Source organism: Mobula birostris, chromosome 3, assembly GCF_030028105.1.
Source record: "Mobula birostris isolate sMobBir1 chromosome 3, sMobBir1.hap1, whole genome shotgun sequence".
NCBI lineage: Eukaryota > Metazoa > Chordata > Chondrichthyes > Myliobatiformes > Myliobatidae > Mobula > Mobula birostris.
In genome coordinates, this window is record NC_092372.1 from 79,812,407 (window position 1) to 80,064,484 (window position 252,078).

The 252,078-nt window shown below is 40.8% G+C and overlaps 2 protein-coding genes across 3 annotated transcripts; one reads left to right on the forward strand and one right to left on the reverse strand.

Annotated features, from left to right (window-relative positions):
• Positions 1-202: 202 nt before the first annotated feature.
• On the reverse strand, positions 203-164,774 carry tbc1d19 (TBC1 domain family, member 19). 2 transcript variants are annotated; one of them, XR_011885371.1, is made up of 22 exons: positions 164,597-164,774; positions 150,848-150,920; positions 138,196-138,241; positions 135,652-135,727; positions 119,280-119,354; positions 119,120-119,183; positions 117,595-117,641; positions 115,745-115,855; positions 112,183-112,255; positions 109,984-110,022; positions 106,668-106,780; positions 77,986-78,060; positions 73,944-74,006; positions 55,955-56,039; positions 55,570-55,614; positions 55,209-55,241; positions 44,568-44,677; positions 37,149-37,240; positions 35,357-35,472; positions 33,358-33,428; positions 27,819-27,981; positions 203-834 (listed from the first exon to the last, which is right to left on the reverse strand). XR_011885371.1 is itself a non-coding variant. In XM_072252924.1 (21 exons), the coding sequence occupies exons 1-21, from the start codon at positions 164,723-164,725 to the stop codon at positions 27,907-27,909; spliced, it is 1,611 nt and encodes a 536-aa protein (XP_072109025.1). In that variant the 5' UTR covers positions 164,726-164,774; the 3' UTR covers positions 27,695-27,906. The 2 variants fall into 2 exon arrangements, 1 of the variants encoding a protein (XP_072109025.1); XM_072252924.1 differs by lacking the exon at positions 203-834 and having other exon boundaries at positions 27,695-27,981.
• Positions 164,775-227,824: 63,050 nt separating this feature from the next.
• cckar (cholecystokinin A receptor) lies at positions 227,825-234,673 on the forward strand. The gene is made up of 5 exons (XM_072252930.1): positions 227,825-228,167; positions 228,251-228,502; positions 231,597-231,858; positions 231,948-232,072; positions 233,503-234,673. The coding sequence occupies exons 1-5, from the start codon at positions 227,987-227,989 to the stop codon at positions 234,006-234,008; spliced, it is 1,326 nt and encodes a 441-aa protein (XP_072109031.1). The 5' UTR covers positions 227,825-227,986; the 3' UTR covers positions 234,009-234,673.
• The last annotated feature ends 17,405 nt before the right edge of the window (positions 234,674-252,078 follow it).

Below are 252,078 nucleotides of genomic sequence, written 5' to 3' on the forward strand. Positions count from 1 at the left end.
AAAGAGAAGATGTACCAGGAGAAATTGACATCTCTCAAAAGACAGCTACAGCAGTTAAAGGAAGGCACTTTGCAGGAGTATCAGAAAAGGATGAAGAAACTAGATCAACAATACAAGGAAAGAATATGAAATGCGGAGCTTTTTCTGCAACTAGAGACAGAACAAGTGGAAAGGAATTATACTAAAGAGAAGAAAGCAGCAGTGAAGGAATTTGAAAATAAAAAGATTGAGTTAGAAGAAAAAGATGATTGAGAATGAGAGGCTAACAATGGAACTCACAGGAGATTCTTTGGAGGTAAAACCAATAATGACTAGGAAACTAAGGAGAAGACGTCATGACCTTGCTCCAATTACAGACAAAAGACAAAAACCTGCACCTGTGCAGTTAAATTACTTGTTAACAGATGAACAGCCAATGGAAGATCTGCAAACTCTCAATAAGCTTAAATCACCGAAAAGACCAGCATCTCCATCTTCTCCTGAGCATCTTCCCAGCACTCCTGCTGAATCATCAGCACAAAGATATGAAGCACGAATAGAAGATGGGAAGTTATACTACGATAAGAGATGGTATCATAAAGGTCAGGCTATCTATTTGAATCTAAGGAGAATACGAAGATTGGCTGTGTAATTAGCTCAGTTGGAACAAATGAGATGTGAGTAAGGAAGACAAGTGATAGCACAAAGAAGAATATATATCTAGGACTGCTGCACAGAGGAGTCTTCATTATATGGAGGCGATCTGCTGCCTGGAACTCTTAGCAAGTTGGAGGCCCACATCTTCTTAACTCCCTATGCTCAGTGGTCAACTTTTCATGGCTCTTATATGGAAATCTGTATTAAAACAAACAAGTTTATTGACAGACTGAAGAACACACTATTTGAAGACACTTTCCAATGCCATCTCAGTTTGGATGATTGTACATATTTTTAAGAATAACATTCACCTTTTCACAGATTTCATCTTGCTTTCGTCATCTTTGCAAGATGGAGGTGACTACTCTTTTTGGCTGGAACCTGCCAATTTGTGGATTGTTTAATTTATTCTAGACAACAGAGTGAAGACCTATTTGCTTCAGTGCCAGACAATCTGGAGAAGACCCCCCCCCAGAGACTTGAGTTATAAATGGGTCTTAGACCAAAAGTAAAACAAAAAGGCTTATTATAATTCGATATTATGTTACTTTGTTATAATTTGATATTATTAAGTTGCTAAGTAAACAAATGGTAGGCGTTTGTATGTTAAGGGTAAACATATTTGCTTAGCATAACGCCCAGTAAAAAAAAAGTTGATACACTATTAAAATAAAAGGAGAGGAGTGTACCGTAAAGCCCAGTGGTCGCCAACCTCCGGGCCGTGGACCGATACCGGGCTGCGAAGCATGCAGGGCTGCAGCAGTAGCTGGGACGCACCCAGCACATCTTTAAGAAAAAAGCTGAAATAAACAAGCTAATTAAGTAGGTGCCGCCCAGCATGTAAATGTCAGCCCAGATCAGGGGCAATTGCCGATTTCACTTGCTCTACGCAGTCGGCATCCTTGCTTTTACATTCTAGTCCCCTCAAAATGAATGCTAACATTCCAGTTGCTTTCCTTACCACCTATTCAACCCGCAAGCTCACCTTTAGGAAATCCTGCACAAGGACTCCCAAGTCCCTATGCACCTGATTTCTGAATTACTTTCTTCCCATTTAGAAAATATTTTAAGCCTTCATCGCGTCTACCAAGATGCATGATCATACACTTCCCTACACTATGTTCCATCTGCACTTCTTTGCCCATTCTCTTTATCTATCCAAGTCTTCTACAGATGCCTTGCTTCCTCAATACTACCTGCTCCTCCACTTATCTTTGTATCATCCACAAACTTGGCCACAAAGCCATCAATTCCATCATCAAATCATTAATATGTAACATGATTTACACTTTTTCAGAGATGCACTGAGAATATCCTCGAATCTTTTCTTCGGTCTGCCTGGTAATCCGTTACTGTGACAGACCTTGGAAGAGACTACCTGTGTTTGGAATTTGGTGTTTAGCATGTGAATGATGTGGCCTGTCCATCAGTTGACTGAGCGCTGATTCCACCCTCAATGCTGACGATGTTGTCCTGGGAGAGGAAACTCTTTTACTTTGCTTATTCTGCAAGTGGATCGGGAGGATTCTCCGGATACAGCATTGGTAATATATAAGGCCCATCTCTTGTATGCTTCTACGCATGTACACTTGCACACATACAATACATAGCTCTACTATGTATGCCCGTACACATACAGTACATAGCTCTACTATGTATGCCTGTACACATACTGTACACAGTTTCACTATGTACGCTTGCACACATACAATACACAGCTCCACTATGTATGCTTGCACACATACAGTACGCAGCTGCACTCTGGATGTGTGCAAGTATTTCTTCAAGCAGCAAAGTTTGAGATTCAACAGAAAACCATTGGCAAACCCTTTGCTGAGGAACCACTGCTCAGAGACAGTGTAGAATCCTCTAATGGTTAACTGGCCTGCTTTTGAAGGAAGGACCTTTTATGCCTCTTTTACCAACTGCTCCATGGCCTAAACTCTAAAAGTCTCCAGAAAGTCAATTTCTTAAATTTCCACAGATGCTGCTTGACCCACTGAGTTGTTCTAGCATTTTAGTTTGTCCTTCCAGATTCCAGCATCTGCAGTCTCTTGTAACTCCTTTCTAACAATTCTTTTTCTGCCAAAATTTCCCTCGACTTCCCACATAAACTTTATGCATAAATTACCAACCTTGCTTTCTGCAGAGTTCATCCATGAATAGTCGTCTTTATGTAGATTTTGAAACAATCCCACTTTAGCCCCAAAGTTAATCCCATTCCACTTGAATTTGCACTGTGGAACTTGAGTTGAAATATTAAATATTAATATTAAGTCTGAGAAGCAGATCTAATCTAATTGTGGTAGCTCCACCATGCAACCTTTTCTGATTAAAAATAAACCTTCTGGGTCACTATGTTTGTTTTTACTTCAGAGTAGAACTTCATAAAGTAAAGCAGATATTGAGACTTACAAATTGCGCAAATCTGTAAATCTGTAAAGAAGAATAGATTTTAGACCTGATGAGGGATTCATGACACCCATGGCTCATGCTAAAACCTCAACCTGGCAATGATCATAGCTACCAATTGGCTTCTGAGACTGGTTGTCCAAATCCCACACTGTCTATGTTGGATCAAAATTTATGCATGACCATTTTGGGGTGAGAAACAAAACTACAGAATGAACATGTCATAACAATTGAAATCTAGCCTTACCTGCAGAAAATTCTAGATATGCCAATGCAAGCAGGTCAGGCAATTTCTCCAGTTATGGTAAAGTATACAAAAGCAAGTGGTACTGTCAAAATACAACAATTGCAAAACTCCATTGAATAGTGCAATCAGTACCTATTTTGCAAAAGATTCCGAACCCTGTTCATTATTCATCATCTTTTTATAGCTTATAAACATGAAAGCCGTGGCCTCAGTTCATTAAATGGAGCTGGTGAACACATTGGTAGTCTGAGTACCTCCTAATCCCACAAATGCTAATTCCTAGAAGGAAAGGAGCATCAGGAACACATGAACACCACGTTCACCTCCAGTCAGAAACCACCTTCATAAATACAAGCGATTCAGCAATTGCTGGAAATCTTAAGCAATACACACTAAATGCTGGAGAAGCTTAAGTAAGTCAGGCAGTATCTACGGAGGGAAATAAGCAGTCAACATTGTTGGCCAAGACCCTTCATCAAGACTGGAAAGGAAGAGGCCGAAGCCAGAATAAGAAGGTGGGGGAAGTGGGGGAGTACAAGCCGGCAGGTGATAGGCAAGACCAGGTGAGGGGGAAGGTGGGAGGTAATAGGTGGAAGAAGTAAAGTGCCGAAGCAGAAGGAATCTGATAGGAGAGGACAGTGAACCATGGGAAAAAGGGAAGGGGGAGGGGAACCAGAGGGAGGTGATTGAAGGGTGGGGAAAAGAGAAGGGGTGGGGGGGGAACATGATGGGGAATGGAAAAAGAGGATGGGAGAGAAACAATTGGCAAATATTATGAAAGCAAGTAAAAATGATGCAGAAGTGTTGATTTTGTCAGAAATAGTAAAAGTTGAAGAATGGATTGTAAGTTCTCATCACTTATTGGTCTAAATCTACCAAGTAAGGGACAGCCTTACTCTAAAATTTCCAGAGCTAGAAAGTTTAAAGCTTCAAGCATCAAGCATGTCTTCAATTAAGATTGACTGTGATTATTTGAGAACAAGATAGGGGTGTTTCTGAATTAAATGGCAGAAAGCTCTTTGGATATATCACTCTCTAGTCAGTGATCCATCTTCATGGATGATTGCAATTTCTAGTAACCTGTGCCAATTAAAAGAATATCATTTATTGACGATGATGCTAGTTCTGAAACTGTTCCTCATAATCTTTATCGCAAATGGTCTTATGAGCAGAGCTCACATGATATAGACTATCTTTGAACAATAAACTCAGGAAAACAGCCATGGAAAACAATTGTCCACAGCATTCATGATTATGCATTGGCAATACAGCATTAGAATATTCTAAAAATAGAAATTCATCATTTGTATTTGAAACTCCTGAACTAAATTCTTTATATTTCTTATGAAATAAATAATTAGCTCTTAGTTTCAGAGAAGCACATGTTTAAGTAGTGGTATTTTGTGTAGTAAAAGGATTGGATCAAAGAGATTATCTTCTTACTTTATTATTCACTAACTGACTAAATAAAATTTGAATAAACAGTGTTCGTATTCCTAGAAAATTGCTTCATTACTCAAATTAGGTTAGTGGAAAGTTTTTCAAAAAACGAAATAAAGATCACACCAAATCAGTTTATTGCCCACAAATTCAACTCTGTACTATCTTCTTCAGTGTAATATCGGTGAAAATTATTTCTCCTACGGCACAACCTGATTGCGACCAGTCCTGTGTCATTTCATATCCCATTAGAAGTTAAGCACATGTGGGTTATCCTTGCACACGTAATACAATTTCCATCTCTGGGTTTTAATAGGATGATATTATTCTCCATGTAATGCTCCTGGAACATTGCAGGGAAACTTGGAGCAGGAGGTCCAAGTTCCCCTGCACTACCTGGACAACATAGTTTGCCCAGCTTAGCACCAGATATACAAGATTGCAACAAAGTGAATAACTTAATCTTCATCCCTCAAGTTCCACCACTGCACAGATCTGACGATACTTCTATTGAATTCCCAACCTCCACTTACCATTCTCTCACCCAACCCCACAAGCTCACTAATCGTTGATCGCAATCTGCTTCCTCCTGACCTCTGACACTCCTGGTTACAATGTACCCACAAATCAGCAATCCCCCTTTTCCAGGATAGTTATTTTACTGTTCTTTGTAAATAAAAATACTGTATATGGAATACTGATCTTGTTAATTCAATCTTTCCTGAAACAACAATTTTCCCAATAATTTTTCAAAACTCTTTAGATTCTGGATTAGTTCCTAAGGATTGCAGGGTGGCTAATGTAACCCCACTTTTTAAGAGAGAGAAACCAGGGAATTATAGACCAGTAAGCCTGACATCGGTGGTGGGGAAAATGCTAGAGTCAGTTATCAAAGGTGTGATAACAGCACATTTGGAAAGCGGTGAAATCATCGGACAAAGTCAGCATGGATTTGTGAAAGGAAAAATCATGCCTGACGAATCTCAGAATTTTTTGAGGATGTCACTAGTAAAGTGGATAGGGGAGAACCAGTGGATGTGGTATACTTCGATTTTCTAAAGGCTTTTGACAAGGTCCCACACAGGAGATTAGTGTGCAAACTTAAAGCACACAGTATTGGGGGTATGGTATTGATGTGGATAGAGAATTGGTTGGCAGACAGGAAGCAAAGAGTGGGAATAAACGGGACCTTTTCAGAATGGCAGGCAGTGACTAGTGGGGTACCGCAAGGCTCAGTGCTGGGACCCCAGTTGTTTACAATATATATTAATGACTTGGATGAGGGAATTAAATGCAGCATCTCCAAGTTTGCGGATGACACTAAGCTGGGAGGCAGTGTTAGCTGTGAGGAGGATGCTAAGAGGATGCAGGGTGACTTGGATAGGTTAGGTGAGTGAGCAAATTCATGGCAGACGCAATTTAATGTGGACAAATGTGAGGTTATCCACTTTGGTGGCAAGAACAGGAAAACAGATTATTATCTGAATGGTGGCCAATTAGGAAAAGGGAAAGAACAACGAGACCTGGGTGTCATTGTACAGCAGTCATTGAAAGTGGGCATGCAGGTACAGCAGGCGGTGAAAAAGGTGAATGGTATGCTGGCATTCATAGCAAGAGGATTCGAGTACAGGAGCAGGGAGGTACTACTGCAGTTGTACAAGACCTTGGTGAGACCACACCTGGAGTATTGTGTGCAGTTTTGGTCCCCTAATCTGAGGAAAGACATTCTTGCCATAGAGGGAGTACAAAGAAGGTTCACCAGACTGATTCCTGGGATGGCAGGACTTTCATATGATGAAAGACTGGATCGACTACGCTTGTACTCTCCGGGATCTAGAAGATTGAGGGGGGATCTGATTGAAATGTATAAAATTCTAAAGAGATTGGACAGGCTAGATATAGGAAGGTTGTTCCCAATTTTGGAGAAGTCCAAAATGAGGGGTCACCGTTTGAGGATAAAGGGGAAGCCTTTTAGGACCAAGATGAGGAAAAACTTCTTCACACAGAGAGTGGTGAATCTGTGGAATTCTGTGCCACAGGAAACAGTTGAGGCCAGTTCACTGGCTATATTTAAGAGGGAGTTAGATATGGCCCTTGTGGCTAAAGGGATCGGGGGTATGGAGAGAAGGCAGGTACAGGGTTCTGAGTTGGATGATCAGCCATGATCATACTGAAGGGCCGAATGGCCTACTCATGCACCTATTTTCTATGTTTCTATGAGGGACCTCTATTGGGTTCATTCTGAAGTGAGTATATTACTGTTTACTTAATGTATGTAGGTGCACAGGAAAGTAAGTACAGGAGTTAGGCCACTTGGCTGGTTACACTTGCCCTCCATTCAATATGATCATGACTGATCTAAGCAAGGTCTCAGATCCTTCTTGAAGCCAAAGAGATTAAATAACATACAGCCTTGGCTCTGTATAATTGCAATAAATTTCAATTGCTACATCCCAAACTGCCATAGCACCAAACATACCATTTAAATATACTAACTATTTTGCCGAACCTACATGTTAACTCTTTGAGATTCCCTCTGTATATCAATGCTTCCTGTTCTGGGATTGGTTTATTTTTGTCACATGTACCAAGATACAGCAAAAAACTTGTTTTCCATCCTATCCATAAAGATTAAATCATTACACAATTAATGAGGTAGAACAAGCTAAAACATTAACAATGAAGAATAAAGTGTAAAAACTGCAGTGCAGGTAAACTATAATGTGCAAGATCATAACAAGGTAGATTGTGAGGTCAAGAGCCTATTTTATCGTACAAAAGGTTCATTCGAGAGTTTGATAACAGCAGGATAGAAGCTGTCATTGAGCCTTGTGCTATGTGCTTTCTGGCTTTTGTACCTTCTGCTCAAATCTTTTACAAAGTTCTCCTGCTTTTACATTTTACCTGTTCACCTCCACTCTTCTGAATGCACCTCCTAAGTTAAGATCTCCACCACCAAGAAGTAAGAGGGCTGCAGGAGCATGGACCCACTATAGACTCTCCACCAAGAAGCCCACTGCCCTTATTTGGAAATAAGTTGCCAGTCCTCCATTGTTGATTGATCTGAATATTGGAACTCAGTTCTCAACAGCAAGGAATACCTTCACTGGAAGGACTGCAGCAGTTCATGAATGGAGCTTGCCATCATCTTTTCAAGGGCAATAAGGCTTAGCTAATGTGCTGGCCATAAAATGAGAATCAGATACCAAAAGTCAATAAATGCAGCTTCACAAATTTGCACCATTATATTCCATCTTCCAGCATCTTTCCCACTTACTTACTTTGTGGTTAGCACAGTGCTATACAGTGCCAGCAAGCAGGGTTCAGAACATGGTAACACTTGCGGGCTGCCCCCAGCACACCCTCAGACTGTATTTGGTCATTGACGTAAACTGAAACATTTTACCGTAAGTTTCATTGTTTCGATGTACATGTGACAGATAGAGCAAATTTTTATCTCTTTAATCTTTACCACTAAACCTTCTCCACCAACTTCACACTACCAACAAGTTTGTACACATTTTATTTGCATCTTCCCCCTCACTTTATCCCACCTGCAGGGGTACAGTAAGGATTGAAGCCTACCTATCTGAAAATTATTTATTTCTTTCTATACCTTCCATCTATTGACCACATTTCAATCTGTGCCTCCAATCCCATGAGTCCTAATTTTGATTAATGACTGCAACTCAGGTTCATAGCTTCAAGGTATGGGGCATGCCATTTAGAAGCACAATAAAAATGTCTTCACAGAGATGATGATGAAGCTACGGAATTTTCAACCATAGAAGGTAATGGAGGTTACATATATAAAAGGTTAAATATACTCAAGAGCAGCAGATTTAGCTCTTAATGCTGGTGGGATCAAGAGATACGGGGAGGAGGTAGAAATATGATACTTAAATGAATGATCAACCAAGATTTTGTTGAATACTAGAATAGTAACCTTTCCATGCTACTATTTTCTATATTTCCATGAGTGAAGTAACCCAAGTTGACTCAACCAACCTGCTTTCATTAGAAGTAATCAAGTTCCTTCTCCTGATAACAGAGCCAAGATTAAGGAGACATCACATGAAGAAGTGCAATTTCTTCAGGATAGTTAATGCTTGAGACTGGGGCAGACCGGTGTGAGCAATGTGGTAGGAAGTCACAAGGTATCCATATCTTGTTAATCTGGCATCTTGAGGGGAAAATGAAGAGACGGAGTGGAAAATAGACCATGATCCAGTGAAAAGGTTTGGCTTGGTGAGTCTGACTGCCAATCTCTTCTTAAAGACTCCAGAATTCTAAAAAGTCAGAGGGTGAAATGTGAAGATGAGATTAATTAGTAGATGTGAGGACTGGTTACTTGATGACTACGAATGATCAGAAGTGCTTTTAGCAAACTGTGTACTTATGCCTTCTAACAGAATTTTGAGATTAATTCTGTGGAGGAAGTTAGAATCTTCATAAGTAATTTGAATTATCAACTAATGTAAAATTTCTCCTTGTATGACCTGTAAATTTCCCACACACTAGGGCCAACCTTGTGCAAAAGTGTAAAACAGGTGGTGTCAATTTATAAACCTGTCTTCTGTTTCTCTTTATTTTGATTTAAATTTGATTACATTATCACAGTTAAGGTCCACTCCACATGCAGTCATTGGACAAATTACAACACTTTTCTCACAACAAAAGTTCTGTTCTGTTCCCTTACTTTGAACTACATGGTTGAAAGCACCATGACTTATTATACTCTTTGCATCACAGCAGTTAGTGGTCTGAGTTTTAATGTTGTAAATTCATAAATGTCAAAAGATGAAGAATTTGCCTCTTATTATCCACACAAATAGTGCAATTTGCTTCCAGCAGTAAGTCGATCAGGCCTGCTGCCGATTTTCAGCGATAAGCATGGACTTACAGATCCATTTGCGCCAACCCTGCTGAAACGACCTTGCTCCTTAAATACAAGGACTTTCAGGCCTTGTGTGATGTAATGTAATCTCATGTTTGGGCCAGACCAAGCACTGCTGACTAACAAGGTCTTCGTATTCTCGTGTATATCCTACCAGAACACAATCAACATGTGGTACATCTCAAATGTGCTCCAGTGTATTGAACCATTAATTTCTTCCTTGGTTTAATAAGACTGGCAATCCTGGCCTACTCTACCTGAAATATTCATTTGTCCCACCCACCCCCTTTGCAGCTTAACACTAACTTGTTTTCTCATTATCCTAATTCTGATGAAAAGTACTGAGGAATGTTTGATGGTTCTGGGTTTGTACTCGCTGGAATTCAGAAGGATGGGGAGGGGGGGAGATCTCTTTGAAATCTTTCGAATGTTGAAAGGCCTTGACAGAGTAGATGTGGAAAAGATGCTTCCCATGGTGGGAGAGTCTAGGACAAGAAGGCACAGTCTCAGGACAGAGGGGCGCTCTTTCAAAACAGAGATGCGGAGAAAATTCTTTAGCCAAAGGGTGATGAATTTGCAGTATACTTATTATTGAGGGAAATAACCACAGGGGAGCTCTACAATGGCTGCCTATTCCCTTTCCCTCTCCTGACAATCACCCAGGTACCTGCCCCCAGCAAATTAGGGCAACCACCTCCCATCAGCTGCCTATCACCTCCTCATTCCCCCTTATGAGCCGAAAGTCATCAAGCTGCAGCTCCAGTTCACTAAGGAGCTGTACTTGGTGTACTTCATGCAGATGTAGCTAGCAGGGACACTGGAGATCTCCCAAAATTCCCACATCTCACGCAAAGAACATCTCATTAACCCAGGACCCATTCTCAGCACACTAGCTATGTACTAGCAGAAAACAAAACTTATTAGAATCTTACTTAGAACCTCCGCCTGTGCTTGCTCAAGCCTTTTCTCACATAGGCCTGATGAGGCAAGGCCAGACCACTCTAACGCTGCCCCATCCAAACAAAGGCTTAAGTAAGTCTCACTCCTGACGAGACTTGCAGTTTTTGATGGTTTCTGACCTACAAGATGTCACTCTCTCTCACTACTCGATACAATGACTCACTCACCATAAGACTTGCAGTTTTCAAATGGCTTCCGCCCGCAAGATATCGTGGTTTCACTCACTACTTCAAAAAATGACTCACTGCCAATGGGATTTGCAGCTTTCAAATGGTTCCGGTCCTGCAAGATTCCACACTCTCACTCACTACTTCAAACAATGACTCACTCCTGATGAGACTCACAGTTTTCAAGTGGCTCCTGTCCTGCAAGGTGTCACTCTTATTCAAGTTAGCTACATTTGATGTTAACTTGATCCTCAAGTTAGCTACATTTTTAGCCAATTTTACATGCATACCTTTTGAAGCATATCTAATTTCTTTCATATTATTATGCACAATTACCTGCATAAGACAGTAGTGTCCTCTCACCTGAATTATTTTTGTGCCAGGCAGGGAAACATAGCTATCAGAATCTAAATCATCTTTAATACCACTGCCATACTGTATGATGTGAATATTTTTGTTTTGCGGCAGCAGTACGTTGCAATACATAGTAATAAAACAATAAATTACAATACATATGTACACCTTTTTAAAACATCACCTACAGTATCGCCTTCAGCATCAACCCCTTTTGTATAGTTCCCTTTGTATGAGATACAGATCAGAAACCTTCAGAAGCCGAGGCTCTGGTTCTATCACTCGATTCTCCATCTTAATAAAGAATTGTATCATGTTATAGTTGCTCTACCCGCTAAAGGAGAGCACACAAATTTAAATATTTTTTCACTGCACATTGCCCAATGTAGGATAGCTGTTCTCTCATTACTTCCACAATGTATTGGTCTAAAAAAAAATCAGTATATTGCCAATGTGATTTGATCAATCTATGTGTAGATTATAGTCACCCATGGTCACACTTGTATCCTTCTTGCTTGGGTCCCTAATTTAATTACACCTTCTACATCACCACAAATGTCTGGAGCCAGTAAATTATCCTGCTGATATTTTTTACCCTTGAGGCTTATTGCTTCATTGTCACCATTACATTAATTTCTTTCTTTATTGACAAACTTTCCCCTCTTGCCTGACCTTCCCAACTTTGAATATCCCTGGATGTTCAGTTTCTTTAATCATCCTGCAGTCTTGCTTTAGTAATAGCAAAAATAACCATATGTATCCGTTTGCACTGTTAATGTATCTATCTTACTGTGAATACTCTGCCTCACTTGCAGACCCCGTCATTTTGGATTGGCAACAATAGTTTCCACAGTCTCCATCAGCATAGGTGTACCACAAGGCTGTATGCTTAGCCCCCTCTTCTTTTCACTTTCTACTTACGACTGTGAGGCTAAGCACAGCTCCAAGTGCCATATCCAACTTTGCCAATAACATCACTGTTGTCGGCCGAACCAAAGATGGTGACAAATCAGTATATAGGAAGGAGACAGAAAATCCAGCTGAGTGGTGCCTCAGACAACGACGTGTCACTCAGTGTTAGTGAGACCAAGGAGCTGACTATTGACTTCAGGAGGAGGAGATCAGAAGTCCATCAGCCATTCCTCATCAAAGGATCAGAGGTGAACAGGGCCAGCAATTTTAAATTCCTCGATGTTAGCATTTCAGGGGACCTATCCTGGGCCCAACACGTAAGTGCAATGACAAAGAAAGCACAGCAGCACCCCTACTTCCTTAGGAGTTTGCAAAAATTCAGCATGACAGTTAAAACTTTGACAAACTACTATGGATGTGTGGTATAAAGTACATTGGCTGGCTGCATCATAGCCTGGTATGGAAACACTAATTCCCTTGAACTGAAAATCCTACAAAAAGTAAGGATATGGTGTAGTCTAGTGGTCACCAACCGGTCGATCTTTGAGACTTTCCCTGTAGATCCCGAAAAAAAATGAAAAATAAATACACAAATACTGTTGTAATGTGAGCATTATAAAAATAAGTAATACTAATTAGGACAATGGTAATATAGCAATACTCCAGCTACTGAAAGCTGTTTGTAAAGAGAGATTGTTTCCAGGTTGCTGGGTTCTTTCTGCCCAGTGCGCATGTGTGTAGCTCCCCCGCCACACACCGTGGTGGAAAAGACCGGAAGTAAAACCCCACAACCCGGAAGCAACCTCGCTTTACAAACAGCTTTCCGTAGTGGGAGTCTTGCAATATTACCATTATCCTAATTTGTATTAACTTATCTTTATAATGTTCACATTACAACACTTCTCCCCCTTTAAATTCCAACATTCCTGAAATGTAAATAACTGGGAAACAAAAAAACAGTGGTGTCATTATCTTGTGTACCTCTGAAACCTATACTAGTGTCTCAGTAGCAGTTTACCGATACAAAACACCTGAAAAACATGGCAGATTCAATGTTCAGTCTAACAAAGGAAACTGTCCATTCAAATATTCAGTCTGTCAGGAGGTTTGCAAGGACGCTGTGCTGAAAATTATGAAATCTAAGTACAGGAGCTGTCTTACTGACAGACACCTCACAGACTGTCTCAGACTGGCTGTCTGTAGTTATGAGTCAAATTTCAGGGAGTTAGCAGATTCAGCCCCAGTCGTCAATATGGAAAGCTGTTTGTAAACAGAGGTGGTTTCTGGGTTGCGGGGTGTTACTTCCGGTCTTTTCTGCCCAGTGCACGTGGGACTAAACGATTTAGTAGATCGATCTTGCCTTTCACTAAGGCCGAGGTAGGGGATCTTGGGCTTAAAAAGGTTGGCGACCACTAGTGTAGTCCATCAAGGATAAAGTCCTCCCCACCACTGAGCACATCTACACAGAATGTTATCGCAGGAAAGCAGCATCCATCATCAAAGTTCAAAGTAAATTTATTATCAGATGACATACGTATATGTCACCATATACAACTTTCAGATTCATTTTCCTGCGGGCATACTCAGCAAATCTACAGAATAGCAGAATAACTATAACAGGATCAATGAACGATCAACTGGAGTGCAGAATACAACAAACAGTGCAAATGCAAATATAATTAAATAGCAATAAATAACAAAAATGTGAAATAACAAGACAAAGAATCATTAAAGTAAAATCATTGGTTGTGGGAACATTTCAATGGAAGGACAAGTGAGTGAGTGTTCAAGAGCCTGATAGTTGTGGGGTAGTAACTATTGCTGAACCTGGTGGTGTGAGTCCTGAAGCTCTGGTACCTTCTAGCTGATGGCAGCAGTGAGAAAAGAGCATGGCCTGGGTGGTGAGAATTTCTGCTGATGGATGGTGCTATCCTATTGCAATGTTTCATGTAGTTGCGCTCAATGGTTGGGTGGGCTTTACCCATGATGTACTGAACCAAATCCACTACCTTTTGTAGGATTTTCCGTTCAAAGGCATTGGTGTTTCCATACCAGGCAGTGATGCAGCCAATCAATACACTGTCCACTACACATCTAGAGAGGTTCGTCAAAGTTTTAGATGTCATGCCGAGTATCCACCGACCCCTAAGAAAGTAGAGACTGTGTCGTGCTTTCTTCACAGTTCCTTACATGCTGGGTCCAAGGCAAGTCCTCTGAAATAGTAACACCCAGGAAATTAAAGTTACCAACCCTCTCCACCTCTGATCCTTTGATGATTACTGGCTCATGGACGTCTGGTTTCTCTATCCTGAAATCTACAATCAGTTCCCTGATCTTGCTGACATTAAATAAGAGACTGTTGTTATGACAACACTCAGCTAAATTGTCAGTCTCCCTCCTGTATGCTGATTTATCACCATTTTTGATTCAGCACATCATTGGTGTTTTTATAAAATTCAAATATGGTATTGGAGCTGTGCTTAGCCACACCATCATAGGCGCAAAGCGAATAGAGCGGGGGTCTAAGCACAAAGCCCCGTGAAGGAGAGAGATTGTGGAGATGCCGCAAATCTGAACTGACTGGAGTCTACAAAAATGAGGAAATCCAGGATCCAATTGCACAAGAAGGTTTTGAGACCAGGGTCTTAGAGCTTTGAAGGGATGCTGGTATTAAATGCTGAGCTGTAATAGACAAAGACTATCCTGATGCATGCATCTTTGCTGTCCAGATGTTTCAGGGTTGGGTAAAGAGCCAGTGAGAAGGCATCGGCTGTGGACCCCTTATGCTCCGGTAGGCAAATTGGAGCAGATCCAAGTTACTCCTTAGGCAGGAGTTGATATATTTCATCACCAACCTCTCAAAACATTTCAGCACTGTGGATGCAAGTGCAACTGGGGTATAGTCATTGAGGCAGGTCACCCCTCTCTTCTTGGGCACTGGTATATCTGAAGCCTGCTTTAAGCAGCTGGGTTTCACACACACCGAAGCGAGAGATTAAAGATCTCAGTGAACACACCAGCTAGTTGGTCAGCACAGATCTTTAGTACATGGCCAGGCACCCCGTCCGGTCCCGGTGATTTCCTTGGATTCACCCTCCTGAAGGTAGCCCACACATCAGCTTCCGATACTGAAATCAGAGGATCATCAGGAGATGTGGGGGTTTCTGACGGTCAAAGACAGCCTAGAAGGCATTGAATTCATTTGGAAATGAAGCCCTGCTGTCTCCTATGTTGCTTGATTTAACTTTGTAGGAGGTGATACCATCCAAGCCCTGCCACAGTTGTCGATTCCTCGTTGATTCCAGTTTGGTCTGGAATCTCCGCTGCCCATGAGATAGCTTTCAGAGATCATACCTGCACCTCTTGTAGCTTTCTTGGCCTCCAATCTGGCCCTCAGCAAATTCCAAATCTCATGGTTCATTTAGGGCCTCTGATTGGGGAAGAATCTGCATGATTTAGTGGGGAAAAGCTCATCTACAGCTGTTTTAATAAAGTCTGTTACAGCCTTGGTGTATTGACTCAGATCTCCAGATGAATGCTTGAACATGGCCTAGTCCATTGACTCGAAGCAATCCTGTAATTGTTCCTCTGCCTCCCACAACCACCTCTTAGTTGTCCTAATCTCTGGAGCCTTGCTTTTTAAGCTCTGCCTGTATACAGGAAGGAGGAGTGCAAACAAGTGATCTGATTTACCAAAATGCAGTCTGGGCAAGGAATGGTAGGCATTCCTTATCTTTGTGTAGCGGAGGTCCATTGTATTGGGACCTCTGGTGCTACAGGTTATAGGCCGATTTTTCTTCAATCAAGCCTGGTTGAAGTCTCTGACTATAACTTTAAATGCTTTGGGATGTACTGTTTGTTGTTTGCAAACGACATCATGCAATATGGTGAGTGCTTGCTTATAGGCAGCTGCTGATGGCATATAAGCTGCAGTCAGAACCACAAATGAGAACTCCCGAGGCAAATAGAATGGTCTGCATTATACATTAGGTGTTCCAAGTTGGGGGACATGGGTTTAACATAACCACCATGTCAGAGCATCAATAAGTACTGCCCATAAAACACATGCCTCTTCCCTTTGCTTTACCCGAGACCATCCTATAGATCATAAATCCTTCTTGCGTAACTGCTGTATCCAGCATATTTGCAGCTAACCAAGTCTCGATACAACGAACAATTGACATGTTTCTCAACTGCCTCTGATGCAGCAATCTTGCCCTCAGATCATCAATTTTATTCTCTAACAAATGCACATTCGCCATTGAGATGCTGGGTAGAGGAGGCCTCATCCCTCTGTGTTTCAGCTTGGCTTGGATTCTCCCTCTCCTGTCACGTTTATAGCTATGGTGTCGAGCCTGGTCCAGGTTCTTCAGTCGATCGTGAGATCTGAAGATCATTGAGGTGATTTAAAAGTCCATTGTTAAAAGAAAGAAATTTACATGCTGCAAATTGCAGCAAAAGTAAATCAAAAGTATATTTAAGAGGAATTTTGTAACAATTTTTTGCAGCCCATAGAAAGTTGCCAATGATCGGAGGCACCATGTTGTAGCAATTAGGGACCCTTACCACTCATGTCTTGCTCTCTTCTTGCTGCTGCCATCAGGAAGAAGGCACAGGAGCCTCAGGACTCATACCACCAGATTCTGGAGCAGTTATTACCCCTCAACCATCATGCTCTTGAGTTATAGGAGATAACTTCACTCAAATTCACCTTCCCCATCACTGAAATGTTCCTAGAACCTATGTATTCACTTCCCATGACTCTTCATCTCAGGTTCTAGATATTTATTGCTTACTTATTTATTATTATTCTTCCTTTTTGTATTTGCAGTTTGTTATTTTTTGCACACTGGTGCAGACTTTCATTGATTCTATTGTGCTTTTATTCTGTTATGGATTTATTGAGTATGCTTGCAAGTAAATTAATCTCAGAATTGTTTATGATGAGATATATGTACTTTAATAATTTACTTTGAACTTTATACTCTGAATATAAAGGCACAAAGTATTTTGATGTACCCATATTATTGTGTCCTTGTTTTCTCTGCCTTTAACTTTACCTTCTTCCTTTTTTTGTCTTTCATTTCTCTCAGTGTTTCCCCCCTTCTGTGTCTGTGCTAAAGTTTTCTTCCACACCATTTTTTTAAAAATCTATCTGGACAGAAAACACCTGGCTTCACAACACCAACACCCAAGGCTATTTTCTCACATCGCACCTTCCCCAGAACCATTTGCTGTGTTGCAGAAATCTGAGCCCTTGCCTTCCTTCACCCCCACCACACACCAACCCGCAGCCACATATTCATCTAATATTTTGTTGGTGGGGAACTGGCTTCTGCATCTTCAATTTAAGTCTGCCATCCCATTCCATTCAAGGACATTTTACAGCTGCAAGGAAGGCAAGCATAAAAGTTACATCTTTTTTGCGCAGCTACAATATTTTAAAATTACTTATTTTTTCAGGTGATTTTCTTTCTCTGTTCTTTTATATTGCCTTTCTTTATTCTTCTTTGTAACGTTAGAATTTGCATCCTTCTGTGCTGAATTTCAGACGCACTGATGTGATCCAATTACATTGGGCCTTGCTGATTCAGCCATACATTCAACAAGCAAGTTCTGCTTACATCAGTTAAGCACAAAGCAAGTGAGAGTCTAGTTGCCTGGATTTTACTAGTACGGCTTAATGTTTTCAGAGATTTTATTTATATGGAAATCATTGCATTAATTGGTTTACAGGCTTCTCCATTATCCTTTTATTACTTTCTCCTCTTAGTACAGTTGCGTGGAAATGGAATTGTCCAACATAACAGCTAAGCCTGAATTTGCAGCTAATCTGTCCATATTTCATACCCAAGCTACAATGGTTGAGATACAGCTGCAATCTCTATGCAATATGCAGATGAATTTGGAGTCCATAACACTGCCTTAAATGGCTGCCTGCAAGGTTCCAACAATTAGCACTGTAAGTCAGCACACCTGCCAGCACATTCCTAAACTAAGTGACATCAGGGCTCCAGTCTTCTTTAACCACTGCTCTCTGGCAACATCCAAAGACAGCGCATTTCAAAAACTTCCTGCCTCAGTGGAACAACAGGCCACTCTAGTTAGACACTGCATGATGTCAGCTGGAAGCAGGCTGTTATTCAAGAAGAGTAAACTGACAACAGGGATCAGGGTGCAGACAGTAGCTTGTGTTGGTAGAGCTCTGCAGACTTGACATTGTGGTAATCTATACTTAGTGGCCACCTTATTAGGTACCGCTTGTATCTAATAAAGTAACCATTGAGTGCATGTCCATCGTCTTCTGCTGCTGTAGCCAATCCACTTTAAGGTTTGACGTGTTGTGCGTTCATAGATGCTCTTCTGCACACCATTGTTGAGTTACTTCTTGTCTTCTTGGAACAGTCTAAACATTCTCCTCTCATTAACAAGGCGTTTTCACCCACAACTCTGCTGCTCACTGGATTTTTCTTTTGTTTGGTTTTTCGCACCATTCTTTGTAAACTCTAGATACTGTTGTCCGTGAAAATTCCAAGTGATCAGCAATTTCTGAGATACACAAACCAGCTCATCTGGCACCAACTATCATTCCACAGTCAAAGAATGATAACTGATCATTGGAAATTGAGCTTTGACGAGCAACCAGTCCAGACACCTCAAGTTTGCGAGGAGGGGATTTCACTCGGATTCACTGCCTGAGTAGAAAAAGGCGGCAGTGGATGATGGCAGTGTAACTGAGCTCTGACCATGCTGAGTTTGGGATTGATTAGCGAGAGCAAAGCCATTGTCTGACTGGACAGAGTCAGAGTGGTGAACTTGAGGCTTCAGTCAGAGGAAGCAAATAAAAGAAAATATTTTGATTAAGTTTTTTTTCCTTCCCTTCTTTATATCCGCTTAGTTCGGACAGTAGAGATGCCAGTTAGTCGAATGCTCTTCTTGCAGATTGTGGGAAGGCAGGGAGACCTCCAGTGCCCTGATGACTACAATTGTGAGAAGTGCATCCAGGTGTAGCTTCGCTGGAACTGGATGGACTCTAGATCATTCGGGAGGCTGAAGAGATGATAGACAGGACATATAGAGAGGCAGTTACACCCAAAGTGTAGGACACAGGAAACTGAGGTACTGCCAGGAAGGGGAAAGGGGATAAGGAGCCAGTGCAGAGTACCCCTGTGGCCAACCCCCTCAACAACAGGTATATCACCTGGGATACTGTTGGTGCAGTTGACCTAGTCACAGTGCTCGGGTCTCTGCCAATGAGTCTGGCTCTGTGACTCAGAGGGGAAGGGAGGGGAAGGGAGGAGAAGAGGCACGCTGTGGTGATAGGGGTTTCATTAGTTAGGGGAACAGACAGATGGTTCTGTGAGCGAGAACAAGATTCCCAGACACCAATGACATGGGCGGACAAATGACAAGGTTCTGCATAGGGAGTTAGGTCCTAAGTTAAAGGGCAGGACCTCCAGGGTTGTGATCTCAGGATTGCTACCCATGCTAGTGGGGCTAGAACTAGGAAGATTACACAGTTTTACACATGGCTAAGGACTTCATGTAGGAGGGAGCACATAAGGTTTTTGGATTTTAGGGCTCTCTTCCAGGGAAAGTGGGACCTGTACAGAAGGGACGGTCTGCACCTGAACTGGAGGGGGACTAATAACCAAGTGGGAAGGTTTGTTAATGCTATATGGTGGGGTTTAAATTGAGGTGCAGGGGGATGGGAACCAGAGTGCCAAAACAGTTAGTGGAGAGATTGTGGAGGAAGATATTGGTAAAACCTCTGACTAAGTCATGAAACAAAAGGTTCAGCATGATGCGACCAGTGTAAGCTGCGTATATTTCAATGCAAGAAGTATCATAGGAAAAACGGATGATCTCAGGGCATGGATCAACACCTGGAATTATGATGTTGTAGCCATTAGTGAGACTTGGTTGCAAGAGGGGCAGGACTGGCAGCTCAATATTCTATGGTTCTGATGTTTTAGACGTGACAGAGCAGTATGGATTAAAGGAGGAGGGATGGCATTACTAGTCAGGGAAAATGTCACGGCAGTGCTCCATCAGAACAGACTGGAGAACTCATCTAGTGAGGCATTATGGGTGGAACTGAGGATTAAGAAATGTAACCACATTAATAGGGCTATATTACAGACCACCTAACAATCCTAGGGATTTAAAGGAACAAATTTGTAAAGAAATCGCAGACTGTTGCAAGAAACATAAGGTTGATATAGAAGGTGATTTTAACTTTCCATGTATTGACTGGGAATCCCATACTGTAAAAGAACTAGATGGGATAGAGTTTGTCAAATGTGTTCAGGAAAGCTTCCTCCATCAGTACGAAAGAGCATGCGATACTAGATCTGCTATTAGGTAATGAGGCAGGGCAGGTGACAGATGTTTATGTAGGGGAATACTTTGCATCCAGTGACCACAATGCCATTAATTTCAAAGTAAATATGCAAAAAGGTAGGGCTGGTCTGCAGGTTACGACTCTAAATTGGAAAAAGGCCAATTCTGATGGTATCAGAAATAATCTGGCAAGTCCGGATTGGGACAGGCTGTTTTCTGGCAAAGGTGTACTTGGAAAGAGGGAGACCTTCAAAAATGAAATTTTGAGAGTACAAAGCTTGTATGTGTCTGTCAGAATAAAAGGTAAAGATAAGTTAAGGGAACCTTGGTTTTCAAGAGATATTCAGGCCCTATTAAGAGAAAAGAGGAGGTGTATGGCAGGCATAGGCAAGTAGGAACAAATGAGGTGCTTATGGAGTACAAGAAATGCAAGAGAACTCTTCAGGAAGAAATTAGGAGGGCTAAAAGAAGGCATGAAGTTGCTCTGGCAGACAAGGTGAAGGAGATTCCTAAGGGATTCTACAGATATGTTAAGAGCAAAATGATTGCAAAGGACAAAACTGGTCTCCTGGAAGACCAGAATGGTAATCCATGTGTGCAGCTAAAACAGATGGGGGAGATCTTAAATGCTTTCTTTGCATCTGTATTTACTTGGGAGACAGATACAGAATCCATAGAAATGAGGTAAGATAGCATCAACTTCATGGACCCTGTACAGATTACATAGGAGGAGGTGTTTGCTACCCTGAGGCAAATCCATGTGGATAAATTCCCAGGGCCTGACAAGGTGCTCCCTCTGACCCTACAGGAGACAAATGCAGAAATTGCTAGGGCCCTAGCAGAGATATTTAAAACATCCTTTGTGACAGGAGATGTACCAAGTGATTGGAGGATCGCCGATGTTGTTCCGCTGTTTAAAAGAGGCTCTAAACAGAAACCAGGAAAGTACAAGTCAGGAGTCTGTAGTCAGCTGTGAGAAAGTTATTGGAGGGCATTCTGAGGGACTGGCTGTATAATCATTTGGATATACATGGACTGATTAAGGATGGTCAGATTGGCTTTGTGTGTGGTAGGTCATGTCTAACCAACCTTATACAGTTCTGCGAGGAAGTTACCAGGAAAGTGAATGAAGGCCAGGCAATAGATGTTGTCTGTATGGACTTCAGCAAGGCATGTGACAAGGTCCAGCATGGGAGGCTGGTCAAGAAGGTTCAGTTGCTCAGCATTCAGGGTGAGATAGTAAACTGGATTAGATATTGGCTTTGTGGGAGAAGCCAGACAGTGGTAGTAGGGCTGCCTCTCTGACTGGAGGCCTGTGATTAGTGGTGTGCTGCAGGGATCAGTGCTGGGTCCTTTGTTGTTTGTCATCTATAATCAATGATCTGGATGATAACATGATTAACTGGATCAGCTAGTTTGCAGATGACACCGAGATTGCGGGTGTAGTGGACAGTGAGGAAGGCTATCACGGCTTGCAGAGGGATCTGCATCAGCTAGAAAAATGGCAGATGAAATTTAATGCAAACAAGTATGAGGTTCTGCACTTCAGTAGGACCAACCAGGATAGGCTTTACACAGTGAATGGAAAGGCACAGAGGAGTGTGGTAGAACAAAGGGATTTGGAAATACAGGTACATAATTCATTGAAAGTGGCATCACAGGTAGAGAGGTCATAAAAAATCTTTTGCAACATTGGCCTTAATAAATCAATGTATTGAGTACAGAAGATGGGATGTTATGTTTAAGTTGTACAAGACGTTGGTGAAGCCTAATTTGGAGTATTGTGTGCAGTTTTGGTCACCTATCTACAGGAAATTAAACAAGGTTGAATGAGTGCAGAGAAAATTTACAAGTATGTTGCTGAGTCAGCAGGGCCTGAGTTATAAAGAAAAATTAAATAGGTTAGGACTATATTCTTTGGAACATAGAAGATTGAGAGAAGTTTTGATAGAACATAATACAAAATTATGATGGGTACGGATAAGGTCAACGCAAGCAGGCTTTTTCCTCAGAGATTCGGTGGGACTGCAATAAGAGGTCATGGGTTAAGGGTGAAAGGTGAGAAGGGGAACATGCAGGGAAACGACTTCACTCAGAGGGTTGTGAGAGTGTGGAATAAGCTACCAGCACAATTAGTGCATGTGAGCTCAATTTCAACATTTATGACAAGTTTGGATAGGTACAATAGGGCCTCTGTCAGCTGGAGTTGACCTTGGATATTGCGTCCTAGCTGTCGAGGTACGCAAGTCTGGGCAGTATGATATGGAGAGCAAGCTGTTGCCCATTTCACAAGCTCCCCCTCTCCATGCATCTGATGAACCCAAAGGAACAGCAGAGACTGATACAGGTACATGGATAGTAGGGATATGGACAGCTATGGTCCTGGTCGGCAGGTAGATGGAAATAGGCAGTTTAAATGGCTTCAGCATGAACTGGATGGACCAAAGGGCCAGTTTCTGTGTTGTACTTCCCCACGACTCTGTCACTTAGATCACGTTTCTTCCCTGGACTACAGGGTCTCATAGAATAAAGGTAAAACACATAAGTGAGCCCTTACAACCCACCTTCATGCTTACAGTGATGTCTCTATGCAAATCCCTCAACATAAGGCACGTACCTGTGTGCTATCGGAATTAGTTTGGTTTTGTCACATGTACCAAGGTACAATGAAAAGCTCATCCTGCATACTGTTCATACAGATCAATTCATGACACAGTGCAGTGAGGGAGCACAGGGTAAAATAACAAAATGCTGAATAAAGTATAACTGCAATAGAGAAAGTACAATGTAAGGAGACAATAAGGTCCAATGTTTTAACAATGTCGATGTACAACGTAAGGAGGCAATAGAGAGACAATAAGGTCCAACGTTACAACAATGTCGATGTACAACATAAGGAGGCAATAGAGAGAGACAATAAGGTCCAACGTTATAACAATGTCGATGTACAACGTAAGGAGGCAATAGAGAGACAATAAGGTCCAACGTTATAACAATGTCGATGTACAACGTAAGGAGGCAATAGAGAGACAATAAGGTCCAACGTTATAACAATGTCGATGTACAACGTAAGGAGGCAATAGAGAGACAATAAGGTCCAACGTTATAACAATGTAAAGAGACAATAAGGTCCAACGTTATAACAATGTCGATGTACAACGTAAGGAGGCAATAGAGAGACAATAAAGTCCAACGTTACAACAATGTCGATGTACAACCTAAGGAGACAATAAAGAGACAATAAGGTCCAACGTTACAACAATGTCGATGTACAACGTAAGGAGGCAATAGAGAGACAATAAGGTCCAATGTTATAACAATGTCGATGTACAATGTAAGGAGACAATAAAGAGACAATAAGGTCCAATGTTATAACAATGTCGATGTACAACGTAAGGAGACAATAAAGAGACAATAAGGTCCAATGTTATAACAATGTCGATGTGGTCACGATTCCATCTTACCGTTCTCAGGGACCAATCAATATATAGAGGGGTAGAAGCTGTCCTTGAGCCTGGTGGTACATGCTTTTAGGCTTTTGTATCTTCTGTCCAATGGGAGAGGGGAGAAGAGACAATGTCTGAGGTGGGTGGGGTCTCCGATTATTCCTGAAGCAGCAAGAGGACTAGACGGAGTCATGGCAGCTCGTTCCAAATATTTGTCACATTTTGAAAAACTTAACCCTCAGATCTCATTTAAATTTCATCCCCCTCACTTTAAACCTGTATACTCTAATTCTGAAAACCTATCATATCCATGTCCTCATAATTTTGTAAACCTCTGTTTGGTCACTGCTCTCAGCTCTTATTTTGCAAGGGGAAAAAAACAGCCTATTCAATATCTCCTTATAACTACAGCTACCAATTACAGGCAATCTCTTGGTGAATTTCCTCTGTACTCTCTCTGTTGCTCCCACATCCTTAATGCAGTGTGTTAACCAAAACCGTGCACAATACTCTGGTGTGGTCTAACCAGTGTTTTGTACAGCTGCAACATGGCATCCTATCCCTCATACTGCCTTGGCCTATGAAGACAGCATACTAAATATCATTTTTACTCAACATATCCACTTGAGTCAGCACTTCCAGCAAGCTATGGATCTGCACCTCAAAGTCTCTCTGTATGTCAATACTTCCAAGGTCCCTGCCGTTTACTCCATATGAACTAACAGAACTTGATGTCCCAAAGTACATTACCGCACACTTACCTGGGTTGAATTCCATCTGTGATATCTCTGTGCAATTTTCCAGATGATCTATATCCCACTGTATCCTTATATAACCTTCTCAGTCATCTGCATTTCCAGCAATTTTAAGTTGTCTGCAAACTTACTAATCATACCTTCTACATTCTCATCTAGGTCATTTATATACATCATAAACTGCAAAGGTTCCAGCGGTATACCATTTGATATAGATTATCAGTCAGAAAAAAAAAACACTCACCTGCAACTACCCTCTGCCTCCTAATACCAAGACAATTTTGAATCTAGTTCCCTTGTACCTTCACCATTTGCACCAGCCCACCACACAAGACTATACTCAAAACCTTTGTGAAGTCCATATGCACAACATCTGCACTAGATCACAATGCATCAGAATAAGTGGATCCCGGATTGGCCCCTACAGCCACATGGGGACCCACCGGTAGAAAACCCTTAGAAGAACATCATACTCGAGTGATAGTACTACAAGTCTACAATCCCTTATTCAAAATCCTTGGGGTCAGTTGCATTTCGGAATTCAGAATTTTTCAGATTTCAGACACCCCCACCCCATACCAAAGCATACATATGCTCAAGTCCCTTATTTAACCTGGCTCAGTACAGTGAACTTTAGGACCCGGCAGCACGCCAAACCTACGCACATCCTCCCGTATACTTTAAATCATCTCCAGATTACTTATAATACCTAATACAACGTAAATGCTATGTAAATAGCTGTTATACTGTATTGTTTAGGGAATAATGACAAGAAAAAAAAATTCCAACAAAAACATTCAATAAAACATAAAAATATACAGCTTCAAACAAACCAAATCAAACACATGGTAAATGACTTACTGGAATAAATGTAGAATGTCACTGTCACTATAAAACTTCAATAACTTGTCTTTGTTTATTTAAATCATGTACAGTGGTAGTTCCAGCACTATTTTCTTCAGTAAGATGCCACACAGACACACCACGATCAAGCTTCTGCAATAACTCCACTTTCTGCACTACTGATAATGATAGATGCCTCCTTCTCTTTTTCTCATTGTTACCCATAGGGGTAACTGCAGCTCTTTTTGACATTTTCACCACGAAATTAAACACAAAGTCAACAGTGAACACAAAGTATCAGCGAACAGCAAATGCACGTGTAACCAGTATGAGCGCTGAGCCATAACTGACGTCTGGCGGCCTCTGTTAGTGCTGCCACGTCACACCTGAGTGACGCCAGCTGTTGGTGAAAAAAACTTCGGTTTTCAGAGCTTTTTGGATTTCAGAATTTAGGATAAAGGAATGCGCACCTGTACTACATATCTCCCTGATAAATCTCCTTTAAAAACTCAATCTGATTTGTGATATTTGATCTCCCTTATACAAAATCATGGTGCCTTTTCCTGCCTTTCCAATCGAACATAAATACTGTTCCTCAAAATCTTCTTAAACAATATCCAACCACTGACATAAGGCTCACAGGCCAGTAGTTTCCAGTCTGACCCCTATTGCCCTTTTTCTCTTTCACTATTATTATTAATGTTATATAAATTACATAAATACAAATACAAAATTCATAAGGATGCAAGTAATATGAATTACATTACATTTAAATCACAGTAATATGATCACAGTATCCTAAATTCCAAATCAATCATGTAGAAAAAGAAGATTGAATTATGGAATGAAATAAAATAGAATAATTGTATTTTATTAAAAAAAATCTACCCCACTACCAAAATGAGATGGTTGGTAAAAAAAAGAAATACCTTACCATATAATATTATAATGCCCTTTTTGAACAAGGGGCATTATTTATCTTTCAGTCTTCTAGCATCTCAGCATGGCTAAGATGCAAAAGTCTCCACCAGTTCATCAACAATTTCCTCCCTTGTTTCCCTTAGTATGCAGTTGCTGATTCAGTTAACTATATTCCCTTAGATAGATTCTATCCAGCCCTGTGGACTTATCTACTTAAATGTGAGCCAATATTCCTCCTTCTTAATACAGATGTGCACATCAGCATACACCTTCTTTAACCCTGTAGTTTCCACATCCTTCTTCCTGATGAATACTGATGATAAGTAATCATTTAGAATCTCGATCACATCACCTGGCTCCATACATAGATTACCCCTGAGCGAGGGGACCTATTCCCTCCTTAGTTACTATCTTGCTTCTAAGGTATTTACAAAAGGTTTTAAGATTCTCCTTAATCCTATTTGCCAAGATTATTTACGGGCCCCCTTTTTTCACTCCTAATTTCTTTATTTTTTCCTATAGCACTATAAATGTCAAGTGACCATTAGATAACTATTCCCTGTACCTCCTGCTGAAAAGCTGCAGTCACCTCTGACCATTCTAGAACCACAGCTACTCATGGTTGTTTTGATCGGCTGTTTCTTCAGCCTACTAATTGAAAGTGACCAGAAACCAGAGGAGAGGAGACACTGCACGTGCTGCAATCTGGAGCAAAAAAAAAGTACTGCTGGAGGAACTCGGTGGGTAAGGCAACATCTGTAGAGGAAAATAGATATTTGACATTTCAGGTTGAGATTCTTCACCTGAACTACAATTACATCTATCAGATGTTACCTAGCTCATTTGAGTTCCTCTAGCAGGGGATTTGAGTGGAAATTGTTTTGCCCAGAGTGGCTTATATAGACAGGCAAATGGATGGAACAAAAATGTTGGTTTATACGGGAAGGCAGGGTTAGATTGATCTTAGAGTAGGTTAAAAGGTCAGCAGAACATAATTATTAATTGTGAAACTCAATTTTTAGGACATTAGTTACATTCTTTTCTTTAAAATAGCATTATTCAAGCCACATTTTCAGTATAATCCACTCCTAAAAACTAAGTGAATATTTCATTCAAATTATGAAATAAATTAGAAGTTGGAATGAAATTTAAAGACATTTTTTGTTCAGTAACTTGTAAAGGACAAGTTATAGAATGAACCAAATAGCAAGAACACACGATTAAAGCAGTGTAGGATTTCATCTTCTATATACTAACTAGTGTGAACCATTACTGCTTCAAACTATTTGGTAATATCAAAGATTGTTTTTGTTTTTAATTTTTTTTATTTTACAATCATGTTATTCTTAATTGTACACCCAGTGCTTTTGTCAATCATGCAAAATTCATCATAAATAGTATAATCAATTTTCACATTAACAAATAAAAAGTACTTCATTCACATGTGCAATTTTATTTGACATTTTCATGTATCCATTGGCTTACCATCAATCATACTGTTAAGGTGTGTTAAAGAATTGGCAACGTGACATACATATCCATATTCATCTCTGAACTTCTGAAATAATATTGTTTAATTAGAAGTAGCAAACAGGAAAAGCTGTAGAAGAGGCATAACCTGCAGTGTGGAAAGATCAGCAAGTACAGCCTGCAATAAGAACAAAAATACACTGATTAATTATACATAAACTTATTATTGCAAACAGTATGCTTAGAAATTAGATGAACACTAAACAAATGCTCATCTATGCGAAGTTCATGGCCTTATACAGAGTTTTGATTAAAAAAAGATGTTACTATTCTAACTTCTTCACTAAATAATGCATTACTAAATGACAATAAAAGAGGACTGCATGTCTTCATAATCTTAAAAAAAATAAAAATCTAAACATTTCAATATTCCAATATTCCTAAACAAATTCAGTGTTATAAAATTATAACTTGAAAGCCCAGCACATTACTTTGAGTTCTCAGCCTTATATCACTCTGGAAGTGATGCTTCAATGCAACAAACATTAGAACTACTAATGGTTACGAAGAATAACAGAAACAGATTAAGGACAGCTAACAGGGCAAATATATAGAGAACTCAATAGTAGATACAGGGATCAAATCAATGCAATGCATTATGACCTGCCCATGGCCCAATCCAAATGAAGATGCAAGGTTTGTTTAAATTCTAATACTGAGCACCCATGACATATTTGGAAATCAACCAGTCCTGTGGAGTGTGGAATTCCCACATTCACAGTGCCTCCACCCCCAACAAATTGGATCACATTTCTCACATGCAAGATAAACAGTGTACCTTGGTCCCATCACAAATGACATCCTCTTCTCTTTGGATAACATTCTATTAGAAATCCCAAGAAACTCAACTTCAAATCTTTTACTTCAGTGATGTCATGGTCAACTTTAAATTATTATTTTCCACACAGGTTATAGAATCAAATCAACTATCCAACATAGATAAAGAAAAAAAAATCACAGAAGCAGTGTGCTCCTTGGTTGAATTAAATGGTAAGGATTTACGGTGTTGTTCCATCTACCAGGCTTTTGCCATATAAATTCTTGCAAATGTCTCCTGACCTGCTCATTTATTGTATCTATATTCTTGACTGTTGATTGTTTTTGTAAATACAGTATATACACATAGAATACTAAAGCACAGAAACAGACCAGAAACTAGATTTTCTCTCTAATCCCACCCCTCCAAACCCTACATACGTATGACCCTCACACACGTGCCTATCCAAACTTCTCTTAAACGTTAAAATTGAAGTTGTATCTATCACTTCCACTGGTAGCTCACTCCACACTTGCATCGTACTCTGAGTGAAGTTTCTCCTCAGATTCTCCTTAAATATTTCAACTTTTACCTTAAACCCATGACTTCTAATTGTAGTCTAATGCAACCTGAGGGGATAAGGTCTCCAAACAATCACCCTATCTATACCCCAAACACGAGGAAGTCTGCAGATGCTGGAATTTCAAGCAACACACATAAAAGTTGCTGGTGAAGGCAGCAGGTCAGGCAGCATCTCTAGGAAGAGGTATAGTTCACACTTTGGGCTGAGACCCTTCGTCAGGACTAACTGAAAGAAGAGCTAGTAAGAGATTTGAAGTGGGAGGGGGAGGGGGAGATCTGAAATGATAGGAGAAGACAGGAGGGGGAGGGATGGAGCTAAGAGCTGGACAGATGATTCGCAAAAGGGATATGAGAGGATCATGGGACGGGAGGACAAGGGAGAAAGAAAGGGGGAGGGGGGAAGCCCAGAGGATGGGCAAGGAGTATAGTGAGAGGGTCAGAGGGAGAAAAAGGAGAGAGAGGAAAAAAAAAATTAATAATAATAAATAAATAAATAACAGATGGGGTATGAAGGGGAGGTAGGGCATTAATGGAAGTTAGAGAAGTCAATGTTCATGCCATCAGGTTGGAGGCTACCCAGACGGAATATAAGGTGTTGTTCCTCCAACCTGAGTGTGGCTTCATCTTGACAGTAGAGGAGGCTGTGGATAAACATGTCAGAATGGGAATAGGATGTGGAATTAAAATGTGTGGCCACTGGGAGATCCTGCTTTCTCTGGCAGACAGGGCATAGGTGTTCAGCGAAATGGTCTCCCAGCCTGTGTCGGGTCTCGCCAATATATAGAAGGCCGCATCGGGAGCACCGGATGCAGTATATCACCTCAGCCAACTCACAGGTGAAGTGTCGCCTCACCTGGAAGGACTGCCTGGGGCCATGAATGATGGTGAGGGAGGAAGTGTAAGGGCATGTGTAGCACTTGTTCTGCTTACAAGGATAAGTACCGGGAGGGAGATCAGTGGGAAGGGACGGGGGGGGGACGAATGGACAAGGGAGTCACATAGGGAGCGATCCCTGCGGAAAGGTGGGGGTGGGGGGAGATATGCTTATTGGTGGGATCTCGTTGGAGGTGGTGGAAGTTACGGAGAATTATATATCGGACCCGGAGGCTGGTGGAGCAGTAGGTGAGGACAAGGGGAGCCGTATTCCTAGTGGGGTGGTGGGAGGATGGGGTGAGAGCAGATGTGCGTGAAATCGGTGAGATGCGTTTAAGAGCAGAGTTGATGGTGGAGGAAGGGAAGCCCTTTCTTTAAAAAAGGTGGACATCTCCTTCGTCCTGGAATGAAAAGCTTCATCCTGAAAGCAGATGCAGCGGAGACGGAGGAATTGCGAGAGGGGATGGCATTTTTGCAAGAGACAGGGTGAGAAGAGGAATAGTCCATGTAGCTGTGAGAGTCCGTAGGCTTATAGTAGACATCAGTAGATAAGCTGTCTCCAGAGATAGAGACAGAAAGATCAAGAAAGGGGAGGGAGGTGTCGGAAATGGACTAGGTAAACTTGAGGGCAGGGTGAAAGTTGGAGGCAAAGTTAATGAAGTCAACGAGCTCAGCATGCGTGCAGGAAGCAGCGCCAATGCAGTCGTCGATGTAGCGAAGGAAAAGTGGGGGACAGATACCAGTATAGGCTTGGAACATAGATTGTTCCACAAAGCCAACAAAAAGGCAGGCATGGCTGTGACCCATACGGGTGCCCATACTACACCTTTAGTTTGGAGGAAGTGGGAGGAGCCAAAGGAGAAATTATTAAGAGTAAGGACTAATTCCGCTAGACGGAGCAGAGTGGTGGTAGAGGGGAACTGGTTAGGTCTGGAATCCAAAATGAAGCGGAGAGCTTTGAGACCTTCCTGGTGGGAGATGGAAGTATATAGGGACTGGACATCCATGGTGAAAATAAAGTGGTGGGGGCCAGGGAACTTAAAATCATCGAAAAAATTCAGAGCATGAGAAGTGTCACGAACATAGGTAGGAAGGGATTGAAAAAGGGGGGGATAAAACAGTGTCGAGGTATGCAGAAATGAGTTCAGTGGGTCAGGAGCAAGCTGAGACAATGGGTCTACCTGGACAGGCAGGTTTGTGGATTTGGGTAGGAAGTAGAAACGGGAAATGCGGGGTTGTGGGAACTATAAGGTTGGTAGCAGTGGACGGGAGATCCCCTGAGTGGATAAAATTGGTGATGGTGTGGGAGACAATGACCTGGTGCTTCTTAGTGGGGTCATAATCGAGGGGTAAATAAGAGGAGGTATCCACGAGTTGACACTGTGCCTCAGCAAAGCAGAGGTCAGTACGCCAGACTACAACAGCACCCCAGTTATCAGCGGGTTTTATAGTAAGGTTAGGATTAGTGTGGAGGGAGTGGAGGGCAGAGCGTTCGGAAGGAGTGAGGTTGAAGTGGGAACGAGGTGCAGTGAAGTCGAGACGATTGATGTCCCATTGGCAGTTAGCAATAAAGAGATCCAGAGCAGGCAGAAGACCACAGCGGGGTGTCCATGAAGAGGAGGAGGGTTGAAGACGGCAGAAGGGGTCATCGGTGGGAGTGGGAGAGTCCTTCTGAAGAAGTAGGTTCGAAGATGGAGCCACTCATAATTTTGTAATCTTCTCTTTATAAGATCTCCCCTCATTCTCCTACACTTCAGGGAATAAAGTCCTAACCTTTATCTGTAAATAAGATCCCCAAGTCCCAGCAAAATCCATCTAAATTTTCTCTGTATCTTTCAAGCTTATTGATATCTTTCCTACAGATAGATGACCAAAAATGCACACAATATTCTATCTCCCTGTCATGCCACTTCCAAGGAACTATGGATCTGTATTCCTGGGTCTGTTTTTTCTACCGCACACCTAAATGCCCTACTATTCACTGTAGGAGTCCTACTCTGGTTTGTCCTCTCAAAGTGCAACACTTTGCACTTGTCTGCATTAAATTCCATCTGCTACTTTTCAGCCCATTTTCCCAGCTAGTTCACACCACCTTTCAAGCTCTGATAGCTTTCCTCACTGTCTACTACATCACCAATCTCCCAATCTTGGTATCATCCACAAATTTGCTGATCCAGTTAACTATATTATCATCTAAATCATGATTATAGGATGATAAACAATAAAACCAACACTAATCCCTGTGGCATACCACTAATGACTCTGATTTCTCCCACTAAGCCAACATTGAATCCTATTAACTACTTCATGAATGATAAACAACCTAACCTTCTGGATCAGCTTCCCATGTGGGACTTTGTCAAAGGCTTTGATAAGGTCTATGTAGACAATGTCCACCACCATCGATAACGCCCACCACTGTCCCTTCATCAAGCTTCTTTGTAACTTCCTTGAAAAACTATTTTCCTTTCTGGTGTCACTGGTCTCCTCAGGCAGTACAACACTTGCCAGCTGGCATCAAAAAGAGAGCATTCAACAAAAGCCAAAAAATTGTCACTCTCTTCCCTTTTCTAAAAGGGCACCATACTTCCCATTAATACATCTTCCCAAGAGAATGGATGAGATTGGGAAAGACCACTGCAAGACAAAGTCATAGAGAACCAGCATGGAAATGGGATAATTGGCCCACCAAGTCCGTGTCAACTATCAACTAATCATTTACATTAATCTTTTTTTTCACCCCACATACTCATTAACAGCTTCAATGTTACCATTCATAGTAATAATAATTTATAGTGGCCAGCTATCCTACCAACCTGCATGTCTTTGGGATACGGGAGGAGAGTGCAACCCAAATGTCTACAGGAAAAACGTTCAAAACCCACACTGATAGCACCTAGTGCCAATAATTGAACTCAAGCCTCCGGTGTAGTGAGACAACAGCTCTATGAACTATACCAATGGCAAAACTATTCTCTTCCTTTGACCCCCGCCCCAAATAAGGCCCACAAGTCTCATCTGGATCCATGTTCGTAAATGTGTAAAACTGGAATACAGTACTGGTGAAACAGCAAGAGGAGCAGCCCAATAGGAACTGTATCTAACACATGATTGAAACTATTACTATTTGATGTCATGTGAACAAAATAAATACTGGTTTCTCAAAAGAAGCCCTCAGAAGTTGCTTGATTGCAAATCTGAACCACCCCTCAAAAGGGCTCTGTGGCACTGACTTTCATCCAGAAGTATGATCGCCCCCAAAATGACAGTAGAACACCTTACTTCAGCTGCACCATGTGATCCTGCCTCCATTAGGTTTTCTGCTCTGTAAGCAAATACAGCAGCTGCCAGCACTGAAATAAAATAAACTGTCTTAACAGAGGTAATATTTCTCCAGAGCAGTATCAAAAAATGTCTAAGCTTAAGTTTATGGCAGTAGAATTATGATTGATATATTTTATCCCTGAAATTAACCAATCACATAATTGTTAATAAATATCCAACTATTTCCATGCATGCAAATCAATCAAGGGGAAATTAAATCAGTGGAGTAGAAATGGCTCAGAACAGTACACTAATTCATGCTACAGATTTACATTTCTGCAGGAAGGAAGTTCATACAAGTGCAAATTGGGATTTACTGTTGCACATTTCAGATTGTTTTTCCAGTTAATTTTCAATATGAAACATGTTATTGGCCTGGCCATAGTATCTGCCAGGTACTTTGCTCCATAAAAGGTCCTAGATGGTATTGATTGCAAGGAATAGCGCATAAGTTGATAGTAGCGCAATTGTCCCCATTTCCAGGAATTACCTGATATCCAGTGAGGTTTGTCCTTGTCTTGTTAAAGTAGACAAGCTGCTTGTGATGATATGACAGGATATAACTAGCTCAGAGTAACAGTTCATAGCAGGTGAACACCACTGCTGGCAACATGCTCAAAAATAAAACTACAGCTGATTTTTCTGACACAGAAACTTTAATCTGAAATGTTAATTTAGTTTCTTCCCTGCTGATAGTTTCCAGCAGGTTCTGTTTCAGAGATTATTCCTAAGTCATGAAATTATATGGATTTAGCAAGCATTCATTCAAAGGAGAATCAGTCCTCAGTTTTGATGTCCTGTACATCGTAAGCGGAAATCAGCTTGAAATTAAAAGGATAGCAATGTTTCTTGCAAAGCTGTCTACATTAGACTGGCCCACAGCAAGTAGAATGGTTTGTAAACTGACATGACTAGAAAACATTCTTGTATGCATCAGCCAAACATAAAGCAGAGGTTCCCAGACTTTTTAATGCCAAGGACTGCATATCGTTAACAGAGGGGCCCATGGACCCCAGTTGTGGCCCTCTGTAATAGGGCTATTTTAGTCAGCCTGCATCAAACTAGATCTCAGACACTGCAGGTGCTTGTATTTTGTTATTTAGCACGTCAAGCAGGATCATCAGAATATCTGCTCAATAATTTTGCTTGTGGTTACTATTTGCATGATTGTGCAAATAAATGTACTTTGAACTTTAATTGGGATATTTGTGTAATCAGACTCTTACAGCATTTATTTCGGGTGTCTTGGTTCTCTGTCCTCAGAAACTTTGAGACCATCCATGTGAATTACAATACCCTAGCAAAAGCATTTGAACATTCAGAAATGTCTTGTCAGTTTAGTGTGGTCCCATCATAAGTATATAATTCAAGGTAATTAGTTGTCAGAATCAAAGTACTGAGTTCAAAAATGTCACTGTAGCTGCTGAAATTGTATTGAATCACCTGCTGTTACCCTTGTTCTTAAGAATATAAACTCTTGATATTTTCCCTGGACTTTGGAGTGATGCTCTAGTAGAGTCTCTAAGAGAATGCCTACTTGTCATGATGTCTAAAAACCTTTTACCTGCTTTACTCAGTCGCATATACAACACTAACATCTGCATTTTGTTAGTTTTCATGGTTTATTAATCAATTTCTACTTCACTATTTAAATGAACAAGTTTACTAAATTACTTAACAGGGAGAAATAAAAATGCATAGCAAGGCAAGGAACAGAACTATTTGCAATTGCTAATTTAGTTTGAAACTTAGCAGTCAGTTTTGTGAACAACTTTCAAAACACTCAGAGCTATCAAGAATTTTCAAAAGATGTGCCCAAAAACCACTGAAAGAACCATGAAGGCTAGAACTCCCTCTGCTGACAGAAACCTACAAATACATCTGACAGAAGGCATCTTCAACAGGAAGAGGGTGTCATCAAAAGGAATGTATCACAATACTTCTAAAATACACATACCAGCAAGAATTTCCAGAGAGTTGTATCCCAGAATCCTATCCCAAAGAAACAAGAGTTGATCAGTTGCTAGATATCCTGAGAATGCACGTACCATCCATTTAAATGATATCCGGAGTCTGCAAAACAAGAGAGAAATATTGAATGTACTTGAAATGTAGGAACACCAGGGTGAAATGAAAAATTAAAAGTGAATAAAACTATATGTCCTATTTTACAAACTTTCCATTCAGTTTAGTATAACAGTACACAGACACACATCCAAAACTTGATGAAAAAAGTTCTCTAGAGGCTCAGCAATTTTACTTGCAATCCATGCAGATCAGAAAAGTCTTGATTTAAATGTGGTGTCTGCAAGACACAATGCCAAGCCTCAGGTTCCGTAGGTGGGGGGCAGGGATGTAAAAAATAAAGCAAATCATCTGGGGAAATGTGCTCATGGCCATCTTGTGCATGCACGGTCATGAGCTGAGGACAACACTAGGAATCAAGCAGCCAATCAATATTAATTAGCATGGCTCAGAAAAGTAGGCAATGTCCATAGAAGGCATGCAATAAGATGTACAGTAGTGACAATAGGAAAAGGAAATTGGACTGAAACTTTACATATCAAAACAATCTTATTGCACTTGGATTGCCCAGGCTAATTGCTACAATGCACTAATAATAAGGTATCAACATGAGTATTACTCAATGGTAGGCAAGAAAATTTTGAAGTACTTGTTCGCTTGGATTTTGTGGACTCCAAACCATGATTATTGTCCATATAATTGTACAAACTATTGTCCATATAATTGTCATTTCAGTGGCTGATGGACCTGTTGCATACTCCCAACTATTTTCTCCCAGTTGTTCAAAAACAACTATTTACTTTGCATCCAAATGCTGGTAGCATACATGAATAGTCAGTAGCAGCAGTTTACATACGATTGTGATTTCAGTGCCTAGCAACCTATCATATTCACACCTCTAACTCATAGACCAATTTTCCTTATAACTTTGATGAAGGATTGGTGACAACCTTGAAAATAGGTGCAAGTTGCTAAAAATGGCATGAAAGACCAGGTTTCAGCTGCTGATTACATTAAGATTTAGACTAGTCCCCCCCCATCTGTTCTTAAAGATGAGAACTATCTACATTAATGAATTGCTGTCATTTGTGAAACTGTCCTCAAGTCTGAATCAATCAAGAGCTGAAAGGATTGGAAAGAGGAATAGATGGATAGAGTAAAAGAAACAACAGCGTTGTAGGAATTTTCACTACATTTCTATTTGCAAAAAAAATACTGTAAGTCATTGCCCCATCCACCACATTTATGCAGAGATCTTAAATCTCTCCTTTGACTTGAAAGTTGCCATTTAGCCACAGAATACAATTTTTCTTCCCACTTTTTTGTGTAGTCATTTTCGCTTTGAGGTATCCTAACAAGGGTAAAGAAATGACCTAAAGATGTGGTCCAATTTGGAGAAGCATTATAAATCAGTGAGAAGTTGAAGCTCTCTTCTATCAAGCAAAGACTGTTCGATTTCAACACTTAAGAGAAATTTAGATGCATACATGGATGGGAGGGGTATGGAAGGCTATGGTCTGGGTGCAGGTCAATGGGACTCAGCAGATTAACAGTTCAGCATGGACTACATGGGCCCAAGGGCCTGCTTCTGTGCTGTAATGTTTTATGACTCTATCACTGTTACAAATATTAAGAGATTAAATATAATAAACATATCTAGAGTTATTTACTCCAAGAATATTTTCCGTGTAATGGAAATTTCACTGCAAGTTTTAAGAACTTACGGTTGTGCTCCAATCTCAAGTAGATGAAAGAAGAGTTGAGGAAGGTATGTCTGAATGAGCGTCTCAAACACCAGACAAAGTGATACAATTCCCTGAGGACACATAATTACAGCGATCATATAAAACCCAGAGCTATTACAATGTGAAGTAATTTAGCTTTTAGATCAAACAATAAACTGCATTTGTCTATTATCTATTTATTTTATTTAGATATATTGCGTAGAACAAGCTCTTCCGCTCCAACGAGCCGCATCACCACAACCTGCATATTTAACCCTTTGGACCGTGGGAGGAAACCAGAGTACCTGGAGGAAACACACATGGTCACAGGGAGAACATATAAACAGACAGCGGCGGAATTGAACTCCAAACTGTGGAACGCCCCAAGCTATATTAGTGTCATGCTACTGTGGCGCCCCCTTATGGATAATTTTTAAATGTTCAAGTTCTCAAAAGAACAGTTATGTTACGTCATTTATGTCAGGACGCTATGCTGCAGCTTTATAAGACCCTAGTTAGGCCACATCTCAAGTACTGCATAGTGTCTTTCCCATGGGTTGTAATGGCTAATACCAGAGGGGATGAAAGTGAAAGGGGGTGATTTTAAAGGAGATATGAGAGGCAGAGTTTGGTACATAGAATGAACCGCCTGGGGCAGATATAGTAAGGATCTTTAAGGGCCGTTTAGGGAGGCACATGAATGTGAGAAAAACTGAAGGATATGGACATTGTGAAGATAAGGAACTAGTTTAGTTGGCCTTTTGATCTAATTTATTTGGCTTGACACAACATTGTGGGCCAAAGGGCCAGTTTCTGTGCTGTACTGTTCTATGTTCTATCTTCAGAAAGTTTCCATTAAAGGATGTTGTCCTCACAGCTTAAGACTTCCTTATCTACTGAGGAAAGGTGAAAGATTAGGGTACTGCAAGGCTACAGAAGATTGCAGAGAGAGAACCCAGAAATTCAGATATGGTACTGCTTTTGTTTTCCCCCCTCACTGCTACATGTCCAAGAAATAGGAAGAAATGGAGCAGAAGTACAATCTTTTCCAAATTGAAATGTACCCTTCAATGGGCAGGAGATGATAAAAATCCCTGTGCAAAATTCCTTCAAAGTATTACCATAAGTTAGTACACAATTTACACGGTGAGTTCCTGAAACATAGCTGGAGCAGCAATGCTTTTAAAAACAGTGCACTACTTGATGGAGGTCCCCTGAAAAAAGACCCAGTCCAGGGAATCAGACTTAGGCAAATCCTTTTACCTTCTGCAATATACCTGATCTCTTTGGGTATAATCAATCTCCAAGCACTAATTATGCAACCCAAACTCCTAGCAACTCATCTCTGTATCCTTTCTCTTTACCTATCTAACCACTCCCTTATCAAGACTGCTTGCTCACCATGGCTCTCCAGGCAACGCCTCATCTCCAATCATTTAGCACCTTAATCATCAATTCCCCATTTCAGATACTGCCCTAGGCCGTGACTGAGCTGCTGAAGAATGCTTCCTTCTCTATTGCCGTTCCCTAGCACTGGACCCCAGTTCTGGATATTCTCTATTTTTGTTTGCAAAAGTCAATCAATATATTACTGTCAGGCCCATGAACAAAATGATCCTTAGTACGACACACAAATATACTTTACAGCATTTTTAATGTGTCATATCGATTTCAAGGCCAAAGTTGTTACAGAAGAAAGGAATTTAAAGAGGCAAAATTATTAATATTGATAAATTGGGGGCAGCAACAAGTGTACATTTTGAAGGACAGAAATTATATGCATGCAAATTGGAGTATTTGGAGGTCGAAGGCCAGAAAATAAGTAATAGAATAATTATGTCCACTAAGATCACATGTATGGATTCAATTTAAGATGAAACAGAATTAAGATCTTCAAGATGGCGCCAGCAAACAAAGGCAACTTCTTGCAGATAGTTCAACGAAACTACTTCTTCTTCTTCCTTCAAATATGATTCTACTACTAAGCTGCGTGCAATTGGAATATGTAATGTACATTTTGTTGGTGTGTTTTGGACTGATTGAGCAATTTTGCACTTTGCTGTTTCTGAGGGAGTTCGATGAGATTTGGTGCGGAGTGTGTGGCCTGCAGGCCTAGAAGCCTGGAGCTAGGGCTCGAGCCTATGAATAACTCCATTGCTCTTCTCTGACTGAGGTGTCAAACAAGGTTGATGTCAACAAAGGTGAGAGCAGAGGGTGGGTGCTTGCTGCCATCTGCCTGAGTTTGACTGGCCTTCCTTTCCCTATCGCTAGCTGTTGGAAGAAAATGCAGGAGTCTTGGGATCTCTGTTGCAAGGATTGACTGGACAGGCTGAGGATTCATCTTGGGGGACTTTGGAATTCATGTTGCATGTGTTCCTGGATTCTGGTTACTCCTTTTTTGATGTTTTTGAGCAGTTTGATTGGAGCAGTCAAATGCGGTCTGGGCTACTCCATCGACGAATGTTTTGTCTGCGGCCTGCAGTAGGCTAGTGGCGCCATACTGAACTGAACTAAACTGAATACTACTGGATCCTGGTTTGATGTTTGATTTTTTTTGTGTTGTTCGCTTGCTTTTTTGCCTATTGCTCAATTTGTTTTTTTCTCCCGCACATTGGATGTTTGGTGTTTCCTTGAACGGGTTCCATGGTGTTTCTTTGTTCTGTAGCTGCCTGCAGGTGGACCAATCTCAGTTGTAGGCTGAACGCATACTTTCATAATAAATTTACTTTGAATCTGCAAGTGATGATGCACAGCTGGACGCTAATAGCCTTGATATTGTGGGTTTCAAACTTAAGTGGTTGATGGTAATTTTGAACAGTAAAGTTTAATCAGTGTCAGGATTTGGAGAAGCAGATTAAATAAATGCAAAAGGAACAATGTTAGATTTGCCACAAGTTGTAACATGTCTGACAATTTTAATGTAGTCACTGAGAATGGCAAGGGAGGCGAGTTGGATGTTATTCCTGTATGTTCCCATATACAAGCTGCCTCAATGTATGAAAATACTGTCGGCAAATTTTAAATCAGGGACCCCCCCACCCCCCGCCCCCCAACACGACTATTATTGGAGTTAGAAAACAAGCCGCAGTTGGTCATGTTATCTATGTCACTGTGAATCAGAATGGAGTATAGCAAAATATTGTCAAGAAAATCTTCCATTGGACCAAATCCAGAACCAGGTTTAATATCACTGGCATATGTCATGAAACTTAAATAACTAAAAATTAAAATAAGAAACATATAAATATTAAATAATCATACAAATAGAGAGCAAAACAAAGGGTGAAATAAGTGAGGTAGTAAACATGGATTCATTGTCCATTCAGAAATCTGATTGTGGAGTGGAAGAAGCTATTCCTAAAATGTTGAGTGAGTGTCTTCCAGCTGCTGCATCTCTTCCTTGATGGTAGCAGTGAGAAAATGGAATGTTCTGGGTGATGGGGGTCCTTAATCATGGACGTTGCCTTTTTGATGCATCTTGTTTTGAAGTTGTCCTCGATGTTAGGAAGGACATTGCCCATGATGGAACTGGCTGAGTTTGAAACTTTCTGCAGCTTTTTCTGATCTTGTGCAGTGGCCCCTCCATACCATGTGGTGAATCTCTTCATGGTACATCTATATAAATTTGGTGACATGCCAAGACTCCTCAAACACCTATTGAAATATAGCCAGTGTTTTTGCCTTCTTTGTAATTACATCAATATATTGAGCCCAGGATAGATCTTCAGAGATGCTGACACCAGGAACTTGAAACTGCTCACCCTTTCCACAACTGATCCCTCCATGAGGACTGGTATGTATCCTCAACTTCTCCTTCCTGAAGTCCACATTCAATTCCTTGGTCTTACTGACATTGCTTGCAAGGTTGTTGTTGTGACACCACTCAACCAGCTGATCTATCGCACTCCTGTACGCCTCCTCATCACCATTTGAAGTTCTGTCAACAATAGTTAATCGGCAATTTATAGGTATATTCCAAAAAAGAAGAAATTTTCCAATGGAAAAAGGATGCAACCGTGGCTAACATGAGAAGTCAAAGCCAAAGTTAAAGCAAAGGAGAGGGCATACAAGGAAGCAAAAATTAGTGGGAAGACAGAGGATTGGGAAGTTTTTAAAAGCTTACAAAAGGAAACTAAGAAGGTCATTGAGGGGGAAAAGATTAACTATGAAAGGAAGCAAGCAAATAATATCAAAGAGGATACCAAAAGCTTTTTCAAGTATATAAAGAGTAAAAGACAGGTGAGAGTAGATATAAAACCGATAGAAAATGATGCTGGAGAAATTGTAATGGGAGATAAGGAGATGGCAGAGGAACTGAACGAGTATTTTGCATCAGTCTTCACTGAGGAAGACATTAGCAGTATACTGGACACTCAAGGGTGGCAGGGAAGAGAAGTGTGCGCAGTCACAATTACGACAGAGAAAATACTCAGGAAGCTATATAGTCTAAAGGTAGATAAATCTCCCAGACCAGATGGAATGCACCCTCGTGTTCTGAAGGAAGAAGCTATGGAGATTGCCGAGGCATTAGCAATGATCTTTCAAAAGTCGATAGATTCTGGCATGGTTCCGGAGGACTGGAAGATTGCAAATGTCACTCCGCTATTTAAGAAGGGGGCAAGGAAGCAAAAAGGAAATTATAGACCTGTTAGCTTGACATCAGTGGTTGGGAAGTTGTTGGAGTCGATTGTCACAAGGATGAGGTTACAGAGTACCTGGAGGCATATGACAAGATAGGCAGAACTCAGCATGGATTCCTTAAAGGAAAATCCTGCCTGACAAACCTATTGCAATTTTTTGAGGAAATTACAAGTAGGCTAGACAAGGGAGATGCAGTGGATGTTGTATATTTGGATTTTCAGAAGGCCTTTGACAAGGTGCCACACAAGGCTACTTAACAAGAGCTCATGAAATTACAGGAAAGTTACATATGTGGATAGAGCGTTGGCTGATTGGCAGGAAACAGAGAGTGGGAAAAAGGGTTCCAATTCTGGTTGGCTGCCAGTTACCAGCGATGTTCCGCAGGGATCAGTGTTGGGGCCGCTTCTTTTTACATTGTTCATCAATGATTTGGATTATGGAATAGGTGGCTTTGTGGCTAAGTTTGCTGATGATACGAAGATAGGTGGAGGGGCCGGTAGTGCTGAGGAAACAGAGAGTCTGCAGAGAGACTTGGATAGATTGGAAGAATGGGCAAAGAAGTGGCAAATGAAATACAATATTGGAAAGTGTATGGTTATGCACTTCGGCAGAAGAAATAAACGGGCAGACTATTATTTAAAAGGGGAGAGAATTCAAAGTTCTGAGATGCAACGGGACTTGGGAGTCCTTGTACAGGATACCCTTAAGGTTAACCGCCAGGTTGAGTCGGTGCTGAAGAAGGCGAATGCAATGTTGGCATTCATTTCTAGAGGAATAGAGTATAGGAGCAGGGATGTGATGTTGAGGCTTTATAAGGCACTGGTGAGACCTCACTTGGAGAACTGTGGGCAGTTTTGGTCTCTTCATTTAAGAAAGGATGTGCTGACGTTGGAGAGGGTACAGAGAAGATTCACTAGAATGATTCCGGGAATGAGAGGGTTAACATACGAGGAACGTTTGTCCACTCTTGGACTGTATTCCTTGGAGTTTAGAAGAATGAGGGGAGACCTCATTAGAAACATTTCGAATGTTGAAAGGCATGGACAGAGTGAGGATGTGGCAAAGTTGTTTCCCATGATGGGGGAGTATAGTACGAGAGGGCATGACTTAAGGATTGAAGGGCGCCCATTCAGAACAGAGATGCCAAGAAATTTTTTTAGCCAGAGCGTGGTGAATCTATGGAATTTGTTGCCACGGGCAGCAGTGCAGGCCAAGTCATTGGGTGTATTTAAGGCAGAGATTGATAGGTATCTGAGTAGTCAGGGCATCAAAGGTTATGGTGAGAAGACGGGGGTGTGGGACTAAATGGGAGAATGGATCAGCTCATGATAAAATGGCGGAGCAGACTTGATGGGCTGAATGGCTGACTTCTGCTCCTTTGTTTTATGGTCTTATAGTTGGTGCTTGAGCTGTGCCTTGCCTCACAGTCATGGGTGTAACAAGAATAAAGCAGTGGGCTCATCACACATCTTTGAGGGGCACCAGTATTAATTGTCAGCAAAGAGATGTTATTTCCAATCTGCACCGACTGTGGTGTCCCAATGAGGAAGTCAAGGAGCCAGTTGCAGAGGGAGGTACAGAAGCCCAGATTTTGGAGCTTGTTGATTAGTATTGAGGATATGATGGTGTTGAATGCTGAGCTTAAACAGTAGCCTGACGTAGGTGTAGCTATTGTCCAGCTGATCCAAGGCCGTGTGGAGAGCCAGTGAGATTGCAACCACTGTAGACCTACTGTGGCCATAGGCAAATTGCAGCAGGTCCAGGTCCTTGCTTAGACAGGAGTTGATTCTGGCCTTCAACAACTCTCAAAGCACTTCATCATAGTAGATGTGACTGTAACAGGTGATAGTCGTTGCGGGAGCTCACTCTGCTCTTCTTGGGCATTGGTACGGTTGTAGCATTTTTGAGACAGGTGGGGACCTTCAAATGCAGCAGTGAGAAACTGAAGATGTCCTTGAACACTCCCACCAGTTGGTTGGCATAGATTTTCAGTACCCTACCAGCTACACCATTAGGGCCTGGTGCCTTGTGCGGGTTCACCTTCTTGAAAGATGTTCTGACATTAGCAACTGAGACAGAGATCACAGAATCACCTGATGCTGCGGGGATGCTATGTCGTTTTATTCCTCCTTTCAAAGCTGGCATAAAAGAGGTCACGCTCGTGAAAAGGTGTTAAACTCAAACAACATAAAATGTGTTGTAACAAAAGATAATCTGAAGGAATTAGAACTGACCAGCAGGAATCATGATTGCAGATGGAGCAGGTCATGTCTAACTAATTTCATCTTAGAGTTCACTTTTCTTGTAGAAAGTGATGTGTGTTACTGTCAGAGATTTCAGAGATATTTATCGTCTCCTTATATACTGCGCATATGGGATAATGAGAAGTAATACAACTGAAAGATAGATTGGCTCCTGGTTGTTTTCAGGCAGCTACTGTCCATTCACTTCACTTGAAACTGATTAATGAGTTTGAAAATGATGCCCAATGATGCTCTGACAAAGAAAAAACTGGATACTTTATGTTTCAACATAGATTAATTCACCAGGTCAATTTCCCACAGTTTTTGCACCTTTTTCTATCCTGTTTCCTCTTTATTCAATCTCCCAAAAAATACTTGGACTAAAGTCATAATGAATATGCACTGATATCATTGAAGAAAATATATAAAGAAAGCAAATATGTTTTCATATAATTTATCTTGACTGACTGAACCCAAGTTCCCCAGAAAGGATAAATGAGCACGTCCTTGTATAACATGCCTCTACTGAACTTACCGAGGAATGGGATGAGATGTTATGAAGCCTGAAGAAAAATCTTACATACATCTCACGGAAAACTTGGTAGAGTTTGGATGGCTCATGGTAGAGAAAGCACAGTGGTGCAACTGCATATCAATACAAAAAAAATCCGAAGTAATAAAAGCACAAACACAAAGTAAAGCACCATGTTGTAGAGCAGAAATAATTTGTACTTTATGCCCACGGCACTCAATGATCTTCAACTGTGACCCTAACCTGGTATGGCCGACATAATGGTTATAACAAATACACCAAGGGGATTAGATCCACCACCTTGCACGCAATCAGCATTCCAAGTGTAAATAGTGAACATTTTTAAATAATGGCATAGTTCAAGCTTCCTCTTATTCAGTTGCACAACCAAGTTCAAGATTTGTCTAAATTTAAAGCAGCATTTTAAAAGGCATTTTTAAATACACATATATAAAATGCTACAGATACTCAGCAGGCCAAACAACATCCATGGAAAAGAGTAAACCGTTGATGTTTCAGGCCTAGACCTGTCATCAGGAGTCCTGAGGAAGGGTGGCCAGCCGAAACATCAACTGTTTACTCTTTTCCATAGATGCTGCCTGACCTGCTGAGATCCTCTCGCATTTTGTGTGTGTTGCTTTGGATATCCAGCATTGGCAGAGTTTCTCGTGTTTGTTTTAAGTATAAGTTTTGAAACAATTCTACTCATGACATAGGGTACAACATGTGCTACTTGGATAAACCTGGTCTAGGAAAGGATTTCTATAGCAAACACTCACTGCACCTGTTCTGCTTACTTCTGTTCCATCCGGTCTTTCACCAAATAAATAATCTGCAGGAATTCCAGAGCAGCCCCAACTTCACAAAAGGAACAACATCAAAATGTCATGACAGGAAGGGACCAGGAGGAATTAGCAAAGGTTGGACTCCTTTCCCCTTGCTACCTCCCTATGCTAGGTTAGGTGGCCCTTTCGCTTGCAGGTCTGTAGGGCTCTAGGTCCAGCCGATGCCAGGGCACAGCTGTGTGTTGAGTCAGCACCCTGAAACCCCTGTTCAGACCCAGGTCCATATCCAGCTCTACACCTAGAGGTACCTCATTGGTGGGAACAAGAATGCCACTCTATAGGTTTGTAGGACTTTTGGTGCATAACACTGGAAATCATTTCTGGTGGAGATTTTTTTTTCATTCTGTAGGACCAGTAACTCGTGGGCCCAGAACTGGTGTGGGGGGGGGGGAGGGAGGAAGAGTGGTTAATTGGCAACTGGATCAGTGGGAGAGCAGAGATTGGAGCATTGAGCTAAGCAGCAAGGAAGTGGTAAGCAGAGTAGCAACAACCTGATTGTATTGCTTTATGGTAGTTCTTCCCAGAGTCAATTAAACTGAAACCAGTTGAACTAAAATCCTTTTCAATTGTTTCTATTTCTTTCCCCTTAGAATTCAATACAGGTTTGCCCCGCCATCCAAAGGTAGAGCGTTCCTATGAAATGGTTCGAAAGCCAAAATGTTGTAAAGCAAAGAAGCAATTACCATTTATTTCTATGGGAAAATTTTGTGAGCGTTCGCAGACCCAAAAATAACCTACCAAATCATGCCAAATAACACATAAAACCTAAAATAACAGTAACATGTAGTAAAAGCAGGAATGATATGATAAATACACAGCCTATATAAAGTAGAAATACTTCTCTACAACGATTGCCTTCACAGTTCTCCGTAGCGAAAATTTCACGCAAGTGCTCTTGACAGAAAATCTCACACAAGCGCTGTTGGCATAAACGCGTTCTCCAGTAACCTTCAAACTATGAAGCTGCCAAATCTACCAAATAACACTTAAAAATACACAGCCTATATAAAGAAGAAATAATGTATGTACAGTGTCGTATCACTTACTGGAAATGGGAAAACAGCGCTGAGCACACTGATGATGGTGTGTTAGACTGAGTCGTTGCAGGTTGGGTGGTGTAATGGCCGCCACCCTCCAGGCCGCCAACTGATACATTGCCGCGAAGCACGCAGGGGTAGCCGGGAGGCACACAGCACATCTTTAAGAAAAAAGCCAAAATAAACATACTAATTAATTAGGTGCTGCCCGGCATGTAAATGTCGGCGCAGATCAGAGGCGATTGCCGATTGCATCGGCACTGATCTGGGTCGACAATTACGTGCTAGGTGGCACCTAATTAATTAGCATGTTTATTTTGGCTTTTTTCTTAAAGATGTGCTGTGTGCCTCCCGGCTACTGCTGCATTCTCCACGAATCGGTACAGTATCTGTCCGGGGCCCAGGGGTTGAGGTGGTGGGACACAGGGGTGTCGTCTCATCGTTGATCAGGCAGGCAGCTCATCCTCTCCTATGACTGCCTGCCTCGATGTCAAAGGTCGAGGTTCGTCATCTGCTGTGGCTGGTGCGGAGGTTTACTTGACTGCTGAGCCTTGAGCATTTTTCTATCACACAGTTCTTTGTAAGGACTCAAAACATCCTGCAAATATCCCCTAAGCCTATGTACCCTTTTAAAATTAAAGTCGTACTTCATCATTGCAGTGAAAATCTCACGCAGTTGCTTCACGTTCAGTTCCTGGATGACTTCACTTTCGCTACTGCATTCGGTTTCGATTGTTATCCTTTCCTCTTCCAATTGCATCAGCTCTTCATCTATCAGTTCTTGGTCATGGGATGCCAAAACCTCTTCAACATCATCTTCGTCTACTTCCACAAGCCAAACTCACTTTGTCCTTGCTTCGTTCACCACGCTTGAAACGCTTAATTATGTCTAGTTTTACGCTAAATGTAACACCCTTACGAGCTCTTTCAGGCTTTTCCGACACCTTAGAACTCATCTTGCTAACGGCTGCTCAATGCAACATGTTTAAGCAATGCCGTTCCGAATCCGGGAGAGAGCGGCTGCTTGGGCTGCGCGCTGCCTTTTATCGCGTGCTAATTTTTTCCCGCGCTGATTTTTTTTATCACGCGCTGCCTTTCTTCGTAACAGTGAAAACACCTTCTGAAAGCGAAAACAGGGTACTAATGTAGGTCTTTCGTAACAGTGAGGTTTTGTAAAGCAAACGTTCGAAAAGCGGGGGACACCTGTATCAGACAACATTGTGTAAATGCAGATATTCCATCTGGACAGCCTTCAACCTGAATATCGATTTCTCCTTCCGGTAAAAAAAAATTCTCCTTCCTCCTCCTTTATTCTTCTATTCCCCACTCTGACCTCTTACCGCTTCTCACCTGCCTATTGCCTCCCCCGCCCCCCCACCTTTCCCTTCCTCCTATAGTCCACTCTCCTCTCCTATCAGATCCCTTCCTCTCCAGCCCTTTACCTTTCCTACCCACCTGGCTTCACCTATCACCTTCAAGCTATCCTCCTTCCACTTCCCCACCTTTTTATTCTGGTGACTTCCCCCTTCCTGTCCAGTCTTGATAAAGGGTCTTGGCTCGAAACATCAACTGCTAATTCATTTCCATAAATGCTGCCTGACCTGGTAAGTTCCTCCAGCATTTTGTATGTGTTGCTCCAGCTTTTCATTCTCAATCCATATCTAAATCTTGCCCATAACTAAACAGTTTGCCCTAGAAGGTAACTATAGTAATTTGTAGAATATGCTATTTTGTCCAAAAGAACATTCAAAACATTGTTAGTGGCTTTTACAATCCAAGAATAAATTAAAATTGAGTCTTATAATTATGCACATAAGTTCAGGAACTGGATTTGTAACCTTTGTGTTCAGTTTGCTTTTCATGCAACATCAGTGGAGTACAAGTAGCCTTGTGAATACTTCGGGTCAGGTGGATTACTAGGACAACTTTTGTGCTAATGGCGCTTCACACCTCTCAGGAAGGTGCATTACCGCCACCTACCATAGAGGACTACCAAGGGAGTCATGACAGGGATCAGATGCTATCTCTCAAACCTATTTTAATTTAAAAATTCACCAGGGTCCTACACGACTTAACTGCCCCTGCCTCAGCTGCCAAGAATATCCTGCAAACTAGGCACCCCACATCTACCCAATAATTGTCAAAACAGCTTCCCATGTTCTAACAAATATTTGTGGCACACCATGATCACATGTTCCATCATCTCTGGGACCTCACCACCCATTCCCATGCTTACCAACAAGTGCCAAAGTGGAGTGCAAACCCGTATGTGCAAATCTCAGACTCACCAACAAAACATCTTTCCTCCTATTTCTTCCCAAAAGGTGCCTACCCTGGACTGATGGAAACAAATTGTAATACTGCCTCCCTGTCCTGCTCCTATCTCACAATTTCTCCCATTTCCCAATTCCTCTCAACCTATTACAAGACTTAGTTTCATACTTTCACATAATAACTATATTATCTACTTCAGACTTAGTAAGTGCCCGTTTTGTTGTAACATCTGCCCTTTCATTACCCAATACACCCACATGTGCAGATACCTAATAAAATGGTACTACTATTCCTGCACTCTCCAGAACATGTAGATTAACAATGACCTTCCCCATGACCTTCGATTCCAAACTCTGCAGGACAGAAGCAGACCATGACTCTATTTGGCTTAACTTGTTCACCTATTGCAGGCTGATAATAGTGGCCATAAATTCTGTTGTATAGACAGACAAACCACCTGTCAGCTTTTTCCCCCACCTCAACATTAGACCAGGGGATAAATATCCTTGCGCTCACCCGGTTACTAACTGGGTCTTTAGAACCATCTATAAAGATACGCGAAAAGGGAAAATACTGCTGCTGTAAATGAGCAGATATGCTCTCACGCCCTCAAGACACTGTCTATCCTCTAGTAACGTCAAATCTATTTTCACATCTGGAAACTTCCACAGTGGAATTCCTGGCCAGGCCACATGTGGGCTAATCCACAAATCCCCAAGACCATATCCTGCACATATTCCCTAATTATCTGCCCAAAACATTTACCAATTTTGCTATTATATCCCCAATAATCAATTAGAACAGTATACATTAAATAGGATTTCCCCCCCAACCCACCCTACCAAGGAAATCTAGCATACAAGGCTCAGTTTTTCTCTCTACAGGTCAAGTGGCATCTCACCTAGTTCAACTCCCAAAGCATCCCTAGGTGTGGTCCAGAATGCTTCACTACAGGTTCTAAGTGCACTGGCCTGTAGAACATCCAATCTATGCAAAACAGAAGGAGCTGCTTCCCCACAAATCATATAACCATAATCTAGACAAGAGCATATTAAAGCACAATAAATTGCCAATGAAACGCCCCTTAGAAGTATGTCAGTCATACCCAGCCACACAGCACATAAAATTAATGACCTGCTTACATTTATTCTCCAAAAACTTTGTGTTCTCCAAGTGAGTCTTGCATCCAACCATTGCCCCAAATATTTAAACACAGGAACTCTAGACAATGAACACACTTACAGAATAAGCTGAATATAATCCACACTATTTCTGGGTAAAACCCATATATTTTGACTTAGAAGCAGAAAATTAAAAAACCTCGGTTCAAAGACATTTCTTCCATTGCTGATAGCGCTGTTTGCACAGACCTTACCACACTGGCATATTACAACCCCTTTTCCACAGAGCCCCATCATCAGCATACAAAGCCAAACTGAACCCAGACCCAACACCATCAAAAATGCAATTAATCATCAAATTAAAGAAAATATTGGACTAATAACACTATGGGGGTGGGGGAGATCCCCATTATCTACCACATACTCTGATGACACTTCTTTACACACCCTCACTCTAAACGATCAGCCAAATAAAAAATCCAATACCCAATTGTAAAACCTATCACCAGTGCTAAGCATACGGAGTTTATGCTCAAAGGTCCCTCCCTCCACAGCATACCATAAGCTTTTTCAATGTCCATAAATACTGCAACTGCTGATTCTTTCACTGTAAAAGCTTTCTGAATTGCATTTCCCAGTAGTACGAGGGTATCATACGTAGATCTCGTTTACAAAACCCACTGGTAGAAATTAAGTAATGCTCTCTTCTCCAAAACAAACATCAACTTAATTTCTATCATTTTCTCCATTATTTTACACAGTGAAGAATATTTTACACACTGTGGAATAGGCCCACAGCTACTTCCCAGGTTTAACAATAGGCTGCACCACAGCCCTTTTCTAGCATCCTGGAAGATTCTTTGCTTCCAGACCTTATAAAACTCAAGCAACTTCTTTAGGACTGCCTCAGGCAGATGTTCGAGCATATGATAGCTAACCATATCCTGTCATGGGGCTGTAGTATTTGCACTATCGACAGCAAATTTCGATTCAGCTGATGTGAAGTCATTATCCATGGCATTCTCAAACGTCTCTTGTTTCTCATAAATCTTCCCATTGTCCATCAAAACACACTGTCATCTCTTAAAATACTCATTCCCTCAAAGCCACCCTTTTCTAAAACCTCCCCTTGCTAATCGCTCTTTTTTTTCCTGAGAGTTCAGCAAAGCTTCTTAAATAAACGTATATCTCAAAACACAAAATGCCCGTCTCTGGTCGCTGATGGCCTCTGTACATTCCTGTGTCCACCAAGGAACACATTTCTTACCAGTTCAACTAGACACCAGAGGAATGGCTTGCAGGCTGCCCCACACAAATCAGAAATTATACTCTGATAGGCTTCTTCTATGATACTGCCTGGAGACAAGAAATTATCACTGAACAGAAGTTTGCCTTCAAGTGGCCTGTTTTCTAAACCAATTAAATTTAAGGGGAAAGACAATTGAAAACAACAGAGAAGGAATGAGGCTAAATTAGTCAAACTGGATATGGAAAGAAAGATGGGAAAGATGAAAGTTAGAGAGTGAGAAAGAATAAGTAAGACAGCAATATGTACAATTGTAAAAGCTCTCTTAGACCCAAAAGAATGAGATATGACAGTTTCACTGTCCGTTTTCAAGTTTCCAAAGTCGAGTTAATTCAAGGCGATAAAAAACATCTTTACCAGGGTTCAAACAATTTGACCCAATAAGAATTTCTGCTGCTGTTAGAAAACCAATTTCATAACACATGAACAGATGACATATCGAAATAACTATTTTTGTAAGACTGAAGACAGAGCAGTGCAAATCATCCAGCAGTTTGCTACGGATAGTTGTTACTTTATGCATAAATGTGAAAAAGACTTGTGAATTTGTTCTTGTTTTGCTAGTAGTGTCTTGATTATTATGACACTAGAGCTGATACTTCAATTTCTATAATACTGTGAAGATTTATACAGAATATGCAAATAATCAACTTCTCTGCTTTCCAATTATTCAGTCCTGGCATTCTATTAGAAATGCTGCCACAGTTAGTTTTCTTAACCACCACCATCTCTGTATTTTAATAATCTTCACATCAAAATTGATTGTACTCTCTTAAATATTATTTCTTATTGAACGAATTCCACTTCTAAGTCCTCAAATCACAGATTCAAGCTCAAAGTTTATACTCAACAAACTTAACCAGAGTTAGATATGGTTTGCATATACAGAGCCATGCTCCCTGTGGCAAAAATAATACATTATTTATGTTCCCCCTCCTTTTCAAATCTATCCATCCTTAAAATATATATCCTTGATCGTTTTCATTATAATCCCATTTCTCACCCTTTCCACATTCAACTTCACAGTTCAGTTTGTCCATCAAAATTCTCTCCAGTAACTTACCTACATCTGAAGTCAAACTCTCTGGCCTATCCTAACTACCCTTCTTGAACAATGGAACAACACTTGCCACAGTCCAGTCTTTTGGAACTTCTCTACAAGAACCTCATCTATTTCTTCCTGGCCTCCCATAAGGTCCGAGGGTACACTTGGTCAACCCCTGGGAATTTGTTCACCTTAACACACTTCAAGGCTGCAAATACCTCCTCCCTTATTGCAAGCATATGGTCCAAGAGCTCACTACCGTAATTTCATTGTCATTTATGATATTCTCGAGTAAACACAGAAGAAATCTTAACCATCTCCTGCAGCTCCATGTATAGGTAGCCCTCATAGTGTTTAAGACGATTTTATCTCCCCCTATTCACAAACACGAGAAAGTCTGCAGATGCTGGTAATCCAAAATGCTGGAGGAACTCAGCAGGTCAGGCAGCATCAATAGAAATGAATTAACAGTCAACGATTCAGGCCAAGACCCTTCTTCAAGACTGGAAAGGAAGGGGGAAGAGGCCATAATAAAAAGGTGAGGGGGAGGGGAAGGCAAATCGCTAGAAGGTGATAGGTGTAGCCAGGCAGGTAGAAGAGATAAAGGGTTGGAGAGGAAGGAATCCGATAGGAGGGGAGAGTGGACCATGGGAGAAAGGGAAGGAGGGAGGGTAGATCCAGGGGGAGGTGAGAATATGTAAGAGGCCAGAGTGGGGAGGGAGAGGAAAAGATGTTTTACCGGAAGAGATTAATATACATGCCTTCTCCTAATTACCCTTTTACTGCTAATACATCTGAACTCCTGTGATTAACTTACACCCTACCTGCCAAATCCATCTCATACCCTCTTTTTCCCTCTTGATTTCCCCCTTAAGGTAATCTCTGAATGTGCCTTCTCTCTGTCACTCTAATGGAATAATGATACCCCTGGACACTTGATATAACCCTTTTAATAAAATTGCTTTATAACTATGACTGTGTGGGCAAGTACAGCTCCAACACCATTTATAAATTTGCTGATGATACCACTGTTGAGGGCTGTATAAAAGGGGGTGATGAATCAGCATTCAGGAGGGAGATTGAAAACTTGGGTGAGTAGTGTAATAACAACAACCTCCCACTCAATGTCAATTAAGTCCAATGAACTGATTGTAGACTTCAGGAGAGGGAAACCAGAGGTCCATGAGCCAGTAATTATCTGAGCATCAGACATGAAGAGGATTCCTGGGTGCACTATCTCAGAAGACCTGTCCTGGACCCATTATATAAATATAATTGCAAAGAAAGCAAAACAGCGCCTCTATTTTCTCAGGGGTCTGCAAAGATTTGGCATGTCATCAAAAACCTTGGCAAACTTTTATAGATGTGTGGTGGAAAGTGTGCTGACTGGCTGCATGACAGCCTGGTACGTGAACACAATGCCCTTGAGTGGAAAATCCTACAAAAGGTAGTGGATTCGGCCCAGTACATCACGGGTAAAACCCTCCCAACCACTGAGCATGTCTACATGAAATGTTGCAGTAGAAAAGCAGCAACCATCGTCAAAGATCCTCACCACCCAGGCAATGCTCTTTTCTCGCTACTGCCATCAGGTAGATGGTACAAGTGCCTCAGGACTTGCACTACCAGGTTCAAGAACAGTTATTACACATCAGCCATAAGACTCGAACAAAAGGGGCTAACTACACTCATTTAAGGACCCTTATCTTGTTATTTCATGCTTGTTATTTATTGCTATTTATTTATATCTGCACTTGCAGTTAGTTGTCCGTTGATCCTGTTTATAGTTCCTGTTCTGTAGATTTGCTAAGTATACCTGCAGAAAAAGAATCTCAGGATTGTATGTGGTGACATGTATGCACTCTAATAAATTTTACTTTGAACTCTGGCTTTGAGAAGCTTCCCACTTTCCAACCGTTCCTTTAACTTTAAATAGCTGCCCACTGATCCAGCTTATACTCTATGTAACATCCTCAAAGTTGGTTCTACTCCAAATTCAGACTTTAACCTGTCTAATCTACCTTTCTCCATAATATTTTAAAAGAAATAGTTTTGTGGTCACTGGATCAAAAGTGGTTCCCTAACTGCCACTTCAGTTACTTGGCACGCCTCATTCCCAAGTCGGTTCTTCCACATACTGTGTGTGGAAACTGTCCTGGATGCACTGCACAAATTCTGTCCTATTCAGGCCTTTTGCACTCTGGGTGGCCCAGTCAATATTGAGAAAACTGAAATCTCCCACTGGCACAAGCCTACTCTTTTCACAACTACTTGCAATTTCTTGAAACATCAGCCCATCAAGCTCCTGTTGACTATTAGGGAGTCTATAATATAGCCCTACCATGGTGACAATCCCCTTCTTATTTTTAGAGTTCTACCCAAAACTAAAGCATCAGTATCCTTGAACTGCCAGTCCAGCTCTTTTCTGTTACGGCCACTATATCCTAGTCACTAGAGGCATCCATGACCTCAGTTCATCTACCTTACTGATTAAGCTATGCACACTGAAATAGATGCAATGTAAAGCAGTGTTCCTATCTGCCCTTTTACCATAAAAATGGCTATCATGGCTCCATTAAGGATATTTTCCATGACATAACCCACCAGCCACCACATTCTTTGATATCATTCAAGAATTTCCATTACCTGCAACAAGATTCAAACATTCCAATTTACCTCCCAACCCCTCTCAGCATTCCAAACAGATATTTCTTTTGCAAATCTGACTCTCTCTTCTAGCACTTCCCAATGTAACCATAGGAAATGTAGCAGGTGCCCATTCGCAACATAGAAAGCATGAAGCAATGATATTGAGTCACTTTTCGCAAAGCACCAATTGTGAAAGAGGTGACACCTTATTATAAACTACGGAAAAAAAGGTCAAAGATGCACAATACCAACATATAGTGAAAAGGCCAAATAATGATTATTATAGACTGAAATTAATCAGTGTGCCAAAGGCCCATCATACACTAATAATTATATTTTTCTAATATTTAGGAGGAATATTGCTTACCATACATTGCAAATCCATGGAATGGAACTACTCCTGTACAGGATAAGAATATTAAATTTATTATTACAAATTATGATTTTTTATCTTGTTTTAGGCAATCAAATTACTTATTAAGCAGCCAAAGGACATTAATTATAAATTTTAATTTAGAAGACCAAGAAATTATACAATGAACAATATAAAGTATCATCAAAATATACGCTAAACCTTAGAGCAAGGTGCTAAAACTCGTAAATTTAAATGCTTAACCTCTCAAGACCAATTTTTCTTCCCCCCGCCCCCCCAAATAAAAACATTCAAGCAAGACGAAAAGCAAAGATTCCTTATCTTCTAATCAGGTTAGTTCTTCCATAGCACTTACCATTTGGAGGATACACAACTGCATAATCTTCTAATGCAAGTTTCCCTATCAAAAAAATCATTAATGCCTTATGTAAATAGAAAATATACTTTTCAATTGCAATATAGAGTTTTTAAGAAGACACTGCCATATGATCTAATCTTAAAAAAGCAAGTCAATGTTAAACCTATTTTTGCTACAAACATTTGTTCAAGCCTTATTATAATTGAGTTTTAAATGATTTGGGTTTATTATTGCAGTACATTAGTGCAAAAGAGCAAGATACTTCCTTATGAAACTGCTTCCTACATTTACATTATTTGCTCATTACACAAGCTGGAAGATAGGACTAATACTAGTCTAGCTAAGCTTTTCAGTGGAGAACACAATGACCAGATTTTCTTACCTTTGATATACGATTTGGGAGGTGAGGCACTGCTGTAGTTGAAATGATCAAGAACCAGCGCATCTCGAGAAAAGCATAGGAGCACCTAAGAATCAATACAGAATCAATCAAGAGGCTTTAACATCAGAATATGATATATGAATCCGAAGCAAAATACTGCTGGAGGAATTCAGTGGATCATGAGTATCTATGTTGGCATCTCAGATCAAGATCCTACATCAGGACAGAGGCTGTAGAGGGAAGGTAACCAGTGTTAAAGAAGTGAGAAGGAAGGATAAGATAGGCTGGGAGTGATAAGTGGAACAGGATAAGGGAGGGGTGAAAGACAAAGGAAACTAGTTGAGGGTGAAGGGATGGTTGAGAAACGAGGGAGTGGAGACGTAAGAAAAATAGAGGCAGAGGGGAAGGGAAAGGACAAAGTTCCACATTACTTTCCAGCCCATCTCTATTTTCCTCCTCCACTATCTGTCTCTATCTGCCCATCATTCCCCACCACCTTGTACAAACTATAGCCTACCAGTTCTGCATCATTAGATCTATATTCCCAGATCTCTGTTCTCCCGCACAGCTCAGAGACCTACCAATCACTATGCAAGTCCTACCCTGGTTTTCCAGCCAAAGTGCAATACCTCATACTTGTCTACATTAAATTCCATCTGCTATTTTTTAGCCCATTTCCTAGCTGGTCCAAATCACCATACAAGTTCTGATCGCCTTCCTCTCTGTCTACTAAGATCCCAGTCTTAGTACTATCTACAAATTTGCTAGTCCAGTTGACCATATTATCACCTAAATCATTAATGTAGATGACAAATAACGGACCCATCACTGAATCCTGTGACACACCATGAGTCACAGGCCTCCATCAGAGAGACAACCATCTACTACCACTCTGTCTTTTCATCTAAGCCGACACAAAATTGGATTTACTAACTCATCCTGAATGCTAAGCATCTTAACCTTCTGGATCACCCTACCATGTGGGACTTGTGAATAATGTCCACCCTCTGTCCTTCATCAACCTTCCTTACAGTGTCCTCAAAAAATTCTAAGATTGGTTAGACATGACCTACCATGCATAAAGCCAAATTGACTGTTCCTAATCCACCATAACTAACATCACACTCACTAGCCTATCATTCTGCAACTTATTCTTAGAGAAATTCTTGGACAATGGAACAACATTTGCTATCCTCCACACCTTACCAGTGGCTAAGGCCATTTTAAATATCTCTGCCTGGGCCCCTGCATTTTCTGCACTAGCTTCTCACAAATTCAAAGGGCAGCTTGTTAGGCACTGGGGATTAATCCACCCCAATTTCCCTCAAGACTGCAAGCACATCCTCTTCTGTAATCTAGAAACAGTCATAACCTCACTAGTCTTCTGCTTCAGTTCTATAGACCCTGTGCCTGTCTCCCAAAATGCAAAATATTCATTTACGATCACCCCCCATCTCTTTTGGCTCCAAGTAAAGATGACCACGCTGTATTTCAAGAGGACCAACTCTGTCTCTTGCTACCCTTTTGTCCTTACTATAGAAGCCCGTGGGATCCCAGAAGACCATAAGATATAGGAGTAGAATTAGGCCATTTGGCTCATAGAGTCTGTTCTTTCATTTCCTCATGGCTGACCCATTTTTCCTCTCAACTGCAATCTCCTGCCTTCCCTCTCCCATATCCCTTCATTCCCTGACCAATCAAGAATCTATTAACCTCTACCTTAAATATGCATAAAGACTTGGCTTCCACAGCTGCCTGTGGCAATGAATTCCACAAATATACCACTCTCTCATTCAAGAAGTTTCTCCTCATTTCAGTTCTAAAAGAATACCCCTCTATTCTGAGGCTGTGCCCTCTAGTCTTAGACAATCCCAGCACAGGAAACATCCTCTCCACATCCACTCTTTCACCTTGTCTGCCAGATGAACCTCATGTCCTTGTTTTTCCCCTCATGAACAGCCTCAAGTGCATTTCTTACACTTCTCAAACACCTCATTAGTTCCTTGCTGCCTAAACATGCACACCCTTCTTCTTAACCAGTGCCTCAATATCCCTTGAAAAGCAAGGTTCCCTAAACCTGTCAGTCTTGCCTTTTATTCTAAAGGAACATACAAATTCTGTATTCTTAATATTTTAATTTTGAAAGTCTCCCACTGCCAAACCTTGCTTTGCTGGAAAACAACCTATACCAATCCACACCTGCCAGATCTCTTCTGATATCATCAAAATTGGCTTTTCTCCAATTTAAAATCTCAACCAGAAGGCCAGTCCTATCTTTCTCCATAAATAACATGAAACTAATGGAATTATGAACAATAGTAATAACTTATTTTAAAGCACTTTTCATACAAACTACGTAGTTCAAAGTGCTTTACAATGGGATAAAGTACAAAACAAGAAAATAAAAAAACTAAAAGAAAGTAGTTAAAAGCAAAGTTAAATAAATAGGTTTTGAGCTGGCATTTAAAAGTGTCAACTGAGGCTGCATCCCTTATAGTTTTAGGTATTGAGTTCCAAAGTTTAGAAACGTAGTTCAAAAAAAGCTGACCTGCCCATTATCTTTTGAGGGAGATTGTTTAAATTTAAGCCACCAGCAGAAGACCTGAGAGCTCAAGTAGGATTAGAAAACAAAAGCACTTCTGTGATGTACTCTGGTCCCAGACCATTGAGAGCTCTAAAAACAAGTAAGAGAACTTTAAAATCAGTTCTAAAGGATAGAGGAAGCCAATGCAGAGTAGTTAGGATGGGAGAGGTGTGCTCTCTCTTCCTGGTTTTAGTTAATTGTCTGGCAGAGGTGTTCTGAATGAGCTGAAGTTTGTCAATAGATTGTTTTGGAAGTTTAGTAAAAAGTACATAGCAGTTACATAGGCTATTCAATATAAAGGCACGAATTACGTTTTCAGTATCATTACGTGATAGAAACAGATGTACCTTCGAAATATTTCTTAAGTGTAGAAATGCTGCTCTGGTCATTTTCTTTATGTGGAATTTAAAATTCAAATCTGTATCAAGAATAACTCCTATGATTGCTACTTCTGATTTTACAAGAGGAGCTAAGTTCCCATATTTATCAAGAAGTTTAACTCTTTTGACTTTGGCACCAACTAAAAAGTATTTGAGTTTTATCCTCTTTTAATTTTAAAAATTATTGCTCATCTATTTGCTTATTGCAGCCATATCAGAAGTCCAAACATAGGGTGTTATCATTGTCAGGCTCATCTGAGATGTACAATTGTGTGTCATCTGTATATCCTTGGAAATCAAGTTTATGGTCTCTAATGCAGACACAACGAAATCTGCAGATGCTGGAAATTCAAGCAACACACACAAAAATGCTGGTGAACTCAGCAGGCCAGGCAGCATCTATAGGAAGAAGTACAGTCGACGTTTCGGGCTGGGACCCTTCATCAGGACTAACTGAAAGAAGAGATAGTAAGAGATTTGAAAATGGGAGGGGGAGGGGGAGGGGGAGATCCGAAATGATAGGAGAAGACAGGAGGGGGAGGGATGGAGCCAAGAGCTGGAGAAGGGAGAGGATCACGGGACGGGAAGCCTTGGGAGAAAGAGAAGGAGGGAGGGGAGCCCAGAGGGTGGAGAGCAGGCAAGGAGTTATAGTGAGAGAGACAGAGGGAGAAAAAAGAGAGAGAGAGAGAAAGGGGGGGAATTAAAAAAATATATATATATATAATAAATAAAGGATGGGGTGTGAAGGGGAGGAGGGGCATTAACAGAAGTTAGAGAAGTCAATATTCATGCCATCAGGTTGGAGGCTACCCAGACAGAATATAAAGGTGTTGTTCCTCCAATCTGAGTGTGGCTTCATCTTGACAATAGAGGAGGCCGTGGATAGACATATCAGAATGGGAATGGGACGTGGAATTGAAATGTGCGGCCACTGGGAGATCTTGCTTTCTCTGGCGGACAGAGTGTAGGTGTTCAGCGAAACAGTCTCCCAGCCTGCGTCAGGTCTCGCCAATATATAGAATGCCGCACCGGGAGCACCAGACGCAGTATATCACCCCAGCCGACTCACAGGTGAAGTGTCGCCTCACCTGGAAGGACTGTCCGGTGGTGAGGGAGGAAGTGTAAGGGCATGTGTAGCACTTGTTCCGCTTACAAGGATAAGAGTCAGGAGGGAGATCAGTGGGAAGGGATGGGGGGCACAAATGGACAAGGGAGCCACGTAGGGAGCGATCCCTGCGGAAAGCAGAAGGGGGGTGGAGGAAAAGTTGTGCTTGGTAGTGGGATCCCGTTGGAGGTGGCCTAAGGTACGGAGAATTATATGTGGGCCCGGAGGCTGGTGGGGTGGTAGGTGAGGACAAGGGAAACCCTATTCCTAGTGGGGTGGCGGGAGGATGGGGTGAGAGCAGATGTGCGTGAAATGGGAGAGATGCATTTGAGAGCAGAGTTGATGGTGGAGAAAGGAAAGCCTCTTTCTTTAAAAAAGGAAGACATCTCCTTCATCCTGGAATGAAAAGCCTCATCCTGACAGCAGATGTGGTGGAGACAGAGGAATTGCGAGAAGGGGATGGCATTTTTGCAAGAGACAGGGTGGGAAGAAGAATAGTCCAAGTAGCTGTGAGAGTCCGTAGGCTTATAGTAGACATCAGCAGGTAAGCTGTCTCCAGAGACAGAGACAGAAAGATCAAGAAAGGGGAGGGGGGTGTCAGAAATCAACCAGGTAAACTTGAGGTCAGGGTGAAAGTTGGAGGCAAAGTCAATGAAGTCAACGAGCTCAGCATGCTTATGGTCTCTAATGATGTCTCCTAAGAGGAACACATCTGAATAGAGAGTAGTAGACAAGGACAGCTTCCCTGAGCAACACCATTCGTTCTCATGCATCAATGAGAACTACTCTAATTGTCCACAGGGACTGGACCGGTCTGTGGGTATGCCGATGACAGGAGAGGCCAAACCATGCTCAAAAAGTTATTTGGAAATGTAGACAAAACATGGTAGCCACATTGGTTTAGGGGTTTCTGGCTCAGGCTTTCCTGGACAGCCTACATCTCTCTGCTGCAATTGTCCATTCAGCCTCATGTGTCGCTGCACCTTTATGGAGGGAGGAGCACCACTCAACCCGATCCTGAGTGATATGTTCCCATGTGTCTGGGTTGTTGCCAAATGGCTTTTAGTGAAGCTTTCAGGATGTCTTTTACAGTGTTTCCTTTACCCTCCAGGGGAATGCTTTCCTTTCTGTAGTTCGCCATTAAGCATTCTCTTAGGCAGCCAATGGTCAGGCATACGAACTATGAGCCTGTATGAACAACACCAAAGGCTAAATCGTTTTCTTTGAAAAACAGTTTCCAAAATAGACAAAAAATTCTGTCTCCAAGATATATAAATGAAACCAATTAAGGACACTACAAGAGCCCAACCCAGTTCTCAAGGTGATCTAGGGGAGTGTTGTGGTCAATTGTGTTGAAGGTAGCACTTACAGTACTGTGCAATAGTCTTAGGCACATATATACATACACAGACATCTATATAGCTAAGGTGCATAATTATACATAGAACATAGAATAGTACAGCACAGTACAGGCCCTTCGGCCCACAATGTTGTGCCGACCCTCAAACCCTGCATCCCATATAAGCCCCCACCTTAGATTCCTCCATATACCTGTCTAGTAGTCTCTTAAACTTCACTAGTGTATCTGCCTCCACCACTGACTCAGGCAGTGCATTCCACGCACCAACCACTCTCTGAGTAAAAAACCTTCCTCTAATATCCCCCTTGAACTTCCTACCCCTTACCTTAAACCCATGTCCTCTTGTATTGAGCAGTGGTGCCCTGGGGAAGAGGCGCTGGCTATCCACTCTATATATTCCTCTTATTATCTTGTATACCTCTATCATGTCTCCTCTCATCCTCCTCCTCTCCAAAGAGTAAAGACCTAGCTCCCTTAATCCCTGATCATAATGCATACTTTCTAAACCAGGCAGCATCCTGGTAAATCTCCTCTGTACCCTTTCCAATGCTTCCACATCCTTCCTATAGTGAGGTGACCAGAACTGGACACAGTACTCCAAGTGTGGCCTAACCAGGGTTTTATAGAGCTGCATCATTACATCGCGGCTCTTAAACTCTATCCCTCGACTTATGAAAGCTAACACCCCATAAGCTTTCTTAACTACCCTATCCACCTGTGAGGCAACTGTGGATCTGTGGACATGTACCCCGAGATCCCTCTGTTCCTCCACACTACCAAGTATCCTGCCATTTACTTTGTACTCTGCCTTGGAGTTTGTCCTTCCAAAGTGTACCACCTCACACTTCTCCGGGTTGAACTCCATCTGCCACTTCTCAGCCCACTTTTGCATCCTATCAATGTCTCTCTGCAATCTTTGACAATCCTCGACACTATCTACAACACCACCAACCTTTGTGTTGTCTGCAAACTTGCCAATCCACCCTTCTACCCCCACATCCAGGTCATTAATAAAAATCACAAAAAGTAGAGGTCCCAGAACAGATCCTTGTGGGACACCACTAGCCACAATCCTCCAATCTGAATGTACTCTTTCCACCACCACCCTCTGCCTTCTGCAGGCAAGCCAATTCTGAATCCACCTGGCCAAACTTCCCTGGATCCCATGCCTTCTAACTTTCTGAATAAGTTTACCGTGTGGAACCTTGTCAAATGCCTTACTAAAATCCATATAGATCACATCCACTGCACTACCCTCATCTATATGCCTGGTCACCTCCTCAAAGAACTCTATCAGGTTTGTTACACACAATCTGCCCTTCACAAAACCATGCTGTCTGTCCCTGATCAGACCATGATTCTCCAAATGCCTATAGCTCCTATCTCTAAGAACCTTTTCCAACAGCTTTCCCACCACAGACGTAAGGCTCACTGGTCTATAATTACCCGGACTATCCCTACTACCTTTTTTGAACAAGGGGACAACATTCGCCTCCCTCCAATCCTCCAGTACCATTCCCGTGGACAACGAGGACATAAAGATCCTAGCCAGAGGCTCAGCAATCTCTTCTCTCGCCTCGTGAAGCAGCCTGGGGAATATTCGTCAGGCCCCAGGGACTTATCTGTCCTAATGTATTTTAACAACTTCAACACCTCCTCTCCCTTAATATCAGCATGCTCCAGAACATCAACCTCACTCATATTGTCCTCACCATCATCAAGTTCCCTCTCATTGGTGAATACCAAAAAGAAGTATTCATCGAGGATCTCGCTCACTTCCACAGCCTCCAGGCACATCTTCCCACCTTTATCTCTAATCGGTCCTACCTTCACTCATGTTATCCTTTTTTTTTCCACATAATTGAAGAATGCCTTGGGGTTTTCCTTTACCCTACTCACCAAGGCCTTCTCATGCCCCCTTCTTGCTCTTCTCAGCCCCTTCTTAAGCTCCTTTCTTGCTTCCCTATATTCCTCAATAGACCCATCTGATCCTTGCTTCCTAATCCTCATGTATGCTGCCTTCTTCCTCCTGATTAGATTTTCCACCTCACTTGTCACCCATGGTTCCTTCACCCTACCATTCTTTATCTTCCTCACCGGGACAAATTTATCCCTTACATCCTGCAAGAGATCTCTAAACATCGACCACATGTCCATAGTACATTTCCCTGCAAAAACATCATCCCAATTCACACCCGCAAGTTCTAGACTTATAGCCTCATAATTTGCCTTTCCCCAATTAAAAATTTTCCTGTCCTCTTTGATTCTATCCTTTTCCATGTTAATTATAAAGGCCAGGGAGCAGTGGTCACTGTCCCCCAGATGCTCACCCACTGAGAGATCTGTGACCTGACCCGGTTCATTACCTAGTACTAGATCTAGTATGGCATTCCCCCTGGTCGGCCTGTCCTCATACTGTGACAGGAATCCATCCTGGACACACTTAACAAATTCTGCCCCATCTAAACCCTTGGAACTAATCAGGTGCCAATCAATATTAGGGAAGTTAAAGTCACCCATGATAACAGCCCTGCTATTTTTGCACCTTTCCAAAATCTGCCTCCCAATCTGCTCCTCTGTATCTCTGCTGCTACCAGGGGGCCTATAGAATACCCCCAGTAGAGTAACTGCTCCCTTCCTGTTCCTGACTTCCACCCATATTGACTCAAAAGAGGATTCTGCTACATTACCCACCCTTTCTGTAGCTGTAATAGTATCCCTGACCAGTAATGCCACCTCTCCTCCCCTTTTTCCACCCTCTCTATCCCTTTTAAAGCACTGAAATCCAGGAATATTGAGAATCCATTCCTGCCCTGGTGCCAGCCAAGTCTCTGTAATGGCCACTACATCATAATTCCATGTATGTATCCAAGCTCTCAGTTCATCACCTTTGTTCCTGATGCTTCTTGCATTGAGGTACACACATTTCAGTCCTTCTACCTTACTGTCTTTACACCATTTATTCTGCTTCTCTTTCCTCAAAGCCTCTCTGTATGTTAGATCTGGCTTTACTCCACGCACTTCTTTCACTGCTCTATCGCTCTGGGACACAGCCCCCTCGCAAATTAGTTTAAACCCTCCCAAACCATGCTAGCAAACCTACCTGCAAGGATATTGCTCCCCCTCGAGTTCAGGTGCAACCCATCCAATCTGTACAGGTCATACCTTCCCCAGAAGAGATCCCAATGATCTAAAAATCTAAAACCCTGCTCCCTGCACCAACTCCTCAGCCACGCATTCAACTGCCATCTCCTCCAATTCTTACCATCTCTGTCACGTAGCACTGGCAGCAATCCTGAGAACGTCACCCTTGAGGTCCTGTTCTTCAGCCTTCTGCCTAATTCCCGAAACTCACACTTCAGGACCTCATTCCTCTTCCTGCCTATGTCGTTGGTCCCAACATGTATCACGACTTCTGGTTGCTTTCCCTCTCGTACCAGGATGTCGTGCACGCGGTCAGAGACATCCCGGACCCTGGCACCCCGGAGGCAACAAACCATGCGGCAGTCCTTCTCACGTGCACAAAATCTCCTGTCTGCTCCCCTGACTATAGAGTCTCCAATGACGACAGCTCTCCTCTTCTCCGTCCCACCCTTCTGCACCACAGGGTCAGACTCAGTGTCGGAGGCCCTGCCACCGTGGCTCACACCTGGTCAGTCGTCCCCGCCAACAGTATCCAGGACGGTAAACTTATTATTCAGGGGAATGGCTACAGGGGTGCTCTGCACTACCTGTCTGCTCACCTTCGCTTTCCCCCCTCTGACTGTCACCCAACGACCTGCTTCCGACAGCCTAGGTGTGACTACCTCCCTGTAGCTCTCATCTATGACTGCCTCATTCTCCCTTATGAGTCGAAGGTCATCCAGCTGCTGCTCCAGATTCCTTACACGGTCTTCCAGATCGCCCAGCCGTATGCACTTCTGGCAGATGTGACTCTGCAGGAGAGGGGATTTTCCCCAAGACTGCCACATCTCACATGAGAGGCACATCACCGTCTCAGGGGACATTGTAAAGACTAACTGCGAGCTAGCTTGTCCTCCGCCTCTTCTCGTCGAAGCCTCTCGAGTCAAAGCCTCAAATCTCCACTCCTTCACTGGCCCACTCATGCTCTGGCCGCTTTCCACTGGCTGCTTCGCTTGAGCTATTCCTCTATTTATCTGTTTGAGCTTTTCAAAATGTTTGGTCCCCTGACCTCGGCTGCCCAATCAGCTGCTTTCTGCTGAATCTGAGCTATTCAAATCTTGATTGTCTAATTAATGGCTTACTGCTGATCTATTCAAATCTTGATTGTGTCTTTCTGGTTACCAAATAATACTTAATACTACCGAGCTAATACAAAGCTAAGTACTCTTATTTCTTTCCCCAACCATCTTCATATTTTAACCAATATACAATACTTAGAACTAAGACCTCGTGGCATCAGCACTGAGCCTAAGGTCACAGACAACTTTGGTAAGAGCCATCTCCATGCTGTGGTTTGCTTTAAATCCTGACTAAATATTGTTCTCATTCAGAAAATTGTCGAGTTGCTTGAAAATTACTTTCTCAAGAATCTTTTCCAGGAAGGGAAGATTTGACATAAGCCTATAATTAGCTAGTACCTCACTATTAAGGTCTGGTAGCAGTTTAACAGCCGCAATTTAGAAGGCATTTGGAAAGACTCCAGTTTCAAGGGATGCTTAACCCCTTTGTCGTTACTAAGTCAAGTGTAATTCCATGTCAATACGTGGTCTTAGTGATACACTGGGTAATATCTTGGCTGTCTAGTAAGTTCATGAATTCAGTTGCCATAATCCTGCCATAGTTCAATATAACAGAGGATAAGAGTTCTAAGAATCCCAAGAGAAAGCAAGCATTGGATTTAGGAGGGTGATAAATGATGACACAGAGGGCAGGAGCTGTACCACAAATTTTAAACATATGTACCTCAAAACTTGAAAGAGTGTGTACAGACAGTAAGGTACACCTAAAATGCTGTTTGAACATAGTGGCAAGTTCACCACCTTGGCCACTGGATCTTAGGATACCGAAACTGTCACAGTCAGGAGAACAGTTCAAAGAACTGACTGTATTCATTTGGCTTTAACCAGGTCTCGGCTAAGAACATAAAATCAAGGTCTGGAGAGGCAATAAAATAATTTAAGGTAAAAATCTTATTTGAAAAGGACCTCACATTTCAAAAACTAGCTTAAACAGAGTAGTCTGGAGTAGTGAAACAGGGGAGGTAGATTTTAAGAGAAGGTTATTTCTGTTCGCACCTTTAATAAGATAGTTCGATTGGAGGGGCCTTCCACTGACAATGGTCTGAAAATGGGTAACATTTACAGAACTGGTGCATGGTGAGGAGGAAGTAGTTAGGGAAGGATCACACATGCTATTAATTGTAAATAGTCAAGTGTGGGTTTTCCAGAGTGCAGTGGAATATGTTGCAGACAGCATCCATGAGACCAGGCTATTTGGATGAGGACTATCAGGTTTGAAAAATGTGATGTGTTCCCAAAATAGATTAAAATTGTCAATGAATTGATTAATGAAATAAATTTAACATGTTCCTCTGCACACACTTCTGTCACCTGCCCTGTCTCATACCTCTACTCTATCATGTCTAAAACAATGGAAACCCAGAACACTGTTCTGTCCCTCCCGCAACCAAGTCTCAATAATGATTACAAAATCATAATTGAACCCACTTATCCATGCTCTACTTTCACCTGCCTTACATATAATTCTCCTTGCATTAAAATATGCGCAACTCAGAACATTAGCTTCACCACGCTTAACCTTTATTTCTTTCTTTGCATGTCAGCTTAACATTTACTTTCCCCAGAGCCACTGCACTTGTTGATCTACCACTCTGGTTCCTTAAGGGAAAATCTTGCCTGAGAAATCTGTTGGAATTCTTTGAGAAAATAACAAGCAGGAGAGACAGGTGGATGTTGTGTACTTGGATTTTCAGGAGGCCTTTGAAAAAGTGCCACACACGAGGCTGCTTAGCATGGTAAGGACCCATGGTATTACACGAAATATAACAGCATGGGTAGAGCGTTGGCTGATTGGCAGGAGGTAAAGATTGGGGAAGATAAAAGGGAGCCTTTTCTGATTGGATGCCAGTGATCAGTGGTGTCCTGCAGGGGAGAGTGTTGGGACCACTTCTTTTTACATTATATGTTATAAGATTATATAAGTGTATAAGATAATGAGAGGCATTGATTGTGTGGATAGTCAGAGGCTTCTTCCCAGGGCTGAAATGGCTAGCACGAGAGGGCACAGTTTTAAGGTACTTGGAAGAAGGTACAGAGGAGATGTCAGGCGTAAGTATTTTAAGCAGAGAGTGGTGAGTGCGTGGAATGCACTGCCGGCGACGATGGTGGAGGCAGATATGATAGGGTCTTTTAAGAGACTCTTGGACAGGTACACGGAGCTCGGAAAAGTAGGTTATGGGTAACCCTAGATAATTTCTAAGGTAAGGACATGTTCGGCACAGCTTTGTGGGCCAAAGGCCTGTATTGTGCTATAGGTTTTCTACGTTCTATGTTAATGATTTGGATGAAGGAATTGATGACTTTGTAGCCAAGTTTGTGGACTGTTCACAATACTCAAGGTGAGGCCTCACCAGTGCCTTATAAAGCCTCAGTATCACATCCTTGCTCTTATATTCTAGACTTCTTGAAATGAATGCTAACATGGCATTTGCCTTCCTCACCACCAACTCAACCTGCAAGTTAACCTTTAAGGTGTTCTGCACAAGGACTCCCAAATCCCTTTTGCACCTCAGATTTTTGGATTTCCTCCACGTTTAGATAACAGTCCGCACATTTATTTCTACTACCAAAGTGCATGATCATGCATTTTCCAACATTGTATTTTATTTGCCACTTTCTTGCCCATTCTCCTAATCTGTCTAAATCCTTCCATGTCTTATCTGTTTCCTCAACACTACCTGCTCCTCCAACTGAAATCAGACCTCTTTTTTTTAAATACATTGCCTACATCAGATAAAATGGGCAAAGTTTAATCCTACAAAATAATCTTTGTGTCTAATTTATCAGTGTATTCAATTCAGTTTTATTTTTCCCTATGCTGTGGGTTGTGGTATTGGTCCATTGGCCTTTACATGAACTGAAAAATTTTGCACCATTGAAGTTGGAATTTTTTTTATTTGTGCATGCCCAGCGACTGCCACAAGTGAACATGGCATAATTAGGGAGGATCCTATTAAATTTTCCATAGTGTACAGTGCCTTAAATTTAAATTTAGCTGGGTCATTAATTCAATTGTGTTATAAAACAACCATTTATGTAAATGATAGAATTCCTAGGCCATCACCTGAAATGAATTCTCAGAGAAAGGTTTACAAGAAGGGAAACTTTCTGTGCAAATACAGGTATAAGATGTATAGCTGAAAGTGTTTGAAGGAATGAAATGTGAAAGGCCTTCAACTCACCACATCTGCAGATTGATTCTGCATAAAAGAAAATGGCTCTCTATTACTTGGCAATTCAAATAAGAAGAAAAGACCCTTCATTCTGTGTGGTATGTGATTTTCTTTTTTTGCCAGAATTTTTATTTAAAATTACATTTGACTAAATCTGACTTTGGCCTATTTTGTCATGTGCCTCCAAGTACCCTGAAGTATCATCCATAACCATTGACTCCAACATCTTCCCAACCAATGAGGTCAGACTAAATGATCTATAATTTTCTTTCTTCTGCCTCCCTCCCTTCTTGAAGAATGGAGTGATATTTGCAACCTTCCAGTCCTCTGGAACCATGTCAGAATCTATTAATCCTTGAAAGATCATTCATAATAGCTCCACTTCAGTCCCCTAACGCTCTTGAACTTCTGGCACGCTGCTAGTGTTTTCCACAGTGAAGACTGATGCAAAATACATATTCAGTTCGTCGGCCATTTCCTTGTTCCCAATTACTACCTCTCCAGCATAATTTTCCAGCAGCCCGAAATATATTCTCGTCTTTCAGTTACTCTTTATATATCTGTAAAAACTTCTGGTACCCTCTTTGATATTATTGGCGAGCTTACCTTCATATTCCATCTTTTCCCTCTTTAGGACATTTTTCCATTCCCTTCTGTTGGTTTTTAAAAGCTTTCTAATACTCTAACTTCTCACTAGTTTTTGCTCTACTACACACCCCCTCTTTTGCTTTTATGTTGGCTTTGTTACCATGGTTGCATCATCATGCCCTTAGAATACTACTACTGCTTTGGAATATATCTATACCGTGTCTTCCAACTTGCTCCCAGAAACACCAGACACTGCTACTCTGCTGTCATCCCAGCTAATGTCCCCTTCCAAACATCTTTGGCCAGCTCCTCTCTCATGCCTCTTTAAGTCCCATGGTAGTAGGAGTAGACAGCCATCGATCTCTGGGGAACACAGGTTTGTGCCTCTGAGGGACTGTGTCCTCTCCAGGGCACAAGCCTGGGTATGAAGATTTGAAGAACCGGCTGTTTCCCATGCAGCGGGTTCCCCCACTCCATATCACTGATGTAGTCGAAGGGAAAGGCAAGCGTCGATACAGCTTGGCACCAGTGTCGTCGCAGAGGTTGCCAGAGTGAAGGTGTAAACAACGTCAAAATGCCTTAGGGACCCCGGCTCCGGATTTCTTCCTCAGGGTTTACTCCTGAAGCCTTTCCCATGGGTAGGTATTGCTACTAGGAAATAGAGGCTTAAAATCAGAGTTTTCCTTCTCTTAGGCGGGCTTCCGTCCAAGGCTGCCGAGCTCCACCCGCCTGAAAAGTCCCTTTACTCCACTGTAAAACTGGTATATTTGACTTCAGCTTCCCCCTCTCAAATTGAAGGATGAACTCTGTGATATTATGATCACTGCCTAAGGGTTTGTGCCACGGGTCCCCAACCTTTTTTGCACTGCGGACCGGTTTAATATTGACAATATTCTTGCAGACTGGCCGACTGGCTGGGGGACGGGGGTGGTAGGGTTGCCAACGGACAAGAGTAGCAGTCAAATACGTTGTGCTTACCCAAAGAAAGACTACAATGACCATGAAGCCTTGAACGGGCACCAGTGCGCATGCGTGTACCTGTCAATTTATTTTCCTGCAAATCGATTTTGGCAATTCTGTTCAGGAGGGGGGGTGATGTTAATCACGACCGGAATATAGGTGATAAGTGGCTAATACACTCAATTTCGTTTCTAAAAGGGTTTATCTAACAAATTTAATATTAAATACACAGCGCATATTTTCCTCGCATGAATATAGTCATAAGTCAATTATCAGGGGAGGACAGGGGAGCTTGAAGTAAGTGTTGAACGAACTTCCAGTAGAAGTGGTAGAGGCAGGTTCGATATTATCATTTAAAGAAAAATTGGATAGCTGTATGGACAGGAAAGGAATGGAGGGTTATGGGCTGAGTGCAGGTCGGAGGGACTAGGTGAGAGTAGCATTTGCCACGGACTAGAAGGGCCGAGATAGCCTGTTTCCACGCTGTGATTGTTATATGGTTATATAAGTAAGTCAATAGCATCGTAACATTTTAAGTAACGTTTGGATATTAAACACACAGCGTATATTTTCCCCGTATGAACATATAAAATCATTGCAACCCACCAATATCGCTGAATCAGTGGGAGCCCTGGGCTTGTTTCCCTGCAACACGACGGTCCTATCGAGGGGTGATGGGAGACAGCAATACTCGAAGGGGGTTCCTTATGTCAAGTCTATTCTGCAATTTAGTTTTCGTTGCATTCATTGCAGAAAATTCCGCTTCACAGAAAAATGTTGGAAATGGAAGCAACGTTTTCAGTGCTTTTGTGGCTATCTCAGGATATTCAGCCGACTTTGATCCAGAATGCCGGCAGAGATGTTATGTCAAACATACTTTTCAGCCTGCCGTCATTTGCAAGCTCGAGGAGTTGACCTTCTTCCCGTGCTGACATGGATGACGCGCGGGTAATGACCTCACGTGCGTTCAAGCTCAACGGTGGCGGAATGAGGAAAGGTGCAGCTGACTCATATTGTTTCCTCGCGGCCCGGTAGCACATGCTTTGCGGCCCTGTGGTTGGGGACCGCTGATTTATGCTACTTAATCAAATCTGGTTTATTACACAACACCCAATAAAATAGCTGATCTCCTAGTGGTCTGAACTAGGCACTCTCATATCCATCTCATAGGCTCATAATCTCATAATCTCAATTTCCTCCCTTGAGATCCTGCACCAGCCTGGTTCTCCCAACCTACTGTGGCATGCAAAAGTTTGGGCACCCCGGTCAAAATTTCTGTTACTGTGAATAGCTAAGCGAGTAAAAGATGACCTGATTTCCAAAAGGCAGAAAGTTAAAGATGACACATTTCTTTAATATTTTAAGCAAGATTACTTTTTTATTTCCATCTTTTACAGTCTCAAAATAACAAAAAAGGAAAAGGGCCCATCTAAACAAGCCTGTTGCTTTTTGGAAACAAGTCCTGTGGACTGATGAAGTTAAAATAGAACTTTTTGGCTGCAATGGGAAAAGGTATGTTTGGAGAAAAAAGGGTGCAGAATTTCATGAAAAGAACCCCTCTCCGACTGTTAAGCACGGGGGTGGATCGATCATGCTTTGGGCTTGTGTTGCAGCCAGTGGCAAGGGGAACATTTCACTGGTAGAGGGAAGAATGAATTCAATTAAATAACAGCAAATTCTGGAAGCAAACATCACACCGACTGTAAAAAAGCTGAAGATGAAAAGAGGGTGGCTTCTACAACAGGATAATGATCCTAAACACACCTCAAAATCCACAATGGACTACCTCAAGAGGTGCAAGCTGAAGGTTTTGCCATGGCCCTCACAGTCCCCCGACCTAAACATCATCGAAAATCTGTGGATAGACCTCAAAAGAGCAGTGCATGCAAGACGGCCCAAGAATCTCAGAACTAGAAGCCTTTTGCAAAGAAGAATGGGCCAAAATCCCACAAATAAGAATTGAAAGACTCTTAGCTGGCTACAAAAAGCTTTTACAAGCTGTGATACTTGCCAAAGGGGGTGTTACTAAGTACTGACCATGCAGGGTGCCCAAACTTTTGCTTCGGGCCCTTTTCCTTTTTTGTTATTTTGAGACTGTAAAAGATGGAAATAAAAGAAATAATCTTGCTGAAAATATCAAAGAAATGTGTAACCTTTAACTTTATGCTTTTTGGAAATCAGGTCATCTTTTACTCGCATCAAAGTTGCTGGTGAATGCAGCAGGCCAGGCAGCATCTCTAGCAAGAGGTACAGTCGACGTTTCAGGCCGAGACCCTTCGTCAGGTGTGTTGATGTGTGTTGCTTGAATTTCCAGCATCTGCAGAATTCCTGATGTTTTCATCTTTTACTCGCTTAGCTATTCACAGTAACAGAAATTTTGACCAGGGTGCCCAAACTTTTGCATGCCACTGTATCTGGATATTGAAATCCGCCATAACTAGCAAAACATTGCCCTTTTGACATGCATTTTCTATTTCCCACTGTAATTTGTAACCCACATCCTGGCTACAGTTCAGAGACCTGCATATAACTCTCATCAGGGTATTTTTACTGCTGCAGTTCCTTAACACTACCCACAATGATTCTACATCTTCCAATTCTATCTTGCTAAGGATCCGATTTCATGGTTTTACCAACAGAGCCACGGTACACCCTCTACTTACTTTCAATACAATTTGCATCCTTGAATGTTAAGCTCTCAACTATAATCTTCTTTCAGCCATGACTCAGTGATCACCACAGCTGCCAATCTCTAACTGCACTGCAAGATCATCTATAAAATCGCAATATAACTACAAGTTTCATTTTCCCTATTTGAAAACTTTCAATGAATTAGACAATTCTTTTGAGTCAGTATCCAATTCTCACTGGTCAAAGCTACATTTTTCCCATTCTTAATTGTGGATTCCACATTTTCCTAACCACTACATAAGTGTGTACGTGTAGACAAGTAAATATTTTTAAAAAAATACATTAATTAAGTTGTAATGTCATTCCTGCAAGATTTTCTATAATATCCTCCTTAGCTGCAGAATTGTTCTTAAGATACTTTCCAAAACATTGTTATGAAACTTGAGGATCAACTTAGGTAGCGTACAATGCACCGATGTGACTATATATGGTTAAGCGCCAGTGACTAAACATAAGTTTCCAGGCAATCTACCTAAAGTAAAGTTAAATATTTAGATAAAGCTGATGCTCTGGCCCACACTCTGTAAACAATTACATTCTTCTCTGGTGTAGGGCTTTCTCCCAATCTAAAGATCTGCTAAATCAAAACAAAATGAACAGTTGGCTGACCAGTCTGAACAGCATTTCTCTGCTCAAACTGTTTATATCAGTCTTAATGCTTAATACAGCAAGTATTTATCTGTTAAAAACGTATTATTGACAAAAGAATTAACTGTTGATAAAAAGATTCCAAACAAAAGCATTGACTAACACAAATAAAAGTGGTTAAAATCTCTCAAAATTTCTCATTAGATTTGGCTCTAAAAATGGAAATAATGAAATTAATTACTCAATGTTTTTACAAGTATCAGCCACCCTACATGATTTATCAGAAACTTTGACTAACCTGGTACAAATAATCTTCAAACACAAAGTAGTAATCATCATTGCTGGCTGTCAGCTTCACATCCTAGCACAAAAGAAGGGAACTTCATCAGAAAGTAATAAAATGTTATACCGTAATCTATTTTCCATTAATAAAAAAATAATTTTCATTGACAGGGTTGTTGGGGTAAAGTGTGGGTGAACTTGTATCATAATTAAAAGGGATGTCTCTGCTGAGCAAGACAATACTATTCTCTGTCCAGCATCAAACACCCTTTAATTGGGCACAAAACAATTTCCCTATCACTACATCATACTTTAATTCCAACAAAAGCAGTATATACAGTAGTTGGTACCCATTTTGCTGCTGAATATCTCATTTATCACCAATGATGCCTTTCCTGACTGATTAATGCAAAATTAGTTTTAAACTTTTAGCTTTTGTCATTCAAGATCACTACAGCTCAGTGACATCTCTCTGGCTCGATTAGAATCGACATCTTTATGTGAAAAGAAAATTGTGTAAAGTTTCCTCATATCGCACTCATTCTGCCAGAAGCATACCCAATGAAATCAAAATATTTCTATTCAGGATGGGGGTGGCGTGATTGAGAGAAAATGTATCCAAGATTCATCAGAAACATCAATTCATTATCTTAAGCTCAAGAGATGGTGTAGCAGAGGGTCTGTAGAAGGATTTCATTTTATTAGAAACAATAGCCAAATATATATATATATAAAAAAGTACTTGATCAAAAATAAATTAGTCACATGCTTTGATAAAAAATTGATGCTCAGTTTATCAAATCAATCACCATTTTAGCCAACTCAGGCAGAATAGTTTCATTATCCTAGATGAATATAGATATTTGATTAGCATATTGATGAAATGAATCCAACTGATACAATATTTAGTATCAGCTTTAATATTTTAGTGGGATTATAGATGAGAAAGAATAAATATTGTAGAAAATATGACTATCACCAAAACACACCAAGTACAATAACTTGTTTGTAGAAATACACTACAAATCAGAGGCAATGTTTGACAAGAATAACTTCCACAATCCCAGATTTTTAAATGTGGAAATACAATTCCATTTATAGCTATGTACCTAAGAAAACACTACACAATTTCGGAATTCCCAATTTTAAAAAGTAAACACTTCAATGCTCATGCCATAACTAAACTTAGGCCTCTTTTTAATTTTTTATCATCAAAGTTTTGAAGATCTTGTGCCAGCAAAGAAAAAGCCAGTGAAGAAGCACTATTACGAAAATTTACACACACCTACTCAAACACTGTCACTACATAGATGTTTGAGGTTAAATTAGATCTAACAAAACGACAAGACTTTCTTTCTTACTCACTGTCACACAGCTAATGTTCAAAGTAAATTTATTATCAAAGTACATATATGTCACTATATACAACCGCAAGATTTATTTACTTGAAGCATTCACAGTAAATTTAAGAAACACAATAGAATCAATGATAGACTGCACCCAACAAGATGGACAAACAACCAATGTGTACAAGGCAAAAAACTGTGCAAATACAAAAAGAAAAATAAATAAATAAATAATAAATAAGCAATAAATATTGAGAGCAAGAATCCTTAAAAGTGAGACATAGGTTGTGGGAACAGTTCAGTGGTGGTGCAAGTGAGGTTGAGTGAAGTTACCCCTTTGATTCAAGAACCTGATAGTTGAGGAGCAATAACTGTTTGTGAACCTGGTGGTGTGGATCCTGAGGCTCCTGTATCTTCTTCCTGATGGCAGCAATGAGAAGAGAGCATGGTCTGGATGGTGAGAGCCCTCGATGATGCGCGCTACTTTCCTTCAACATTGTTCTGTGCAGATGTACTCAATGGCTTTACTCATGATGGACTGGACCGTATCCACAACTTCTTATAGGATTTTCCATTCAAGGCCATTGGTGTTTCAATACCTGGCTGTGATGCAATCAGTCAATAAACTCTCCACCACACATCCACAGAAGTTTGTCAAAGTTTTAGATAATATGCCAAACCTTTGCAAACTTCTAAAAAAGTAGAAGCACTGCTGTGCTTTCTTTGTAATGGTACTTAGGACAGATCCTCTAAAATGATAACACCGATGAATTCAAGGTTGTTGACCCTCTCCACCTTTGATCCCCCCAATGAGGACTGGCTCATGGACCTTCACTTTCCTCCTCCTGAAGTCAATAATTAACTCCTTGGTCTTTCCGACTTTGAGCGAGAGGTTGTTGTGTCACCAGTCAGCCGATGAACAAAGATGCACCTCAGGAATGCTAGCTCACAGCACCACTCTCTCTACACTCATGACTATGGGGCTAGGCATAGCTCAAATGCCATCTATAAATTTGTTGATGAAACAACCATTGTTGGCAGAATCTCAGATGGAGATGAGAGGGTGTACAGGAGTGAAATATACCAACTAGTTGAGTGGTGTTGAAGCAACATCTATGCACTCAATGTCAGTAAGGCCAAAGAGATGATTGTGGATGTCAGAAAGGGTAAGATGAAGGAATATGAACCAATCCTCATGGAGGGATCAGAAGTGTGAGTGTGCAATTTCAATTTCCTAGGTGTCAATATCTCTGAGGATCTAACCTGGTCCCAAAAAAATCAATGCAGCCATAAAAGGGCAAGACAGCAGTTATATATCATGAGGAGTTTGGGGAGATCTGGACTGTCACCTAAGACACTTGAAAACTTCTACAGATGTACCGCGGAGAGTATTCTGACTAGCCGCATCACTTTTTGGTAGGGGGTGGGCGCTACTGCACAGAGTCAAAAGAAGCTACAGAAAGTTCTAAACTTAGTCAGCTCCATCTTGAGTACTAGCCTCTGTAGTATCCAAGACACCTTCAAGGAGCGGTGCCTCAGAAATGTGGCGTCCATCATTAAGGACCCCCATCACCCAGGACATGCCCTTTTCTCTTTGTTACCATTAGGAAGGAGATACCTTAAGGCACACACTCAGCGATTCAGGAACGACTTCTTCCCCCCTGCCATTCAATTCCGAAATGGACATTGAACCCATGAACACAACCTCACTTTTATTATTTCTGTTTTTGCGCTATTTTTAATTTAACAATTTTATATACATATTTAAGTGTATATATATGTATAATATGTAAATACATATATATATATAAATACTTACTGTAATTGATTTACTTTTTTTCTGTATTATCATGTATTGCATTGTACTGCTGCTGCTAAGTTAACAAACTTCGCAACGTATGCCAGTTATATTCAACCCGACTCTGATTTTCAATCTCCCTTCTATATGTTGGTTCATCACCACCTTTGTTTCGGCCAGTGATACTGAACTTAAGTATGGCATTGGAGCTATGCTTAGCCTTGCAGTCGTAAGTATAAAGTGAGCAAAGCAGGAGGCTAAGCATACAGCCTTGTGGTGCAATTGCGCTGATGGAAATTGTGGAGGAGATGTTGTTGCTAATCCAAACTGACTGTAAGTGAGAAAATCAAGAATCCAACTGCACAAGGAAGTAGTGAAGACAAGGTCTTGAAGCTTATTGATTAGTTTTGAGGGGATGATAGTATTGAATGCCAAGCTCTAGCCAATGAAGAGCATCCTGATGTATGTATCTTTGCTGTCCAGCTGTTCCAGGGTTGAGTACAGAGCCAATGAGAACGCAGCAGTTGCTCATCTCCTCCTTAATCTTGCTCTCCAGTGACTGAACATCTGCTAACAAAATGCTGGGCAGAGAAAGCTTCATACTCCAATATTCTAGCCTGGCTTGGAGCCCTCCCCTCCTTTCTCTCTTTCAACTGTGGCAATGTACCTTCGTCCACAGAAAGGTACAGAAAGGTACAATACCTGCATGCTTGAGAGTTAAGTCCACCAAGTCCATCAGAAGATTGTGAAACATTTCAAAAGTACATTATTTAAAGGGAAATTATAGGCTGAAGATTGCAGTGAGAGTAGTTTAGAAGTATATCTGTAAGTTCTGTAAGCTGCCTGCAAAATGCTGTTGTGGTTCATCAGCGTCATACTGTCATTAATATAAAAGAAAGAAAGAGGTTTTATACCTTATAGATGAGGTTGTCAATTAAAAGATCATGTTGAATCACATTTGATTTCAGCTGTTCATAATATAAAGAATCCTGAGAAAACAGGAAAGATTTGTTAATATTTTAATCAATAGTGGTCTCACACTTGTGGTTTTATTACTAAGAGGTTCAAAGGAACTTGTACATTATAAAAACTGAACAGACAATGACCGAGAAATTCTTTGTAGAACGCCAAAGAATGTGGTATTGTGCAGTCTTAATGCTGAAATCTGTAATTTTGCACATTTCTGGGTGCCTCAGCAACAGATGTAAATTTAACTCCTGATTGATTAGCAGGATTTTTGTTTATTTTTATATCAATTTTCTGTCATACAACTCATCCAAACAATATTAACAGTACTGCAATATATAAAATTACCTAAAGTGAAATTTTCAACCTCATTGGACTGAAAAATGAGTTTGTACTAAAGTTTTTACTAAACCCTACCTCCACCACCCTCTTTTTCCTAAAGCCATGCAAATTAAAGGGTCAGCACATAAATCGTACCATGACGTAACAACCCCTTTGAGATGTCCTACACCCCATTTTTGTGACACATATGGGGTAAAGGTAATTATCACACTCAGCTTCCTTCCCTAAGGGTCACTCCAGAATGCTTCTGTTCACCTTTGTCACTGCTGCACTAGAGAGATTACCCAAATCCATACCCAAAGACAGACATCATCTACGTTTCCTTCAGCCAGAACAAGCATGAGCATTACCCAAATTACAGGATTCCCCAAATGGACATAACTATACTGTGGAATCACAATCTTACAGATACTTCCTTGGCAATTATCTGCAAGGAACACTTAACTATAGCCCCATTGCCTCCTACAACATATTTCGTCAATGGGCAGGTTCTTCTGATACCCAAGAACATTCTCTACTCCTTTCACATGAATACTCAACCATGTTCTTCTTCATCTTAATGCAATTCTCAAGTTAGTATGATATTTCAGCACAACTGATAAAATATAATTTTTAATCCAGGTTTATTTTTTTATTTTTGAATAATTATTTCTGGATCAATGATCATAGGTATTGCTTTGTTAAAATTCTGAAGCAAAGATTTTATATTGAACAAACAACCAAAGCATGGAAACCACACAAAATACATCAGTTTAATCTTCCATAACTCATGGATTGCTTATGCTACATTTTAATACTATAATTTAATACATTGCAACCTAATATTTATAAGGGACTTTACAGTTTCAATCTCACTAAATTTAGGGAAACAGTAAATCACAAATTGGGGATTCATGTGTCATAAAAATAAACACAGTCCAAGTTTAAATTAAATTTAAATTCAATTTGCTTGCATAGCTTTCAATAAAATAAAACAGACTAAAAGAGCAAAAATTATTAGATATACCAGAAAATATAATTTGTAAACATGGGTAAGTTTTTTTGTATTTTACAATGAACAAGAGACAATAGGTGCAGGAGTAGGCCATTCAGCCCTTCAAGCCAGCACCACCATTCACTGTGATCATGGCTGATCATCCACAATCAGTACCCTTTTGCTGCCTTCTCCCCATATCCCTTCACTCCGCTATCTTTAAGAGCTCTACCGAACTCTTTTTTGAAAGAATCCAGAAAATTGGCCTCCACTGCCTTCTGAGGCAGAGCATTCCACAGAACCACAACCCTCCGTGTGAAAAAGTTTTTCCTTAACTCTGTTCTAAATTGTCTACCCCTTATTCTTAAACTGTGGCCTCTGGTTCTAGACTCGCCCAGCATCGGGAACATGTTCCCTGCCTCTAGCTTGTCCAATCCCCTAATAATCTTATATGTTTCAATCCGATCCCCTCTCATCCTTCTAAATTCCAGAGTATACAACCCCAGTTGCTCCAATCTTTCAAGAAGAGTTAATAAAGTACAGAAATACATTCCTTCTCATTGTTGATTACTCTTAAGTGTCCAAACAGTTAATCTTTTGTTGATGGTGACTACCTTTCAATCAATTGCAGGACTGGGTTCACTGGCAATGCCAATTTTTCTTGCACATTACTAATAGTCCTTGAAATAAGTGGTTTGCTTGGCCATTTGAGAAGGCAGTTAAGGCTCAACCACATCCCTGCAAGTCAGGAATCACATTTGCTTTTTATTTAATCAAAGCTAAATTAAGCAGTTGCTCTGGGATTTGAACTCTCATCTACAAATCATTAGGGCAAGTTTCTGAACATTTGTCCAGTAACATAATCATCAACCTACATACATCTTGCACATTCCCAGAACCACAACTACATTGGCAATTGCCAATGTCAATTTCGCAATTTTTAAAAAATAAATAAATGACAAAAGCAATGTTTTGCTACGAGTTAAAAAGATAAACTGTTAATTCATCTATTTTCTATTTCATATCATAGAAAACATGATTTAAAAAGAGTATCAGACAAAATGCACTTTTATACTTTTGTAATTCTAGGCAACATCAGAACCAAGACATACTGTATATTCCTTAAGACAATAGCTGGACTTGAAAGGAAATGAGATGATGAAAAAGATACCGCTCACATATTTGAATCAGTCATGAAGAATGAAATTAAAATTGATCATAGCAGTCATAACCTTTTCAGTATTCATGCAGCTACCATATAATTCATTCAATTATATGAAAACTATCTGGCTACCATGCAGCTGAAAAGTCCATTACCTTTTCCAGTAACAAATCAATTCTTTAGAGATGCAAATCTACCCAGGCCTGTTCAGTTACATAATTAAAAGCATATAGAGGCCAATATAAGACCATAAGATATAGGAGCAGAAGTAGGCCATTTGGCCCATCGAGTCTGCTCCGCCATTCAATTGTAGGCTGATCCAATTATTCCAGTCATCCCCACTCCCCGCACCCTTTGATGCCCTAGCTAATCAAGAACCTATCTCTGCCTTAAATGCACCCACTGAGTTGGCCTCCACAGCCGCTCGTGGCAACAAATTCCACAGATTTACCACCCTCTGACTAAAATAATTTCTCCGCATCTCTGTTCTAAATGCATGTCCTTCAACCCTGATGTCATGCCCTCTTGTCCTAGAATTCCATACCATGGGAAATAACTTTGCCATATCTAATCTGTTCAGGCCTTTTAACATTTCAGTTACTAAAAACACAATGAGTAAATTTAAAATAACATCTGAGTTATTTAGACTGACATCTAAGGTACAACTGAATTAAAAGCAAACAACTCTGAAATGGGACATTATTCAGTTGCATGACAGCCCTCGGGGGGAGAAAGCTACTTTTCAGTACGGATGTCCATGCAGAGATGTCTCTGTATCTTATGCCGGGTGGTAGGAGATTGAGCAAGTGATCACCGGGGTGGGATGAGTCCATAACGGTTTTGCTAGCCTGCTATAGACATTGTGAGTTGCAGATGGATTCCATATCTGGTAATTGTGTCCCAGTGATGTTCTGTGCCATCCTGTTCATTTGCTGAAGTACTTTCTTTGTTCATCTTTGTTGCAGCTAGTGTACCATATTGTCATGCAGTCGGTCAGTATGCTCTCAATTACAGATCAAGAAACATTTACCAGCAGGTTTTTGGGCAGAGTTTCTCCCTTTAAACTCCTAAGATAGTATAGGCACTACAGAGCCTTCCCTACTATTAAGGAGGTGTTGATGATCCAAGAGGGCTCCTCTATGATGTTCACTCCAAGAACATAAAGACCATAAGATTATAAGATATAGGAGCAGATTTACCACCCTGTAACGAAAGTAGTTTCTCTGCATCTCAGTTCTAAAAGGACATCCTTCAATCCTGAAGTCGTGCTCTCTTGTCCTAGACTCCCCTACTATGGGAAATAATTTTGCCATATCTAATCTGATCAGGCCTTTTAACATTTGGAATGTTTCCGTGAGATCCCCGCTCATTCTCCTGAACTCCAAGGAATACAGCCCAAGAGTTGCCAGACGTTCCTCATACGGTAACCCTTTCATTCCTGGAAACATTCTTGTGAATCTTCTCTGAACCCTCTCCAACGTCAGTATATTCTTTCTAAAATACGGAGCCCAAAACTGCACACAATACTCCAAGTGTGGTCTCATGAGTGCCTTATAGAGCCTCAACATCACATCCCTGCTCTTATATTCCCTACCTCTAGAAATGAATGCCAACATTGCATTTGCCTTCTTCACCACCAACTCAGCCTGGAGGTTAACCTTTAGGATATCCTGCACAAGGACTCTAACTATACTACCATAATTGACCTTAATGCAAGTCCTGCAATGACCAACATTTCACTACTTTGAGAAAGAATCTTCAAGAAAACAATGTGGATTTGTGGTTAATGCCTAATGACTTTTGAAAAGCCAAGTCTGATTAGGTAGCCCTCTTGTTTGTCAACTTGATGCCATGTACATACAGTAGATACAATTTCAAATATTGATTTTGTCTTCACTCAGGTGTTTTGTTTAAGTATCAGCTCATGTGAAAATAATAAATAACCAGCTAGTAAAACAGCTTTCAAGCCGTTTAGAGTGCAGCATCACTTCAGGTGAAACATTCAGGGAGATGTTAGCACTCCAGTTAAAAGAAAGCTGTCACAAAAGATTTTTATTTAAAGCTCCATATTGCAGATTTCAATGTTTCTGAAATCACCTCCTATCTCATTCAGATTGGGTGAGGTAGGGCAAAGCACAGAAATATTAAAAATTATATTTAACAGCTTACTGACCTCTCTTCAAATTTAAACCTTTACAAATGCATAACCACAGTGTCAACAATTCCGTTAAAGTGAACAGTTTGGTCACCTTGAATTACAGCTATTTACTGATACAGTTATACTCAAAACCTTTTCATCATTTCAGGAATTTTAAATTTTAAAGTTTAATTTATCAGTTCATGAAAATTAAACATAGTGTTTACTTTAGCCATCTCCGATTTAAATGCTTTATTGTCCATATAAAATACATTCCATCCATTTTATTTTAAGGTATTAATCCATAAAAAATTAGATAGAAGGCTACTGCAACATTAAAAAATATAATTTCTAGCATTGTTAGTTCATAAACTTCTGGCAGTTTTTTAATATTGTCCAATAGGTACTTTGTATTGAGGGAAAAGAACATTGCAAAATTCAGGAAATTTAAAATCAGATTAGTAAAGTAATGACTGTATGCTAGCTTGTGGCACCCTTTGCAAGTTTGCTCAATTTGGAAAGGAATGCAAGTTGATTATAACCATACTCATAGGCATGTGAAAAGAACAAAGTTGATCATAAAATATAAATATAGAGGATAACATATAAAATTGTTTGTGATTTATTTTCCTCAAAGTTATTTAATAAACAGAAGACCATAAGACATTGGAGCAGAATTAGGCAATTTAGCCCATCGAGTCTGCTCTGCCATTCAATCATGGCTGATGTACAGTACCTTGAAAAAAATTAATTCAGTCCTCAAGCCTTTGCTCACCTGAATGAGTATTACAAGAAGAGATTTTGATCAATTTAACTGAGAATTTTTACTCTTAGAGCACAGCTCCTTTTTCTCCCTTTACAGTGGAGCCCAAAAACAGGGAAAATTGTAAAGCATGAAAAACTAAAAATTCAAAAACTGGAATGTCAGCAGTTCAAAAAATATTCATTCCCCTTTGCTTAGTCCATAGTTGAATAACCTCTTGCAGCTATTACAGCCAGTAGTCTTTTTAGCTTTGTAACAAGTCTCTATTAGCTTTGTAACAACTTGATGGAGCAAGATTTGCTCATTCCTACTTGCAAAATTGCTCAAGTTGTGCCAAGTCAGTTAGAGAGTGGCCGTGGACAGCGACCTTGAGGTCTTGTAGGAGGATTTTGATCAGAATAAGCTCAGAATTTTGACTGGGCCACTCAAGGAGAATAATTTTCTTCATTTTAAGCCACTCCATGGTTGCTCTGGCAGAGTGCTTTGAGTCATCATCCTGCTGAAAGGTGCAACCTAGTTGGTGCTGTCTTTTCATTGATTCTGTTATGGTTATTATTCCATAAATTTATTGAGTATAAAATATGAACCTCGGGGTTGTATATAGTGACATACAGTATATGTACTTTGATAATAAATTTGCTTTGAACTTGGAAAGACAAATTTTCTCTCCAGTTATGCTTTCTGGCAGAGGCTAGCAGGTTTTTATCCAGGATCTCTCTGTACTTAGCAGCATTCATCCTCCCATCAATACTGACCAGATTTCCAGTCCCTGATGCTGAAAAGCATCCCCATAGCATGATATTACCTTCACCATACTTTACAGTAGGGATGATGTTATCTGGCTGATGTGCAGTAATAGATTTATGCCACATGTACCGCTTAGTATTGAGGCCAAAAAGTTTCACCTTAATCTCATCCGACCACAAGACCTTCTCCACATCCTTATAGTATCTTCTAAGTGATGCTTTGCAAAGTGTTTATGGGCAAGGATATGCTTTCTTTTAAGCCAGTTTTATTGCTTACAACTACTCCATAAATAGCCTTCTTGCACAAGACCTTGGAGATTGTACAGCCATGAACTTCATCTCCAGTTGCAGCCACTGACTTCTGCAGCTCATTCAAACTGACTGTTGGCATCACAGTAGCCTCTCTTACAAGAGCAATTCTTCTCCAGCAATGAAGGTCAGAGGTGTGGCCTGACCTAGGCAGTGTGGCTGTGGTTTCATATTTTTCCACTTTTTCACAATGGACTGCATCAAGCTCCAAGACATGTTCAGTGCCTCTGAGATGGTCTTGTATCCTTTCTTTTTCAGTATTTTTATTAATTTCTTACATAAAAGAATAGAGTACAATAGGATATATAATATATATAGATTACAATATATTGAAATCACAGATAAAGTGTAATTACCCCATATCCATATAAAATTAAATTTAAACATAATATTGAAAAGAGATAATTTTATTATACAAAAAATCTAAACCCATTACCAGAAAAAAAACAGCTGTTAGGTTAGAAAAAAAGAAAAGGAAGAAATCCTTAACATATAGTAAAACATATTATTAGCCAACATCTGTGCTTAATAGCAAATCAAAAATTTTGAAAATAATTCAAAAAAGGTCCCCACAATGTTAAAAAATCTTGTCTAGGTTCAGAAATTGAACAGCGAATCTTCTCTAAATTTAAGCAAGACATAACATCACGTAACCAATGAGTATGAGTAGGCGGAGTGGCAACCTTCCACTTAAGCAACAATGCCCTCCTGGCTATAAGAGAAATAAAGGCCAAAATAAGCAAATCATGTGTCTCCAAAATAATATCATTTCCTCCAACAATACCAAATAAGGCAGTCAAAGAATTAGGTTTAAAATTTACTTTAAAAAGCACAGAAAAAGTTTGAAATACTTCCTTCCAATGTTTTTCAAGACTCGGACAAGTCCAAAACATATGGATTAATGAAGCTTCTCCATTATTACATCTATCACAAAAGGGAGATATAGCCGATAAAAACAAGACAGCTTACCTTTAGACATATGGGCTCTATGAACCACTTTAAATTGTAGAAGGGAATGACGGGCACATAATGAAGAAGTATTAACCAATTTCAAAATTTCATTCCAAGTGTCCTCAGAAATTGAAATCTGTAAATCTTGTTCCCAAAGATTTTTAATTTTATCTAAAGCAATATTTCGCGTTCCCAACAACTTACCATAAATATTAGATATAGATGCATTATGGAAGGGTTTCAAATAAAAAATTTATATCAAGTAAATTTTTATCTGGACTTTTAGGAAATGTATGTACTTGAGAATGCAAGAAGTCTCTAATTTGTAAATATCGAATAAAGTGAGTTCTCGGTAGGCTATACTTAACTGACAATTGTTCAAATGAAGAGAAACTATCTCCAACAAACAAATCATGAAAACATTTAATACCCAATCTATTCCACTCTTTAAAAACTACATCAGACATAGAAGGTTTAAAAAAAATTAGAAGAAAATGGGACTAGAAAGTGAAAAACTCAATAAACCAAAATATTTTCTAAATTGTACCCAAATCCTCAAAGTGTGTTTATCTACAAAATTATCAGTTAAATTACTTAAAGATAAAGGAATTGAGGATCCAGGAAGAGAAATGATAGAGAAATTATTAACAGAGTTAGCTTCTAAAGAAACCCAGACCGGACAGTCCTCTCGATTAATATAATATAACCAAAACGTAAAATTCCGTATATTGACTGCCCAGTAATAAAACCTAAAACCGGGTAAGGGTAAACCTCCATTCTTTTTAATTTTTCGAAGATGAACTTTATTTAATTGAGAAATTTTATTTTTCCATATATAAGACATAGCAGAATCCAAAGAATCAAAAAAGGATTTAGGATTAAAAACAGGTATGGCCTAAATAAATATAAAAATTTAGGCAAAATATTCATTTTAATGGAATTGATTCGGCCAATCAACGATAAAGAGAGGGGTGACCAATTTGAAAGTGCCTTCTTAACATAATTCAGAAGGGTAAAAAACTTTTCTTTAAAAAGGAATTTATAATTCCTAGTATTTGTTACATCCAAATAAGTAAATTAATTTCTTACAATTTTAAAAGGAAGGTTAGTATTAACTAATACCAAATTATTCAAAGGAAAACGTGCACTCTTATGAAAGTTAAATTTATATCCAGAAAACTGACTAAAGCAGGAAAGTAAAGAAAGTAGAGAAGGTAAAGGAGTCTCCACATTAGAAATGTAGAGCAAAAGGTCATCAGCATAAAGTGAAACTTTGTGGGTAATACCCCTCCTTAAAATACCAGTGATATCATTAGACTCCCGGAAAGCAATAGCCAAAGGTTATAAGCTCAAATCAAAAAGCAAAGGACTCAAGGGACAACCTTGTCTAGTTCCGCGATAAAGTTTAAATGGTTTAAAGTACTGAGAGTCAGCAAGAACCTGACCAGAGGGAGATAAGTAAAGTAATTTAATCTATTGAATAAAATTGGGCCCAAAGTTAAATTTTTCTAAAGTTTTAAATAAACAATTCCATTCAACCTGATCAAAGGCTTTCTCAGCATCTAAGGATATCACACATTCCGAAATCTCTTTAGAAGGAGAATAAATAACATTCAATATACAACGAATATTAAAGTGGGAGTATCGATTTTTGATAAATCCAGTCTGATCATCAGAGATAATAGATGGCAAAACATTTTCAATCCTACGGGCCACAAGTTTAGATAAAATTTTAGTATCAACATTAAGTAAGGAAATAGGTCTATAAGAAGAGCATTCAATTGGGTCCTTATTCTTTTTAAGAATAAGCGAAATAGAGGCTTCATAAAAAGATTGTGGCAACTTACCCAATTTGAGTCGGAAAGGACTGAATATAAACGAAGTATAAGCAAAGAGGAAAAGCCTTATAAAACTCTCCAGAAAATCCATCAGGACCCGCAGCCTCCCCCGGGTACAAAGACTGAACAACCTCAGCAATTTCCTCATAGGAAATAGATTGATCCAACAATTTTCAAATATCATCAGAAAGTGTAGGAATGTTTAATCGATCTAAAAAATTATTCATTAGAGTATTATCTTTAGGAAGATCAGAACTATAAAGTTTAGAGTAGAATTCTCTGAAAGCATCGTTTATTTCTAAATGATCAGATGTTTTATCACCATTAGCTTTACAAATTCTTTAATTTGATGTTCAACTATAAAGGTCTTTAATTGATTAGCTAATAGTTTACCCGTTTTATTTCCACGAACATAAAACTGACTTTTATCTTTTAAAAGTTGCATTTCAATTGGATAAGTTAAGAGCAGATCGTTTTTAGTTTTAATTTCAGCACATCTTTTATATAAAATGGGATCTGGAGCCAAAGCATAGTTTTGGTCTAATTGTTTCAACTAATTCAATTCTCTCCTTATTAGTTTTTTCTTAACACTTGCGGTAAAAGAAATAATTTGACCTCTAATATAAGCCTTAAAAGCATCCCATAAAATAAGACTAGAAGTCTCTTCTAGCATATTCTCTCCAAAAAAAGAATAATTTGTCTCTCCAAAAATTTTTTTAAAATTTTATCTGATAACAAAGTTGGATTAAAACGCCAGAACTGTTTATTTGGGAGCTACCCGGAAGATTTAAAGATAAAAATACAGGAGCATGATCTGAAACAGCAATTTCTTTATACTCACAGGATCGAACTAATGGAACCAATTGGGTATCAACAAAAAAAAAAATCAATCCTGGAATACGTATGATGAACATGAGAAAAAAATGAGTACTCTTTATCTGTTGAATACAAAAATTGGCAAACATCAACAATATATTTCATTAGAAAAGATTGGATAAAGGAGGCAGATCTACTACGTCAATTGTTTAGAAGAAGAACGATCTAAAACAGGATCTAAACCACAGTTGAAGTCTCCTCCTAAAACCAAAGAATATAAACTTAAATCTGGTAAAAGCGAAAAAAAATGTTCAAAAGACCCTGGATCATCTATATTCAGGGCATGCAAATTAGCAAAAACCATTAATTTATTATCTAATTTCCCTGAGACTATAACAAAACGCCCATTGGTATCAGACACTATATTATGTTGAAGGAAAGAAACTGAACTGTCTATAAGAATTGCAACTCCTCTTGCCTTAGCCTGAAAGGAGGAATGGGAAGGTAAACCCAACGGCTGAAAAGACGTAAATTATCACATTTACGAACATGTGTTTCTTGAAAAAAAAATTGAGACATTCAATTTCTTAATATAATTAAATACCTTATTACATTTCACAGGATGGTTTAATCCTTTCACATTAAAACGAAGTAAATTAAAAATATGGTCCATTTTAAATATTGCTTGAAGGAGATATTTGAGTAAAAACCGCTGGAAGATATATTAAATCCAAACAATGAGCTTTAGGAAAAAGTAACCAAGCAACAAATGAAGCTAAGAGAGCCAACAGCTGATAGAAAAAAAGAAAACCACCCCCACCCCCCCCGCCCAAAGAGAAAAAATCAACCAAAGAGCAGTCAACAGCTAAACCTACCACCCTCCCAAAACAATCTACTGGCTGAGCTCCAAAAAAAAATTTTCAAGGCAAACCTGCTTTCCAACAAGACACAACAAAAAGACAGAGCAAAATTAAATGTATTTTAAAAAACCTCAAAAATTATAGTATAAAAATATTAGAAAGAAATATGAAAGTTCAAAACATATTAACCTAGAAAGTATTAACTTAAAGAAAACTTACTAATATTAAATCCTTAATTTTCTAAACAAGTACAAAAAAAATTTGATATGAAGGTATACCAAAAGTTAAAAAAATTGTTCATAAAAGAAAGTAATGAACAGTTAGACTGCTGATTCTAAAAAAAAAGGATCCATCAGGCAGATGCAACATAAATTTGTGTTAAGAGTTATTGAACAGTTAAACTTCTGAAATTGATTCAGCACTCAAGAAATCCTGCACCTCTTCGGTCAAACGAAACCATCTCCGAGAACCATTTTTCAAAATGATTCTAAGGCGAGCGGGGTAATGAAGAGAGGATTTAAGAACTTTATTATACGCTCAGACATGACTTTTTTAAACTTGAAACATTTATTCAATACCTCGGGTGAAAAATCTTCCACAATTCTGAACTTCTGGTCTTCATAATCAATCATACCTTTCCGACGAGATTCACGAATTAAAAGTTCCTTTGTTTGAAAGTCGTGAAGACAAATTATCACTGAGCAGGGTCATCCTCCCAGAGGAGGTCTTGGTACAGGTGATCTGTGAGCTCGGTCTATTTTAGGTGGGGATTTTAAAATATTCAGAAATAAATTAGCCAAAAGGTTTGCAAAAAATTCTAACGGCTGATTGCCTTCCAATGACTCTTTAAAACCCAGAATATGTAAATTATTTCTTCTGTTTCTCTTTTCTAAGTCGATAGTCTTCTGTGTTAATGTTTCATTAATCTTTAACTGTTTATCACAGATCTGTTCCAGGTGTTCAATCTTCACGTCGAACGTCGTCAAAATGTCTTCGTTCTCTTTTATCCGTTTATCATGTTCACTTAAAGTTTTTTTGAATAGAATCCAATTTGCCATCCATCCGTTTAAATTCAGCGTTGAGTTGCTGTAACTCCTCCGAAAGTTCATTTTTGTGTTTCGGAAGTGTCACCTTAATAGATTCTAAAGTTACTGGAGGGTCCTCTTCTTTTTTTAGTAGCTTTAACACGGCTCATCATAAAGCAATATTGCGTTTAAAAGTAAGTTTTCGAAACAAGTTGGAAGCAGTAATTTAAAAAAGAGTAGGAGCACCTATAAAGGTGCTGCTACTCCATCAACAGCCAGTAGGATCTCGTTGTATCCTTCACCAGATTTGTGCTTCTCTATTATCATTTCCCTAACCTTGTCTTGAATGCTCATCTTCAATTAGCTTTTGTCTATTGAAAATCTACCATACTGCTGGACCTTACAGAGAGAGGGGATGTTCATTCTTATGAATTCATTGATCCTACAATTTTCTATATCAACAAATTGGGTGAGTAGGTAAGGTAATAGTATATTGCATCCTGAGGGGTTAGCATAGTAATTATGAAGGAGTTGAATATTTTTCCAGCCTCACAATTTTGATTTTTAATTTTTGCTAAATTGTTGATAGGTTTCGGAATTTTTCTTTTGATGTGACATGATGCACAATGTTTTGTAGATTAGCTCAAAAATCCTACTTCAATATATTTTAAGTTTAGAAAATGAGACAGTAAAATGTGAAAATAGTCGTGGAAGCTGAATACCTATTCAAGGCACTGTATTTTCTCTCAATACCATTCTTTAGCTTTTTTCCCCCCCTGTAGCCTTTGATACCCTTACTAATCAAGAACATATTAGCCTCTACTTTAAATATACCTAAGGACTTGTCTTTTACAGCCATCTGTGACAATGAATTCCACAGATTCATGGCTCTCTGGTTAAAAAAAGTTCCTCCTCATCTCTGTTCTGAAGTAACATCCTTCTATTCTGAGGCTGTGCCCTCCGGTCCTACAGTGTCCCAGTATGGGAAACATCCTCTCCATGACCACTCTCACTAGACTTTTCAATATCCATCAAGTTTGATGACAGTCATCTTTTGAACTCCACAAGTACAGGCCCAGAGCTATTAGACACTCCTCATAAGTTACTCCTTCCATTCCCAGGATTAATCTCCTCTGAAACCTCTCCAATGTCAGCACAACCATCTTGAAAGAAGGAGGCCAAACTGCTCACAATACACCAATGCCTTATTAAGCCTCAGCATTACATCGTCGCTTTCAAAAGGAATGCTAATATTGCATTTGCCTTCCTTATACTAACTCAACCTGCAAGTTAACCTTTAGGTAATCCTACATGAGTGCTCCAAGGTCCCTTTGCACCTCTGATTTCAAAATTCACTCCCCTTTTAGAAAATAGTCTATTCCTCTGTTCCTACCAAAATGTATTGCCATACACTTCCCTAAATTGCATTCCATCTGCCACTTCTTTGCTCATTTTTCTAATCTGTTCAAGTCCTTCTCCAGAATCCCTGCTTCGTCATTTTTGTATCATCCAAAAACTTGGCCCCAAAGCCATCAGTAACATCATTCAGATCATTAATGCATAACGTAAAAAGAAATGGGCCCAACACTAACCCCCGAAGAACACCACTAGTCACTGGCAGCCCATCAGAAAAGACCCCTTTATTTGCACTCTTTGCCTTCTGCCAGTCAGCCAATCTTCTGGCGATCCTAGTATTTTTCCTGTAATACCATGGGCTTCCATCTTGTTTAGCAGCCTCGTGTATAGCACCTTATCAAAGATCTTCTGAAAATCCAAGTAAACAACATCTATTAACTCTCTTTCATCAATACTATCTGTTACTTTCTCAAAGAATTCCATAAGATTTGTCAGGCAAGAATTCCCCTTGAGGAAATCACACTGACTTCAGCCTATTTTATCATGTGTTTTCAAGTTTCCTGAAACTTAATCGTTAATAATGGACTCCAACATCATCCCAACCCCTGGTCACGCTAATTGACCTATAATTTCATGTGTTTTTCCTTTCTCCCTTTTTACAAAGTGGAGTGACATTTGCCATCTTCCAGCCCTCCAGAATCATTCCAGAATCTAATGATTCTTGAAAGATCGCTTACTAATGCCTCCACAATCTCTTCAGCCATCTCTTTCAGAACCCTGTGGTATAGGCCGTCTGGTCCAGATGACTTAAATACCTTCAGACTTCTTAGCTTCCCAGGCAACTTCTCTCTATTAATAATGACTACACTCAATTCTGCCTCCTAACTGTCTTGAATTTCTGGCATTTTTCACAGTGAAGACTGATGTAAAACACTTACTGTGTTTACCTGCCTATCTTTGTTCCCCATTACTAGCTCTCTAGCATTTTTCATGATATTAACACAATGAATAAAATTAAATTTGTATTTATATTTAAGGATTGGTGTTGGAATTTTTGTTATTTGTGATATACTGTATATATCAATGACTTGGATGCTAAAGTAGAAGGCATGATTAATAAGCCTGTGGATGACAAAAAAATTGGTAATGTGATTAGTGAGGAACGTTGACTATGGCTACAACAGGGTTTAGATCAGGTGGAAAGTTGGGCAGAGCTTTGGCAGATGGGATTTAATACTGATGCATTATGGTAAGGAAGGAAAATGCAATGTCAACATTCATTTCAAGGGCACTGGAATACTAGAGCAAGGCTGTGATGCTGAGGCTTTAGTAAGGCGTTCATCAGACCACACTTGGAGTATTATAAGCAGTTCTGTGCACATCTTTTCTTAGATAATGTGTTGGCATTGGAGAGGGCCCACAGGAGGTTAATAAGAATGATTCTGGGAATGAAAGGATTAACATACTGTATGAGGAATTTGATGGCGCTGGGCCTGTACTTGCAGTTTAGAAGAATGAGGGCAGATCTCATTGAAACCTATCAAATATTGAAATATAGAGAGGATGTTTCCTACAGTCAGTGAGCCTAGGACCAGAGGGCACAGCCTCAGAAAAGGAACATCCATTTAGAACAGAGATAAGAAGGTATTTCTTTAGCCAGAGGGTGGTGAATCTGGGGACTTCATTGTTGTGGACAGCTGTGGAGGCCGTGTCATTGAGTATACTTAAAGTTAATGTCAATAGGTTCTTGCTTAGTCAGGCTGTCAAAGGTTATAGGAAGGTGGCTGGAGAATAGGGTTGCAAGGGATAATAGATCAACAATGCTGGAATTGGCAGAGCAAACTTGATGGGTCAAATGCCCTAGTTCTGCTCCAATGTCTTATGGAAAGTCAATTAGGGGCAGCGCATATCCAGTAACTGGTAGGATGCCAGGAAATATTTTTAAAAAGAGACTCCTCAAGGTATAAGTGCATAATTCTTTACAAGTGGCAACACATGTAAAAAGGGTAAATACTTCACAAAGCACTAATCAGATCACACTTGGGAATATTGTGTGCGGTTGTGATCACCACACTGTTAGAAAGGATATGATTGTGCAGGAGAGAGGGCGAAGGTAATTCACCAGGATGTGGCCTGGTTTGGAAGTCATTGGCTACGGGGAGTGATTAGATTGAATGAGTTTGTTTTCCCTATCATTAAGAAGGTTGGGGATAACCCAATAGAGGAACAATAGTAGTTGGAAATGGATTTCAAGAGAGTGACTTTGTTGAATGCCTACGAGATGGCTTTTTAGAGCCGTTTGTCATTGAGCCTACTAGGGAATTAACTATACTCGATTGGATGTTATGTAATGAACCAGAGGTGATTAGGGAGCTTAAGGTAAAGGAACCCTTAGGAGACAGTGATCATAATATGATTGAGTTCAACTTGAAATCTGATAGGGAGAAAGTAAATTCTAATGTAGGTATGAGAGAGGAGTTGGCCAAAGTAAATTGGAAGGAGATACTGACAGGGATGACAGCAGAGCAGCAATGGTGTGAGTTTCTGGGGAAAATGAGGAAGGTGCAGGATAGATGTATTCTAAAAACAAAGAAATACTCAAATGGCAAAATAATAAAACCGTGACTGACAAGGGAAGTCAAAGCTAATATAAAAGCAAAAGGCATACAACAAAGCAAAAATTAGTGGGAGGACAGAGGATTGGGAAGCTTTTAAAAACCTATAGAGAGCAACAAAAAGAATCATTAGGAGCGAAAACATGAAAGCAAGCTAGCAATCAATATCAAAGTGGATAGTAAAAGCTTTTTCAACTATGTAAAAAATAGAGATGAGAGTGGATATAGGACCACTAGAAAATGAGGCTGAAGAAATAATAACAGGGGACAAGGGGTTGGCAGATGAACTATTTGAGTATTTTGCATCAGTCTTCACTGTGGAAGACACTAACAGTGTGCCAGATGTTGAACGTTATGAGAGAAGGGAAGTGAGTGCAGTTACTATTACAAGGGAGGAAATGCTCAAAAAGCTGAAAGACCTAAAGGGACATAAGTAACCCGGACCAGAGGAACTGCACCCTAAGGTTCTGAAAGAGGTAGCATTAGAGATTGTGGAGGCATTAGCAATGGTCTTTCAAAAATCTTTGAATTCTGGCATGGTGCCAGAGGACTGGAAAAATGCAAATATCACTCACTCTTTAAGAAAGGAGGAAGGCAGCAAAGGAACTTATAGACCAGTTAGCCCGATGTTAGTGGTTGAGAAGATGTTGGAGTCAGCTGCTAAGGATGAGGTTATGGAGTAATTGGTGACACGGAACAAGATAGGACAAAGTCAGCATGGTTTCCTTAAGGGACAACCTTGCCCAATGAACCTGTTGGAATTCTTTGAGGGGATTACACGTAGGATAGATAAAGGAATACAGTGAATGTTGAATATTTGAACTTTCAGAAGGCCTTTGACAAGGTGCCACACATGAGGCTGCTTACCAAGTTAAGAGGCCATCATATTACAGGAAAATTACTGGCATGGCTAGAGTATTGGCTGGTTGGTAGGAGACAGCGAGTGGGAATAAAAGGATCCTTTTCTGGTTGGCTGCCAGTGACTAGTGGAGTTCCGCAGGGGTTGGTGTTGGGACAGATTCTTTTTATGCTTTATTAATGATTTAGTACAGTAGAAAGACATCACAGTTAATATGGACAGTGTGGTCTAAAAGAGGTATTCCAATGTTGTATGATTTTATTACTGAAATAAAAACTCATGCCAATTATATTTAAAAATGTGAAGCAAAATACAAAATTCCTTCTGATCTTTTTTAACTTTCTACTTCACTTTTAGTAACAGATTTGACAGACTAACTTGCTCTTCCTAGTTAAAAAGTGCACTGTTAACAATTCTTTCATCAGTCCTGATGAAAGGTCTCGGCCCAAAACATCAACTGCAGAGTTCTTCCAACATTTTGTACATGTTGCTCAAGATTCTAAAGATGCAGGAAATCATATGTCAGCAGTTCTTTGAAATAATTTAGAGCATTGCTTAAAAGTTCCCAGAGATCCTGTAGAGGGCGTTTACAGACAGTTTGTTGACCCAGACAAGTACACTTACAGTAGATTCTAGCCTAATGCAATCGTATCTTTATGGTGAGAAGTTTGTTAAATCATCTTTAATCTGTATTTTGCAATTTAATTGGTCTTTTCTCTTTTATCCAAGCAAACCTAACGAGGAGCATGGAATTATGTCCCTATGCATGGGATAAATTTACAAACGCAAACACGAGGAAATCTGCAGAAGCTAGAAATTCAAGCAACACACACACAAAATGCTGGTGGAACGCAGCAGGCCAGGCAGCATCTATAGGAAGAGGCAGCGTCGACATTTCAGGCCAAGACCCTTCGTCAGGACTAACTGAAAGAAGAGATGCACCCTATTAAAAATAATTTTTACCAAATATTTTGGTATGCCATTTCCATTATATTGATGTTCTTCAATTATATTGATGAACTTTAATATTCTTTCTTTAATCCTGAGTGTTCAGCATTATTTAAAAGAGCATGACATTTAATGCTCCTGTCATTTTTAGTTCTTTGGAGCAGCTGCAGAAAAAGTATCTGAAAATCCAAAGAAAATAAATAGCAAAAAAACGTATTTCAAAAAAATCTGCCTGATATGTCGTCGATAAAATTTAAATACAAGTAGCTAATGTAACCTTGAACTTGTTTAACTTTCTTTTCCCCCACAAAGTTAAATCAATTATTTATATTTCAGATGATCAAAAACACATGCAGGTGCTCCTGAGAATATGGCCAGATGGATCAAACTTTTTGATGATAAGACAGGTCACCTTTTTGATAAAAAAAAACTACACAAAATATTCAATGTACGAAATTGATCCAACACCTTGATGCTTACAAAAGTAAGAATATTTTCGACCTCAGAAAGGAGTTTGCAGCTCTTTAGGTATTAAACATATTCAACCACTGTTTGTAAATTTAACAAGCTTTGATATTTCCCAAAAGCTTGTATGCACACAAATTTAATTTATCCTTAATACTCTAGTATCCAAACTATAACCATTCATGTAAAATTATGTTATTAAGAAAACAAAGGTAACAAATCTTTCTGATGTTATAAAGGTTTTAAAGAGTTGATGGAAGGGCAGGGAGTAATGGGGCCAGGGATCATATACTAAGTTGAATATCATAGAAGCATTTAAAGGAAGCATGAGGTGAAAGGGGATGGACAAATATTTTTGTGGGTAGATGGAAAAAAAAAATGCAAGGTCACTCATGTATAGTATGGAGACCACTGCTGGACCTGCTGGAATGAAAGATCTGTTTCTGCACAATAAATACTGCGTAATTCGTTTAGCACAGGGCTTCTAGCACAGTTTATATACCCTCTGTGGCTATTTTATTAGGTACGCCTGTACAATTGCTCATTAATACAAATATCTAATCAGCCAATCATGCAGCAGCAACTCAGTGCATAAAAGAATGCAGACATGTCAATAGGTTCAGCTGTTGTTCAGACCAAACATGCGGAAGAAATCTCATCTAAGTGACTTTGACCATGGAGTTATTGTTGGTGATGGAGTGGTTTGAGAAACTCAGAAACTACTGATCTCCTGGGATTTTCAGGCAAAACAGTCTTAAGAGTTTACAGAAAATGGTGCAAACTAAAAGCATCCAGTGAGCACCAGTTTTGTGGGTAAAACACCTTGTGAGAAAGGTCAGAGGAGAATAGTCAGATTGGTTGACACTAACAGGAAGGCGACAATAACCATGAGTTATAACAGTAGTGGGCAGAAGAGCATCTCTGAACACACAACACATCGTACCTTGAAGTGGATGGGCTTTAGCAGAGGACCACAACAGGTTCCATTCCTTTGGCTACTTTATTAGGTACACTCCTGTATCCAATATGATAGCCACTGAGTGTATCTTCAAGGGAACACTCATAATGCGCTGGAGGAACTCAGGAGGTCAGGCAGCATCAGTTGAAAAGATTAGTCAACATTTCCGGCCGAAACCCTTCGTCAGGACTAAAGGAAGAACTTTGGGGAGGGTTTGAAGAATGCTGGTAGTTGAAAAAAACAGTAATTTGAAAGACAAAGGGGTGGGGGAGGGGAAGCAGGGAGGTGATTGGCAGGAGAACAATGCGCAGTAGTTGAAGGAGGCGGAACTATGAGGGCGGTGATGTGAAATAGGGATAGAGGAAGGGAGGGGGAGGGAATTACCGGAAGTTGGAGAATTCTATGTTCATACCAAGGGGCTGGAGACTACCTAGACAGTATATGAGGTGTTGCTCCTCCAACCTGAGTTTAGCCTCATCACGGCCGTACAGGAGGCCATGTATGGACATATCTGAATGGGAACGGGAAGCAGAGTTGAAGTGGGTGGCTACCGGGAGATCTTATCTGTTGCGGCGGACGGAGTGGAGGTGCTCAACGAAGCGGTCCCCCAATCTGCGTCGGGTTTCACCGATGTAGAGGAGGCCGCACCGGGAGCACCGGATGCAATAGGTGACCCAACAGATTCGCAAGTGAAGTGTTGCCTCACCTGGAAGGACTGTTTGGGACCCTGAATGGTGGCAAGAGAGGAGGTGTAGGGACAGGTGTAGCACTTACGCTTACAGGAATAAGTGCCGGGTGGGTGATCCGTGGGGATGGACGTACGGATAAGTGAGTCGCGCAGGGATCGACCCCTGCGGAAAGCAGAGAGGGGTGGAGAGGTAAAGATGTGCTTAGTGGTGGGGTCCTGTTGAAGGTGGCGGAAGTTGCGGAGGATAATGTGCTGGATCCGGAGGCTGGTGGGGTGGTAGATGAGGACAAGGGGAACACTGTCCCTGTTGTGGTGGCGGGAAGATGGTTGTGGTAGTCTCCAACCCCTTGGTATGAACATAGAATTCTCCAACTTACGGTAATTCCCTCCCCTCCCTTCCTCTATCCCTATTTCACATCACCTCCCTCATAGTTCCGCCTCCTTCAACTACTGCGCTTTGTTCTCCTGCCAATCACCTCCCTGCTTCCCCTCCCCGACCCCTTTGTCTTTCAAATTACTGTTTTTTTCAACTACCAGCATTCTTCAAACCCTCCCCAAAGTTCTTCCTTCAGTCCTGACGAAGGGTTTCGGCCCGAAACGTCATCTAATCTTTTCAACTGATGCTGACTGACCTGCTGAGTTCCTCCAGTGCATTGTGAGTGTTCCTTTGACAACAGCATCTGCAGATTATTTTGTGTTTATTATTTTGAGTGTATTTTCAATCTGTTTCTGATTTTTAGGCCTCTGAGAAAGGTCCTTCTTATGCTCTTTAGGGCCCCTAAACAAAATTATAATTCACCTCAATCTCCTCAGTTTCAAAATCCATATTTCGTACAAAGCTAAAAAAAAAATCCAGTCCTGGCAATCTTTCTGCATGCTCTTCAGTGCAATCACATATTCCCTTTAACACAATGACCAGTGTTATACATAAGCAGAGCCCTGATGCGTGCCGTATTTAATTTTTACATGGCTTCCCAGCTTTTATATCTTTTTGCCTTTTTGACCGTCTTCTCTACCCGTTCAGTGAAGTTAATGCTTCGCAGTTCCAGTGACTCAAGTGCAATCCTGACCACCAGTGCTATGCGTAGAGTCCTCTCTGTAGTTGTGTGTGTTTCCTCATAAATCCCAAAAAATGTCAGCTTAGTGGGTTAATTTTACAATGTAATTTGTAATAGTGAATGGTAGTGTCTAGGGACGGTAACATGGGATCAGCATCAAGAGGAATTTGACTGCCCTTCATGGGCAGAAGCACCTGCTTCTATGCTGTATGGCTGATTCCCTAGTTTTTTCTTCTTTTACTTTTCATGAGCATTAGTGTAACAATTGCAGTGTACTAATCTAAATGAATGGTTGCCAAACTGAGTAAAGAGTAATTTGAAAGGTTAATAATTGGCGAATCTACGTCTTTGCATCTACTATTATTAAACCCTAGTATCAAATTTTTCTGGGCCTTTATGGGTAGAATTATGAAAATGAAGAATCTGCTTACTTCTGATTGTAATCTTTCATTACTGATGTGATTTCATGATTAATAACCAAGGCTATACCTCTCATTCTATACTTTTTCTACCATTCCTGTTGATTTTGCAATCTAGTTAATTTAGTCCCTGATTCTGACCATCTTGTATCCACTATTAGTGACAGCTGACATGTTATAAATTCAAGATAAATTAGTGCCTAAACTTAATTCAGCCTCTTTCTTATATTGTTTTGTGTTTGGACCACATTGTTCTTTTTTGCCCCATTACTGAAGAGCGCCTAAAGACTTTTTGAATCTTATACAATTTTCTTCCCATTTCTATTACAATTATTAATATCGAGGCATGACTATGCAAGCACGTGGATATTAGCGAATTACACAGGTGGGAAGAATTTAAAATGAGTGCACTTTTTCTTTATTTTTTCTTAATATCAAGGCACGACTGAGCAGACGCGTGAACATCAGCGAGTTAGACCAGCAGGAAGAAGAGCAGCAGGCAATGGAAGTCAGAGTAGGAGGGCTTTGGCTGAACAGGGCTTCAGCAATAACAGGTTGAGGCAAGGCAAGTTAGTTATGAAGAATAGGAATAGGAAGTATGTCCGCGAGCCCAGTGTTAGATGTGGGATGTCTGGGAGACTCCCAGCCTTCCAGGTGGCCACATCTGCATCAAGTGCGTTGAGCTGCAGCGTTAGGGAACTGGACATGCAGCTCGATGACCTTCATCTGGTCAGGGAACTGAGGAGGTGATAGAGAGGACTTATAGGCAAGTAGTCACACCGGGGCCTCGGGATACAGATAAGTGGGTAACAGTCAGAAGAGGGAAGGGCAAGAGTCAGATACTAGAGAGTACCCCTATAGCTGTCCCCCTTAACAATAAGTACACCTGGGCCGGCTGGTGGCGCAATGACGTCAGTGCCAGACTCTGGAATGGAGGTTCCCGGGCTTGAACCCAGTCGGGTCCGCTGACGAGTACACTTTCCATCTGTGCAGAGTTGAGTGTCGAGATCGCAACTCGAACTCATAAAATAAAAAGGGAAAAATACTGCGAAAATGTCTGTGTGGGGAGTGGCACGCCACACAGTCTCTCTCTGTCGCTCCGTGCCTTGTAAAGGCATGATAAAGACATCATCCCACCAACATCGCACACACATGGATGCATGCATGCACACGCCAAAAAAAAAAACAATAAGTACTCCTGTTTAAGTACGTGGGGGTGGGGGGAAACAACCTACCTGGGGGAATTAACAGTTGCTGCGCCTCTGACACAGGGTCTGGCCCTGTGACTCAGAAGGGTAGGGAAAGGAAGAGGATGGCAGCAGTGATAGGCGACTCTATAGTTGGGGAGGGAGGTCAGACAGATAATTCTGTGGACGCAGATGGTAGTTTGCCTCCCAGGTGCCAGGGTCCAGGATATTTTTGATCGCGTCTGTGATATCCTGAATTGAGAAGGTGAACAGCCAGAGGTCGTGGTACATATTGGTACCAACGACATAGGTAGGAAAAGGGTGGAGGTCCTGAAAACAGAGTACAGGGTGTTAGGAAGGAAGTTGAGAAGCAGGACCTCAAAGGTAGTAATCTCAGAATTATTACCTGTGCCACACCACAGTGAGTATAAGAATAGAGTGAGGTGGAGGATGAATGCATGGCTGAGGGATTGGAGCAGGGGGCAGGGATTCAGACTTCTGGATCATTGGTACCTCTTTGGGGCAGGCATGACCTGTACAAAAAAGATGGGTTGCACTTGAATCTGAGGGGGACCAATATACTGACAGGGAGGCTTGCTAAGGCTATTGGGGAGAGTTTAAACTAGAATTGCTGGGGGGTGGCAACCAAACTGAAGAGACAGAGGAAGGGGTGGTTGGCTCACAAAGCAAGAAAGCTTGTAGGCAGGGTGAGAGGGAAGATAGACAGTTGATAAAGAAGGGATGCGCTCAGACTGATGGTTTGAGGTGTGTCTATTTTAATGCAAGGAGTATCATAAACAAAGCGGATGAGTTTACAGTGTGGATCAGTATTGGAGCTATAATGTTGTGGCCATTACAGAAACTGGAATAGCTCAGGAGCAGGAATGGCTACTTAAGAGTGCCAAGCTTTAGATGTTTCAGAAAGGACAGGGAGGGAGGCAAAAGAGGTGGGGCGTGGCACTGCTGATCAGAGACAGTGTCAAAGCTGCAGAAAAGGAAAAAGTCATGGGGGGATTGTCTACTGAGTCTCCGTGGGTGGAAGTTAGAAACAGGAATGGGTCAGTAACTCTACTGGGTGTTATTTTTTTTCCAGACAACCCAATAATAATAGCGACATCAAAGAGCAGATAGGGAGACAGATCCTGGAAAGGTGTAATAATAGAGTTGTCATGGTGGCAGATTTTAATTTCCCAAATATCGTTTGGCATCTTCCTAGAGCAAGGGGTTTAGATGGGGTGGAGTTTGTTAGGTGTGTTCAGGAAGGTTTCTTGACACAATATGTAGATAAGCCGACAAGAGGAGAGACTGTACTTGATCTGGTATTGGGAAATGAACCTGGTCAGGTGCCAGGTCTCTCAGTGGGAGAGCATTTTGGAGATAGTGATTACAAGTCTATCTCCTTTACCATAGCACTGGAGAAGGATACGAACAGACAAGTTAGGAAAGTGTTTAATTAGAGTAAGGGGAAATATGAAGCTATCAAGCAGGAACTTGGAAGCATAAATTGGGAACAGATGTTCTCAGGGAAATGTACGACAGCAATGTGGCAAATGTTCAGGGGATATTTTTGTGGTGTCCTGCATAGGTACATTCCAATGAGACAGGGAAAGGATGGCAGGATGGTAGGGTGTACAAACAGGAACCATGGTGTACAAAGGCTGCTGAAATTCTAATCAACAAGAAAAAAAAAGCTTACATAAGGTTCAAAAAACTAGGTAAAGACAGAGATCTAGAAAAAGTATAAGGCTAGCAAGAAGAAGCTTAAGAATGAAATTAGGAGAGCCAGAAGGGGCCATGAGAAGGCCTTGGTGAGCAGGACTAAGGAAAACCACAAGGCATTCTACAAGTATGTAAAGAGCAAGAGGATCAGCCATGGGAGAAAAGGACCAATCAAGTGTGACAGTGGGAAGTGTGTATGGAACCGGAGGAGATAGCAGAGATACTTAACGAATACCTTGCTTCAGTATTCGCTACAGAAAAGGACCTTGGAGATTGTAGGGATGACTTACAGCAGACTGAAAAGCTTGAGCATATAAACATTAAGAAAGAGGATGTGCTGGAGTGTTTGGAAAGCATCAAGTTGGATAAGTCACCGGGAACGGACAAGATATACCCCAGGCTACTGTGGGGAGGAGATTGCTGAGCCTCTAGCAATGATCTTTGTATCATCAGAGGGGATGGGAGAGGTTCTGGAGGATTAGAGGGTTGCAGATGTTGTTCCCTTATTCAAGAAAGGGAGTAGAGATAGCCCAGGAAATTATAGACCAGTGAGTATTAGTCCAGTGGTTGGTAAGTTGATAAAGATCCTGAGGCAGGATTTATGAACATTTGGTGATGCATAATATGATTAGGACTAGTCAGCATAGCTTTGTCAAAGGCAGGTCATGCCTGACAAGCCTGATTGAATTTTTTGAGGATGTAACTAAACACATTGATGAAGGTAGAGCAGTAGATGTAGTGTATATGGATTTCAACAAGGCTTATTGAGAAAGTAAGGAGGCATGGGATCCTAGGGGACCTTGCTTTGTGGATCTGGAACTGGCTTTCTCAAGGAGGCAAAGAGTGGTTGTAGATGGGTCATATTCTGCATGGAGGTTGGTAACCAGTGGTGTGCCTCAGTGGTCTGTTCTGGGACCCCTTCTCTTCATGATTTTTATAAGTGACCTGAATGAGGAAGTGGAGGGATGGGTTAGTAAATTTGCTGATGACACTAAGGTTGGGTGTGTTGTGGATAGTTTGGAGGGCTCTCAGAGGTTAACAGCGGGATAACAATAGGATGCAAAACAGGACTGAGAAGTGGCAGATGAAGTTCAACCCAGCTAAGTGTGAGGTGGTTCATTTTGGAAGGTCAAATATGATGGAAGAATATAGTATTAAGGGTAAGACTCTTGGCAGTGTGGAGAATCAGAGGGATCTTGGGGTCTGAGTCCATAGGACGCTCAAAGCTGCTGCGCAGTTTGACTCTGTTATTAAGAAGGCATCTGGTGCATCAACCTTCATAAACCATGGGATAGAGTTCAAGAGCCAAGAGGTAATGTTGCAGCTATATAAGACCCTGGTCAGACCCCACTTGGAGTACTGTGCTCAATTCTGGTCGCCTCACTACAGGAAGCATGTGGAAACCATAGAAAGGGTGCAGTGGAGATTTACAAGAATGTTGCCTGGATTGGGGAGCATGCCTTACGAGAATAGGTTGAGTGAACTTGGCCTTTTATCCTTGGAGTGACACAGCATGAGAGGTGACCTGATAGAGGTGTACAAGATGATGAGAGCCATTGATCGTGTGGATAGTCAGAGTCTTTTTCCCAGGGCTCAAAGGAGATGTCAGTGTAAGTTTCTTTTCCACAGGGAGTGGTAAGATATTCAGAATGGGCTGCCGGCATTGGAGGTGGAGGCAGATACAATAGGGTCGTTTAAGAGACCCCTGGATAGGTACATGGAGCTTAGAAAAATATAGAGGGCTATGAGTAACGCTAGGTAATTTCTAAAGTTCATACATGTTCAGCACAGCATTGTTGGCCGAAGGGCCTGTATTGTGCTGTAGGTTTTCTTATGTTTCTATTTTTCCCACAATCCATTGCAACACCCCACCGCTTCCCTTCAGCCCCACCATCCAGTAAACCCGATTCGATCCTCTATCTCTCTCCAAAATTCCATAATCTTGGATACTGACACCAAGTCGACGTCACATTAAATGGGATATCTAAAACAGTTTACAGAGAACTGCAATCCTGAATTATGGACTCCCAGAATTTCCACATTGCCTTTCCCCTCCTCTTCCCTCTTGTGTGGACTGCCTCATGTTTTTAGGTGATGTAATGAGCATTTGTTTCTTCATAATGAAATCCCATCAGTATTCTCACAGAGAGCAAGTACATTACAACTGGTTTGCCAGATTCAGCTTCAGAAATTAAATTCTGACTTTTAGTCTGTTTGGTCTCATCTTATTCTGTAGGCCATTGAGTACAGTAGCACATTCTAATCCTGCTTCTCTCCAGAAGTATCACAGACCACTGGACTGGATTGCCAAATATTCCTTACTCCCTTAGGTCTCAGGCAGTGTCCCATATTCCCAAATAATGAACATGATCCCAGTTCAGGAAGATAACATCGAATTTACAGGACAATCTCATTCTTGCCAACCTCCCTCTCCTGCTTTCTGGATACAGGACCTATTTTACTGTAACTCACTCTAAACTATTTATACAATATTTTAAATTATTTATATTTTTAATTAAACAGACTAAATCTGTAAGAACAGAAATATGGAACATTTAAAAAATAATTACTCCCTCAAACTTACTCCACAAGACCACAGCAAACTGACAGTATTTCATTACCCATCCCTCTCTGCACTGAATTTCCCCCTGACCAAATTCTCAACTTATTCCCATTTAACTACTCTGCTGATGACCTCAGTGCATTTTGCAGAAGGTTTACTTTGCAACTCTTCAGCCAAAAGTGATGGCTCTTCTTTCTTCTCATATTAACTTCTTTTATCAGACAAATACCAACAGCTGATTAACTATTAACTTACATCATCAGGCAAGTTCTGTCAATGTGCTTTTAATTTGAGATCTACTCACACACTTATGTTCTATAGCAACGGTCCCCAACCACTGGGCCACGGACCGGTACCGGGCCGCAAAGCATGCGAGGAAACTATATGATTCAGCTGCATCTTTCCTCATTCCCTGTCACACCCACTGTTGAGCTTGAACACACGCGAGGTCATTACCCACGTGTCATCCATGTCAGCGCGGTAAGATCAACTCCTCAAGCTTGCAAATGATGGCAGGCTGAAAAGTATGTTTGACGTAACATCTCTGCCGGCATTCTGGATCAAAGTCAAAGCTGAATATCCTGAGATAGCCACAAAAGCACTGAAAACGTTGCTACCATTTCCAACATATCTCTGCAATGAGTGCAACAAAAACTAAATTGCTGAATAGATTGGACATAAGGAACCCTTTTCAAGTATCGCTGTCTCCCATCACCCCTCAATAGGACCATTTTGTTGCAGGAAAACAAGCCCAGGGCTCCCACTGATTCAGCGATATTGGTGTTTTGCAATGATTTTATATGTTCATACGGGGAAAATATGTGCTGTGTGTTTAATATCCAAACATTACCTTAAATATTATGATGCTATTGACTGATAAGTGACTTATATAACCATGTGCTAATTACAGCACTGAAACAGGCGATCTCAGTCCTTCTAGTCTGTGCCGAACGCTACTCTCACCTAGTCCCAGCGACCTGCACTCAGCCCATAACCCTCCATTCCTTTCCTGTCCATATACCTATCCAATTTTTCTTTAAATGATAATATCGAACCTGCCTCTACCACTTCCACTGGAAGTTCGTTCAACACTTACTTCAAGCTCCCCTGATAATTGACTTAATCACTATATTCATGTGAGGAAAATACGCGCTGTGTTTAACATTAAATTCGTTAGATAAACCCTTTTAGAAACGAAATTGAGTGTATTAGCCACCTATCACCTATATTCCGGTCGTGATCAACACCCCCCCACCCCGAACAGAATCACCAAAAAAGATTTGTAGAAAAAAATTGCCACGTACACTCATGCGCACTGGTGCCTGCGCAAGGCTTCATGGTCATTGTCATCTTTCTCGAGGTAAACACAACGTATTTGACTGCTACTCTTGTCCGTTGGCAACCCTACCCCCCCCCCACCCTGGGTCGGCCGGTCCGCAGTGCAAAAAAGAATTAGAATATCAATTTTTAGCCACAAACTACTGTTGATGCAGTTTTGTGCATTGTTATTTGACATCAAATGAACATTAAAAGATTTCAGGAAGAAGGATTAAGGTTAAAATAAGTTATCCACATGGTAATGAGCAGCTGTGCACATCTTATGGAATGATGCCAATCTCTGTGCTGTAAAAAAATAAACTGCAATTTTACTCAATGTCCACAGAGCTGTTCGAAGCACGTTCCTATATGATAGATAAACCCTTAAAATGCTATAAAATGAACTCCCATCTAGCAATGCCATGGAAATACCAAATTAATGCTAAAAACAAATCAGTCATTCACCTATTCATACTGAATGATACTCATTTATCAGTGCAAATTAGCAACTATTTTAACATACTTCACAAAAGCAAGCAAAATTAAGCACTCTTACCTCTAGCTGATTGTTAACATTCAGAATGAGTGCCCACATGTCTGCACGCAGTGCTGTCGGACATCCCTGTCTAACATATTGCTGAGCTGCAGCACTGTCCTGCTCAGACAAAACTGAAGACAAAAATAAAATTACTGATAAATTTACCTGACTCTTAAATATGTTGAAACATTTTCTGCATCGAAAATGGGCAGAATTCCTTTTAAAGGAAACGAGACCAAGGTTGGCTGTGAACATATATGCTTGAAACAGCTTCCATGCCCCCACCATCATTAAAATGTTATACACATCAGCTGTTTCATGTGTATTACCCTTTTTCTGTAAAGTTAGTTTATGCTTCTTAATAGATTTGGGAACAGAGTGCAGTGCAAGAAAAGGGAACCATAAAAGAGCAGGTGCTTCATAAAATTCACTAATATAATTGTTGGATATATACAGTATGGAGGCTTAGATAAATAGCAACAGAGTTTCAACATGCATGTCTGTATTGTTCCCACAGGCAAATGAACTCTTCAATGTCCCTGATTTAATTCAAATTTAGTTGAGTGATGATTAAGAGCCTCCAGAGGTAGTACAATAAATTCCAATTATTTAGACCATCATTTAATTGGGTCAGCCGCTTCGCTTCATTTGGGACAACTCTTAAGAACAAAAAACCAATCGAGAAAATAGCCAGGACTCCCCTCATTTATTTGGGACACTATGCTGCTAAATTGGGACAGGAGACTTGCCAAACAGCTTCAGACTAGTGTTAGTCTCATGAACATTGCATGGCAGTTAGACAATATACCATGCTTACATCAGTTTTTAAATAGCGTCAGCTGAGTGCGTTTGTGTTCAAAAAGCAGCCAGTTTTGTCATTATTGCAAATAAGCAGTAAGACAATTAACAACTGTTTTGCTCACATAATTTCAAGCATTCAGGCTTGGCGATGCCTGAAATGGCCAGGAGTGAAAATGAAATTATTTTACTGCTCTCAACTAGTTAGGATCTACAAAGGATTTGAAGGTATCAACAATTATCTTGAATATTACAATGAAAATGAAGATTTAGAGGATGCAATTATAAAAAGCATTGTATGAAGTCAGACCATTATCTGCATTAGATGTCCGTGCTAATTTTGTTCTTTTATAATCAGTTAAAAGAACTGGATGAATTCCACCTTGATAACTATTGGGAACAAACACATTGTTTTATGGTACCATAGTAGTAATGGTAGTTTTCTAATGTACTGGTCCCGATAAAACATAGAACACAGAAATCTACAGCACATTACAGCCCCTCGGCCCAGAATGTTGTGCCAACCATGTAACCTACCCTAGAAACTGCCTAGAGTTTCCCTAGCGCATACCCTCTATTTTTCTAAGCTCCATGTACCCATCTAAGAGGCTCTTAAAAGACCCTATTGTAAACGAATACTGATGTGTCCCAATTAATTAGAATCCACTGTACTCAGAAATACTTTGTGCATACTTTTGAAACAAAAAAAAAGAGTGAAATTAGAGAATACAATTTCTGGAGTGAACACAAGGATAACAACTCTTTATTTCAAAGTTCAAAGTAAACTTATTATCAAAGCACATACATGTCATTATACACTACTATGAGATATATTTACTTGTAGGTATTCACAGTGAGACAAAAAAATACAATATCACCAATGAAAAACTATGCACAAAAGACTGATAATCAATGTGCAAAAGATAAACTACAAATACAATAATAAAAATAATAATAATAATAAGTAAATAAATAGTACTGAGAACGAGAGTGGGGGAGTTGTAAAGTGAGTCCAAAGGTTGCGCTCAGTGATCAGTTCAACGTTGAAGAGAATGAAGTTATCCACAATGGTTTGGGAGCCTGATGATTGAAGGGTAACAACTGTTCCTGAACCTGGTAGTGTGGGATCCTAGGCTACTGTACCTCCTTCCCAATGACATTAGCGAGAAGAGAGCATGGCCTACATGATGGGGGTCCTTTATCATGGATGCTGCTTCCTTGTAGCAATGCTCCTTGTAGATGTGCTCAATGATGGAGAGGGTTTTTCCCTGTAATGGACGTGGGGCTGCATCCACTACATTTTGTAGGCTTTTCCATTCTTGGGCATTGGCGTTTCCATACCAGGCCATGATGCAACCAGTCAGGATACTCTCCACTGTGCATCTATAGAAGTTTGTCAGAGTTACATCTACGACTAGGAAAGTAGAGGCACCGCCATGCCTTCCTTGTAATGGCAGGTAATGGCTGATCCCAGGACAGATCCTCTGAAATTGTGATGCCACGGAATTTAAAGTTACTGAACCTCTCCACCTCTTATCTCCAGAGACAACTGGCTCATGGACCATTGGTTTCCTCCTTCTGTTGTCAATAATCTGCTCCTTGGGTTTTTTTTTTTGACGTTGAGTGAGACGTTGTTCAACCAGATTTTTGCATCTCTCTCCTATATGCCGATTTGTCATCACCTTTGATCCAGCCATCAATGGTGGTGTCGCCAGCAAACTTAAATAGGGCATTGGAGCTGTACTTAGCCTCAAAGTCATATAGTATATAGAGCAGGGGCAAAGCACACAGCCCTGTGGTTCACCTGTGTTGATGATGATTGTGGAGCAGATGTTGCCCTTCCAAACAGACTGGGGTCAGCAAGTGCAGAAATCGAGGTTTCAGGTGCACAAGGAGGTATCAAGGCCTAAGTCTTGGAGCTTATTGATGGAAACCATAGAAAGGGTGCAGAGGAGATTTACAAGGATGTTGCCTGGATTGGGGAGCATGCCTTATAAGAATAGGTTGAGTGAACTCGGCCTTTTCTCCTTGGAGCGACAGAGGATGAGAGGTGACCTGATAGAGGTGTATAAGATGATGAGAGGCATTGATCATGTGAATAGTCAGAGGCTTCTTCCAGGGCAGAAATGGTTAGCACGAGAGGGCACAGCTTTAAGGTGCTTGGAAGTAGGTACACAGGAGATTTCAGGGGTAAGTTTTTTTATAAAAAAAAAAATGGTGAGTGCATGGAATGGGCTGCCAGCGACAGTGGTGAAAGCGGATATGATAGGGTCTTTTAAGAGACTCCTGGACAAGTACATGGAGCTCAGAAAAATAGAGGGCTATGGGTAACCCTCGGTAATTTCTAAGGTAAGAATATGTTCAGCACAGCTTTGTGGGCCAAAGGGCCTGTTTTGTGCTGTAGGTTTTCTATGTTTCTATGTTAATTGTTTACAGTTGCTTACACATCTTAAACTCCTTTTATATAAACAAATTGCAAATCAATACCTTATTTTGACAAATGCTTGCTTCTGCATAGTTTCTAACTGGTTCTTACCTTTCTGTCCTAGCAGTATGTGCTCAGTTTCAAAAGCTTCTGTAAGAGGATTTTCAATGACAGAAGGGTATTAGTTAGAAAACTAGTCATTCACATTCACATCTTCCATAACATCATCTATCCACTTAGCAAATATTTATACGCTAGGAGTTAACTTGAGATTTTTTTTAATTTGGACCAACAGATGTTTACTGTATTGAGGGAAAACATTCAAGATTATATGAATGACATGGTAGCACAGTGGTTAGCTAAACACTATTAGAGCGCCAGCGACCTGGGTTCAATTCTACCATTGTCTGTAAGAAGTGTGTACGTTCTCCCCATGAACACATGGGCTTCCTCTATTCAGTATATTATGCTCCAAAGTGTGACTACATAGATAAATCTCTCCCAGTGCCCCCCTCAACTCTACCAGTGCTGACTTTAGGTGTAATTGTCCTCATTAGCAACACCTGTTCTCTAAAAGAAGTGACCCTGCATTTTGTTTATAACTAGAGTTTTCAATGCCCAGTCTTACTTCACTGAATCAATATATTTGCACACAGTGACAAATCATTTTCTTAAATTGGGCACCCCAGAATTGCCTTTACTTCTTTTTATAAACATATTTATCATTTATCCAGCACCTTTGATTTTTGAAACCATAGCAGCTGCAAGAAAGAAAACAGCTTTTCATACTTGAAATGAAGGACACATTTTGAAATCCATGTTAGGCTCGGTCATGTTTAACCTAAATACGGAAACAAATATTACATGAAACAATTCCGACAGTCAAAAGCAAACAGGGGATCTCTTTGAAGAAAAAGAAATATTACTACATAATCTGAAACACCAGAATTTTGTGACATTTGATCTGACAAAGTAGATAATAAAAGGGATGGAATTTTGCCTGGTAGGTCAACAGCGGCGAGTACTGATCCTATAAACACTAATAAGATTTTACACTGCAGGCGAACTAGGAAACTGCTAGGATACTATAACTACTGTGATAACATAACAAATACGATAAAATTTTACACCATTTAAAATTTAGCTTGCTCTTTATGCAATGGAGCTACAGAATGGCATTTTATTAAATGTCGTTTCATCCATGGATTGCACAAGCATTAATATGCAGATAAAACTGCTCAATAACTTTAGTGAGAATGCCTACAAGAAGGGTCAGAGCCGTCTCTATTTCCTGAGGAGACTGAGGTCCTTAAACATCTGCCGGATGGTGCTGAAGATGTTCTACAAGTCTGTGGTGGCCAGTGCTGTCATGTTTGCTGTTGTGTGTTGGGGCAGCAGGCTGAGGGTAGCAGACACCAATAGAATCAACAAACTCATCCGTAAGGCCAGTGATGTTGTGGGGATGGAACTGAACTCTCTCACGGTGGTGTCTGAAAAGAGGATGCTGTCCAAGTTGCATGCCATCTTGGTCAATGTCTCCCATCCACTACATAATGTACTGGGTGGGCTCAGGAGTACATTCAGCCAGAGACTCATCCCACCGAGATGCAGCACTGAGCATCATAGGAAGTCATTCCTGCCTGTGGCCATCAAACTTTACAACTCCTCCCTTGGAGGGTCAGACACCCTGAGCCAATAGGCTGGTCCTGGACTTATTTCATAATTTACTGGCGTAATTTACATATTACTATTTAACTATTTATGGTTCTATTATTATTTATTATTTATGGTGCAACTGTAACGAAAACCAATTTCCCCCGGGATCAATAAAGTATGACTATGACTATTTATTGCAAAAGTACAGACAGCAGTATCAGGGGGCAATATTTTAGATACATTATTTGACTTACTTGTTTCTCATATATTTCCTTATGACATAGAAGGAGGCCACTTGGTTCAAGGCAATGCTGATTCTCTGTGCATTCTCATTCCTTTATTATTTCCTTGTAACCCTGTTATCTCCCACCCACACCCATCAACAACAACACATTCATCTACATGAGGAGTGATCAGCTAATCAACAAGGACATCTTCGGACATGGGATGAAACCAAAAGCACCTGGAGGAAGACCAAAATAGACAGACAGACATTACCAGAGGTCAGAATTGAACCCAAGTCACTGAAGCTTCAGGGACGCAGTACCATCAGCTGTATCACTTTGCTGTCCTGTTAGTCATTCTGATAAAAGTGTCTCAAAAGTTAGTAATCAGTTGAAACTCTAAAAGTATTTAATAATTACGATTACTTACCAGGAGAGATCTGCATTGAATCATCAATACCAAGTTGTCCATAATTCAATCCTAGTTCCGGATACAATTCCCTCTTGCAAGAATTAAGAAAAGTAAAAAACATATGTTTGTATATCTTTACAATACATTGCTCTATTAAAAAATATTACAACATCAAGAGCATTATCTAACATATTTAAAGCACCACAATTACTTTGAGCTCCAAAGTATTGTGTCACTGAGTGTCAGTACAGAGTCTTATTCCAGAACTTCTTAAACCACAAACCAATGAGTTTACATACACTAAAAGATAATCTAAGTGCAAGTGAGTTAATGCCAGACTGGCGTAGGAACAAAATAATGTTGCTAAGGCTACGTCCACACTATGCCGGATAATTTTGAAAACATCGGTTTCGAGTAAAAACGACAGGCGTACACACTAAGCGTTCTGCAAACTATCTCTGTCCACACTAGCACGGATACTTGGGCAAATCTCCTTAATTGGGCACCCGCAGAACACACAGAACACAAGCGAAGAGGAAACGGTATACTTAGTGCGCGTTTGTCCAGTTAGAGAGTAGAAAAACTTAAAAGGAATTGCTCTTGGCTCTCGCGCAGGAGGACTTAAAACAAAAAAAAAACAAATACTGGAGCGTATGGAGGCAACCGACAGGGGTTCACGGACAGTATGACCCGGCTGACGATGAACATTGAAAAACTGACTAACTCTGTTGCATTAATAAAGCACCTTGTTAAATGTATAAAACATGTCTGCATCAGTGTTATCTTGTATTTCCATACAATGTTACATTAGGCTGTTACACATCTATTGTCAGAGAAGTACTACATAAATAGGTAAAACAGGGCAAAGTGAGTATACATATTTATTCAGTAAGCTATGGGTCAAAGTACTTGGTGAGTACATTTCTAACTCTTCTGGCTTCAGTCTCGTTGCTGTCTGTTCTGAAATTGTTAGGTTCTGCGAAACGCAGAATCAAATATCGCTGTGATGATTGTACGCTCTAGTATCAATTGTTTGGCGATAATAAAGTAGTAATAATAATAATAATAAGAAGAAGAAGAAGAAGAAGAAGAAAACAATTAAATGCCGGGCTGCCGCCATCTGTTCCAGCATGTCATGACAGCGGTTTTATAAAGCTCCGGTTACCCCGTACACACTGCAACGGATATTAGGCGTTTTCAGATTTATTCACTCTGGAGACCGTTTCTGAAAACCTCTGTTTTCGGGGGATGAAAACGCCGTTTTAGTGTGGACTGAGAGTCAAAACGAAGAGAAAAAGCTTTGTTTTCAAAATTATCTGGCGTAGTGTGGACGTAGCCTAAGATTGGTTTTGCATTTAGAGTCAATTTAGGATGAATACAGATAGAGTCTGTGGAATAGTTCAACAGGCTATTCTCCTGTTAGGCTACAAGAAAGGATATTTATGAGATACAGCAGATTAAAATGTCTCTAAATTTAAACAAACTAATGTAAAGAAATTCAATGACCAAGATTTTGATTTCAACAATAAAAAATGGTAATTACCAATGAGCTTAATGAAACGAACCATGAAGAAGTAGTGATTCTTTCAACGGTATTTTCATTCAGTTTTAACAGACCTCATCTAATACAACTTATCAAACACTTATTAAGCACTGAATGACACTGAAGAATTCAGATGAACAGCAAGCCAAATAAAAACATTTGTTTATTCTGACAAAGAAGCCATGAACTCTTCACAGATGCTAATGACAGTAGAGGTCAGATGTTGTGTAAACTATGTTGCTCCTACTCCCCACGTCGCATATTAACAGCTGTTTTATCACTAAATGCCATCCAAAAGCAAAATACAAGCAATCTCCAGATTATATGAGAATTACATTCATGAGGGACATCTGTGAACCAATTCCTCCACAACACTCACAACACGCTGGAGGAACTCAGCAGGTCGGGCAGCATCCATGGAAAAGATGGGTCGACGTTTCAGGCCGGAACCCTTTGTCAGGACTGTAGAGGGAAGTGGCAGAGGCCCTATAAAGAAGGTGGGGGGAGGGTGGGAAGGAGAAGGCTGGTAGGTTCCAGGTGAAAAACCAGAAAGTGGAAAGATAAAGGGGTGGGGGAGGGGAGGCAGGGAGGTGATTGATAGGCAGGAAAAGTGAAGAAGGAATAGGGGAAAACACAATGGGTAGCAGAAGGAGGCGGAACCATAAGGGAGGTGATAGGCAGCTGGGGGAGGGGGCAGAGTGACATAGGGATAGAGGAAGGGAGGGGGAGGGAATTATTGGAAGTTGGAGAATTTATGTTCATACCAAGGGGCTGGAGACTACCTAGACGGTATATGAGGTGTTGCTCCTCCAACCTGAGTTTAGCCTCATTATGGCAGTAGAGGAGGCCATGTATGGACATATCTGAATGGGAATGGGAAGCAGAGTTGAAGTGGGTGGCTACTGGGAGATCCTGTCTGTTGTGGCGGACGGAGCGGAGCTGAGTTCCTCCAGCGTGTTGTGAGTGTTGCTTTGACCCCAGCATCTGCAGATTATTTTGTGTTTACAATTCCTCCACAAGTCAGAAACATCCATTTTCTGCAACTATCCACATCATGTCACTAAATACATACTTGCTATAGTTCTTCCATTTCATTCAATAATCACCATAACACTATCCAAAATTCAACAAATAGTATACTATATACTTTACCTAATCATTAATGAATACTACAAAATATTTTATTATTCTTATTACTAGCTTGAAAATGCTTTAAAAACATATGGGACAATTAGAATCAAATCAAATTGCCAGGAGGCGTGGGTTGCCTCAGTATTACAAATACAGGAAATCTGAACTGGAGCAGAAAATGCTAGAAATATTCAGAGCAGCAGGTAGGACCTGTAGAGAGAGAAGTAAGGTTAAGGTTTCAGAAGAATGCCCTCCAATGAAGGTCATTGACCTGATAGAGTAATTCTCTTTCTCTCTACATCAGAGGCTCCCAATTTGGGGTTCAAAGATCCCTTGGTTGATGGTATTGGTCCAGGGCACAAAAAAGTTGGGAAGCCCTGCTCTACACAAATGTTTCCTGACCTACTAAGTATTTCCAGTAAAATAGTTGGTGTTTTTTTTTCAAAATTACCTAAACCTTTTCATCATTTTTTTTTACAATTCCACCTGTTTTCCCTTCATATAAGCTGAAACCAACGGAAATTCAATCTCCAGCATTTTAAAGCGGATTTTAAGACAACTCCACCAGATACCAATCTTTTCCTCTCCATTTTAGTACCACATCCCCATAACCAACTGCAATTCAATTTCATTAAATATACAAAAGTAAACTTACGTCTCAACTACCCTGAATGCTCTTGTAGCTGCTCAAACATTGAATTATTCAAAGGCAATAGTGGTAACAGTGACCGCTAAATACACAATTATTTTCAAGCTTCAATTTAAGTATAAAAGTACAAATTATTTTTGCTCCATAAGCCTTTAACTTACATTTTATTCAAAGTTAATTGACTCACATTTTGCTTGTAAGGTGATTGCTAACTAATCCACCAAAAGTGTCTACTTTCTAAGTAGAATTCTGCTTACCAGTTCTGGAAGGTCTTTTACTGGTAAAGGAATCTTGATTAAACCCCAACTACTGTGCACAGCAGTTGGATCACCAGTGTCATAATTTGGATTGCGAAGATTAATTAGAACCTAAAAACCCAAAAGCGAAGAAAAAGAGAAATAAAAGCTTCTTTACTGTATGTGTTTCTACACTTGAGACAGACACACAGAGGAACTTTGAATAATCCCTGAACTCATTTTATTTCGCCAACTGACAAGAGAATAGATAAACATTTCCTCACTTGTAGACCCCAGTCAGTTCAGATTGCCAATGACATCTCCTCCATCATCACTATTAGCTCAGGTGCACCACAAGGCTGCGTGCACAGCCCCTGCTCTACTCGTTTTACACTTATGACCGTGAAGTTAAGTACAGCTCCAATGCCCCGTTGATGATGACACCACTGTTGCTGGCCAAATCAAAGATGGAGACAAATCGGCATATAGAAGGGAGATTTCAGAGGATCTGTCTTGGGTCCAGCATGTAACTGTCATTAAAAAGAAGGCACAGCAGTGTTTCTACTTTCTTAGCAGTTTGCGCAGATTCAGCATGCCATCTAAAACTTTGACAAACTCCTACAGATGCGTAGTGAAGATTATACTGACTAGTTGCATCATGGCCTGGTATGGGAACACCAGTGGCATTGAATAGAAAAGCCTAAAAAAAGTAGTAAGTACAGCTCGGTGCATCACAGGTAAAGCCCTCACCATCACTGAGCACATTTACGAGGAACACTGTCACAGGAAGGCAGCATTGATCGTCAAAAACCCCCACCATCCAGAACATGAACTTTTCACACTGCTGCCATCAGGAAGGAGGTACAGGAGTCTCAGTTTCCGCCTCACCATGTTTAGGAACAGTAATTACCCCTCAATCATCAGGCACTTGAAGCAGAGGGGATAACTTCACTCATCACAACACAGAACTGATTCTACAATCTATTTGCTCACTTTTAAAGACCCTACAACCCATGTTCTTAATAATAATATATAAACAAATAAATTTGCTTTTTCATCTGTCTTTACTATGTGCAGTTTTTTCAATGCTTCTATTGCAGTTCTTTGTATTTTCTGTGAATGCCCATAAGAAAATGTACCTCATGGTAGTATATGATATACCTGTACCTCAGTAATAAATTTACTTTAAACATTTGCTAGGATAAATACTATATTGTACTGTGTTAATAGGAATGACTTAATGATATTCTTGATTTGATTGGGCACATTTGATGCAGCCTTTTCAAAGTGCTAGCTAGACCACACCTGGACGAATATGTACAACTGTGCTTTCCATCATTAAGGATATGTTTGGAATCAGTACCAAGAAGTTCACCAGATTGATTTCCGGGATGAAAGGGATGACATATGAAGAAAGCTAGAGCAGATTTTGCCTATGCTTATTGGAGTATATAAGTAAATGAGGTGATCTTATTGATACAAAAAGGATTGAGGGTTATTGACAGATGGATGCTTTCCCATGACAGAACTATTTGCACTTCCAAGGCAGGCAATAAGCCTTCTGTCCTTGTTGCTGTTGCTCTACCATTGCAATCAGGACCTGGTAAGGTTTCATTTTCCCTCTGCTGAACTGAATGAGACGTGATGCATACTTTCAGCCATGCAGTGTTACATACAAGTCTTATTCAGTTATTAACTCTCACAGCTGGCTAAGTTTAAAAGATATCAAAAGGGAGACAAGATAATTCAAGCAATTTTTTATTCTAAAAAAATAGTCTATTCCTAATGTTTAAACCTAGATGACTCATTAAAAATTTATATCAATGATAGTAATTTCTTAGATAATGTTCAAATCAGGTGGGAAATCTTACCTCGAGAAAATCTTTAGGAGCATAAACTGGTCTGAAACGGCTCAAATCTAGTAAAATATATTAAATCAGCTGTTCAAAAATCTAGAGCTTATATAATTTAATACATCAAAAATAAAAGCAAAGCCTTCATAATATACATCCAAAAAATGAAAGTAGTAATGAGAAAAATATCAGCATGATCCTTCAGGGAAAATAAATAGTATCTAGGATTCTGCCAAAAAAGCAGTATTTGATTACTTAGAAACAAAGTAAGATGGCCTAGACTAAGCAATTTTGACTACTGCTTGCTCATCTCTTAAGAAGAGATTATATCTAACATAGCATCACAGACATGCACTTTAGGGAACTAGGAATGTGATGAGTTTGGTCAACTGATTTAATAAGGGAACTTTAGCTTGGCAATATATTTTTTAAAGACTATTTCCTTAATGTAGAACTCTAACATGCCACACAGGAGTAATATTTGCCAAAATTAATAATATATTGCAAAATTAAGACAGATGTTTTGCATCTGAAGTTGGCAAAAATGTTCGACAATATTTAAAGCTTACTATATAGCGTTAATGTGTGTGGCGCGTGGCTAAGTGGTTAGGGCGTTGGACTAGTGATCTGAAGGTCGTGGGTTCGCGCCTCGGCCGAGGCAGTGTGCGTGTCCTTAAGCAAGGCATTTAACTACACAATGCTCCAATCTACCCAGCTGAGAATGGGTACCAGCAAAAATGCTGGGGGTTAACCTCGCGATAGACTGGCGTCCTATCTGGGGTGGGGAGGGGGGGAATGTCTCCTACTCTCAGTCACTTCATGCCATGGAAACCGGCATAAGCACCGGCCTGATGGGCCACAAGGCTCATGACAGACTTTAATCTTTAAAAATATAGTGTCAATAATACCACAACATATAAAAGCAATACTCATATTGACTACTGAGTGAAATTAATTCAAAACAAAACAAATTTTGTTCTTATGTCAATGTTTACTAGGCAAAGTAATAGGGTTAAGGTAAACATTCATTCTGGGAACATAGTATCAGCATCAAGGACTCTCAAAGCAAGAAAGCTGAAGTGACGGGCTAAGGGAAACTTCTTCACTCTGCCCTAACAGATGGACCTTCGATACATTCTCTGATGAATATTTATAATTGTTCTGGTAAGAAGCTATCTATTTGCTATACCAGCTACTGGAACTATATTTGGCAGAACTTCAGGCTGCCAGCATATTGTACAGAATCTGAATACTTATGGTAAATGAGGAAAAAGTTCAATTTTGCAACCCAAATACCAAGCAGCGCCACTTCAGTTATTCCCCTACCTCCCCACCACCTCCTGTCCCCACAACTGCATCAAAGTAATCAACATTAAAAAGTGGAAAAGTTGCTCAGTTGCTGAAGCTAAATCTCGCAAAACACATCCAGTGATTGACAGTCTCTCTAACCCTTGATAAGTGTAGGAATAAGCACACAAGACAATGCATTTCTCACACGTCCTTATTCCCAATCAGGTTTGATCACATTAATTTATGTACGTACCTGGCTCGTCAGTCCCCATCTCATTCCATTTGTGCAAAAGTTCTTTCTGTTCATCTGCTGATCTCTGCTTAGAAAAAGGTCTGCTTAAGTCTTTAGATTTCAGCAGCTAAATAATTACAGCAATATATATCAAAGGGTAAAGCAATAAGTTGTGTTGTACCTTTTTTGCTAGAGGGATGCTCATCTCTGTGCACATGCTGTTTAAACTTTTCAGAATACGCTTTTCCCAGTTTACCTACAAAACAAAATCTGATTTCAGATATCCAGAAACAGCAGACCCAATAAATCTGACGTGGCTTTATAAATCCAGATAACTAGCTCTTGACTCAGCATTTAAAGTAAGGTTGCATTGTTTATACCATAATTTTGCTGATTTGCAAAATGCACAAAATTATGGAATGGTGCTTTATGTATGCTCAAATAAAAACAATAGGCATATCTATATTTCAGCAAGGATTAATAAGAAGGAACATAATTTAAGGCTTGCATTTGTAGAAGAGATAATCTAATCTACTTAAATTGCACAAATATTAATGAAACTATTTATTTAGGTATGTTTCAAAACAATCAATTGTGGAATCTGTATACATGAGATAATGTTAAAAATGCCTTGTTTTATACTTAAAGTTATTCATCAGAAGCAAGAGGCAATTATTCCCCAATCCCTATCCATCCTATTCTCAAGTACACTTTTTCAATTGTGACTGCTATTAGGTGAATAAATTTTTCCAACAATCAAAATTACATAAGATCTGAATGTTTCAAAAAAGTGGATAACTTTTCAATAGATGGCGTTATTCCAAATGTTCCATGCTCAACTATTTCTTTAGGATTTTTTTCATGCCATTCTCCTCTGTCCGGGTAAATGAGGGCAACTAGACCAATTCCGAATAGCAAATTAGACTAAATTGTAATAAGCAAGCAGGTGTTTCTTTCACTGAGGTTGGATGGGACCGCAACCAGAGGTTATGGGTTAAGGGTGAAAGGTGAGAGTTTAAGGGGAACATGAGGGGAAATTTCTTCACTCAAAGGGTCATGAGAATGTGGAATGCCAGCACAAGTGGTGCACGCAAACTCGATTTCAATGTTTGAGAGAAGTTTGGATATGCACATGGATAGTAGGGATATGGAGCAAGTAGATGGGAATAGACAGTTCAAGTGGTTTTGGCATGGCCCAGATGGACCGAAAGGCCTGTTTCTGTGCTGTACTTCTCTATGACTATGGGAGAGAGAAGTTGCTGAATGCAGTTTAAGCTTCTCCATATGCCACATGTGTTCTTCAACTACTTACCAAATTCATCTAGCCAATAAAAACAGAATGTTCTCTTAATTCTTTGACTAATTTTGCTTGCCTGATTCCTTATTCATTGACTTTATACTAAACATAGAAAACATACAGCACAATACAGGCCCTTCGGCCCAAAATGCTGTGCCGAACATGTACTTACTTAGAAATTACCTAAGGCTACCCATAGCCCTCAGTTTTTCTAAGCTTCATGTACCTATCCAGGAGTCTCTTATATATATATAGGCATCTGTTAAGTCTCATGAGACCATGGATTTGCGCCTTGGAAGGTTTCCAGGGCGCAGGCCTGGGCAAGATTGTATGGAAGACCGGCAGTTGCCCATGCTGCAAGTCTCCCCTCTCCACGCCACCGATGTTGTCCAAGGGAAGGGCATTAGGAGCAATACAGCTTGGCACTGGTGTCGTCGCAGAGCAATGTGTGGTTAAGTGCCTTGCTCAAGGAAACACACGCTGCCTCTACCAAAGCTCGAACTAGCGACCTTCAAATCACTAGACGAATGCCTACTTGGCCACGCACCAACACAGTCTTAAAAGACCCTATCATCATATCCGCCTCCACCACCATTGCCAGCAGCCCATTCCATGCACTCACCACTCCCTGTGTAAAAAAACTTACCCCTGACGTCTCCCCTGTACCTACTTCCAAGCACCGTAAAACTGTGCCCTCTCGTGCTAGCCATTTCAGCCATGGGAAAAAGCCTCTAACTATCCACATGATCAATACCTCTCATCATCTTATACACCTCTATCAGGTCACCTCTCATCCTCTGCCACTCCAAGGAGAAAAGTCGAGTTCACTCAACGTATTCTCATAAGGCATGCTCCCCAATCCAGGCAACATCCTTGTAAATCTCCTCTGCACCCTTTCTATAGTTTCCACATCCTTCCTGCAGTCAGGTGACCAGAATTGAGCACAGTACTCCAAGAGGGGCCTGACCAGGGTCCTATATAGCTGTAACATTACCTCTTGGCTCTTAAACTCAATTCCACAGTTGATGAAGGTCAATACACTGTATGCCTTCTTAACCACAGAGTCAACCTGCGCAGCAGCTTTAAGTGTCCTATGGACTCAGACCACAAGATCCCTCTGATTCTCCACACTGCCAAGAGTCTTACCATTAATAATATATTCTGCCATCATATTTGACATACCAAAATGAACCACCTCACACTTATCTGGGTTGAACTCCATCTGCCACTTCTCAGCCCAGTTTTGCATCTTATTAATGTCTCACTGTAAACTCTGACAGCCCTCCACACAATCCACAACACCCCCAACCTTTGTGTGATCAGCAAATTTACTAACCCATCCCTCCCCTTCCTCATCCAGGTCATTTATAAAAATCACAAAGAGAAGGGGTCCCAGAACAGATCCCTGAGGCACACCACTGGGCACTGACCTCCATGCAGAATATGACCCATCTACAACCACTCTTTGCCTTCTGGAGAAAGCCAGTTCTGGATCCACAAAGCAAGGATCCCATGCCCCCTTACTTTCTCAATAAGCCTTGCATGGGATACCTTATCAAATGCCTTGCTGAAATCCATATACACTACATCTACTGCTCTACCTTCATCAATGTATTTAGTCACATCCTCAAAAGATTCAATCAGGCTCGTTAGGCAAGACCTGCCTTTGACAAAGCCATGCTGACTATTCCTAATCATATTATGCCTCTCCAAATGTTCATAAATCCTGCCTCTCAGGATGTTTTCCATCAACTTACCAACCACTGAAGTATGACTCACTGGTCTATAATTTCCTGGGCTATCCCTACTCCCTTTCTTGAATAAGGGAACAACATCCGCAACCCTCCAATCCTCCGGAACCTCTCCTGTCCCCATTGATGGATGCAAAGATCATTGCCAGAAGCTCAGCAATCTCCTCCTTCACCACCCACAGTAGCCTGGGGTACATCTCATCCAGTCCCAGCGACTTATCTAACTTGATGCTTTCCAAAACCTCCAGCACATCCTCTTTCTTGATGTCTACATACTCAAGCTTTTTAATCTGCTGTAAATCATCCCTACAATCACCAAGATCCTTTTCCGTAGTGAATACTGAAGCAAAGTATTTATTAAGTATCTCTGCTCTCTCCTCCAGTTCCATACACACGTTTCCACTGTCACACTTGATTGGTCCTATTCTCTCACATCTTATCCTCTTGCTCTTCACATACTTGTAGAATGCCTTGGGGTTTTCCTTAATCCTGCTCGCCAAGGCCTTCTCATGGTTCCTTCTGGCCCTCTTAATTTCATTCTTAAGCTCATTCCTACAACCCTTATAATCTTCTCGATCTCTACAATTATCTAGTTTCTTTGAACCTTTCGAAAGCTTTTCTTTTTTTTTAGATTATGAAGACACGCAGTCCTCTTATTGTCATTTAGTAATGCATGCATTAAGAAATGATATAATATTTCCTCCAGTGTGATATCACAAAACACAGGACAGACCAAGACTGAAAAAACTAACAAAATGACATAATTATAACGTATAGTTACAACAGTGCAACAATACCATAACTTGATGAAGTCCATGAGCACAGTAAAAAGTCTCTCAAATGTCCTACATCTCACGCAGACGGGAGAAGGAAGAAAAACTCTCCCTGCCATGCCCGACCACAGTCCAACTCTGAGTCATCCAAAAACTTCGAGCCTCTGATCAGCTCTCCGACACCGAGTACTGAGCGCCATCTCTATCCGAACTATTCGACCTCAATCACGGTCACCAACAGCAGGCAAAGCTGGGGATTTTGAGGCCTTCCCTCCGAAAGATTCCCAATTGCACAGTAACAGCAGCAGCAAACTGGCATTTCAGAAATTTCTCCAGATGTTCCTCTGTGCTTTCACGTCTGTCTCCATCAAATCAGAATTGTCCACGGCCCCTATTTAATGGATACGATATCATTTTTCATCAGAGGGCTGTGCACGCACGGCGCACTGCTCTCTCTCCTCCCGCCATTACCTTTTTCTCTTGACTAGATTTTCAACAGCCTTTGTACACCACAGTTCCTGTATCCTAACATCCTTTCTGTCTCATTGGAACGTACCTATGCAGAATACCACACAAATATCCCCTGTACATTTGCCACATTTCTGCCATACATTTCCCTGAGAACATCTGTTCTCAATTCATGCTTCCAAGTTCCTGCCTAATAGCTTCAAATTTCCCCTTACTCCAATTAAACACTTTCCTAACTTGTCTGTTCCTATCCCTCTCCAACACTATGGTAAAGGAGATAGAATTGTGATCACTATCTCCAAAATGCTCTCCCACTGAGAGACCAGAGACCTGACACCTGACCAGGTTCATTTCCCAATACCAGATCAAGTACAGCCTCTCCTCTTGTAGGCTTATCTACATATTGTGTCAGGAAACCTTCCTGAACACACTTAATAAACTCCACCCCATCTAAACCCCTTGCTCTAGGGAGATGCCAATCAATATTGGGGAAAGTGAAATCTCCTACCACGACAACCCTGTTATTATTACTCCTTTCCAGAATCTGTCTCCCTATCTGCTCTTCGATGTCCCTGTTACTATTGAGTGGTCTATATAAAAAAAATACCTAGTAGTTATTGACCATTTCCTGTTTCTAACTTCGACCCACAGAGACTCAGTAGACAATCCCTCCTTTTCTGCAGCCGTGACACTATCTCTGATCAGCAGTGCCACGACCCTTTTTTGCCTCCCTCCCAGTCCTTTCTGAAACATCAATAGCCTGGCACTCTAAGTAACCATTTCTGCCCCTTAACCATCCAAGTCTCTGTTATAGCCACAACATCATAGCTCCAAGTACTGGTCCACGCTCTAAGCTCATCCACTTCGTTGATAATACTTCTTGCATTAAAATAGACACATCTCAAACCATTGGTCTGAGCGCATTCCTTCTCTATCACCTGCCTATCCTCTCCAACGCACTGTCTCCAAGCTTTCTCAATTTGTGAGCCAACCGCCCCTTCCTCCGACTCTTCGGTTCGGTTACCAACCTCACCACCGACCCCCCCAGCAATTCTAGTTTAAACTCTGCCCAATAGCCTTAGCAAACCTCCTTACCAGGATATCGGTCCCCATTGGATTCAAGAGTAACCCGTCCTTTTTGTGTCAGTCACGCCTGCCCCAAAAGAAGTCGCAATGATCCAGAAATCTGAATCCCTGCTCCCTGCTCCAATCCCTCAGCCACAAATCCATCCTCCACCTCACTCTATTCCTGTACTCACTGTCATGTGGCACAGGCAGTAATCCCAAGATTACTACCTTTGAGGTCCTGCTTCTCAACTTCCTTCCTAACTCCCTGAAGTCTGTTTTCAGGACCTCCTCCCTTTTCCTACCTATGTCATTGGTACCAATATGTACCACAACCTCTGGCTGCTCACCTTCCCACTTCACGATATTGTGGACGCGACCGGAAATATCCCAGATCCTGGCACCTGGGAGGCAAACTACCATCTGCGTTTCTTTCCTGCATCCACAGAATCGCCTGTCTGACCCCCTAACTGCTTTCTTCCTTTCCCTACCCTTCTGAGCCACAGGGCCAGACTCTGTGCCAGAGGCGCGGCCACTGTTAACTTCCCCAGGTAGGCTGCCCTCCCAACAGTACTCAAACAGGAGTACTTATTGTTAAGGGGACAGCCATAGGGGTGCTGTCTAGTATCTGCCCCTTGCCCTTCCCTCTGCTGACTGTTACCCACTTATCTGTCTCCCGAGGCCCCAATTTGACTACTTGCCTATAGCTCCTATCTATCACCTCCTCACTTTCCCTGACCAGACGAAGGTCATCAAGCTGCAGCTCCAGTTCCCTAACATGGTCCCTAAGGAGCTGCAACTCGACACACCTGGCGCGGATGTGGCCGTCCAGGAGGCTGGGAGTCTCCTGGACTTCCCACATCTGACAGCCAGTACAGAACACTGGCCTCACAGACATACATCCTGTTTCTATTTCTCACAAGTAATGTACCTCGCCTCGACCCGCTATTGCCAAAGCCCCATTGAGTCAAAGCCCTCCTACTCTGCCTCCTTCTACTCTGACACCTGCTCTGTAAAGTTGTCTCCTTTTAAACTCTTTGCGCCAGTCTAACTCACTGACATCCACGCGCTTGTGCAGTCGTCCCTCAATCAAAACATTACTGTCATCTTCAAAAATATTTTCTACCCAAATGGTAAAATTTAAATTCAATTTTTAAAATTGAAATTAAAACATAGTGTCATTAAAAGTTATAAATATAGTAAATCTGTCAGACTACGACAGAAACTCAAATAGTTTATGTAACAGTCTCCATGAAACTACAGTCTCCATGAGAGCACTTTCTTCAGGTCAGCAGATTATATGTTGTGGATTTCAACGAGGATCACAAATTTTAAGCAACGAATCTCAGTTGAACCTCTAGTCCATCAATGAGAATGTACTACATTGTCACATTCTCAAACATCCAAACACAACTTGGTAGCAATTATCATTCACACACTTATCACTCATACAACATCAATATAATAGTTGATTATTGTACTGACATTCCTAGGATCGTACTGTGCAGGCATTGGCTATATTACAATAGTGCCTACACTCTTTAGTTTTCTTAGATATTTTTGAGATTCTGAAAAGTGTTATAAAAATGCGAAAGCTGGAACCAGTCACATGTAGGTTTCGCTGCTATCACAGATCTCTCGAATACTCAGGAAAAGTAAATGCTCAAGCCAAGTCTCTGAGTAACTGAGGGACAGGCATGGAAGGGGTAGGAGTGTTGTCACTGATGTTTCTACAAAGCTTCATGGATAATATGTTTCAGGAGATAGTTATTCTGCACCATGTTCAAGTGCAAGGCACAGCAGCAAACTGGGAGGAACAGAAAGACATGCTCCAAAAATTGCCGTAATAGGATGGGGTTGTAAATCAAAACGCAAAGCTGTTGAAATAATATCAAAAATATTTTTCCAAAATTTTTCCTAGAGAGGACAGGACCAGAACACACGAGTCAAAGAAGCCACCTCAGAGTGACATCTGTCACAAATAGGATTTATATGGGAGTAAAAACGAGCTAGTTTATCTTCAGACATGTGGGCCCTATGCACTACCTTAAATTGTATCAGCGTATATTGAGCACCTGTAGAGGAAGAGCTAATTGAAAGATTTATTCCCATTTCTCTATAGGTAGGTGAAGTTGAAGTTCCCTTTCCCATTCATTTTTAATTTTATCAGATATACCTGGCTGTATTTTCATAATTGTATCATAAATAATTGCTATTGATCCCTTCTGATAAGAATTTAAACCTAAAATTTTGTCTATGATATCAGTAGAGTGTGAAATCGGAAAGGTAGGCAGCATGGTATTTAAAAATATTGGTTTGCCAATGACGGAACATAGATCTTTATCCCCTTCAGCTTGTCGGATGATTGCATTTGTTACACTAATGGCCAGAAGATCCATTTTACTGAATTGGAAAGAGACCAACCTCCTACTACATTTCAATGGTTTTCCCAAACTATATCATATTTAAATTTAGAAAAAAAATCAGAAGTGTCATTTTTGATCCTTCGGTTAAATTTGAAGAGACTTGGAAGCAATTTATTCAACATTTTCATATGATGTAGTTTGACCTTTTCCAAATCCTTTTTATTATCTTAGAATATATGAATAGAGGAGTGGAGTTGATGACATTAATGATTGCATTCGATCTAATATATTGGTTCAGCCTTGTTTTGTTCTGTTTGGTTTTTTTGGGGGGTTCAGTCATTAGTTCTATTTATTTTTCTTTTGTTGTTTTTTTTGGTGGGTTTTCTTTGCAATGTCCTTCTCTTTTAACTCTTTTTTTTCCATGATTAACCATATCAAGAGTTTGAAAGTCCATTACACTTGTACTATTTGTAGTCTTTTTTTGTATATGCTTATTAACAATAAGGTAATTCCAATCTGTTTGTATCACTACTGTTATGATGTTTATGAACTTGAAAATTAATAAAAAGATTAAAAGAGAAAGAAAGATATGCTCCACTCATTCAGGCAGCAGAGCTCTCACAATCTAGTGAACTCACTGGATGGTAATTTTTGGGTGAGTATCATCAAAAAGTAAATCCATAACAATATGGATCTGGATGCACAGCAGACAAAAAGGTAATATAGAAATTAAGCATTTAAAGGGAATTTAATGGCCAACAGAAATGGTCACACACTTCTGCAAGAACAGATGCAGTTCTAAAATATGTATTGCCTTTCTGATGTCAAAAGCAAATAACAGAATGCTGGAAGCATTCAATATATCAAGAGGCATCATTTGGAAAGAAAAATTCTGAGTTTTGGTCATGGGCCATTTATCAGAACTGAAGACATAAGAAAACAAAAGTTCTGTGTCTTTGGGTGTGGGGGTTCGTGGAGGGAGTGCCTGCAATCAGGTGCAGAACACAGTTGTCAGAGTAACGTTATTTTATAAACCAGCTGTTGGAAATGGAAGAGAAGGAAAAAGAGAACCAAATTGAAAGAGGGAAAGAGAATTATATCTGTGGAGTTTTCTGAAATTGTTAATGTAACACCCTGAGAAAGGTTTCACTGCTAATGTAATGGTCTTTCTGTAGAAGCAGTGTTTGGGTTCTGGTTAGAGTTAACGGGTGCTTTGGAATGTGAGCCGTACAATGATGGCAAGGTGTTTTCGTGCTGTGTGCCTGGCACCAGGGTGACCTGGGTCTTCTGTACGGCAGGAGATGAAGATGGCGCCGGAGCGGAACCATGATCCGACGAAGGCCAGAAGATCGAAAGAGGATCTGTGAAGAGAAAACCATGAGCTCCAACTTGTGCACATTAGACTGTTTCATTAAAATGGGCCCTTTTCTTTTTTTGCTTTTTCTTCACTTACCCTGTAGTCAAATTACGAATTACAAAAGTAAGTCGTTTAATTGTATGTGGCGTACTGTTTGTTATTTCGTGGTACAGATTTGCAACAGGGTAACAAATCACGCAGCATCCACACAAACGAGGGGAGGGCTTCGGGGTGGACTCACAGCTCAATCTCACCCATTTGGCAGGACCAGAGATTGCCTTCCCCAGACTTACGCAGCCAACAGAACCTGAAGGTTACATTAAGTTCAAAACCAAGGGATGCAATGTACCCTGTAAACATATTCAAGTTTACTGACAACAGGTCAAATTAAAGCTGGGGACGAATGAGCAAAAAGGATGGAGATTGACAATCTGACTGAGTGGTGCAACAACAACAGCCTCTTACTCAATGTCAGCAAGACCAAGGAGCTGATTATTGACTTCATGAGGAGGAAACCAGAGATCCTTGAGCCAATCCTCATCGAAAGATTAGAGGTGGAGAGGGTCAGCAACTCAGTGTTATTATTTTGAGGACCTGTCCTGGGTCCAGCACGTGAGTGCAATTATGAAGAAAGCAAGGCAGCGCCTCTACCGACATTTGACTTTGCAAAGATTCAGCATGACATCTAAAACTTTGACAAACTTCGATAGATGTGCAGCGGAGATTGTATTGACTGGCTGCATCACAGCTTGGCATGGAAGAACCAATGTCCTTGAATGGAAAATCCTACAAAAAGCAGAGAATCTGGCCCAATCAATCACGGGCAAAGCCCTCCCCACCATTGAGCCCATCTACATGGAGTGCTGTTACAGGAAAACAGCATCTGTCACCAGAGACCCCCGCCACCCAGAACATGCTCACTTCTCAATACTGCCATCAGGAAGCAGCACAGGAACCTCAGGACTCACTTCACAAGGTTCAGGGACAGTTATTATCCCTCAATCATCATGCTCTTGAACCAAAGAGGATAATTTCACTCAACTCTGAATTTCACCTGCCCCATGACTGAAATGTTCCCACAACCAATGGACTCACTTTCAAGGACTCTCATCTCATGTTCTTGATTGCTATTTTATTTTCTTTTTGTATTTGCAGAGTTTCTTGTCTTTTGCAACCAAATTGGTGTGTTCATTTATTGATTCTATTATGGTTATTATTCTATTCTGGATTTATTGAGTATGTCTGCAAGAAAATGAATCTCAGGGTTGCATATGGTGAGATATATGAAATTTGATAATAAACTTATTTTGAACTTTCAAGACGGTATTATTTTTGACTTAATGTTGGTCATGGCTGGAATAAGGTCTGAAGAAAGAGTTCAGAGTGGTAATGGAGCAAAGAACTAAAGTGAAAGGTGAATTATAATGGTGGGGTAAAGTTCAGAAGCCTCAATGGATCAACAAATCAGGTGACTGACTCACAGTACTTGAGGTTTAATGGGCTTAGTAGAACAACAGTTCTGAGCTTGTACCAACAGTCCAAAGCAATGTAACAAGGAGTGGGTGGGAGTGTGAAGCAGGAAGCTGTTTGGAGGAGGGAACAAAGAAGAGGCAAAGGAGGAAATTATCTTGGATGTAATTGTGATGGGGGCAACAAAGGCCTGGAAAAATTTCCAAAGTGACATAAGATAACCCAAGAGTTAGTATGATAGGGGCTATAATTAGATACCCAAGGTAATGTGATTGTGATGGGAGGCAAACACTTTTGATTGCATTGCTTACAGGAGGGAATAGCATGGAAAGAAAACAACAGGGGAAATCATGGAGATGTTTTGAGTCAGTCTATGGTTCATGAATACTTTTATACCTATACAAAGGAGTCATATATCAAAAGGTACAAAAACAAATCAAGGTCATTAGAGTTCAGATATATAAAAGTAATAATTACATTTTACATGTTTACTACAGATCCCCAAACAATGAGAGTGAAAAGGGCAAGGGTAAATAGAAAACATTCGCAAAAATTTTCAAGTAACAAAAGTTCAAAAATACCCATCTTGTAAAGGATAAAAAATTAAGTGGTTGAAGGGACTGTGCAGACATGTTGGGCTTGATAAAGTATTCCACCCTACAATTATTTTCACATTTTACTGTCTCATTTTCTAATTTTAAAATATATTGAAGTAAGATTTTTGGGCTGATCTGTAAAACATTGTACATCATGTAAAATCAAAAGGAACATTTCAAAACCTGTCAAGAATTTACGAAAAATTAAAAACCAAAATTGTGAGGGGGAAAAATTCACGCATTTGTAATTACTACACTAACTTTCCTCAGGTGCAATACTACTTTACCAACTCACCCAAGCTGTTTATGTAAAAAATTGCAGGATCACCTGTTTTCAAATGAATTCACAAGAATAAATATCCCATCTCTGTAAGGTCCGAGAGCATGGCAGATACTCAACATACCAAACCAAAATGAGTGCAAAAGAGTTTTCAATACAAGGCAGGGAAATGATAACAGAGAAGCACAGATCAGGGGAAGGGCACATCATCATCTCAAAGGCACTGAACATAACTCAGAGCTCAGTGCAGTCCATCATGAAAAAGTGGAAAAAAATAGGAAACCACAGCTACACTGCCTAGGTCAGGACGCCCCTCTAAACCTCATCACTAGCAAAGAATTGCTCTTGTAAGAGAGGCTAGTACGACGCCAACAGTCACTCTAAGTGAGCTGCAGAAGTCAGTGGCTGCATCTGGAGTTGAAATTCATGGCTCCATAACCTCCAAGGTCTTGCACAAAAAGGGTCTTTTATGGAATAGTAGCAAAGAATAAGCACTGACATTAAAAAAGCATATCCTTACCCATAAAGACATTGCAAATCATCACTTAGAAAATACCGTAAAGATGTGTCTTGGCTGAGACTAAAGTGGAACTTTTTGGCCTTAACACTAAAAAGAAAACTATTATTTTCTTAGATACTAGGATAATAGTGGTTCACTTAAAGGAGGTGGGAACTACAATTTGAAGCAGGGAGAGGTTAAAAATGTCTGCAAATACTCCTGACAGCTGATCTGCACAGGATCTAAAGATACAGCCAAGGATACCATCCAGCCCAGAAGCTTTCCACAGATTCACGGTCTGGAAGATTGATCTTGTGCCTGCAACAGTGATTAAGGGTTCAGATGTACTGGAGGCAATCGGGGTGGGTGGTGACATACCCATTCTCTTCAGTTCAAAACATGCACAGGATATGTTAAATTCATTGGGAAAGGATGTGCTGTTGTCAGTGATGCTGCCCGACTTCATTCTGTAGCCCATTATAGGATGTAAGCTCTGCCACAACTGACCGCTGGTCTGGGATTCTATTTTGGACTGGTACTATCACTTAACATCTCTGAAAGCTATACTAAGGTCGTATCTTGATTTTTTTTAAAGATCAGCATCACCTGAATTGAATGCTGCTGACCTCGACTTCAGTAGGAAGGGACATCCCTGTTCATCCAGTTTCTAGTTTTAGAACACTCAGAATGTTCTCTTAGGTAGACAGCACTCAACACACTTGTTGATAAAACTCTGTGATGGCAGTGAATATAGTCATCTAGGCTGACAGCCAAGACTTTAAGCATAGGCCAGCCTACCAACTCAAAACAGTCATATAGAAGCTCATCTGCTTCCTCAGACCACCAATGTATAACTTTCTGTACTGAATCCTGCAATAGCCTAGTGGTGGTGCAGGAGACCAGATAGCCCACATCTGACCCCCAGGTATCCTATAACTTCTGTACTGCAGTAGGCATATTGGTGGAGCCACTCAGTATTGCAGCTAGTACAGCAACCTAGAATCAACCTTGATTTCCAGTGTTGACCCGAGTGAAGTTTGCTTGCTCCTCCTGTGAATGCATGGGTTTTCTCCAGGTATTTCACCCTCCTCCAAAGACATGCGAGTTGGTAAATTATTTGGCTACAGTAAATTGCCCTTAGTGTGCAGGTGAGAGTTGAATCTGGGAGGTAACTGATGGGAAGATGGGGAGAATAAAATGGGTACTCTTGATTGATGTGGCCTTAGTACGCTAAAGCAGGGGTCCCCAACTTCTGCACCACAGACCGGTTTAATATTTACAATATTCTTGCTGACCGGGGTGGGGTGGGGGGGGGGGGATTCAAGTAGGGTTAAACTCACCTCAACGTGTCTTTTACAGTTAGGGTTGCCAGCCTTCTCACTCCCAAATAAGGGACAAAAGTAGCAGTCAAATCCTGATGAAGGGTCCCTGCCCAAAACATCGTCTGTACCTCTTCCTATAGGTGCTGCCTGGCCTGCTGTGTTCACCAGCACTTTTTGTGTGTGTTGACGAGACACTTGTGTTTACCCCAAAGACTACCATGACCATGAAGCCTTGCGCGGGCTCCTGTGTGCACATGCGTGACGTTCGCATATGTGACGTGTGCATGTGCATACGTGCCAATTTTTTTTCCCGCAAATCGGTTTTGGCTTAATCTTCCTGACTACACTGTACATACATTATTTCTACTTTATATAAGCTATGTATTTATCATATCATTAATGCTTTTACTATATGTTAGAATTATTTTAGGTTTTATGTGTTATTTGGTATGATTTGGTAGGTTATTTTTTGGGTCTGGGAACACTCAAAAATTTTCCCCATATAAATTAATGGTAATTGCTTCTTCGCTTTACGCCATTTCGGCATGAAAGGTTTCATAGGAACACTCTACCTTAGCGGGGGAAATACAGTTAGCAACCCTATGTTCAAGTTCAACAGTGCATGAGAGGGAATGAGGAAAGGTGCAGCTGACTCGTGTCGTTTCCTCGCAGCCCGGTAGCACATGCTTTGCCGCCGCAGTACCGGTCCGTGGCCCAGTGGCTGGGGACCGCTGGGCTAAAGGACCCATTTCCACAACTACACAAGAACTCAGAGGAACTGATCCACAACGAGGATCCATACCTCAGCCTTTGTTGTTTAGAAATCTACTGGCAAAAGCATGATTTGGGCCAGCGTTGTAGAAGATGAGGGCAGAGGGGTTGCAAGGAGGTGAAGGACATTCTGGAAAAGACAGGTGCCAGACTATTGATTTATAGTTAGAAAGTCACTAATTAGTTTTGCATCACTCAAATGCAGTAAGACCTCAAATGTTCCAGGTTGCTGAGGGAGGAGAGTGTGAAAACAAACACAGTTTCAATGCAACAACAAAGAAAGCTGGAAATAAGGCAATATCTCTGTCAATAGAAACAGGAGTGGGAGGACCTAGAAAGACTGAAAATGAAACTGTGTGCACACGCGCCCGTCGGCCTGTGTCTGTATGCGTTTGTGGTCTGTATGGGTGGAGGAGGTAGTGGGGGAAGAGAATTGGAGGGTAATAGTGATTGAATGACAAGAGTAACAATAATAAAGAGGACAGTACCAGGACAACAAATACATAAAAGATTAGCTGGAAAGAGCTTTAAATAACAATACCAGAATGAGAGAGAAGTATAGAGGGACTGTACATCATGGTATAAAAGAGAAAACCAGGACCAGGTAATGATTATAGACATTGTTTTAAAATTTGATGGAATATTCCGTAACAGGCCAATTTGGAAAACCTTCTTCATATGGAGTGCCTCAGGATTGACAGCAACATGCCTCCAGTCTGATTTTGTGGTTTGAAGGTGGTAGATGTGAGGTCTCATTGGGAAACACAGACTCTTCAATAGATGGGGAAGGAGGAGGTTTCTGGCAGAGAGGGTGTGGTAGTTGGTGGCTATATGCTTTTTCTGATGCTTACATGGGACTTCTGTGTTCTCCAAGGGTTCAAGGTTCTCTATATCATCTCAAGTAGTCCTTCTCCATTTTGAGCATCAAGTACTGGAAATCCCAAGCTTTAGTAGGAATGTAATATTTTTCTAAGGTTTCAAGCACATACTTGAATCTTCTCTAGTCCACCTGGTAATCGTTACCTGTGACAGAACTCTGATAGGATAGCTATTTGGAGAATCCAGTGTGAGACAGGTGACTAACATTGCCTGCCCAATGAGGACAACTGAATGTAACCAGGGCTTCAATGTTAACTCTGGAGAGAACATAGACATTAATTTGAGTAACAGAAACATGTTGTCAAAGGAATGATGATAACTTGGGTACAAAATGGTCTAAGGGACAGGAGACAGCCAATAGTGATGTAAATATATGTTTTAAAACTGAGGGCAATATTCAGCGAGGCCCCAAAGAGTTCAGTATAGGTTTGATCACTTCATTAGGCATATATGCAAAAGTTCTGGACATTGGAAAAAGGAACACAGTTTCAAAGGTTATGGATATTACAAAACTTACCACTGGACTACTGAATGGGGAAGAGCAGACTTCAGGGTGTATGGACTACATAAGTGGGCACACAATTAGTTTAATTGGATAAGTGTTTGATTTAGCTACCTGCAAATTGATGACAAGATAGTACGAGAAAAGCCTATTCCTCCACCTACGTCTAATTTAGCTATACTATTTTCAAACCAGTGCAAGCTGTTGACTAAGTCAATAACTACGTGATGATTGGTATTGTAAACAAAACAAGCAATGTGTGATAAACTTTTACAAGTAACTGGTTAGGCCCATTTCTGATCAGCACACATTAAAGGATGTCAATATCAGACAAAGGTTTACCATGATTACAGAAGAATATGAGAGAGTTTACTTACACAATTTTTTTTCTGGTTACTGTAGACAAGGTTAAATAGAGACTCAAAAGGAAACTGAAAGAAATTATCTTCACTGATGGAACTGTAACTAACCGAGAATACACTATTAAGGGTATTGTGGAATCAACTTCACAACAAGCTTCAAAAGAAAATTAGACAAGGATATGCAAGGACATTTGAAAAGGAGCAATTTGTTAAACTATGCAAATTATCTGTAACTAATGTAAGTAGCTCTTTCAACAGCCATCTGCACTCAAAGACTCTGCAATTCTTTGATGAGTACAAACATTCTCCCTTTTCATTTGTTCCTATTTCAGTCTATAATGTTCCCCGTTTTTAAAAATATCACAAATGAAGACTTCGGATGTGGTTGGTTCACATATTTCTTTCAATAGTACCACTTTTGATGAATTCTTATCTTGGAATGCTTTGCAAGAAGCAGACTATAGCAAGCAAAGAGGAAAAACAAATCTTGTGCTGAATTTTAATCTAGTGCAATACCAAATGGCCTTAGACAGACTAAGATACATGGAACTCTGGTGAAAAAGGTGTTAGTCAATTTCCATTTGATAGAATATAGGCCTAGAAATATGGACTTGATGAGTTGTTTTTCACAAAAGTGAATGCATGAAAATCAATTTCTACACCCCCTCGCCAAGAGTAAACTGCAACTACAATCACTCGTGGTCAATCCACACCATTGCAAAATTAAAAGAAAGAAACCACAATTAATTGGTAAATAATAAATCAACTAGTATACACAGTACCCCTTGAACCAACCTGGGCACGTCTTATGTACATCAATGCCTCCTTTGTGTGCTCAGGTGGAGCAGATGGATGACCAGGTTCAGGAAGCCTGTCAATTAGAAAACTAGTCAATTTCTCATTAAGCAATAAAACAAAAAAAAACACTTCTGGGAATTATAAGTAGAATTTAAATCCAAAAGTGCTAAATGAAAGTGTCTGAAGAATGCCAAATCAATTATTATATCAGTCTATGGCATACTATTAGAGTATCTGTAATGCAGAAATAATTTTAAAACACCTATTAAATGAAGGTAATCAGAGAGATTTGGGTATTCCTGTACACAAAACAAAGTTAATATGAAAAAGCAATAAGCAATTAGAAAGGCAAATGTTTAAAGAAAAAGATGCCTTGCTGCAATTGAACATATCTTTGAAAAATGTGGAACATCATGGGCAATTTTGGTAACCGTAATCAAGTAGGGATACACTTGCTTCGTCAGATTGATTTATAAGATGAAACAGTGGTCTTACGAGGACAGCTGAGTTGGATAGGCCTATGCTCACTGGAAAAATAAGGAAGAAATATGTTTGTTGGAACAATCAAAAATTATGCAATGACAAAACAGCTGAGAAGTTCTTCCTCCAGAATTGTGAATCAAGAACTAGAGCAAATTTTCAGCATAAAGGTAAGCTATTTAACTTGGAGATTAAAATGAAGTTCTTCACTTAGAATTCAAGTCTTAGATGTTTTTTTAAATCATACTAATTCTCTACTGTGAATAAATCAGTTGATGAATACATTCCGAGTCAAAATAAATTAATTTTGAGTTTCAAATGGAATAAAGAGAAACACTAAATCTCTGTAAGTGCTTAGGTCAGTGAAGAACTATGAAATTATTCAATAGAAAAGCAGTCTTGAGGAGCTATGTGACCTACTCCTGATCTTATGTTATGGTATTTAGCATGCTGGGTAAACTCCTACCTCAGACAGACAACTAAATGAGATGACTCCACAGAGCTGCTGGAGTGGGGAACAATGGAAAAAACAGATATACTGCTTACTCATGATTCTTATTAAAAGTTACTCAGTCAGCTGCATGACAATAACACTACATACCGAAGCACAAGAGATTTCACTTACAATCCATAAAACTGTCAAAGAACTTCATACAGAAATTTAATAAGGTTTCACTAAGGGGCCAAAAAAAATTCTCAGTTTAAGTTGATCACAATCCCGGGTTGTAATACTCTATAACTCTAAACTGGAGAGGGTTCAAAGAAAATTCATGAAAATTATTCCAGGGTTGAATGGCTTGTCATATGAAGAGCACTTGATGACTCTGGGTCTATATTCACTAGAATTCAGAAGAATGAGGGGTGACCTCATTAAAACCTATTGAATGGTGAAACGCCTTGATAAAGTGGATGTGGTGAGGATGTTTCCCATGGTGGGAGAGTCAAAGACCAGAGGGGACAGCCTCAGAATAGAGGGGTGTCCTTTTAGAATGAAGATGTGGAGGAATTTCTTTAGCCAGAGAGTGGTGAATCTGTGAATTTGTTGTCACAGGCAGCTGTGGAGGACAAGTCTTTATGTATAATTAAGGCAGAGGTTGATAGATTCTTGATTAGTCAGGGCATAAAGGGATAAGAGGAGAAGGTGGGAGACTGGGGCCACGATGAAATGGCGGAGGAGACTCATTTGGTCAAATGGCATAATTCTGCACCTATATCTCATGGTCTTCTACTTATAATTCCCTTACAAAGATCAACTATGTTTATTAAGCCTTCACCATCATCTTCAAGGTGGCATCACCACTGTTTGTGCCAGTGTCTTTACCCCATCTTACATTTCCTTTTATCTTTTGGCTCTCTGCACTTTAAAATATCTTTGACTGCAACTTTTCCCAATTACAAAGGAAGATCATTGACCCAAGACATTTACTCGTGTTTTTCATTCCCAGTGATAGTGGGTGATTTTTCCAATATATTCTGTTCTTAATCAAATACTACAAATTATTGGGAAACATTTGCATAGCAGCACTGGTGCAGCTTTTTGACCGCATAGACTTTAAAGGTTTATGTTGCATCTTCTAAATTGCCCTGTTGGAAAAATGGTCATGTGTATGTTAAGCACAAACAGTAGTTTATCAAGCTTAGGCTGTATTCCTATAACATGCAGAGAATGCTCAATCCAGCACTGATCCAGAACACCGTAATGCACAATTACATACAAAATCCAATAGACCTAATTTCGCATTCAATTGAATTCCAGATCCAAACATTTGTTGAGGTGCAACAGTAAGAAAGGAATGATGAAAAGTAAAAGATAAACTCAAATTAGTTTTGTGTATTTCATATTCACTTCAAAGATTTTTTTTAAAAAGTAGGGAAAATTCCAATCTACTCTTTGACCATGGGTGACAATTGACAATACTATAATGTAAACTGAAACATGCACGTAAACTAAAGACTTAAAAAAATGTGTAAATTTGTTTTTAAAAAATGGAAAAATTTTAAGGCATACAACTAAGGACAGAAGCCAACAGATTATAGAAATGCACATTTTTAAAAACTTACACATTGAGCTCACGATAGACAGCATTCTGCAGCTTCTTTTCCCAGCCTGTAAAAATAAGCAAAACAAATCATGTAACTGTATTTAGGAATACTGTCATTTTCTCCTTTTACCTCTACACACTTAAAGAAAACACACGGAATAAAATCTAGAACAATAATGGAAGGTGATTCTAGTATTTAAATTCATAAAATTAAACTCAGAGAACTAAAATTTGGAAACAGATATGTAGATTTAAAAGGTGATTGTTACTCCCAGATTCAAATATTGTGCAGCAATGAGTTTAACACATGGAGAAAAACAGTTGTATCCCTTTTCTCCCCCCTTTCTTAAGGATGCACCCATTACTAGCCTTTTATCCCCACATTGGTTTGAATGAGAATCTCCTTCTTAAACAACTGGAGTCATTCTGGTAAGCATGTCTAATAGGGAGCTGCAGGATTTAGACCTAGCAATAGTGAAGAAATGGTAATATAGCTCCAAGTCCAAATGGCACTGCAGCTGCTGGCATTCCTACATGGCTGCTCCCCTGGCATTCCTACATGCCTGCTCCCCTGGCATTCCTGATGATAGGAGAGTGCATAACTGCAGCATGCCGTAGTTCAATGTCACAGCAATACAGAGAATACATGTTTAAGGTATTGGCCACATCAATCATATGGGGTGCTTTGCCCAGAATGCATTATATTCAGATTGTCCTGTGGTTGGGATGATCTCCAACAACCAGAACAATCCTCTTTGGTGCGGCAAATCTCTCCATCAATTGGGGAATCTTCCCCTTTGATACCCACTGGTTTTAGTTTTACCATGGCTTACACTCCAATAGCAGTCACTCTCACTTCACTTCTGACACTGGTGACAAGATCGTTGGTGTAACTGCAACTTTGTAGCATTGTCAATAAAGACTTCTGTTTGCAAGTAAACTGACTGAGCAGTAATTAACCAATTGGATTTGTTCTGCTTTTTATGGGCAGAAAGGTAATTGGAGTTGGTGGGGGGGGGGGCAGTGGGAGTGGGGAAAGAACACTGATGAGTAGATTATCAGTAATAGCATTTAAATTGCTGTTTCCCATGTTAGCACTACACCACTAAGTCCATATTCTACAGGAGTACCACATTACAGTCCACCACAAGATAAAGTCAGCCAAATGCACAAGGGCTGACAGCACCTTGTCCATTTCTGGTTATGGCCATATAACAGTCCCATTATCAGAAGTGCTCAGCAGAATTTTGCAATTGACATGATTTTATCTAGAAATGTTCATAAGTGTGATTTTTCTCATTTAAATACAATTTTAATTGAATTATGCTGAAAATAAGTGCCATGCAATGGAATTTTTCTGTGTATGCATTTCCACAATATAGCAAGTACAGTGTATTCCAGTTAATTAGGCCATCAGTTAATCGGGGCAGCTGCTTACTTGGGACAACTCTTAAAAAATAATCGAGAAAATAGCCGGGATTTTTTTTTCATTTACTTGGGATACTATACCACTTAAATGGGACAGGAGACTGTTGCCGAACAGTTTCTACCTAGCATCAGTTGAGTGCATTTCTGTGACAATTAGATGCTACACATTAGAGCGAACAGTTTTTAAAATAGTGCCAGCTGTGTGTGTTTGTGCTCAAAGCAATGGTTTTTGTTATTGATAGTTAGTGAGAAATCAACAGTAAGACAATTCAAAACTGCTTGGGTCATTGCAGTTTCAAGCATTCAGGCTTGGAGATCCAAGATACGGCCAGGAGCAAAAATGAAACAATTTCACTACTTCAGTAAGTTAAGAACTATGAAGAATTTGAAGGTATCAACGATCATCCTGAATGTTACAATAAAAATGTAAATTTGGAAGATGCAAGTTTCTAACTAGTGTTAGTTGCTTGCACTTGTGTTATCTTTAGACACCACAATATGTTAGAGCGAACAGTTTTTAAATAGTATCAGTTGCATCTGTTTGTATTACGTTATTCATTTAGGCCGACTGATGCCAAATTAAAAAGCAGTGACTTTTGATACTACTCATGCAGGAAGCTAGTTTTCTGTGTTGGTTTTGTTCATTTATGGTCAATCAAAAGAACACAGGAGCATACGTGGATGAATTCCTCTGTCAAGATTTATTAGGAACTAAAACAGTTTTATTGTACTGCAGTAATATTGGTATACCTTCAGTACCGTAGTATTTCATTTAAATACATAATTTATTACTCAGTTAAATGGTAGTTTGTCCTTTTTAAAAAGATTTTAATGAAACTTCATTTAATTGGGGCAGCTGCTTAACTGGGCCAAAATGTACTGGTCCCAATATGTCCCAATTGACCAGAATCAACTGTATTTGCACAATAACTTCCTTGAAAAGTAGTTAATGGAATGCTGAAAAGATAAACTTTATTTTAAAAATTAGAAGAATTGATTAAGTGAAAATTATGGAAGACAAAAGTACCTTCATTAGTCAAAGTGGGTTGAAAGTGGACATGGAAACTGATCCACTTTAACAAGTTGTTTTCCCCAGCTCTTGAAAGCAAGGAGGATATCAATTTCTGAAACTTGTAAATGTCAACAAGTTCAGCAAGAGCTTTAAACGACAACCTGTCACCTTATCACAGCAAAACAAGAAAAACATGTCATGCAAAATATTTGGGTTTCTCTTGCATATGTCTTCCAATGAATTATGAACAGGACTCAGATTACAAAATGCCACCTTTCTTGTATCATGGGAATTGGTTTAGTCATACAGAGATTGACGCAAGTTGATGCATTCTAAAAATAAAGATGTAATTTGAACAAGGCCAGCTAGATAACCACGCATATGAAACCAAGTACAGATGAGCCTCAAAATAATTTCTCTGAAAAGAAGAGAATGGGAGAGCCATCATGATGTCAAACATGATGTTTGGTTATTTTATTCAAATAGATTCTTGGCCAAGCTTTTGATCTGTAGTCATTCAGTACTGCAGATAGTTCAGAGTGTGGCTCTTAATTCCAAACTTGAGAACAAGAGGTATTATCATCTTGTTTTCTCCTATAAGTTATTTTCTCCACTTAAGTACCTCCCCACTTTCATCTCAATCCATAACCACTTCTCTGCTATCGTATTCTCCTAATGTTATTCTAGCTTGAATTTTCACCCTTGAATGACTCCATAACTTTGTCTCATAGGCATTTTCAAAGGGCAAAACAGGATGCCCCAATATCATGTTATGTAAGGTCATGAATAGTGTAACCAAATTTAAGCAACTTTCGTGCATTCCTCAGGGTTTCTGCTAGGAAATCAACAATTTATCAGCATCCCTCTCCAGAACTTACAAATAATATCATTGGTAACCATGACATTATCGCAGACCACTACACTGTTGTTCTGATTTTCATAGCAACCACAGCCACGAGGCAATATTGTCTGTGGAATATTCATCACCCAGGGCTATTCCCCACCATCTGCTTCAAACTCCACCTCACAGCAACTCAGCCTCTCTAAATAACTGTGTCCTTGTCCTCCCTAAACACTGGTCCCTCAAACGTACAAGCTCTGGTGGATTTATTCCTCTAGTTTTGAACAATGACATTACTACAATAAACTTCTTTACCCTCGCACATTGCAAAAATGCATTTATCTTTTGAAGCAGAGGATCCCAACTTGGGATCCACAGACTCTTTGCTTAATGGTATTGGTCCATGGCACTTAAAAAAGTCTGGGAAACCCAGCTTTTGAGTCAAAATTTCCCTTTGCTGCTCTTTTACTCAGTGTTTAAGGAACATTTGTGTACAGCATTGATATCAAATGAAAATATTTTTGATACACACCCTCACTGCATCTGATATCAGTATACCATTCTTGATTTCTGGAGTTTTTTTTAAATCTTCTTTAACATTTCTGGAAGCTTTTTGATGGTTATGAAGTTGCTCTTACCTTAATATTTTGACCTGGGTTACTCAGGCACAATACAGCCTTTGCATTCAGGTTTAAGTACTGGTTTACCATTGTACCACGCATTTCACAAGTTCTTGGAGCGGTTACAACAGAACACAAGAAAATAGGAGCAAGAATAGGTTGTTATTCCTTAAGCCCCGCCTCCATTTAAAATGATCGTGGCTGATCTATCCCAGGCCTCATCTCTCCTGTGACAGTTCTCCATAGCCCTCAATCTCTGATCTTTCAAAACTGTATCTACTTCCTTTTTCAATAAGCCATTTTTCTTAGCCTACACAACCTCTAGAGTACAGAATTCCAGAGATGCACCATCCTCATTTCTACGCAGCTCAGTTTAAAATGATGTGCATCCCCATCACCACCAAATCTTGTAACTGAGTCCTTTCATTCAAGATTCTCACTTTGGTGGAAACGTCACGACCTCTACGTTATCAGGGCCCTGAAGGATGTAAATGTTTCAATAAAATCATACCTCATTCTTTGAAAATCCAAAGAATATAAATCTAATTTCTTTACCCACTTATGAAAGGATAACTGTCTCATCCCAGGAAAATGGCTAGTAAAACTTTTTTGGACTACCTCCAATGCCAGTATATCCTTTCTGAAACAAGTGGGGCAAAATTACGCAAAGTCCTCTGGGCATGGACTCGCTAGTACAGTGAACAACTATAACAACCAAAAAGGGATAACAAAGAGACACAAGAGATTCTGCAGATGCTGGAAATCTTGCGCAACACACACAAAAAAATGCTCGAAGAACTCAGCAAGTCTGTAGCAGAATGACTACCTGCCTGACAAGCTGAGTTTCTCCAGTAATTTGTGCATATTTAATAAATGACAACGTAGATTTGTCTTCCTTATCACTTGCTACATCTCTGGTCAAGATAGTGCCAAGCTACAATGTTCATCAAGATTGTGGCTCAAACTTTGTTTGTTTTAGGTTTGTACAGATTGTTTTGGGGACAGAACGAGTTAGTTGGTGTTTAGGTACAGGGATGTAGGGGGAGTTAAAATTCAGACTGGAGTCCAGGTCCAACGATCCCTGTGGATGAATGCCAAATTGACAAGTGATGAGGATGAACACCAACAAGGATGAGGCCCAGAGAACTCCCAGGTTAGCAAGTGCCCCTAGGTTGGTGGGTCCTAGGATTGGAGGTCCATGCGGGCAGGAGGCAAGAGGGCTGATGACTCCTTAGTTCAGCAAGTCCAGAGTTCAGGGTCCTGTCATCAGAAAGTCCTGGGATCCTACAAGATTGAAGCCCAAATGGCAAAGTCCAAAGTCAGTGAGTAAGAAAGTCGAGGCCCACTAGCAGAAGCCCTAGGTCTGCAAGTCCACTGCAAGTCAGAAGCCCAATGACCATCAGTCATTGGAGGCCGGAGGCCTAGAGACCTCTATGTATGTGTGTGAGAGTGAAAGGGAGGAAAGGGGCTTGATTTTTTTGTTGTTGTATTTTGTTGCTGTCGTTATTGTAGCTTGTGTCGATGTACTGAAAACTGGGGATGATACATTGTTGCTGGAATGCATGGTGACATTTGCTGCAGTGTTTTATTGTCTCCTTCACAATTCACAATACTGCTGCTCTCCAAATTTTGAAATTGTAACTTTCACCCTCAAATCCATATCATCAGCATACATTTTAAAAAATCAATCATTCACCAAATCCTTCTGTAATCTGTTACTTTACCAACTTTATTTACTGCTATTAATATCCCTTCTATGTCATATGCCTCAACTTTTCTGATAAACCTACTATATGTCACTTTACCAAAAGGCCTCTGGAAGTTAATGTACACATCAACTGCATTACCTTCATCAACTGTCCGTTACTTCATCAAAAAAGTTCAATGAAATTGGTCAAACACGATAGTCCTTAACAACTCCATGCTTTTTTTTCTAAAAGCATTCTCATGACTAAGTTTAAACTCTCCAGTTTGTGGTTGCTGGGCTTCTTGTTATTCATTTTTACCTTTTTCTGAACAAGACAGTAACAGATTTTGTTCTGCATACACTGCATCCTATATTTAAAAAAGCATTGGAAGATGGCGGTCAGTACCTCAACAACTTCCATCCATACTTCTTTCCAAATCTAGGATATATCTATCTGGTCCTAACAATTTAGCAACTTTAAGTTTAGCCAACTTTTCTAATACCTCTATGGTATTAATTTTAATGTGTCTGGTGTCTCAATTAACTCCTCCTTCAATACTAGTGTGAAATCACACTTTTCCCTGGTGAAGGCAAATGCAGAAGTCTTACTTAAAACCTTATCAGTCATGACCAAGATCTCATTCTGCCCCAATAACCTCGACACAGTCTTGTGTCACCTTTTTGTTATTTATGCACCTGCAGAACAATTCCACATTCCTTTTTACATTGCCACATCATTGCTTCGCAGATAGTTGTATTGCCTCAATTTTAGAAGTCACTTTCCCTCTGGTTCTTTAGTAATCAACCAGACTCTTCCTTGTACGGTGGATTCCAGTTAATTGGGTCATCAGTTAAAGAACAAAAACTAATCGAGAAAATAGCCTTGTTTATTTGAGGCATGATGTAATTTAATTGAGGCAGGAGACTTGCCATACAGTTTCTAACTAGAGTCAGTCGCATGCATTTGTGTGGCCCTTAAGAGTGCTTAGAATGAACACTTTTTAAATAATGGCAGTTGTGTGCATTTCTGTTCAAAAATCAGTGATTTTTGTCACTGGTAGTTGGTGAAAATTAAGCAAAAAGACAATTCACTACAATTTCAAGCATTCAGACTTAGAGAAACTAGAAATGACCAAGAGTGAAAATGAAATAAATTTCACTACTTCAACAAGTTAGGATCCATGAAGAACTTGAAGGTATCAGACAATTACCTTGAATGTTACAATCAAAATGAAGATTTGGAGGGTGCAATCATTAAAAGAATTGTATGAAGGCAGTTCATTATCTACACTAGGTGTCTGCACTGATTTTATTCATTTACAGTCAATCAAAAGAACACAACACCGTACACTGAATGAATTCCTCTGTTGAAAACTATAAGGAATACACAGCTTTATAGTACTGTGTAGTGATGCAATTTGTTCTGTATTTCAGATAAATACATAATTGTTACTCAGTTAATTCATAGATAGCCCTTTTTTAATATACCTTTTTAACTATTTTCATGAAACTTTGGTTAATTGGGGCAGCTGCTTAATTGGGCCAAAATGTACTGGTCCCAATGTGTTCCAATTAACCAAAATCCACTGTATTTACAAATCAAAATGCAGTCCTTTTCTTGAGAAAGATTCTTTTTCAAGAAACTGTTCACTGGTGAAGATAGATGACTGAAGAATGTCCTTCACATTCACCTTCTAACACCAGCTTTCACATTCAAAGTTATATCTCCTCCGCTTCTAAATTTAGCATTGTCTGTTCATTCCATGACTTCCAGGTATGTCCCTTATTCCCTGTCCATGATACCTTCTCATGGAACCACAGGAGATACAACCCCTAACCTTTCACTTTTTTCCTCCCTACAATCATTCCTTTTCCTTCAATGGCACGTTTTCTAATCTAGTCTATTGTATTCTGTGATCACAATATGGACCTTCTGTACTGGGGAAACCAAATTCAGACTGAGTGAATCCTGTGCACAGAACCTGTGCTCAGTCCACAGGAGTGACTCTCCTCTTTAATTCACCATTCCAGTTGCCTCCCTCTTTAATTTGCCATTCTATTCCTAATTTAACCTTTTATTTATAGCCTCCTCCCTGTTGCAAAGATGCCCAAATTGTAGGAACAATAGCACATGTTTTTGCTGGATATATTTCAGCTTACTGGACACAACAATGAATTCTCCAACTTCAGATAGCTCACTTTCTTTCAATTTGTATAACAATTTGTATCAATGACATTTGTGCTTGCCATTTCATTTGTGTATTCTGCCATGCTCGGTATGTCCCAGTTGAACAGAAAACACAAAAGGTGTCACTACATTAGTAATGCATTACACAGACAAATTCTCCATTCAATTGCTGTCAACATTACCCAATTACGCATTCTCTTTGACCCACCCATTGCCTTCCCCACGATCTCTGGGCAACTCAGACTAATTTGCGTTCTCTTTCTCAGTTCTGTGGAAGAGCCTTTGATCTGAAATATTAACTGGTTTCTTTTTCCACAAATACTGCTTTATTTGCTCATTTCTTCCAACATCTCAGTTTTTGTTTCAAACTCCAACATCTGCAAACTCATTTTTTTCCTAATATTGCTTTTTTTTTCCTTTTTTTGCTTTTCTCTGCATCTCTTTCATCATAAATGCTCTGGATGTGTTTGTTCTTGCCTGTTTGCTCCCGAATATTTTCCAATGTTTAGATTTACTCCTTTAACAGCTCACCCTAATTAACTGTTGTCAAACTTGTCTGATCACTAACTTTGTTTGCCTTAGTAACATTCTAAATATTGATTTATAACTCTCCCTTCTTCATTACTAGACACATGTTATGGTCACTATAGCCTTTCAATAGATTACTAGTTTCAGTTTATTGCTTATCAGTAAATTCAGTATCCTGTCTTCTGACAAATATTCCAAAACATATTGGCCTACAATGTACTGATCAGTTGCCAATTCTTCAGAGAACAGCCTGTCAACTGCAGTGCATGGATCAGCTTTTCCCTGATTTCCATGCCTGAACACTGCGCACAAGTCAGGAATGAACTACAGGTCAGATGCCAGCTCATCTAACCTCGAACTAAGTAGCTCGACTGAGCACTAGGTATAGAACAAACTACTGAGATGAAATGGTTAATGCACTTCACATTTATGTCCACCTTTCCATGACCATGATTGTTCTTGGCAAATTTTTCTGCAGACATAGTTTGCCATTGCCTTCTTCTGGGCAGTGGCTTTACAGGATGGGTGACCCCAGCCATTATGAATACTCTTCAGAGATTATCTGTCTGACGTCAGTTGTCGCATCACCAGGACCCACGATATGCACCAGCCACTCATACTTCTATCCACCACCTGCTCCTATGGCTTCACGTGACTCTGATCAGGGCGCTAGACAGCTGCTACACCTTTCCCATGGGTAACCTGCAGGCTAACGGAGGGAAGAAGCGCTTTACATCTCCTTTGGTAGAGATGCATCTCCACCTGCCACCGAACTATCCTCACCACGTTACACAATTCATTCATCAAATTAGGGGTGGGGTGCAGAGGTAACTTATCTTAAGCGAAAAGATAAATTCACATTAGTGATTTTATAATGTTAATCAGTTTTTCAATTAATTGCTAGCATTTTTGTTTTTAGTATGTTTAATTAATTAAATCTTTCTATGTGTCTCTGATCAAAAAGACATTTAAAATTGTTAATCGGTCTCTTAAAAAGGTTGAAAGGTCAATTGCATCATTCCCCTCAAGCCAAATTTACGAGGGGTGATTGATAAGTTCATGGCCTAAGGTAGAAGGAGTCAATTTTAGAAAACCTAGCACATTTATTTTTCAACATAGTCCCCTCCTACATTTACACACTTAGTCCAGCAGTCGTGGAGCATATGGATCTTGGACCTCCAGAAAGTGCCCACAGCAGGGGTGATTGATAAGTTTGTGGCCTAGGGTAGAAGGAAATGAGTTATACAGCTCTCGTTACATGCACATGCAGTTCAACTCTTTAAGTGATTATGCAGCAAGTTTCAGGTTAATAACTCATCAGGGGTGATTGATAAGCTTGTGGCCTAAGATAGAAGGAGATGAGTTATTAACTTCAAACTTACTGCGTAATCACTCAAAGAGTTGAACTGCATGTGCATGTAACAAGAGCTGTATAACTCATGTCCTTCTACCTTAGACCACGAACTTATCAATCACCCCTCATATGTTTCTAAGTCAAATTTACAATGATGTGCATTTCAGATTTCACCCCTTGAAGAACCAAAGTGCTTAACAAAAGTCATATTTGACACTATATTTGTCTATGGAAACAGTATATCATTCATCCTCAGAATTACAATGGAATGGCCAAACATATTAAGACAATATAAATAATAATTACAATTAGAATAAAAATCAGAAAGTGTAAATGTAAGCTATTATACCCAAAACTATACTTTTATACAATAGAACCTATATAAACAGTGTTCATTGTTCGCACCATTAACTGCATTTCCTTAATGCAAGTGGAAATCCAAAATTCCAAAATCCAAAAATCTCCGAAATCCAAAATTATTTTGAGCACTGACATGGCGTCACAAATGGTAGATTCTACAGGCACTGGGAAAATTCCCAGATGACGTGCAGGTCTCTGTGCACCACACACCATTCTGAGAAGCAACATACACAAAATGTTGGAGAAACTCAGCAGATCAGGCAGCATCCATGGAAACGAACAAACAGCTGACTTTATCAAGCCGAGACCTTTCTTTGGGATTGGAAAGGAAGGGGGAAGATGCCAGAATAAAAAGGTGGGGGAAAGGAAAGGAGGATAGCTAGAAGGTGATAAGTGAAGTCAGGCAGTTGAGAAAGGTAAAGGACTGGACAGGAAGGAATCTGATAGGAGAGTGGACCATAGGAGGAAGGGAAGGAGGAGGAGCAACAGAGGGAGGTCACAGGCAGGTGAGAAGAGGCAAGAGACCAGAGTTGGGAATAGAAGAAGAGGGAAGAGGGAGAGATTTTTTATAAACTAGAAGGAGAAATCAAGAGGGGGCCAAGGACCGACATGTTGGAACAGGAATGGGAATCGGAATTAAAACATTTGGCCAATAGGAAGTTTCGCTTTAGGTGAACGGAGTGGAGGTGACTGACAAATTTACCTCAGGTCTCACCTATGTACAGGAGGCCACATCAGGAGTACCAGAAATAATAAATAGATAACCCCAGCAGGTTTACAACTGAAGTGCTACCTCATCTGGAAGGACTGTTTAGGGCCCTGATGAAGCTGTGAGACAAAGTGAATGGGCAGGTGTACTTTGGCCGCTTGTAGGGGTAAGTGCTGGGAGGGTGATTAGTAAGGAGGAATGAATGAACAAGGTAATTGTGGAAGGAGCGATCGTTGTGGAAAGCAGAGAGTGGGGAGAAAGGTAAAAATGTGCAAAGGTAAAGATGTGTGGAGGCTCATGGGGTGGTTGGTAAGGACAAGAGGAACTCTATCATTGTTAAGATGGCAGGAAGACTGGGTGAGTGCAGATGTCCAGGAAATGGAGGAGATGCGAATGAGGGCAACATCAATGTTGGAGGAAGGAAATCCCCATTCTGTGAAGTAGGAGGACATCAATATCCTGGAAAGGAAATCATCATCCTGGGAACGGATGCAGTGGAAATGAAGAAACTGAGAAAAGGGAATAACATTTTTACAGGAGACAAGGGTAGGAAGAGGTATAGTTGAGATAGCCGTAGGAAACAGGAGGTTTATAAAAGATGCTGGTTGACAGCTTGCCTCCAGAGATGGAGACAAGAGAGATTGAGAAAAGGGAGGGAGGTGGCAGAAACAGACCAAGTGAATTGAAGGGCAAGGTGGAAATTCAAACGATGTTGATGAAACTGATGAACTCAATGTGGGTGCAAGAAGCAGCACCAACGTAGTTGTCAAAGTAGCGGAGGAAGAATTAGGGAGCATTACCGGGGAAGGTTTGGAACATGGATTGTTCTATGTAGCCGACGAAAAGGCAGGCATAGCTGGAGCTCAAGTGGGTGATCATGGCTAATCCTCAAGTCTGGAGAAAATGGGAGGAACCAAAAGAGAAATTGTTGAGGGTGAGAGCCAGTTCTGCCAGACAGAGGAGGGTGTTGGTGAAGGGGAACTGGTTGATTCTTTTATTGAGAAAGAAGCGGAGAGCTTTAAGGCCTTCTTGATAGGGGATAGAAGTATATAGGGACTGGACATCTACAACGACAATGAGGTGACCAGGGAATTGACAGTTATTGAGGAGATCGAGAGCATGAGAAGTGTTGCGGATATAGGTGGGAAAGGACTGAACGAAGGGGGATAGAATGGAGTCAAGGTAGGAGTAAGCATGTCCAGTGGAGCAGAGGCTGGCACAGACAACAGGCCTACCCAGACAGTCAGTTTGTGGATCTTGGGTAGGAGGTAGAAGCAAGCAATGCGGGGTAAGGGAACTATGAGATTGCTGGCAGTGGATGGGGGTTCTGCGAAGTGATCTCACATATGGAAAAATACTGCATAAAATGAAAAACGAAGATCCTTGATCCTGTACTGAAAGAGTGGTTTCGTCAGCGCTGGAGTGAACGTATGCCGCTTAACAGTATGCTGAACATGAAACAAGCAAACATCTATCACAATGAACTGAAAATTGAAGGTAATTGTTTCATACACCAAATTATTTAAAATATTATATAAAACTACCCCTCCTGCCATCATAGTTGCTGTGAAACAGACGGCTGTTTGAAACTGCAGTGCTGGAACCCGGTAATGGACACAGTCGAGGGAGGTCTTTCAACTGAGACAGTCTGTGGAAGACCCAGTTCTATTATGTCAGACTGTGCTCCAATTGTGGACTGGTCACTCTGTGAGCTTCACACTAGCTGGACATAAGCTGTATATGCAAAGTAAATGGATGTTGTGTTTAGACTTTGGTCCCATCCATTATACAGATGCAAATATTCCAAAACCCCAACTCTGAAACACCTATGGCCCAAGCATCTTGGATAAGGGGGTGCTCAACCTGTACTACATTTTCTACTGTTATTTCATTAAATCTCTGTTCAGATTTAAGAAATTCAAGTTGAAAGTTGGATTGTTTTACCTGATTTCCGCAAGAATTCCTTCAGATCCTCTTTCAAAGATTCAATCCGCACCTCAGATTTATGTAGGCTTGTCTGCAAGCAAGACAGAGATAGGGTGTGAGAACTTCTAGTGTGAGATATAGTAAACATTAACAAGTGAGAAACTGTTTAGTCAGAATTAAGATAATATAAATATAAAAATCATACAATTATATAGCTTGGGTGAAATCACACCTGAAGTATTGTGCAAAGTTTTGATCCCAAGAGCTAAAAGTATGTGCCATTGAAAGCGTGCTATTAAAATTCATGAGACCATCTACTAACCCATGTGGAAAGACTGAGTAAACAGAGCCAGTAGTTTAGAAAAATGAGCAGTAATTTCAGGGAAGCTTAAAATTCTTTTGGGGTTCAGAGTGTATGCAGGTATATTGTTTCCCTGGTTAAGCAGTTAAGAACCATGGATTAGATTCAAAAAAAATAAGGGCTGGTAAACTATTTGCAAATGAAATTAAGAGAAATTCACATAGTGGCGAATTTTTGGAATTCTCCATCTCAGAGGCCTGGGAAAGTTGAGTCAATAAAGACTCAAATTAAACATTTCCAATTATTAAGAGGATCAAAGATTATGGGAATAGAGTGGGAAAATGGCACTGAAGTCAGAAATCAGCCTTGATTTGATAATGAGATTGGAAGCATGTAGGTCAAGATCATTTATACTTAATTATTTGTTGCTGTTATACCCCAAACAAACAGTTATATATAATAATAATAATAAATAAGTAAATAAATAATACTGAGAACATGAGTTGTAGAGTCCTTGAAAATTAATCTATAGGTTGTGTTCAGTGATCAGTCCAATGTTGAGGTGAGTAAAGCTATCTACACTGGTTCAGGTGCCAGATGATTGAAGGGTAATAACCGTTCCTGAACCTGGTGATGTGGGACCTAAGGTTCCTGTTTCTCCTTCCCAATGGCTGCAGTAAGAAGAGAGCATGGCCTAGATGGTGGGCGTCCTTGATGATGGATGCTGCTTTCTTATAGCAGTGCTCCCTGTGCATGTGACCAATGGTGGGAAGGGCTTTTCCTGTGATGGATTGGGCTTTATCCACAAATTTCTGTAGGCTTTTCCATTCTTGGACATTAGTGTTTCCATTACAGGTCGTGATGCAACTAGTCAGGATACTCTCCACTGTGCATCCACAGATGTTCATGGAAGTTTTAGCTGACATGCCAAATCTGTGCAAACTTCTAAGAAAGTAGAGACGCTACTGTGCCTTCTTTCTAATGACACTTGCATGCTGAACCCAGGGTAGATCCTTTAATATGAATACGCCACAGAATTTAAAGATTTTGACCTTCTCCTCCTCCAATCCTCTTACAAGGACTGGCTTATACACTCTCAATTCCTTCCACCTGTAGTCAATTCTCTATCACCTCTTTGGTTTTTACTGACATTGCATGAGAGGTTGTTGCTGTGGCATCAATCAACCAGATTTTCAATATTCCTCTTATATGCCGAATTGTCACCATCTTTGATTTGGCCAACAACAATAGTGTTGTCAGCAAACTCAAATGTGGTGTTTTTTGCCATATTTAAAGGAACTTCTGGATGAGTCTCCCACTTGAGACCTTGTCAAAAGTTTTACTGAAGTTACATAGACTACATCAACCACACTACCCCAAAGATAATTTAATCAGCTCCTAAAATTTTTTTATTTAATTAAAATTAGTCAGAAAGGATCTCACTTTGATTAATCCCTGCTTCTCCAACTGCAGGCTACTTCTGTTCCTGTAAGGAAAAAAATTAAATGTGACACCTCCTTGGTCCATGCTGAGATAAAAAGTTCATTCAAAAGACATCTTGGACTGTTGTAATAGCCCTTTTCCTCCCTCTTATTGACCAATGGTTTGACTCTATTTTGAATACAAGTAATTAAGATCAAATACCAGTGAAGAATGTTTTCTCCCTTACGCACCTGCTGTCTCTAATTTTTAGTAGTCTGTGTCTAGGCCGAAGGTTATGAGAGATAAAACTGGTTATGAACAGTATAAAAAGGGGCAATGTCTTTGTTCAACGGGGGGAATCTCTCTTGGGCTGGGTCACAACCAGTCCTAGTGGAGGTAGGGGCAAGGACGTCAAGAGTGTTGGAAAGAAAAGGCTGTGTGAAAGGTTGTTGGATCTATGGTGCCCCTCCATAATTATGAAGACCAGCTTATTGAGTGGACGATAAGAACTATTTGTTTTCTGTACTGCTACTTCAGTAATCATTTAATTCTTTTTGTATTGCATACTTTGAATAACTCTAATAGTGATTTCTTGCAGCTTTTAGCACTTGTGCCCATCTCCTTTGTTTGGCAAAACATGAGTGAATGCTTCTTGCTGAATCAGAAAAGAACACAAAATAAATTTTAAAATATTTTTTACTGAAGTCCCTCAGACATGGCTTCCTCTCCTGTCACAAAGAGGCCACTCTCAGGTTGGAGGAGCAACACCTCATATTCCTGGGTAGCCTCCAACCTGATGGCATGAACATTGATTTCTCCTATTTCTGGCAATTCTTCCCCTGCCACTTCCCTCTTCTTCTATTTGCCACTCTGGTCTCTTCTCCTCAACTGCCCATCACCTCCCCCTGGTGCCCATTACTCTTTCTCTTTCTCCCATGGTCCACTCTCCTCTCCTATCAGATTCTTTCTTCTTCAGCCCTTGTCTTTTCCAATTATCACATCCTGGCTTCTTACTTCAACCACCCCTCCTCCACCCACCTGGCTTCACCTATCACCTTCTAGCTTGTACTCCTTCTCCTCTCCTACCACCTTCTTATTCCGGCATTTTCCCCCTTCCTCTCAAGTCCCGATGAAGAGTTTCGGCCCGAGATGTTGACTGTTGATTCAATACCATGGATGCTGTATGACCTACTAAGTTCCTCCAGCATTTTGTGTGGGTCGACCTAACACCGCCTCCTGTTATTTTAAAAAACGGGCTTTGCAAAGTTCCTGAGTCCAATAATGAACAACACAACTTATAATTACTTAAAACATTCTGGTGTATTTCACAGAAAGTACTTAGAGCCAAATTTAGTTTATTATTTAATCACACAGGGTGAAGAGACAAGTCTTAAAACAGAGAATGACATATACGACATTGCTATAAAGCTTGAAAGAGAATAACAGATCTCAAGACCCTTGACAACTAAAAATAGGGTAGTCAATAGCATAAGGATTAAAATTAATAAATGCAGTTAAAATGTAGGTATACATAATGTAGATTAAAAGAACATGCAAAGCTACAAATTCCACCATCTCTTCAGGGCAAACATGAAGTATTTCTGCCACAAAGGACTAAAGCTGTGCAAGTGAAAGGCAAGTGCTACATATTTTTTTTAAAACCAAATTGCAATGCACAGGACAACCAGCAAAAGATACATCCATCCTATGATGTGCTGCAAGATGCAAGTGTTAGGACAAAACAGAGGCAAAACAAAACTTCCACAGGAGAAACTGTTTAACCTATATGTTAGGACCAAGGAATACCTGAGATTAATGGGAAAAGTAAGTCTGGTTGCAATGGCCAGTGTCAGGACTAACACATTTCTCAAATCAAAAGTTTGAAGTTTAAAGTAAGGTTATCAATATACATATGTTACAATATACTACATCAACATTCATTTTCTTGCAGGCATATACAGGACAAAGAAATACTAGAACTACATAAAAGAAATACATAAACAGACTAAGATGGATAAACGACCAATGTGCAAAAGACTAACTGTACAAATAAAAAATAATAGAGAACCTGAGTTGTTCAAGTTTAATTGTCATTCAATCATACATGAATACGCATGAATATAGCCAAGTAAAACAGCGTTACTCCAGAGCCAAGGTGCAAAGCACGGTACCAACAGTCATACACAGCAAACGGCACATATAGCACATACAAGACAGCAGTAAAATGCAGACATACAAAATACAATCCAACTCCCCGGGTCCATATATGTTGCAGCAGTCTGCAGTCAAACACAATACATCTTGCCTTCTGTTGAGGGAACATTGGAGAGCAGCACCAACTCCAGGCCTGTACACTGCACCACACCACCCCTGGCACTCCAGTGGAAGATACAACCTCCAACTCCTCTCTCCTCAGTGGCTGCAAACAGGTGTCACAACAGCTTGAGGCCTAGTCCTCACTACGACGGAGGGCACAGTTCCCCGCTGTCCACCTCTGCTGTTCGTCAATAAACTAGTGAATCAGAGAAGGATGCCACATTAACAATGTCCAACAGGATCTTGCAATCACAAGAAAAGTGACTAAGACGATCGCACACTGTTAAGACTGCACACCTCCTTCTCACACACACTCCGACACCACTGTGATGCAAGCATCTATATCCGCATCTGAGCGCACCACCAACTTACTGGAAGACTACATCTAAAAGTAAAGAATCCTTGAAAGTCTGTAGGTCATGACATCAGTTCAGTGTTGAGGGAAAGGAAGTTATATCTGCTGGTTCAGGAGCCTGATGGTTCTAGGATGAATTGGCAGATGAATGCCTCGTTTGATGGCTCTGGGCCTGTATTGGAATTCAGAAAAATGAGGGAGGATCTCATTGAAACCTATCGAATGCTGAACGGCCTCGAAAGAATAGAATTGGACAGCATATTTCCCACGGTGAAGGAGTCAAAGACCAGAGTAAACAGCCTCAGAATAGGGGAATATCCATTTAAAATGGGGATGAGGAAGAATTTTTTTAGCCAGAGAGTGATTAATCTGTGGAATTGTCACCGCAGATGGCTATGGAGGCCAAGTCATTGGGTATATTTAAGGCAGAAGTCATGGTACATATTGGTACAAACAACATTGTGTACGCATGTCATACTGAAGAGAAAATATAGGGAGTTAGATGGAAAGCTGAAATGCAGGACTTCCAGAGTAGTAAACTCTAGATTTCTGCCCATGCCACAGGCCAGTGAGGGAAAGAATAGGATGAATTCACAGAAGAATGCATGGCTGAGGAATTGGTGCAGGGGGAAGGGTTTCAGATTGCTGGATCATTGGGATTTCTTTTGTACAAAAAGGATAGATTACGTCTCAACCTGAGGGGAATAAATATAAGACCATAAGATATAGGAGCGGAATAGAGTCTGCTCCACCATATCATCATGGCTAATCCATTATTCCTCTCAGTCCCAATCTCCTATCTTCTCCCTGTATCCCTTCATGCCCTGACCAATCAAGAATCTATTAACCTCTGCCTTAAATATTCATAAGACTTGGCCTCCACAGTTGCCAGTGGCAATGAATTCCACAGATTCACCACTCTCTGGCTCAAGAAATTCCTCCTCATTTCCATTCTAAAATGAAGCCCCTCTATTCTGAGGCTCTGTCCTCTGGTTATAGACTCTCCCACCATAGGAAATATCCTCTCTACATCCACTCTATCAAGACCTTTCACCATTCAATAAGTTTCAATCAGGTCACCCTTCATTCTTCAGAATTCTACTGAAATCAGGCCCAGAGCCATCAAACGTTCTTCACATGACAAGCTGTTAAATCCTGAAATCATGTTTCTGAACCTCCTTGGAACCCTTTCCAGTGTCAGCATATCACTTCTAAGATAAAGGGCCCAAAACTGCCCACAATACTCCAAGTGAGGCCTCACCAGTGCTTTATAAAGCTTCAACATTGCACCCTTACTTTTATATCCTATTCCTTTTGAAATGAATGCTAACACTGCATTTGCTTTCCTTATCAGAGACTCAGCCTGCACAATAACCTTTATGGAATCCTGCACAATGACTCCCAAGTCCCTTTGTGCCTCAGTTTTTGTTTTGTATTTTCTCTCCGATTAGAAAATAGTTAACCCTTACATTTCTTCTACCAAAGTGCATGACCATAGACTTCCCAACACTGTACTCCATCTGCCACTTATTTGTCCATCCTCCTATTCTAAGTCCTTCTGTAACTTCTCTACTTCCTCAAAACTACCTGCCTCTGCACCAATCTTCATATCATCTGCAAACTTTGAAACAAAGTCATCAATTCTATCATCCAAGTCATTTTCGTACAACTTAAAAAGAAGTTGTCCCAACACAGACCACTTGTCACTGACAGCCAACCAGAAAAGGCTCTCTTTATTCCCACTCTTTGCCTCCTGCCAATCAGCCACTGCTGGTATCTTTCCTGCAATGCCATGGGCTCTTAACTTGTTAGACAGCCTCATGGGCAGCACTTTGTCAAAGGTCTTCTGAAAATCCAAGTACACAACATCAACCAATTCTCCTTTGTCTATCTGGCTTGTTATTTCTTCAAAGAATTCCAACAGATTTATCAGGTAAGATTTTCCCTTGCTGACTATGGCCTAATTTATCATGTGCCTCCATATACCCCGAAACCACACCATTAACAATCGATTCCAACATCTTCCCAACCACAGAGTAACCAGCCTATAATTTCCTTTCTTCTGCCTTTCTCTCTTCTCGAAGAATGGAGTGACATTGCAATTTTCCAGTTTTCTGGGACCATTTCAGAATCTAGCGTCTCTTGAAAGATCATTACTAATGCCTCCACAATCCCATCAGCCACCTCTTTCAAAATCCAGGGTATGCACCATCTGGTCCTGGTATTTTATCTACCTTTCAGTTTCCCCAAGGACTTTCTCCCTAGTAATGGCAACTTCACACACTTCTGATCCCTGACACTCTGGAACTTCCACCATACTGCTAATGTCTTCCACAGTGAAGAATGATGCAAAATATTTATTCAGTTCGTCTGCCATTTCATTGTACCCATTACTACCTCTCCAGCATTGTTTTCCAGTGGTGCAATATCCACTCTCACCTCTCTTTTACATTTTATGCATCTGAAGAAACCTTTAGTATCCTCTTTAATATTATTGGCTGGCTTACTTTTGTATCCTAACTTTTCCTTCTTGATGACGTTTTAAGTTGCCTTCTGCCGGTTTTTAAAAGCTTCCCAATCTTCTAACTTCCCACTAATTTTTGCTCTATTAAACACCCTTTCTTTGGCTTTTATGTTGGCTTTCACTTCTCTTGTTAGTCATGGTTGTGTCATTTTACTTTTCAAATACTTCTTCCTTTTTAAAATATACAAAACCTGTCCCTTCCAAATTACTTCCAGAAATTTCAGCCATTGCTGCTCTGCCATCATCCCTGCCAGTGTTCTTTCCCAATGAATTTTGGCCAGCTCCTCTCTCATGCCTCTGTAATTCCCTTTACTCCACTCTAATACTGATACAGCTGACTTTAGCTTCTCGAATTTCAGGATGAATTTGATCGTATTACAATCATTTTCCCCTATGGCTTCATTTACCTTAAGCTCTCTAATCAATTCCGGTTCATTGCACAACACCCAGTCAAGACCAGCTGGTCCCCTATTGGGCTCAACCACAAGCTGCTCTAAAAAGCTATCTCATAGGCATTGTAGAAATTCCCCCTCTTGTGATTGAGCACAAAATTGATTTTCCCTAATCTACCTGCATATTGAAATCTCCCATGACTAATGTAACTTTGGTCTTTTGGTATGCATTTTCTACCACCTTGCAAGCAGATTTGCTAGAGTTGCTGGTGAAGGTTTAAATTAATTTGGCTGGGGTATGGGAATCAGAGTAATAGGGCTGAGAATGGGACAGTTGGTATACAAGTAGATGCAGTCTGTTGTGAGACTGCGAGGAAGGACAGGCAGATCATAGGGCAGAATTGCAGTCAGTCTAATGAGTTGAAGTGTAACAAGGGAGCAAAATCAAAGAGTGAAAAATACAAGCCTGAAGATGTTATATTTGCACAGTATATAGAATAAAGTAGATGATCTTGTAGCACTGTTAAAGATCACCAGGCACAATGTTGTGAGAATCACTGAGTAATGGCTGAAAGAAGATCATAGTTGTGAGCTTAACATCCAAGGATACATCTTGTATCAAAAGGACAGGCAGGTAGTCAGAGTGGGTGGTGTGGATCTGTTGATAAGAAATGAAGTGAAATCCTTAGAAAGAGGAGACATAGCATTGGAAGATGTAGAATTCTTGTGGGCAAAATGAAGAAACTGCAAGGGTAAAAAGACCCTGATAAGAGCTGTATCCAGGCCTTCCAATAGTAGCTAGGATGTGAGATACAAATTACAATGGAAGACAGAAAAGGCATGTAAAAAATGGCAATGTTACAGTAGTCATAGGGCATTTCAAAATGCAGATAGATTGGGAGAATCAGCTTGGCGCTGCATTCTAAGTGACAGAATTTGTAGAATGCCTACGAGATGGCTTTTTAGAGCAGCTTGTGGTTGAGCCCACTAAGGGAAAGGAAATTCTGGATTGGGTGCTGTATGATAAACCAGAATTGAATAGCGGGTTTAATGTTTTAAAAAAAAGCCCTTGGGAAGGAATTATCATAATATAATAGAGTTCACCCTGCAGTTTGAGAGGGGGAATCTAAATGTAGATGTATCAGTATTACAGTGGAGTAAAGGGAACTACAGAGGCATGAGAGCAGAGCTTGCCAAAGTTGATTGGCAGGGATGACAGTAGAATATCCATGGCTGGAGTTTCTGAAGGCACAGGATAGATGCATCCTAAAAGGAGGATGAGACAACTGTGGCTGACAAGGGAAGCCAAATACAGCATTAAAGCAAAACAGAGGGCATATAATTTAGCAAACTTCATGGGAAGTTAGAGGATTGGGAAGCTTTTAAAAACCAACAGAAGGCAACTTAGAAAATGCCATAAGGAGAGAAAAGATGAAATATGAAGGCACACTCATCAACAAAATAAAACAGGATACAAGAAGCTTTTTCCAGATTATAGAAAGAGTAAAAGCGAGGTGACAATGGATATCAGGCCACTGGAAAATGATGCAGGAGAGGTTGTAATAGGGGACAAAGAAATGGCGAACAAATTTAATAAGTATTTTGCTTCAGTCTTCACTGTGGAAGGCTCTAGCAATATGCCAGATATTCAAGAGTGTCAGGAAATAGAAGTGAAGGCACTTGGGAAGCTGAAAGGTCTTTAGGTAGACAAGTCACTTGGACCAGTTGGACTACACCCCAGGGTTCTGAAGGAGTAGCTGAAGAGATTGTGGAGACATTAGTAATGATCTTCAAGAGGCACTAGATTCTGAAATGCTTCAACAGGACTGGAAAATTGCAAATGTCACTCCACTCTTCAAGAAGGGAGGGAGGCAGAAGAAAGGAAATTATTAGCTCACTTGCCTGTCTTCAGTGGTTGCGAAGATTTTGGAGTCCATTATAAAGAATAATCTTTCATTGTACTTGAAGCCACATGATAAAATAGGCCAAAGTCAGCATGGTTTCCTCAAGGGGAAATCTTGACTGACAAATCTGTTGGAATTCAATGAGGAAATAACAGACAGGTTAGACAAAGGAGTCAGTGGATGTTCTTTACTTGGATTTTCAGAAAGTCTTTGACGAAGTGCCACACATATGGCTGCTTAACAAGATAAGAGTCCATGGTATTACAGGGGTCCCCCGCTTTTCGAACGTTCGCTTTACGAAACCTCACAGTTACGAAAGACCTACATTAGAACCCTGTTTTTGCTTTCAGAAGGTGTTTTCACTGTTATGAAAAAAAATTCAGCGCGCGATAAAAAGCAGCGCACACCCCGAGCAGCCGCTCTCCCCCAGATTGGGAACTGCTTTGCTTTAACACGTGCCTGTGAGCAGCCATTTGCAAGATGAGTTCTATGGTATCAGAAAAGCCTGAAAGAGCTCGTAAGGGTGTTACACATACGGTAAAACTAGACATAATTAAGCGTTTCAATCGTGGTGAACGAAGAAAGGACAAAGTGAGTTTGGCTTGTGGAAGCTGACGAAGATGATGTTGAAGAGGTTTTGGCACACCATGACCAAGAACTGATAGATGAAGAGCTGATGCAATTGGAAGAAAAAAGGATAATAATCAAAACCAGATGAGTAATGATAAAGTACGACTTTAATTTTGAAAGGGTATGTCAGTTTAGGAGATATTTGCAGGATGGTTTGAGTCCTTATTAAGAACTGTTGATAGAAAACTGCTCGAGGCTCAGCAGTCAAGCAAGCCTTCCACATCAGCCACAGCAGACGACGAACCTCGACCTTCGATATCAAGGTGGGCAGAAATAGAAGAAGATGAGCTGCCTGCTCTAATGGAAACAGACGACGAGATGACACCCCAGTATCCCACCACCCCAACCCCCAGGCCACGGACAGATACCGATTCGCAGAGAATACAACGGTAGCCGGGAGGTACACAGCACATCTTTAAGAAAAAAGCCGAAATAAACATGCTAATTAATTAGGTGCCGCTGACACACAATTGTCGGCCCAGATCAGAGACGACGCAATCGGAAATCGGCATTGATCTGGGCTGACAATTACGTGTCAGGTGGCACCTAATTAATTAGCTTGTTTATTTTGGCTTTTTTCTTAAAGATGTGCTGTGTACCTCCCGGCTACCGCTGGACCCCTGCATGCTTCGGGGCAATGTATCGCTCGGCGGCCTGGAGGGTGGGGGCCACTGCACCACCCAACCTGCGACGACTCGGTCTAACACATCATCATCAGTGTGCTCAGCAAGCTATCTTCCCGATTCCCGTAAGTGATATTACACTCTACATACATTATTTCTACTTTATATAGGCTGTGTATTTTTACGTGTTATTTGGTATGATTTGGCAGATTCATAGCTTAAAGGTTACTGGAGAGAGTGTTCTTGCCAACAGCGCTTGCGTGAGATGTTCTGCTGATGGGCACTTCCGTGAGATTTTCGCTACGGAGAACAGTTCAGTAATGATTGTGGAAAAGTATTTCTACTTTATATAGGCTGTGTATTTAACATATCAATCCTGCTTTTACTATATGTTACCGTTATTTTAGGTTTTATGTGTTATTTGGCATGATTTGGTAGGCTATTTTTGGGTCTGCAAACGCTCACAAAATTTTCCCATATAATTAAATGGTAATTGCTTCTTCGCTTTGCGGCATTTCGGTTTACAAACCGTTTCATAGGAACGCTCTACCTTTGGATGGCGGGGGAAACCTGTATAGGAAATTTATTAGCATGGATAGAAGATTGGCTGACTGGCAGGAGAGAGAGAGAGAGCAAGAATAAAAAGGGCCTTTTCTGGTTCACTGCCAGAGACTAGTGGTGTTCCACAGGGGTCAGTATTAGGACCGCTTCTTTTTGCATTTCACGACAATGATTTGGATGATGGAAGTGATGACTTTGTGGCCAAGTTATGATCCAAAAACAGGTGAAGGGGCAGGTTGTGTTGGAGAAGCAGGGAGTCTGCAGAAGGACTTAGATGGATTGGGAGAATGGGCAAAGAAGTGGCAGAAGGAATATCATGTTGGGAAATGTACGATCATGCACTTTGGTAGAAGGAATAAAGGCACTGACAATATTCTAAACAGGAAAAAATTTCAAAAAAAAAAATCAAAAAACAGAGGTGCAAATGAACTTGAGAGTCCTTGTGCAGGATACCCAGAAGGTTAACTTACAGGTTGAGTTTATGGTAAAGGCGGCAAATGCAATGTTAGCATTCATTTCAAGAGGACTAGAATATAAGAATGAGGATGTAATGCTGTGTCTCAATAAGGCATTGATCAGACTGCATGGAGTCCTGTGAGCAGTTCTGTGCTCCTCATCTAAGATAAGATGTGCTGGCATTGGAGAGGGACCAGAGGAGGTTCACAAGAATAATTTGAGAAACAAAAAGGCTACATGTGAGGAGCGTTTGATGACTTTGGACCTGTACTTGCTGGAGTTCAGAAGAATATTGGAAAGGAATCTCATTGAAACCTATTGAATACTGAAAGACCTAGATAACATGGATGAGGAGCTGATGTTTCCTACTGTGGAATGGGGGAGCAGACTTGAAGTACCAAATGGCCTAATTCGGCCCTTATGTCTTATGGGCACTTAATACAGAAAGCACATCTCAACTCATTATGAATGACTGAACAAACCCAAGCAACGCCAGCAAGAGGACACACCAATTATTTTGAATGCCTACAAATATATTCCAAACTATATTCAAAATTGTAAACACAAATAAATTAACAATAAAATTATTCAACGTGCACATAATCCTAACAGCAGAGAATCCAACACTTGAAATTAAACATTTCTCTGGACTAGCCTTCAAATCTGTGACTTCTGATAATCTCGTAGCCTAGGTAGTCAATTCAAAATCAAAGTCAGGCAAGCAAGATTATGGAAGATATCATTAACAGTGCTATCAGATGGCATTTACAGATCAATAAACTGCTCAGCAATACATCATTTGCATTTCACTTGGGACACCTGCTGAAAGACCAACTTCCTCCTCAGCTTAAGCTTTCTGGCAGAGGCCAGCAGGCTTTTATCCAAGATCTCTCGGTATTTAGCAGCATTCATCTTCCCATCAATCCTGACCAAATTTCCAGCCCTTGCTGCTGAAAAGCATCCCCATAGCATACTTTACAGTAGAGATAGTGTTACCCGGCTGGTGCAGAGTATTAGATTTACACCACATGTACTGCTAAAAAAAAAGCATATCCTTGCCAGTAAAGACTTTGCAAAGTGTCACATAGAAGGTACTGTAAAGATGTGGAAGAAGCTCTTGTGGTCAGATGAGGCTGAAGAGGAACTTTCTGGTCTCAACACTAAGCAGTGCGTGTGTCGTAAATCTAATACTTCGAATGTTAGCAGAATTTAGCACCCTGATTTTGGAATTATTCAACTAAAGTATTATGTTCTTAAGTCTTCAAGCTCAAACTGTATAGGTGGCAACCCTCCTCTGCCGTTTTTTTGTTAAAATGTAATAGACTCAATTCTGTGACAGTGATCTTAGATGCCAATTTATATTAGTACCCTAGGTACAGTGAAAAACTTGCCCTGTTAATCATTCGTTACAACAGTGCATTGAGATAGTACAAGATAATGACAGATTGCAAAACAGCGTTACAGTTACAGAAAAAGTGCAGTGCAGATAGACAACAGGTGTAAGGTCCTAATGAGGTAGACTATCAAAAGTCCATCTTATCCTACAGGAGGATGGACCTTGAGCTGTCCTTGAGCCTGCTGGTGTTTTCTACAACATAAACACAAGATCCTGCAGATGCTGGAAATCCAGTGCATCCAGTACAAAAAATGTTGGAGGAACTTAGCAAGTCAGGCAGCATCTATGGAGGGCAACAAACGTTTCATTCGGCCTGAGACCCTTCATGAGGACGGGAAAGGAAGGAGGTATCTTCTGCTCGATGGGAGAGGGAAAAAGAGAGAATGCCAATGAGAATATGCCCCAGAAACCAATAAACAACCATCTAAAGAAAATGTAAACAGCAAACAAATGCCACCACAATCACGTAAATTGGTTGCAAAGGGTCATATTGCAACATGGAGCATCGATTAATCCTCACTGGGAAAAGGGTACATGACAAGGACAAGGGAGGTCCCGACCATCCAACGCAATGGACAGACAGTTCTCAATAAGCAAGGAGAGTCTCAAAAATTCAGCTCTTTCTTCCTCAGTAAACACATCCCTTCCTCTAGACTTTAAGGAGACAACATCTAGCGCAGTGCGATGTGACAGGGAGCAGCATTCAACAACATTGTATTGTTAGGTGACAGGTGGTGTCGACCAAAGCATCGCTGAAAGAATAACAAATTGGAGCTTCCCTCGATTTTTCTGTTCCACACCGACAGTATTGTCACTGAAGACAGATCTGGGTTCAATCAGGCCTGCAGGGGCCCTGATAACAGTCATCCCCGTGTCCCAGCACTCACCCTCGCCTCCCGTTCCAGCTCCGAATGGAGCTGAGATCCCTGTAGGCGTTGCACAATACGAGCAATGGTGACCGACAATTGCCGCTGTTTCAGCTTCGATTCCTCTTCCAGCTCCGATTCTGGCTCCATCCTCAGCTCGAGGAGAGAACACAGCCCCGTCCCCGACCGGCCGGGTCTCGGATCAATCGATTGCCCGCCGTCGCCCGGCAACAACCAATCAACTCTCCGACTCGCCGTCATCTGGCCACTAACCAGCCAATTGCCCGGCACCATCCGGTAACTAAACAATCAGTATTACTTTACTATAAACTAGTGGCCCGCCCAGCAACCAACTCCCCGCCTCTGTCGCAGGATCTCCCTGCGTACAATTTCAGGAGGCAAGTATCCCCTGTTACCGCATGTTTATGCTGTATTTGTGTAATACTTTTATTTGGTTAGCGTAGTCCCAATGGTTGTTCACAAGAACCACTTTGCAAGCCTATCAACTCTCAATCTTACCTTGCAATAATTCCACAGATGAGAAACGTATGGTGCAAAGAAACAATTAGCCGATATTTTCCCCTGTTGTTATTCATTTGTTAAACAGTCGTCATTAGGATGAACCCACGAAAAGCATCTGGCCCAACGGAATAGTTGGTCAAGTACTAAAGGCCTGTGCTGATCAACTGGCTGGAGTGTTCACTGAGATATTTAACCTCTCGCTTAGGCAGTCTGAGGTACCCAGCTGCTCCAAGCAGACTTTGCTTAATACCAGAGCTGAAGGAGAACATGGTAACCTGCCTGGATGACTATCATCCAGTAGCACTAATGTTTTGAGAGGTTAGTGACGAAACATTTTGACTCTGAGAGGCGAATTGGAATATGCTCCAGTTTGCTTACCTGGACAACAGGTCCACAGCAGGTGCCATGTCATTGGCTCTTCATTCAACCCTGGAATATCTGGACAGCAAAGGTGCCTACATTGGGATGCTCTTTATTGACTACCGCTCAGCATTCCCTCAAAGCTAATCAATATGCCTCAGTACCTCATTGTGCAATTGTATCTTTTCTTTCCTCACTTGCAGATCCCACTCAGTTTGGATTGGCAACAACATCTCTGCGTTATCCATCAGCACAGGTGCACCTCAAGGCTGTGTCTTAGTCCCCTGCTCTACTCAGTTTACACTTATGACTGTGTAGCGAAGCACAGCTCCAAAGCCATATATAAGTTTGCTGAAAACACCACTGTCATTGGCTGAACCAAAGGTGGTGACAAATCAGCATATAGGAGGGAGATTTAAAATCTGGCTGAGTGGTGCCACAACAACAACTCAATGTCAGCAAGACCAAGGAGCTGATTATTAAGTTAAAGAATGGTGTTCAAGAGCTAGAATCAGAGGTGAAGATGGCCGGCAGCATTAAATTCCTCAGTGTTATCTTTTCAAAGGACCTGATGTAAACACTAATGTCTTGAACACAGAACCCTACAAAAAGTAGTGGATGTGGCCCAGTCCATCACAGCTTAAGCACATCCCACCAACCAAGTCATGCTCTCTTCTCGCTGCTGCCATCAGGAAAAAGGTACAAGAGCCTCAGGGCTTACGACACCAGGTTCAGGAACAGTTACTACCCCTCAACGATCAGGCTCTTGAACCAAAAGGGATAACTTGACTCAAGTTCACTTGACCCATCATTGAAATGTTCCCACAACCTATGGACTGGCTTTCAAGGACTTGTTCGTCTCATGTTGTGATTATTTATTATGTATGTATATAATTATTTATTTGTTATTTCTTTTTGTATTTTCACAGTTTGTTGTCTTTTGCACACTGGTTGAAATCCCAGGTTGGTGCAGTCTTTCATTGATTCTATTCTGGTGTGAATATGCCCACAGAAAATGAGTGTATATGTACTCTGATGATAAATTTACTTTGAACTTCGATTATACATAATTTATAATATAATGACAACAGAGTAAAAGCTGTCTTGGCTTGTATGTATTCAATAATAGGGGTCAAGGGTGATAAACTAAACATCTTTATGGACTAGTATCACTGTAAAATGCCCTAAAATGTGTGACATTTTGTTTCTTGAGATTGTAGGTGACAGGAGGTGTCAACAAAAGCATTGCTGCAAGGATGATGAATTGGACTTCCCTCAATTTTGGTTCCACAAAGCAAGAATTATCACTGAGTAGTCATCTTTCAATCAAAAAGAGAATATTAAACCGTAATGAGTGCAGAACATACTTACCGGCCCCAGATGTAATATACATGGATCAAAGTTCAAACTAATTTTATTATCAAAGTACATATGTCACCATATACAACCCTGAGATTAATTTTATTGTGGGCATACTCAATAAATCTATAGAATAATAACCACAACAGAATCAATGAAAGATCACCGAACTAGGCCATTCAACTAGAGTGCAGAAGACACCAAACTGTGCAAATATAAAAAGAAAAAACAACAATAATAAATAAATATCAAGAACATGAGATGAAGAGTCCTTGAAAGTGAGTCCATTGGTTGTGGGAACATTTCAATAATGGGGCGAGTGAAGTTATCCCCTTCTGGTTCAAGAACTTGATGGTTGAGGGGTAGTAACTGTTACTGAACTTGGACGTGTAAGTCCTGAGACTCTTGTACCTTCTTCCTAATAGCAGCAGCAAAAAGAGAGCATGTCCTGGGTTGTGGGGGTCCCTGATGATGAATGCTGATTTCCTGCAACAACAGTTCATGCAGATGTGCTATATGGTTGGGAGAGTTTTACCCGTGATGGACTGGGCTCTGTCCACTACTTTTTGTAGGGTATTTTGTTCAAGGGGATTGGGAGTTTCCATATTGAGTGTTTCAATCATGTTTTAGATGATCTGAGCAATGGGATCAACATGCATGAAACAGTGCATCCTCACGCCTTCACCATCATTTTGGGAGATCTTAACCAGGCCAGTCTGAAAAAATCACTAAGCAATTACCATCAACAGATCAGTTGCTATACTAGAGGAAACAACACACTGGACCATTGCTACACCACCATCAAGAATGCCTACCCGTGCTATTCTACACCCACACTTTGGGAATTCTGATCACCTAGCTGTACTTCTACTCCCTGGGTATAGGCAGAGACTGAAGACTGCAGCACCAGTAGTGAGGACCAAAAAGGTATGGACGAGGGAAGCACAGGAGCGCCTACAGGACTGCTTTGAATCGGTAGACTAGACGGTATTCAGGGATTCATCTTCGGAACCTGGATGAGTATGCTGCAGTTGTTACTGACTTCATTAAAACCTTTGTGGATGAGTGTGTGCCTACAAAGACTTACTGTACATTCCCAAACCAAAAGCCGTGGATGAACCAGGAGGTATGCCATCTACTGAAGGCTAGATCTGTGGCATTCAAGTTTGGTGACCCAGGCCTGTACCAGAAAACCAGGTATGATTTGTGGAGGGCTATTTCAAGGGCAAAGAGTCAATTTCAAATGAAGTTGGAGGCAACAATGGATGCACAGCAACTCTGGCAGGGTTTGCAAGACATTACTTCCCACAAAGCAAAACCCAATACCATGAATGGTGGTGATGCTTCATTACCAGATGAACTCAATGCCTTCTATGCCCACTTTGAAAGGGAGAACACAACTACAGCTGTAAAGATCCCTGCTGTACCTGATGACCCTGTGATCTCTGTCTCAGAGGCCGATGTTAGGCTGTCTTTAAAGAGCGGAAGTTCCAGATGGAGTACCTAGTAAGGCTCTGAAAACCTGTGCCAACCAACTGGCAGGAGATCCCACCTGCTTCTGTCACGTATGCCATGACGGGTTAAAGAACCAGCAGAGATGGAAAACACTTTGGATTCTGGTATTGCTATTAACTAATGGTATTTATTAGTAACTACACAATATAGTAATATAAATGCAGATATATCAAACAGGTTAGCAATGATTATATATATAAATAAGTGTGGAAATATATCAAAACCAAGCTTCTTCAAGACTAGGGGTAAATAGATAGTCTTTCGATGATGAGTTAAGTTCAGTTCAGTTCATAGTATTGAGTTGAGTAGTAATGGAGAGAGGGAGAGATTAGAGTCTTCAAGTGAGCTGACGCCATTGATCTTCCCGTTGTCCTCCGAATTCCTTTAGAAGTCACCGACTGTGACCAATACAAAGGGGACCGTTTTTCTGTGGTGGAATTATCAACCCAGGCAAGAGTTGGACACACAAATAACTCCCCACCGGTCACACCCTTTTCACACTGTGAGGGCCACTGATCGATCCTTCAAAAACCTACCTTTTCTGTGGGCACAACAAAGCTCATTCAGTGTCCAGAACCATGTGTCTGTAGGTCTATCATCTGACCATCTATTTATCTCACCGTGCTGAATACCAACTGTCTCTCAAACAGCTCCTCCCTTCTCTCTCTGTAAGAACGTGGAAGCTACTAATGTCCTTGCAAAAGTGTAAACATGCTGCCAAGAAACCATAACACCATCTCAAAGCAGTCTTCGCCTCTCTCTCTCTCTTTCTTTCTCTCTCTTTTTAACAAGGTGTCTGTGTTCCACAACTCTTTCTCTCTTTTCAAAAGCACAGTCCATAGGGGTAATTTAGGACCCCATCACACTTCAAAAGGCAACAATTATACCAATGCCTAAGAAGAATAATGTGAGCTGCCTTAATGACTATCACCTGGTAGCACTCACATCTACAGTGATGAAATGCTTTGAGAGGTTGGTCATGACTAGAATGAACTTCTGCCTCAGCAAGGACCTAGACCCATTGCAATTTGCCTATTGCCACAATAGGTCAACAGCAGATGCAATCTCAATGGCCCTTCACATGTCTTTAGACCACCTGGACAACACAAACACCTATGTCAGGATGCTGTTCATCGACTACAGCTCAGCATTTAATACCATCATTCCCACAATCCTGATTGAGAAGTTGCAGAACCTGGACCTCTGTATCTCCCTCTAGAATTGGATCCTCAACTTCCTGACTGGAAGACTACAATCTGTGTGAATTGGTGATAACATCTCCTCCTCGCTGATGATCAACACTGGCGCCCCTCAAGGGTGTGTGCTTAGACCACTGCTCTACTCTCTATATACCCATGACTGTGTGGCTAGCCATAGCTCAAATACCATCCATAAATTTGCTGATGATACAACCATTGGTGGTAGAATCTCAGGGGGTGATGAGAGGACGTACAAAAGTGAGATATGCCAACTAGTGGAGTGATGTCGCTACAACAACCTGGCACTCAACGTCAGCAAGATGAAAGAGCTGATTTGGACTTCCGGAAGGATAAGACGAAGGAACGCACACCAATCCTCATAGAGGGATCAGAAGTGGAGAGAGTGAACAGCTTCAAGTTCCTGGGTGTCAAGATCTCTGAGGATCTAATTTGGTCCCAACATATCAATGCAGTTATAAAGAAGGCAAGACAGTGGCTATACTTGATTAGGAGTTTGAAGAGATTTGGTATGTCAACAAATACACTCAAAGACTTCTATAGATGTACTGTGGAGAGCATTCTGATGGGCTGCATCACTGTGTGGTATCGGGGGTTGGGGGGGGGTTACTGAACAGGACTGAAAGAAGCTGCAGAGGGTTGTAAATCTAGTCGGCTCCATCTTGGGTACTAGCCTATAAGAACCCAGGACATCTCAAGAAGCCGTATCTCAGAAAGGCAGCGTCCATTATTAAGGACCTCCAGCACCCAGGGCATGCCCTTTTCTCACTGTTACCATCAGGAAGGAGGTACAGAAGCCTGAAGGCACACACTCAGTGATTCAGGAACAGCTTCTTCCCCTCTGCCATCCGATTTCTGAATGGACATTGGACCCTTGGACACTACCTCAGTTTTTTTTAAAATCTATATATTACTAAAACTCTCATGCTCTGTCTGTCTGTTTGTGACCTCTAATTAGCGCAAACGGTGCATTACAGCGGCACTTTTTTTTGGCTAAATTGAATTAAAATGCGCTAACTTACAGAATACAGGCAAAGTTCAGGGTTATAAATTCGTATAAAATGGCCCATTCGCCAAAAATCAACAGGCTGCCTTTCACCCGCGACCCAATCAGCCATCATGGGTTAGCCGTACAGTCATAAACATAAAACAAGTAGAGCAGAGGACTAAGCACACAGCTTTGTGGTGCCCTTGTGTTGATGGAGAACATGGAGGGGATATTGTTGCCAATCTGAACTGACTGGGGTCTGCAAGTAAGGGAATCCAAGATCCAATTTCACAAGGAGGTATTGGGACCAAGGTCTTGATGCTTATTGATTAGTTTCAAGGGGATGAAAAAAGTAAAGATAATTGGTATTGGTTTATTATAGTCACAAGTACAAAGACACAATGAAAGGTTTGCCTTGCAAACTGCTTATACAGATCAAATCATGACACAGTGGATTGAGCTAGAATAAGGTAACACAATGATAAATAGAGAATTAAGTGTAAAAGCCACTGAGTAAGTGCAGTACTTGTAAACCATTAAGTGAAAGATCATAACAAGTTAGATTGTGAGACCAAGATTTCATCTTATGTACAAGAAGCCTGTTCAAGAGTCAGAGTCAGGTTTAAAATCACTAACCTATGTTGTAAAATTTGTTGGTTTGTGGCAGCAGTACAGTGCAATACATGTAAAAAATCTTTAAATTATAGTAAGGAATTTATAGAGTACTGCACATACAAATTAAATTAAGTAGTGCAAAAAGAGAGTAAAAGTTAGTGAGGTAGTGTTCATTGGCCATTTAGAAATCTGATGGCAGAGGGAAAGAAGTTGTTCCTAGAATGTTGAGTGTGAGTCTGATAACAGTGTGATAGAAGCTGTCCTTGAGAGGACAATTGAAGTGTTTACTGGACACCCTGGATCGCTTTGAACCAGAAGCATGCATCAGAATACAGGAAGTTCTTTGGAATGAAAATACTAGGACTTTTCAGCAGATCTCTTTGATTCCAGCAGGAAATGCCTCCAGTTTCCTGCTGAATACAAAATCTAGGCAGTCAGTGTTTCGGGCCAAGACCCTTCATCAGCATTCCCCTCCTTTCCAGTCCTGATGAAGGATCTCAGCCTGAAACAATCGACTGTTTACTCTTTTCCATAGATGCTGCCTGGCGTGCTGAGTTCCTCAGGCATTTTGTGTGTGTTTTGGATTTCCAGCATCTGCTGGTTTTCTCGTGTTAATGAGAAAGTTTATTACCTATCAATACACCTGTCATCAAGGTCTGACTGCACAAAAATGTATTACAGGTCGACCTTCACTAATTTGCCACCATTAGGACCTGAGGAGTGCCGGATTAGTGAAAATGCCGAATTACAGAAGGATCACATTAAGCAATAGCTAATCGCCTCATCTTACCTTTAAAATATCATGTAAATCAGTACAAGTTAGAGAATAATGAAACAGTAATATAAAATGAGTAGCAAGTGAAATTCTAATGAAGTATTATACTGTACAGGCACAGATAAACTAAAGGGTACAGGAATTAATTTATACAGAAAAGTTGAGCACTTCCACTTCCAAAGTGAGACGTTTAACATACCTTCAGGCAAAGTTACACGTCTGCAAGTGTGGGGTTGTCAGGATCATGAACATCTTCATCTTGAACAAACTCTGCTGCTGCTTCCTTGTCTGCTAAATGTTTTTCACCACACACTGCACGAAATTGTAAGCCATGACGCTGCTTGCACCGCTAAAGCCAGCCTTCACTATAGTCACACTCATAATCTAGTCCTCGTTCTTCATGAAACACTTCTGCTTGTTCCTTCACCATATCTCCAGATAGTTCAATACCTTCAGTTACACGAAGATTAAACCACGTTATCAGCACTTTATCTAGTTCCGAACTTCTTCTATCTTTCATTGTTTTTCTTACGCACATCTGTTTTTTTGAGCTACTATCAGCAAAAAAATGTAGCAGTTTTTCTTTCTGTTTCTTTATATTGTACACTGTGGAAGAGCCAATGTTGTAACACTCGCACAAGCTTTTCACCGATACACCACTGTCCAGTTTTTTCAAGAGTTGAACTTTATCTTTAACGGATAATGTGTGGTGTTTTTGCTTCACAGCACGAGGTGCATTTCCTTTACTCACTGGGGCCATAATTGGGGCTAAAAAAAAGAGCCAATGAATGCAGGAAAACAAGCACGAATTGCCTGTCTGTGCTTACAAGAGCACGCCAATACATGAACAGATCTAGCGCAACCAAAACAATGCACAGCAGATTGTTACGGTGGCCTGGGAAATTTGAAATTACAGTTGCGTGGAAAATATGAAATCAGTGCCGGAATATCGAAGGAACTAGATTACAGGTGGTCGGATTAGTGAAGATTGACTGTAATTAGCTGCAATTTTCATTTTGTACTAGTTCCTTCAACCAGTGAGATGTGATCTTGCTGGTTATTTGATTAAATAAGCCTGAATTAAGTTAATTATTGTGATAATGCGGAGAGTAAGATCTCTCACTGGTGTGATTAATGATATTGCTCACTTGATTTCTAAATGAATGATTTTGCTGAAGCAAGTTATCCTAGCATGCAAAGTTATATGTTGATGTTCTTAATAGAGAACACAAAAACAAGTTCATATAATGTTCTGCGCTTCCAGTGGTAATCCAATAATTGTTTTGCGCAAAACATTTGTGACAGGTGGTATATGTTTTCCTTGACAGAGCACACCCAGAAAGGGAAGAATGCTTGTCAAAACACGAGTGAAACAAAGAAAAATGTCATTTATCATCCAAACATATTTCTTCCACTTGATTAGATCCAAACTCCTCAATGGGCCAACTACCACACAAAGTGAGTGTTGTACTGAGGTTTAAAAGTTAAATCAGAGGAAGCACAGTTTATCATCCCATAGAATTTCTTATTATTTCAAGCATGTAGGCCTTAGGCTCATAACAATGAATAGGAAATTGCAGTGTAGTTTTTGTTCATTTATCATGAGTATGATATTATTCACTCATTCTCTGATGTGTAAAAATAAAGCAGTTGCCGGGTGATTATGCAATTTGTTTCAAACTCAACTTGTGGTCTAATTTTGTTTTTATTTAATTGCACATTTATAATATTCTCAAGAATGATAAGCTCACATTCCATCTGCACATTTCAGCAATGTGATCAAGAAACCTGTCAAACAGCATTTCTAAGTTTATTTTAACATGTTCTATCTAATTGGCTTCACACCCATTCTACTCTTTCACTCCTCTACTATACCGATAAATGAATGTAAACAGTGATTTAATAACTTTGATGTTACGTTTTGTCAGAATAATTACTGGCATCTATTGGGCAAACTGACATAAAGGTAGCCTGTTGACACTCAGTTTTCTGATGAATGAATAATTAACATAATTATTTGCGCAGTAAACATTCCAGTATAACAAAGTACACTGACTTCATATTCATTTTCAGAGTATGGGGGACAATTAGAGAGGAGGGAAACAAAATAAAGAAAGCTTGTCAGCCATTTTAAATGTATTTGCCATTGCCCACACTAATAAGTCTTTCCACAGCTTCCCTGCTGCCACATTGATATCAGACACCGCTGTATGAAAAATACCCACATATTCCATCTTGGTAGTCTCCATCCTAACAGCATGAACATTGATTTCTTTAACTGCCGGTAACTGCTCCCCTCTGTATCCTCTCACTCCCATTTACCATTTCCACTTCTCCCCCCCTACCTGGATTCATCCATTACTCTGAGCTCGCACTCTTCTCCCACCCCTACACTTTTATTCTGGCTTCTGTCCCTTCCTTTCCAGTCCTGATGAAGGGACTCAGCCCAAAACATCAACTATCCATTTCCCGCCACAGATGCTGCCAGACCCATTGAGTTCCTCCAGCATTTTGTATGTGGTGATTCAGATTTCCAGCATCTGCAGTCTCTCTTGCATCTCAGTTTTTTTTAAGTGTTCAGCTGCAGATTTTGGAAATCTGGGATATAAACAATGTATTCTGGAAATACTCAGCAGTTTTGATGGCATCTGTGAATAAAAACAAAGAGCTAAAGTTTCAGGTCAATGATTCTGAATGGTGGGAGGAGGAGGGTTGTATCTCCTGCAACTGCATGGGTAGGTGCATTGAGAAACATTGTGAATTATAGTGAGGTGGGAGAGCAAGGGAGCAAGGAGTTGCTGAGGAAGAATTTTCCACGGTTTTCTGAAAGAGCAAGTAGTGGGAGATGTGTATGGCTGGGGGTTGCTGAAATTCCAGAGGATGATCTGTTGAAGGCTTTTGGGCTGGAGATATGAACAAAGGGAAACTCGTACTTGCTCTGGGTTGGAGAAGAGAGGGTAAGAGCAAAGTACAGAAATAGAACTATAGATTCCTCTCAACCATGATGGCTCTTTAAAGGATCAACCATATTGGAATGACCTGCTTCGAATAAGACGATAAGACATAGGAGCAGAAGTAGGCCATTTAATCATGGGCTGATCCAATTCTTCCAGTCATCCCCACTCCTCTGCCTTCTCCCTACACCCTTTGCTGCCCTGGCTAATCAAGAACCTATCTATCTCTGCCCTAAATGCACCCGATGACTTGGCCTCCACAGCCACTCATGGCAACAAATTCCACAGATTTACCACCCTCTAACTGAAGAAATTTCTCTGCATCTCTGTTCTAAATGAACATCCTTCAATCCTGAATTCGTGCCCTCTTGTCCGAGACTCCCCTACCATGGGAAACAACCCTGCCACATCCAAACCGCTCAGGCCCTTCAACACCCAGAATGCCCCCATGAGATCCCCCCCCACCCTCCCGAACCCCAGGAAACACGGGCAACAAACGTACCAGTGCCCAAGACGAGCAGGATGTGCTCCCTCATCGACTATCTACCAGTGGTACTCATATCTGCTGTGATGAAATGCTTTGAGAGGTTGGTCATGGCTAGGATCAACTCCTGCCTAAGCAAGGACATGGACCCGATGTAATTTGCCTACCCCCACAATAGGTCTACAGAGGAGGCAATCTCGCTGGCTCTCCACTCAGCCTGGACAATAGTAATACTTACGTCAGACTGCTGTTTACTGATTACAGCTCAGTAATATTTGAGTAGTATTGTAAATATATTGTTTGATTAAGCACTCTTTGTTTGTTCACATAATTCATTATGGGTCGTACGTAAGATGTACGCGAATGGCATACTTCATTATGCCGCCATGTCATATGTGAGCACTTAAAAAAAAGGAAAGAAAAACTAAGTAGACAAGTTCCCTGCTCCTGTGTTTTTCTTTCAGCAAGTTTCTGGAGTTACAAAACATAACAGTGGTGATCAGATAATTTAAAACTAATCTGACATGACTACCTACCAGTTGAAGTGCAGCATATTTTTCTTCAGAAGGGGAGAGAAACATTCAAGTTTAAAAACGGGCAGAAACGGACGAAATTAACAAGTGGCGAGTATGGCCATGGGTTCTTAAACAGTGAGTCCTGGGAGATAATAATAAATAAAAAAGCAGCGCATGCCCACAATATCGGAAAGATAGACGTGTCAATTGCACAACAGATAACTGGATGATGCATACTGAACAAATTAAGCAGTATTTTGAAGCAAATGAAATAGCTGATGAAATACAAGTGCCAGTGTTACTGAGTGCAATGGGTAGAAAAGCTTAACTGCTCCAATCAAACCAGTCAAATTCAGCTTTGCCAATATCGTGAATGTAATATAGGAAAACTTAGAACTGAAACCATTGTTGATTGCAAAATGCTTTATGTTTCATAAGTGGATTTGAAAGGAAGGGGAGTGCATTTCAGCTTATGTGGCCAAATTGAAGAAATTGTCCGAGCATTGTCAGATCAATGATGAAGTTAATGATGCACTGAGAAATCATTTAGTTTGTGAAATGTTACAAGAAAGCATGAAAAAAGGTTGCTAACTGAAGCACAACTCACATTTAAAAAGAGCAGTTGAAATTTCTGCAGCCAGAGACACAGTTGCATTGCAGTCAGGAAAGAAGGTGGGTGTGAACTAAATTGCAAGGTCTAAACAGAAACCTGCCTGGCTGAACAAATGGTGTTACCGTTCTGGCAGGGGCTCACATACACCAGACCAATGCGGGTTTAAAGGTGAAACTTACAGGAAATGCAACTAAGTAGGACATGATGGGCAGACAAAAATAAATGTATTACACAGGGAGCAGAAAAAGATAAAATCTCAAGTTGCAGTTCCAAAAAGAGCACTAATGTGCATGTTGTTGATGAAATTTTGATACTGATGAGAGTGGCGCAGGACTAGGAGCCTTGAGATTTATAATGTGAAAACTAACAAGAGGCAGGTAATATGGCTTACACCAGAAGTGAACAGCAAGGTAATTAAAATGGAAATGGACACTGGCTCAGCTGTTTCAGTCATTCCACAAAGTGAGTTTTAGCAGCATTTCAAAGATACTGAACTGAAGCTACAGATCTTTAACTAAGAACTTGTGCTGAAGAAAAGGTAAGTCCTGTAGGAATGATATTTGTGACAGTGAAATACAACAACCAACTAGCAAAATTGGGCTTGTGTGTGGTAAAAACAGAAGAGCCAGCATTGTGGGGCCATGAGTGGCTGAGACAGCAACAACTTGATTGGAGATCCGTCCACCATCTGCATGCCACATGTCCTGTAATAGAATTAAATGAAAGTGAATTAAGAAAGGTACTGGATGGTGCCACAGCAGAGTTCAGGGATGGCATTGGAAAACTCAAACATATCAAGGATAAAATAGAGCTAAATGAAAATGCCACACCCAAGTTTTGCAAAACCTGTCCGGTTCCTTATACTAGCCGTGATAAACTAGACAGTGAGCTAGATCACATGGGGTCTGAAGGAATTCTTTCCAAGGTTGAATGGAACTCATGTTCCCAGTAGCCAAGGTTGATGGGTCTGTCAGGATCTGTGGTGATTTTAAGGTCACCGTCAACCCATTACTGAAAGTAAGTCAATACCCTCTGTCCAATATACAGCATAGCTTTGCAAACCTTTCTGGAGGGAAACACTTCAGCAAAGCGGATATAGATGAGGCCTACCTACAGATGGAGATGGAAGAACAGTCCAAAGTGTTTCTCAACATAAACACTCACAAAGGGCTTTTTCACCATAATAGGCTTATTTTTGGAGTAGCATCTGCCCCTGCACTCTGGCAGAAAGCTGTGGACCAAGTACTGCAATGCGGCCCAGGCACACAGTGTTACCAGGATGAAATCATTGTTACTGGTGAGGACAACAAGGATTATTTCCAAATTTTCAAGACAATATCAAAAAGATTAGAAGATTATGGGCATCACTTACTGTGGATACACCATTGGTGCACAAGTTTTACACAAGTGGGCTGAGAAAATTCAAGTAATGGTGAATGCCCTAAGGCCAAAGTGTGTGTCACAGTTGCAGTCCTTTTTAGGATTTGTCAATTACTATAACATATTCCTGACTAACCTGGCTACTGTGTTCCACCCCTTGAACTCATTACTACAGATCAGGAAGAAATGGCAATGGACAAAGCAGTGTGAGGTGGTTTTCCAAAAGGCAAAGGAAATGGTCAGACAGTGTACTCACACATTATGATCTACACCGTTCACTGAAGCTTGCCTGTGACATCTCGCCTTATGGCATAGGTGCAATCATGTCACATGTTGTGTGCAATGGAAGTGAATGCCCAATAGCCTTTACATCACATTCCTTTACTGCTGCAGAGTAAAATTACGCACAGATAGGTCTTGAATTTGGTTTGGGGTGTAAAACATTTCAATCAGCACTTGCATGGGTGAGAGTTTGCCCTCATTACTGATCATCAACCTCTAGTGTCTATTTTCAAAGCATAGAAGGGTGTTTCACTAACAACAGAAGCATGAACGTAGAGATGGGCTCTGTTTCTTGGAGGACACAATTACAAGACCAAATTCAAGAGGATAACTAATCATGAAAATGCTGATGGATTGTCCCATATATCCATGGAAAAGGAAATAATTGAAATATTTACAAAACAGGACACTCCTCCTGATGTATTCTCATTAATGCCATTTGAAAGCCTCCCTATTACAAACAAGAGAAAATTTGAAAATGCTGGAAATCTAAGTCATGAAAGGGAAACCAGAAAAGGCTTCACACTGCCTCAGGTCTACATGGCAACCTAAAATTCCTCCATTTTTACCAGCACTGGTATGAAACTGCCCCTGACATGGGTTGCCTTATTTGGGATTGAAAGTTAAGAGCTAAAGTTTTGAAGAGCCTACAAGCTGATTCAACGTGTCAGTATTTCAGTGGAATAAAGGAAATTCAATGACATGAGAGGGGAACTGGCCAAGGGCGACTGGAAAGAGTCACTAGCAGGAATGACAGCAGAGCAGCAATGGCTGGAGTTTCTGTGAAAAATGAGGGAAGTACAAGACAGATACATTCCAAATAAAAAGAAATTTTCAAAGGGAAGAAGGATACTACTGTGGCTGACAAGTGAAGTCGGAGCCAAAGTAGAAGCCAAAGGGAGGGCATACAAGGAAGCCACAGCTAGTGGGAAGATAGAGGATTGGGAAGCTTTTAAAAACTTGCAGAAGGAAACTAAGAAGGTAATTAGGAAGGAAAAGATAAATTATGAAAGGAAGCTGGCGACTAATATCCAAGAAGATATGAAAAGCTTTCTTAAGTATATAAAGGGTAAAAGAGAGTTGAGTGTAGATATAAGACCAATACAAATGGCACTGGAAATATTGTAATGAGAGATGCAGAGATGGCAGAGGAACTGAATGCGTATTTTGCATGTCTTCACATTGGAAGATATCTGCTGTGTACCAGACATACAAGAGTGTCAGGGAAGTGAAGTTTGTGCAGTGAAAATTACGACTGAGAAGGTACTCAGGAAGCTTAATGGTCTGAGGGTGGAAAAATCTCCTGGACCTGTTGGAAAGCACCCTTGGGTTCTGAAGGAAGTAGCTGGAGAGATTGTGGAGGCATTAACAATGATCTTTCAAGAATTGCTAGATTCTGGCATTGTACCGGATGTCTGGAAAATTGCAAATGTTACTCCACTATTTAAGAAGGGTGGGAGGCAGCAGAAAGGAAACATTAGACTTGTTAGCCTGACATCAATGGTAGGGAAGTTGTTGGGATCGATTGCTAGGGATGAGATTACGGAGTACCTGGAGGCACATGACAAGATAGGCCAAAGCCAGCATGGTTTCCTGAAAGGAAAATCCTGCCTGACAGACCTACTGCAATTCTTTGAGGAAATTACAGGTAGGGTAGACAAAGGAGATGTAGTAGACATGGTGTACTTGGATTTTCAGAAGGCCTTTGACAAGGTGCCATATGTGAGGCTTCTTAGCAAGATAAGAGCCCATGGAATTACAGGGAAGTTACAAGCATGAGTGGAGTATTGGCTGGTCGGCAGAAAACAGAGAGTGGGAATAAAGGGATCCTATTCTGGCTGGCTGCCAGTTACCAATGGAGTCCACAGAGGTCGGTGTTGGGACCACTGCTTTTTACAACATATATCAATGATTTGGATTATGGTATTAATGGATTTGTGGCTAAATTTACCGATGATACAAAGATAAGTGCAGGAGCGGGTAGTGTTGAGAAAACAGAGAGCCTGCAGAGAGACTTAGATAGTTTAGGGGAATGGGCAAAGAAGTGGCAAATGAAATACAATGTTGGAAAGTGTATGGTCATGCACTTTGTTAGAAGAAATAAATGGGCATATTATTATTTAGATGGTGAGAGAATTCAAAATGCAGAAATGCAAAGGGATTTGGGAGTCCTTGTGCAATATAGCCTAAAGGTTAACGTTCAGGTTGAGTTGGTTGTGAAGGAGTGAATGCAATGTTGGCATTCATTTCTAGAGGTATAGAATATAAGAGCAGGGATGTGATGTTGAGGCTCTATAAGGCACTCCTGAGACCACACTTGGAGGATTATGTGCAGTTTTGGGCTCCTTATTTTAGAAGGGATATATTGACATTGGATAGGGTTCAGAGAAGATTCACGAGAATGATTCCAGGAATGTGAGGGCTACTGTATGAGGAACATCTGGCAGCTCTTGAGCTGTATTCCCTAGGGTTCAGAAGAATGAGGGGGGATCTCATAGAAACATTCCGAATGTAAAAAGGCCTGAACAGATTAGATATGGCAAAGTTATTTCCCATTGTAGGGGATTCTAGGACAAGTGGGCACGACTTCAGAATTGAGGGATGTCCATTTAGAACTGAGATGAGGAGAAATTACTTTAGTCAGAGGGTGGTAAATCTGTGGAATTTGTTGCCATGAGTGGCCGTAGAGGCCAAGTCATTGGGTGTATTTAAGGCAGAGGTAGATAGGTCCTTGATTAGCCAGGGCATCAAAGGGTATGGGGTGAAGGCAGGGAGTGGGGATGACTGGAAGAATTGGAACAGCCCATGATTGAATGGCGGAGCAGATTCGATGGGCCAAATGGCCTACTTCTGCTCCTTTATCTTATGGTCTTATTTTGGGTTAAGGTGCACTCTATAGTGAGTTAGAGTTTGTAAGTAAGCAGGGAGGACTACAGTGTATTCAATATTGCAGTAATATTTGAGTAATTTACATAATTCATTCCTGGTTATATGTAAAAAGTACGTGAAAGATATACATCATTATACCACCATGTTATATGTAAATGCCTCACTTTAAAAAAGGGAATAAAAGATAAGTTGACAAGTTCCTGGCTCCTATGTTTTTCTTTCAATTAGTTTCTGGAGTTAGAAAACATAACATTTTCAAGTTCCTGGGTATCAAAATCTTTGAAGATCTATCCTGGGCCCAACATATTGATGCAATTACAAAGAAGGCATGACAGTGGCTATATTTCATTAGGACTTTGAAGGGACTTGGTATATCACCAAAGACACCAACAAGTTTCTACAGATGTACAATGGAGAGTATTCTAACTCGTTGCATCACCATCTGGTATGGAGGGACCAGTGCCCACGATTGGAAGAAGCTGCAGAAAGTTATAAACTCATCACGGGCATGAGCTTCCCCAGCATCGATACCTTCAAAAGGTGATGCCTCAAAAAAGAGGCATCCATCATTTAGGACCCCTACCACCCAGGACACCCATCCCCTTCTCAAACAAGATACTGCCCACACTGATTCATTTCACATCATAGATAGGGACTTCAGTCAGGCTTCCTTGATGAAATCTCTGCCAAATTATCATCAGCACATAACCATCTGCACCAGAGGTCTACACACATTCAACCACTGCTATACAACAAAAAGGAATGCCTACTGTTCTATGCATAGACCTCATTTCAGGAAATCTGATCACATGGTTGTCCTTCTCTAACCTGCTTACAAGCCGAGGCTAAAGAGCAAGGCTCCAGAGATAAGGACAACAAAGAGGTGGTTGCAGGAGGCAGAGGAGCACTATGGGATTGTTCCACATCGGTTGACTGGGCCATGTTCATTCAGAGGATATGAATGAATACACCACGGTTGCCCTGAACTTTATAAGTCCACTGTGTTGAAGTACTTTGAGATGATGGTGATAAAACATATCAAGCTCCTGCCTGAGAAGTGACTTAGATCTGCTCCAATTTGCCTACTCTCACAACAGGTCCACAGCTGATGTCATTCCTCTGGCTCTTCACTCAACCCTGGAACACCTGAATAGCAAAGATACTTAAATCAGGATATTCTGTATCGATTATCGCTTGCCACTCAATACTATGGGGAGGGAACGTCGGCTCAGACTATGAGAGGCTCGCATTGGGCATTTTCATACCTTACAAGGTGCAGATTGGAAGTCTGTGTGGGGCGCCACTCCTCGCACAGTAATACTGTCAACCCCTCAAAACTAATCAATACCTCCTTATGTAAATAGATCATTGATTTCCTCACTTGCAGACCTCAGTCAGTTCCTCCATAATCTCCATCAGCACAGTTGCACCACAAGACTATGTGCCTAGCTCCCCACTCTACTCACTTTATACTTATGACTGTGAGAACAAGCACAGCTCCAATCCCATATCTAAGTTTGCTGATGACACCATTGTCACAGGCGAATCAAAAGTGGTGAGGAATCTGCATATAGGAGGGAGATTGAAAACCTGGTTGAGTGGTGACACAACAACAATCTCTCACTCAATGTCAGCAAGATCAGGGAGCTGATTATTGACTTCAGGAGGAGAAAACCGGGGGTTCATGAGCCAGTGCTCATCAGGGGATTAGAGGTGGAGCGGGTCAGCAAATTTAAGTTCTTCAGTGTAATCATTTCAGAGGGCCTGTCCTGGGCCTAGCACCTGACTGCAATTACAAAGAAAGCACGGCATCACCTCTACTTCCTGAGAAATTTGCAAAGATTCAGCATGACATCTAAAATTCTGACAAGCTTCTATAGATGTGTACTGGAGAGTATGTTGACTGGTTGCGTCATGGCCAATGCCCTTGAACAGAAAAATCCTACAAATAATACTATGCATTATTATCTTTATATAGTTGTTACTTCTTTTGAGTTTATTCAAATGTTTTAAATACTTTGTATTTTTATTTTTTGGGGTTTTTAATTGTTAAATAATTTTAACAGCTGTTATTTTTAAAAACTCATTTTTAAATGCACCATTATCAGAAACGATGACAAAAGACATAGCTTAGCTGGCTGTCAAAGATTTTTTTCAAGCATTTTGTAGGTAGGCTGCCTGTGATCCTCTGCAATGTGAATGAAGTCATTCACCTTTTGAAGCCCCATCCGTTGTTCTGCCATGTCATCTTTTCCCAGCAGTTTCTTGCAAGAGGTATTGATCGAGGCAAGTTCAACTTCACAGTCCAACACCAAAATAGGCATCACCAAGCTGGCTGCTGACCACAATTCAGGTCGGTAACTTTTCATCAGAATTGCAGTCACTGTTATGTTCTATGAAAGGTCATTCACCATATGTTATAACTCCGTTTCTTCTCCATATACTGTACTTAACATTCTGAGTGTTTCCAGTAATCATTTGATTTTGTTTTGGATGTATGACTCATCATTTTTTTCTAATTCATTGATAAATTTGGTGACATGTAGGACTACTATTTCTTTTAACTGCATTCATTTTATTGCTACATTCCGTCTTCTAACCTAATCCAAACTTCCTAGCCAATTAATAATCTGCCTTCCATTAGATGAGCTTCAATTTTAAATGAAACATATCCTATCAAGTATCTTCTCAAAGTCCATATTCATATAAATAGCACGGATATAGACAAGATATTTCCTCTGATGCAGAATACAAAGCCTGAAGCTTTATTAATAGCCACTTATTTAATCTAGTAACAATCTCAAGAGGTAATAATTAGAGAATAGAGACACAAGAGACTGCAGAATTTGGATCAAAAGAAAAAAAACAAGCTGCCGAATGAACTCTGCAGATCAGGCAGCATCTGTGAAGACAAAGAGTTCATCAATATTTTGGGTCGAGACCCTGCATCACTTAGGGAATGGCTGTAAAAATGGAATGGAATGAAATTCACTGCAAGGTGGACTGGCAAAGACAAAAATATAGACAATGCAGGAGCTGATGAACACTTGTGTAGATCTGCTGGACGAAACGGCACATTTATTTTTTCTAAACTTCAGTGTCAGTATAATTCCATGCAAATTTCAAAGCTTTACAGTATAAAACATAATGAACCTTTAATAGTAAAGTCATAGCTGTTTGTCCAACAGTGTATGTACTCTGATTACCTACATGCAGCTTTTGTTAGTATCATAGATTCATAGCCTGTACTGATGAAGGGATAGAGACAGACACTTCATATTAATATTCATCCAATGTCTAAAAAGTTGAATTCTGTAACCAATTGATTTTCCTATAATTAACTGATAATTATAGTAACTAATTACTATAATTAACTTATAAGTAATTAGAATTCAAAAATAATTAGTATAAGAGTGAGTGGCAGTCAAGAGTCAGTCAGAGCAAGTTTAGGGAAGACAGAATAGTTATAGTTAGAAATTAATATTGTTACTATAACTTTCTATTGTGCTTCCCATTCATAAAAAGTATAGTGATGTGGGATACCATTAATCACATCCTTTTGGTCAAATTAATTTAAGACTCTTTAAGGGTCTTTAATTGTATTGTGCAATTTGCTTGTTAAATCCTAAAGCTAGTTAATTGTCTCTTATGTCCTATTGACAAAGAAGGTCTCAATCTTAATTATTTTAAGGTGAGTTTCTAATTTCAATCATCCATAAATGAGGGAGATATACTGTACATATACATAGGGGGAAAGGTAGATAACATCCCTTCTCTTCCTTGGTCTAATCCATTTACTTAAGCAAATGAAAGTTTGTTAGGTAAATGTGTAGGTGGGGCAAAAAAATAAATTGGAAAAATGACAACAAAGATTATCTCTGTAATGAGCAACACAAACAAAATACTGGAGGAACTCAGCAAGTCAGGCAGCATCTGTGGAAATAAATAAATAGTTGATGTTTTCAGCCAAGACCCTTCTTCAGGACTGGAGAGGGAGGGGGAAGATGCCAGGAGGGGAAAGAGATATAGGTAGAAGGTGATAGGTAAAGCCGGGTAGGTGGGAAAGGTAAAGGGCTGGAGCAGGAATCCTGAAGAAGTGGAGAGTGAACCATAGGTGATAGGCAGGTGAGAAGAAAAAGTAGTGAGGGGAACAGACAGGAGGTTCTGTCAGCCTGATAGAGGTACCTGCATGGTGTGTTGCCTCCCAGGTGCCAGGGTACAGGATGTCTTGGATCGGGTGCAGAGTATTCTGATGGGAGAGGATGAACAGCCAGAAGTCTTGATACATGTTGGTACCAATGACATAGGTAGAAAAAGGGAGGAAGTCCTGAAGAAAGAATTTAGGGAATTGGATAGGAGGCTGAAAAGCAGGACCTCCAGGGTAGTAATCTCGGGAATGCTGCCTGTGCCACGTGCTAACAAGCACAAGAATAGCATGATCAGGCATGTTAATGTGTGGCTGAGAGACTGGTGTCGAGGGCAGGGCTTCAGGTTCCTGGATCATTGGGGCATCTTCTGGGGGAGGTACAACCTGTACAAAAAGGACGGGTTACACCTGAACCCAAAGGGGTCCAATATCTGAGCAGGCAGGTTTAACAGAGCTGTTAGCGAGGTTTAAACTAATTTGGCAGGGGGATGGGAACCGGAGTGATAGGGCTGAGGAAGGAGAAAACAGAAATAAATCAGATAGCTTGCAACAGAGATGATAGAAAGAGTAGGCAGGAGATGAGGTATAATCACAACCAGTGGGATGAGTTTCAGGGCAATAGAGGCATGGTGCAGTTAAAACAGAAAGCAACAAATGCTGGACCGAAAGTGTTGTATTTGAATGCAAGCAGCAAAAGAAATAAAATGGACAATCTTGAAATTCAGCTACAAATTGGCAAGTATGACATTGCGACCATCTCTGAAACTTGGCTCAAGGATGGCTGCCATTGGGAGTTGAATGCCCAAGGATATATGGTGTATCAGAAAGATAGGTTAGCAGGTGGGGGGGGGGGGTGGCCCAGTGTATAAGAAATAATGTTAATCACTAGAAAGGGATGACATAGGATCAGAAGGTGCAGAGTCTCTATGGGTTGAGTTAAGAAATGGCAAGGGTAAAAGGAGTTGTATACAGGCCTCCAAAAAGCAGCCGGAATGTGGATTACAAATTATAGCAGGAGATAGAAAAGGCATATCAGAAAGGCAATGTCATGATAATCATTGGGGATCCTAACATAAAAGTGGATCGGGAAAACCAGGCCAGTACTGGACCTCAAGAGAGAGAATTTGTAGAATGTCTAAGGGATGGCTTTTTAGAACAGCTTATTGTTGAGCCCATTAAGGCATCGTCTGTGCTTGATTGGGTGTTGTGCAATGATCTGAAGGTGATAAAAGAGCTTAAGGTTAAGGAACCCTGAGGGAACAGTGATCACAATATGATTAAGTTCACTTTGAAATTTGAGAAGGAGAAACTAAATTCCAATGTGTCAGTATTTCAGTGCATTACATACCTCATGGGTATCTTGTGATTGTCCTATGACCATGATGTAATTGAGTGTCTTATGAGCATGATGTAATGGTCTTGCAGAGGTCACATGATGTAATTTTCCAGCCAATGTGAGGTCACGTGATGACATGTTCTCAACAGGTATATAAAGGGAAACCCCTGTTGTTACGCAGTTTCGTTTTTTTTAGTTCGTCAGTTACTTCTTTATGCTGTGTATTTGTCTCATGACACAGCTTCATTTTAAAATGAAATTTTACTTTCTATTTTAAGGTGCAAAGATTGGTGCTGGCAGTTTTGCCAATTGCTGCCAGTTTTGTGTGTTGCATCTATAATTTTTCCTTTACAGTCCAGGATTGGAGAGTGAAGAAAGAAGTGAATAAAGTTGGAGTCATTAGGCAGTTTAATAAATGATCGACCTTATTGAGTCTTCGTTCAGAAATAGTGACATGCAACTGAGATAACTCCTGCAAGAGCAGGGAAGTTTGTGCAGTGTTCACTTGCCAGGAAAAGGTCAGTTCCTTTAAGCTGTTTTATTTCCTTCGTCATGAATCCTTTGGAGAATCAGCAGAAACATCACGTCTTCGAAGAAATCCGTTTCCAGAGAAGCCTCTCCTTATTGACTGTGTAAATCACTTGGACTTTCGAATTTACCACTTTAAGAACTGTTCCAGAGCTGCCGTATAACAGCTAACTTCTGGTTAAGTTAGTCATTTAAATATTTTTTGCTATTGTTGAGCAGAGTTTAATAAATGTTTGTTTGTTTATAAAAACCTGACTCAATTATATATTCACTGTTGCTGATTACGTAACAGAAAAATTGGGGGCTTGTCCTGAATTTTTCCAAGTTTGAACTTAAGTGCTTGTTTAATTATCAATCTCATTTGGAAAAGGGAAATTCCCGATTCTTTTGTTTGATTGGTTTGTGGGTGGTTTTCGGCAGCAATGAATATTGACGAGTTTATGGCATCGCCTGACCCAGAGGTTTTAGCGAAGGCAAAAAAGGGTGACATATCCAAGACTGCTAGAAGTTTGGACCTTCGAGGTATTTCGAAGGCTACGACAAAGCCAGTAATTCAGAGGAAAATTGTGGAACACTATATAAATTCGGGTGATTTTGATGAAGTGGAGTTAGATAGGTTCCCTGTAAGAAAAGCAGCGATCCAGTTACACCTTGAACAGGTAGCATTAGAAAAGCTTAGAGTGGAAGCTGAGTTAAAACAGAAACAATTGGAAGCTGACTTGGAACGATGTCGGTTAGAAGCTGCAAATAAACAGAGGAAATTTGAAGAAAGAGAAGCAAATAAAAAGAGGGAGTTTGAGCTAAAGATGGAGGAATTAAAGTCCGAGAGTCAGTCCTCTGGTTCTAGGAAACAGTTTGTTGCTAGTCGAGAAATTATATTAGCTCCTCCATTTAATAAGGCAGAAGTAGAGAAATATTTCCAGCATTTTGAAATTATTGCTCGGATTTCAGGGTGGGCGAAAGATAAATGGCCAGTGATGTTACAAAGTATAATTAGAGGTAAGGCACAACAAGTTTATACAGCTTTAACTGCTGAGAAAGCACTTGATTATGATATTGTGAAGCAGCATATATTGAAAGTGTATGAACTGGTTCCAGAAGCCTATAGAGAAAGATTCAGAAATTTGAAGAAATCCATGGAAAAAAACTTGCATGGAATTTGCCTACGATAAATCTGTGCGTTTTGAGAGATGGGTTTCCTCTAAAAATGTGAATGGCAAGTATAATAGATTGAAAGAGTTGATTTTATTGGAGGAATTTAAAAGGTGCATCCCTATTGAAGTAAGGACATATTTAAATGAGAGGGACACTGCTATATTGCAGGAGTCTGATAGATTAGCTGATGAGCATGCTTTAATCCATAAGAGTAGATTTCCTCAGGGTAGAACTTTTAAAAGGAAAGATAGCACAGAGAGTCAATGTAAACCAGAAATTAAGTCAGAAGTTACTGAGAAAGGCAAGGATGAAGGGAAACATGTGAAGGAAAGACATTTTGGTCCTATTTGTAATTATTGTAAGAAACCTGGTCATGTAATAGCTAACTGTTTCCAATTGAAGAAGAAGCAGAAGAAGGCAGTCCCAGATGCTTGTGTGCAACATATTGAAACACCTGTAAATGCACAGGATTCAATAAATACAAATGAAGTTTTGTTAGAGTCTGACCAAGTTAAGAGGGGATATGATCATTTTATAACTGAAGGATTTGTATCCTTGAAAGAGGGATCCACTCCAGTGCCGATAAAAATCCTTAGGGATACTGGAGCTTCTCAATCACTTATATTACACAGTGTTCTAAAGTTTCGTGATGAGTCTGACATTGGTGAGGTAAACTATATACGAGGTGTTGGGAGTGCCCTTATGCCTGTATATTTGCATAGAGTAAATTTAAGGTCAGGGTTAGCTACAGGACCTGTGAAAGTATTGTTTCTCTATTGTTAAGGAATGACTTAGCAGATGGACAAGTTTTTTCCTGAAGGACATTTGACAATTAAGCCCTTTTCTGATGAACCAAAGGTGGATCCTAACACAGATTCCTCCTGTGTTGTAACCCAAGCTATGGCTAAAAAGCTTGATGTGCAGGATGAGGTTGTTACCCATGACCATTCAACTCGGGATTCAAATTTTGAGGATGTGTCAGAAGCTTTCTTACCTCCATTGATTGATCAAGATTATTGTAGTAAGTCTGACCATGAAGATTTGTCTTTATCTCAGAAGGAGATGATAGCAGAGCAGAGCCGAGACCCTGAGATTATCAAATTAAAGGAACAAGCTCATCCAAATAGTGAAATTGAGAAGGTGCCAGTAGGATATTATTTTGAGAAGGGAGTATTAATGAGGAAGTGGAGATCACCTACAATATCTGCAAGTGAAGAATGGGAAGTTAATCATCAGGTAGTATTTCCTAAAGTTTATCGGAATGAGATTTTAACTATGGCTCATAGTATGCCCTTGGTTGGCCATCAAGGTGTAAATAAAACTATGAACAAGGTTTTTAAACATTTTTACTGCCCTAGTTTAAGAAAAGATGTGGCAACATTTTGCAGAACGTGTCATACTTGTCAAATTGTGGGTAAACCTAATCAAGTTACTCCAGTGGCCTCACTGCAACCTATTCCCGCATTTGGTGAACTGTTTTCCAAAATTATTATAGTTTGTGTATGTCCATTGCCAAAAACTAAAGCTGGCCATCAATATTTGCTGACCATCATGTGCACAGTGTCTAGGTTTCCAGAGGCCATACCACTCAGGAATATAATGGCTAAAACTGTAATAAAGGCTCTTATAAAATTCTTTACTTATTTAGGATTACCTAAGGAGATTCAATCTGATCAAGGTAGTGATTTTATGTCTGGATTGTTTGAGCAGATAGTTTATAAACTGGGAGCAAAACAGATTACCTCATTTGCATACCATCCAGAATGACAAGGAGCCTTGGAGAGGTTCCATTCTACTCTTAAAACCATGATTAGGACGTATTGTGTGGAAAATGAAAATGACTGGGATGACGGCGTACATTTACTTCTTTTTGCAGTACGTGAGTCAGTGCAGGAATCCCTAGGTTTTAGTCCATTTGAACTTGTGTTTGGGCATAGAGTTAGAAGACCTTTGGCCTTGTTAAAAGAACAGTGGATTAATAGAGAGGCACACACTAATTTGCTGGATTGTGCTTTAAAATTTAAAGAAAGATTACATAAAACTTGAAGCTTAGCCAAGGAAAATTTAAATCGGCTCAGGAGAAAATGAAAACTTGGTATGATAAGGAAGCTAGAATGAGGTCATTTAAGCCTGGTGATAAGGTGTTGATTCTTCTCCCGGTGCAAACAAACCCATTACAAGCTAAATTTAATCGTCCTTACGAGGTTATATTTAAAGTTAATGATGTGAATTATGTGATAAAAAACACCAGATCGAAGAAAGCCAACACAGCTTTGTCATATAAATATGATAAAACCCTATTATGAGAAACAGTCTGATGCTATGACTGTTGTGGTCAGTAATAATGGGTCTGATCCCACTACAGACTTAATGGATGATTCATCTGAAGCTCATTTTAAACCTAACATTATTTCTGTCAGGTTACCAAACTCAACAATTCTGGAAAATATTGATGAGAAATTAGTTCATTTACAGCCAGAGCAGAGGCAGCAGATAAAGCAACTAATTTTTAAATATTGGGATTAATTTCCAGACGTTCCTAAAAGAACCACAGTAGCTTCACATGATGTAGATGTTGGAGATGCCAAACCCATAAAGCAACATCCATATTGGATGAACAGGGAAAAATGTGAACTTGCTGAACAAGAAATTAAGTATTTGTTAGAGAATAATATTATTAGACCTTCCAATTCAAATTGGAGTTCACCGTATGTTATGGTGCCTAAGCCAAACAGTAGTATTCGGTTTTGTACTGATTACAGGAAGGTGAATGCTGTGACAAAAACTGATGCATATCCAATCCCTAGAGTGGATGATTGTGTGGATAAAGTCGGAAAAGCAAAGTTCCTTACAAAGATTGATTTGTTAAAAGGGTATTGGTGTCTTCCATTGACGGATAGAGGTAGAGAGATTTCTGTAATTGTAACCCCATCTAGGTTATATGAATATAATGTTCTTCCATTTGGGATGAAGAATGCACCAGGTACTTTCCAGCAGATGAGTAATTCTGTGATTCATGGGTTAAAAGATACAGATGCCTATATTGATGATTTAGTTACAGGAAATGACACTTGAGAAGCACATATTACTGCGGTGGAGAAACTACTTGAAAAGCTTTCAAAAGCTAACTTAACTATTAACTTAGCTAAAGGTGAATTTGGTCATGCCACTGTGACCTACCTTGGTTATGTTGTGGGTCAAGGTAAGTTAGCTCCTGTTCAGGCAATTTTAGAGATACCCACTCCAACTGGTAAAAAGACTCTCAGAAGATTTTTGGGAATAGTAGGATATTACCGTAAATTTTGTAAGAATTTTGCTGACATTGCCCTTCCATTAACCAATTTCTTGAAGAAAAGTGAAAAGTTTGTTGGACAGAGCCTTGTCAGGAGACATTTGATAAATTGAAAACTATGCTATGTCATCAATCTGTGCTCAAGTCACCTGACTTTGAAAAACCATTTTCATTAGCTGTAGATGCTAGTGATGAGGCAGAAGCAGTGTTACTTCAAAGGGAGGATGATAATGAGGTTGATCATCCAGTAGTTTACTTTTCTAAGAAATTTAATTTGCATCAAAGAAATTATTCAACCATAGAAAAGGAATTATTATCTCTTGTTTTGGCTTTACAACATTTTGATGTGTATGTTGGTACTACTCAGAAACCACTCATAGTTTACACCGATCATAATCCGTTAGTGTTTTTAAGTAAGATGAAAAACAAAAATAGAAGGTTACTGAATTGGAGTTTGATGTTCCAGGAGTATAATATTTTGATAACTCGTATTAAAGGTAAAGATAATATGATTGCTATATTGTAGGCTGACCTGTTAGGTACTAATATGAGAATGAACCCTTCTATCAAGAGTTCTATTGGAAGAATTTATAATTTATTATTACAATGGGATAAGCGTCCTTTATCTAAGATTAAACAGGATTGGGAAAAGGAACTCAATTTGACTTTTGTGACGGAGGATTGGATGCGGATTTTGAAGTTGGTTAACCCTTCTTCAATTTGTGCTAGTCATTCACTAATTCAATTTAAAATTGTACATTCTTATCATCTGACGAAGGAGAGACTTTCTAAAATATTTTCTAACGTTGATAGTTATTGTGATAGATGTAGGACTGAGATAGCTACACTGACACATATGTTTTGGTCTTATTCTATATTGGAACAGTTCTGGAAGTCAGTTTCTTCAACAATTTCTAAAGCACTTAAAATTAATCTACAACCTAATAAACTAACTGTGCTTTTTGGAATAATTCCTCAAAATATTCATGGTATTTCTGTGTCTGACCAATATGTTATTGCATTTGTTACATTGATAGCTAGGAGGGCCATTTTGTTGAAGTGGAAGGATACATCAGCTCCCACTTTGTCACAATGGTTCTCTCAAGTGATGCTATGTCTTAGTTTGGAGAAAATTAGAAGTCGATCCTTTGAACCTTTATTTGATTTTGAGAAAGATGGGGTCCATTTGCTCGTTATTATCACTTGAGCTAATTCATAGATTCTTTCCACGATCTAATTGTAAATTTTTTGGAATTTTTTTTCTTGCTGGCGGTTTAATGTTTATTTTTAGAAGCTTTTTGTATGACGCATGGCTCCGGGGTTGTACACCTAATGGGTTTTCTCCCCACTTTTTCTGATTAGTAGGTTTTTTTTGTCATCACAAATTTTTTTCCAATCTTTAAGATAATGTCTTATTTGAGACATTGTAAGTGTTGTTACTTCAATGTACTCGTGTTATTTCTTTTGTATAATATAACAATAAAAAGATTTGAAAAGAAAGATAATGTGATGGCTGACTGTCTATCTAGATGTTAAATGTACAATGTAAATTTTTTTGATGGGGTGGTATTTTAACCTTTGTAACACTACTACTATATATTAGTTTGCAAGGTGCTGTATGATAATATTGTGTATATTGTGTATGTTATAGATTTTATACATTTGTTTTTTTTTGTGTAAATAGTTGTTAAAATTTTGCTCATAAAAGACCAAAATTTTCTTTTTTGGAGGGAGGTGTTACATACCTCGTGGGTATCTTGTGACTGTCTTATGACCATGATGTAATTCAGTGCCTTATGAGCATGATGTAGTGGTCTTGTGGAGGTCACATGATGTAATTTTCCCGCCAGTGTGAGGTCATGTGATGACATGTTCTCAACAGGTATGTAACGAGAAACCTCTGTTGTTACGCAGTTTCAGTTTTTTTTAGTTCATCAGTTACTTCGTTATGCTGCGTATTTGTCTCATGGCGCAGTTTCATTTTAAAACGAAGTTTTGCCTTCTATTTTAAGGTGCAAAGATTGGTGCTGGCAGTTTCGCCAGTCACTGCCAGTTTTGTGTGTTGCATCTATAATTTTTCCTTTACAGTCCAGGATTGGAGAGTGAAGAAAGAAGTGAATAAAGTTGGAGTCATTCGGTGGTTTTATAAAGGATCAACCTTATTGAGTCTTCATTCAGAAATAGTGACATGTATCTGAGATAACTCCTGCAAGAGCAGGGAAGTTTGTGCAGTGTTCACTCACCAGGAAAAGGTCAGTTCCTTTAAGCCGTTTTATTTCCTTCATCGTGAATCCTTTGGAGAATCAGCAATAACGCCACGTCTTCGAAGAAATCTGTTTCCAGAGAAGTCTCTCCTTATTAACTCTGTAAATCACTTGGACTTTCGAATTTACCACTTTAAGAACTGTGTTCGAATTTACCACTTTAAGAACTGTTCCAGAGCTGCCATATAGCAATTAACTTTCGGTTAAGTTAGTCGGTTAAATACTTTTCACTACTGTTGAGCAGAGTTTAATAAATGTTTGTTTGTTTATAAAAACCGGACTCAATTATATATTCATTTTTGCTGATTACGTAACAAATGGAATAAAGAAAATTACAACGGCATGAGAAGGGAATTGTCCAAGGGTGACCGGAAAGGGACACTAGCAGGAAGGACAGCAGAACAGCAATGGCTTGAGTTTCTGTGAATACTGAGGGAAGTGCAAGACAGATATATTCCAAATAAAAGAAATTTTCAAAGGGAAGAAGGACACTACCATGGCTGACAAGTGAAGTCAGAGCCGAAGTAAAAGCAAAAGAGAGGGCACACAAGCAATCCAAAGCTAGTATGAAGAAAGGGGATTGAGAAGCTTTTAAAAACTTGCAGAAGGAAACTAAGAAGGTCATTAGGAAGGAAGAGATGAATTATGAAAGGAAGCTGGCGACTAATATCAAAGATATAAAGGGTAAAAAAGAGTTGAGGGCAAATATAGGACCAATAGAAAATGACACTGGAGATATTGTAATGAGAGATGCAGAGATGGCAGAGGAACTGAATGTGTATTTTACATCAGTCTTCAAATGGATGACATCTGTAGTATACCGAACATTCAACAGTGTCAGGCAAGTGAAGTCTGTGCAGTGAAAATTACGACTGAGAAAGTGCTCAGGAACCTTAATGGTCTGAGGGTAGATTAATCTCCTGGACCTTATGGAATGCACCCTTGGGTTCTGAAGAAAGTAGCTAGAGAGATAGTGGAGGCATTAACAATGATCTTTCAAAAATCAATAGATTCGGGCATTGTACCGAATGACTGGAAAATTACAGATGTTACTCTGCTATTTAAGAAGGGTGGGAGGCAGCATAAAGGAAACTATAGACCTGTTAGCCTGACATTAGTCATTGGGAAATTGTTGGAATCAATTGTTAGTGATGAGATTACAGAGTACCTGGAGGCACATGACAAGATAGGCTAAAGTCAGTATGGTTTCCTGAAAGGAAAATCCTGCCTAACTAACCTACTGCAATTTCTTGAGGAAATTACAAGCAGGGTAGACAAAGGAGATGCAGTAGATGTGGTGTACTTGGATTTTTAGAAGGCCTTTGATAAGGTACCGCACATGAGGCTGCTTAACAAGATAAGAGCCCATGGAATTACAAGGGAGTTACTAGCATAGGTAGAGCATTGGCTGATTGGCAGAAAGCAGAGAATGGGAATAAGTTATCCTATTCCCACTGGATGCCGGTTACCAGTAGAGTTCCACAGGGGTCAGTGTTGGGACTGCTGCTTTTTATGATGTATGTCAATGACTTGGACTACGGTTTTAATGGATTTGTGGCTCAATTTGCCGATGATACAAAGATAGGTGGAGGAAAGGGTAGTGTTGAGGAAACAGGGAGCCTGCAGAGGGACTTAAATAGTTTAGGGGAATGGGCAAAGAAGTGGCAAATGAAATACAATGTTGGAAAGTGTATGGTTATGCACTTTGGTGGAAGAAATAAACGGGCAGACTATTATTTAGATGGGGAGAGAATTCAAAATGCAGAGATGCAAAAGGACTTGGGAGTTCTTGTGCAGGATACCCTAAAGGTTAACCTCCAGGTTGAGTCGGTTGTGAAGAAGGGGAATGCCATGTTGGCATTCATTTCTAGAGGTATAGAATATAACAGCAGGGATGTAATGTTGAGGCTCTATTAGGCACTCATGGGATCACACTTGGGATATTGTGTGCAGGTTTGGGCTTCTTAGTTTAGAAAAGGTATACTGACATTGGAGGGAGTTCAGAGAAGATTCACAAGAATGATTCCAGGAATGAAAGGAACATCTCCTTTCCATGTGAAAAACATCTGGCAGCTCTTAGGCTGTATTCCCTGGAGTTAAGGAGAATGGGGGGGGGGGGGCGCGGGGGATCTCATAGAAACATTCCAAATGTAAAAAGGCCTGAACAGATTAGATATGGCAAAGTTATTTCCCAGGGTGGGGGATTCTAGGACAAGAGGGCACGACTTCAGGATTGGAGGACGTCCTTTTCGAACTGAGACGTGGAGAAATTACTTTAGTCAGAGGGTGGTAAATCTGTGGAATTTGTTGTCACAAACGTCTATCGAGGCCAAGTCATTGGGTGTATTTAAGGCAGAGATGGATAGGTTCTTGATTAGCCAGGGCATCAAAGGGTATGGGGTGAAAGCAGGGGAATGGAGATGACTGGAAGAATTGGATCAGCCAATGATTGTATGGTGGAGCTGACTCGATGGACTTCTGCTCCTATATCTCATGGTCTTATGATCTTATTAAGTAAGAGGCCAGAGTGGGGAATAAGAGTAGAGGAAACAGGGAGAGGAAAATTAAAAAAAAGAGGGAAAAGAATTACCAGAAGGTGAAATCAATTTTCATGTCTTCAAGTGAGAGGCTTCATTGATGGAATATTAGGTGCTGCCTGAATGGCCTTATTGTGGCAAAGAGGAGGCCATGGACCAACATGTTGAAATGGGACTGGGGATAGGAATTAAACTGATTGGACACCAGGAAGTTCGGCCTTTATTATTTTATTTTAGTGATGCAGCACAAAATAGGCCCTTCCACCCTTTTGAGCCATGCCACCATAGCAACCCCACAACCTCACAAGCTCAATTAATCCTAACCTAATCACGGGACAATTTACAATGACCAATTATCCTACCTAGTACACCTTTGGACTTTTATTGCTTATTTATTTATATTTATTGTTTATTTAGTTATTATTCTTTTTGTATTTGCACAGTTCGTCTTTTACAGACTGGTAATCCACCATATTGATGTAGGCCTTCAGTGATTCTATTATGGTTATTGGATTTATTATATATGCCTGCAAGAAAATGAATCTCATAGTTGTATATAGTGACATATATGTACTTTGATGATAAATTTACTTTGAACTTTGAACTTTTGATAGATGGAGTGAAGGTGCTCAACAAAACACTCCCCCAATTTATACTGGGTCTCACCAAAGGAGGGGAGGTTGCATCGGGAACACGGGATACAATAGACCATCCCAGTGGATTCGCATGTGCAGTGTTGCCTCACCTGGAAGGACTGTTTGGTGCCCTGAATGGATGTGAGTGGGCAGGCATAGCATTTCTGTCACTTGCAGGGATATGTGTAAGGTGGAAGATTAGTGGGGAGGGATGCATGGACAAGGGAATCACGGTGGAAGTGATTCCTGTGGAAAGTGGAGAATCGGGGAAGGTAAAGATGTGTTTGGTGGTAGCAGCCCTTGAAGATGGTAAGATTTGTGGAGAATGATGTGTTGGATGCAGAGGCTTATGGGGCAGTAGGTGAGGACAAGAGGAACTTTATCCCTATTAAGGCGGTGGGTTTGATGGAGCAAGTATAGATGCAGGTGAGAGCAGCATCCTAGGTAGAGAAAGACCCATTCTTTGAAGAAGGGCATCTCTGATGTTCTGGAGGGGAAAGCCTCAACCTAGGAACAGATGTGATTTCTGTACTACCCTCAAGTCAGTTTATCAAGATCCAGTTTATCGTCAATGGCTGACATACCCATGGTATAAGTGCCATGAAAATGAGCTTTCTGCAGTAGCAACAGCATTGTAAATTACAAACATGACAGACATAGAGTCAATAACACAAACCTAAAGTACTATAAATTATAAATAACTTACACAACACAATACACAAAATACATGACGTAACAACATGTTACTATACAAAACATAACCACAGCAAGTTGAGGGAAATATAATCTGAGGCGAGCATCTGATAGTAGTGGGGAAGTAATTGTTGTTGAATCTTGAGGTGTGAGACTTCAGGCTTCTGAGAGACGTCTATTCATGAAGAGTGAGTGGATATCTAAGAGCAGTGCATGGAAGGTTAAAGGTGAGATGGGAGCACTGTTGAGAAGGGAGAGGTTTATATGGAATGAAATGATAGACCAAATGGTTAAGAATGTAGAAAAGAGCTGATGGGAAAGAGAATGAATAGGGGAAAGATGCAGTTAAAATATTACAAGTAACAATGCATAGGAAAAATTGGACTTGGGAAGAGAATAAGAAGGAAGTCAGTTAGGGATATGTTCTCCTAATATAATTTCCATCACCCTGTGGTTGCATTCATTGCCATACCATTATCCTTCCCAAAAGGAATGATTAAAAAAGGACAAAAAGAAATAGGAGAGAACGAAGTTGTAAAAAATGCAAGCAATATAATGCATCAGAATAACAAAGTTGAAGAGAATTACTGAAACAATAACACAGAACCAGAAGCATATAAAAGAGCCATCATGCTGTTGGTTCTATTTGTCATCATAAAAGGTCAAAGAATTCCATGAAAAATACATTTATGGGATTATGAAAACCACGTACGAAACTTTATGACCTTGAAGTTATTGCACTAATCTAAAAGGCACTAGGAGATTACTATCTTGGTGTTCATTATCTTCTACATAACATATAATTTACAGGAAGGAAAACCACTGAAAGCATTAATATCTCAAATGATTCCCTTCGCAATTTGTTATTTTATTAGTATTGGAACTATATGCTTTTATTATTTATGGAGCTATCTCAGAAACTATTTTATTTGCATTCTGAGAGCATAATTTCTCTAGTCAACTGCAATGATTTTAACACAGACAGACTTAGTATGCTGAAACTACTTTAGGAAGTGACCTCAGGGTTTCATCTAGCTCATCCTTTGTGAAAGGTTAGCTTGTTTCTCATCTGTTGAGTTTTAAATGAATTGAAAACTGCTCAAATTTAGACTCAAAGGGAAGTTTCAACCTTCCTGTCCTACCCATCCTTTCCACTATCTAAACTACACCCACCCTTCTCTCACCCCTACTAACTTCCAATTCCATCACTATGACCCCACCTTAACTGTGGTTGGATAGTTAGAGCTGTATTTTCATTGCTGAGGATGACAAGATTGCAGTGCTCCTTGTAAAACAGTGCAGAACAGTATGCTGGCAATTCAGTTACCAAAAACACAATGAGTAAATTTAAAATAACATCTGAGTTATTTAGACTGACATCTAAGGTACAACTGAATTAAAAGCAAACAACTCTGAAATGGGACATTGTTCAGTTGCATGACAGCCCTCGGGGGGAGAAAGCTACTTTTCAGTACGGATGTCCATGCAGAGATGTCTCTGTATCTTATGCCGGGTGGTAGGAGATTGAGCAAGTGATCACCGGGGTGGGATGAGTCCATCATGGTTTTGCTAGCCTGCTATAGACATTGTGAGTTGCAGATGGATTCCATATCTGGTAATTGTGTCCCAGTGATGTTCTGTGCCATCCTGTTCATTTGCTGAAGTACTTTCTTTGTTGATCTTTGTTGCAGCTAGTGTACCATATTGTCATGCAGTCGGTCAGTATGGTCTCAATTACAGATCAAGAAACATTTACCAGCAGGTTTTGGGCAGAGTTTCTCCCTTTAAACTCCTAAGATAGTATAGGCACTACAGAGCCTTCCCTACTATTAAGGAGGTGTTGATGATCCAAGAGGGCTCCTCTATGATGTTCACTCCAAGAACGTAAAGACCATAAGATTATAAGATATAGGAGCAGATTTACCACCCTCTAACGAAAGTAGTTCCTCTGCATCTCAGTTCTAAAAGGACGTCCTTCAATCCTGAAGTCATGCCCTCTTGTCCTAGAATCCCCTACCATGGGAAATAACTTTGCCATATCTAATCGGTTCAGGCCTTCTAACATTCGGAATGTTTCTATGAGATCCCCGCTCATTCTCCTGAACTCCAGGGAATACAGCCGAAGAGCTGCCAGATGTTCCTCATACGGTAAACTTTTCATTCCTGGAATCATTCTCGTGAATCTTCTCTGAACCCTCTCCAATGTCAGTATATCCTTTCTAAAATAAGGAGCCCAAAACTGCACACAATACTCCAAGTGTGGTCACATGAGTGCCTTATTGAGCCTCAACATCACAAACCTGCTCTTATATTCTATACCTCTAGAAATGAATGCCAACATTGCATTCACCTTCTTCACTACGCACTCAACCTGGAGGTTAACCTTTAGAGTATCTCACACAAGGACTCCCAAGTCCCTTTGCAGCTCTGCATTTCGAGTTCTCTCTCCATCCAAATAATAGTCTGCCTGTTTATTTCTTCCACCAAAGTGCATGAACATACACTTTCCAACATTGTATTTCATTTGCCACTTCTTTGTCCATGCCCCTAAACTATCTAAGTCTCTCTGCAGGCTCTCTGTTTCCACAACACTACCCGTTCCTCCACCTATCTTTGTATCATCGGCAAATTTAGCCACAAATCCATTAATACTGTAGTCCAAATCACTGACATGATCATAAAAAGTAGCGGTCCCAACACCGACCCCTGTGGAACTCCACTGGTAACCAGCAGTCAGCCAGAATAGGATCCCTTTATTCCCACTCTCTGTTTTCTGCCAACCAGCCAATGCTCCACCCAAGCTAGTAACGCCTGTAATTCCATGGGCTCTTATCTTGCTAAGAACCTTGTGTGGCACCTTGTCAAAGGCCTTCTGAAAATCCAAGTGCACCACATTTATTGCATCTCCTTTGTCTACCCTGCTTGTAATTTCCTGAAGGAATTGCAGTATGTTTGTCAGGCAGGATTTTCCTCAAGTACCTCCAGGTACTCTGTAACCTCATCCCCAACAATCAATTTCAAGAACAATAAAGCTGGAGATCCTTTCCACAGCTTCGTTGTGTATGAGTTGTGTAGCTTGTTCATACCTTCTTAATTTCTGGAATGGACAATCATTTCTTTTTTTTAATGTTGAGTGAAAGGTTAAGGGTTTTGCACCATTCAGACAGTTTCTACACCTCCTGTCTGTATGCCGTTTCATTGTTATTTGTAACTAATCCAGTCACTGTGGTGTTGTCTGCTAATCTGATGATGGATTTGGTGGCATAGATAGGGGCACAGTCATGGGTGAAAAGGGTGTATAGGAGTGGGCTCAGTAAACATCGCTCGGTGCACTGGTGTTCAGGGTCAGGAGGTCAATGTGTATTTGATTGGTCTGACAGTCTGGGTGCAATAGGTAAGACAGTCCAGAATCCATTTGCAAATTGATGTATTGAGTCCTAGACTGTGTAGATTAACTGTCATCTGGAGAGTATGATGTTGAAGGCAGTATTTGTAGTCGATTAAAAAGTAATGAGTTCACGGGGTGGATCACAGTACTCAGGTTTGGTAGGAACCCAGTATAGTTAATGACAAATCCTAAAAAGGACAGTAATTGTGATACGTTCTTTGGCCATGTCTGCTTGAATTTTCTTAGTACACATGTAATGCCTGGGCATCAATGGTGTGACACAGTACGTGATGCTCATTTTGAAGAATTCACACTTGTTGAATTGTGCTCTGAGCCCATAATCTAATCTTTTTAACACTGAGATTTTGGAGATGTTCCTTGTCATCCTCACCAATAACAATGATGTCATCCAGGTAAGACTGAGTGCCTGGGCGGCCTTGCAGCACCTGGTTCATAGCTTTCTGCTAGAGTGCTGCTTCAAATGCTATTCCTAACATAAGCCTACAATGGCGATAAAGCCCTTTGTGAATGTTTATGGTCAGAAACACTTTGGACTCTTCTTCTATCTCCACGTGCAGGTAGGCCTCAGTCCATTTTGATGAAATGCTTTCCTCCTGAAAGATCAGCAAAGATACCCTCTATTCTGCATCGAGGGTATTGATCTACTTTCAGTACTGGGTTGATGGTGACTTAAAATCACCGCAGATCCTGATAGTCCCATTCTTGGCTACTGGGACTACTGGTGTTGCCCATGGGCTCCACTCAACCTTGGAAAGAATTCCTTTAGCCTCCATGCAACATAGCTCACTGGCTACTTCATCATGGATGGTACAAGAAACCAGACTGCATTTGCAAAATTTGGGTGTGGCATTTTCACTTAACACAATGGTACCCTTGATATTATTGAATTTTCCAATGCCATCCTTGAACTCTGCTGTGGCATTATCCAGTACCTTTCTTAATTTGCTTTCAGGTGACTCTGTGCAGAGAATGTGGCATGCAACTGGTGGATGGATCTCCAATCAAGGAATGAAATTGATTATATTTCAGTGTTGTTGTCTTTCACTGTTTCAAATGTCATTTCCACAGGAATTATCTTTTCTCCGGTATCAATTTGTAGGTGGATATGACTTTAGTTCAGTAACTTTGAAATGCCATTCAAACTCATTTTGTTGAACGACTGAAGCAGTGTCCAATTCCATTTCAATTTACCATTCACTTGTGAGCTTAGCCATATTGATGTATGCTTGTCTTTTATTAGTTTTCACATTGTAATTTTTAAGGCTACTCAGTCTTTTATTGCTCTCATCATTATCAGATTTTTCATTAACAGAATGCAAATTACTGCTTTTTTTGAAACTGCATCTTGACTTTTTAACTTTATCTCTTCCCTATGCATTCCATTTATTTTTGTCTGCCTGACATTGTCTTTATATGTGTCCTACTTGGTTGCATTTTCTGCAAGTTTTGCCTTTAAATCTCCATTGGTCTGGTGTATATGAGGCCCTGCCATGACAGTAACCTTAATTTCTTTGGCCAGTCAGGTTTCTGCTTAGGTATTGCAATTTTGTTCATGCTCATTTTCATTCCTGACTGCAACTCAGTTGCATCTCTGCCTGCTGTTTTTATTGACACTGCGATTTCAACTACACTCTTAAATGTGATTTGTGCTTCAATTGGAAGCCGTTTTTGGATGCCTTCTTGTAAGATTCCACAAACTGTGCTTTTTTTGAACTCTAACGTCTCTCTCTTCCCTTCTGAAGAGAATTGTGCTGCACTTCAACAGGTAGGTAGTTGGCTTGGGTTCATTTTAAAACTTCCTCATCACCAGTGTTATGTCTTGTTACTCTGAAGTCTAAAAGTAATTGAAAGAAAAACATGGGAGCCAAGGATAACATGTTTGCTTCATTTCATTTTACTTGAAGCGAGGCACACACATATGGTGTGATGGTGGAATGACGTATGACATTTACGTACTTCGCATATATAACTCTTAATAAATTATGTAAATAACAAAGAATGCTAAATCAAACAATATATTTACGGTATTATTCAAATATTACTGAAATATTAAATACACAACAGCTCTGATTTAACTCAGTTATTTTTATAAGCCAGAAACTTATAAATAAAATCCAGAGGAAGTAACGACTGAATAGAGTGACATACAACATAACCACTTTTCAAATGTTTTTCTGTAAGTTTCTAGTTTTTTTTATTTGATCTTGGAATGAAATCGAAGCTGTCAGGCCTGAATTTATTTTCTGCCACCTGTCAATTGGAAAGGACTTGGAGTAACTATTCCAGTTTTTAGTGTTCCATGCAGAGTGTTGGGACTCCAGTGAATGTGGAATGAAACAGCTTAAATGCAGAGGCTAAAAATTTCCCAAAGAATTTACCCCTATTTTGTAAGTTTTCTGACACACAATAAACTTGTTTGGAGAATGTGATTCATGGATATACAGGCAGGAATTGTAAATTCTGGTCATTCAATAATAGTTAAAGATGCATCTTGTCATTAAATAAATAAATGGCTTTGTTTCTGGAGAATTAGGATCGTTGTTTGAGATATTTCATTACATGTAAAACTGTACACTAAGATAGCAATGCACTGGAAATACTTGCAATTTTTTTGGTATAGTTTACGCCTGATATTTTCATCCACATGGTGTAAAGGTGAGACATCTATGCAGCATCATGTGTGCTGTTTTCAGCGCCACAAGAACACCGAATAATTTCTGGAGAAGGAAATAACCTATGCTGTCTGAAGTCATTGTTTTACCTCAGAGTCCGTGACCATCGGTAGTTTAAGAATTATTTCAACCCTTGTCACTGTAAATCTTCTCACTGCTGTGTGGAACAGATGCTGCCGGAAATCCATGCTGAAGAGGTCAACACTAATGAAAAGTACAATCAATTAATTTGCAGCCCCAGAAAAACCCTCAGATCAGAAGCAAAAAACATTCAGATGATGCTGCCAGGTAGATCAATGCCAAACACAGGCAATGCCTTGAGCAAAGTACCTCAAGAGATTAAAATTATCAGAATCAGAATCCCGTTTATTATCACCAGTATGTGACGTGAGATTTGTTTACTTAGCAGCAGCAATTCAATGCAATACATAATCTATCAGAGAAAAAAAAATAAATTAAATAAATAATAATAATAACAAATAAATAAACAAACAAACAAGTAAATCAATGACTATCCCATGAGTGGGCAAGGTCAGCGACATATCAGTCCACCTACCAAAGCAGACTCATGTTGTTTGCACCACACCTTCAACAACCATTTAAAGTTAACCGCTGTCAATCAACTATCAAACTCTGAAATGCCCTGTTACTCACAAAATTACCACTACCAAACTCTCACATTCACAAGTTACATACTTTCTTCCAACAAGTCACAAGTAGCAGGTACATCACACGAGCACAGCTCAACAAGTACATATACATATGCAAACGCCCACTACAACAAAATCACAGAAATATAGAAAACCCACAACACAATACAGGCCCTTCGGCCCACAATGCTGTGCCGAACATGTACTTACTTAGAAATTATCTAAGGTTACCCATAGCCTTCTATTTTTCTAAGCTCCATGTACCTATCCAGGAGTCTCTTAAAATCATATCCACCTCCACCACTGTCGCTGGCAGCCCATTCCACGCACTCACCACTCTCTGCGTAAAAAAACTTACCCCTGACGTCTCCTCTGTACCTATTTCCAAGCACCTTAAAACTATGCCCTCTCGCATTAGCCATTTCAGCCCTGGGAAAAAGCCTCTGGCTATCCATATGATCAATACCTCTCATCATCTTGTACACCTCTATCAGGTCACCTCTCATCCTCCATCACTCCAAGGAGAAAAGGCTGAGTTCACTCAACCTATTCTCATAAGGCATGCTCCCCAATCCAGGCAACATCCCTGTAAATCTCTTCTGCACCCTTTCTATAGTTTCCACAACCTTCCTGTAGTGAGGCGACCAGAAATCAGCACAGTACTCCAAGCAGGGTCTGACCGGGCTGCTATAAATCCCTAACAAAAGTCTTTCTCTTTTGCAGTAAAAAGTTACAAACAGCTGCTGCTTATTAAAGGTTACATAATTTTGAGAAGATGACGTCTTTAGTGGTTCCTGTTATGTTTTGTAACTCCAGAAAATAGTTGAAAGGAAAAACACGAGCCCAGGATAACATGTCTACTTTGTTTTTCCTTACTGTCCCAGCTCCGCTGTTTTGCTTTTGATTAGTTTTGGAGTTGTAAAACATAAGTGGGGACAAGGAAGTTTTTGGATGACTAGCTACCTATTGAAGCACCGTGTTTGTGATTTTAAAAAATGTGCAGCACATTTTTTTCTCCAGAACTGGGAAAGAGAGACCTACAAGTAAAAAAATACTGCAGCATATGTTTCTTCAGATGGGGGAAAGAGACATTAGGGTTAAAAAAAAGTCATAAAAATTATGCACAGATTGACCAAGAGGCCTTGAGTCTGGTTTCGAGTGTAACACGTTTCAGTCAGTACCTGTATGAGAGAGAGTTTGCCCTCATTACTAATCATCAGCCACCAGTGTCCACTTTTGATCCACAGAAGGGTGTTCCACTGCCAGCAGCAGCAGGAATGCAGCGATGGACTCTGCATCTTGGAGGACACAATTACAAGACTGAATTCAAGAGGACAACTAATCATGGAAATGCTGATGAGTTGCCTGTTTACACTTGGAAAAGGAAATTCCTGAAAAATTTACAAAGTAGGACATATTTTCCCTGATACAAATTGAAAGTTTCTGTATTACGGCAGAGATGATCCAAAGTGAAACCAGAAAAGACCCCACACTGTCTCAGGTCTACATGGCCACGCAAAGTGGCTAGAGTGTACAGCAGAAATTTCAGTTCCCCAATCTTTACCAGTGCTGGGATACATTTGCCCTTGGTGGTGTTTGCTATATGTGGAGATTGAGAGCTGATGTACCACCTAAGCTGACAGCTGAAGTGTTGGACGAGCTACCTGCCAGTCATCTAGGCATGGTCAAAATGAAAGTGTTAGCTCAAAACTTTGTCTGGTGGCCTGGGATAGATTAGCAGTTCGAGTAGATTGCCATCCACTGTTTGGGGTGCTAAGATGTCCAGAAGATGTCAAGAGCAGTGCCTCTCTATCCCTGAGATTGGCCTGACAGAGGATTCATGCAGACTTTGCTGGACCATTCATCGACACAACTTTCTTGGCAGTAGTGATGCGGCCACAAAGTGGCCAGTAGTGTTCCAACAGCCTCCAATGCAGCCTGGCACACTGCTGATGTGCTGAGAAGCTTCTGCTCAAGGACTGGTGTTCCAGGACACTTAGTGACAATGGACCACAGTTTGTTGCAGAACAGTTTCAGTCATTCCTGAAAATGAGTGGAATAAGGCATATTACATCTGCACTGTACCATCCAGCTCCAAATGGCTTGGTGGAAAGGTTTGTTCAGAGTCTAAAGAACGCACTGCGAACCATGTCAGTAGAACACACTACACTGACACTGAATCAGATGTTCACAATTTTCTTCTTGCACATCGTAAAGCAGCACAGTCCACAATCAACAACTCACCAGCTGTGCTGTTCCTGGCTCATCCCCTGAGCCCACACTTTGATCTCCTTAAACCCAATCTTAGAAGGAGAGTGCTCAACAAAGAGCTGAGATAAACTGAGGCTCAAACAAGGAGACCTGATGTTTCAATCCTGGACCAGCAGTCCTGACAAGGGACTACAGAGATGATCAAAAGTGGGTGTATATATGTTGAGTTGGAGTTTATAGCTAAGCAGGATATTTAATATTTCATTAATATTTGATTAATATTGTAAATATGTTGGTTGATTAGGCAATCTTTGTTTACAGAATTCATTACAGATTATATGCAAGAAGTACGTGAATGGCACACGTCATTACACCACCACATCTTTGATCACCTCACTAAAATAAAAACTAAGTGGACCTTTTTCCAGCTCCTGTGTTTTTCTTTTAATCACCTTTCGAACTACAAAACATACCAATCCAATGTACGTCTACCTCATCCAAGGTATTTAAGAATTATATACTAGATTACCTAGCTACACCCATATCCTGGGAATAAATAAAAATAAACTTTCATTTCATTGCCTCAAGTGAAAGTTATGATTGTAGTTTCAAATGATATAAATCAGGCTGTCAGTTCACAGCACTGCTTTAACTCTTAATATATGGTTAACAATAAAGCCTAGATCACCATGATAACAAAAAAAAGGTCTGTTTCATCTTTCTCTAATAATTCTAGATCAACTATCAATTATCTGTTCTCAGCAAGATATTTTCTCATCATGCACTGAGGCTGTTTCATAATTGTATTTATATAACTCCTCAGCATATTGTGTTTTAGGCCTATCAATTTTTCTTTTACGTTTAATCAGTTACAACGGAAATGTGCCTTAGTTCTGTGGTATCAGTTTAATTTTGAACCCAACAAACAGATCATTTTTTCCCCGTAATCTCTTGTCAGAGAAAACAGAAAACAATGTCTTGATTTCAGCAGTGATTTGTGAAATGGTGTGTCATAGATTATTTGATTCTTTATCCCTCTCCAATAAATGAAAAATGCAAGTGAAGAAAAATTAAAGGAAATTGAAAAGATTAATCTTCTGTTAAGCATAAAACAATTGAAGGCGTGCTGTTTGTATTTCTTATGAGTTTCCATTTGAGAGGGGTTTCTGTCCATGAAGGTATGTTTACAGCATAACTAAACCTATATATGTTAAAATTCACTCAGAATATTGCACTCCGATCCTAAGCAGTTCATGCGGTTTATTAAAATGTACTGGACTATTGTTTACCAAGGAAAGCAATGACTGTCATACATCATCATAGGAAGCAGTTGGCAGGAGGTGCACGGAGAACTATAAGAATGCTTCCAATAACAGTATCGTTAAGAACTACAGTTTTGAACAATAATACTGGACAAGAGAACGGTGTGCTATATTAAATTTTGTAAAATATTGAATGAATGTCTGAACAGTTCAAAATGACAATTTAACAATTTCTGAACCCTTAACTTTTGGGGCTTGTATGTACTTTAACGAGTAATGTTTGTGAAGTGTCTGTATAGATTAAACACTGTAAATATGTTGATGTCTGATGTTGACTGATAGGAGCTGAATGCTTTCTTGGTCTCAGGCATCATTAACATGAGGATGTCTGGTCACTTTGAGAGGTAAGTTCATGCATTCTTTCTATGTGTCTGTCAAGTTGGCTTGAAGGATTCTTTTTTTGATTCAGGCTTATCACATATGCAATATTAATGTTCTTTGTGAGTCTAAGAAATGTTGATGGACTACTGGATAAGGAATGACCATTAAGGTGCCTAACTGATTTATAAGGATATGCTGAACGCCATGTGTTGTTTGAATGAAAAATAAAACAGGCTGAGTTAATGACATAAGAACAAAAGATCAAAAAGTCTGTCTGTTTCTGTGTGTCTCTCTAAACTTATGAAATTTATATTTATTGGGGTACTTTTCCCTGCTTCATCAGACTTCTCCCAGACCAGAAATCACGACTGGTACTTGGGATCCTAGGAGTGGTTTCATGAGTGAGCGGGAATTTGGAGTTCCCCCAACAACAGCACCAATCAAGTGGTGACTAAGAATCATGAGCCCTAAAATCTTTGCAGAAATCTTTTTGACTTGTTGTTAGTATTTGGTGTGGTATATTTGTGCTTCCTATTGTATGATAAAAAATTAGGCTGAAGTTACTTTGTTGTACTTATACACTTATTACCACATCTCCTGGATATTTGAATATTTGGGTCTGATCAACCCAGCACATTACAATCAGACAGTCATAACAATTTAGCAGTTTGGCAGTGACATGCTTGAAGCTTGGGACTGAGTAAATAATGGTTGAATCTAGAAAAGGCAAGAGTGAATGAACAAAAAGCTGATCAGAATGTTTTCATTAGCCCGAGGTCTTTATTTTTATATTAACATTGTTGAATCACACACTGTATCCATTAGCACACAGGATTGCAAACGAGTATTTCTAAGTGTTATGTTCAGTAAACATCTTTGTTCTGTTTCTCACCCAATTAACATTAAAAGCACTTTCATTTCACTGACATGTTTTCAAGGGTCAATGACTAGAAAATATCAGTTGCAAAGCTTTATTCAAACCTCTGCATGTAGGTATACACTCAGTGGCCACTTTATTAGCTACCTCCTATACCTAATAAAGTGGCCACTGAATGTACATTCATGGTCTTCTACTGCTGTAGTCCATCCGCTTCAAGTTTTGACATGTTGGGCATTCATAAATGTTCTGTGCCCAACTGACGTAATATGTGGTTATTTGAGTTACTGTCACCTTCCTGTCAGCTTGAACCTGTAAACTCTCTCATTAACAAGGCGTTTTTACTCACAGAACTGCCACTTACTGGATGGTTTTTCTTTCTTGCACCATTCTCTGTAAACTCTAGAAACTATTGTGCTTAAATTCCAGGAGGTCAGCAGTTTCTGAGATACTCAAACCACCCCGACCAGACCTCTTGTCCATGTTGGCATGCTTTTATGCACTGAGTTGCTGCCATATGATTGGCTGATGAGACATTTGCATTAACAAGCAGATGTACAGGTGTACCTAACAAAGTAGGCACAGTGCACACAACACTTCTGCTGTTGCAACTATGTCTGATATTTTACACTACTTCTTTTCAGTCTATGTTCTGTTATACTTTGCAAACACTTTAAAGAATTGGTACTAGAATCATATTTTTCTGCAGTTATCTATAACATTATACCATTCTTTTGAATATTATCTTAAATACTTAAGAAATCAAATGAATGCTCCTTGCTTCATTTCCGTCTTTTCTTCAGTTCTCATTTAACCTTTGGTCCACTTAAATTTTGTGCCAGATTTAACTTTTTAATTTTAAAAGTTACTGCATTTACCAAATAATTTAGTTAATATCTTAACTAATATTAAAATCCAAGATTTTTAAGTACTTCCTATATTTCTATTTCTGTGAAATTGTAACTACATGGAAGATCATTCCACTCGCTGGGTTTATGCCAGCTCCCAAGGAACAATCCCATTCCGTCCATGTACGTATTTCTCTTTACCCATGTAATTTATTTGCCTTCACACATGCCCATCAACTCCCCTCATAATTCCATTAATCACTAATGTGCACAAAGGGGTGGTTACAAGAGCCAACCCAGAGAGCATGGCTCTGTGATGAGGCAGCAAAGTGGAGCACAGCCAGACATCCATGGAGAAAGTTTGCTGGCAGGATAGAATGCATGTCACTGAAATTTGAGCTGCAACAGTACTAGGCCAAGTTTTTCCTGAAAACAATATATTCTGACAACACTGTCTTTTGCATTCACAGGAGCAGAGGGAAAAGTATGCTTTGCTCCCAGCAATCTACAGTGGATACTAACTCAGCGAGCAGGTGGCAGATAATCCCACAGCATTCTTTTCTTTTCTGTTCAGCACATGCACAGAAACCTACTATATATTTCAAGACATACAAAGTGTGATTCTGGTTGCAGTAACCATACATCCATGCAAAACACCAAAAACTGGTGGAGGAGATCAGCAGATCCAGCAACATCATGAAAATGAATAAACAGCTGACTTATTGGGCCGAGACCCTTCATCGGACTGAAAAGGAAGGGGGAAGATGTCAGAATAAAAAGGTGGGGGGAAGGGAAAGGACCACAAGTTAGAAGGTGAAAGGTGAAGTCAGGTGAGTGAGAAGGTGAAGGACTAGAGAGGAAGGAGATGAGAGTGGACCATGGCAGAAAGGGAAGAAGGAGATTCTCCTGTGGGAGGTGTTAGGCAGGTGAAGAGAAGAGGTAAGAGGCCAGAGTGGGGAATAAGTGAAGAGGGACATGGGAGAGGGAAAACAAGGGAAAACAAATTACCAGAAGGAGAAATCAGTGTTCATGCCAACAAGTTGGAGGCTACCTAGACGGATTATGAGGTAACACACACAAAATGCTGAAGGAACTCAGCAGGCCAGGCAGCATCCATGGACTTTGCCTCTGATTTCCACCCTGCCCTCAAATTTAAGTAGTCCATTTCCGACACTTCCCTCCTCTTTCTCTAACTCTGGAGGCAGCTTATCCACTGAATTCTATTATAAGCCCCTGACTCTCACAGCTACCTGGACTATACCTCTTCCCACCTCGTTATTGTAAAAATGCCATCCCATTCTCTCAATTCCTCTGTCTCCACCACATCTGCTCTCAGGATGAAGCTTTTCATTCCAGAACTCAGGAGATGTCCTCCTTCTTCAAAGAAAGGGGCTTCCCTTCCTCCATCATCAGCATGGCCCTCAACTGCATCTCTTTCTTTTCGCACATCTTTCCTCACCTCATCCTCCCGCTGCCCCACCAGGGATAGGGTTCCTCTTGTCCTCACTTGCCATCCCACCAGCCTCATAATTCCAGCACATAATTCTCTGTAACTTCTGCCATCTCCAAAAGGATCCCACCACCAAGCACATTTTTCCCTTCCCCACCCTTTTCTGCTTTCCACAGGGATCGCTCCCTGTGCAACTCCCTTGTCCATTCGTCCCTCCCCACTGATCTCCCTCCCGGCACTTATCCTTGCAAGTGGAACAAGTGCTTCACCTGCCCCTACACCACCTCCCTCACTACCAGTCAGGGCCCCAAATAGTCCATCCAGGTGAGGGGAAACTTCACCTGTGAGTCTGTTGGGGTCATCTACTGTATCCAGTGCCCCCTGTGTGGCCTCCTGTATATCGGTGAGACCCAACATAGATTGGGAGACCACTTCACTGAGTATCTATGCGCCGTCCACCAGAAAATGCGGGATCTCCCAGTGGCCACCATTTTAATTCCACTTCCCATTCCCATTCCATCATGACCATCCATGGCCTCCTCTACTGTCATGATGAGGCCACACTCAGGTTGGAGGAGCAACACTTTATTTTTTGTCTGGGTAGTCTCCAATCTGATGGTACGAACATCGTTTCTCAAACTTCCGGTAATACCCGTGCCCCCCCCCCCACTGTCTTTCACCATTCTATATTCCCATTTCCCTCTCTCACCCTCTCACCTTATCTCTTTTCCTGCCCATCACCTCCCTCTGGAGTTCCTTCCCCTTTTCTTCTTCCATGGCCTTCTGTCCTCTCCTATCAGATTCCCCCTTCTCCCCTTCTCCAGCCAATCAACTTCCCAGCTCTTTAATTCACCCATTCCCCCTCCCAGTTTTACCTATCACCTCGTGTTTCTTCCTCACCTCCCCCCACCTTCTTACTCTGACTCCTCATCTTCTTCTCTCCAGCCCAATGAAAGGTCTCTGCCCGGAACGTCGACCCACTCTATTCCATGGATGCTGCCTGGCCTGCTGAGTTCCTCCAGCATTTTCCCTGTGTTGTTTGGATTTCCAGCAAATGCAGATTTCCTCCTGTTTGTGATCAGAATATGAGGAGTTGCTTCTCCACCCTGAGAGTGGGCTCATTGTGACAAAAAAGGAGGCCATGGACTGACATGTCAGAACATGAATGGAGATAAGAATTAAAATGATCAGCCAAAGGGAAATTCTGCTTTTGGCGGGTAGAATAGAGGTGCTCAACAGAACAGTCTGCCAATTTACGTTGGGTCTCTCCATTGCAGAGGAGGCCGCAACGGCAGCTCTGAACACGATAGACAACCCCAACAGCTTCATAGAAGTGTTGCCTCACATGGAAGGACAGTTTGGGGCCCTGAATGGAGGTAAGGGAGCAAGTGAACGGTCTCTCTCACTTAGTAGGTATGTGCTGGGGGGAGATTAGTGGGAGGGATGAATGGAGAAAGCAATCACTAGTGAGGGAGCAGTCCCTGCGGAAAGCGGAAAGCTGTGGGGGGGGGTAGAAAAGATGGGTAAAGTCCCACTGAAGGTGACAGAAGTTGCTGAGGATGATATGTTGCATGCCAAGCCTCATGGCCTGGTAGGTGAGGGCAAGAGGAACTCTATCCCTGTTGAGACCGCAGTTAAATGGGGTGAGCGTGGATGCTTAGGAAATGGAAGAGATGCGGCTGAGGGCAGCATCAATGCTGCAGGAAGGGAAACTCTGTTCCTTAAAGAAGTTGGAAATCTCTGATGTCCTGAAGAGGAAAGACTCATCCTGGGAACAGATGCAGTGGAGATGTAGGAACTGAGAAAGGGCACTTTGCCTCCAACTTCCACTCTGCCCTTAAATTTCCATTTCTGACACCTCTCTCCCCTTTCTCCATCTCTGGAGACAAAATGTCAACCAGCATCTTTTATCAAACCACAGCTATCTTGACTATACCTCTTCCCACCCTGTCTCTTGTAAAAATGCTATTCCCTTTTCTTAGTTCCCGAGTCAACTTTTAGCTTGCTCATTTCTTCTCCCCAGATTTTACTACATTTTCTTTGTGTTTCTAATATTTCATGTTTTTACTTCCACTTATTTTGCTTTGGGCTCAGCAAAGCTCCGCCATTTCCTGCCCTGTCAATTACTTGGTAATTGCGGATTTAAGGTAAGGCCCAAACTAAAGGATTATTCCCTGAAAGTCCCTGAAAGTGATTGGTAAGTGGCTACCAATAGGGTATTTACCTCCAGCAAAGAGTCAAGAGCAATGTGGGCTTAGACTCAGGAAAAAGTATCAACTACCTGGTCTGAGATGAAGAAAAATGTCTTTGTATTGGGGATTCTAAATCTTCGCATTTCTCTTGAGGATCTGAGAATACTCTGTTGCTAAGCAGACCCAAGGCTGAGATCAAAAGAGGTCTGAAAACTAAGGCAATCAGTAATAATGGAGATAAGGAAGGAAAGTAGACCTCACAATCTTAACGTATGTGGGTTCAGGCTTGAGCAATTTGACCTAGTTGATGAGTACAGTGATTGTTCCATCACATTAGCAATAATCAGAAGCAGAAGTTGAATCTCTTAACTTCTAATTCATAAGACGCATCTGGAAGTTGGATTACACAACACTCTGTTTCTAAGCAAGTTCTTCAGAAGTCCAGTCTTGCATGTGGCACATTTTCATTTACCATGCCGAACATAAAGTGAGTCCACCAGGGACTTCCATAAAATGAAGTACTCTTCTTGGATGTGGTATCTGAAGCAACACATTGAAACAGCAGATCATACAATTTCCATCCTCCCTCCTTCCCATTCTGCCGGTGGGTTATGATACAGGGAACTCTGCTCATGTGGGCTTTTCCTTATCCGTTTATAACCTTCTGCGTACTTACAATCAAACACTGTTCAACCCACTTTCTGCCCCAGGGTATGATCTGTATAATTTCATGTTTTATTTGACATTTGTCTTGAATTATAAGCTGCAAAGATAAAACAGATCCCAATTCTGCCTCGGCTAATGAAAATGAATGTTGGAATTATTGTATTAAAGTGCTTTTAGATAGTTTCCAATATCCTAAATGTATTGTTGTTCGGATCAACACTGTCTATGACAGTAGTTGGGAGTGCAAGTAATATAATCCTAACAAAGTTTAAAATTTCTATTCCCTCTCCTGTAAATCAAATGACAGAATTCAATAACCATCAAAACTTTAGTATTGCATATTTTATAAATTGGCTTCTGAGCATGCTTGAAGTGGAAATAAAATAAACTCTTTAATTTTCAGAGCAACTTGGCAAAATTACTTGAAAATTAGATACCTAACAACACAGTAACCACAGGATGAATCAGACATTTGTTAGATCTAGATGTTCTTGTTTTGCTTTCCCAGATCTGTTTAATTGTGTAAATTGCTGAGGGTGTTGTTGATGCTTGTGGTTAATTGTAAAATAATCACAGGCATGGTAATTAACTTATCATCACCACTGCACTTTGAAAACTACATACAGTGAGAAATTTTAATTATCAAAGCTAAATAATTTCCCTACCAATGTTAATCATTTCTGCCCTTGAATTTTTCAAGCCTTTGGTTGGTAGATTTCTTGCAGTAATAACAGAAGAAAGTTTTTAGTGGCAGTTGGTACCACTGAATGGATAAATACATTTCAGCTCATTTAGTAATGAAAACATAGCAATAGGGCTATGTTAATTACACCAAATCAAAACTCTAACCATAACTGCATTGAGAGGAAAGTATGACATCCAATTGTTACTAAGAAACAATAGATGAAGTTCTTGGCATTGTAACCAGGCATTAGAGATCTTGAAATGTTAAAGTGCTTTTCACAATTGTGACAGAGTGGCCCAGTTTCTCCAACTACAGAATGAAATCAAGGAATTTCCAGGCTGTCTATTCTGCTACAGTATATCAAGCATGAGCATGGTCATATTAATTTGGTCAATCAAAGCTAAGAGTGTTCGTGTTTCCAGAGAAAAGTCGACACTTTATTCCTTTCCAAAGATGTTGCCTAGCCTGCTAATTTCTTCCAGCATGCTGGGCATGTTACTCTGGATTTCCAGCATTTGCAGAATCTCTTGTGTTTATTAACAAGTGATAAGAATATTTTTAACACTGTGGGTGGTTAGAGTCTGTAGTATGTGGCTGAAGTACTAGTGGAAGTAAATTCAATTGTGTCATTCAAAAAGGAAGAGATGTTCAAAGTGAAAGGATTAGCATGGCCATGAGGGTCCAGTGCTTGCAAACATCATTAACATAATTTTCTTGAGGCTTTAACTTGAGTCTTTCCCAAAAGTTTTATTTTGCATTTGAGATTTTGCTCAGAGTTGAAACATTGTTAACTAAAATTTCATGAGTTACTTCAGTGGCACCTAGATGGTGATAGTGAGGAGCCAATTTTAATACCAAAGAGCCACAGGAATGCTTTATTGATTTTTTCTTTCACCTGAGCTCTCAACCTTTGGCAAAAGCCTAGATTTTGACTTGATCAGAGATCAATTCCCCAGTGGTTCAGTCTTGTTGGTTAAATTGGCATTAATGAAACATCCTGGGGTAAAGGTGGCTCCTTCACTGTTTTTGACTGCAGAAATGTGATTCACTTTGGATATTTTACCTCTGCATCTGGACCCTCGACTTCCTAACTGGAAAACCTCAATCTGCGCGGATTGGTAATTACATCACCTCGATGACAATCAACATTGGCAACATTGGATATGTGATCAGCCCAGTGCTCTACTCTCTCTACACCCATGTCTGTGCGGCTAGGCACAGCTCAAACGCCATTTACAAATTTGCTGATGATACAACCATTGTAGGCAGAATCTCAGATGGTAGCGAGAGGGCATGCAGGAGTGAGATATACCAGCTAGTTGAGTGGTGTTGCAACAAAAACCTTGCCTTCAATGTCAGTAAGACCAAAGAGATAATGTGGACTTCAGAAAGGGTAAGACAAGAGAACACACCAATCCTTATAGAGGGAGCAGAAGTCAAAGGAGTGAGCAGTGTCAAGTTCCTGATAATGATATCTCTGAGGACTTAAGCTGGTCCTGCCATATTGATACACTTATAAGGAAGGCAAGACAGCAGCAATATTTCATTAGGAGTTTAAGGAGATTTGGATTATCACCTAATACACTCAAAATTTTCCACAGATATTCCATGGGGAGCATTCTGACTTGCTATGTTACTAACTGGTATGGCGGGGGGAGGGGGGGAGCAGCTATTGCACAGGACTGAAGCAAACCACAGAGAACTGTAAAATTAGTCTGTCTCTGTAGTATCCGAGACATCTTCAAGGAAAGGGGCCTCAAAAAGGTGGGACCATCAGGAAGGAGGTACAGAAGCAACAAGCCATACAGTCAGTGAGTCAGGAACAGCTTCTTCCTCTCTGCCTTCCGGTCTCTAAATGGTCAGTGAAACATGAACACTACCTCACTCCTTTTTTGTCTCTGTTTTTGAACTACTTATTTAATTTAAATATTTGATATATGTACTGTACTTCACAGCTTTTTCCTTTATTATCATGTATTGCAGTGTACAGTACTGCTGCCACAAAGTTAACAAATGTCACAACATATGCCATGATATTAAACCTGATTCTGATTCTGAATTGTGATTAGTAGTTGTGTATATTTGGCATGCTTTTTTAAATGTTTGTTCAAGTTTTGAGAACAAAATGAATTTCAGTGAGAATATAAATACACTAACAATCATACACCAATGATAATCATTTATTTTGTTTTGCATTAATTTCAGCTTCAAAAGCATAATATTCTCATTGTAACTGAGTTCATATTTGAAAATAAGCAGTTCTTAATTATTAATGGGTTTATTATCATGCAGAACTACAAACCTTTTTTTATGATTTCCATTCTATTGTGGATTTATTGAGTATGCCTGCAAGAAAATGAATCTCCTGGTTGTATATGGTGACATGTATGTACTTTAATAATAAATTTACTTTGAACCTTTGAGTTTTCAGTTTTAAAAATAGTAAGGGTTTAAGGGTCAATTGTTTCCAATTTTCACCAGTGAGAAATGTAATTCTCAAGACAAGAAAAAGTCCCAAAGTATCAAGCAGTAGTAAATCAAAGCAACTGGACTTGCCATGTTTTCTAGAAGACCTTTTGCCACTCACCTAAGAGGCTTCTTCTGTTCTGATCCATGGTGGGTAGTTTTCCGCCTTCTGTGAGTTGTTCATAAGTATAGCAATCACATGAGGGTCATTAAGAGTCATAGAGGTAATGAGAGGGTCATTAGTCTTAACTTTGCATGAATGGAGGTGTGAACTGTTGTGGAAACGCCAGGGTAGAGATCTTAGGACCGCATTATAAGTAGCTGAGAGGTGGTGTTGCATCACAACCCCTCTGTTCGGGATGGGTTTTCCAGTTTGATAAAGATGGCCTCTTGATCCCAAAAGTCCCAAAACCTATTATATAAACTAAACATTGGGCCCAAATGTTACTCTTCAGTAGCCATGAAGTTATTCCCTTGAACAGCGTACTGGTTGCTATAAACAGATAACCCACACATTAGTCGAATAATTCTGACTTCAGTCAGAGGGTGGTAAATCTATGGAACTTGTTGCCACGAGCGGTTGTGGAGGCCAAGACACTGGGCGCATTTAAGGCAGAGGTAGATAGGTTCTTGATTAGCCAGGGCATCAAAGGATATGGGGAGAAGGCAGAGGAGTGGGGATGACTGGAAGAATTGGATCAGCCCATTATTGAGTGGCTGAGCAGACTCGATAGGCCGAATGGCCCACTTCTGCTCCTATATCTTATGATCTTATGGTCTTATGGTCTTATTATACGGTCAAATCATGGCTGTTCATCCATCAGTCTTGAATTATTTGTTTCCACCAACTTCATACTATAGCAAACTATTACCAAAAGAATCACATTGGAAAAAGAGCCTCTCACATTTTTCCCATATGAGTAAAATAAAACAAACATAAACTCAACTAAAAAACTACATGGAAAATGGATAAAAACAAAATATCTGTTAATAATTTGTTGCCGGCTTTGGTAACATTCAGACTGTGGCCTCTCTTCATAGGGTGCAGCTGGCTTTTGCCTATCCAGAGAAAGTTCCTGTGAGCATATTCTAATTGAGTCAGGGCATTCTGCTGAGAGGATTCGTTCAGCAGCAAGATCAGGATTTTCATGGTCCTCTCCGGCCACTGAGCTTAGATGGCAATGTAGTCGATGGTCTATCGCATATCTTCATCCATTAGCCACTGACAACCCTACTGCTCTCAGTAATATTTTCTTCCTTCTCTACCCTACCTACCACTACCACCACCAGTACTCCCTGTTAGTCTGACTCTGACTTCCAGTGAAAAATCTGCCTCTGCCCTGTCACAGGTGGCCATGCTTGCAACCCAGGTATTTCCTTCCCAAAGCCTGTCGTGCTGATTAGTATTTATGTTTCATCACCAATGGTTTGGCAGGTTTCCTGATCTTCATACAAACTTTGGAATTGAATAAACATTTGGACTGTTTGATTATGTTTATTTCTCAGACCTGTTTTCATTTGATATTTTGCATCCTGCAGTCTGTGCTGGCTCTAGTACTGATAGAGACACAACTTCATGATCAAGTGGCTTATCATCTTGGTAAGGCTCCCTGCCAACAGAGATCATCTTATCTACGTGAACACTTCAGGCTCTGTCACTGAGTCCAACTAAATGTTATGATTCCTATCTCTAATGTAAGCTCGGCTTGCTTGAAGGCTAAGAACACATATACACTAATTTTGCATGAAATTTCAGGCAGGTGCACTCCTGTAGAGAATGGAGTTCTTCTGTGCTTCAGCAGGTAGCTGTCTCATTGATGTTTCACACTGAGTTCTGAATATCGCTATGACACTGCTTCCTGAAAGCCTCCTTGACTATTTTGATTAATCTCAGCCGCTTTGTAAAGGAAGAGAGCATGCTTAAATCTATTCATACTTGCGAGCAAAGTAAGTCAGCATTAAGTCCCATTATCAGAAACGGGCTTCTGAGTTAAGTCATAGCATATAGACCTTAGCTCATCTCTAATAGGTTTACTAATGGTACAGGGATCTACGTATTTCACATCAATCTATTCTGAGTGATTATTAGTGAGAACCTGGTGAACGTTATTCCCTTTTATACCAATGTCTAAGTGTACTCTCTGAAAAGCTTCAGTAGTTTCCAATTTATTTACCACATACAGTGAAATACAGTGTTTGCATTAACAACTAACACCCCCAAATTTGTGCTGGTGGCAGCCTGCAGGTATTGCCATACGTCCTGGCACCAACATAGCATGCCTGCCATGTTCAGCAGAACACAACAACATAGAACAGCAACAGCAGCAAAACAAGCCCCTTTCCTCGCTCTCACCCACCCACAGTCCTCTTGCATGTCGGCAAAGATGTCTTATAGTGACTTTTTCTTATGTTTGGCAAACACTGCATTTCTTTATCAATGATGATTTGTCACTGTTCAAACTGTGCCAATAAACAAAGCCTCTTGCAATTCTTTCCACCCTGTCTATTCCAACATTCTGACTAGTTTTAGTTCCTCATCTGTACACTGGCCAAGTTCTGCTCATCCATTCAAAGTCTGCTCATCTACGTCTTTCAACATTTGGTCTTTGTGAATCTTTTCTACAATTTCAGGTGCACTCACCAGGAAGCCCCCCTTGACTCCATTTGGTACGTGGATCACACAGAGTGATACGAATAAGGGGTAGGCCATTTAGAATGGAGTTGAGGAAAAACTTTTTCACCCAGAGAGTGTTGAATATGGTGGTATTCAACATGAGCCTGAGGCTCCGGAGGGTTCCTGTACTGTAGAAGACGTCCTGCCTTGTCCCTGTGCCGAAGACGCCACGCACCAGCGGCCTCAATGACTACAGACCGGTGGCATTGACCTCCCACATCATGAAGACCCTGGAGAGACTTGTTCTGGAGCTGCTCCGGCCTATGGTCAGGCCACACTTAGATCCCCTCCAGTTCACCTACCAGCCCCGACTAGGAGTTGAGGATGCCATCGTCTACCTGCTGAACCGTGTCTACGCCCACTTGGACAAGCCAGCGAGCACTGCGAGGGTCATGTTTTTTGACTTCTCCAGTGCGTTCAACACCATCCGCCCTGCTCTGCTGGGGGAGAAGCTGACAGCGATGCAGGTGGATGCTTCCCTGGTATCATGGATTCTTGATTACCTGACTGGCAGACCACAGTACGTGTGCTTGCAACACTGTGTGTCCGACAGAGTGATCAGCAGCACTGGGGCTCCACAGGGGACTGTCTTGTCTCCCTTTCTCTTCACCATTTACATCGTGGACTTCAACTACTGCACAGAGTCTTGTCATCTTCAGAAGATTTCGGATGACTCTGCCATAGTTGGACACATCAGCAAGGGAGATGAGGTTGAGTACAGGGCTACTGTAGGAAAATTTGTCACATGGTGTGAACAGAATTATCTGCAGCTTAATGTGAAAAAGACTAAGGAGCTGGTGGTAGCCCTGAGGAGAGCTAAGGTACCGGTGACCCCTGTTTCCATCCAGGGGGTGAGTGTGGACATGGTGGAGGATTACAAATACCTGGGGATACGAATTGACAATAAACTGGACTGGTCAATGAACACTGAGGCTGTCTACAAGAAGGGTCAGAGCCGTCTCTATTTCCTGAGGAGACTGAGGTCCTTTAACATCTGCCGGATGATGCTGAGGATGTTCTACGAGTCTGTGGTGGCCAGTGCTATCATGTTTGCTGTTGTGTGCTGGGGCAGCAGGCTGAGGGTAGCAGACACCAACAGAATCAACAAACTCATTCATAACGCCAGTGATGTTGTGGGGGTGGAACTGGACTCTCTCATGGTGGTGTCTGAAAAGAGGATGCTGTCTAAGTCGCATGCCATCTTGATCAATGTTTCCCATCCACTACATAATGTACTGGTTGGGCACAGGAGTACATTCAGCCAGAGACTCATTCCACCGAGATGCAACACAGAGCGTCATAGGAAGTCATTCCTGCCTGTGGCCATCAAATTTTACAACTTCTCCCTTGGAGGGTCAGACACCCTGAGCCAATAGGCTGGTCCTGGACTTATTTCCTGGCATAATTTACATATTACTATTTAATTATTTATAGTTTTATTACTATTTAATTATTTATGGCGCAACTGTAACGAAAATCAATTTCCCCCGGGATCAATAAAGTATGACTATGACTATGACTAATATATGGAATGCTCTGCCCCAGAAGGCTGTGGGGGCCAAGTCTCTGGATGCTTTCAAGAAAGAGATGGATAGAGCTCTTAAAGATAGCGGAATCAAAGGTTATGGGGATAAGGCAGGAACTGGATACTAATTGTGGATGATCAGCCATGATCACAGTGAATGGCGGTGCTGGTTCAAAGGGCTGAATGGCCTACCCCTTCATCTATTGTCTATTGAGTTCTCAGCTGGGATGGTACGTCTACAATGGTCTTCCGCTTGGGACATCTAAACTCAACTGCACAATCTTACTGTGACAAGAAGGTTGTCTATCCTTGATTCCACCATGGTTATCGCTAATCTGGGACCTAATTCTTGTTGTGGCTAATAGCCTGTTACTCAGCTACAAGCTCTGTCTGAGGGAAAACTGATGGAATCTCTTGATTCCAAACTTTATTCCAAGTATTTCCTTCTTGATCTGCTTGTGCTGCTTTTGAATATGTGAGAAGGGAGAGCGATGCATCACATGACTTAATCTGCACTTTCAAATTGCACTTTATGTCATAATAAACATCCAGTTCACTTCCCTTTTCCACAAGCAATGACCATTTGAATGACCTGGGAAAGACATTAGCTCTGCCATACTTTCAGGTTTTGAGCATAGCTGATGACATATGCCTTTTCCTTCACAGGCATCATCCTTCAAATCAAGCTAGACAAATTCTCATTTTAAAAGCACAAATTTGTTTTGCTTCTATGGAGAGAAGCAGCTATAATCAGAAAGTATAAAGTGTAAAATGTGATTGGCTTTAATATAAACAAGAACTAGTCTCAAACAGTTTTCAAATACAAACTATCAGCAGTGATTGGTTTTGAAATTACAAAGACAGCTGCATGAATAAACATCATGATCCATGAAGAGAGCAGGCCTCTGGCTCACAACACAAAATGCTTTAGAAATTGATATGATCGTGAGACATTCTTGAATGCATTGGCCAGACATGCAGGCAATAAGGCAGTGAAGTTCCCAGCAAAGGAGAAAGGAAAGTTCCAGGCTGTCTATTTGAACTTACACATGATCATGGTCATATATGTCATATTCTTGTCTGTCAATTGATACTTGGGGTATTTGTGAATCCAGAGAACCACCCCTCATAACACTGTGGTAAAAGAAAGATGATTTATATTTCTAGATTCCCAAGGAACTGTTTCAATATTGAGAGTTGGTCTTGTATTCTCATTTCGAATGCATAACCACACATTGGGACCGCTTATCATACCCAAAATATTGAACGGAACTATACAATTGAACTATTGACGTTGTATTTGATCACCTGCTGTTATCGTTGTACATACTTAAAAGGCATAAAAACCCAATGTACATTGCATTCAGGGAGATTGTCCCACCAAGTCTCATACTCGTGTCAGCTCATGCTGAATAATGTTCTGTTATATCTATAGTGCCAACCCCATGTTGCTCATTCACAGTCACAACAACTTCACCATATTCTGTTCATCAAACCTTGTGGACTTCTTAAAAGATCAATAAATTTTATTTTTTTCTGAGCTCCCAGCAATCAACAGATTATTTAGATCATAAAGGCAATGATCCACTCCTTGCCAGATCCATCAAGACTTGAAAAATCTTGAGTAAAGACTCGTCCCCAATTCTACCACTCATTTACACACTAGAGACAACTTACAGTGGCCAGTTAACATATCAAACCGCATGCCTTTGGTACACAGGTATCATTAGGTGCCCTCGTTTCTTCCTATGTGGTCACAGGGAAAATGTGCAAACTCTACATAGACAGTACCTAAGGGCAGGTTCAAACTCAAGTCACTGAAGCAATGAGGCAACAGCTATACCAGCTGTACCAGTGTGCTTAGACCTGGAAGATGTCTAATTTTTGTGAATATTTTAATTGCCCTGTCTTCACATATACATATATCTTATGAAGCAGGCAACAGAAACTGTGTCATCTACAGCTTGAGTTTGTCGTCTCCACAGCGCTATAAAATTTTGTTGCCTCAGACTGGCATTCACAAGCACACCATTCTGTCCCAGCCTATCCTGCTCCTGTTCAAAGTGACTCCTCAGGTCTGGGCATGAACTATATCAGATTTGTATCTAGTGGCCGTTGTATGTATTCATTATCCTCTGTTATAAAAGTAGATAAGTCTTTGAAGATTTTGACATACCTTTCCAAGAAAGCATCTTCAGTAAACATCCTTCCAATCTAGCCCGAACTGCCTTTGTTGTTTTAACCCCCATGAAAGGTGGCTTGTTTTCAAAAAGTGCTGTAATGATCAGCAGATGTCTATTTCGTTCCACTATACACCCTATTTACTCCAGTCCATCAATGATGTCAAGCTGAAATTGTGAGAGTAGGCATGTATTGTTTTTGCCATCTGCAACTTTTATATCACTTTGTACTAAAATGGAAGTTTTTTTTTGTTCTATTTGTGTCCTTCCTTGTAATAATATGGTTATTGTATGTTTCCCTGTGAATGTTACTTATATGCTGCTACATGCCTGTGATTTTGCAGGAAGTTTTTCATTGCACCTTTGCATACATACAGTACACTTGTGTGTATCATAACCTAGACTTTTACTTTACATGACAAGTGAATTGTTAATACGTTTACTCAGAAATCTGTTTGGAGCTGGAGGAACTCACTGGGTCTGGCAGTAGCTATGGAAAGAAATGGATAGTCAACATTTTGGGTCTTGATGTTGCTCCACAAGTGCAACAGGTCTATCGCATAAAATAAATCTAATAGAGTACCAAAATTGCATGGAAGGACAAGTTCTTGAATTAACCTACATACAGTTGACTCTTGGGTATGCAATGGAGTGTGGTGCCCCCATGGATAATGCATAATCACTGAAAATGACGACAGAAAATGCAATGTTTATTGTTATTAAAATACTCCTAGTGTGTTTGTTCGTTACAGAATTGTTTTACAATGGTACTTTTCCAACTTACCAAGCACTCCAAATTCATTTTCAATGGCCAAAACCACGTGCTTCAATTTTTAGGGATTTGTTGACATATTTACAGTACAATATGGCTCTCTGGGATATGATAATGCTATAAAAACAAGTCTCAACAAACATGAAAGGTTTCATCAGTTTTAATGTACTTTCATTGTTATCCTAAACAGCAATTAAACTACTATTACTGCAACGTAGTTACTGTACTTTACTCTTTATTGCTGGGAGGCCTTCTGGAGGTTGGCTTTTAATCCACAAAAGATAAGCCTTTTAAATTGAGAACACGGACCTTTAAGACTGACACCGTGGTTCTTCAGAAATGACAAGCTGTTAAGTCAGCTGCAGGTGACTTGAGAGCTCACTGTGTTCACCAATTGTCTTACTTGGTTTCTGATTTCTGCTTCCAAATTATTACTAATGTCTTTGGATTAAAATACCTTTCCAGTTTCTGTATATCATCTTTAAAGAAAATTTGTCATCTTGACATGTACTTCTAGTGCTTCCTCTGTTGACTTTGTTGAATCTGGAGACAATATTGTTCGGAAGGTTCTTTGGAAGTCAAGAATGAGACACAAATCTTGACGTTACAGCCATTTTATTAGATGCTCATAGCAGTAAAGCACTGTAACGGGTAACTAACTCTGACTGTAACCAAATCATTCTACAGTAAGCTAGGAGGAAAGAAACAAACAAATAACTTGTCTCACAGTAGATCTTTATATTGAGAACTTGTTCAAATTTAAAGTAAATTTATTTTCAAATACACATGTATTCCACCATATACTACCATACTGAGAGTCGTTTTCTTGAGGACATTCACAGTGAATATAAGAAACACAGTAGCATCAATGAAAGACAGCATCCAACAAGACAGACAAACAACCAATAGGCAAAAGACAACAAACTGTGAAAAAGTAATAATTAAGTAAGTAATAAATATCAAGAACATGAGATGAAGGGTCCTTGAATGTGATTCCCTAGGTTGTGGGAAGAGCTCAGTGTTGGAGTGAGTGAAGTTATCCCTTCTGGTTCAAGAGGCTGATGGTTGAGGGGTAGTAACTGTTCCTGAACTTGATGGTGTATGTCCTGAGGTTCCTGTTGGCAGCAGAGAGAAGACAGCATATCCTGGATGGTGCAAGTCCTTTATGATGGATGCTGCTTTCCAGCAACAGTGCTCTGCGTAGATCTGCTCAGTGGTGGGGAGGACTTTACCCATATTCACTTCTTTTTGTAGACTTTTCCATTCAGGGGTGTTGGTGGAAATGGAGGTGCTGCCATGTTCTGCTCATAATGACACTTATTTGCTGGACCCCGGACCAATCTTCTGAAATGATAACACTGAAGAATTTAAAGTTGCTGTCCTTCTCCATCTCTGATTTCCCGATGAGGACTAGCTCATGGACCTCCAAGCTGGATAGATAAAGGAATTCTCTGATAAGAACAGACTATAAGACAAGGCCATCTTTGATTTACTTACACAGCCATGACATCCAAGGCTTATTGACGAAGGAACTACAAAAATACAGAACTAGCTATCACAAATTACTGAAATTCCACAGAACTTTTACAGAAAACAGGTGATTATACAAACAGGTAAGGAAACATAAAGGAAGTGCAAGTACAGGAAGACTAACATTTTGGACCCGATACCAACAGTGCTTTACACTCCTGTATCACATTGTTTCAGGCTCTTCCTGTATCACCTCCTTCTGCCTTCATAATATGATTCAATTGATATAATAGGTCAGGATACGATCGAGTGGTTCTCAACCTCGTTCACACATACTCAGGCTCTTGTGCTAACCATTTGAGGCAGCCAAGCTTCTGTGCAATGACATGGCTAAACGTAGTGCATGCTGTCATCTGGTGACAAGCCCATGCAGAAATCCCTTGTTACAGGCAGTGCCGTATACCCTTATTAGGACACAAAGACACAAAGAGGTCTTAGACAAACGCGCGTCATTACAGACAAACACCAGAAAATTCAGTTTTCTCCAAAAACTTCTCCAAAATCTGCTAAGCGAGAGTTGTCAAGGTCTTCCAAACTGAGTATTGGTAATTGTGTAACATATTCAACAGTGTTGGAGCACAGTATATGTGTATATGATACTAGGTAGAACATTTCAGCCTCTGCATTTTGATACTGGAGTTCTGGATGTTCCAGATTATTGGTCAGTGCTACATCACTAAGGAAATGTATGCCACATGTTGAATCCACATACTGTATAAGGTAAGCGGAGAAGAGCGCTTGCACAGTGATGGCCAAGCTGATCCTTGCCTCTTTATTTGGCCCCGTCGGATCACTCACAGTTGGGCCATTACTGTCAGGTTTGCACATACAGAGACCTCCCAGCTAACATAATTCACTTGCTGCTGGTTCCAGTCGCATCACCTACAACATAACTGCGGTTCTCACCTGCAGTCCCTGTTCACTTATCGAACCAGCCGGCCGCGATCGGTTGCTGCCGGGCTTCACTCTCCCAGTTTAAAGTTTACCTTGTTACCTGCTGCGGTTAGTTTCTGTTCTCTCTCGGGCCCGCCTGGCTTATTAGTTTGCTGTCTATTGTTAAAGTATGGTTTACCGCTCAATCGTCTCCAGTGCTCTGCTTTTGGTTCAAAACTCTACGTTTCCTGACGATTGCTCTCACTCGCTTGTCTAATATGCCGCTCAAATTCAAGTTTCACTAGCAAATCGACATTCCCTCATGAGCAAAACCCCTCATTCCGAAACAGAACTACGAGAGCGTCTGGAAATCCGGAGCATCGCACAAAATGCTGGGGGAAGTCAGCAGGTCAAGAAGGGAATAAACAGTCGACATTTTGGGTCGAGACCCTCATCAGGGAAACTGTGTCTGAGAAAGTGACGATCCTTGAACAAATCTCTGATCTTTCGCTGGAAATCGGGTGAAACTAATCTTTCGGCTGAAAATTGTCCTCCTACCAGAGCCCAGGCCACAACATAGGGGAGAGGGGAGCCTCTGCAATCCGCAGACGCCAAGGGTTAACCCTCCAGCTACAGAACTGAATAATAGATGCTCACCGCCGCCGCTGCTTGTGAACCCGTAGCCTTGTGCGTCCGGCGGGGGCGGGGCTGAGTTTCCATTGGCACCTGCAGTTTACAGAACGAGCTTCACAAATATTATCCAGAGCTCTCACCAAAAAAAACTGCACACCGAGGTTTGCTCAGCAAATGTCATCGCAGAGGGCTTCGACCCTTGGTATCAAACATACTTAAAAAGGACAGAAATCAGAATTGTTTCTTCCATAATGAGGAAACATTGAATAATACAGCTATTTAAGAGACTTAAAACTTCCGTGCTGGCATTGATGTCGTAATTCTTTGAGTCGGGCATATATTTACGGTGATATTTTAGTGCAAGACGATCTGCAGAACTCGAGGGAAGTAAAATGTACTGATGGCTAGGCCAATTGCACCGTCCAGCGGAGTGAGGCGCGTTCAGAAGCCAGTGATGGAGACGGTTTCTCTTCTACTGCTGAATCTCACCGAGATGCCGAGAGTAACAGGTCCAACCGGGAGCAGGAACCGGAGCGGCTGCGAGGGCGACAAGTGTCAGCAGGCTGTCCGTCCGCCCAAAGGTAGGGACTGCTATGGGCGCGCACGGGAACGCAAATGCACACTTCTTTTAAAACAAATATTGCCTCCTTTATCTCTCTTCCAGACCTGGATCAGACTGTGCGGATATTCCTTTACTGTCTGTTTTTTGTGTTGAGCGTGCTTGGGAATGTCCTGATCATCACCGTCCTTCTGAGGAACAAGCGGCTGCGCACTGTAACCAACAGCTTCCTGCTCTCGCTGGCAGTCAGCGACCTGATGTTGTGCCTCTTCTGTATGCCCTTCACCCTCATCCCCAACCTGCTCAAGGACTTCATTTTCGGAAGCGCCGTCTGCAAGGCCGTCGCCTACTTCATGGGTAACTAAAACTCCAATGCAATGCATGGAAAACTATGAAATTCCACGCGGAGGCGTGGCCTCAATAGAAAGTCAGTGCAAAACCGTTTACCTCCAACTCCTGTTCTATTCCACTATTAAGAATTGTTTTTGTTTTTATTTTTGTCGGTTTATCGACACAAATTATTTTAAGTAACCTCTAAAGTCATGACTAGGTGATTGTATGAGAGAACCTCGTTAAAGCGGGAATTAGGCGTTACGGTAAAGGTGCACCTCAGAGTCATAGCTTTCGTAGTAAACAGTTGAAAGTCTGTCTCACCCTCGAATCGCACCTATTTATTCACTGCATGTACTTGCGAGAAAAAGTTAACGGAATGCTCCTAACTGTAGCTAGGCATGTTAGCAGTAGGAGGAAGATAGTGGCCTTTTGCTTGGAGGTTAATGTTTAAACCATGTTAAATATAATCTGCTTTTAATATTGCATTTACTCTTTTATTCCACTGTTTTTCGTCTCAGTCATGTTTATGGCTGAAATCATATTATCACAGTCTCAGGGGAAGATCTCGTTCGGTTTCTAAGGAAAGTAATGTTTAATAACATTATCTAATCATCATTTCCTTGTTTACTAATCGGTTCGCTTTTAAAAGCCGTGTTCCAGAGCTCTACAAATTTTGGACACCTGAACGGGCAGCGAATGCAGGGGTATAGATAGACCATGCGCCGACAGAATAGGATCACTTAAATTGAGATTCACATCGCAGAAGGGCCTGTTCCTGGGCTGGTCTGTGTTCAGCTGTAAGATGCACTTCCAAAGCTGGACATACAACGAACTAATTATAACGCAATGGCTCAGACTGTGAATTCTGATGCAGCATATAATAGGTTTAAATTAATCCGCAGTCGCTTGTTAGTTTACGGGATCTGAATCGATGTACAGACACAAGCACTTCAATAAGGTTGGCTCTACAGTACTAAATCTCTGCCTGAAGTTTCCCTCTTATTAATATAAAATACAGTGTTGTGGATATTTAAAGATGCATTTTCAATTAATTGTTGCAAAACAGATTAGTCTAAACCAAAAGCCGTGGATGAACCAGGAGATTCACAGTCTGCTGAGGGCTACATCTGTGGCGTTCAAGAGCAGTGCTCCAGAACTATGCAAGAGATCCAAGTACGACCGATGGAAGACTATTTCAAGGCCGAAAAAATACAATTCCGATTGAGATTAGATTCGGAATCGGATGTACATCAACTCTGGCAGGGTTTGCGGGCCATTACTTCCTACAAAGCGAAACCTAACATTATGAATGGCTGTGGTGCTTCACTCCCAGGTGAACTCGATGCCTTTTATACGTGCTTTGAAAAGGAGAATAAAACTACACCTGTGCGAACCCCTACAGCATCGGGTGACCCTGTGATCTCTGTCTCGGAGGCAGATGTCTGAATATTTTTCGACAGAGTAAACGTTAAGGCTTCAGGCCCCGATGGTTTACCTGAAAACCTGTGCCAACCAAATGGCGTGAATATTCAAAGACATCTTCAAACTCTTTCTGCTGCAGTCGGAGGTTTCTACCTGCTTCAAAAGGGCGACAATTATACCAGTGCTCAAGAGGAACAGGGTAAGCTGTCTCAGCGCTGATCGTCCTGTGGCACTCGCATCTACTGTGAGCAAGTATTTTGAGAGGTTGGTCGTGGCTAGAATAAACTCCCGTCTAAGCAAGGATCTGGACCGCCGCAATTAGCCTATCGCCAGAATAGGCCTACAGCGAATGCCATCTCACTGGCTCTCCTCTCGGCCTTGGATCACCCAGACAATAGCTACGTCAACACTTAAGTCAGGCTGCTGTTTATTGACTACAGCCCAGTGTTCAACACAATCATACCCTCCGTTCTAATCAACAGGCTTCAAAATCTGAGCCTCTGTATCTTCATCTGCAACTGGATCCTTGACTTCCTCACCACAGTCCGCGCGGATCAGAAACAATATCTCCTCGCTGATAATCAATACTGGCACTCGTCAAGCGTGCGTACTTAGCCCGCTGATCTACTGTGTCTACGCCCTCGATTGTGTGGCTAGGCACAGCCCAAACGCCATCTGCAAATTTGCCGATGACATGACTATTGTTGGCAGAATTTCAGATGGTGACGGGGAGGCACATCAGCTGGTTGCGTGGCGTCGCGGCAACAACTTTGTACCCAATGTCAGTAAGACCAAGGAATTGATTGTGGACTTCGGAAAGGGGAAGTCAAAGGAACACACACCAGTCCACATCGAGGGATCAGCAGAGGAAAGGGTGAGCAGTTTCGAGTTCCTGTGTGTCAACATCCTGAGCCCAATATATTGATGTACATATTTCAAAAAAGGCACGACAGCGGCTATATGTCATCAGGAATTTGAAGATAACTGGTATGTCACCATAGACACTGATACATTTCTACAGATGTACCGTGGAGAGCATTCTTACTGGTCGTATCGCCGTCTGGTACGGAGGGGCCAGTGCACAAGATCGGGAGAAGCTGCAGTAAGTTGTAAACTCAGTCAGCTCAACTAGACTCCCCAGCATCGACAACACCTTCCAAAGGCGATGCCTCAAAAATGTGGACCCCCATTGCTACTATCAAGGAAAGAGGAAATACAAGAGCCTGAAGACACACACTCAGCGTTTTAGGGACAGCTTCTCCCCCTCCGCCGTCGGATTTCTAAATGGACAATGAACACATGAACACTACCTCATGTTCCTTTTACCTCTCTTGTAGCACTGCTTATTTAATTTTATTATAGCACATTTTGTAATTTATTATTATGTATTGCAACATACTGCTGCCGCAATTCAACACATTTGAAAATCGACATCTGCTAGTGGTATTAGACCTGGTTCTAACTCTGATTCTTCTGCTTTCGAAGAATGTATATTTCGAATTGTAGACCATGATAAAATAAATTATGTAATTATTTCCAGTTGTATTGGGTTCTGGAGCAACAAGTGATCTGTTGGAGGAACTCCGCAATTCGAACAGCATCTCCCTTCTGAGATCCTTCAGCTGAATACTTGATGCTCCAGATTCCGCATCTGCAGTCTCTCGTCTCCACCGTAATTCATTCTGTTTCTCTTTAGGTATCTCTGTTAGTGTTTCTACCTTCAGTTTGGTGGCGATTTCCCTGGAGAGATACAGCGCCATATGTAAACCGCTTAAATCCAGGGTCTGGCAAACCAAGTCCCACGCCTTCAAAGTGATTGCCGCCACTTGGCTGCTTTCAGTTACGGTAATGTTACCGTATCCCATCTACAACACCTTGGTTCCTTTCACCAGGGTAAACAACAGCACCGGCAATATGTGTCGACTCCTGTGGCCGAACGATTTCACTCAACAATTCTGGTAATATATCGAAGTTTTCAAAGTTTATCAATACAAATTTGGGGTGAAAATTACTTCTGACTAATTGGTTGCATTATTGCTCGCTCTAGGTATGTCTTCCTTTTGCTGATCCTCTTTCTGATTCCCGGAATAGTGATGATGATCGCTTATGGGTTGATATCCCGCGAGTTATACAGCGGCATTCGGTTTGAAATGAGAAGCAGGAGGAGCCAAGGTAAATGACGGAGTTTGAAAGGAGCACTGCTTAGCTGCTGGGGTTATATGTTGCCCTTATTTCAACCTAGGACGTTCATCATCATACAGAAATCTCGGCGCTCTCCGTCCCTAGCCCCCCTAAAAGTAGTTAGGCAATTTAATATTAATTTAATATGCATATCGTTGCACTTTGGGTACAACCTTCAGTGAAATTGGTAAAATAGAATAAATACATGGGAAAATTAATGAAATGGGAAATATTATAGGATATTGAATCACTGGAATTCAATGTGTTTGATTTCTATTGGGGCTGTGAGTTTTCTTTTTTGGTATTGATGAAATATTTTTTGCTTTGAAAACTCCAGATTCGTTAAATCCTGACAAAACTGCGTTGTAGTTTGCGATAAAAAAAACGATATTTTGTTTATTTGTTGAGATACAACGCGGAACAGTCTCTTCCGCTCCTTCGAGCGGCGCAGACCAGCAACCACACACACACACACTTAACACTAGCCTAATTACGGGACAATTTACAATGATCAATTAACCGCCCACCCCCCGCCCCCAGCCGGTACGTTTTTTATCTGTGGAAGAAAACCGGAGCGCCCGGAGGGAAACACACGCGGTCACGGTAGAACGTACAAACTCCCTATGGGAATTGAACCCAGGTCGCGGATTGTGCTTTCTACTACGCCCCTTTCACCTTTTATTTCACTTTAATTCGTCCTTTCTCATCTCTTGGACGACTTCTTTAAAGAGTATGATTTGCTTTAAAGAGTATGCCTTCCCGTGCATTTCTAATTCTGAAGTAAATAACTTTCGACTCTTCAGACTCCAAAAGCTTCGGAAGTTTTCAGAAAATATCTAGGCAGTTCTGACTGCATATCTCAACCACTCATATGGCGTTCGCCTATAAACGTGACTGGTGTTTCATTATGTGGTAAAGTAAGGCAGCAGGTCATTAATTGTATTACGCATTAATTGAGATCGAATGGACAGCTGGAAACTTTTCCACAGTGCGTAAATGGCTAATAGGAGGAGTCATAATTTTCAGTTGATTGGAGGAAAGTATAGGGCAATGTCAGAGGTACGTTTTTTTTACACAGAATGGTGAGTGTGTGGAAGGCGCTGCCGGGGGAGGTGGTAGAGGCAGATACATTAGGAGCATTTAAGAGACTCTTAGATGGGCACATGGATGACAGAGGAAAAAAAAGAGGGCTGGGAAGGAGGAGAGGTTAAATTGATTCTAGAGTAGGTTAAAAGGTCGGCACAACATCGTGACTTCACAACACTGGTACTGTGCTTCCGGTTACTGCCTGGGGAATACACGAGCATCAAATAATTACAACTGGTTTAGCAGTCAGCGCAACTAGTTGAAGGGATGGCGGAAAATCGGGCGACAGGATTATGTTTCCGCTACTGAAATTTCGCCCTGTATTTAATTCGCAGAGAGAAGTGGCGCCTATGCCAGCAGTTACGAGGATGGAGATGGGTGTTACGTGCAGAGCATAAAGCGTAAAAGGGCAATCGAAATGCAACCATTATCAAGCTCCACTCATGCTAAAATAAGCAGAGCGAGAAGCAGCAGCTCTACGGCGAATTTAATGGCAAAAAAGCGAGTGATCCGCATGCTGATTGTGATTGTGATCATGTTCTTCATCTGCTGGACTCCTATATTCTGTGCAAATGCTTGGCGAGCATTTAACAAGGTCTCCGCCGACAGATTCCTGTCCGGGACCCCGATTTCATTTATTCATTTGCTATCTTACACGTCCGCCTGCGTAAACCCCATCATCTACTGTTTCATGAATAAACGATTCCGCGAGGCTTGCTTAGCGACTTTTACCTGTTGTAGCAAGCAGCAGCCACGGCCAAGAGAGATTGAGGACGAGGGTCACACCGTCACTGCTTCCATGTCCAGATGCACTTACACCAACGTCTCATCCCCCTCTTGACCGGGGGGCGGGGGGCAAGGGAACTCCTTATACTTTCCCGTCAGGAATTTTCTCCTTTTAACCCTGCTTTTAAAAAAAACATTTACCTTGTCTATTGTCCAATATTTATTACCTTTGCAAGTGCTGCATGAACACAGGAGACCAACTCTGAAAACAGATTTACATGACAACAATCAACAGCGAAAGGTCGAAGCTGCTCCTTGACAATAATCCCAGAGAATAAAGTATCGAAAATCGAGGTCACACTTCATGGCTGTCGCCTATTCCCTGTGACCATTCTTTGGAGATTGAAACAAGGCTGAATGTAAGAAAATCGTTTAAACAATTATTATCTTATTGGTAATTGTTATATTAGGGGTCTAGAGTATTTTGCAGTGTGTCACATAATGAAACGTATATTTCTGAAACGAGGCACTAACTTGGTTCAACCATGCAGAAGGAGATGAAGTGAGGGGCGGTTCGAAGGTTCTCTCTCCCCTCGCCAGCCCCTCCCTGTGTCCTCTATCCTTCAACCAGGTTAAAGGTTATTTTACTACTGTCACCTGTACAGAGATACAGCGGGAAAGCCTTTGCGTGGCATCCAGAATTGTCCTGCTACTACAGTCGCCATAAACATGTCCAACGCCCATATACTCTCTTGGTTTAGTTGTAAGTGATGAGATCAGTCGAGCCGAGTATGGTATTCTCCAGGAGTTGCCTAAAGGTGGGTCCTCGGGTGGCTGCAGAGGCCGAGGCGGATTGTCGGTCTATCTTTTCGAAGTTGTCGCTTGCTATCTGCCGCAGAGTGGAAGTCGCTCTCGTATAGTACAGCTCACTCTCGAACACATTTCCCCCAGATGTATCTCTGGAGTGCAATGTCTCCCCATTTTTAGTTGCAATGTTGAATTTCGTCAGGTTGATTTTGATGTTATCCTTGAAGCATTTCCTTTGCCCACTAGGCTCGCTGACCTTCATTCAACTGGCAGTAAAGGATCTGTTTGGGATGATGTGAGTTAGGCATCTGAATGACATGACCTATCCATCGGAGTCGGTGTTGCTTTAATGCTGCTCATGTTGGCCTCCTCCAGTGCGCCTGTCCTTCCAGCCGATCCTCAAAATCTTTCGTAAGGTTACTTGGTTATATTGTTACAAGGCTTTCATGTGCCTACAGTATGTAGTCACTCATTTATTCAGCTCCATGCAGTGATGTAGGAAGGATGATTGCTCTATAGACCAAAACGTTTTCTTGGCCCTATAGGTCGCGGTCTCCAAAGACTTCTTTTCCCTAATTTTACACAGATTTCACTAGCACCTCAGGCGGTGGTTAATCTCTGTGTGGATTTTGCTTTAGCGGAGAGAATACTTTCAAGGTAGGAAAAGCGGTCTACATGGGGGGGGGGCGCTGGATAAATGGCTGATTAGGCGGTGGCTGATAAAGGACCTGTATCTATTTATATTCAAAACAAGACCCAGGGCCGTATATGCCTTGGTAAATGTATTCAGGATACATTGGACGTCTCCTTCAGAGTGTGCTGCGATGGAGTTGTCATCCGCGTACTAACATTCCGTGATAGGGGCGGCGCTGACCTTGAACCGGTTGAGGTTGAAAAGCCTCTTGTCATTTATACATGTTTGCGATTCCCTGTGGTGTGTTCTCGCCAATGAGGTGAAGGATGGAGCAATGAAGATGGCAAATAGGGTGGGTGATATGATACAGCCTTATCTGACTCCTGTCCGGACAGGGAAGGGTTCTCATTCAGCATCACTGTTGCCGAGCCATCATGCAGAAGCCTCGATATTCGTAAGTACTTGCCAAGACAGCCATGTCTTAATGGTATACGCCAGAGACCTCGTGGGTCCACTGTACCAAATGCCTTTGTTAGATCTATGAAAGCCCAGTACAAGGGTTGCCTTTGTTCACGGCATTTTTTCTAAAGGTGGCGTGCTGTGAAGATCTGCGATAACTCCAGATGGGCAGAAAGTACATTGTGTTTCAAGGAGTACTGCTTCAGATGGTGGAAGGAGTCGGCTGACAAGGATACGTACAAACGCTTTGCCCGTAGTTGACCGGAATCTTTATAATTGCCACGATCTGCTTTGTGTCCCTGCTTGTATATTACAGCACGATTAGAGCAGCCCTGGGCGGCCTTGGCTTGGCTTACATATCAATCCCACAAGCGGTACTTTTCCATTTACGTGTAACCAAAAGTTCCAAAGTTTGTGAGATCGCTGCACCTGACTAAAGGACGTATGTTTTGCTTTCCAATAAATGAGAATACTCAGAAGGTTGTTTTTAATTTTGCTTCCGTTTGCAGTTTATTTCATTCTTCCGGCGTGTTCCTTCGAGACTCGACTTTGCACACTATCAGTTAAGACCACAGAGTGACCCCACTTCTCTTCTCTTAATGCACCCGCCACTGCAAGAAAGGAACAAAATATCAATTTAGTAAACCCACACCAGATAAGATAGCTCTGGAGACAGCTTATCCACTGATGTCTACTATAAGCCTACTGACTCTCACAGCTATCTGGACTATTCCTCTTCTCACCCTGTCTCTTGCAAAAACGCCATCCCCTTCTCGCAATTCCTCCGTCTCCGCCGCATCTGCTCTCAGGATGAGGCTTTTCATTCTAGGACGAGGGAGATGTCTTCCTTTTTTAAAGAAAGGGGCTTCCCTTCCTCCACTATCAACTCTGCTCTTAAACGCATCTCCCCCATTTCACGTACATCTGCTCTCACTCCATCCTCCCGCCACCCCACTAGTAATAGGGTTCCCCTGGTCCTCACCTACCACCCCACCAGCCTCCAGGTCCAATATATTATTCTCCGTAACTTCCGCCACCTCCAACGGGATCCCACCACTAAGCACATCTTTCCCTCCCCCACCCCTGCATTCCGCAGGGATCGCTCCCTACGCAACTCCCTTGTCCATTCGACGCCCCCCCCCATCCCTCCCCACTGATCTCCCTCCTGGCACTTATCCGTGTAAGCGGAACAAGTGCTACACATGCCCTTACACTTCCTCCCTTACCACCATTCAGAGCCTCAAACAGTCCTTCCAGGTGAGGCAACACTTCACCTGTGAGTCGGCTGGTGTGATATACTGCGTCCGGTGCTCCCGATGTGGCCTTTTATATATTGGCGAGGCCCGACGCAGACTGGGAGACCGCTTTGCTGAACACCTATGCTCTGTCCGCCAGAGAAAGCAGGATCTCCCACTGGCCACACATTTTAATTCCACATCCCATTCCCATTCTGACATGTCTATCCACGGCCTCCTCTACTGTAAAGATGAAGCCACACTCAGGTTAGAGGAACAACACCTTATATTCCGTCTGGGTAGCCTCCAACCTGATGGCATGAACATCGACTTCTCTAACTTCCGCTAATACCCCACTTCCCCCTCGTACCCCATCTGTTACTTATTTTTATACACACATTCTTTCTCTCACTCTCCTTTTTCTCCCTCTGTCCCTCTGAATATACCCCTTGCCCATCCTCTGGGTACCCCCCCCCCCTTGTCTTTCTTCCCGGACCTCCTGTCCCATGATCCTCTCATATCCCCTTTGCCAATCACCTGTCCAGCTCTTGGCTCCATCCCACCCCCTCCTGTCTTCTCCTATCATTTTGGATCTCCCCCTCCCCTCCAACTTTCAAATCCCTTACTCACTCTTCCTTCAGTTAGTCCTGACGAAGGGTCTCGGCCTGAAACGTCGACTGCACCTCTTCCTGGAGATGCTACCTGGCCTGCTGCGTTCACCAGCAACTTTGATGTGTGCTACTTGATACCTTCCACTTTGATATTTTTGGAAAGTGAACAAAAAGATGGTTTTGAGTATGGAGTCAATTCACACTTCCACTCTCCTACTACATTTTACGCGATATAAAATACAATGTATCGTACCCCCCCCACCCAGAAATAGATAAAGAAAATAGAAAGACAACACTTCAGCACAACTTAGGGTGGTTGTATAATTCGAATACCTCTACTACAATAATGTCTCCCCCCCCCCATCAAACAAGCAGAAAATATTTGAACCTGCAGAACGCCATATAATGCCAAAATGTCTGTGCCCTGATCAGATCACAAGACAAAGGAGCAGAAGTAGGCCATTCAGCCCATCGAGTCTGCTCCGCCACTCCACCATCAGCTAAACTATTCTCCCACCTAGTTCCAATTTCCAGCTTTTTCCCTATATCCCTTGATACCCTGACTAATTAGATACCTATCAATCTCCTCCTTAAACACCCTCAATGATTGGACCTCCACAGCTGTATATGGCAACGAATTCCATAAATCCACAACCCTCTGGCTGAAAAAAATTCTCATCTCTGTTTTAAATGGGTACCCTCTAATTCTAAGACTGTGGCCTCTTGTCCTGGACTCACCCAGCAAGGGAAACAGCCTTTCCACATCTACTCTATCCAAACCTTTCAACATTTGAAATGTTTCTATGAGATCCCCTCTCATTCTTCTATACTCTAATGAATACAGTCCAAGAGCCCACAAACGCTCCTGCATTCCAGGAATCATCCTCGTAAATCTTTTCTGAACTCTCTCCAACATCAGAACATCCCTTCTAAGATAGGGGGCCCAAAACTACACACAGTATTCCAAATGAGGTCTCACCAGTGCCCCATAGAACCTCATCAACACCTCCTTACTCTTACACACAATTCCTCTTGAAATGAATGCCAACATAGCATTCACTTTCCTTACTGCCGATCCAACCTGGTGGTTAACCTTTAGGGTATCCCGCATGAGGACCACCAAGTCCTTTTGCACTTCCGATTTTTGAATTTTCTCCCCATCTAAATAATAATCTGCCTGATTATTTCTTCTTCCAAAATGTACAACCGTGCATTTCTTAACATTGTATCTCATCTGCCATTTCTTTGCCCACTCTCCTAAACTGACCAAGTCTCTCTGCAGCCTTTCCATTTCTTCAACTCTTCCTGCTCCTCCACCTATCTTGGTGTCATCCGCAAACTTAGCCACAAAACCATTTAATCTATAATCTAAATCATCGATACACATTGTAAAAAGAAGTGGCCCCAACACCGACCCCTGCGGAGCACCACTAGTAACCGGCAACCAATCAGAATGGGAACCCTTTGTTTTCTGCCTATCAGCCAATGCTCCACCCATTCCAATATCTTTCCTGTAATTCCATGGGCTCTCATCTTATTAAGCAGCCTCTTATGCCGCACCTTATCGAAGGCCTTTTGAAAATCCAAATACACAACATCCACAGCCTCTCCCTTGTCAATCTTATTGCAGATTACCTCAAAAAAATTCCAATTGGTTGGTGAGGCAGGATCTTCCCTTCATGAAACCATGCTGGCTTGGGCCTATCTTGTCATGCACCTGGAGGTATTTCATAACCTCGTCCTTGAGGATTGACTCCAATAACTTTCCAACTACAGATGTCAGACTAATAGGTCTGTAATTTTCTTTTTGCTGCCTCCCTCCTTTCTTAAACAGCAGAACTACATTTGCAACCTGCCAGTCCTCCGGAACCACGCCAGAGTCTATTGATTCCTGGAAGATCATTTCCAATGCCTCCACAATCTCCAAAGCCACCTCCTTCAGAACCCTAAGGTGTACCCCATCCGGTCCAGGAGACTTACCTATTCTTAGTCCATTCAGCTTCCCAAGCATTTTCTCTCTCGTAATCTTGACTGTACCTAATTCTATTCCCTGAGACCTCTGGCTATCAAGTATGTTGCTAATGTCTTCCACTGTGAAGACTGATGCAAAATACTCATTTAGTTCCTCTGCCATCTCTTTGTCACTCATCATAATTTCTCCAAGATCATTTTCAATTGGTCCTATATCTACCTGTGTCACTCTTTTACTCTTCATATATTTAAAGAAACCCTTAGTATCCTTTTTTATGTTAATTGCCAATTTCCTTTCATAATTCATCTTTTCTTTCCTAATGACTAATTTCCTTCTGTACGTTTTTAAAAGTCGTCAAGTCCTCAGTTTTCCCACTAATTTTCGCTTCCTTGTACACCATCTATTTGCTTTTATTTTAGCCTTAACCTCTCTTGTTAGCCACATTTGTGCCATTTTTCCATTCATGATTTTCATTTTCTTTGGAATATATTTTTCCTGCACTCTCATTTCTTGTAGGAATTTCATCCAATTCTGCTCTACCATCCCTCCATCTAGCTTACTTTTCCAATCTACTTGGGCCAGTTCCTCTCTCATACCACTGTAATTTCCTTTGTTCCACTGAAATATCGATACACCTGATACCAGCTTCTCCTTTTCACATTTGAAACTGAACTCAATCATATTATGATCACTACTTCCAAGGGGTTCCATTACTTCCAGCTCCCTAATCGTCTCAGGTTCATTACACAGCACCCAATCCAAAACAGCTGATCCCGGTGGGCTTATGGACAAGCTGCTCCAAAAAGCCATCCCGTAGGCATTCTACAAACTCCCTCTCCTGAGATCCAGTACTTTCCTGATTTTTCCAATCCACCTTCATATTAAAATCCCCCATAATTATCTTGACATTTTCCTTCTGACATGTTTTTTCTATTTCCAGCTGTAACTTGTAGTCCACATCCCGGCTTAGGAAACCTCACCTATAGCTTTGTGGTCATTCAGATCTCCACTGATTTCCATCCTGATTGCTGGTGAAGACTACCTGAAGCCCATATCCCAAAGCTATGCAGGTTGTTAGGATAAATGAGAAGTGGAATCTTGGGAAGCTGATGAGAATAGAGCAGCTGAGAATAGCAGGTTAGTGTAATTTAGGTCCTTGATTGGTAGAACATTAATAAAGGATAAAGGTCACTTTTAAAAAGTGCATTGTTTTATTAATTGCTAGGTTAGGCAACAACCTGGTCTCTGTCTCCCACTCCCCACTCATGGCACGCAATTAACTTGTGGGCAAATCAAATCAGACCATGATATTGGTGAGTGTGTCAACAGTGAAGAGTCTTCCAAAAACATGCATGTAGTTGATGTGACATCAATAACCCCACATGACCTCAGCTGGCCTCCTCAAACTCAAACAGTTGAAACAGCAGCAGGAAAGGTTCTTTCCTAACAATCGTTTAAGTTGTTCATAAGCCCTTACGGTGTAACGGTTGGATAATTGCTTCTGGTTGTTACTATGATAGCATGTTACCTTCTAAAGCCAAGGCAATGTCTATGAGAGAGGAAGAGGAGGGCCATCAGAAGGTCACATCTATAAATAATGTTCAAGGAGAATTGCTTTTATCCAGACCCTACTAAGGAACATGCTTTCCCCCGCCCCCCCCCCCGCCCATTTGAGCCAGAATCTGCCAGGCACTCTTACAATTTCAGGGCATGAGAAGGTCTGTGATGTCGCTGGCTGGCAAGGCAACAGGCATGAAAGTGCACAGGCAGGTGGTTCTTTCTAGGGTGTATGGCCAATACTTTCATCCTCTCACACGTGCCCATCCAGAGTTGTAAAATGGTGCCCAATGCCATTAATGATGAAAAACATGTTCTTGGCACTTCTTGTCAACTGCTCCACACTGGATCCTTTTTGACCTCAGTTGCTAAAGCTGATCAGAAGCACCTCACAATGCTCAGATTTTGGCTACAGTCATTGTGCTTCAGTTAGATTAAAGACACCGGGACAAATCTAGACTACGACTATTAAATTACAAGAATTCTCTGTTGGCAAAATGGTTGAGGCCTCCAGCGCATAATGTAGACATACAGAAAATGAAAATTGCACTTCCATACAAATGATATGCAAAGCACTGATATACTGGAAGATAAATTTTGCTTTATTAACCTGTGGTGGAACCATGAATACGCAACAGCTGCTCAAGAAAACAGGTGCATTTATTTATGCACTCAAGCAGGTAAAAGTTCTGAAAAAAAATAAAACACCTGTTGTATAGGTCATAGTTCTCAAAGAGGTTCTGAATATTTAACTCATGGCACCTGAACCCATAGTCACCATTGCAGACATAAGATCACCCATCCCAAGACTGAACCTGTGAAAAGCACCTGGTCCAGATGGTGTCCCTGCCTGCATCCTTAGATCCTGTGCAGATTAGCTGGTAGGAGTATTTGCATAAATTTTTAACCTCTTCCTGCTTCAAACCAAGATTCCCACCTGCTTTAAGACCACTATCATCCTGGAACTAAGAAAAACAATGTAATGTACCTTAATGACTATTGCACAGTGGTTTTAACATCAACCATCACAAAATACTTGAGAGGCTGATTATAGCACACAGTAACTCATCTCCCAGACAACCTTGACCAACCACAATTCGCCTACTGTCAAAACAGGCCCGTGCAGACCTGGTCCTCCACTCATCTATGGAGCATCTGGAGAGTAAAGGCACATTACACTATTGTTTATTGACTACAGATCACCTTCAATACCATAGTTCGATGAAAACTCATCTCTAAACTCCTAGACCTAGGACTCAACACTTCCCTTTGCAATTGAATCCTCGACTTCCTGAACAACAGACCTCAATCAGCAAGGAGGCAGGAGGATGGTGTCAGTGTACATGCTCCTGCTTACATCAACAGCGCGAGGTTGAGAGGGTAGACAGCTTTAAATTCCTGGGATGGAACATTGCCAATAGCCTGCCCTAGTCCAAAGGTCCAATGAGTTTGATACTGTGCTCAAGAAAGCTCATGGGATACTTTTTTTTGGGGGGGGGGGGCTGATTTATTATTGTTCTATGTACCAAGATAGTGTAAAAAGCTCGTCTTGCATACCATTCAAGCAGATCAAGTCATTACACAGTGCATTGACCTAGAGTAAGGGAAAAACACTAAATGCAGGAAAGTATATAATCCACCAAAAAGTGCAGTGCAGATAATTAATAAAGTGCAAGATCCTGACAAGGTGGATTGTGAGGCCAAGAGTCCATCTTACGGCGCTTCTTCTTTAGGAGACTGAAGAAATTTTGCACGTCTCATTTATCCCTCACCAATTTTTATTGCTGCACTAGAAAAAAACATTCTATGTGCATGCATCATGGCTTGGTATGGCAACTGCTCTGTCTGTCTGTGACCGTAAGAAACTACAGACCGTTGTGGACACAGCTCAGCACATCACAGTAACCAGCCTCTCCTCCTTGGACTCTGTCCATACCTCTCGCACCTTTGTGAAGCAACCAGCTTAATCAAAGACCCAGCCACTCTTTCTTCTCCACTCTCCCATCGGGCAGGAGATGCAAAAGGATTTAAACATATGAAGATTAAATTTAATTTGTCGCATGCACATTGAAATATCGAAACATACTGTGAAATGCATAGTTTTGCACCAATGACCAGCACAATTTGAGCAGCCGGCAAATCTCCTCATAATTCCAGAACCAATACAGCATGCCAACAACTTGCTAAACTGTACATCTTTAGAATGTGGGAAGGAACCGGAGTACCCAAAGGAAACTCACTGAGTCACGGGGAGAATATACAAACTTCTTACAGAGAATGGGAGGAACTGAAACCTGATTACTACTGCTGTAAAACGTTACGCTAACCACAATGCTACCCTGCCACCCATGTTGTCTACCTGCACTACACTCTGTAACTGTAGTACTTGACCCTGTACTCTGTTATTGCTTTACCATGTAAGGCACAAGCCTACAAGACTTATTTCAAAGTAAATTTATTGTTAAAGTACATAAACATCACCATATACTAGCCTGAGATCATTTTCTTGCAGGCATTCACAGTGGAAGAATACTAGAATCAATGAAAAACTACACACAAAGACTGGCAACCAATGTGCAAACACTAAAAATAAATAAATGAGTTGTAGAGACTTTGAAAGTGAATCCATAGGTTGTAGAATCAATTCAGTGTTGAAGAGAGTGATGCCACACTAGTTTAGGAACCTGATTGTTAAAGGGTAAAACAGTTCCTGAACCTGGTGGTATGGGACCCAAGGCTGCGAGAAGAGAATATGGATGGTGTAGGATCACAATTGGGCCATTTGCCTCATCGAGTCTCCTCCATCATTCGATCATAGCTGATTTATTTTTCCTCTGAAATCCATTCTCCTGTCTTCTCCCTGTAACTATTGACACCCTCACTAATCAAGAACCCATCAACCTCTGGATTAAATAGAACATAGAAGAGTACAGCATGGCAACTGGCCATTTGGCCCACAATGTTGTGCTGAACCAGCTAAAAAGCAAATCAAAAATACCTAAACACTAAGCCCTCCTAAACTCACCATGTGTATATCCCTCCATCTTCCTTTTTTTTTTATTTAGAGTCGTGGATGTCTGGGATGCACTCCCTGGTGTGATGGTAGAAACAAATACAAACTTTGTACATTAGAGGCTTTAAAGCTCAGCTTCTGGTGCTCTAGAGAAACAAACCAAGTTTATCCAGCTTCACATGATAGCACACGCCCTCTAAACCAGCCAGCGTCCTGGTAAACTTCTTCCGCACCCTCTACGAAGCTTCAACATACTTCTTATAGTGAGGGTGCTCAGAACTGTACGCAAGACTCCTGATGTGGCCTAACCTGAGTTTATAAAGTTGCAACACACCCTCCTGATTTTTGAATTAAATGCCTCGATTAATAAGAGCAAGCATTCCATAAGCCTTCTTAACCCCCTTATTGACCTGTGCAGCTACTTTCAAGGAACTATGGACTTGGATCCCAATATCTCTGCACAGCAACACTGTTAAGGACCTTACCCTTAACAATATACTGTCTGTTTGCATTTGTCCTACCGAGGTACAACACCTCATATTTATTTGGGTTAAACTGCATCTGTCATTTCTCTCCCCATATCTGAAATTGATCTATATCATGCTGTATTCTTTGCCAGCCCTCTACACTATCCACAACTCTACCAGTCTTGTATCATCCACCAATTTACTAACCCACCTCTCTACATTTTCATCGAGGTCATTTATATACATCACAAACAGCAGGGGTTCCAGCGCAGATCCCTGTGGAACTCTACTAATTACAGAGCTCCAGCCCGAATGTCCCTTCAACCATTACCTTGTCTTCTACGTGCAAACCATTTCTGAATCCAAGCAACCAATTTCCCATGGATTCCAGGCAACGTAATCTTCTAGATTAGTCTCCCCATGAGTGATTTTGTCAAACACCTTACTAAAATCTATGCTCTACCCTCATCAGTCTCCCGTCACCTTGTCAAGAAAACTCAGTCAAGTTGGTAAGGCACAACCTGCTACAAACAAAGTCATGCTGGCTCTTCCTAATGAGCCATGGGTTTCCAAATATTCATATATCCTATCCCTAAGGATTATTGCCAGCAATTTCCCTACAACTGACGTGAGACTCACTGGTCTATACCAAGATTTTCCTTTGTTCCTTTCTTAAGCAGAAGTACAACATTAGCCACTCGCCAGTCCTCCAGGACCTCACCTATGGCTAGAGGGGACACAGAGATACTGGTCAAGGGCCCAGTAATTTTGTCTCTTGCCTCTTTCAATAACCTGGGACAAATCCCATCAAGCCTTGTGGACTGAATCCACCTTAATACTCAATACACTTTCTCCTCCTCAATCTCTAACACCCTATTTATACACCCTAACGTATTTATACACTGAGCACTGATCTTGTGGTCCATTTCCTTTTCCTTGGTAAATATTGAAGCACTCATTAAGTACCTCACTCTCATTCTCTGCATCCAAGCAAATGTTCCCCCCCCCCTTTGTTCTTGAGTGGTCTTACCCTCTCCCTAATTATCCTTTTACTCGATATATGTATAGAATGTTTCGGGATTCACCTTAATCCTACTTGCCAAGGACTTTTCATGGCCCCTCCTGACTTGCCCAATTCCCTTCTTTAGTTCTCTTTTGGCTTCTTTATACTCATTTCATTTGATCCTGACTTCCAAAGCTTAACATTATTTTCTTTTTTCTTCTTGACTAAATTCATCTCCTGTCTGGATATCTAAGGTTCTCATGTTAATATACACAAGATGCTGGAGGAACTCAGTAGGCCAGGCAGCATGAATGGTAAAGAGTAAACAATGGACCTTTCAGGCTCAGAGACTTCAACAGTCCTAATGAAGGGTCTTGCCCCAAAACGTATTACTTTGATTTCCAGCATCTGCAGATTTTCTCTTGTTCAAGGATCTCTAACCTTTCCGTCCTCATCTTTTTTTAAAGATGAGAAGCATACTTTTCCTGTACGCAGTGCAATTGATCTTTAAACACACTCCACGTATCTGATGTGGACTTGCCAGAGAGATGTTCCTAATTAACGTTTCTTAGTTCTTGCTTGATTTGCCCTACTCCAGTTTAAAATTTTCCTACAAGCACCATACCTATCCTTATCAATAGCTATCCTGAAAGATAAGGATCTGTGGTCACTGTTCACCCGCTGAGAGGCCAGTCACCTGGCCAGGCTTATTACTCAGCACCAGTTTCAGTACGCAACACCAACCCCCACCCCCGTTGGACTGTCCACATATTGATTTAAGAAATTTCCTGGATACACTAATCATATTCAGCCCCATCTAAACCCCTTATACCAAGAAGGTCCCAGTTTGTGTGTTCGGGAAGTTGAAATTCCCCATGACATGATGTTTGTTTTTACACATTTCCTTAATCTGATTACATCTCTCTTCTCCAATGTCCCGATAGCTATTAGGGGCTCTGTAGTACAATCCCATCAGTGAGATTGTACCCTTCCTGTTCCCGAGTTCCACCCAAATGGACTCAGTGTCCGACACTCCATTTTGTCTCCTCTGAGAGCAGCTGAGATACTGTCCCTGTTTAGTAGTGTAACTCCACCCACTCTTTTACCTCCTGCTCTATCTTTTCTAAAATTTCAAAAATCTGGTACATTAATCTTGCCCCTCTCTCAACCAAGTTTCACTAATAGCTACAGCACTGTATTTCCATGTACTGATCCATACTCCAAGTTTGATAACCTTATCCATAATACTCCTAGCATTAATATATACACACTTCACACTATCCAACCCATCATACCTGTTATTTCAATTTGGCCTTTCAAAACTTTCCCTGGTATCTAAGTCCAATCCTTCCCTTTCTAAGTCCAATCCTTCCCTTATTGTCCTGGGGCTTTGGTCCCAGCCCCCTGCAAAACTAGTTTGAACTCTCCCAAGTAGCATCAGCAAACCTCCAGCCAGGATATTGGTTCCTCTCCAGTCCAAGTGCACTGGGGCTATGATGTATTGTCCCTCTTGTACAGGTTACCCCCTTCCCCAGAAAAGGTTCCCATCATCCGAGAACTTGAAACCCTGTCCCCTGCACCATTTTTCCATGCTATCACCCCATTCCTGCCTGCACTAGCCTGTAGCACAGGGAGTAATCCAGAGATGACAACCTTGGAGGCCCTTCTCTTCAGCCTCTTTCGTAACTCTATATACTCTCTGCATAGGACCTTCTCCCCTTCTCCATCCTTGTCATTGCTGCCAATATGCGCCACAATCTCAGGCTGTTGTGAAGATCTTGCAGCTGCTCTGATAAATCATGGACCCTAGCACCTGGAAGGCAACACACCATCTTGATGTCTCTCTTGTGGCCACAGAATCTCCTTTGTCCCCCTCTAACTACCATACTGCCTGGCTTTACTCTTTCCTGTCGAGCCTCAGAGCTGGCCATAGTGCCACTGGAAGTTGTTGTCGCAATCTGATGGGTCACCCTCTGCCCCTAGAAGTATTCAAAAGGGGGATACTTGTTGGTAAGGGGAATGACCACAGGGGAACCCTGTACTGACTTCTTAATCCCCTTACCTCTCTTGGTGATCACCGATCTACTGTCCAACGCCCGTACTCTGGGTGTGACCATCTCTTCAAAAGTCTTGTCTATAACATCTTCAGCCTCCTGAATAATCCTGAGTACATCAACTCTGGCTCCAACTCTTTGATCCAGTCAGTCAGGCGCTGAAGTGGAGTGCACTTCCCACAGATGTAATCATCAAGGAAACTGTCAGATATCCTGCATTCCCTCACCTGATGGGGGCGTTTCATTCTGACTACTCTATACCAAAAATGAAAAAGGCTTTCCTCTTCTCAACTGTGCCTTCGCTGGTTTAAGCCATAGTCTTCACACTCCACCAATGGCACATTCCAACAATGGCCAGTCCGCTTGAGCTATCCTTTCTATTTGCAGCTGAGGTAAGGTCTCTGATACCGACACTTTCCGTGCCAGTGCAGCATGAAAAGACCAGCCTTGCCTGAATCCGCTCCATTTATCCTGACACTGACACACATTCCTCTCACCTGAGCCGCTGAGAAAAAGACTGGCTTCACCAGGGTCTGCTCTTTTTATACTGTCACTCCCAGCTTCGGTAGGCCTCTGGCACCAACTTACCATGTGTGCGCAGCAAAAAAGACTGGACTTGCCTGAATCTGCTCCTTTATCCTCTCTCCTGACAGGCATAGGGCTCTGACACCAACACAGACTCCTCTCGCCTGTGCTGCTGACAAAATACACCCAAGTACCTGGCCTCCACAATCATCTGTGGCAATGAATTCCATGGATACACCTCTCACTAATACGATTCCTCCTCATCTCCATTATAAAAGGGACATCCTTCTATTCTGAGGCTGTGCTCTCAGATCTTTGACTTTCCAACTCTTGGAAATATCTTCTCCACCTCCATTCTATCTAGGCCTTTTAATATTCAATAGGTTTCGATGAGGTCTCCCCTCACTCTTCTAAGCTCCCATATGTACAGGTCTGGAGCCATCAGGCATTCCTTGTTCATTATCCCTTTCATTCAGGATCATTCCCACAAAGCTCTTCTCAGCCCTCTCCCATGCAAGCTTATCCCTTTTTAGATATGGGACTGAAATCTGCTCACAATACTCCAAATGTGGTCTGGCCAATGCCATTTAAAGCCTCAGCATTACCATCATGCTTTTATATTCTAGTCCTTGAAATCAACATTGCATTTGCCTTCCTTACTACCGACTCAACCTGCAAGTTAATCTTTTGGGAATCCTACACTAGGACTCCCAAGTCCTCTTGCACCTCTGATTTTTGAACTTGCTCCCTGTTTAGAAAACAGTTTATGCCTTTATTCCTTCTACCAAAGGGCACAACCATACAGTGTATCCATCTGCCACTTTATCTCAATTACAGTTGTAATGGATTGATCTGTACCTCAGTATATGTGGCACTATTAAACTAATTCAACCATATAATTTCCTGCACAATTTGGTATGGGCAATTTGCGTTCTATTGATGACATTTTTCTAGCAACAAGTGAGTCTTTGTGAAAATTGGGTTACAGTATATGGATGGTTCATTTAATTTAATGGGGGGGGTGAACATTGGACAGATTTTCAGTTGTTTTTCTTGTGCTATTGCTAAAGAAATTTCTACCAATAATACTTCTCTGCAAAAAAAAGTTTGAATATCAGACATAGCAATCCATATCATGCTGAGAGCTGGGACAATCGGTGACTCAAATGTCCCACACAGTGGGGATCTGCAATGAATTCAGATGTTGACGAAATTTAATCTGCTGCTTTAGTTGCCAACAGACAAGTGACATGTTACGCTCAGCCAAGAAACCTGAACAAGGTGAGGCAAACCTTGTTTTGCTGTCTTTTGTTTGAAGGAAATCCTTTGTTTGAGCTTGCTAACCTTAAACTGCTTTCCTGCTTTTGCATTGCAACAGTACCTGCTGTTCAAAGTTGTTAACTACATGACGTATCTCTTTATTGTTGGAGGGACATGGGCCAGTAGTTGAGTCCCAAGTATAAGGAGAGACAATAAAAATCACTAATCCTGGACTCCACTTCTAAAATTGGCTGGGAAATGCAGAGGATAATACTGAGGAATTTTAACAGCTTATTTAATTTCAATGCAATCAAGCAGGTTTTGGCTTTTGTTTTTAGTTACTTTGACACAAGTTATGTAGTTGCTACCTCACAGATCAGAAACAAGTCCTGACCACTTGTGCTTTCTGTGGATTTACATATTCTCCTCAGGACTCCGTAGACTTGCATCCTCTATGTGATCTAGCTTCTTCCCACATCCCAAAAAATGTACTGATTTGTAAGCGGATCGTCTCTATAAATGGTCCCTGGTATGTAAGTGAGCCCTTGAGTCTGGCTGGGTAACTAGTGGGAATTAGGAAAGAATAAATGAATCTGAAGCACCATTTTCTATTTTATCACATGCACATCAAAACATATAGTGAAGAGTTATCATTTGCGTCAATAACCAACACAACCTAGGGATGTGCTAGGGGCACCCTACAAGTGTTGCCACATATTCCAGTGCAAACAGAGCGCCCACAATGTTCAGTAAAAGAATAGGAAAGAAAAAGTCCCTTTCCTCTCTCCCATCTACCTACCCACTTGCACATACAGTCCTCCAACCTCAGGATGGGCTGCCCCTGGGCCGCCAGACTCCTTTGGACTTGCAGATGTGGGCCTCTGACTCCCCCAGTGGACATGCAGGCCCAAGGCTTTGGCCATCGGGCCTCGACTTCTGGACTTCCAATCCACCTTTATACTTTACTATTGACCCTGAATTTCAGGCCTCGAGCTCTGGATTTGCTGATGATGATGCTTGACGGTCAGTGCGTACGTAATAATAGTGCATCTGTTTTTTGCTCTCTTTCACTCATGCAACAGCTATTACTGCTGCTTCACAGCCCAAGCGACCTGGGTTCAATCCAATCACCAAAATGCAGTATTGATATTCCCCTTGTGACTAGATAGATTTCCACCAGCTTTTCTAGTTTCTTCCTCACTTCCAAAAGTAAGACAAGACCATAAGATATAGGAGCAGATGTAGGCCATTCGGCACATCGAGTCTGCTCCGCCATTCAATCATGGGCTGATCCAATTCTTCCAGTCATCCCCACTCCCCTGCTTTCACCCCATACCTTTCATGCCCTGGCTAATCAAGAACCTATCTATCTCTGCCTTAAATACACCCAATGACTTGGCCTCTACAGCTGCTCATGGTAACAAAATTCCACAGATTTACCACCCTCTAACTAAAGTAATTTCTCCACATCTCAGTTTTTAAAAGAACGTTCTTCAATCCTGAAGTTGTGCCCTCTTGTCCTAGAATCCCCTACCATGGGAAATAACTGCCATATCTAATCTCTTCAGGCCTTTTATCATTCAGAATGTTTCAATGAGATCTCCCCTCATTCTCCTGAACTCCAGGGAATACAGCCCAAGAGATGTCAGACGTTCCTCATATGGTAAACCTTTCATTCCTGGAATTATTCTCGTGAATCTTCTCTGAATCCTCTCCAATGTCAATATATCCTTTCTAAAATGAGGAGACCAAAACTGCACACAATACTACAAGTGTGGTCTCATGAGCCTCAACATCACATCCCTGCTCTTATATTCTATACCTCTAGAAATGAATGCCAGCTATGCATTTGCCTTCTGCACCACCGATTCAACCTGGAGGTTAACCTTTCGGGTATCCTGCACAAGGACTCCCAAGTCCCTTTGCATCTCTGCATTTTGAATTTTCTCTCCCCATCTAAGTAATAGTCTGCCCCTTTATTTCTTCCACTAAAGTGCATGATCATACACTTTCTAACATTGTATTTCATTTGCCACTTCTTTACCCATTCCCTAAACTATCTAAGTCTCTCTGTTTCCTCAACACTACCCTGCTCCTCCACCTACCTTTGTATCATCGGCCTGTTGGGTTGGTGGACTACTTGGTGACTGTTAATTACTACTAATGCAGGTGGGGGGCAGGGAGGACAATCTGAACGGAGTTAATATGATAAATAAGTTAGTAAGAAATTCATGGGGAAGTGGGATTGCTTTGAGAACCACCATTGGTTGATAGGTTAAATGGCCTCCTGCTATGCTGAATGACAGGAGGAATATGGTAAGGTAGTGGTTGGTGCAGCTGCCAGGATACATCATCTGAATCACTATTTCATATGAAATTGGACAGCTTTAGATGTCCGTTCCAGGACAGCTCAAGTGTCCTCTTTCTATGGAATGCTCTGCCCCAGAAGGCTGTGGAGGTCAAGTCTCTGGATGCTTTCAAAAAAGAGACGGATAGAGCTCTTAAAGATAGCGGAATCAAAGGTTATGGGGATAAGGCAGGAACTGGATACTGATAGTGGATGATCAGCCATGATCACAGTGAATGGC

Bases quoted from the DNA above. Each gene is read 5' to 3' on its own strand.
- tbc1d19 (XM_072252924.1), bottom strand. From the start codon at position 164,725: ATGGAGCCAGAATCGGAGCTGGAAGAGGAATCGAAGCTGAAACAGCGG. The intron at 74,007-77,985 runs GTATAAAACCTC...CTTTTGTGCTAG, and splicing joins TTGACAACCTCATCTATAAG to GATGTGAAGCTGACAGCCAG. The intron at 37,241-44,567 runs GTAAGTTCAGTA...ATGTGTCCTCAG, and splicing joins ACATCTCATCCCATTCCTCG to GGAATTGTATCACTTTGTCT.
- cckar (XM_072252930.1), top strand. From the start codon at position 227,987: ATGGCTAGGCCAATTGCACCGTCCAGCGGAGTGAGGCGCGTTCAGAAG. The intron at 228,168-228,250 runs GTAGGGACTGCT...TCTCTCTTCCAG, and splicing joins GGCTGTCCGTCCGCCCAAAG to ACCTGGATCAGACTGTGCGG. The intron at 232,073-233,502 runs GTAAATGACGGA...TTTAATTCGCAG, and splicing joins GAGAAGCAGGAGGAGCCAAG to AGAGAAGTGGCGCCTATGCC.